This window comes from Delphinapterus leucas, chromosome 19, assembly GCF_059928025.1.
Source record: "Delphinapterus leucas isolate spDelLeu-1000000601 "Yukka" chromosome 19, BTC_Dleu_Yukka2, whole genome shotgun sequence".
Classification (NCBI taxonomy): domain Eukaryota; kingdom Metazoa; phylum Chordata; class Mammalia; order Artiodactyla; family Monodontidae; genus Delphinapterus; species Delphinapterus leucas.
This window is the reverse complement of record NC_143147.1, coordinates 52,784,484-53,065,513: the sequence shown is the minus strand read 5'-3', so window position 1 is coordinate 53,065,513 and position 281,030 is coordinate 52,784,484. Positions and strand designations below refer to the sequence as shown.

At 48.9% G+C, this 281,030-nt stretch overlaps 12 protein-coding genes, 1 non-coding gene and 1 pseudogene across 13 annotated transcripts; 6 read left to right on the top strand and 8 right to left on the bottom strand.

Annotated features, from left to right (window-relative positions):
- Nucleotides 1-30,313: 30,313 nt before the first annotated feature.
- C1QL1 (complement C1q like 1) lies at nucleotides 30,314-37,957 on the top strand. The gene is made up of 2 exons (XM_022565143.2): nucleotides 30,314-31,183; nucleotides 36,728-37,957. Exons 1-2 carry the CDS (start codon nucleotides 30,587-30,589, stop codon nucleotides 36,905-36,907), a joined length of 777 nt encoding a protein of 258 aa, XP_022420851.1. The 5' UTR covers nucleotides 30,314-30,586; the 3' UTR covers nucleotides 36,908-37,957.
- A 9,389-nt stretch (nucleotides 37,958-47,346) lies between these two features.
- On the top strand, nucleotides 47,347-67,834 carry KIF18B (kinesin family member 18B). Its single transcript, XM_022565133.2, has 15 exons — nucleotides 47,347-55,291; nucleotides 55,867-56,024; nucleotides 56,361-56,465; nucleotides 56,673-56,783; nucleotides 56,865-57,062; nucleotides 57,364-57,540; nucleotides 58,161-58,235; nucleotides 58,386-58,486; nucleotides 58,880-59,066; nucleotides 59,429-59,556; nucleotides 62,582-62,787; nucleotides 63,042-63,567; nucleotides 64,510-64,599; nucleotides 65,075-65,151; nucleotides 65,485-67,834. The coding sequence occupies exons 1-15, from the start codon at nucleotides 54,973-54,975 to the stop codon at nucleotides 65,589-65,591; spliced, it is 2,565 nt and encodes an 854-aa protein (XP_022420841.2). The 5' UTR covers nucleotides 47,347-54,972; the 3' UTR covers nucleotides 65,592-67,834.
- Nucleotides 67,835-73,178: 5,344 nt separating this feature from the next.
- On the top strand, nucleotides 73,179-83,639 carry GFAP (glial fibrillary acidic protein). The gene is made up of 9 exons (XM_022565197.3): nucleotides 73,179-73,820; nucleotides 75,097-75,157; nucleotides 75,353-75,448; nucleotides 76,396-76,557; nucleotides 77,734-77,859; nucleotides 78,062-78,282; nucleotides 78,847-78,890; nucleotides 80,642-80,727; nucleotides 81,359-83,639. Exons 1-9 carry the CDS (start codon nucleotides 73,219-73,221, stop codon nucleotides 81,398-81,400), a joined length of 1,440 nt encoding a protein of 479 aa, XP_022420905.2. The 5' UTR covers nucleotides 73,179-73,218; the 3' UTR covers nucleotides 81,401-83,639.
- On the bottom strand, nucleotides 83,629-85,425 carry FAM187A (family with sequence similarity 187 member A). Its single transcript, XM_022565198.3, has one exon. The coding sequence runs from the start codon at nucleotides 85,006-85,008 to the stop codon at nucleotides 83,764-83,766; it is 1,245 nt and encodes a 414-aa protein (XP_022420906.2). The 5' UTR covers nucleotides 85,009-85,425; the 3' UTR covers nucleotides 83,629-83,763.
- Nucleotides 85,426-85,445: 20 nt separating this feature from the next.
- DNAAF19 (dynein axonemal assembly factor 19) lies at nucleotides 85,446-87,828 on the bottom strand. Its single transcript, XM_022565205.3, has 3 exons — nucleotides 87,677-87,828; nucleotides 87,144-87,276; nucleotides 85,446-86,469 (listed from the first exon to the last, which is right to left on the bottom strand). The coding sequence occupies exons 1-3, from the start codon at nucleotides 87,817-87,819 to the stop codon at nucleotides 86,038-86,040; spliced, it is 708 nt and encodes a 235-aa protein (XP_022420913.2). The 5' UTR covers nucleotides 87,820-87,828; the 3' UTR covers nucleotides 85,446-86,037.
- Nucleotides 87,829-89,589: 1,761 nt separating this feature from the next.
- Nucleotides 89,590-122,595, top strand: EFTUD2 (elongation factor Tu GTP binding domain containing 2). Its single transcript, XM_022565113.3, has 28 exons — nucleotides 89,590-89,714; nucleotides 92,761-92,869; nucleotides 95,561-95,726; nucleotides 96,385-96,463; nucleotides 98,788-98,863; nucleotides 99,345-99,410; nucleotides 100,179-100,214; nucleotides 101,352-101,442; nucleotides 102,373-102,455; nucleotides 104,465-104,631; nucleotides 107,057-107,181; nucleotides 110,633-110,696; nucleotides 111,085-111,175; nucleotides 112,671-112,806; nucleotides 113,834-113,961; nucleotides 114,871-115,064; nucleotides 116,032-116,143; nucleotides 116,554-116,694; nucleotides 117,342-117,443; nucleotides 118,625-118,707; nucleotides 119,209-119,295; nucleotides 119,510-119,636; nucleotides 119,842-119,929; nucleotides 120,542-120,660; nucleotides 120,799-120,893; nucleotides 121,356-121,509; nucleotides 121,681-121,788; nucleotides 122,120-122,595. Exons 2-28 carry the CDS (start codon nucleotides 92,765-92,767, stop codon nucleotides 122,213-122,215), a joined length of 2,919 nt encoding a protein of 972 aa, XP_022420821.1. The 5' UTR covers nucleotides 89,590-89,714; nucleotides 92,761-92,764; the 3' UTR covers nucleotides 122,216-122,595.
- HIGD1B (HIG1 hypoxia inducible domain family member 1B) lies at nucleotides 122,242-125,189 on the bottom strand. Its single transcript, XM_089901323.1, has 3 exons — nucleotides 124,575-125,189; nucleotides 123,825-123,959; nucleotides 122,242-123,184 (listed from the first exon to the last, which is right to left on the bottom strand). Exons 1-3 carry the CDS (start codon nucleotides 124,672-124,674, stop codon nucleotides 122,976-122,978), a joined length of 444 nt encoding a protein of 147 aa, XP_089757449.1. The 5' UTR covers nucleotides 124,675-125,189; the 3' UTR covers nucleotides 122,242-122,975.
- A 34,478-nt stretch (nucleotides 125,190-159,667) lies between these two features.
- On the top strand, nucleotides 159,668-169,693 carry GJC1 (gap junction protein gamma 1). Its single transcript, XM_022565210.3, has 2 exons — nucleotides 159,668-161,302; nucleotides 162,480-169,693. Exon 2 carries the CDS (start codon nucleotides 162,500-162,502, stop codon nucleotides 163,688-163,690), a length of 1,191 nt encoding a protein of 396 aa, XP_022420918.1. The 5' UTR covers nucleotides 159,668-161,302; nucleotides 162,480-162,499; the 3' UTR covers nucleotides 163,691-169,693.
- A 14,863-nt stretch (nucleotides 169,694-184,556) lies between these two features.
- Nucleotides 184,557-201,984, bottom strand: ADAM11 (ADAM metallopeptidase domain 11). Its single transcript, XM_022565199.2, has 26 exons — nucleotides 201,912-201,984; nucleotides 201,282-201,457; nucleotides 192,897-192,973; nucleotides 192,682-192,748; nucleotides 191,602-191,687; nucleotides 191,445-191,520; nucleotides 190,992-191,058; nucleotides 190,856-190,923; nucleotides 190,438-190,512; nucleotides 190,286-190,357; nucleotides 189,919-190,085; nucleotides 189,292-189,376; nucleotides 189,078-189,168; nucleotides 188,910-188,961; nucleotides 188,302-188,401; nucleotides 188,148-188,219; nucleotides 187,946-188,038; nucleotides 187,492-187,572; nucleotides 186,900-186,950; nucleotides 186,738-186,801; nucleotides 186,413-186,512; nucleotides 186,085-186,204; nucleotides 185,825-185,993; nucleotides 185,621-185,735; nucleotides 185,443-185,533; nucleotides 184,557-184,790 (listed from the first exon to the last, which is right to left on the bottom strand). Exons 1-26 carry the CDS (start codon nucleotides 201,982-201,984, stop codon nucleotides 184,742-184,744), a joined length of 2,337 nt encoding a protein of 778 aa, XP_022420907.2. The 3' UTR covers nucleotides 184,557-184,741.
- A 3,307-nt stretch (nucleotides 201,985-205,291) lies between these two features.
- Nucleotides 205,292-234,041, bottom strand: DBF4B (DBF4B-CDC7 kinase regulatory subunit). The gene is made up of 12 exons (XM_022565180.3): nucleotides 233,504-234,041; nucleotides 225,967-226,121; nucleotides 222,594-222,779; nucleotides 221,921-221,971; nucleotides 221,043-221,130; nucleotides 219,790-219,863; nucleotides 217,705-217,738; nucleotides 216,214-216,259; nucleotides 213,792-213,908; nucleotides 210,462-210,570; nucleotides 210,199-210,323; nucleotides 205,292-209,344 (listed from the first exon to the last, which is right to left on the bottom strand). Exons 1-12 carry the CDS (start codon nucleotides 233,697-233,699, stop codon nucleotides 208,405-208,407), a joined length of 2,121 nt encoding a protein of 706 aa, XP_022420888.2. The 5' UTR covers nucleotides 233,700-234,041; the 3' UTR covers nucleotides 205,292-208,404.
- A 3,410-nt stretch (nucleotides 234,042-237,451) lies between these two features.
- LOC149746774 (protein tyrosine phosphatase type IVA 1 pseudogene) lies at nucleotides 237,452-249,427 on the bottom strand (annotated as a pseudogene).
- A 96-nt stretch (nucleotides 249,428-249,523) lies between these two features.
- Nucleotides 249,524-264,899, top strand: CCDC43 (coiled-coil domain containing 43). Its single transcript, XM_022565173.2, has 5 exons — nucleotides 249,524-249,782; nucleotides 253,653-253,740; nucleotides 255,429-255,564; nucleotides 256,882-256,940; nucleotides 258,088-264,899. Exons 1-5 carry the CDS (start codon nucleotides 249,579-249,581, stop codon nucleotides 258,273-258,275), a joined length of 675 nt encoding a protein of 224 aa, XP_022420881.1. The 5' UTR covers nucleotides 249,524-249,578; the 3' UTR covers nucleotides 258,276-264,899.
- MEIOC (meiosis specific with coiled-coil domain) lies at nucleotides 261,039-277,629 on the bottom strand. The gene is made up of 8 exons (XM_089901322.1): nucleotides 277,251-277,629; nucleotides 276,621-276,755; nucleotides 273,216-273,373; nucleotides 271,091-271,195; nucleotides 267,074-268,943; nucleotides 266,435-266,569; nucleotides 263,639-263,819; nucleotides 261,039-263,203 (listed from the first exon to the last, which is right to left on the bottom strand). Exons 1-8 carry the CDS (start codon nucleotides 277,371-277,373, stop codon nucleotides 262,974-262,976), a joined length of 2,937 nt encoding a protein of 978 aa, XP_089757448.1. The 5' UTR covers nucleotides 277,374-277,629; the 3' UTR covers nucleotides 261,039-262,973.
- Nucleotides 270,751-270,880, bottom strand: LOC115803083 (small nucleolar RNA SNORA11). The gene has a single exon (XR_004023707.1). It is a non-coding gene; the product is annotated as a small nucleolar RNA SNORA11 (small nucleolar RNA).
- Nucleotides 277,630-281,030: the final 3,401 nt, after the last annotated feature.

Sequence of the window (281,030 nt, the reverse complement as noted above, 5' to 3'; positions counted from 1 at the left end):
GACGTTCAGCCTGCATCCAGGGTTAGCCTTGGCAGGAAAGAAAACATTGGTGGTGGTGCTGGTAAGGGGCATTTCCCAGGCAAGCAGGTTGGGGGAGCAGACAGGATCCAGCAGCCGTGTTTCCTGCCCAGAGCACCCCGTCAGTCACTTGGAAAACTGTTTTTCTGCCAATCTCCTTTCTCTGCCTTCAGCTCCAGCCCACCCGCGGGTAAACTTTTGCTCAAACAAGTTTAGCCCTGAGGAAGCAGAATTGGAAAGAACGTCTGCTTTTCCAGAACCCAACAGAGCCTTCTAGAGGGATTTGGGATTACCTGCTCCAGGGATCACTCAGCCAGTTTTCTCCCTATTAGGTAGTCGAGATTTGACTACATACTAATCTTTCTGAGCCTCAGTTTCCCCAGCTGTCAAAGAGAGAGTTGGTCCTAGGTGACTCCTAAGGTCCCTCCCAGCTCTGATGGAAGCCGTTTCAGCTAATTCCCTACGTGTCCTATGTGAGGCTGGGGATGTCCAACCCTAGATCCTCGGTGGCCAGTTCCGTGGAGATGTGTGGCCTCCAAGCCTTGCAGGGCCCTTCTGCCTGGCAGCTGAGGAGGTTCCTCCTCACCCCTGAGCCAGCGCTCAGCCAGGTGCCAGGTAGGGAGACTAAGCCTGGAGTTGGGGCAGAAGGGCAGGGGCGGGTGTGCCCCAGAGGTTGAGGGGTCTGGAGGAGGGACAAGGGATGGTCCACCTCTGACTCCATCTCCATGTGTCTCGAGGCCTGGCTTTCTCAGGACTCCCTCTAAAGACTTACCTGTTACCTTAACAAACACCATGTCATCACTATTTTTTTTTAAATAAATTTATTTTATTTATTTTTGGCTGCATTGGGTCTTTGTTGCTGCGCGCAGGCTTTATCTAGTTGCGGCGAGCGGGGGCTACTCTTCGTTGCGGTGAGCGGGCTTCTCATTGCAGTGGCTTCTCTTGTTGCGGAGCGTGGGCTCTAGGCATGCGGGATTCATAGTTGTAGCACAGGGCTCAGTCGTTGTGGCTCGCGGGCTCTAGAGCGCAGGCTCAGTAGTTGTGGCGCACAGGCCTAGTTGCTCTGCAGCATGTGGGATCTTCCCGGACCAGGGCTCGAACCCGTGTCCCCTGCCTTGGCAGGCGGATTCTTAACCACTGCGCCAGCAGGGAAGCCCATCACTTTTTAGAAATTGCTTACAAGCTGCGATTTTGGAGACTGTGCTCTGGGGAGCTACTCGCAGCAGGAGTGACTGTGCCCCACACACACACCTCGCCCCCAAGATGTGGACGCTGGGCCTGCAGGGAGGACTGGCCAGGCCCTGGTGGACCTCAACATCTGCCGGTCATCACCAAGGGTTTACCGGGCACTTGGTGGGCATGGGTGGGGGGAGAGTGAGGCAGGTGCAAAGGGAATAGAAAGCACTGGTTAAACTCATACACCAGTTATTAAGCGCCTACTGGGTGCCGGGCACGGGACCAGTTCTGTCAGGGGGAAGCTGACAATCTTCTGGGAGACAGGACACCCCTTCCCAGAATAACCTGAAACTCTGAGACTTCACAGAAAAGACGGTGAAGAAAGAAGGCCTCAAGCACTTAGGAGCCATCAGTCTCAATAGGATGAGGCCAGGTGGACTTCCTGCAGGAAAGGGGTCTGGGCCCGGTTTGGCCGTGGGGTGGTTGGCGGGCTTTCTGAAGAACCACACAGCTGAGATGCACAGGGAGAAGAGGCAGGGAGAGAAGGAAGGTAGCTTCATTGTTCACGTTCGCATCTTGTGCCTCACAACACCCCCTGGGGTGGGGTGCACATACGATCTCCATGTTACAGACTAGGATCCTGGCCGGCAGCACACACGGTCAGGAGGGGCAGGAAGCAAGGTCTGCCTGTGCCTCACAGCCTGTCCTTCTGGCGTTCCCTGGGCGGGCCCCTCGCCGGGAACACCAGCAGGCAGGAGCCCAGGGCTCTGTCGGGAATTAGGAGGCCGGTTCCAGGGAACTTCTGGGATGCAAGAGGATTCGGGAATAGGATCTGAGACAAACAGGACCCCACCCTCCTGGCGAGTGCCTGCTTAGGGATGGGGTTTCAGAGGCGCAGATCACAGGGGAAAATTATATCGTCAAAGAGGAAAATCGGCACCGCCGTCCCTCCTTCACTCATTAATTTCTGGGGAAGTATGAGCTGTCAGCAAGCAGCGGCCTTCAATTCAAATTACAGAATCTGAATTCTTAATTTCTCCTAATCCATCAGTGAGCTGCCTTCCTGGGCTAATATTAGCAGCGCTGGCGAGTCTTGTCGCGGACTCACTGATGTCTCCCTCCCCCTGAAGAAAGCCCTAATCGATATAACCGGCCCTGGGGTGGACCCCTCAGAGGCAGGCACCCCCCTCCCCACTCCCCAGCTGCCTCCAGTTCCAGGAAAGGAGTGTGGAGTTTGGGGGGAGTCCCTGGAGAGACGGGAGAGCAGAGGAGCGGTAGGGAAGGTGGAATCAGAGCCTGAGAGAGACTTGGAACAAGGGAGGGAGGGAGGGTGAGACAGGAGGAAAGACAAAATTAGCGAGACTCAGAGAGGCAGGGGTAGAGAGTGACGGAGGGACAGAGCCAGAGGCCCCAAGAGATGGATGGAGACCGATGTGCAGAGGAGAGAGAGAGCCCTCCGGAACCTAGGGCCAAAGCACACACTGACCTTCTTCAGGGAGAAAACACAGCAAAGCGAAAGCAAAGCCCCGTAGAACTCCCACGGAGAACGTGGCCCCCAGAACACTGGGCCCACTAGTCCCCTTTGCCTAGAGGTTTTCTGGAGTCAGGCGCCCCTAATCAAATCATAGCACAAAGGCCTCCTCTGCCAGGAAGCCCTCTTGCTTTCTATCTGGCAGCACTACCTCTTTACCCTTGGGCAGTAGCGCCCTCTCCTAGTCAGCTGTCTGGGTCCTGGAGGCACTCTGTACCACTGTCTCTCTGCAAAGGTGGGGAAATCACGGTAGATGAAAGAGTGGGGATGGCCGCTAGGCTGAGCACCATCTGTGCGTCTCTGATTTCTCTCTTCAACAAGCCCAAGAGGTAGGGACTGTTATTACCCCCATGTCGCAGGTGAGGAAACAAGCACAGTTATGCCACTTGCCCAAGGTCATGGAGCAGTAAAGTAGCCATGTCAGGATTTGAACCCAAGTAGGCTGACTCCAAGCAAAGTGGTTAACACCATGTGACAGAACCTTGGGCAAAAATTCCACGGGATTGTATATGGTGTGGTCCCTGTCCTTGCTGAGCTATGGAAGGGTGAAGGACACACCAGGCCAGTCCCATGACGTCCTCACATGACCCCGGTTCCATCAACCAGTCTTCTTATTACCTTCCAAGCAGCCTTGTACCTTCTAGTCCCCTCATCCAGCTCGAACCATCTCCCCGAATCTGACCCTTCATCCAGGAGGCCTGCTTCAAGTCATGACGGCCTTCAGCTGGTCACCTTCCTGTAGTCCCTGTCCCTGACCCTGGTGGCCTGTCCCTCCCTGGCCGGTCCTTGTTCTTTCTGCGAATGTCCTACCTTCTCAGCAAGTGGTGAGCCTCTCTGTGCACAGCACGTGTGCCTCCAATGTCCTAGGCCCAGCCTTGCCCACTCGAGGGCTCAGTAAATATTTGTGGACTTATCAATGGATTGATTGGTGCGGTGAAGACAGGAGGCCTGGGACAAAGATGCCTAAGAACTAAGCAGCGTCCCTGTCACCGCGGGCCCTGGGGAAGTGTCGGGGGCTGGAGACAGGCAGGTGGGGACTCCAGGCCTCAGCAGGTGTGAATGACCCGACATGGGCAGTGTAGCTCTCCGCTGGCCCTCAGGGGACCCTGTCTCCCCAGGTTGGAGGATTTGGGGATGCGAACGGGGAAGGGAGAAAAGGGGCCCCCTCAACTTGGGAAGGTAGCCCTACAGGCTGCCCAGGCACCCAGAGCAGGAGCAGACTCTTCCTCCTCGTCATTGTCTCCACCCCTGCCACTCCTACCCTCCCAGCCAAGAGGCTGGGCCCGAATAGAACTATTTTGAGCCAAACCTGTGAATTATACATGGTCTGGGCAGTGAGCCCTCCACTCCCGACCAGTGGCAGTGGGAGCTGGGAGTAGGCGATCACCGCCTTTCACTCTTGGTGTGTCTGAGCCGGTGCAGGTGCCAGATGGAGTGCAATGGGGTTGCATGCATGCGTGCATGTGGATTTGGTGACTAAGGGATTGGGGATGTGCACGAACAATTATGGGTAGGAGCTGTGGGTTCCCAGAGACATTTTCCCTCTCTCTGAAGTTCCAGGATGGTGGACCCCTGGGCCCAGAGCCCTGTGGACCCCAACTCTGTGTATCTGGGCAACAACCAGGATGGATGGAGGCCCAGCTTCACATAGGTTGATAACACAAATCATCCTGCCCTCATCCCACCCCTGCCTTGGCTGCCAGTGGCATCTTCAGGAGTCAGATGGACAGAAAAGAGATCATCCCATCGGGGCCAGATCCAGGAGAGGTGAAGGAGAGGCCATCAGTAAAGCCACTAGGAGCTGAGGACCTCCTCTGTGTTCTGGCACTGCACACACATGAACTGAGTTAAATGTCACAACACTTCTGTACCATACATCCTATTATCCCCATTTTACTGATGAGAAAACTAAGGGTCAGAAAGATTAAGTTACTTTCTCAATATTGCACACATGGAACTAGCAGAATCAAGATGTAGACAGCTAAGAAAATAATCAGGCAAGTCACAGCTTGGGAGAAAATATTTGCAATACATGTATCTGACAAAGGACTCGTATCTGGCGAATGCTCACAACTCAGTAATAAGAAAACAAACTATCTAATTTTTTTTTTCTTTTTGGCCATGCCACGAGGCACACAGGATCTCAGTTCCCCAAGCAGGGATGGAACCCGGGCCCCGCGAGTGAAAGCACCCAGTCCTAACCACTGGACCGCCAGGGAGTTCCCCACAAACAATCTAATTTTTAAATGGTTAAAAGAAGATACAGGGCTTCCCTGGTGGCGCAGTGGTTGAGAGTCCGCCTGCCGACGCAGGGGACACGGGTTCGTGCCCCGGTCCGGGAGGATCCCACATGCCGCGGAGCGGCTGGGCCCGTGAGCCATGGCCGCTGAGCCTGTGCGTCCGGAGCCTGTGCTCCGCAACGCGTGAGGCCACAACAGTGAGAGGCCCGCGTACCGCAAAAAGAAAAAAAAAAAAGAAGATACAGAATGGCCAATATGCACATGAAAAAGATGTTCGACGTCACTCATCATCACGGAAATGCAAATTAAAACCGCAACAAATACCACTACACACCCATTAGAAGACTAACCGTGCTACATGTTGGTGAGGTTGTAGAGTGACTGGAACTCCCAAGAGTAGAAATGTATGACGGTCCAACTACTTCAGCAAACAGTGGATCAGTTTCTTAAAAGGTGAAACATACAATTACTGTAGGACCCAGTCATTCCACTCTTAGCTATTTACCCAAGAAACAAGAAAACATCTGTTCACACACAGACTTGTACACACAAGTTCGGAGCAGCTTAATTCACAACAGCCCGAACCTGGAAACAACACAAATGTCCATCAACAAGTGGCCAAATTGTCACATATTTGTACAGTGGGATGGTACTCAGCAATCAAAAGCTATAAACTACAGGCAAAACAACATGGATGAATCTCATGGACATTATGAAGAGTGAAAAGCGGCCAGCTACCAGGAGTACATATTACGTAATTCCATTTATATGAAGCTCTAGGAAAGACAAATCTAATCTATTGTGACCGGAAGCAGATCAGCAGTTGCCTGGGGCTGGAGGGAGGGTGGGGATCAACTGGGAAGGGGCACGAGGGAGCTTTTGGGGATGATGAAAATGTTCTATATCCTGATTGCAGTGGTGGTTATATGTGCACATAAATTTGTCAAAGCTCATCACATTGAACACTTCAAATGTGGGCATTTTATTGTACGTAAATGATGCTTCAATAAAGTTGAAAAAAGAAACCAGGTAAGCTGAGCTAAAATCTACACCTGTAACTATTATATCCTGTGTCTCTCGAGGTAATGGCAGCTGAGTAGTGGGTACCTCGGGCCCCTCTGAGCAAGAGAAAGGGCTGTGGTTCGAGAATTGATTACCTGCCTCCACAGGAAGGAAGCATCCAGCTTTCCTCTGCTTTACTGCCCCTCCCCCAGCCCCACATCCCAGGCTCCCTGTGGCTTTCTCTGTAACCTTAGGAACTGACCACCTGCGAGTGTCTAGTCTCCCGTTGGGTCCCCTCCCTAACCCCTTCAATAGGAAACATCTTTAAAGCTTCCTAAAGCAGCGTCCTGCTTAGTGGGTCAGGAACCCCCAGGGGAGTCAAAGGTTTTTTTTCTTTCCATAGCTAGAGGTCAAGTCCACCTCTGCACATTCCCTCTCCCACCCACCACCCAGGGACTGGGAGTGGGCCTTCAGTGTAGTGGGAGGGGGCATGGGTACTCTGCTCTGGGGCAGGTACCAGGCTTACCCACTCAGGGATCCCCAAGGAAGGCCAGTGTGCTGGTGCTCAGGGCCCTCAGACTTGCTTGCTGTGATCATCAATCATTTACTGAATGCCTGTTAAGTGCTGGGCTTTGAGTTAAGCCCTATGCCTGCATTTTCTCTGTTAATCCTCTGGATAACCCTAGGAGGCTGAAGCTATTATTGACCTCATTTTACAGATGAGGACGCTGAGACACAGAGAAGGTCAGCGAGGCCACACAGCTAGCAGGTGGAAGGGAGAGTGACAACGGCCAATGCTGTTAATTTCCCAGCAATACCTGTACCAGCCCCATCTGAATCCCTTGGAGGGGGTTAAAAATACAGATTCCCGGGCTGGCCGATGCTTTGCTTTGTCCTTATTTCCTCTAGATTCTCACGAGTTTACTCAGGTAGGCAATCAGCTCTGACCCCCTCGGGGGCCTCCAGACAGTGAGCCACTCCCATCTCCCACCCCATCCCCATCCCCCCACCAGGTACCAGTTGCCAGGCTCCATGTGGCTGGGCACAGCGCCAGTCCATCTGACCAAAGAGAGGGGCAGGGCTGAACTTGGTCAGGACCGGCCGGGTTTGGGGGCCGGCAGGAGGAGATCTACAAATTGATTTCTGTCCTGTTTAGGGGGAGCCCTGGCACCAGCAGGAATGGGATTGGGTTTTAACTAGAGAAGTGGAAAGGGCAGCTCGACCTAGGGCAGGCGGGCCAAGCCAGGAGGCAGGACCCCGGACCCCCGTGCCTCAGAGGTACCAGGACCTTGACTGTGTTCCTGGCGGAGTGGTACCTCCACTTCTGTCTGCCCCTGGGGATGCAGGGTCCTGGAAGATAGGCCCCAGAATCTAACTGGTATGACCTGCACCTGGGAAAAGAGTGAAAAAAAGCATTCCACGGCCCAAAATGCCTGTTTTTCCAAAATGACCCGTATTTCAAACATGCTGCCCCGTCAGACCTTGCTTCAGCACACACAGCCAGTCACACCAAATGCTCTGACTTGGGGATCAGAAAATAACATTCAGGGAGTTCCCTGGCGGCCTAATGGTTAGGACTCCAGGCTTTCACTGCCATGGCCCACGTTCTGTCCCTGGTTGGGCCACAAGCTGCATGGTGCAGCTGAAAGGAAGAAAGAAAGAGAGAAAGAGAGAAAGAGAGGAAGGAAGGAAGGAAAGAAGAAAGAAAGAGAGAGAGAGAAAGAAAGAAAGAGGAAAAATAACATTCATGCCTTGAAAGAGTATTCAGGATGTCCCCCAATCACCCCCTTCTGTTTCGCCTGCACTCGAGGCGTCTCAGAGCTGGTTCCATGTTCCCCCCAGGCCCCCACCTTCCCCTCCATGTCTGCACAGGCTGTTCCCTCTTCCTGGAGTGCCCTTTCCATCAACCCTCTGGAAATCCATGTCCTGTGCAATCCTGAAGACCCAGACTAACTCCTGCCACCTGCTGAAACCTTCCTAGCTGTTGGCAGCCTCCTGGGGTTCTTCCTTCCTTGACCTCCTGTGGTCAGTCCCACACAGCAACCTCACTACTACCATCTCCCTTGAGTGTGCGTGAGTGTGAATGTTTATACGGGGAGGCTCAGTGAATGCTGCACTCCTGTGGTTTCTTGGGCAAGAGTCTGGAAAGGTGAGGGCCTGGCCGTGGGGTCCCACTTCTTTTTTTTTTTTTTGGCCACACCGCCGGGCTTGTGGGATCTTTGTTCCCCGAGCAGGGATCAAACCCTCACCCTCGGCAGTGAGAGCGCGGAGTCCTAACCACTGGACCGCTAGGGAATCCCCAGGGGCCACGTCTCCACCATCCCAGTCATCCCCACCTCCACAGCAGACAGCACAGCACGTGGTTGCTCCCTGGTCAGCCTTAGACACACGGCCTCGGACGGTCAGGAAGCTAAAAGGTACCACAGCAGCATTTTGTCTCCTTCCCACCTGCTCAGAAAGTTCTAGTGATGGAAACAGTCCTTGCATCACCCTAGGAGTTTCTGCCCCACCATCTGGGGGTGACGGGTATCTTGACTTCTGCTCAGCCTTCTGTCTCCTCCAGTTCCAATTCCTTCAGCTCCCAAAGGCCCCTGTGCTTCCCCTGATCCGTCCTCTGTTCTGAGGACGCTGAGCCAGCTGGCCCTGGGCAGCTTTCCAGCCCCTGAGTCCACCCTCCCTTCATGCCATGGTTGAGGGTCATCCCTTCCCACTCCCCACGCCCACACCCCATCCACCACCTGGGCAGATGGTGACTCTCCTTGGATCCCCAAGGTGGGGCTAGAGAGCAGAAAAAGGATCCAGGATCCAGGAGAAGTCATTGCCACCAGGCTCAGCCTTGTTTCAGCTCGGGACAAGTTACAGGGGGCCTGTGGCGGTGCCCAGGAGGGGAACAGAGGAGCCTCGGGGCAGCTGAGGCAGCAACATTCCTAGAGGGAGGAACTGAGCCTCCTCATCGGAACAATGGGGAAACCGAGGGACGTGACTTGACCGTGGACGCACAGCATGTCAGAGTCAAATCCAGGAGCCAGTTTCCCGTCTGGAGTAGGGAGTCTCCAGGGCCCTAGTCCCTAGGATGGTGACAGACAGGGCATCACAGCTGGCTCACACAGGTCCCTGGAAGGGCCCCACAGAGGATGAGGGTGGACAGAGAGCCTCCCAACCCTGAGGCCAGGGCTGCGCCAGAGCTTCCAGGGACAGAGTGATTTCCTGTCACTTGGCCCCGGAGCAGCTGCTCCCTCATCTAATTAATGGCCCCGATTCTGAGCCTTTGATGAAGGGGAATCATGAGCAGTGGCTCTGTATGAGCCTCCGTGGAGCCTTCTGTTAAGCAGGGGCAGGCAGGAGGGGCGGCGGCAGCCGGGCAGCGCACAGGCCCACGAGCTGAGAGCTGTGCCCACTGCCAACCTCTTGTCCCCCTTTCTGTCCTCACCATTTCTTAGCTCCTTGCTTCCTCCTCCCCTTGCCCAGGCCAGCGCCCGTCCCCTGCCCTTACAGGCTTCCTCTGGGTCCTCTCTCACTTCCAGTCTGTCCTATCCTCTGCCCCCTCTCAGAGTCTGACTCCTTCACCTTCACACACACACACACACACACACACACACACACACACACACACATGCTTGTCTGGCTCTGGGAGGAGGTGGGCAGGGAAGGCCCCTCCTTCCACCTACAGCTCACATCAAGGCGGCAATCTTGGGGCTTTCCCTGTGAGATCGGCTCAGCCCAGGGCTGTGACCCTCCACAGACGGTCGCTCCTAGCGACTAACATCCTGTCTTGGGAGCTGGGGAGGTGATGGAGGTGTCCAACAAGCAGCAGCCGGACTTCTCTGAGGACGGCTCAGGGATCATGAGAAAATCCCTTCCCAACCAAAGCCTGTGCAGTGCTAGCTGGGAGGAGACATTAGGGCTGGGTCAGATGGAGAGGAACAGGACTGGAGACCCAAAGGCTCCCCTGCTGGCTGACCGGATGGGTCCCGGGAGCCGGAGGAAGTTCAGATCAGTGCCAGTCAGGGTTAGGGCAATCTAGCTGTGACCCGCAGACATCTAAAGGGTTGCAAAAGCACATGGTCCAGCAGAAAGCAACAGGAGATAGCGATGGGGGCGGGGACCTTATTAGGCAGAATCTTACATGATCATTGGAGAGTGGTTAATCTGGGGTGGTCAGTGTGGGGAGATCTGTACAGAGGGTCCTTACTGGATGTTGGGGTAGAGATGTTGGTGATGGGTGGTCAGTGTTGAAAGGATGTATTAGCACATTGATGTCGGGCCACCAGGAGTGGTTGATATTGGATAGTTGGTTGGGCCATCCGGGATGGGAGGCTGGGCTGGGTCGATGGGTGATCAGTACTGCTGGGGACGGTCACTTGGTTAGTCAGTGTTAAGAGAGAGATGTTGAGTAGTCAGTATTTGGAGGCTGGGGCAAAGTGGTCAGTTCCCACACTCTGAAGGCATGGTACCCTCTGTGTTACTATGCATGGTACCTGATATAGCAACCTAAGGTGAGCCCCTGATTCCCTGCCCCAGGGCTTCATCCAGCCCCAGGCTATGCTCGTGGCTTAGTCAAAACAAAGCTGTCCTCAGGCTAAGGCGGGGGGTGGGGGGTGGGGGTCTTAGTCTCTTGGGATTGTGGCAGATGGGAAGGTCCCTAGAAGTGATGCCTGGGGCATGCGGAATGGAGTGGGCAGGGAGCTGAAGTGCTTAGGGATGCAGCAAAGCTCCACAGAGGCTGTAGACCTCAAAGCCAGGATGCGTATCGATGAATCGATTCCCATTATTGGTGCTCCTGGGAGAAGTTCCGAAAGATGGAGCTGGGGGAGAGGATGGGGTTCTCACGGAGAAAACTACGGCAGAGCCTGGCCACTCAGGATATAAATGAGACAATCTGCTCACCTGGCCCTTCACAGCTGCCCCCTGCAGTGCTGAGCAGAGATGGGGACATGTACCCCAGCATGTAACAAGTTGCAGATGTGGGTGTTGGGGAAGCCGTGGTAGGCAGTGAGATGCAATTCTTGAATGGAGCGTCCCAGCTCCGGGCAAGCCGCAGACTTGCAGGCAGACATGCAGGGAACATCAGGTTTGCATGGGGCAGTCACAAGGAGATGGATTTTGGCTTCCATTGGTGACAATTTCTCCAGAAAACAGGTTGTTCTCCACAAGAGGAAGCTTCCCTGCTTCCAGAGGCACTGAGTGCCGTGGACTGGAGGTGTCCAAGCAGAATTTGGAAGACTCCCTCTCAAGAAAGATGGTCTCTGAGGCACCCACCTCCCACCAACCCTGCCCCCGTATTGTCATCAGGGTCCCATTAGTGATATGAACGGTGGGAAATAGCCATAACCAGCCAGGGGTGTTTAGCTGCTTTCCAGGAAGGGCAAGGGGAGTAGTTGCTGTGTTGACCATCACTAAGGGGCCAGGATGAAGGAAGAGTGACAACTTGGGAGAGCTGCATCCATTGGTAGCAGGTCACTGCAAGGATAATCTGGTGGGTACCCGGGCAGAAGCCAGGAAGGGACAGGATAACTCACTGCTGTGAGGTGGGGCCGGGGGCGGGTCAGGATAGAGCCAATGCTAAAGCTGCTGTAACCGTCAGACCACAGGGGCAGAGGCTGAAGGGGGAGGAATCTGATGAGGGAGGCACGATCTCTGCCTTAGGTGAAGGTTAGTCTGTTGGGGGAGACTCAGTCCCTGTCCTGGGAGCCCAATTTGACGAGAGAGATACAGTCCCTGCCTTCGGGAGCCACCAAGTGTAAAGGGGGAGACAGTGCCTACGCCAAGGGTATCCATCTCTTGGGAGGAAAACAAGAGGCAGGTTGTCCTGATTGGAGTAGACATGCAGTGTCCCAGATCTGAGAGCAGAGGCTGGATTGTGGAGGCCAGCGTGGCCCCAAGTCTGCAGCCGAGAGGGCTCAGGCTGAGCAAAAGGCATGCTGACTTCCTGTGTCCAAGTTTCCAACGCTGGCCTAAATTCAGCGCCGTTGGCTGTGACATTCCCCACCCCATCTTCTGCTCACTGCTCTGTCCCCAGTGAATTATTGAAGATGCTCAAAACAGCAGGAGGCCAGGGCCTCCGCTCCCTGGCAGAGAGGTGGCATTCTCCAGGTGTGCCTCCTTCACCAAGCACACATGCCCACACCATGCCCGTTCGGGCTCCACACTCTCCTCCCAGGGAGGCCTGTGGGTCTCCTTCATCCCCCCACAAACCTGCGCACCCCAGACACAGGAAATCTCGGGGGGACAGGCTCAGATGTGGAGCAACGCCCTCTGCATCAGACCCGAATCCTCAGCCCAGCAGCTGTGGCAACAACTTGCTCTGTGACTTTGGACAAGTCCCTTTCCCTCTGTCCCTCTGGACAATGGGTGGGTTGAACCCAGTGGCCTCCCGGGTCCTGGGAAGTGCTGACCCTCTCTAGGCAGAAGGAACGATGAAGAGCAGTCTCTGTTTGAGGCTCTGCCATTAAGCTACGTGCGACCTTGGGCAACGATTTTTACCTCCTGGAGCCTCAGTTTTCTGTAAAATGGGTACAAGAGAAAAAAAGGATACAAGAGCTGAACTGCCTCCTGGGGTTGTTGTGAAGATCAGGGAGATAAAGCCAGTAAAGTGCTTGGGACGGGGCCTGGCACGCGGGGCATGCTTGGTAAACGTTACTCATGACTCTTGTTACTGTTATTATTTCCCTCCCAGGAGCAGCAAGGTCTCTGACACTCTTCTCTGGACCCCATTCTCCCTTCTCCAGGCAGCAGGGCCTTCTGCCCAATCCTTGCCCCGTATGATCAACTCCCACACAGTTCACTATCCCATCTCTGCAAGTGCCACCTGCCCGCAGCCCCCCTGCCCAGGGACAAAGCAGCACAGCCCCCTCCCCCATACCCGCTACCACTCAGAGCGCCTGGGCCCCCTCCCAGTGCTCCCCTCCTGCAATTATGTAGAGCAAACAAGCACAGCTGATGGGAAAGGAGCTGCTATTAGCTTAACCTTTCGGGGCTGGAGCTGCTGGGACAATGGGGAGGCTTATGGGGAGGGGGCTCCTTAAGCAGGTGGGGCTGTGAGATGGAAGGGAGGAGAGGGGAAGGGAGGGCACTAGCTCTGAGCTCCTAATGGGTAGGATGCAGGCCCCAAAAAAGCAGAGAAAAAAAAAAAAAAAAAGGACAGAGAACAAAAGGAAGATGTGGAAGTGGAATTAAAAAGACTGGAGCAAAGAAATCAGTGTGGAAGAAGTGGGAGGCAGAGGAAAGGTGGGAAATAAAGCCCAGAGAACTGTGTCAAGGACCCCCTGCATGCCCATCACAGCCCCCTGTCCCCTCGCGCACAGGAGGATGGGACCTCAGAGTCTGTAGACAGGATTATTCCATCTGACGCTATGGAGAATCATAGAATGAGGATTGCCAGAGTCGCACGAGACCTCGGACACCGCATAGCCCCGCTCTCCCACTTTACAGATAGAGAAACAAGCTCAGAGAGGGCTTCTGCCTTTCCCAAAGTCACGGTGAATGTTCGGAGAAAATGGGTGAGCATTCAGGCCCCTGAGCTCCTCCCTTTACATCACCTCTAATCTGTCCATCCGTCCATCCATCCATCTCAACAGGCAAGCCCGCTTCCCAGCCTGAAGGGGCTTAGATACAGTGAGAGTGACCTAGGGAAATAAGGAAAGAAAACACAGAGTAGAGAAAGTCCCACAGGGAGACAAAGTTCCCACCGAGCACAATATGTGACGGCGTTTAATATTATTAAATTATGTACAATACGTACAATGAACAAATAGCTCCTTCCGCGTGAATCAGGGAGGCTTCAGGGAGGAGGTGACTTTGGTCTGGGGCTTGAAGGATGAACTGGAGGACGCTGTGACTATTGCAATTTTCCCAGCAGGGCCGGCTCAGGTGCAGGTAGCAGCTGGGGGTTCAGGGAGGCCCTTCCTCCTTTCTCCTCTCAGTTCTGGGAGGGAGAGTGAAGCAGGTATGCTACGAGGTGGAGAAGGGACCTCGGCTACATGCAGTCCTCTCCCTCGGATGTGGGAGAGATGATGGTGAGGGTTCCTGTGAAATTGGTCCAGAGGTGGGGTGGGGGTTGCAGAGGGTGGTCAGGTATCAGAGGGTGGCTTCTGCCTTTCTTCCTGCTCCCACCCTTGCCTCCCCTGCCTCTCTCTCCCCAGCTCAGGTGGGCTAGCCAGGATGGGGAGGGGCGGGGGTCACAGATTTGCAGAAGCCCGGGTGTAGGGGGGTGAGAGCCCTTCTGCCTGACCTTGGCTTGGCCAGGCCCTGAGACTAGTCTCAACCCTTCGCCCTGCAGCCCACTCAGGGGGCCCGAGGGAAGGGCCGGGCGTGGGGAGTGGGGATGGGGTAGGGAGGCTTGACTCACAGCCCACAGCTTCGGCGAGACAGCAAGGAATATTTTTAGGAGCTCGTTAAACAGGGAAGAAAGGAAGGGAAGGGAAGGAAGGAAGATGAGGGTTATGCATTATTTTTCATCCAAGTGACAGCTCTGAGCATCTCCACTGGAACTGTCACACAAAAGAAATGGCATGTCTAATATTATTACGGAACGGGTGTGCGCACACGTGTGTGCGCGTGAGCGTGTGTGCCGCCAGTGTGCACCTCTGCAGGGTGGGGGCCCTGCAGGTGAGCCCGCAGGTGACACGTGTGTGCGAGCAGCGGAGGGGAGGGCAGTGTGTGCAGCTGCGAGAGAGGAATCTGTGACGGAAACTGTGGGAGAAACTCTGTGAAACTGTGTGTGATGGGGGGTGCAGACTGTACAACTCTGTGTAATTGGCTATGTATAACTCTGGGTGCGTGAGACATCGCTGGAAAACTTGTATCCCCGGAGATGTGTGGGGTGAGCACGGGGGCGAGAAGGGCTCATCCTCACAGGTGAGGCTGCATAGGTACGAGGGGGAGAGTGGGCTCGGTGGGGACTCAGAGTCGAGCCCCCAGAAGGTGGTGGGGAAACGGGAGGGTGAGGGCAGCCCTGAGCCCACCTGCCCTGTCCTGAAGGGAAGGCGAGACATGGCGAGACACCCCTCACCACCCTGACACTCACACTGTCCCTTCTCTGACCCTGCTGACTTCCTGGCCGGAGGGACGCTGCCCCGCGGGTGTGCGTGCAAAGTTCTCTCTCTGACCTTCAACTCTGGTAAGTGCTTCAGATGGTCTCATAGAATTATCGTCCCCTCTGGTGAGGTAGGTACTCTTATTATTCGCATTTCATGAGTAAGGTGCTCGCGGGGTGGCTGAGACTCAGCAGGGTCAAGCAACTTCCCTGACATCGCCGAAGCTGGCAGGAGGCAAAACTCAGATTTGAACAGGCCTCCCGTGAGCCTCCATATCTCTTCTCAGGGCTGAAGAGCTGAGCACAGGGGGTCAGGGTTAGTGGGAAGGGGTCAGCCTGGGAGGCTGTGACTGTGACCTTGGGCTTCCAGGAGCCTTCCCAGGACTTCTCTGGGGTTCCTGGGGGCCTGTCTGGACAACAGGTGTCCAGCGTGGGAAGGGGACCCCGGAGAGCTGGTGGGATGCTCCAGAGTGGCCGGCCAGGTGGGGTGTAAGGAGATTCGCTTCTGTCAGCCACTGAGCAGTGGTGCGGGCCCTGCCGACTTGGTAACTAAAGCCAACCTCGTAAGTGGCTAATTGATTTCTGTTCCCAGATTAAATGTGCAGCACTTTACATGGCAGCAGAAGGAGGTCAGCGCTCCCCCCACTTCTCCAGCGCCGCATTCAGAGAGACAAAGAAATTGATTTTCCAATCGATGCTCTGAGCAATGATTAAATGTTCTCTGCACAGCGGGCCTAATGAGTCCCTGAGGGGCGTGCCGATCTTTTAATTAGAGACTCCCATGGGGGCCAGGGGTAGGGGCTGCCCTAGAGAGAGGGGTCCGGCCAGGGAGCAGTCCTCACCCCCAGGGATCGGTGGGCTGCACCTCTGGGGGAGCACCATGGCCTAAGAGATGCTGTCTAGGGGTCCCTGAGCATAGACACCCTGTGGAGGGGTCCCTGGTTGCTCAGGCCCATGCCAAGGCCTCCCTGCCTCCGCCCTCCCTCAGCATCCAGGTAGCCAGGGTTCTTCTTTCGGTCAGTTCAGCTCCTCCATCCTGGTGGAGACAGGGCGAGACAGGAAATTTTCATTACCCAGCTGCCCCGTTGGAGGACTGACTAAAGACTTTAGAAATTCAAATGAGGCTCTCGGGGGAGAGCGGGTCTTAAACATTCCCCTGCGCAGGCGGCTTTATTGAAGGAATAAACTATATTTGCAAAGTAAGATATTGAGGCTGTCAGTTTCTCTTAGGGATATAATGAGATCCTGGGAGGGAATGAGGCCGGCAGGATGGAGCTCCCGAGGGCAGGAGCCCTAGCCAGAAGCTGGGGTGAGCTGCCTGCCATGGGCCTGGCAGAGTCCCTCACCCCCCCCCAGAAATTCTGTGACCACTACCCGGTAGAACCTATCCCCTCCCACACACCCACCATCCTCACCTCCCTTGTCGGCGCTCCCGAGAGAGGTGAAGGCAGGAAGGTAGTCAGAATGGCACTGCTGGCCATGGACACCCCAAGAGAGCAGAGCCCCCTGAAGTCCCAAACACACACACACATACTTACCCACCAGCTCTCTTCCCCTGTATAGAGCTCCGCTCTCCTGGGGCAGAAGTAGAGGGCAGGAGTCAAGACTTTGGCGGGGGCTGGGGCAGAGTCTAGGCTCTGCTATTCGCTAGCTGTTGACCTCGGGCAAGTTGCTTAACCTCACTGTGCCTCAGCTGTCTCATCTCTAGAATATTAGTAGCTGCCTCATAGGGTTGTTGGGAGAATTAAATGAATGATTTCATATAAAATACTGGGCATGCATCTGTTTTGTGAATGACACTCGATAAATAGTAGCTATTACTAAAGAGGTGGGGGAGATGTAGAGGAAGGTAGTGACCAGTCAACCTCTTTCCCTCCAGGAGGTCCTACCTTACTCTGATCATCACCACCACTGTCACCACCACCTCCACTGCCACTTCCATCATAACCACCACCACCATCACCACCAGCAGCATCACCGTGACTCAGACAGAGTCAGACACATAGCCGTGAGAGTGAAGGGACAGTCAGAGGGAGTCAGAGAGAGCGGAACTATGTGGGGTGAGTCCCGGCAGGCTTCCTGGGGGAGGAAGCCTGTGGACAACGTACAGTCTGGGCACAATTCTTTCTCTCCTCTTCCCTTCTTCACTAGCTCCTGGGGGTCAAGATGGAGCTACCCATTTTTTTGAGCAAGAGAGTAAGGACTAAGGTGCAGGACCAGAAAAGGACAAGGACCAGACCCCCGAGCTCACCACCTCAGAGCTCAAAGAGGGATGAGGGCTGAGGGTGACATCCCCTGGCCCTCCAGCTCAATGCCAGTCAGAGCGGCCGTAGCACGGTGTGCAGGCCAAAGGAGGCCCGCGGTCAGATCTGGGGGAGGGTGTCAAGTGTAACGGGTCAGGCAGCAGCTGGGCGCCTGTCACTCTCACCCTGACCCTGGAGAAGGAGACTGAAATTGACAGTGTAGACGGTCAGCAGGACAGCAGACACAGCAGCTCCCCCAGGGGCCTGACGAGGCCTGTGCTCTGTGCCTCTGCCAGGGCTGCGGGGGGGATACACTGGTGGTCCGTCCATCCTCCTCAGTAAGACCTCAGCCCCAGCTGAGATCTAGAAGTACAGAGAAAACAGCCAGGCTCTGCTTCTCACTACTGCATGACCTTGGGTAAATCAATCAACCTCTCTGGGTCTCCATTTTCCCTACTGTGACATGTGGGTGGCTTCATGATGGCAGAAGAAGGAACATGGGGCTAGGAGTCAAAGGACCCAGAGCTTAAGTACCTCTCCATGTCTTACTAGCTGTGAGCAGGTAGCCGGGTCACTTGTTCTCTGTGGCCTCAAGGTCCTTATCCGTAAAAGGAAACAGCAATCTTCGTGCGTTGCTGTAGAAATGAAGTGAGCCCCACAAGGGGCTTTATTTGCAAGTAAGAGGGTGGAGAGTCCTGGCTTTGCATAGTAGGCCCTCAACGGATCATCTGGAACTGAGCTCTCTGCCAGCTCTTAAAATCTGAGCATAAGATTCTGAAATGAGCTCCTATCACCACTATCACCACCTATACCACCAAAACCATTATCACCTCCACCATCACCTCCACCATCACCACCATCACTTGCATCACCACCTCCACCACCACCATTCCACAACCACCACCATTCCACAACCACCACACACACAAGAATGCTTTTTTTTTTTTTTTTGTAGTGGTACGGGGGGGCCTCTCACTGTTGTAGCCTCTCCCGTTGCAGAGCACAGGCTCCGGATGCGTAGGCTCAGCGGCCATGGCTCACGGGCCCAGCCACTCCGCGGCATGTGGGATCCTCCCGGACTGGGGCACGAACCCATGTCCCCTGCATCGGCAGGCGAACTCTCAACCACTGCGCCACCAGGGAAGCCCCAAGAATGCATTTTTTTTTTCCAAGAATGCATTTTTATAATTGAGAGCCAGAGAGGGGAAAAATGAGATGAAGAAAGGGGCTGTTTTTCTGGAATATGCAGGTGGTCCAGGAGGCAAAGCCAGGACTCTCCGCCCTCTTACTTGCAAATAAAGAGGCTTCCCTCAGAGCAGAACCGGACTCCCTGGGAGGACTGCATGAAGTACAAATTCATGGTGCATGGATTGCCGGGACTTCCCACACCCCTAAACCTCCCCCAAGTTTCCTCCCCCTGCCAGTGCGGAGAGATGCAGTGCATACTTCTGGCAAAGGGGCAGGGGAAGGGGCTAGCATGAGTCGAGGCCCCCACTCTCTGCCAGGCACCATCTTTGGTGCTTTATATACTTAATCTCATTTGACGCTGATAGTACCCCTGTGGTGGGTATTAGTCACTGCATTTTAACAGAGAAGGAAACTGTGACTCAGAGAGACGACTGATTTGCCTGAGGTCACCCAGGCAGTGTGTGTCCAAGCTGAGATTCAGTCTCACATTCACGCTTTTCCCACCATTCTTAGAGGGTTTGGCTGCCCAGGAAAGCAGACCTGCAGAGGCAGGAGAGGGGTGAGAAGGAGATGTGATCCTGGGATGAGAGAGGGATTCTGTGTCATTCAGCTGCAACATTCAGCTGCAAGACCAGGACATCTGGGTCCCCATGTGTGGCACCTGAATACTGCTCCCTGGCCTCCTGGGGGCACCAGGCTTTGTCGTGCATTTGTTTTTCTTCTTTGATCAACTCTAAACAGTGTGCAGGCCAGAACCTTGCCTGGCGTTTGAACTGGCTCCCAGGACGCAGCACAGGGCCTGGCACCTGCGTGAGTAATCGTTGTTGAGCAGATACGTGAAGGAACCTGTGAAAGCATGAATCAATCAGGACGTCAAGACCTGACGGAAAGCTGCACTGACGATTAAAACACAGGAGAACTGCAGTCAGCACAACCTTCCCTGCTTTTCATTATTATTATTTGTTTGCCTTTCTGATTTTATAGAAACGGTTGCTCCCAGATTGCAGGGCACAAGCTGACCCATTGATGCCCCAGAACTAATACCCTGAGACAGACCCAAGGCGAGAAGGTGATTATTTAACGCAGCACACAGGGGCACCCGGTGTGGGGACGTCATTCTGTGTGCGGTAGAACAAATGGAATACAAAGTTTATGCCAAAAACATGTTTCGTTCCTCCTGGTGACCTTCTTCCCCAGCCCCCTCCTCAAGCCCCTGCCTCAGGCACTGGTTCCTGTCCACGTCTGGTGGGTGCCTGGGTGCCCAGGAGCAGAGAGTTGGCCCTGCTTCCCAAGCCCAGCTTCAGGGTCCGGGGACCTGGACAAGGTCTGGTTTCACTGCCTACTTTTTGGAGAAGGCGATCCAATTGCCTCCCTCCCCCAACTTTGGCCCTGCAAGGTAAGGACAGCCAGGCAGGTCACTGGCCTCATCTGGGTCCCTGTGGGTGATGAGATGGGCACTGAGGGGGGAGTTGGCAGCCAGGCTGGAGTGGCACAGCTCGCTGCCCTGGGCACTGCCTTCCCTGCTTGTCACCACTCCTGGCTGCCCAAGCAGCAAAGAAAACCCACAGTGACAAGATCCAGAGGGGGAGAGGCTCCAGCTGGGGGTTGGTGCTGGTCTCACAGGCCACTGGAACAACAATGTGACAGTTTCTCATGGGGGGGAGGGGGGGATCCCTCTGTCCCCAGCTCCCGCCCCATCTGCCTTGACCCTTGTCAGTCTCCATTTCCTTGGCCTGCCTTTGCCTCTCTTTTTTTTTTCTTTATTTTTATATATTTTATATTTTGGGGGGCTGCGTTGGGTTTTCGTTGCTGCCCACGGGCTTTCTCTAGTTGCATCGAGCAGGGGCTACTCTTCGTCGCGGTACGCGGGCTTCTCATTGCAGTGGCTTCTCTTGTTGCGAGGCACGGGCTCTAGGCACCTGGGCTTCAGCAGTTGTGGCTCCTGGGCTCAGTAGTCGCAGCACGCAGGCTCAGTAGTTGTGGCTCGTGGGCTCAGTAGTTGTGGTGCCCGGGCTTAATTGTTCCGCAGCATGTGGGATCTTCCCGGACCAGGGCTCGAACCCGTGTCCCCTGCACTGGCCACCAGGGAAGCCCTGCCTCTGTCTTACTTCAGTTATGGGCTGCTATCAGCTCTGAAGGGCTGTTGGTCCACACCTCCTCCCTCTCCCTCGTCCCCTGACCTCAGGGCCTATTCCCTCCTGCTACATACACACACACACACACACACACACACACACACACACACAAGGACACACGCGCACGCGCACACAGACCTCAGGCAAAAAACAGAAGGCTCTCTCCCAGGACCTGTGATTACGACCTGTGAGGAGTAACTGGGATCTGGGGCTCCAGTGGGTTTGTGAGTGTGAAGTGGTGTATGTACAAAGGTGTGAGCAGGTGTGCGTGAGAGTGAGCATCAACGTGGATGTGGGAGTTAGAAAGCGTGTGTGCATACGCATGTGTGACAATGAACGTACATGAGTGTTGCAAGAACGTGTTGAGGGCGGAGTCAGCGTGGCGATGGGTGTGTGAGTGCACGAGTGGGTGGGGGTGAGGGTGGCAGGATGGGAGTGACTCTGAGTGTGGAAGCAGAGCCCAGGGGCAGATGGACAGATGCATCCTCTGAGCTGGTGTTTCTCAGTGTAGAGGCTGCCGGGACCACGTCCTACTTGATCACCCCCATCTCTGCCATCCTGGGCTCCCTCAAATCAGGTCAGGGGGTGGGGAAGGGGGGTGAAGCCGCTGAGCTCCAGGCAGGGCCCCTGCCCGCTCCTTGGGCCTGTCAGCCACTGATCTGTTCCATGTTCCTATAAATATTTACAAATCCCAGCTGCTGAGGAGCAAGACGTCCTCCGCCAGCTGGGGCTCCCAGCCTGGGAGCTGATGGGGAGGGAACATGGGGGAGGGGGAGGCGGCTTCAATGGAGAGACAGGCGCCCAGGACCCCCGGGTTCAGTTCCTAGTTTCGACTCAGGTTAGCCCGTGCACCTCTGTGTCTTCCTCAGGGACTGTGGAGCCAGAAATCTCCTCCTCCAGACCTCGGCCTCAGGAAGCCTGCACCCCTACCCGATGGAGAGGGGGGCCCCTGTACAGCCAGCCTCCTGCATCCTATTCATGTCTCTCAATTTGAGGTAAGAGGAAGGGTCTTAGTTTTTTAAAAACACAGAGGATTCTCCCTGAGTCCCTGGAAGGTATTTTTTTCTCTCCACTCAAAATCTTCCCCAGGACGCTTTGATAAATCCATCTGGATCTTTCTAAGTTAGAGGCTGGACGAGCTGTGGTTCAGGCACCCCCATCGCAAGAGCCCCCTCCGTAGACCCTGAGGAGAGCTGAAGCATTTTCATCTGGTCTCGCACGCTACCCCCAGGCCGCCCAGTCACTTCCAGAGCTGGCCTGGCTGTGGGAACCGGGGGAAAGGGGAGTTGGGTGGGGAGGGCTCCCTTGCCCCAGTCCGTCAGCACCATGGCCCGGGCTTGTGGTCAGACACCCTGGCGAACCAGCCCAAGACAGTAGCCCTTCTCAGGTAGAGATTGATTATCGATTATTGATCGACTCTACCTGGCGCCCAGCACAGGCCCTTGGGCATTTGCATGGATTCATCGGCCATGTGCCTGGATCTCCAGGGCAGGTTTTCCCAGTAGGACTTGGCGGCAACTTCCAACTGCTAGTCCCACAAGGCATGTGCCTGACAGATGGCACCAGAGTCCTGGGTGTCCTGGGTCTCCCAACTCAGGCAGGCCCAGCACAGACACAGGACACTCCGAGCTCTTCCCCTGTCTTGGCTAAAATTTCAGATTTATAAATGCGGACCTTCCTGGCCCCCTGTGGGACACCCCTTGGCCTTGCCCAGGTAATACGTACATCCTGGTGTAGGTTTGTCCAGGAAGCCAGACACTGGAGTGGGAGAAAAAGAGGGACAGGGAACCCCATGATACGCTCGGCTGCTTCTGTGGAACCAGCTGGCAACTCAGCCCTAATGTGGCATTGGAGTCAGGTCGGTGGCTGGCTGCTGCTCTGCCGGAGGGTGGAGGCCAGGACTGTGGCTTCCCATCTTCCTCTCTGGGGCCAAGATCAGCTGTTTTCACTAGGGTGGGGGAGCCTAACTACCCTAATTTCATAAGATGAGAAGAAGGGGCTGGATGATGCTGAAAATGGCCAATCTCCTTAGCGCAGAGCTGTGATGAGGGGGAGGGGGAGGAGGTGCAGGGCTCAGAGGCCAGAGACAGCCACTCTCCTCGCGAAAGGCAACGGGCCCCACCCCCGAGAAAACTGTGTCCTTCTCAGCCGCCATCGAGGAAGAGCAGGGGCCAGGAAGGAGGGATCAGGAGAAAGGCAGTCTGGCGCTGGCATGTGCTCAGGAAGAGAAGGCCAGTTATGGCAGTGGCACAGGAAGAGTTAAGAATGTTCCTAAAATAGCCCAGCCAGAGCCTAAGCCAGCCGGCTAGGGCCTCTCCCAGAGAGCCGATCTATAGCGGGAAAAGTCAGCCTGCTCTCTGCCCACCGCCTGCTGCCTGGCTGGGGGTGCTAATTAAGCCTCCCCGCCTCCACCAGCCCCTCCTGGTCCTGTGGGGTGGGGGCGGGACTAAGCAGAGGGGCCACATCTTCCCAAGAGACAGCTGGGACCAGGAGTCTTGTGGCAGGGCATCCCCCTGCCACACATCCTGGCCTGGGTCAGTGATGGGCAATTGAGTGAGTGCTGGGTCAGCGAGTGGGTCAGTCTTTGGAGGGTGGGGACCGCCAAGAAGCTCATTGAACGCCAGCTTCTCCCAGCTCTGTGCTCCGCTCCACTTGGGGCATCTAGGGGTGAAATTGGGGCAGGGAGGGGCCGGAGGAGCCCCTCCGAGAACAAACCACGTCTCTGTTTCAGGGGCAGGACCAGCTACATAATTTACAGGCCTGTACGAAATGAAACTGTGGAGTCCCTTCGTTCAAAGATTGTTAAGAACTTCAAGATGGTGACAGCAGAGCATTAAACCAAGTGCAGGTCCCTTCTGAGCACAGGGCTTTTGTCAGTGAACAAGTTGCACGTCCATGAAGCTGGCACGGTCAGGGTCTGTTAACTAACGTTTACTAAACAGCCACTGCTCTGTTCCACCGCTCTTCCGGCTCCGCCACCTCAGAGATCCCCTCTCATTCACTCCTGTCCTCAAATGTACGGATGAGGTGCTCAAAGACCGCTCTGAACTCGGAAGGGAGACCGGGCCACCTCCGCCCCTGGCTGACTTGGACTCTCCAGGAATACTGCTGCAGCCAGGGTTCCAGCCTTCACACCCTGCCAGAAGCCTTTGAGCCGAACCCTCCACTAACCCTCAGAGGGTCTTTGGGGACCACCTAGGACAGGGATGAGCAATCAGTTCCTCTTCCTCTTGCCCCCTGACCCCCACCAGTGGGGTCCTGAAAAGAGCCCCCGGGGGTCCCATCTGGCTGTGCCTCAGATGGGCCTCTGACCTTGGGCAAGCCAAGTCCCCTCTCTGGGCCTCGGTGTCCCCCTCTGTCAAAGGAGAGGTCTCTAAGATATTTCCAGACCCTAAGTTCTAGGTCTCCTGAGAGAATGGAAGGGAAGGTTTTTTCCTAGAAGAGACAGGGCTTCCAAAGAAAAAGCCCTCCCCAGTCATCCTGGGGATCACGAGGCTTTCTCCCTTATACCCCCATCCTCAGACCCGGGGGTGTCTTCCCCAGAAGCCAGGAAAACCAATGCCCCACTCCAGCCCGGTCCCTCCTCCACCGCCCTCTCCCCACTACTTCTCCTCCTCCCTGCCTTCCCCCAGTTTGCCTGGGAGCTGGGGCTGGGGTGCTGGTGGGTCTGGAAGAGTCAAGGCCTGAGGGAGCGGGTGGGTAGCCTGGGGACCGCGCTGGCCAGGCCGGGCCCTCCCTCTGCTGCCTTTGCAGGAGGCTCATCACAGTTGCACTGCCTGTCACTCCCACGTCCCACTGTCTCTCAGGCTGACCCCGTACACCGTACACCGGCCATTATATTGGTTCCTGCTGGGGCTGCGGAACCTCATTACTTATACATGCAGCTGGGAGATGCAGGCTGGGCTGAGGGTAGACGGTCCCTCCGATTAGGTCTCCCCTCCCACAGCAGGGGCCTTTTCAGAGCTGCCTCCCTGGAGCTGGATTGGGATGGGCTGCCTGTGGGCTGGGCAGGTCCCTGGAACCCTCAGGCATGAGGCCCAGAGTTCTCTGGCGAAGGGGCATCGGAAAACCTACCTGTGACCTGGGTACTTGGGCTCTGTCCCCTTCATCCCGCTCTCCCCTCCTAGGATATGGGGCTGGGGGAGGGGCTCCTGAAGGAGGTTCCTCAGCAACCTGAGTCCCAGCCTGGTGTGTCCTGGCTCCCCCACCCCAAATCACGACACAACTTCCATTCTCCCAAATGCCCCTTCTCCAAAGAGGGGCTGTGATTATGGAGGCTTTTCCCATGGAGGATCTGCAAGTGTCTGAGTTAAAATGTCATGAAGGGATTTTAAATATTTTAACAGACGACAATGAGGAGTTTTCTTTCACATGAGAATCACAGCCTCTCTGAGCTGCCCTAGACAATTCTCCAGCCCACAGAAAGAAATGGGAAGCTCTAAAATGTGATCAGAATTCCCCAACACCGTGGCAAGTTGGTGGCCTAACTGAGCCTTGAGAGCCAGTCTCTGCCTCTAGATGCCTGGCTCCCCACCCTTGCCCAAGACAGGGCTATAGGCCAGTGGCTTCAACCAAAAACCAAAAATATGCCTTTTATATAATTGAGTCTTAACCCAAGCTTTTCTTTCTCTCTAAAGGACCTAGCTTTGCTTTATCTACCGGGTATGCACCTGCTGGGCCAAGTGGTGAAGAGCCCCCACCCAGGGTCAAACAGACCCAAGTTCTGTCTCCTACTAGCTGTGTGATCCCAGGCAAGTTACTTCACCTCTCTGAGCCTCAGCATCCTCAACTCCAATGTAAAGATGATAATGATTATTCCTTAGACTTCCAGTGAGTATTAAGTGAAATAGAGTATATAAAATGTCTGGCACGTATTGGTGCATAGGTAATGGCAAAAACACTCATCCACCCTTCATTAATTTCATAAACATTTCAAGATCTTGCCAGAAAGCTGGAAGTCTCCTGCTCCTCATCCCACCCCCATCCCATCCAGATCAGGTCACTATCAGCTCTCGCCTGGACCACTGCAACCTCCTGCTACCTAATCTCCCTATGACACTCTTACTCTATTTTAATCCCTCCTGCCCAAAGGATATCTGAAAAAATCTGATTATTGGGCTTCCCTGGTGACACAGTCATTAAGAATCCGCCTGCCAATGCAGGGGACACGGGTTCAAGCCCTGGTCCGGGAAGATCCCACATGCCAAGGAGCAACTAAGCCCGTGCACCACAACTACTGAGCCCCCGTGCCACAGCTACTGAGCCCCTGCACCTAGAGCCCGTGCTCTGCAACAAGAGAAGCCACTGCAATGAGAAACCCGTGCACCTCAATGAAGAGAAGCCCCCGCTCGCCGCAACTGGAGAAAGCCCGCGCGCAGCAACGAATACCCAACGCAGCTAAAAATAAATTAATTAATTAATTTTTAAAAATCTGATATCTCTCACTCAACACTCTTCTGTAGTTTCTCATTGCCCTTAGGATAACTTGTACACTCCTTGCCACAGCCCACTGAGGCCCTGCAGTCTTGTCCTTAGCACATGTTGCTCCCTTTGCCTGGAATAATCTTCCCTCCCTCCCTCTCTCCATTTCTGGCAGTCATCCTCTTCACCTTGCTATTCTTTAATCAGGGCTTAACTAAAATATCACCTCCTCCAGGAAGCTTCCCATGATTCCCTGCCTCCAGATGAATTTAGGCAACACTGCTGAGTGTTTCTATAGCATTCCACATATTCCCAGGCAGTTTGTCAAGTTGGATAGCAGTTGCTTGTTTAATTGTCCAGGTTTCTACCACACGCTGTAACTACATAAGGTCAGAAGACTTTTCACGCTCATCACTGTATCTTGTGATAATAAGTGATCAATTAATATGGGCTTATAGAATGGATGGAGGATGGATAAGTGGGTGAATAAATAGATGGGGAAAAAATGATACCTCCCCTCTGTAGAGTCTTCCTACAGTCCTCTGGGCAGGGAATTTTCCGTCTGTGCTTCATAATACCTAGTGCAAACCTCTACCCAAGCTTTAGTTTCCTCAGCTATAAAATGGGGGAAATAATAGTATCTACCTGGTGGGGTTATTGAAACAAAATTATATAAGCCATGTAATAGTTTTAAATCAATGATAATAGGTTGTTACATTTAAATGAGGTAATCCATGCAAAGTGCTTAGAGCAAGTTCTTGTACTACTAAGTGCTCAAAAAATATTCATAATTATCATAGCACTTATCATTTCTTCCTGCCTGTGTCCCCTGCCAAAGAGTGAGCTCCTTAGGGGTACTGCTTAGGTCTTGATCATTTTTGGACACACCACCTCTACGGCCTCACAGTGCCCAGCTCGGTGCTTTCAGTAAATGTTTACTGAGTGAACAAGTGAACAAATGAACACAGATTTGCCAGCCGATGAGTCAGGGCACTGCGCTCTTTTTCATCACTCACAAACCCAGACACACACTAATGCAAACAGTCTCTTACAATTCACACCCACTCACATTCATTCAAAGAACCTCAAAATACCACAGAACAGCCACCCAGCTTCCTAAAGTCAGTCATGCATCAAAGAAGAGATTTACCCACTTTCTTGCACCCACCATACAGCACCTCAATGCCCAGTACCCCCTCCTCACCTCTGGAATGATGGGGGCTGTTAGGAGGGAGGGAGCTCCCACTCACAGTAAGGAAGGCAAAGCTGGACCTTCTGCCCCCAGCACTGGCAGTACCGCAGCTACAGATAGCACTGCCCTCCCTCCCTTCCCTGGGCTCACCTCCTTCCTTTTCTGAAAATCTGGGTCCCTGGACTTGGCAGGTGGTTGAGGAAGAGGCCTGGGAGCCAGAACTCCTGGGTTCCTTTCTCATTCATCTAGTCTTGTCTCTGAACCCAGAAGCATAGGCCATTGACCATCTCTCCTAGCGCCAAGCACAGCAATTTGTAGGAAAAAAGGCAGGTTGAGGAGATCGCATGCCCCGGGGTGGTGGAAGGGTCTTGCTGCGAAATAGTTATATTAGCCATCCTTTACTTGGCGCCTAATAAGGGTCAGATACTGAGGCCAGCGCTTTGCTACCTTCATTATTACTCATTTAATCCTTATAACAACCCCTTTTCCAGAGGAGAACACCTGAGACGCTGCTGGTTAGTCGGTAGCCTAAAATCACCACCTGGGACTGGCATGCAGGTCTCTAACCCCTGAATCCTCAGCGGCCAGGCTTTAGAGAGCTCGGGGTGGATGGGGTAGGAGGGGTGGAGGTCCTCAGGTATTAAGCTGGGGAGACGCGCCGCCGTCCCAGACAGTACCCGCCCCCCAATCAGCCAGGCCCTCTTGTCCCGGGGAAGAGGGGCTCGGAGCGCCGCGGCGGAGGTCCCTCTCCCGCGGGGACCTGGGCGGGGCCGGGGCGGGGCCGGCGAGCCTGGGGGAGGCGCGGAGCCGGTGGCCCAGTATCACAGGCTAAGATGGCTGTTAATTAAAGTGCTGGCACCTGCTCCTCTCTGCAAAGTTTGAAGCCGTTATTTTCCACTCCAGCGAAGCGGGGAGAATCCGGCTGGGCTGACAGAGACGCCACACCGCGCTAGGGGAGCGGGCGCTCTTTCGGGTCGGGGGGCGGGCCGCCTTGCAGCGCCGAGCGCGCCCCTGGACGCCCCGGCGAGCGCCGGGGGTGCGTGCTCCCGCCCCTCCGCGGCCTCGGGCGACCAGCCGCAGTTTCCCCGGCGGATTCGGGAAGGACTCCGGGTGACAGACGAGCCCCAGCGGCACAGCAGAGGAGAGAGCCGTGTGCGCGCGAACTAGGGGGCGCGGGATTGTACAAATCATACGCCGACGACCGCGCACTTGTCCCTCGGGTCACCAGCCCTGTGGCTGTTGGGGGAGTCATACTGGGGAGACCGCCGTGGGGGACGGGAGGCCGGACTGACAGCCGAGAGTCGGGACTACTCTTCCCGAGCCTGGGGTGGGGGGTTGTCTAGCTGTCCTCCTCCGCCTGCACTTAGCGCCTTCCTCCCTCTAGGAAGTAAACGGTACCTAGAGACCCAACTGGGTGGCGGTTAGAAGAGCTTGGAGCCAGGCTGGCGGTTTGAATCCCGGCTCTATCGCTTATTAGTTGTGTGGCTTTGGGCAAATCTCTTAACTTCCCAGAGCCTCAGTTCTCCCGCTGTAAAATGAAAGTAATGATGGGCTTTACCTCCTTGGATTGCTATGGAGATCTGGTGTGATGGCCTCTGTAAAGCAGTCAACACAGGGCCTGGCACACAGAAAACCCTGAATAAATGCTATTGATTGAATTTTTAGCTCCTTCCTTGGCGAGGGGATCACTCTAACACGGGTTCGGCGGTGCTTGAAAGGTCCTCTCTCACAGCCCCCACCCCCCGCCCCCGACATCCTCCTGTTCTTGTCCTCCTCCCAGCTCAGGTGGGGTTAATGAATCTCAGCTTTGGGAGGGGTCCTCTCAGGAGAAAGGAGAAAGGCTGGAGGGTCATCCTTTAGCAGCAGCTCGTGGCCTCTGCATGGCAGAGCCCTCCCGGGTAGGCTGGATAAAGGAGGGTGAGAAGGAGCAGCGGAGCAGCACAAACTGGGCCTCAAACAACGTGACAAATATTTTGATGGAAGCAGACGCCTTCTCGTTTATGCAGCCTAAACACTTTACTGCACTTGAGGAAGAGGAGTGCCTTATACAGCCTGATGGGGAAAAGAGTTAGGAGCTCAGGAGGCTCGAGCTTGGGTAGGAGTGGAGAGCTGAGGGACTGGGAGAGATCAACCCCTCCTCTTGGAGCCTGGGAGAGGGGGTCACCACCCAGGGATGTGTTTGTACTGTCAGAACGGAGAAATTACCTGGGGTGCCCACTTTCTTAGGGCCCCGATTTCTGCCTTGCCTAAAAGCAGGGAGAAGGGAAGTGACCAGAGTAAGATGGAGGGGCCCCCGGCCCCACCCCCATCCCCAGGAAAAAGCAGCCTGATCTGGCCTGGAGCGCAGGCAGGAAGGAGCAGAGGTAAGGAGGTGTGGGTAGAAGATCCTGCTCCTCCTGGGGAAAGGCGGTCCCGCCAAAAAGAGAGGAGGGAGCGGCAGATGTTAGCACTCGGGATTCTGCTGGGCACCCTGACAGGCATCCCACCACCACCCCCATCTCCCGGACAGGTTGTCTGCGAGGGCTGAGGGCGGATTGGCCCCCTCCCTATCCTCCTGCCTTCCCCTCTTCTCCCCCCTCATAACCCTCTTCCTTGTCCTTCCTTCTTGCTCCCCGCTCCTTCCTCCTCTCAATCGCTCTTTGTCCCCTGAAGACCGGGGTGCCCTACCCCAGCCTCCAGCCCCTGCGGGCCGTGGCCCCTCGTGCCTCCCTCTGTCTCTCTCGGCTTTCCTCGTAAGCGACCCTCGAGTCCTCTCCCTCCCAATGCCCCTCGGCGCTCTCTAGCTCTCCCTATGACCCTCTCTTCCATTCGCTTTTTCGTCCCTAGTCTTCCCTTCTCTACGCGAGCCTCTCCTATGTCTGAGACTCTAGCACCCTCTCCATTTCCGAGGCCCTGTCTCCCTCAGTCAGTCTCCCCTTTCCTCTCCCGGCTCCAGCCCTCTACTCCGCGGCCCCGCCCCACGGCCCCGCCCCTATTTGTGGGCGGAGCCCTACCGTCCGCAGCCCAATTAGGCGCCGGCCCAGCCCTCAGCCCCACCCCTCACGGGCGCAAAGCTGCGTTGAGCGGGTGGGGCTGGATAGGGCGGAGGGGGCGGTGGCTCGAGCGCGGGGAGGCAGGAGGAATCAGGCAGGAGGCGGCGGCCACCGCGCTCAGTTCTGCCGCGCCGCGGGAGGGAAGCGCGAGGCGGGAGCCGGCGGCTGGGCTCGGCAGCGCATCCAGCGCAGCGCGGCGCCCCGGGCCCGGCCCCATGCCCTCAGCCCCGCCGGACCGCCCTTGAGCACGGGCGCCCTAACCGCGCCCCCCGCCCGCCGGCACCATTGCCCCGACGGCGCGGCCTGGCGGCCCGGCGCTCCCCAGGCTCCGCGCCGGCCGGAAGACGCTCCTGGCTGCCGCCGCGGGCGTGGTGATGCTGCTGGTGCTGGTGGTGCTCATCCCCGTGCTGGTGAGCTCGGGCGGTCCGGATGGCCACTACGAGATGCTGGGCACCTGCCGCATGGTGTGCGACCCCTACCCCGCGCGGGGCCCCGGCGCCGGCGCGCGGCCCGACGGCGGCGACGCCCTGAGCGAGCAGAGCGGCGCGCCCCCGCCCTCCACGCTGGTGCAGGGCCCCCAGGGGAAGCCGGGACGCACAGGCAAGCCGGGCCCTCCCGGGCCCCCGGGGGACCCGGGTCCTCCGGGTCCTGTGGGGCCACCCGGGGAGAAGGGTGAGCCGGGCAAGACCGGCCCTCCTGGGCTGCCGGGCGCGGGGGGCAGCGGCGCCATCAGCACGGCCACCTATACCACGGTGCCGCGCGTGGCCTTCTACGCCGGCCTCAAGAACCCTCACGAGGGTTACGAGGTGCTCAAGTTCGACGACGTGGTCACCAACCTAGGCAACAACTACGACGCGACCAGCGGCAAGTTTACATGCAACATTCCCGGCACCTACTTTTTCACCTACCACGTCCTCATGCGCGGAGGCGACGGCACCAGTATGTGGGCGGACCTCTGCAAGAACGGCCAGGTGGGCCCGGCGGGGGCATGGGGCTGGCCTGGGGGCAGGGCATCCAGGGAGCCCGGGGCCGAAGGGTACGGAAGGGTGCAGATGGAGCCCCTGGAGCGGCTTAGGCATTACAGGCGGGGATGGTCCAGGCTGGCTGGCACCCCTAACTCCTCGGTTCCTGGGCGCCAGCTCCAAGGCAAATGCCGCTGGGCACCTGCGGCATGGAAATGAGGGAGATAAATCCAACTAATAATCAGAGCGCAGGGCTCCCGGGCGCGCGGACTGGCTCTTGGGGGCTTGGCCCTTGGGAAACAGCATCTGAGAGCTGGGATTCTGGTTGATACCAGCTGGTGATGAGGGGACGATCAGGATGGGCTCTGGGGAAAGGCAGCATCGGCGCCCACGGGCGCCCGGGCGCACCGCTAGGCGCGCAAGCGGAGAAGGCGAGCTATAGGAGATGTTTTGCGCACAAAGGCAAAGGGAGCCGAGCGCATAAAGCCTTAGCTGCAATACATCCCCCGCCCTAAGGAAGGGACCACTGGGCAGATCTGACACCCTTTGCAAAACCCGGGACTGCGCGGCCCCTTCCCACTGTGTCAGAGCTAACGGCACAAAAAGACGGCCTGGGGGGGAAAGTTTTTCCTCCTGAGGCAGGGCAAAGAGGTGGAAACTCCCCTCCTCTTTGCCTCCCAGCTGCAACTCCTGATTCCTGGGGTGTCGGGCGATCCTCTTCCTTCCCTATCCCCATCGGAGAGACCAGAGTGGCAGGCACCAAGCTCACGAGGTCTTTGGTACCTGGGACCGGCAATGCCTCCTACTCTCCTTGGAACCGCTGCCCCGGGACCAATCTTGACCTAACCCTGCCCCAGGGTGACAGTTTTACGCAGCTCCCTTCGCTTTGATTCCCCCTCCCTTCTCAGTGCTCCCAGACCACGGTGGCCTGGGGCCCCTGGGGTAGTCAAGCAGAGCATCCTTGTGGAAGAAGGTGTCTGTGCCAATCAGAACTAAAGCTAGGCTGATGGGAGTTGGGGAGGAATCTCCTGCCACTGAGACCCAAGATCCTGCTGGAACCCCTCCCACTGCAGCACTACCCTGAGGCAGACCCTGGCTTGCGGGGTGGGGGAAAGGACAGGCCTGAGAGTCAGCAAAAAGCCTACCAGGTGCTTGTAAGTCTGCCCCCTGCCCTCTCTGCCCTCTCTCCCATGCCTGCTGTGTCTGGTTTCTGCCTCTCCCCTGCCTCTTTCTCCTATCTCTCCATCTCTTGTGCTGGCCTCTCTCCTGTGTCTACCAGTCCTATCTGTCTCTCCCTGGGTTTCTGGTCCCTCATCCCTGGGTTTAACCCCCCCCTTTATTTCTTTGGTGTCTCTCTCCCACTTGTGTCTGTCAGGCTTCCTGTGTCTCTCCTCTTTGTCCTTGGTTCTTGACCAAATGGGAGGCCCTAGTATCCAGTTAGGGCCATCTCTGCAGACAGCCCCACAATTCCCCTTATTAATCGCCGGTAAGGGATGCAACAATGTCACCTTCATTGATGGAATTTCTTCCTTTCCTAAAGAAAGTTTGGGCTGGCATGAAGTTGAGGTTTCAGGGGGCTGGGGGCCCAGCTTGCCTGAATAGGGAGGTGGTCACCAGGCCACCAGTGGGCCCTAGACCCTGTGCTACTTCAGGAGGATGCCGCAGGGCCCCAGAGATGAGACAAGAGGAGGCCCCAAAGATGGTGTGTGCTTGGGGCAAGGACACTTGCTGCAGTCTCAGGGAGGTGAAACTGACCCAAAAGCCTCTTTTTACCCCCGGGGCAGGACATCAACAGAGCCTGACAAGGAGGTGGCACCACAGGCTGGTAGAAGAAATGAGGTGGCTTTAACCAGGGGTTTCAGAGACCCAGCATTTTAACAGTTACTCAGACCATTTCCTCCATACACATAAAAAAATCCAAGCAGTGGGGTGATAGGCTCTGGTCCTCCCCTACATCCTTTATGACTTCTTCCAGATTGTCCAAGAGACTCCTTTAATCTCACTGGTCATTCTTTATATTAGTTTTGAGCCCCTACTAGGAGCCAGGTTTGGGGTTCCAGAGGTTCAGTCTGCTTGCCCTCCAGAACCCTGTGGTCTGTGCAGGGGAGACAGTAGTAAACACACAATAACACAGCCCAGCGATTATTGAGTGGGAGAAGGATAGGGAGACCACTGGCACTCCTGTCCCCAGATGTGTCGGCTGGAGGGAGTGATTCAGTGGGGCCTGCCCCAGCTCAGACCAACCTGCTCTAGGGAGAGGAAGGTGAACCTGGGTCCCCAAGGTGAGGAGACACAGCTAGGGAGAAAATGAAAAGGTCAAGTGTAGGGAAAGGCTGGCTCAGAGGTGGACATTCAAGTGAGCGGAGAAAAAAATGATGGGGCTGGGCAATGGGCGGGAGCAGAAAAGAGGAGCTTGCTCCTCCCACGCCTTCAAGTCCAGGGGTGACCCTGGGCTCTGTGCTTTTCCTTCCTGGCTTCCTGCCTTGCAGAGAGGCTTCCAGAATTTCCTCCAGAAGGTAGAGCTGCATCGGGGCCCTGGCCCTTCCTTGGGCAACATGGGGAGATGGGGCGTCACCACCTTCCTGCCTGGTGCTGAGACCCCCTCTCTGTCCTTGTGTGAGGCCCACCACCCCCTCTATCTAGGGGTAGCTTTGAGTTACCACTGCACATCCTGATGGCACTAAGCCTGAGTCATTAGGACATGGGCACCTGAGGAGCCTGAGGAAGGGTCTCTAGGTTGGGGCTGGTGCCCTGGGTGAGGTGAGCCCCCTGCAGCTCCCTCTGAGACCCACAGTTCAGGGACTTCCCTGGCTGTCCAGTGGTTAAGACTTCATGCTTCCAGTGCAGAGGGCATGGGTTCGACCCCTGGTCCCTGGTCGGGGAACTGAGATCCCACGTGCTGGGCGAGGACGCGAAATTGATAAACAGGGCTAGAGAAGAGGGGGCTGTGTGGGGACAGGCCAGGGCCTACGGGAAGGCAAGTATTACAGATGGGCAGGGGCTTGGACACCAGAGTTTGAGTGAGGTGAGAAGTGGTGGGGTGTGTAAATTGGGGACCATGGTATAAAGACCTAACTGGAGATCAGCCTCTCTGATGGGAGGAGAGGGGCCCCCTGCTGTCCTCTCTGGCCTCTAATGCCTTTCACAGCACAGAACCAGTGCCTGCATAGTAGGGACCCAGCAATGGTGTGAAAGCACAAGTCCCCTGTGGACCAGGCTGGCTGCCTGTGGGAGCCACACCTGCACATCCAAAACCCCAGCATTGCTCTGGGGGTAGGGGCACATTTCGTGGGTTCTCTGCCCCCACCCCACCCCACTCCAGGCCCCTAATCGGACCACTGCCTCAGTTTCCTTTATTGGCAGCCCTTGAAGAGGTGCTTCTATAGCACCCCCTCCTGAAAAGCCCCAGACTTGCTTTCCTGCTTCCAGGACAACCTCAAATCCCCAAACTTCCCCTCTGCCCCCAGGAGGAGCTGGATGCCTCAACTGTTCCCAGTCTTGTGCAGAGAATCAGGACCCCTGGGTTCCATTCCTGGATCCCCCACTGTCTAAGGATGGAAGAGCATTAATTCTCCCTGCCTCCATGGATAGTCAGGATAATCACAGCAACAATCATGGTGATGAATAAATAATAAACATAAGCGTAACAGTTCTGATGCTTGTCACATCACCAGGAGATTCCTGATGACAGATGACGGTATTCTAATGGATTTGGCTATTAAGAAGCACACTGTTTTAATGAGTTAAGGCTAAATTAATCTGGGTAATAAAAATAATTGTTATTAATAGTAATTTATTAGCAAAGATAATGAAATGCATGTGTAATAATAAATACTACCAGGATTAGGGCCCAGGGAACAATACAGGAGTTGGCTGCTTGCTTTTTTCAGCTCTTTCCTAGTAGCTCAAAGCCCATCAAGATTAAAAATTTTTTCCTTCACTGTCAAAAAGCTTCTACACTGGTGGCAGTGGTGAGGCAGGATCTTCTCATCCATTTTCTAAATGGAGAAACTGAGCTCCTTGGCAGACGGCATCTCTCCCTCATTTGATTTTCCACCACCTTTAGCTGGACCAGGAGTTTTCCCAACTGAGTGCCCCAAACAATTCCCTCCCAGGTTGGGGAAGAAGAGCTTGAGGGGCGAGAAGGGGCTGAAAGGATCTGGGCTTTAACTGGCAGACTGCATGCAAATATGTCGGGTCCTCCTGGTGCAGCATTGCTGCGGAGTCAGCAGCTTTGGCACAGCTGATCTACAATTCTGCCTTCCGTCCAGGAGGGAGGATGGGCCCCTCCCCTAATTTGGCTTGGTCCAGCCCTGACTGTCAGCCCTTGGGGTAGTTGCCTTCGGGGAAGGGGCAGGATGGAGAGGGGCTGTTGAGGAGCCTGGCTGAGAGAACCCCATTCAATGCAGCCTGCCCCCAACACAAGCCGGAACTTGGAGATGGCTCCTCTCTTCCCATTCTCCACCCAGAATATCCCGGAGAGGCCCCAGGTCAGATGGCTCAGGACTTGCGCTGGCCTCAGCGGTCGGAAAGGAATGCCTGGAGGGAATTCGTCCACCACCCCACATCCTCATTATCTTATGATTATAGTCTGAGCCCCCCAAATGATGTGTCAGGCTTCAAATCCAAAGGCTGCCGCTCCCCTGCCCCATCGTTCTGCCTGTCCCGCCCCTCCTCCATCCAAACAAGGAGCAGCAAAGATATCAGATCAGACTGAGGATCACAGAGGGATATAAGGCTTGGCTCCCTTCTTCCCATCCACTTCCTTTCTACCACCGCGGGGTGATACAGGAGGAGCCGGAAGTCCTTTTTGGGTTGGGGGAGTAGTCACAGGTATAGCTACAGCTCCTTGGAGGCGGGATGCAGGCCCAGCCTGAGCCTTGGGAGGGGAAGTAGTGACCAGGCCTTCCATCTCACTGCTCTGGTGTGAAAGACTCCAGAACGGACTTCAGACAAGGCGTCCACAGAGCAGGCCCTGGTACTACTGTGGTTGCTTACTAGTAGCCTCCAGGCCCGAACCTATAAGGCCAAGGGGCTCCCTCCTGTCCATCCACTGACATAAGAACAGGTGGATGAGGCTGAGATGTAAGGCATCATTATCACAATAAAGCAGAGAGGAACCAATGGTGAGAGAGGGGATGGCCCTCCATCCCTTAGGGGTCCAGAGAATTCCTCTCTGCAAGGAGGGAGCTCCAGGCTGAGGCATCCCGGAAACATTGTTGAAGTCAAACGGTGAGACCTAGGGGAGTTAAGGAGGCCGATTACACCTTGACTGCCGATTCAGACCCAGGTTACACCTGCCCTGGAGATCCAAGGCTCCTCTGTAACCCCTTCCCAAAACACACAGTTATGACTGGACAGGGCAGTGGGGGGATGATGGGAGAAAAGCAGGCTGAGAGCCCTGATGGAGCTGGAGGTGGGGCTTTGGGGGCTTCCAGAGGTAGCTGCCTTACCTCTGACGGTCCCCCTCCCTCCCCAACCCCACTTCTCTTCCTCCTCCTCCCCTACCTTCTCACACACACCCCTCTTCTCCTACCCCCACCAACCCCGCAGGTGCGGGCCAGCGCCATTGCCCAGGACGCAGACCAGAACTACGACTACGCCAGCAACAGCGTGATCCTGCACCTGGACGCGGGCGACGAGGTCTTCATCAAGCTCGACGGAGGCAAAGCGCACGGTGGCAATAGCAACAAATACAGCACATTCTCCGGCTTCATCATCTACTCCGATTGAGCTCTTCGCGACCCCTCCATCCCCTATCCCCCCGGAGGTCCCCTCCCGGCGGGGCAGAGGATGACCCGTCCCCCTACCCACACCCCCTCGCTGCCCGCCACGGCCGCCGGCTTCTCCCGGCTATGACGCCCCCGGCCTGCCCTCACCACCGTCCGGGCCGCAGCAAGCCCTCCCGCCGTTTCGCCACAGAGCCGGGTCCAGCGCGCCCCGTCCCGGTTCCCCCGGAGGCGGTGTTGACCGCCCCCGCCCCGGCCCGCACTGTATATTTGTACCATAGGATTGTTTTTGCCCATCTGACCCACCAGCCCGCCCCAGCTGGGGGAGAGGTCTCGGCGGGGTCGCTCTCCGTGCTCGGATGCACTGCCCACCCGCTCTGGGGTGGTGCTGCCTGGGGGAGCGGTGTGTTGGGGGCTGGATGGCTTCCCAGCTACAGCCCTGGCCGGCTGAGCCCCGTCTGACCAAAGCTATAATAAAACACTTCCACCCCGCTGGCTTTCCGACTGTGCCCTGGAGAGGAGTTGCAGGAGGGGACCATGAACCCTGCCCTCCTCCAGGCTGGGAATGAGTCTGCTGAAAGCTTCTCACGGATCCGTGGGGAGCCAGGCTCCAGAGCCAGAGCTGCTCCAGGAGGAGGTGGGCCGAGGGGCCCAATGCCCACCATAGCGCAAGTGGGCCTGGGCAGCTGGAATAGGAGGCAGTTCAGTTACATCATCATTTTCCAGGGTGGAAAAGCTCCATCTTTTCGACCTTGAAAGTGGCATCAGCATTCCAAAGGCACAGCAAGTTTTAAATTGGGAAACCCAGGTTCCGGTCCCAGTGCCACAGTGTAGAATCCTGGCCGTGTCACTCTTTTCTGACTCAGGTCTGGGTTAGTGACAGCAGTGAAAGGAACAAGCTTTGCATTAAATGCTGATTGACCCTGACCCAAGCACTTCACCCCTGGGCCTCAGTTTTCTCATTATAATGTGTAGGTGAGGAGACCTAACCTACCTCACTTGACTGAGAATTAAAGAGGTATCATGTATATGCTCAATAAACACAACTTTTATTATTTATGCATCACTTTAAAGTTTGTCAAAGGCTTTCACCTATGTCGTCTCATTTGAGTCTTCCAAGAGTCCTGGGAGGTTGGATGAGTAGATTTTATTCTTTTTCCAAAGAGGTTAAATAGCTTTTAAAATAGGACACAGGGACTTCCCTGGTGATGCAGTGGTTAAGGATCCACCTACCAATGCAGGGGACACGGGTTCGAGCCCTGGTCCAGGAAGATCCCACATGCTGCGGAGCAACTAAGCCTGCGTGCCACAACTACAGAGCCTGCGCTCTAGAGCCCGCGAACCACAGCTACTGAGCCCACGCAGCTAGAGCCCATGCTCCACAATAGGAGAGGCCACCGCAATCAGAAGCCCACGCAACTCAACGAAGAGTAGCCCCCGCTCGCTTCAACTAGAGAAAGCCCACACACAGCAACGAAGACCCAACACAGCCAAAAGTAAATAAAATAAATAAATTTATTAAAAAAAATATAGGACACGGTCCCCAAGTTCTGTGATTGCACTTGAATCCAAGAAGCCCTTGCCTCCCTGGAGACACACTAAATCTCCTTGCCTTGTCACTACCTCCCTCACCTCCTATTACTGGGACCATGACGGTTGCACAGTTAGGGCATTCCTAAATCATAATAGCTAATATTTAGAGAGCATCCACTCTGTGTCTGACACCATATAGGAACTTTTAAATTTTTTTAATTTATTTTTGGCTGCGTTGGGTCTTCGTTGCTGCACGCGGGCTTTCTCTAGTCGTGGCGGGCAGGGCTACTCTTTGTTGCAGTGCACGGGCTCTAGGCGCACAGGCTTCAGTAGTTGTGGCACGCGGGCTCAGTAGTTGTGGTGCACGGGCTTAATTGCTCCGCGGCATGTGGGATCTTCCCGGACCAGGTCTCGAACCCATGTCCCCAGCATTGGCAGGTGGATTCTTAACCACTGCGTCACCAGGGAAGCCCCATATAGGAACTTTATAAATATTATCTGATGGAAATGTGTGTGGGGTGGGAGTGGACTGGCAAGAAATGCTCCCATGCCCTTTAACATGGATGCTGTTGTCTTATCCATTTCAGATGAGGAGACTGAGTCTCAGAGAGGATAAATAATTTGCCCCAGTCACAGAGCTAGGAGGAGGCAAATGCCAGTATTTGAGCCAAAGACCATGCTCTTACCCAGCATGCCATATTACATAAAGACCTGGGATCTCCGAAGCAGAACGGAGGAAGGATGGCTTGGGGGCAGCCCAGCGCTTCCACTCCAGCGCTGCCCTGCAGAGCCTTGATGAGATTTACAAGCATCTGCCCTGGGCAGCAGCCATGGGGTGAGCCTCTTGGAGAATCCCAAGGCTCTGCTTGAGGGAAGGGTCCCATCTGGCCTCCCCTCCCCCTGCTGGCTCAGCTGGAGAGACAGGAAGGAGGGGTGGCCTCCCTCCCAGTCAGGCCCCATGTATGGACCCTTGTCAAGGCTGGCGGACTTGAATGACTTTCTTTATCCTGTCTTCTCTCCCCTACATCCCCCTACTGCCAGCTGTGGCCATTTAATAAAATTAGCTTAATACTTGTTCCTTCCCTGTGGGGTCTGGAGATTGAAATCTGCGGGTTCCCACAAACCCAATAAAACCCCTGGCAGGTCTAGCTGGAACGAGAGTTTCCTTGGGAAGAGTGATTAGATTAGCCAGCACCCCCCCCGCCCCCCCACCCAGTGCCACCCACAACCCCCTGTGATTCTTTAATGGCCAACTGGCCCCAAATTACCTATCCACCACACCTGGGCATGCTCCCCAGCCCTCTCCAGAGGCCACAGGGACTGGTCTAGGACCCCTGCTACAGCAAAAAGCATGTTAACCATTTTTGTAGGGAGAGCCAGGCTGGTTGGCCTGCTTTCTTTTCTTTCTCGTGAGTGGCTGTTCCTCATGTCGTTCTGAGAGATGGGCCTAAAATCTCCGTGTCACAGATGAGGAAATCATAGTCTGAAGAAAATCTGTGACTTGTCTATGGTCACACAGCAAGTTTGTGACACAACTGGGACAGGACTGAAGCCAAGGACTTTTTCTTCCTTTGCAGGGCACCAGGGGTGTCCGGCAGTGCCAGTTGCCAGCTGGTTGTCACTCAAGCGGCATCCCAGCTGCCGGGGAACATGTTGGGGTAGTGTCTCCCCCACGAGACAGGGGCTCCCCAAGGGTGGATCTATTTTTTCCCCCCTCAGACTTGGGACACCTGAGGGCAAGGACTATGTCTCCATCCTCAGAATGGGAAACTTCCTGAAGGCAAGACTGTGTCCTCCATCAGCCTGGGTGTCCTCAAAGACAGTGTTTTGACTCAGTTGAGGGCAAGGTGTGTATCTCCAGAGACTGGGGATGAGAAGGAGCCATTTCCTAGTTGCAAAGATTGTGGCCGTCCTCTCAGTGGCTCCGAGGGTAGACGCTGTGCTTTTTCTATTAAACTAGGGTTTTCTGAGACCAGACCCTGGGACTGGAGGTTCCCTGAAGGACAAACTCTGTCTCCTCATCCAACTGGGGGCTCCTTGAAAGCAGGGCACGTGTCTCGCCTCTTCCTCTGTCAGGGGCGTGTCTGCCACAGAATCATTCCACAGGGCAGGGCTGGCTAGGTGGTGGAAAGGAGGCTGGACAGGCAGAATGGTGATCCCACTCTGGAGGAAGGAAGGAAGAAGCCTCCCCAGGCTGCCTCCCCTTTAGAAAGATGTGTGATTAATTAACGAATAATGTCCCTGCCAAAGGGGTGTGAGGATGGCAGTGCCCCTGGAGCTCACCCACACGAGGAATGGCAGGCCATCCTGTGCCCAGGCAGCTGCCAGCCCTCAGAGCTGGTGTTGCCCTGGTTTCCGGGGTCAAGGGGAGCAGAGGGGGCAGCAGGAACCCACCGCTGGGGGCTACCCTAATTGGATGACTTTGCAGGAAGGCCAGGCAGGTGCGCTCGGCTCTCCGCTTCAGCTTGCTGCAAACACATCTGCCATGGTGAGGTCTAGGGGTTAATTGCCTCCCGCCTCACTCCTGGTAACCGATATTTCATTTACTGCTCAGAGGGGGAGCTGCCTGGAGAATCAATCCTGGACAAGCATCCAGGGGACAGGGGAGGCGCGGAGGCACGGGAGCTGTGTCCCGGAGGATCTCTGAGCATCAGAGGAGGAGGCAGGAGGCAAGGACCAATTGCTCAAGGCTACTCTGGGGCTCACCTGCATTCTGCTGACGCTGACAACAGCTCCAGGACCCCAAAGAGCTGGGAGAAAATCCGAGGGGTCCAGAGGCTGCACTACTTCAGCTAGCGGTGCTGTTTCCCCTGCCCTGGTTCCTTCTGCATGTACTTACCTGGGTACCCCTGTAAGCTGTAGCAGGTTAGATGCAGTTAATAAGGTTATTTTCACAAGCGATGAAGGTATATTTGAAAAGCGGAACTGGAGGTGTGAGCTCCTCACTTCCTTCCAGGTAATAAACCTTAAAATCCTACAAATGGGGCTTCCCTGGTGGCACAGTGGTTGAGAGTCCGCCTGCCGATGCAGGGGACACGGGTTCGTGACTCGGTCTGGGAAGCGGCTGGGCCCGTGAGCCATGGCCGCTGAGCCTGCGCGTCCGGAGCCTGTGCTCTGCAACAGGAGAGGCCACAACAGTGAGAGGCCCGCGTACCGCAAAAAAAAAAAAAAAAAAATCCTACAAATGAAGTGATAATAAAGTGGAAGTGAAAAGTCTATACATGTTTGGGACTGGGTGGGGGTGGAAGTGTTACTGAGAGAGGGCAGCTGGGGCCTGGAGAGAAAAGGGACCAGAGGGCTTCCTGCCACCGTGCTTTCCACATGCTACCCATTTGCCCCATCTGCCAAAATTGAGAATCAAAGCCACAGAATGGGCAACTCTCAGTACACAGCTGGAAAAACTGAGACCCAGAGATGAACCCAAGGTTGCTCAGGCTGGTTCAGGGCAGAGCTAGAACCTGAGACAGCAGGACCCAGCAGACATGCAGCAGTTGGAGTCAGAAGAATTGGGCTCAACTTCTGGCCCAGTTCAGTGTTTCAGGAAACGAAATTCACCTCTCTGAGCCTCGGTTTCTCCATCTATAAAATGGGCCTAATAAAAATATCTACTTGAAGGGCCATTACGAGGCAGTGGGTAAGAAATTATTAATATTTTGTAAGTTGTAAAGCAAAATGCAGATGCAGGTCTCCCAAGCCCTGTGATTTAAAATTATTTTGAGGACTTCCCTGGTGGTCTAGTGGTTAAGAATCTGCCTTCCAATGCAGGGGACATGGGTTCGATCCCTGGTGGGGGAACTAAGATCCCACATGCCACAGGGCAACTAAGCCCATGCACTCTAGAGCCCAGGTGCCACAACTAGAGAGCCTGCGCCCTGCAACTACTGAGCCAGCGGGCCCCGGAGCCCGTGCCACAACTAGAGAGAAGCCCACGCACCGCAACAAAAGATCCCACAGGCCGCAACAAAGATCTGACACAGCCAAATAAATAAATAAAAATAAAATTCTTTTGGCTGCACTTCAATGCGTGGGCCGGTGATGATCGTCACTGAAAAAAACGAAGACATCTGGGTTTTCTCCCACCCGAAGTGAGTGTGGGGCACTAAGGGAGAGATTGGTCTGAGGTACCCAGGATGGAGAGCTAAGTATTAAGAATGGAGTCTCCAATGTGGATTCTCCCACCATTCTGCTCTGTGGCCTCCAGTTTGGGGTAAGAGCACAGGGATGCCCCAGAGGACCTGGCCAACACATCTGTTTGGTCTCTACTTGCTCTGCTCATTTTTTTAAAAAATATTTATTTATCAAACAACCCATACATTGTTTGTATAGACATCATGCAAGGTTAAAACATATTCAAACATCAAGATCCACATTCAGGGCTTCCCTGGTGGCACAGTGGTTGAGAGTCCGATGCAGGGGACGCGGGTTCGTGACCCGGTCTGGGAAGATCCCACATGCCGCGGAGCGGCTGGGCCCGTGAGCCATGGCCGCTGAGCCTGCGCGTCCGGAGCCTGTGCTCCGCAGCGGGAGTAGGCCACGGCAGTGAGAGGCCCATGTAAGTTCTAGAGGCTGGAAGTCTGGGGTCAAGGTGCCAGTGGGGTTGGGCTCTGGTGAGAGCTCTCTTCTTGGCTTGCAGATGGTTGCTTTCTTGCTGTGCCTCACAGAGCAGAGAAAGAGAAAGAGAAAGAGGAAGAGGAGTAAGAGAGAAAGAGAGAGAGAGAGAGAGAGAGAGAGCTTGCTCTGCTCATTTCAACATTACTGAATACCTCATCTGGGCCAGGCCCTAGCTCAGTGTGGAGGAGCCAGAAATTGATAAGAAACCACCCAGGGCTTCAAGATACCTACAGAGATCATATAAATACATCCAGGACACGGTGCTATTAGAGAGGCAGGGAAGGCTCCCCAAACTGTTAACAGCGGTCACCTCTGAGGGAGCTGGACTAAGTGGAGGCTTACATTTTTTTTTTTTTACTTATATAATGTTCAAAAAGGTTTTACAACAAGTCTCCCTCCAAAATCTGAGACCCCAACCCCACCCCAGCTGTTGTTGAAGCTGTCCTTTTTGGAATAGGGAAGGGGGCAGAACCCAGGCAGCTGAGGGGTTTCTCTTCTTTTGTCCAGGGGTTTGGGGAATATTGGAGCTGGAAGAACAAATATACTCTCATCTCCGTATCAACAACTAAGTTATAACAGTAGCTTATGCACCATGCGCTGTTTTAAGAATTTTGCACGTATTCGTTCAGTTTAATCTCACGATGATCCCATAAGGTAGTTACTATTATCACACCCATTTTTTTGGATGAGAAAAATGAGGCACAGAGAGGTAAACCTTGACCGAGATCACCAGGCTCAATCTTTCTGACAACAGCTCTCTTGACTGTCCATTCCCTGGAGTAGGGGAAGGGTTGAATCTCACTCCCTCCCAGCCAGAGAAGTCTTTCATCCCCTAAATCACTAGACACTTCCTATAACACCTGCCACCTGGGCAGCTTGTGCAGGGGCGGGGTTCCTGTCTCTTCCCAGACGGTAATGGGCAAATTCAAGGAGTTCTTCCCAGGCCCCCAGGGCACAAGCCCCTTTGCTCCCTGAGTGAAGAACCCCAGCCAGCATTAGGACAACTGCCTAGGCCAGTAGATTTACAGACCTCTCCCCGCCTGCCCAGAACCAGGGATGGGTCTGCTAGACCCTGGGCTACTTCAGCTGCCTGCAGAACACCTGCTCTTCCATGAAGCCTTCCTGGACTTCCCCAGCAGTCATCTGCCGTCTCCAAGGCCATACTGAGAGCATCTTCCAAGTGGCTCACTCAGTCAGTACCTAACACGGCTTCCTCTAGTTGAGGCAAGTGGGGGCTACTCTTCGTTGCGGTGCGAGGGCTTCTCATTGGGGTGGCTTCTCTTGTTGCGGAGCACGGGCTATAGGCCCTCGGTCTCAGTAGTTGTCGCATGCCGCCCTAGAGCACACGGGCTTCAGTAGTTGAGGCACGTGAACTCAGTAGTTATGGCGCACCAGCTTAGTTGCTCTGCGGCACGTGGGATCTTCCCGGACCAGGGACTGAACCCATGTACCCAGCACTGGCAGGTGGATTCTTAACCCCTGCGCCACCAGGGAAGTCTCCAAGGACCTTTTAAAATTGGTCTACACCCGAAGCAGTGAATGCTACATCCAGGTGCAAAGATGTGCAGTGACAAGGGTACAGGTGAATGGACACGCCTCCTCTCTGCCTCCTTTGAGCACCCAGGGTTGGTAGTCTTGCCACTTGCAGACAGTGAGACATCCACACACCTCACAAGAGCACAGAGCCTGTGGCCTTTCACACCCCCGGCCACGTCAGCCCAGAGACCTCTGCTGTCAGACAAGGCAAAACTCCTGCACCCAGCCCTCACGTCTGGGTTCTATGCTTCGAAGTTCTTGTTAGGCCAGTACCAGGCTGCTCTCCCCTTATCGGCATCTGTGGTGTAGGGCCCAAGGGTTTTCCATTTGTGTCCACTAAGGTGGGCCTCACCAGGCCCTATCAAGCTCTCTCAGCATCACTGGGCTTGGTTGACTCCCTCACCTGCAGAATCCTTTTCCCTTGGCCTCTAAGATCCAAGGAATGGCTCCACTCACCAAACGAGCTCCACTCCTCCTTCAGACCTCAGCTTGCATGTCACTTCCTCCTGACACCCTCAGATGTTCTCATTATAGCCCATCTCTCATGTCATCATTAGTCATTGTTTAATAGGCCAATTTCTCCCATAGCCTGGAAGCTCTATGAAGGTAGGAGGTGAGTGTTTATCATGCACCACCCTATCCTCTGAGCCTACTTGTCTCATATCAGTAAATACTTGTTGAACGAATGAATACGAGGACACCCATTACCACTTCATTGAATGTCTGCAAGTTGCTTTCCCTACATTATTTCTAATCTTTGTAACAAGCTAAGTATTATATTATCCTCTTTTTTTTATAACTGCAGAAACTGAGGCTCTGAGACGCTAAGTGACTTGCCCCAAATGATCAAGCAAGTAAATGTCCCCTTTCCACTGCCCATAGCAGGGCCAGCCTCTGCTCCTGGCCTCACCGTGACTCACCTCACCTTCTCCAGGCAATTGTCAGAGTCAGAATAGGACCAGGGCAAGACTTGGCTTACAGGGCACAAGAGGCTCCTATTCCCCTTGTCTCCTGGGCACCCCAAACTTTCAACCACACTCCAAACCTCTGTTATAATGCACATCCCTGTGAGGGGGGAGGAGATCCCTAACCTGGAAGCCATTCTTTAATAGCTTATTTCTCCTGGGTAGTGGAGATGGCAAGAATACCCTGGTTTTCTGGTAGCTTTACAATAACAGCTTTTTTGCATGGTTGTCTCATTTTATTCTCGCCAAACCAGCAGTGCTAGCTCACTGAATAGAGGGCGGTAGAGGTCCAGGTAGGTGAATGGAGTTTGGGCCAAATCAACCAGGGATTAAATAGTGACACTCCTATCTTGATGGCAGGCCAGCCAGGGCACTTTGCCTCCTGCTTTCTTGCATGCCTCAGACCTGCTCATGGTCCCAGTGTGGGGACAGATCATTAGAAAGTGGTGAGCAGCTGACTCCGAGCAGCCATTGCTGTTTCACCCTAATCAGACTCATAGGAAGCTTACATAGGCTGGAAGTTAAGAGGGTTTTCCAACCATGCTCTTAGGAAGGGCTATTTGCCCCACTTTATAGATGAGGAAACTGACACCCAGAGAGGAGAAGTGACTTCCACAGTCTCAGCACTAATTAATGATACAGGCACTAGTGATTGCAATCAGACTTTCCGACTCCAGGGCAAGGCTCTCTCTTCCACCTCCACAGCCCCCGGTGCTGGGGATGAGCATGAGGGTGGCCCACCAGAATCCAAGCAGCAGACCACTGTGGAGGATAGAGACACTGCGGCCCAGCGGTGCCCTAAGGGGCCGCCCCTCTTATTCAACAATCCGTCCATGATACTCCTGGCACTGTCAAAGCCAAGCAGGTGCCACTCTCTGCCTCCACCGGTTTCTCCACATCAAAGCTTGAAGTTCATTCTTCGGATGGTCGCGGAAGAGAAGAAACCCTGGAGAGCGGCTTAAACTCCCTTCTTGGGTAAGTGGATGCCGACTTAGCCCACAGAAAAAGCAGGTTTGAAAACGTGTTTGATGTCTGGTTGCTGCATGTGGTGATGAACTCAGTCCCAGGGACAACTGAGACGGGCCGTAACCCTCCCCTTCCCCCTCCGTACCCCAACCCCATACTGGTTTCCGCCGGTCGATCTGGTGGCTCCAGCCTCAGAGACACTGCTTCAAACCTCCAGCAAGCAGGAAGGGGAAGCGCGCAAGCGCACTGTTGACAACGCCCTCCACCTCGGAGCCGTACACTGTTACTTAGGAAACAGCCAATCAGCCATCCGGGCTGTGACCAATGGCAAGAGCCGATGAGCCGACCCGGCTAATTTGAACACTCCGCGCGGGCCGGAGGTTGGCGCCGGTCGGGTGCTGGAGGGGCGGCGCTCTCCGGTGGTCAGGGTTTCTTGCCTGCTGCGGCTGGACCCGGCAGCGAGGGGCGACACCAGCGGCGCGGAACCGACGAAGGGTAAGCGCTGGCCCACGACGGAGGCGGCCCCTCGGTCTTCTGCGCTCAAGTCTGGACCGGCGGACCCAGCTGCTGACGGCGGCGGAAGCCGGAGCCCGGCCTCTTTTGTGCGGGACATGGAGGTGCAGCGTGAAGACCGATCAGGTCCCGGGCGGCCCCTTCCGAACAGGGTGGGGGGAGGTGCGGGGAGAAGGCCCTTCCTTCCATACCTGCACGGGAGATCGGGACCCTCTGCTTATTTGTACAGGACCTAGACTGGGCCCTCAAGTCTGCATCCGGTCCCAGCCCTGTGTACATCCGCTCTAGGAAAGGTACCCCTGCTCATACGTAAGGACGAATTGGGTCCTCCCGCGCACTAGAACTAGAGACGTGGGACTCTCTGCACATCTGTAAGGAGTAGCTAAGACCCTCGCTGCACATCTGTGCAGAACTGATTGCAGAGCTGTGCCAGGGGCCGTAACTTAGTTACTGGGGCACCCAGTAAATATTTGATTGAATAAAGGAAAGAGTGAAAGAAGATCTGCATGACGGAAAACCAGGCCTCCTGCTACTGTTCCTAGGATGCCTTTCCTCTTAGCTTTGACCCTTTAAGGTACTGAAGTGACACGGGAAAGATAAGCCTGGTCTGTGTCAAGGAAAATAGGGGATTTTACTGCAGATGTTGGTTCGTCTGGTAGGGGGCGAAATGCTAGTATTGTCATATCAATTCTAATAATGATGGCTAACATTTATTGAGCACTTACCAGGTTTGAGTTAACTCATTTAATCCTCACAACAACCCAGTGGAATAGATACTAATATTTACATTTTACAGGTTAAGAAACAGAGAAGTTAAGCCTAGCTAAGAGGAGAACATCCACAAAATTTTTCTGTATGAGCTTCTCGTGGATGTTACACTGCTTTCACCAGTCTTATCACTATTCTTTTTCCTCTCCGGTCACACAGTCCATGCTTCAAACAACTACCAAAGTATCCAGTCCTTCTCTGCCTATTTCATGATTGAATTCCCCCACCATCAGAGAGAGATTTTAAAGTGTCTCAATTTGTTGGTTTTATGTTAACCAACCCAGCTCCATTTTATACCTTTTTTTTTTTTAAAAGGTATGCCAGTAGCATATTTTTAGAGGTCTTAATAAAAATTATCTCTATCTGGCTACAGAGCAAATCTAAACAGTTATCAGAGTATTGTACCAACCATATTCTATTTCCACAAGCAACTAAGTTTAAAATATAAAAGAAAAAGAAACAAACCCACATTTGGATTTTTTTAAAAAAACATTTAAATAACTCAGTCAAATAGGATATCATTATTCTAATTAAAATGTAATTAGCATGAAACAGTGATAATGCTATTTATAAAATGTGGGGAATGCAGTTAGAGAATACTTAAGAGGGAAATTTATAGTCTTAAAGGCTTATATTAGAACATGTATTTTTTCAAGCTGAAAGTGAGGCAAATATTCAATTTTAATAAGATAGAACAGAACAACAGAATTAAAGTGTAGAAAATAAAAGAAGTTAAGAGCAAAAATTAATGAAATAGAATTTTCCTATATAATAGAGATGATTGACTTAGCCAAAAGCTGTATCTTTGAAAAGACTAATAAAAAAGCCAGACCTCTGGTAATATTGATTAAGAAAAAAAGAAAAGAAACATGGAAAAATGACCTTAGGAATGAAAATAGGGACATAACTTTGGTTACTGAAAGATTAAAAGAGAGAGAAAGACTTCAATGGAAACTCTTTTTGATGATGCTTTTGGGCAATTTTCTAGGAAAAACAACTTACCTAAACTGATTCAAGAAGCTATGGAAGGGACTTCCCTGGTGGTGCAGTGGTTAAAGAATCCGCCTGCCAATGCAGGGGACACGGGTTCGATCCCTGGTCCGGGAAGGTCCCACATGCCACAGAGCAACTAAGCCCGTGTGCCACAACTACTGAAGCCCTCGTGCCTAGAGCCCGTGCTCCACAACAGGAGAAGCCACCGCAATGGGAAGCCCGCGCACCACAATAAAGAGTAGCTCCCAGTCACCGCAACTAGAGAAAGCCCACAAGCAGCAATGAAGGCCCAACACAGCCAAAAATAAATAAAATTAATTAATTAAAAAAAAAAGAAGCTATGGAAAATTTGAACAAACCTAGGGCTATTGAAGAAATTTAATTAGTTTAAAATCTACCTTCACACACATCAAAAAAACCCACCAAAAATATACAGGCAATTGAAATGACTCTAATCTTCTAGAAACTCTTCCAAAAAAAAGAAAGAAAGGAAGAAAACATTTACAGTCTATTTTTTGGGGGGAGGCGGGGTGTCGTGCAGCAGCAGGATCTTAGTTCCCTGACCACGGATCGAACCTGTGTCTCCTGCAGTGGAAGCTCAGAGTCTTAACCACTGGACCGCCAGGGAAGTCCCCAGTCTATTTTGTGATACCAAAAATGAGGCAAAGGAAATTTCAAGCCAATCTCTTTTATAAATGTAGTTGTAAAACTCTTAGATAAAACACTAGCAATCAGAAGCCAGTGTTGTATTTTTAAAAACTGCATTATGACTAAATTGGGTTTATCCCAGGAATGTGAGAATAGTTTAACAATGGAAGATCTATTAATACAATTTACACATTTACAGATTAAAGGAGAAAACATATCCCATTAGGTACAGAAATAGCATTCAATAACCATTTATGATTTTTTTCAATGGTAAACTAGAAATAGAGGTAAATTTCCTTAAACCAACAAAGAGCAAAATGAAAACAGGAAAGAGACAAGATTGCTCACTATTGCTGCTTTCAATATTGTACCCGAGGTCCCAGCCAGAGCTGTAAGACAAGAAAAATAAATAAAATTGATTAGAAAGGAATAAACAAAACTATCATTAGTTACAGCCTTATGATTGTCTATTTATAAAACAAAAGAACACAGCTCCTTCCTCTTTGCTACCACCCATAGAAAGAAACAGCCATCTTTGGACGTTTTTCTGTGGGTACTAAGGTGAGGGGGATTAAGAGCTGCAAAAACCCAGGTAGAAGGCAGAGCAGGCTAGGATGAAGAGTAGCGCCTCTGATGACAGAACAAAGTCAAGGTCTGGCCTTGCTACTTACCATCCATGAGGCGATTTCCTTCCTGAGCCTCAGTTTCCTTTGCAGAGTAGGGATGTAACAAATGTATCAATAACTGCAGAATGAGATTGCTGTGAAAGATAAATGAAACGCTTGTAAAGCGCTTAGCATAGTGCCTGACACATAGTAAGTGCTCAATAAATGTTAGCTATAATTGTAGTCATTTTTAGGCTTTTGGCTTCAGACTGCTTTTCTCTGGCCTCCATTCATAGGACAAATATTATACAGCATCTACTGCATGCTGGATCTGGCTCCTAGGCATCTGGGGTGCACAGACTATATCAGAAGAGGGTCCTGCTCTCTTGGAGCTTAAGGACAAGAAACACAGTGTATGATTGTTGTGAAGGAGCAATGAAGGGGACCACAGTAACCGCTATATAAAAGTACAACACCCAAGGGCTAAGCACTTTCCCTGCCTTCCGAGCTCCCAATGTCTGCAGGCAGACCCCCCTCAAGTCCTCAAAAATTCTTCTCCAGGGGCTTCTGAGGATCTTGGGCTTGTTCTCTCTGTCCCTATGAGGATGGGCAGAGGAGGCTACCCTGAAAACAACTGAATCTTGGCTTCCCAGCCTCAGCTCCGCGACGAACTAGCCTCCGGGTTTTAATGAGCTGCCCCAGGTTAGAAACAGGACGTGACTGTGGCTGGCTCAGAACCCTGAAGATCTTATTAAAGAATCATCTCCCTCGTACTTTGGGCTGAAAAGCTCTTTCCAACCGAGGATCAAAGCAAACTTGACAAACGTTCTCTCATTAATCTCCCATCCCCCTGGGGCAGGAGCAGATTGGTAGCTGTTCTCTCTGGGTCTTGAAGGGAGATGATGTGACATCAACGTGGTGTGGCTGGTGGAAAGACCTCCCCACCAGTCAGAGGCAAAGCAGAGACCAGGACCCAGGTGTCCTAACTGCGGCCATGCCAAGTGTCACCCTACCCGCTTCCCACCTCCCACCCCACACCCTCAGCACTGTCTCGGGAAGAAGGAAAACATCTCATTAGGCAAACAGTCGGCCTCACTGGCCCTCGGGAGGCGGAGAGGAGAGAACTGTAAAGGTTAGGCGCACTCCACTGCCAGTGCCCTTTTTAACTTCCTGCTTTGAATGTTAGGCTGCTCTGTAGCTCCAACTCAGCTAATACAGTGTAGACTCAGATGGTGGGACCAGGCACCCTCTGCCTTCACTTTCCTGGTCACAAGAGTGGGGTTCCTGGGAATTCCCTGACGGTCCAGTGGTTAGGACTCCATGCTTTCACTGCCGAGGGCTGAGGGGTTCGATCCCTGGCCAGGGAACTAGGATCCTGCAAGCTGTGAGGCGCAGCCAAAACAAAAAAGAGTGAGGTTCCCTGGGGGTGGGAATGTGAGGATGGGAGACAGGAATTCTGAGTGTTGAAAATTAGGTCTAGTCCATTTATCTGAAAGCGTTTGCAGCATACATAATGCTAGTTACATAAAAGGGATTATAATTATTATACAAACATAAGGGACTATTACAACAATGTGATCATGAGGGTGTGATATATAACGTCATTCCAAGGCAGTATAGCAGGCTCTATGGTCAGACTGCCCGGGTTGGAAGCAGGATTCATCACTTACTACCACTGGGATCTCGGGCAAGTTGCTTAACCCTCTCTGTCTCAATTTTCTCATTGAAAAATGAGTATAATAATAGTATCTATCACGTGGGGTCATGACGGGGTTGAAAGGAGGTGAAACGTGTAAGGCGCCTAGAACAGTCCCTGACAGAGTGGACACTTACATGTTATGTTTATTATTATGATGAGTTGATTACTGGGACAGGAATAGAATTAATTACACACAAGTAAAAAGATGATTATTGGTTGACACCTCTCCTTTGTTTTGTGTGGGGAAGAAATGAAGAAGTTTGGGGGTGAAGGACGGGAGTTTGAAGTCAACTCAATTCTGCCTCATTCCCCAAGGAAAAAATGAGTTGTTTGCTGGAGTTTTAGGTAGAAATCCCATGTTTCTTTGCTGAATGACCCTGGTAATTGTGACCCGTCAGTGGGACCTCATCTTTCCTAGGAAAGCATTTATCTATTCCTATCCCCCAGGAACAGCCCCCTGTTTCTTACCCCTGTTAACATATCCCTAGACTTGGGCTGAACTTTTCCAGGATATCTGTCACTCCTGCATTGCAGAAATTCCATCTCTACCTTTGGTAGGCTGGCTTGAAGGTGAAATGAAAGGGGAGAGAGGTCTGAGGGGAATTCAAGAGAGAATAGGTAAATAAGCTTTTGGGATTACTACCAGGGCAATATTAGGAAATCTATCCATGTCACCCTCTACATTAACAGACTAAAGGAGAAACACTGTGTGATCATCTCAGCGAGTGCCAAAAAAGCATTTGATAAAATTTAGCACCCATTCCTAATGGGTAGTGGAGGGTGGGGAACTAAATATAGAAGAGCTAAAAATAGAAAGTAATTTATTATTTGCAAACTATATCATCATTTAATTGAAAAACCTAAGAGAATCAATGACAATCTATTAGAACTAATAAGGGTGTTCAACAATGTGGCCAGATACAAGATCTGCATACAGAAATCAGTAGCTTTCCTATGTTCTGTCAAAATGAATTAGAAAATGTAATTTTAAAAAGAGCTTATTGGGCTTCCCTGGTGGCGCAGTGGTTGAGAGTCCGCCTGCCGATGCAGGGGACACGGGTTCGTGCCCCGGTCTGGGAAGATCCCACATGCCACGGAGCGGCTGGGCCCGTGAGCCATGGCCGCTGAGCCTGCGCGTCCAGAGCCTGTGCTCCGCAATGGGAGAGGCCACAACAGTAGGAGGCCTGCGTACAGCAAAAAAAAAAAAAAAAAAAAGAGCTTATTTACAATATAACAAAGACTATACAGTAACTAGTAATAAACCTATGAAGAAATGTACAAAGCTCATGTGAGGAAAACAATAAAATTTTACTGAAGATTATAAAGTTGTGAATAATGAAAAGAGATACGATATTCCTAGATGGGAAGACTTCATACTGTAAAGATGCCAATTCTCATATTAATCTATAAATTCAAAATAACCCAATTAAAATCTTAGCAGGATTTTTCATAGAATCAGCTTCATAAGCCAATTCTAAAATCATGCACAAGACAAGATGCCCAAGAATAGCCAAGAAAAAGAACAATAAGGTGATATATTATAGAACCACAATAATTACGAGTTACGGGAAAAGGAATAGACATTTCAGTAGATCAGAATGGAGAGTCACAAAACAAGTTCATGTTTATATGAGAATTTAGTTATGTTAAATGTGGCATTTAAATTAGTGGGGGGGGGGACTTCCCTGGTGGCCCAGTGGTTAAGAATCCACCTGCCAATGCAGGGGAGACAGGTTCGAGCCCTGGTCCTGGAAGATCCCACATGCCGCGGAGCGACTAAGCCCGTGAGCCACAACTACTGAGCCCACGTGCCTAGAGCCCATGCTCCACAACAAGAGAAGCCACGACAGTGAGAAGCCCACGCACCACAGCAAAGGGTAGCCCCTTGCTCTCTACAACTAGAGAAAGCCCACACACAGCAACAAAGACCCAACACAGCCAAAAATAAATAAATTTATTTTAAAAAAAAAACAATACAGGGATGCCTATTATCATTCAACATTGTTTTGGAAGTTCTAGGGAATACAGTAGACAATATATGAAATATCTAGTGTAAGTATGGAGAAGAAAAAGTAAAAAAAAATATTTTCTGATACATAATTGTATACTCAGAAAACTCAATAAGCTCTAATAAAAAGCACTTCAAGTCAATAAGAGAGTTTGAGGGAATTCCTTGGTGGTCCAGTGGTTAGGACTACGCACTTTCACTGCTGAGGGCCCATGTTCAATCCCTGGTCAGGGAACTAAGATCCCACAAGCCTCGTGGCACAGCCAAATAATAATAATAATAATAGGAGAGTTTGAGGATGGTGGGTATAAGGCAAATATATAAAAATCAACCATGTTTCAGGACTTCCCTGGTGGCGCAGTGGTTAAGACTCCACGTTCCCAATGCAGGGGGCCCGGATTCGATCCCTGGTCCGGGAACTAGATCCCACACGGCTGCCGTAACTAAGAGTTTGCATACCACAACTAAGGAGCCAAGTAAGGAGCCCACCTGCCACAACTAAGACCCAACGCAACCAAATAAATAATTTTTTTTTAATCAATCATGTTTCTCCATATTAGCACCTGGAAATAGGGAAGGTATTCCATTCATAAGAGCAATAAAGTACTTAAGAATTGTATTAAAAGGACAATTATAGAAACTATCTGAAGATATAAAAAATACATGAACAAATAGAAAGGTAATAGCCATATTCTTGTATGAAAACATTTCATATAAAATAGATATGTAAATTTAATATAATTCCGATTGTAATCCCAATAGAGTTTTTTTTTGGGGGGGGTGGTTCTGGGATGGGGATGGAATTGATAAAATGTTCTTAAAGTCGAATAGAATAAATGACTGAAAATAGCCAAGAGAATCATGAGAAAGAAAGCTGGGGCTGGGAGGGGTGTCTTGCCTTGCTAGATAAGAAGCAACTGTAAAGGAATGGAGTGGAAACAGTGTGGTGCTGGCACAGGACTGGACAGATTAGTGGAACATAATAGCCCAGAATAGGCCTCTGAAAAAAATACAGTCATTGGATATGACAAAGATGGTCTTTCAGATGAGAAAGATATTTGTCAATAATTGGTGCTGGCATCAATATTCTCTTGAGGTATAAAATGGAGCTGAGCTGTTGAGGAGGAGGTGGGAGAAGGCCCCTGAGTGCTAGGCTGAGGGCACCTGGTCAGGCCTGGGTCAGATTGGTCCTCATCTCCATCATGTCTCTGCCCAGGTGTTGCCATGGTGATGGCGGTGGAAAACAGCGTGGTGCGGGTCGTGGTGCGGGTGCGGCCCCCCACCCCGAGGGAGTTGGAGAGTCAGCGGCGGCCTGTGGTTCAGGTGGTGGATGAACGGGTGCTGGTGTTTGACCCTGAGGAGCCTGATGGGGGCTTCCTTGGCCTGAAATGGGGCAGCGTCCATGATGGCCCCAAGAAGAAGGGCAAAGACCTGACGTTTGTCTTTGACCGGGTCTTTGGTGAGGCGGCCACCCAACAGGACGTGTTCCATCACACCACCCACAGCATCCTGGACAGCTTCCTCCAGGGCTACAACTGCTCAGGTGAGCCCGTCTCCCCCTCTGCTGGGCACTGGTTGAGGAGGGCTCCGGCCGTGCGTTCTCTGTGGGCCCCCCATTCATTCTTCTCCGGTGTGGGGACCACTCCACTGGGTCACGGGATACAATAGCAGATCAGGCAGACAGCGTTCCTGTATTCGTGAGGCTTGCAGTCTAGAACTGGGAGAAAACACATCACAGAATCACACCCACAAGTGTGTGGTTAAAAACCAAGATAAGTGATATGAGGGAAAGAATTGTGGGCCTTCCACAGAGGAAGCTACCCAGGCTGGAGAAGGCTTCCCTGAGGAAGGGATAAGCTCCCACTCATGGTGGAGACCCCTTTGCCCTCAAATCCACAAGCCTACAGGGGCACCAGGAATGGACACGGAGAACTCAACAGCTGTGAACGTAGGGGATGTGGGTGGCTGGGAGGGAGCAGTGGAACCGTGCATGTGGAAGGAAGGAAAGGGGCTCGGGGAGAAGGGAAGGGCTGACCGGATGGAAATGCACTGGGGGAGCCCCTGGAGAAGGTGGATCTGGCCCTGCCGCCACCCTACTCCCTACTCTGTCTTCTGTAGTGTTTGCCTATGGGGCCACCGGGGCCGGGAAGACACACACCATGCTGGGAAGAGAGGGGGACCCTGGCATCATGTACCTGACCACCATGGAACTGTACAGAAGGCTCGAGGCCTGCCGGGAGGAGAAGAGACTCGAGGTGCTCATCAGCTACCAGGAGGTAGGGCTGTTTGCACCCCAGGACTGGGCGGCCCCATCTCTCATTCTCACAACCACCTAAAGAGGGAGTGGGGTGGAGTAAGCAGGAGCGGGGAGAGGGTGGTAGGGAGTGGGCAGACGGGGGCCCAGAGGGTGGACACAGCTCCAAGAGAGACTGCGTGTGAACTGACCCACCTGTCCTGCTCATCATGTGGCATCATCCGGCAGCGTGCCGCTCACCACGGCGTGTCTCATCATGCTTCCCTGACCCAGCAACTCAGCTCTCCCCAGCGCCTAGGGGAGAGGCTTCCTGACCAGCCTCTCCCTCGGGTCTCTCCCTGGCTTCCTTTCTCCTCAGGTGTACAATGAGCAGATCCACGACCTCCTGGAGCCCAAGGGGCCCCTTGCCATCCGTGAGGACCCCGACAAGGGGGTGGTGGTGCAAGGGCTTTCCTTCCACCAGGTAAGGGGCTGGGCTCAGGTGGGACGAGCAGCCCCACTGGTCCTCCGGGATCCCCTCACCAGGTAGTTTGGGGATGTCCTGGATCCTGTTGGGGCAGTGGTGGTGATAGCAAGGGGGTAACATGGGTCCTGAAGAGCAGCCCTTCTGTTGGGGGAAAAGTCCCCATTGGGGAGACCACAGCCCCCTTCCTGCACATCTCATCTGTAGCCGACCTCAGCTGAGCAGCTGCTGGGGATGCTGACCAGGGGGAACCGTAACCGCACGCAGCACCCCACTGACGTCAACGCTACGTCCTCCCGCTCCCATGCCATCTTCCAGGTGAGGAGGGGTCACAGGCCAGGGCCTGAAGCTGGAGCTCCTGGTGCCCAGTTCCCCCTCACCCCTGCCATCTGCCCCCAGATCTTCGTGAAGCAGCAGGACCGGATCCCAGGTCTGACCCAGGCCCTTCGGGTGGCCAAGATGAGCCTGATTGACCTGGCTGGCTCGGAGCGGGCGTCCAGCACCCACGCCAAGGGGGAGCGGCTGCGGGAGGGAGCCAACATCAACCGCTCCCTGCTGGCCCTCATCAACGTCCTCAACGCCCTGGCTGACGCAAAGGTAAAGCTGCACGGAGCCAGGCTCCTCCCCGGGACAGTGACCCAGTGCCCAAGCCAAGGGTCCCTCCCTCCAGCCCTGGGCTGAAACCTATCAAATCTAAATTTCCTGGTGGTCCAGTGGTTAGGACTCGGTGCTTTCACTCCAGCGGCCCGGGTTCAATCCCTGGTCAGAGAACTAAGGTCCTGTAAGCCCAGCAGCGGGGTCAACAAAACAAACAAACAAACAAAAAGCAAAGGCTACCGAGTCTAGCCTGGGTCTGTGTAGTCCAGGCACTCACTCCACGCCCACCCACTGTCCCCAGGGCCGCAAGTCTCACGTGCCCTACCGGGACAGCAAGCTGACCCGCCTGCTCAAGGACTCCATCGGGGGCAGCTGCCGCACGGTGATGATCGCTGCCATCAGCCCCTCCAGCCTGGCCTACGAGGACACTTACAACACCCTCAAGTATGCCAACCGGGCCAAGGAGATCAAACTCTCGGTGCGTGCCAGCTGGGAGGGCCACCACCCTGGAGTGAGGGTGTAGGGGTGTCGGGGGAGCCCCCAGCCTGGGAGGAGGAGGGGACAGGACCCACTGGCCTCCTCTGGTACCTGGAGCAAGCGTTCCCGCAAGGCCGAGGGAAGAAGTGACATAGTCCTCGTCCTTAAAATATCACAGCACTGGGATGATTGAGGCAGAATCTTCTCAAGAGGGAGGCAACAGAAGGGAGTGGCCGAGTATCAGCCAGTGATCTTTGTCAGACTTGTTTTTAGCAGCAGGCCCATATTTTTGGCAAAACAACATATAACACAGATAAAAGCAGAGTTGCCCGGTTTCCCCCGCCTCCTCCAGGGAGCCCCGGTGCGCCAGGAGCCGCTGCGGCAGAGCCCCTGGCCTGCAGAGAGCATATCGGTCAGGGGAGCCGGGGTCTCGGGTTCAAAGGCAAGCTCTCCTCTTGCTGTGCTAGGAGAGCCACTGGCCTCCCTGTTCCCTCAGTCGTGAGGGTGCGTCTCGGGAATGTGAGTGAGGTGTGCCTAGCGCGGCGTCTGGCCGCCGGAAGTGGTTGCCGGAAAGCTGCTTTGAATGAACAAACAGATCCCTCCCCTGTGCCCCCATCTCAGCTGAAGAGCAACGTGATCAGCCTGGACTGTCCCATCAGCCAGTACGCCAGCACCTGCCGGCAGCTCCAGGCTGAGGTGAGGAGCCGCCCCGGGAGATTGGCCGGGAGGCAGGGCGCCCGGCTCGGGGGCAGGACGGGACCGCCGGCGCGCGGCCAGGGCGCTCTGCCTGCCCCCTGCCTCCTGTGCTCACCCGGGGCTCTGAGGGGCTGGGCTGCTTCGTTCCAGGTGGCCGCCCTGAGGGAGAAGCTCCGAGTGTACGAGGCAGGAGCCCAGGCCCCGCAGCAGGACTCCTCGCAGCCCCCCAAAGCGGACCCTCCACAACAACCGTGAGTTCTGCCGCCCCTACCTGCCCCCATCCTTTCTCCAGCTTCTGCAGGGCTAGGACTCCTCGCTTCTGTTCTGGCATCTGGGGTTAGGGGTTCCTACTCACTGCCCGGCACACTGACTGTCACCTAGAATGGTCTATGTCAAAGGAGTAAATCACACCCCAACCTATATAAGCAGCATCTACTCTTCAAAAGAAGGTGCATTTAAGGGGCGGGTGTCATTGTTTCCTAAATCAGAAAATCCCTGACTCCTTCTCCCACGCTCAGCTACTGCCCTCTTATTACCCAAGCATCCACCCCTTATGGACCCGGAGCCACAGAGACCCTGCCACCTCCCTGATTTTCCCACCTGCCCCCGCTTCCCGCCTTTCAAACCTCTCCTTTCCGCCTTAGCCTTCCCATCTGCCCCTCGCCATCCCGCCTCCCCAGCCAGTCCTGCACCCCAGAGCTACGCCCAGGGTCGGCAGTCCTTCAAGAGGAGAGCCTGGGGACAGAGGCCCAGGTGGAGAAGGTCGTGGAAGGGAACTCTTCAGAAAGGGAGCAGCTCCCAGAGGACAAGGACGAAGGTCCGGCTGAGGAGGTAAGACTTGGAGCTGGTGGAATATTGAAAGAAATGCCCCACCCCCAACTCACAGGGTCCCTTCAGTCCCAGCTTCTCTACCTGGATGTCTTACACCTCAGTCATTAGGAGGCTTTCATATCCTGCGCAGGAAGAACTAGTCTGTCAGATCCTGTGTGTCTGGAAGTGGGGAGGCTGAGTGTTAACAGAAGGGGAGCAGGGAAGGAGCAGGGGGACCGGGAGAGAAAAAGCCACTACCAGGACCTGGTCGTTCCAGGAGCTGTCATTCCCACTCTTGGAGGAGGGACGGGTTGTAGGCGCTGCTCACGTAAAGCGAGGGAGGCCGTCCTGGGCCCTTGACCTGTGACTCCCTTCCTCTCTAGGTTCCAATCCAGGTGCCAGCACAGAACCTCAGACACCCATTGCCTGGCTCCCCTGACCTGACCCTGCAGCCCAAGCCAGTCGTGGACCACCTCCCACCACAGAACCTGGGCAGCGACCGTTCTAAGCAGTAGGTATCTTCTTGCTCCAAGGCGGGAGGTGATGGGTTCCAGGCCTCCTGGGGTGGGAGTTGGCGCTAAGTACATCACAAAAGCTCTGTTTCTGCTCTAGTTAAAGAGGCAAGTCTTTTCTCATCAATATTGTCCCTTACCTGCTGTCAACAATTTGATATTATCACCTACTCTGTTTATGTAGCATCCTCTCTATTTATTACTCCGTGTAGCTGGCAGCCCAACAGGAGGGAAGCAAAACACCGAATTCCATCCAGACAGCTGGCAAACACCGAGCTAGGGCAGGGCTGCCTGGGCTAGTGCTTTGCTCTCCAGTCTGAGGGCCAAGCTGCCTGTGCTCAGCAAGGAGACAGCTGCCAGCAGCTGAGCAAGGGACAGCTTTCCTGAGTCAGGTGTTCGTCGTGTGTCTTCATCAACAGATTGACTGCTGCTCCTCTCCTCTGAAGTAAATACAAACCCAAAGAGAAATGGCTTTTGGACCATTCTTTCCGTGCTTAATAGAGAGGTGCAGCTAGTATCTTCTTCCTTGGCCCCCAGAACATAAATCCCCTGCCACTTAGCTTTGCTGCTGCCAACCCTACACCTCCCTCCCCAGCACGCTTCACGCTAAGCAGTGTATTTAAAGCTTCCGGACAGAAGGGCCTGTTTAATTTTATTTCTTGTTGGGGAGTGCCTGTTCCCGACTCAGCAAAAAATGCTGCAGCCTGAATAATCAGCGGCTCATTATCTGTCTCCCGCTGCCGACACCCGGGGCCCTGGAGTGGCAGGGATGCACTGGCGGGATGTCCCCTTGGCCCCCAGGGAACGACCATGGACTCCCACTGATGACTCAGGGTCTCTCTGCCTGGAGTCCCGCGTTGCTAGGACACCAGGGTTCTCATTTCTGCTTTGCCTCTGATTTTGTGGTTTCTGACAAGTTGCTTCAACCTCGGCTACGATTTGGGCATCATGGTCCTTGTTTTCCTTACTTCTTAGAGTTAATTATAGATACTAATAAACTGTGATGGAAGACCCCAAGTGTCAGGGGCTGCAGAACATTCTAGATCTTCTCCATGCTTGAAAACAACCTAACAACCAGATCATCGAAAATAATTTTGCTTTGGCCTTAGAGTTTAGAATCTTAGACTGCCAGGGCCCTGAGTAGATCTTAGATTTTCCAGTTCAGTGGTTTTTCGGAATTTTTTTTTTAGCGGCAAAGCCCTGTCTTCAAATGAAATCTTATGCTGAGGTCTAATATGTAGAACAGATAAAGCAGAGCTGTTCTATTAAAAATGTTCTCTGATGGGTTTCTTGAAACCTGAATTGAAAACCCATGATATAGACTGACGGGGGCTACACGGCAAGAGGGACGGGGCCAGACCTGGGTCATCTGACATCCAGGCCAGTGGCTTTCTCCCCAGACTCCCACTTTTCTCTCTCTAATTTTCATAAAATGTGTGGCTCAGGCAGATATAGAATGAGTTTCTGCTGTGTCCTTTTTAATTTACATCCTGCCTTCTTTCAAAAAGGCCTTGAGGCTGCTTTATAAAATGAGTTTGGGTTCCCTGAGCACACACTGAGGACAGAGGAGGGGGCTCAGAGATGTCCAGGCAGGTAAATGCTACCCAGGGATAAATGACTGGCCATGAATAATCCCCACAGAGATAACTGTTTATCCTTTTATCATGGGTGTGCCTCACAGAAGGAAAATTTGCTTTCTTAGAATCTAAATTTACAACATCAATAATCACATTACCCTCGTAATTTCCTTTATTTTATTTTTTACATATATATTTTAAAAAATAAATTTATTTATTTGTTTATTTTTGGCAGCATTGGGTCTTTGTTGCTGCGCGCGGGCTTTCTCTAGTTGCGGCGGGCGGGGGCTACAATTTTTTTTTTTTTTTTTTTTGCGGTACGCGAGCCTCTCACTGCTGTGGCCTCTCCCGTTGCGGAGCACAGGCTCCGGACACGCAGGCTCAGCGGCCATGGCTCACGGGCCCAGCCGCTCCGCGGCATGTGGGATCTTCCCGGACTGGGTCACGAACCCGTGTCCCCTGCACTGGCAGGCAGATTCTTAACCACTGCGCCACAAGGGGAGTCCTTCATAATTTTCTTTAAATAGCGCCTCAGTGCATGTGAAGTGTGTGTTAATACACACATACTCTTTCAGCATCCCAATCACTAAATAGAAAGAGCGGACTGAATGCATTTTTGAGGGTCTTCTTGGAGCCAAGATCAACATTATTTAATCTCTTATTATCCTAACAAGGTAGATGGCATTATTATTATTACTATTAGAGAAAACAACAGTTAACTAACCTTATAGTGCTGGGTATGTGCCAAGTACTCTTTAAACACTTTATATCTAAGATAACCCATTTGGGGAATTCCCTGGCAATCCAGTGGTTGAGACTCTGTGCTTTCATTACCGAGGGCCCGGGTTCAATCCCTGGTCAGGGAACTAGGATTCTGCAATCTGCCGGGCGCTGCCAACAATTTTTTAAATAATATAACCTATTTCATCTCCCCAGCAACGCTGTGAGGTGGCTGCGTGTGTTGACCTCATTTTAGGGATGCGGACACTGAGGGTAAGAGGTGATCCGAGGTCACGCAGCTGGGATGTGTTGGAGCCGGGTTTTGAGCTGTTAGTCTGACTTGAGCCCGGCTCTTCTCTGCTACCTCCCATTGCCCCTCTGGGAAATGGACTTAAGATCACAGCACTTGTAGGTGGCAGAGCTCACCAGAGGAAACTCAAAGGTCAGAGGAAACTCAGACCTTCCGAGTCCAAGGCCACTTAGTGCCCTTTCCCTACTTCCCAAGTACTGTCTTTGTCAGGGGACATGTTTATGGGTGAAGCCACCCACCATTACCGGGGTCGTCTCCGCCAGCCCTGGTCTTTAGCACGGCTGGAAGGGTGATGAGGCCGGCCAGGTGGTCCGGGAGGGCCCGTGCACGTGTGCTGCTCACTACGCCTGGAGCCCTGGGGCTGGGTCCTCCAGGCAGGTCTGAGGTGGAGTGGGGATCCCCTTCTCTCTGTTCCAGGTTGGCTCTGAGGGTGTTGTGCCTGGCCCAGCGCCAGTATTCCCTGCTCCAAGCAGCCAACCTCCTGACCCCTGACATGATCGCAGAATTCGAGATGCTGCAGCAGCTGGTACAAGAGGAAAACACTGAGCCTGGAGCAGAGGCCACCGGGGAGCCTGACCCGGCCAGGGGGTCACCTCTGGCTCAGGAGCTACGTTCAGAGTCAAGTGAGTCTCAGCCCTGCTCGGCCTCTGTCTTCTGGTGCCAAGGGGTGGCTGGGGCCCCAGGTGCAGGGTTATAGTTCGGTCAGAGACTGGACCCCTAGGATCATGGACTTCTGCACAGAGAGGCCCCAGGGGTCACGCAGACCCGAGGAGTCAGGGGCTCCTGCCTGTCCCGTGTCTCTCTCCCCAAATTCTACAAATTCTCCTTCCTTCTGGCCAATCCCTGATCTCCCCTCAGCACCCTCCTCTCTGCCCAGAGTCTCCAGGATACTCTGGCCCTGTGACCCGGACCATGGCAAAGCAACTGAATGGCCTCATACACGCTCTCGGCGTCCCACCCGGGCCTGACCGCACCTCAGCTCAGGCATCCCAACGGCCCACAGAGAAGAAAAGGAGGAGACCGAGCCCCTTGGAGCCAGACAGCCCCCCAGACCCGAAGCCCGGGACCAAGCGCCGGCGCCAGTCCCTCTTGCCCTGCCTGAGGAGGGGGACCCCGCCTGAGGCTCGGCTTCCGTATGGGCCCATCACCCCCACGGGGGGACGGGCCTCCTCCCCCTGCCATTCCCCTCACTTCTGCCCAGCCACAGTCATCAAAAGCCGGGTGCCCCTGGGCCCTTCCGCTCTGCAGAACTGCTCTACCCCTCTGGCCCTGCCTGCACGGGACCTCAATGCCACCTTTGATCTCTCCGAGGAGACCCCCTCAAAGCTGGGTTTCCACGAATGCATTGGCTGGGACAGTGTCCCCCGGGAGTTGAACAGGCTGGATCAGCCCTTCATCCCCAGGTGGGTCTCCCTTCTGGCCTCCCAGCAGGGGGTCAGGGGTCAGCAAGGGACAGAGGTGCTGCCCAGGGGAATGCAAGACAGCACGCTCTTGGAGTTGGGACACTGCATCTCTTTCCCTTTGGTCTGACCAGCATCCAGGCCCAGGAGAGCAGAACGCGCCGTCTCTTTGGAGGCGTTGCTTCTCTCCAGGCCCTGCCTTGTCCATCTATACTTCAAAGCCGCCAGCTCTGTGCTGGTTTGTGACATGCCCATGAGTAGCTCACAGGCGCCCCCTATGGGGAGGGTCAGCAGGGAGGAGGAACTAACATGGGGTGCCCAGCCCACTCTGTTCCTTGGCATCACTTGGGCCTGGTCTGAGTTCTGTATCCCACTGAGAAATACCTGTTTCTACTACTTCCGCCCCAGACTTTACCCTCCAGCCCAGCATCTGGAACTGGGAAGGGGATCCTGAGAAAACTTTATTCAGCATTTTTCAGTGGGAAGATGCTCTTACCCTCGGCTTCTGCCCACATGGCAGGGAGCGGGGAGCAGCAACCAGCTCAGGACAGTCCAAGGCCGCGAACAAGCAGCAGACTGACCTGGACTCGGGAGGCCGAGGGTGGCAGGCTGCCCACTGCTCCCCCCACCTCTCCCACAGCCCGAACCCCCTCTCAGTAACAAGCTCAGAGCCAGGCAGGTGGAAGGGTGAAACTGTCTGAACTCCAGTTCCCCGGACGCGCCAGAAACTGACACCTGGATGTTCTTCCAGAGCAGGCCTGTCACTCAGCTGTCAGCCCAGGCCGAGTGAGGCAGGGAGGGGAGTCCACCTCTTAGGAGGAAGAAACCGCAGAGGTCACCTTGTCTAACCTCCCTGCCCCGCAAGCCGGGCGCCGGAGCGGGAGGTGCTGGCACTCTTTTCTGGTTCCCTCCTGATGTGCCACCTTCATCCTCCTCCCTCCCCAGCGGACCCAGGCCCCTGTTCACCGTGAAGGGCCCCAAGCCGGCAACTTCCTTCCCTGGGACCTCAGCTCGCAAGAAGAGGCGCATTGTGAGGTGAGGCTGGGGAGATGTGGGCGGAGGAAAAGAAGGAGCTGTCACCAGGGCAGCGGGCACCCGGGCCAACTACAGCTGGTCCTCTGGCAGGACCAGCGTCTGGTTGTCTGAGGTTCCCTGGGCTCTTGCTATTACAGGATTATATTAGAGATGTCTCCCTCCTTTGGTAAAGGCCACAGACCCTCTCTCCACGAGGGGGACATTCAGTGTTCACTGGGTAATCCAGGGAGTGGACTACCCCCCCGCTCACCTCTACTTCCCTCCCAAACCGCACTCAGCTCCCCTCCCCTCTGCTGCCTCTCCCACCCTCAGGTCTGGCCTTGGCCAAGTTCTTCCTACTGTTGCTCAGCCTCCCCCCCGCTCCCAAGGCTCCGTGTCTAGCTCTTACCCTCCCACCCACCCCGACCCCCCCCGCCCCGTAGTCCAGAGGCTTGGCGGTGACCTTCCTCCCTTCTTCCTTCCTTCCCTCCCGCAGTTCCCGCGGCCACAGTCGCATCGCCCGCCTCCCCAGCAGCACCTTGAAGAAGTCAGCTGGGCCCCTGGCAATCCCAGGTGACTGGTATTTGAGGGCAGGGATGCTCTGGGTCACAGTGGCAGATGGGGACAAGAAGTAGGAGGGGAGGGAATTCCCTGGCGGTCCAGCGGTTAAGACTCGGCGCGTTCACTGCGGTGGCCCAGGTTCAATCCCTGGTCAGGGAAGTAAGACCTCGCAAGCCGCCAAAAAAAATGTAGGCGGAGACAGGCGAGAGGAGGGCATGGGGTACTTCCGAGCATCTCAGGGACCCTGGTGAGAGAAATGGGGGATGGGGTGGGGGAAGGGAATGGTGGGATACAGCCTCACTTTTCTCCTTCCTCCCTGCCTCCCCTCATCTAACTGGCCTGCAGAGCCCCCCTCCAGTCTCCACTCCCCTGGCAACCAGAGGAACCAGAAGGAACTGTTGAGGGTTGGGAGAGCACTGTCAGCTGGGAGCTTCTCCGCCAAGGTGTCCTGACCGCCGGCCCCTGTTGGTCCCTGGAGCCGCCTAAACCAGGAGCCCTGACCTGCCTTCCTTGGCTCGGAGCAATTAATGCCAACACCCTCTTCCTTTATTAACAGTCCTCCCCCAGACGTTCATTCTGCTGCTCGCCCTCTTTATTAATCTCTTGTTACACTCAGCTTCTCAGCGTGTATTTATTCATTTGTGAGTTTTAACGTGTTGCTCTTTTAAAGGGTGCTGCCATCATTCCCCCCTAGTTTATAACACCCTCCATGCGGGAAGGTGGCTTTTGGGGGCTTTGTTGCCCACCCCCCATCTAACACAGGGCTCTGCATGGTGATGCCCACTGTGCGGTTGAGGAGGGGTGGGCATGGGATGGGGGCATGAGGGAGTCCCAGCTTGACCCTTCCTGGCTTTGAGAGGAAGGCGTCTTCGGCCCCCTCCCCCGGCCTGGAGTAAGAGCCGCACCCGCCGCAGCCCTGGCGACTATGCGGGTGATGGGGCGCCTCGACTTCCAAATGCGCAGAGTTTATCGCTTTCGCCCGACTGTAAGCGGTACACGCTCAGCGGAAGGAGTGTAAGCCTTAATGCTGCCACCTAGACATAAGAGCTGTTGATACTTGGGTTTATATCCGCTGATCCTTCAGTTCTGCAGGTATATATATATATACATACATAGTTTGTTAATTATAATGATTAATAAACCATCTCCATCCTTGGTGTGTGTTCCTCTTCAAGAAACTTCTGAGTATAAAAAACATGCCCCCTCTGCCTCCTCCTTCAGCCTTACAGGTGGGCCCTGTCCCTTACTCCGCAGCCCCACCTTCTGCTAAGGGCCCCTGCTCCTTAGCAGGTGAAGAAGCTATCACCCCTGGAGGCCTGGTCCATCCTCCTACAGCCTGCGTGTGGTGGGTTGCCAGGAGTCCTGTCGTCAGAGAGAGCGTCTTAGTGGTCCCCAGGTCTTACAAGGCTCCAGGCTGAGCCTCCACCTGCTGGAACCCATTGCAATCTTCCTCCCACAGCTCCGAAAGCTCCCCTCCACCCCCGTTCGTGGCTTTCCCCTCCGCTCATTCGGATTGTGACAGTTCAACCCAAGCCTACCTCTGTTTCCCCAGGAAGACGTGGCTGGCTGCATGAACGAATGGCATAACCAAAATTCCAGGAGTCTGTGTTTAAATTGCTTCTGAAAACAAACACGCAAAAGGCATTTAGCACTTTGTGAGTAGTGTGTAAGCAATGCCGCTAATTTCAAACGAGGCCGCTGCTGCTCTGGGCGAGCAACCTCCCCCTCTACCTGGGGCACCCCTCCCCGCTCAGTTTCCTTGCCTTTTTGGAGGAGTGGAGAGCACAGAGGGGAGCGCCGCATTCCTACCGGCTGCAGGCATCTCACACGACTTCACGACCTTATGAGGTATAATGAGGAAATAGACAAAAAGGTTAACAAAATGTGCCCGGAGTTAGACGGCAAGTGGCAGCGCCAGGACTCAGACCAGGATCTGGTCGTACACGTGACACCAAGCTGCTTCTGTCTAGAAGTGAACAGACATCATTTCTTTCCGCGTGCCGGGAATTTCCTCCTCTCCAATTAGTCTTCATGAGTTTTCTTCCCCTGTGTACCATGATCCCCACAGAAGCAGTCACCGCCTCACATCTGTAGCCCCCAACGGCTTGGTGTGGTGCCTTTGACCTCAGGAGACCTTGCCGCATGCTGGTTGGATCCAAATTGAATAAGTTCCTCATTTCCTGGGGCCCTCACAACTATTATCTCATTTGATCGTCACCATCACCCCTGCAAGCGCAGAGGCAGCAGGCACAGGGCAAGGTGGCTGGTAACCAGGGCCAGGAGGGCAAGCTTCGCCCAACAGGCTCCGTTGCACGAGGGCTGGGGGCAGCTTGCAAGGGGAAGAGGTCACTCTTGACAGGGATGTTCTGCAGCTGACCATTCTCTCAGCAAACATTTGTGGCTCCGTGGTGCAAAATGTGCTCTCGGGTGACCAATTAAATGTACAAAGATTCTGCCAATGGAGTTAAGCACATGTGGCTCCTGCCCTCAATCACGGGAGGTTGGGCTGAGATGGGCCGCTCACGAGGAGGCAGCCTGGCTGGCCCAGGGAGCTGGCAGGGGCTGAGGGGGGCAGCGAGCTGACGGCCGGCTCCCAGCTGACCTCCGTGGCCAGCGATGAGGCTCTGAGATTGGATTGTTCTCAAATAGAGTCATCCGCCAGAGGCGGCAATAGATGGCTCCCCCGTCCACTGCCCTAGGTTCCCCCTCCCGGCTTCAGCCTGCCTCTTCCGCCTTGAGGGCCTACGCAGAGCCCCTCCCTCTACTTCAGGGAGTTTAGACGTCCTCTCTTCCCAGGCTCTTTGCACCCACTCCAGGCCCGGAAGCTCAGGTCTGGGCCCCACCCCGGGGGCACAAATTCCTGCCCAGTTCAGAGAATCAGGCTCAGTGCCAGGAGCTGCAGAGACAGAACAAGACATGGTCCCTTCACACAAAGAGTCAGGATGGAGTCCTTGTCACCTGAGCGTAAACCCAAACCTCTGTCAGTGTTAGGATGTGTCAAGAGGCAGGGACTGGGCATTTTCCATTGGGTCCTCCCACTGCCAGCCATCGGCTTGGCACCCACAGGGGACATCATCACCCCATGGGGATCCTTCCTCCTTGGCAGCTGCTAACTCAGGCATCCTGCCTCCCAGACCCTTGCTCATCTGCCTCCAGTTTCCCCCAGAATGTCTCTTTGGCTCTTGGCTAGGTTTGGGGGATCCTGCTTCCCAGACAGAGTCTAGTTTCTGGCTGTCTTCCCCTTCTCCACAGTTCTTTTGTGAATAGGGACCTAGAAAGTCTTGGGATGGAGTTTGTGGGTGGAGGAAGGGACCAGAGTCATACCCAAGAGCCTGGAGACCATGGCTGTGTTTTCTAGCTCACCCCAGAGCTCCCCTGTGTTCACCCGCAGCCCTACCCCCGGCTCATCCTGCCCATTTGAAGGATCACTGGATTGGAAATAACAGGCCACCGGTCAGCCCTCTCCTCCCTCCAGGGACACATCTGGTCCCCGCCTCTCACCCTCCCAAAGGGACACAGTCAGGCAGGGAGACGGAAGGGAGCAGGGAGCAGAGCAGACCAAGGAAAGCAATTAAAGAGCTGGTCTCAGGGTTAGAGGCTGGGGGCAGGCTTGAGCGGCCCCTGGCTGGGTGGGGAGGCAGGAGTAGAGCAAGGGCTCGAGCTTATTAACCCCAACACAGCAGCCTGGCCCCTGGGTCTGTGAAGGTGAATGAGCTGATGCCTCCAACGGCTGAGGGGCTGGGGAAGAGAAGGAGAAGGAGTCCAAGGGTTCAGCCAGGAACCCGTCTGCAGCCACAGGAGTTGGGCGCTTCTAACCGACAGAGCTGGACTGGACACAGGCTCAGGATCGGAGAAGGAACCATCCCTGGCTTGAGGCAGCCATCCTCCAACCATCCTCCAACAGAAAGGGAAGACCCCTGCCCTCAGGGAGCTCCCAGCTGACAGTGAACCATGGGTTCTCCCATTAGGTGGCTCCCATCCAAGGGGAAAGGGCGGCTCCTGTCCTGTGGGTGCCTGAGTCTGAAGGGGGAGACAGACCCTACCCTTAGGTGCATCCCAGTCTGATGGGAAAACATAGGTCTAGCATTGGGAGGACCCCATCTTCAGGGGGTCTTGCCCTTGGGAAGCCTCAGGCTAAAGTGCAGAAGAGACTCGCACCCATGGGAGATGTTGACACACCAAGAGGTTCTCAAGCCAATGGAGCTGTGGGTCTCAAGCCCACAAGGGTTGGGGAAGGGCAAGGATGGAGCGACAGAGCCCACTGTGGGAGTCAGGGAGGAGAGCAAGCAGGCTGGGAGACAGCCTGTACTCTGAGTCTCCTCCAGAACAGGGGGACATAACTCTCACATGTTCCCTGGGAGACCCAAAGCCACAAACAACTAGTGATCTGGGGGCAAAGGGTGCTGCCCCCCTCCCCACATCCTGTCCACACTGCCAGGTAACTGCCCTTTGCAGGGGGGGCCTGCCCACATGCTGTCCCTGCCCCAACCCCAATGGAGTCAACAGGACATGGCCGCTCCCCTGTAGAAGACCCAGCTCCCAGCCCCCCGGGTCCACCCCATCACAGATGCGCTAACATGGAAACAGGTAAAGCACCTGGTAGGTGTTATTAAATGGAAGCTAGGATTTGTCGAGCACCTGCTGTGTCCGGCTTTCACTGATTTTTATCTCACAACTACCTTGGAAGTAAGTATGTCTAGACCTCATTTTACAGATGGGGAAATGGAGACTCAGAGAAGGTTCCTGAGTCATCCAAGATCATACAGCTATTGAGTGGCCATGGCCTTGCTCTCTCACCTAGACGGCACTGCCATAGCAGTCAGAGGCAATTCTAGTGAGCCCTCTAAGTGATGCACATTTGGGTTTTAGAAAGCCTGCCTAGAGCTGTGAGACCAACTTTCTTCCTGCCTCCAAAGGGCTATGTCCACCAGGCCACTCAGACCTGGTCAGCTCAGCACTGCCATCTAGTGGCCAGTTTCCTTCCTCAGAGATGGGTCACCGAGTGGACGGACTGGTCAGAGATCCACGTTCTCTCCATCCCACTCACTCTTGCTGACCACCATGCTGTGCCAAGCACTGGGAGAGTGGCAGGAGCACAAGTGGAGTCAGTGGGCAGCAGTCAAGGGACAAAAGGGCCCCTTGAATTAGAGGCTGGCAGGTTTGGAAAACACTGGGCACCTTGTGTGCAGGTTGAGGTCGGGTGACGTGTTGATCTGTCCTGGGATCAACTTGGGCCTTGTAGGCAGGAGGGCATCCTGGCAAGTTCTGACGTAGAAGATGGGCACAGGGAGTGGGAGGTCATCTTGTCCCCAACTCGGCTTGCAGTGGGGCGCAGCTTGGCCGAAGGCCGTGTGGAAGGGCGTCCAGGCATCCTCTTCTTGGGACCCGCAGCGTTCTGCCATCTAGTCCGGAAGTCAGTCTAGGAACTGGCCCGAGGCTTTGGATAGATGAGGCCCTCAGATTGGGGAAGCAGGAGAGGAGGCGCCACAGAGAATGGGGCCTGAGTCAGGCTGGGAGGAGGGGGGTAGAGGTGGAGGCCGGGAGCTGTGTCTGCCTGAGGCAGATGTGCATCATGGTGTGACCTAGAACAGAGGGAGAGGGGACATAACTGTCCAACAACAGGGCTTGGTTACATTAATGCACATAGTGGAAAACCATGCAACTGTTAAAATGATGATGTAGATAAATATTTACTGATATGGAAAGATGTTCACAACATATTGTCTAGTAAAAAAAAGCAAGTTACAAAATAATTTGTACAGCATGAGCCTACTTTTAAAAACTGAATTTACATGTGTAGAAAAAAATCCGGTAATGTTTATATCTCCAGGTGGCAAAATTATAGCTAATTAAATTTTGTTTTGCTTATCTGTATTTGCTGATTTTTCTACAATGAAGGTATAATAAAAAATAATGAAGGTTTGATAAACAACCACGACTGAGTCTATCTATTTCTTTGCTTCGCTGTGTGGACAACTTCAGATAGTTAAGGGCTGAGTGTGGAGCTGAGTCTGAAGGCTGGATGGGAGTTGAAGATGGAGGGAGAGGGCCTGGGTGGGTGACAGGGGCCCAGCGAGTGGGTGAAGGGGTTAAGGAGGGGGTCTCTGCTGCTGCTGCTAAAACGAGCTGAGCCCCTGTCTCCCAGACACAATCACTGAGAGTCCCTGACAAGCCCTTCCTGCTCTATTACATCTTTTCCCTCCAGGACCGCTTTGCGCTCATTTCAACTAGATTTCACTTGTACAAAGGGAGAAGGCCACACACTGTGACTTGCCCGGCAAGCTGGAAGGGCAGCCTCTCCAAGCCACGGAGAGGAGTTGGGGCAAGGGTTTGTCCCCAGTCTTGTTCTTCCTTTAATGTCACTCCCTGCCCCCATCCTTCCCCGGCCCCTCAACCCACAGCAGGATCAAGTGACTGGGTGCCCCCTCCTCAAGATTCAAGATTCCCCTCCCCATGATACTGCTCAGGCCCAGGGTCAGACTCTGCTAGAGAATTAGGGATTCTCACCTCCTCTCTCTGCTTGGGACTCACGGGGAAATCTTGGCAAGCAGCCTGTAACCTGCCCAAATGAAAAGCATCTCCCCTGGCGTGGACGAGGGGGCATTGCCCAGACAGGAGCTCAGGGGCTGCGCTGGCTCTGACAGCTGGGGAGGAGGCGAGTAGCCAGACCCTGTCTGCAGAGCTGGAGACCTGGCAGTGCTGGGCTACCCCCAGGGCTTCCCCTTGGTGCCCACTGAATGACTCACCACTGTGAGGTGCCCACTGAATGACTCACCATGGCACAAACACAATGGTCAGGGGTGGGCACAGAGCCTGCTCCCTGCTGCACCCCAGCCCCCATCAGATGCTTTCCGAGAAGCTCTTTGAGCAAGGGGTTTGGGCTGCACCCCACCCAACAGGCTGGCATCTTGGGATAAAAACAGCACAGCCCCCTGCAAGGGCTGCCCTTGCCACGCGACACCGTCACCGGCAGTGGAGAACAAGGCTCCATTCAGCAAGTGCTCGGGAAAAGGCATCAGAGGCCCAGGCATGGGCAGTGGGCAGTGGGGCGGTGGCGGGGGGGGGGGGCAGGAGAGGAAGGCTGCCCACTTCCCAGAAGTCCAGGGACACAGATGGGTGAAGGGCCTGGGCAGGGTACTGACCCCGGGGGACCAGATAGAAGGTGTGATTGGATCTGAAATCTCAAGGGGCAACAGGGCCCAGGCCCCAGGCTCCCAGTTCAAACCCACTGGCTCCTAGGTTCCCAAACCCACCGATTCCCCAGAAGGCTTTCCCAGCTTCCCAGCTCGATGTGTGGGAACTTGAAGGAGATAAATCTCCAGTGTGAGAGTGAGGTGAGGGGTGGCCAGGGAGACGGGGTGTTACAAGAACAAAGATGGGAGTTGGGATAGCCAGCTCATTCATAAGTGCTTTGTGGAGCTGTCAAGGCCTGCGCTCTGGGAGGGGGTGTGGGGAGGCTGGGCAAGGAAGGGGTGAGCCCGATGAGGCTGAGGCTGGGGCTTAAGAGTGACCCAGGGGGATGGCCAGAGAGTACAGTGCCTGCCCCCACTTACCCTATCAGGGGCTCCACGTTCCTTCCATCATTCCCCCACTGCTAGACAGAGGCCTCAATTGACCCTCCAGACAAAGGGCGGGTTCTAATTCCAGCCCACAGCCCCGCACCTGCAGATGGGGAGAAAGCAGGAATGCAGAACGCCTGTATTCAGAGGGGAGGACTCCAGGAATCTGTTGGGAATGAGGCTGGCAGGAAACTGTAACATAGGCTGTTCCTTGAAGATATGGAACAGGTTTGTCTTCCACCAGATTCCCAGCATCTAACAGGCACTGAGTGTGCCTGGGAATGCTGAGTGAGGAAAGGCCTGGGTCATAGGATCTAAAAGTTAGAAGACAGGTCAGAGGTCATCTGGTCCAGCCCTTCCTTGACCCACCGTCCCAGTGAAAGGGTCTCCTTGTCCAGTGGTCAGGGCCCCAGATGCAGCATCGGCCCCGGGAACTGCCCACTAGCACCTCCGTCTGGAGCCAGGCTGGGGCTGGCATGCCCAGGAGGCCCTGTCTCTGGGCACAGTGACCTCGGTGGGCATGAGAGGCACTCTCCCCATGGCTGGGCTGCGGCCCAGCCCCACCCACTTAGGCTATGCCAGGGGGTGTTGCCAGGGCCAGCCTGGGCCGGGCCAGGCCGGGCCCTCCTCCATAAAGCCAGCACATCCCAGGAGCAGGCAGAGCCAGGACAGGATGGAGAGGAGACGGGTCACCTCAGCGGCTCGCCGCTCCTATGTCTCCTCCTCAGAGATGGGGGTGGGGGGCCGCCGCCTGGGTCCTGTCACCCGCCTGTCCCTGGCTCGAATGCCGCCTGCACTCCCGGCCCGGGTGGACTTCTCCTTGGCCGGGGCGCTCAACTCCAGCTTCAAGGAGACCCGGGTCAGTGAGCGGGCGGAGATGATGGAGCTCAATGACCGCTTCGCCAGCTACATCGAGAAGGTGCGCTTCCTGGAACAGCAGAACAAGGCGCTGGCTGCTGAGCTGAACCAGCTGCGGGCCAAGGAGCCCACCAAGCTTGCCGACGTCTACCAGGCGGAGCTGCGCGAGCTGCGGCTGCGGCTTGATCAACTTACCGCCAACAGCGCCCGGCTCGAGGTGGAGAGGGACAATCTGGCGCAGGACCTGGGCACCCTGAGGCAGAAGTGAGGAGGGGGCCGCAGAGGGGCGTCATGAACAGGGAGCACTGAGCCGCCCCCCCACCCCCAGAGAGGGAGCACCTGCAGGCCTGCAGGGTCTCGGGCAGGGGCTCTGCCTCCCTGCTCCCCAGTTTCCCACCTCTGGGAGGAGAGGGTGGCCCTTGCTCCCCAGGATGAGGGTGGGCCCGGGAGGAGGCCCAGGATCTCAGGGATCTGATTCCCAAAGACCTTCGGGTACTCTCAGCGCCTCCGCGCTGGGGAAAGCTGTGTGGGACAGTCAGGGACCCCCAGCGGGGAGGGTCTCTGCATCTCACTCACTGCAGGGCCTTGTTACTGTGGTCGGGGAGCGCACCTGTTCTGAGCCTGGGCCTGTCTAGAGGGGGAACCGGAAGGGAAGATTGGTATGCACCAGGAGGACTGGGCTGGGGCTACAGGAAGAGAGGGAAAGAGCAGGCAGAATACTGGCTTCAGAATACAGGAGACTCTGCCTGTCACCAGCTTATGACCCTAGTCAAGACACTTCAACTTGCACAGCTGTAAAGCGGAGATCTTAATAAAACCCATTTCCAAAGGTCAGAGGAAACCCCAGGGGCATGGTCCTTGCTGGGCTGGCAGGGCATGCGTGTGTGACTTCAAGTGCGGGAGGCCGTGTGTGTGTGTGTGCGTGTGTGTGTGTGTGTGGTGTGTGTGTGTGTGTGTGTGGTGTGTGTGTGGTGTGTGTGGTGTGTGTGTGGTGTGTGTGTGTGTGGTGCGTGTGTGGTGCGTGTGTGTGTGGTGTGTGTGGTGCGTGTGTGGTGCGTGTGTGTGGTGTGTGTGGTGTGTGTGTGGTGTGTGTGTGGTGTGTGTGTGGTGTGTGTGGTGTGTGTGTGGTGTGTGTGTGTGGTGTGTGTGGTGTGTGTGGTGTGTGTGGTGTGTGTGTGGTGTGTGTGGTGTGTGTGTGGTGTGTGTGTGGTGTGTGTGTGTGGTGTGTGGTGTGTGGTGTGTGTGGTGTGTGTGTGTGTGGTGTGTGTGCAGCAGTGAGTGTACATTGGTGGAAGCACCTGTGTGAGCAGGAGCAGGTGCAGCAACCCTGATAAGGCACCTTGGTAATGAGTTAGAGCGAAGGCCCTTGTCTGCTCACCCATCTGGCCAAGTCCATCTGCCCCTCACTCCTCTTGCCACTCACATTGGTCCTGGGAGGGAGCGGGGGCGGTTCTCTGGCAGCCACCTCCAGGGAGGTTAGGGCAGGGGTCCAAGAGTCCTCAGAAGAGCCCGGACCCAGGAATGTGTCCCCCTACCCCAGGCTCCAGGATGAAACCAACCTGAGGCTGGAGGCTGAGAACAACCTGGCTGCCTATCGACAGGTCAGGGTGGTAGAGGGGAGGGGCCGGGGAGGGGGAAAGTGTTGATGGCAGCCCACCCAAACACAGCCCCCAAGCCCAGCCCTCCAGAGCAGTGTGCTGCTCCCCGCAGCCACAAAAGGAGGGATCAGATAAGACTAGGGAGTGGGGAGGAGGAGTCTGGGGTCAGAGGGGCCCTTTGCTTCCTCCCTACTCCAGGAGGCAGATGAAGCCACCCTGGGCCGTCTGGATCTGGAGAGGAAGACTGAGTCTCTGGAGGAGGAAATCCGGTTCTGGAGGAAGATCCATGAGGAGGTAAGGCCAGGGCAGAGGGAGGAAAGGCCAACACAGAGATTGGAACTGAGGAAAAGAGACAGAGACTGAGACAGAGATATTCAGACATAGAGAGGAGACAGACTGACAGAGAGAGAAAGAAAATGAGAGAGAAAAGACAGAGAGAGGTACAGAGAGAGACTAAGGGAGACAGAGATAAAGACAGGGCCTTCCCTGGTGGTCCAGGGGTTAGGACTGTGTGCGTCCACTGCAGGGAGCACGGGGTCCATCCCTGGCTGGGGAGCTCACATGCCTCGTGGTGCGACCGGGGTACAAAATGATAGACAAGAGAGCATCTCCAGCCCCTGGTAAAATGCACACAGACACACACTCCACTTGCTGAGAATTACAACGGGCCTCGTTGCCTCCTGTTTTTCTTCACTACAGCCGTGTGAGATAGGGACCGTTCCAGTGTTATCTCCTTTTCACAGAGGAGGACACTGAAGCCCTGAGATGTTAAAGAACTTGCTAAGGTCACACAGTTAGTCTCTCTGACTCCATTCCCTCTGCCATCTGTCTCCATTTAAATGAGAGCCATACATAAAAACACACACACAAACAAACGAACAAACCCCCTACCCCCGCTGAGCTCTGACTTCAGATAATGGATGCAGAATCCAGGGCCTCAGGGAACCTGGGAACCCATAGGCACACCCACACCACAAGGACTCAGTCACTCTCCCATGAGAATACAGGCACACTTTCAACGCTCCTGCCTTCCAGGCCTGGGAGGAGGACACCATGAGACCCCCAAACTATCCGCGCCTCCCTTAGCCTGGGCCATGCCATTTCCTCCAACTAGGAATGCCCATCTCCCTTAGCCAACTTCTGTGTCCGAGGGACAGACAGAAGAGGGCATGATGCTGTGGGGAAACCCCAGTTGCAGCCTGGTCCCTGAGCCCTGGCAACCCTTCTCTCACCCTGGCCAGGAGGTGCGGGAGCTCCAGGAGCAGCTGGCTCAGCAGCAGGTCCACGTGGAGATGGATGTGGCCAAGCCCGACCTCACAGCAGCCCTGAGAGAGATCCGTACACAGTACGAGGCAGTGGCATCCAGCAACATGCATGAGGCGGAGGAGTGGTACCGCTCCAAGGTAGCCCTGACTTTGGGCCAGCCTGCCTCCTCCAGGCGGCCCTCCTGGCTTCATACAAAAGAACTGGGGAAGGAGGGTGGAGGAAGCTGGGGGAGGATCCTCTCTGAGTGACTGACCTTCACCAGAGAAGTGAGGTGATTTGCCTGGGGCTACACAGGCACTATTATTTCCAATAAGTACTTATTAGTACTTATTGCTATTACTATTAGCCAACACTGTTGTGTATTAGGCCCTGTGCTTTGCATGGATTATTTTACCATGAAGTAGGTACTGTTCTTTGATAGATGAGAGAACTAAAGTCCAGAGAGGTTAACCAACTTGCCCAACGTCACACAGCTCCTAAGCAGTAGAGCTGGATTTCTAACCCTAGCTATCTCACTTGGAAGCCTGCATTCTTGATGTGTCTGTATCCTGGGTTATTGAGCATCTACTACATCTCCAGCTCTGCCCAGGATACAGAGACATGTCTGACCAGGGAGATGTTATGTCACTCAATAATGATGTCTACGGAGAACACAGCAGGGCAGAGTTTATATACAATGTGGGGACAGGAAGGATATCATAGAAGGGAGGGCACTGGGGCCAGGCAGGACTGGAAGCCTGTGAACATAAAGTAAAGAGGAAAGGGGCGTTCAGAGTGCAGGACAGAGCCTGAGTAGCGGCCGAAAAGCACAAAGAGGTAGGGGCCCAGAGATCCTGGGCCAGGGCGTGGAGCTGAGGAGTGTAAGTGGCAGAAGCCAGTGATGGTTCTGAGCAGGGCAAGACGTGATGGAGCCCTGAGGACTTCACTGCAGCAGGGCTATTAGAATACAGAGCTCTGCTCACCAGAATCCCCTGTGTAAGGTGGAGAAGGACAGGGTTCGGTCACGCGGATGGAGCTGCCAGTGCTGGAGATTCTGGATTCCGCGGCAAACACTGTTCATTCCTGCATTCCCTGACCAGTCATTGTGCTAGGTGCTAGAGGCGTAGCAGTGTCTTCTGTGTCCCCGGTCCACGGGCCGCAGTCGCTGCGAATAATCCCACCCAGGGCCATTGGCTGGGGTGAGCTGAACAACAACCTTGGGGTCCCGCCCATCTCCCTGATCCTCCAGACATCTTCCTCCCCACGGGCCCGCACAGCTCCCGCCATAAGCGTCCCCAGCCCTCCCCTCAGCATAAAGCCCTCTCCCCATTTAGTTTGCGGACTTGACGGACGCCGCTGCCCGCAACGCGGAGCTGCTCCGCCAGGCCAAGCACGAGGCCAACGACTACCGGCGCCAGCTGCAGGCCTTAACCTGCGACCTGGAGTCCTTGCGCGGCACGGTGAGCGCGGGCAGGGCCAGAGGCGGGGCGGAAGGGGTCCGCGAGCGGAGGCTGGCGAACCGGAGGACGGGACCTGCCGCCCTAGGAGGTGCTGGAAAAGGGCCAGGGTCTGGGACCAGGGCTGGGGGCGGAGCTCTGAAGTTACTCGGGGCGGGGCGGGGACGGGGCGGGGCCTCGAGAAACCAGCCGACTCCACCCACAGAACGAGTCCCTGGAGAGGCAGATGCGGGAGCAGGACGAGCGCCACGCGCGGGAGGCGGCGAGTTACCTGGAGGCGCTGGCCCGGCTGGAAGAGGAGGGGCAGAGCCTCAAGGACGAGATGGCCCGCCACCTGCAGGAGTACCAGGACCTGCTCAGCGTTAAACTGGCCCTGGATATCGAGATCGCCACCTACAGGAAGCTGCTGGAGGGCGAAGAGAACCGGTGAGGCCTGCCTAGCAGCCCTCCCTGCGGGCCCCTCCCTGGAGTTGCTTTGCTCCCTTCAGGGACTGTCTCATTCAGTCTTGCGTCCAGCTCCCTCCTATCCCAGTGCCCAGCACAGTGCTTGCCTGACACACAGTTGGTATTCAATGAATGTCTGATGAATGAGTGAACGGATTCAATGCAGCCCATGTTGATTAGGTCCCAGAGTAAGGACTCGGGTCACCTCCCAAACTGAGGCTCACTCCCCACCCTCCCAACAAAAATCAGACTTCTTTTCCCCTGACCAGTGTCTTCTGCCTCCTGGGAATTCTCTTCGCCACTCTTCCCTCCCCTCTGCCATCCTCCAGGCATCCACTCTCTTTTGAAAAGAGATGTTCCCCTTACAATATCCAGGCCCCTTGCCGGCTTTGGTAGCTCCAAGGAGTGTGTTTGCTGCTGGGGAAGCTAAAAGATGGGGTCGGCCTTTCCTGGCAAGGAAAAAAGCCTCAAAGCTGTCATGAAATCCTGGCCTGGGGATATCCTCGGGCAGCCTGGTCACCCCTCTCTCTCTCTGCTGTCTTTCAGCATCACCATTCCTGTGCAGACCTTCTCCAACCTGCAGATCCGAGGTCAGTAGAACAGGGTCTTGTGGGCAGAGTGTTGGATTCCTGCCCCCTCCCCCAGGCCTGTGGGTTGCTGTTCTGGCCTGGGACCCAGGACCAGGGCAAACGGGCCTGGGGCTCTCCATGGGGACCTTCATGATTCACCGCAGAACTTCTAGCCAGAACACACCATCCCAGAGCATTCGAGGTGGGGCTTGCAGCCTGCTCTGCCCTTTGTCCCACCCCACACCCCCATCCCCACCCCCCATTCCATTGCAGAACTGGGTGACGGTCTCAACCTCTGTCCTGTCGGCAGATCCCTGATTAAGCTCTGCCCATCCAAGTGTTTGATGTTTGTGTTTTTTTTTTAACTGCTTATCACTACAGGGGGCAAAAGCACCAAAGAAGGGGAAGGTCACAAGGTCACAAGACATCTCAAAAGCCTCACAATACAGGTTATACCAATACAGGCTCACCAGATTGTAAATGGAGCCCCCGCCGGCTCGGCCTCGGTTAGCTGCCTGCCCTGCCTGCCTTCTAGACACGGTGCTCTTCCCAGCTTGATAGGGAGCGAGCCTCACCAAGCCCACTTTCCCCATCCTCTTGGGCTCCCTCCTCCCAGGTTTCCTTAAAGGGCCAAGCCTGTGTCATTTTCCCAGCAACCTCAGCACCCAGCCCAGGACCTGGCACAGGGTAAATGTAGGTTAAAGTAGCAGAGTTGGCCGGTGTTCAAGGTGATAAGTCCTCGGATGCACAGATGAGATACTCTGGGGCCTCTGAGCAAATGCCAGCCTCTGCCTCACCTCTTTCCCATCACTGGGAGGGCCCCTAGGGTCTCGCTGTGCCCGGCGGCCAGGCTCTCTGCCTGATTCGTCTGTCCCTGAGGCTCCATTGCTCAGCTCAGTGATGATTCAACCTAGAGGGTTATTTCCCCCTGGACTGCTGCTCTTGGAGTGAATAAAGTTTTATGTCCCCTGCTCTTAATTTTAAATATTAGTGAGTGTGACATGTTATATTTTTCTCTCTGAGGAGGGGAAAAGAGAGTGTATGTGGCCCTCAAATGATTCTTAGCTAAGGAAAAATAAATTCTTCTTTCTTTTGGGCTAGAAATTTAGGAACACTAGCTATGCATGTCCCAGGGCTTAGTTCAGCATCAGAAGGGTTAACCAGGCAGACCAGGTAGAGGCAATACTGCCAAATGCCAGATAGAAAAGGGTCACTAGGGCCCAGAGAAGAGGCAGAGAGAAGTAGGAAAGAGGAAGGGGGACAGGAAAGGGACCCACGTGTATTGAGCACTAATATGTGCCCGTTGTTTAACAAACATTATCTCAGTTAACTGACTCCTCACTCCCACGTAGGAAAGTAGACAATAGCATCCCCATTTTGCAAATGAGGACACTGAGGCTGGAAGAGGTAAATTAACTTGGCCACAGTCATGTGGCTGAGCTGGGACTCAAGTTCTGGCCTGCCTGACTTCAAAACCCACGTGCTCCTTCCTTGGCACGGCGCTGGGTCGTCAGGAAGCCAGGGGCCAGGTGAGGGCTTGCAGAGGGGCTGAGATGCAGCCAGGCCAGGAGAGTGAGCAGGGCAGCAAGGACTTGCCCAGCACCATGGGGACTTAGGAGGTTGCCAGCCACTTTGGAAGAGCCTATGCCCTCTCTGCCTGATTGGCTAGGCTTTTGTACTCATGACTGGGGCTTTCATGGTGAAACCGAGGGTGGGAGAGGATGTCTAGTGCCCTGAAAGCCCATGGAGGCCTCCTCTCCTCATGCCTGCAGAAACCAGCCTGGACACCAATTCCGTGACAGAAGGCCACCTCAAGAGGAACATCGTGGTGAAGACCGTGGAGATGCGGGACGGAGAGGTGAGGAGGGTGGATCCCAGATTCTGGCCCCAGCAGACTCTGGAAGAAAGCTTGACTGGTACATAGAAGGTTGTTGATAATTCACAAAGAGCTCCTCTGGGAGGCTCTGCAAGAGGGGAAGGAACCCGGATGTAATTCATTTCCCCAGCCCCTCCACTGGCAGTTCTAAGGGGAGCCTGGGTGCCTAGACCACTGGATGGGGTCCTGACTCCAGCTTTCTCCCTGTCTCACCCTCAGACTCAGGTGCCCCCATGCCAGGCCTGGGGGAGAGAGAAAGAAAATTAAAGTTAGTAGCTTTCACTCCCAACTTTCAACTTGCAGCTTGGTGAAAGGAACCTGGCAGAAGAATGGGATGGGGGGGATTGGTCATAACCCCCTCCCCATCACACCAGCAACAGTACCAGCTAATCTTACAAGATCAGCTCACCATGTGCCAGGCACGGTGCTAGTTGTTTGCCCGTGTTACCTCATCTCCCCCTCTGACTGCTGCATGGGGGTGTTCCAGCTACTATCGTAGAAAAGATGACCCAGGAAGGCGGGGGACTTGTCTAGGTCCATAGCCTAGCTGTGGTGGACCTGGAGTCTGTGTGAGCTCCTAACCTAACCGTGGCACCTTCTCTGTCCCCTGCAGGTCATTAAGGAGTCCAAGCAGGAGCACAAGGATGTGATGTGAGGCAGGACCCACCTGGTGGTCCCTGCCCCACAGTATGAGGGGCCTGCAGCAGGAGTTGGGGTAGTTGCCTCTCCTCTGCTAGTTAATTTCCCCAGACTTGAGTTCCCACCCACCCCAGCTGCTCCTTTTCCCCCTCAGTCTCTATGTCAGCTTGCTGCCCTAGGCTCCATCAGCATTAAGCCTGTCAGACAGCACCCAGCAACTCTAACAGGGCACTCACTCCAAAGGGGCAGCCTGGAGGGGCATGGCCAGCAGCTTGGGTTAGAATTGGGAGGGAGGAGAGAAGTTGGGGAGGGCAGGGAGACCTAATAAATCACCCTCCGTATCCCGAATCCCTGTTGTCATGGCAACTGTTGCCAGAGCCGGAGGTGTCTGGGGGTATCTGGGAATGGGGCCTTTGAATTTCCTCAGGCTGGTGGAGGAAATCCGAGACTCTGAGACAGGCAGGGGAATCCCCACAGGCAAGGAGGCCTTGGCCAGGGGCTTATTCTTCTAGACTGACTCTGACCAGTCTGAGGATGGGTGGGGCTATCCTGCCACCTGGAGTAGTCGCGGGACAGAATTCCTGGGCTGCCCAGATTGCAGAGGGGCCTCCTGAGTGATGGTTCAAGTGGCTCAGCCCCACTGAGCTGCCACGTGGGCATGCCGTGGGCCCGTGGGAGCTTGATTCTCAGCATTTGGGGGAACTACAGTGTAAGTGGTGAGGGAAGGGGTGCTGGGAGGGAGTAGAAGGGGGCCTGGCCCCGAGCTGTGGGCACAGAGAGGTCAAGCCCAGGAGGACTCCCCCCACCCCATACAGGCTGGAGGGGGGGCAGGTAGAGATGGTAGAGGAGGTGGTTGGGATGAGGCCAGACATCAGAGTGGGGGGCTGTGAGTGGGCAGTTACACTTGGCCTCTGGGTCGTGGGAATCAGGAAAGTGACTCATCCTCTTGAAGATGGTGAAACAGGAAAGAAAGAGGCTGCTGGTCCTGGGGGCAGGGCCCACTTTGTCCCAGCTCTAAAGGCCCTCTCCTGGCTGCATAATCCCTGTCCACCCAGGCCTGGGAGCCGCTGCAGCTGCCGCCTGACCCCAGCAAATACTGCTAGGCAAAGCCTCTGCTGCACGCCCGACCCCCTCCTCCCCACAGTGACCGCTGCTCTTCCCTAAGCCAAGGGCCCTGTTGTCCCCTCGCAGTCAAATACAAAACGTGCCCCGTGTTCTAGGTGGCGCCCTGTTTTATAATTTGGGAACCCGACACCCACGCAGGGTGAAGACACTGGCTTGTGTTCCTGAAGCCTAGAGGCAGGACAGCTTGGGGCAGACGCTTTCACCCCGAGCACCTGTTCTGCGGTCCACGGGAAGGCTGGCGGGCACGAGATGATCCGTGCCCACGAGTGGAGCTCAGAGGCCCACCCCAGGGTCCCCATCTCCCTCTAAGGCAGAGGGAGGGAGAAGTAGGAGTCCCTCCCTCTTTCCAAGACTGGTGCCCTTCCCCTACTCCCTCCTGCCACCCACTGCTGCTAACCTTCGGGGCACCATTGCTGCCTTTAGTCACTGACATAAATAAAGACAACTGTTGTGGCTTTCCCCAGAGTGGACTCTGATCTGTTCGGCAGAGGCTGGGGCTGGGGGAAGGGGGCAGGAAGTAGCCTTGGACAAGACACAACTTGCTTCTTATCACTGATCATCTTGGGACACCCAGCCACCCCCAGCAGTGGCCACATGACAAATCCCATCTCCAGCCCTGCTCTGCCCTGCAGCCCTGCTGCCGGCCCCCCACAGCCTTTGCTTCCCACCCCTCTTCTCACCCCCAGCCCCCAGCCTGGGTCCAATCTGGCAGGAAAGTCCTGAATTCAGTCTACAATTTCCTCACCCATTTCCCCTGTTGTAGTCTCTACCTGTATTCCCAAACTCACCATTTCTACCTGCCAGTCCCAGGATGAGGCTAGGAAAGAAGGCAAAGAGGATACACACTAGGTACCCCGACTCTTTTCTTCCTCCCTCTGCTACCCCCAATTCAAACCGCCCACTTAGCAATCCTCGAAGGCAAGAAAATAAAGCACGTCAAACACTGTTCAACACCAGACAGGTGATAAATGTTAGGTTCACAAGAATTCTTCCTTCTCTGAAGTCAGAAGACACGTGCACCCTGGCTACTTCCATCTCGCTTCGGTCCCCCATCTCCCACCAGCCTCGGGCCTCCCCACTTCCCAGATTGGGTCTCAGACTCGCTCACGACAGCAGGGAGCAGGTTATAGCTAACAACTTTGTCCACATGCCCTGCCACACATCCCAGCTCAGGAAGGCTATCCAGAGGCATCTGGTACCATTTAAGAAACGCATTTGAGCACAACTGGTCTTCAGAGCTGGGGAAGAGAGAGCCTAGGGGGAGAAGTTGGGATAACAGCGGAATGAGTAACAGCAACAACGACAGAGGTGAATAGTGATGAAGACTGCCGTGATGAGCAGGTAGCCTATCAGGGTGAGCACCAGGGCAGCCCGAATCTCGGGGTTGGAGAACGAGACTGGGTAGCGGCCTCGAGATGTCACGCCCAGTCGGAGCCCAGCGATGCGCACGCCCTGCCGCCAGCAATAGTAGATGCCCCGGTCTTCCAGCTGGGTGAAGCGGATGTGGAGATGGTTGCCGTGGTCGATGAACACCCTCATGGACCCGTTGACGCCCTTTAGGTACTGCGTGCGGTAGAGGTACTGGTGGTCCTTGTCCCAGGCCACGGCATGCTCCGGCCGGGCCCCGGGACAGGAGATGATCAGTCCATGGCCCAGCCTCTGCTGGTGGAACTGAATGGGCACCGGGGGCAACCAAGGCCGGCTGCCCACTTTGGCCACGTAGCTGAAGAGGGCCATCACACCCTCCTGGATTTTCTTCTTCTTCTCGCAGGGCACCAGGCAGCTCCGAAGCAGCAGCTCGGGGACGTGGTCTCTGGCCTTGGCCCGGAGCTGCCTGGGCACAGCCCGTGAACCACAGGACACCACGTCGGGCAGTGTCTTGCGGTAGCGGGGGGAGAGGTCTGGGCTCTGCAGGTAACACAGGCCAATGCGCCACTGCTCCCCGCGCACCCCGCAGCGGTCGCAGGGGGTCCACTCCCAGAAGGTGGTGAAGACACGGAGGCTCCCGTGGTGCTCATCTGCGAAGGGCTCCTGGCCCTGGTCCTCGAAGGTGGCCACCATCCTCTCACTGCTCTGGATGTCCATGTCGTAGGCGTAAAAGTAGTCCCCCTTGCGGGTGCCGCAGAAATACAAGCCTGAGTCCTCAGGCTGCGCCCGGAAGACCAACAGGCTGAACATGTGGATGCTGAAGCGGACCAGCAAGTCGCTGCCCACGCGCACCTGGGCTGCCTCCGTCAGGACCCGCCCATCAAAGTCCGTCAGCACTTTGGTGTGGCCGCTGCCGAGGTGCTTCTGATAGTACCAGACGACAGCGGACACCTCCTCGGGCTTGCAGTGGCAGGGGAGCTCGAAGCTCATGTCAGCCAGGTAGGCTGCATTGTCAAACATCAGGAACGCTGGGCAGGGGGTCCTCTGAAAAATGTTCTCCTTCTCCACGATTTCAAAGGCCTGGAGGCTCCCCAACACCCACAGGAGCACAGTGGCCTGGGCCAGGTTCATGCCTGCACGAGGGAAGAGTCAGAGGGGGCGGGGCAGAACCTAGGCACTAAAGGCCTATGGGGCTTCTAGAAATCACTGCTGGGAAGAGGCATCTAGATGAGGAAAGGATTCAGCAGCCAGGAAAAGAAGCAACAACCTGCAGAGGAAGCTGCCACAGACAAGGCAATTTATTCCCAGTGGATGTACAAGATGCCCTTCTAACGTTCCGGACGTGATCTTGAGGGAAAACCATTCTAGAACCTGGCCCTTTGTCCCCTTTCTAGAACACTGGCACTCACTCAAGAATGGGTCAGGGGAAGCCAGAATAAGAAGCAAGGGCCCAGGTACCAGCACAGGGGAATCTCTGCCTCTCTGTTCCAGGCTCTGCCCTGCCTGCCCGGTGGAAAGGTCCTCCCTTTGGTTAATCCAGGAGTTGAAGGCAACCCTCCTACCTGCACATCTGGCCACCTGAAGATGCCTGGGAGGCTGGCCAGGCCTGAGCTGATGGCTTGGGGTTTTCCCAGGCCCAACCTGCACGGGAACTCAGCCCCTGGAGCTGGAGAAAAATACTGCACCTCAAATGAGGTAGCATTTGATCATTTATTGATTAAATGTCCATTCTGTTGGTTTCCAGTTACAAATACTCTTGTTAAGAGCTATGGAGATCAGTATTAATTTATCATGGAAGATTAACAATTTTGCTTTTTCCTTTTTTTGAGTGGAGGCTATAACTGGTGGTACCGGTGTTTGGTTGGGTGCTCACCCACCTCTCAGGGCCATGGGCTAGCAGACTGGCAGACTCTAAGGGTGGGAAGCAAAAGTCTTTCAACTTCTCGGGCCCTTGACCATCCTGTGGATCTACACAGTTCAGAATATGGAGCCCCCAAGAGGTTGGAGGAAAAGGGAAAATTCAGTTACTGCTTTTGTTGTGAAAATTCCAAGACCAGAGGGAGTTAGGTGTGGGCTTTTCACTACAGTCTTGCAGAGCCCTCGAGACAACGAAAAATGCCTCCAGTGACCACTGGGGGCCTCTGAAGGTAACTGGTCCCATCAGTCCACACGGTACAGCCTTAGCAGCTCTTGCAGAAGACTCTCCTCCTCCTGAAGCCCACCAGGCTGCTCCCCCAGACCCCGCCCCTCCAGGCTGGGGGTGCCCATGGCCTGCAGCTTCTGAAACAAGGATCTGCAGCTCTCTCTCTCCGCATGGCTCATCAGGCTCAGGTTCAGGGTGAAGCGGCCGGTGCTGGCCAGGCTGCGCAGGATCCCCAGCACCACCCACCGGTCAGCTGGCCTCACGTGATCAGCCAGCGCCATCAGCATCTCCCCTAGAAGTCCAAACCCCACATCCATCTGGAAGAGGCGGCCCAGCTTTGGGCCCCCGAGCTGCAGCAGGGCCTCGTAGCGCTCTGACCCACTCCGCAAGTATCGCCGCCAATCACGGTAGAACTCAGCCGAGGTCTCGGGCTGGAGGAGCGTTTTCTCCTGGATCGCAAAGGAAGGAAAGAGAGTGCAGAGGTCCTCCAGCTGCTCTGTGACAGTGAGAGTGGGGGGGCCTGTGGATGTTCATCTGAGCTCTAGTATCACTCTCTGAGCACTGGCAAGGCTGCGGTCCCTGTGGGCCTCATTTTCAGATGAGAGAACAAGGGATGGGATGGGGAGGGAGGGTCCCAAGGAACCCAGGCTGTGATTTGAGACTCTCAGTTGTACCAGACTTTTCCTACTGATGAATGTGGACATAGCCCTGCTCTGCAAGACTAAGTCAGAGTTTACTCTGGGCAGGGCAGGAGAGGGGGTAATTGGAAACCTCAGGAGGAGAGAAAGGAACTCAAGATGAGTATTAAGGATATGACAGGCTGGATCTCCTTCCCGACGCTGCCAGAGGATCATAGGCTCTATACCATATAACTCGAGGCAGAGCAACCCAAATCTGATCTGGGAATGGGAACCAAGGACTGACTGACAGGGGCCCGCCGAGCCCACCTTTCTGACTTGTTCTGGTTGGTTTTGGCCTCACCACCCATTGGTTGCTTTTCTCTCTGGGATTGGGGCAGGAACCTGCCTCTGTTGGCTTTACATGAGAAATAAGGGAAACATATGTGTTATAAGAAAACAGGGTTGGAGGTTTAAGGCAGAGAATCCTGCTGGGCCTCACCTACCGGGGAGATTTCAGTGGTTTCACCCTGGGAGGGCCTTCCCTGAACAGTGTGACAGTTCCAGGGCACAGTCCTCTTTCCTCCTATCTTGTCCTTCTGCTCCAGCGGCTTCAGATGTGATGCAAGGACAATACCCCTACAGGCAAGGGACAGAGATTAGGGGATGGACCTAATGCCATCTGTAGGTGTGAGGTGGCTGGACTTTGCGTGATACCGGCTGGACCTGTTGGCAGGCCAATATGACAACGATAATAACAACAACAGCAACAATAGCTGACAACTTTTGAGCACTTTCCATGTGCCAGATATTGTGCTCAGAATCTTATGTGCAATAACATTTAATCATGACAGTGGTTACTCTCTCTTACGGATGAGGAACAGAGGCTCAGATAGGTTAAATAACTTGCACAGGATCTCACAGGTAGCAGAAGGTACGGCCAAGATTGAGCCCAGAATTGTCTGACTCCAAGTGCACGCTCTTATCCACTATAGTAAACCATAACAGGAGAGCCTGAGAAAAGTGGCAGTAAGCCGACCTGAACTCCTCATAGGAAGCCACCCTCTGTTCCACTGCCCGTAACTTGGCAGCATTTTCCCGTTTGTACTTCTCATCAGCAGTGAGTGCAGCCTGCAGCTCCTTCTCCAAAGCCTTGAAGTCAATGATGTCATTCCTTTTCATGGCCTGTGCCTGGGAAGGCAAAGGGAATGAATGTCAGCAGAGGGTGAATATCAGGGGTGGGGGGTTGCATCTGGATTCTTTGCCAGCCCACAGAATGACCCCAAAGCACTCTGGTTGTCTAGTCACTTATCTTGAGGGGGGTGTTATAAAAATCTAGTTCTCTATCTTACAGAGGGAAGCTGAGTTGCACAGTGAGGTCTTGCTTAAGATTTGTTGCCACTGAAAATAGTCTTGACTTTCAATTTAGTGCCTTGTCTTAATTTTGCTCTCTGCCTCTGAAAATATTTTTTTAATTAAAGTATAATTGATATACAATGTTATATTAGTTTCAGGTGTACAACATAGTGGTTCGACAGTTATATACATTACAAGATGATCACCACAATAAGTCTTGTTACCATCTGTCATCATTTAAGGTTATTACAATACTATTGACTATATTCCCTATTCTGTATATTACATTCTCATAACATATATTTTATACCTGGAAGTTTGTGCTTCTTAACCTAGTTCATCCACCCCACCACCCCCTTCCCCTCCGGCAACCACCAGTTTGTTCTGTTTTGTTTGTTCATTTGTGTTTTAGATTCCACATATAAGTGAAATAATACAGTATTTGTCTTTCTCTGTCTGACTTATAATATCCTGTAATGCTGTATAATACCTTAGCATAACACCCTCTAGGTCCATCCATGTTGTTTTAAACGGCAATTTTTCATTCTTTTTTATTCTGCCTCTAAAAATATTTTAGCATTGGTGCTTTGGCTGAGGAAGCATTTGGATTTCAGAATTCAGTCCCTTCACATTTCCACATGGACTCACTCTATAGCGAGTGATAGAGGCCCTCACACAAAAGCAGAACTATTGTAACCTACTCTTGAGCCCTGGGATAAAATTCCACTCATTGTTAAATGTCTTTAACGAGGAATGATACTTTCCACCCAAACCAGATGCAGTGACTGAGCAGGAAATCAAGTAGAGGTGGCAGAAGAAGGGGCTCAATGATCCCCGTTTCCAAATCCCTCTGTCCAGCCAGGGCTGGAGCACAGATTCCTAGGTTCTTGGGCAACCTCTTTAGCTCTGCCACTGTACTTCTGCAGCCTCCGCATATCTGAGGCTGACTGACCCGTTCTACACGGAGATCACCTATAGGGGTTCTAGTCTCTTGGCTCTAGCATTTCCTTACTGTGAGACCCCTTTGACCATCAGACTCCTAGTGCACTAAGCTAGATTACGTGGTGAAGTCATCATCAACAGCCCTAGGGCAGGGAAGCTTGAGGTCTACAACCAACCCCGTGCCCTCCCCCTCCACCCCAACATGGGTAAGCTTGAAGACCAAGAAGGAGGCTGGGTTGGCCAGGAACTGAACTCAGGTGTCCTGGCTCCTGTCTAGTTCTGAACCCTTGCCAGTCACTGAATAAATAGAACACCTAATCCTCCTGCCCCCGACCTTCACCCCAGCAGCCAGGGCCCTGGTTTCCTTTCTTTGGGGATCCCCAGTTACCGCCAGACCACGTCTGCTCAGCGTAGACCACGCCCAGCAGCTGTGGTTGCCCAGCAACTGCTCTAACAGCCTGCCCACGTGACCACCCCGAAGGCCCCCGTCAGGGTAGCCCCGAGGCGCCTGATCAGATTCTCGCCTCTTCGGGCCTTGTTTTCTTTGGAGCAGCCCACGCCTTGGTTTGGGGACCCACAACTCCGCCTCGCAGGTTCCTGTGTCCGCGGCCGGCATTCTTCCGAGCTGGTCCACAGGCAAAGGGCTGTCCTCCGAGGCAGAAACGCGACCGCGGCGCCTGCGGGGTCCTTCCGAACAGCGGGCGCAGGCGGTGCGGCGGCGTTGGACGGAAGCGCGATCTCCGGCGGCCTACTCGGAGTATTTGGCTGAGCAGCGGGAGGTGAGTTGACGCGGGTCCACGGCATGGGAGGGTTGCTCCTGTGGGATGGGAAATTAAATAATGGCAGATGTGGAGGAGACGTTATATGCTATCTTCTCCTTTCACTTTACAGATGAGGCGGGAAAGGGAATGAAGGCCCTACCACACCGCCCCCCCCCACACACACAGATTCCGGGGTTCCCTCCTGTCCATCTTTAAAACCCTTTCCCGGGGCAGGGGTCGTTCTTGCACTGTCCATGCACCTGCCTCACTCCCTCTTCCAGCTGTGCCGCCTTCACCCTTTCTCTACCAAGCTCTCTCCGTCCTTACTCTGTTTTTCTTGGAGAGCCTGCGTTGTAGCGGGAAGCTGCGGTGAAGTTTGGTACCGAAATTAACTAATTTGTGCAACTGTGGGCAAGTCAGCTATCTTCTGTGTGCCTTGTTGGAGTCACTCATTTAGTCATTGAGCAAATACTGATTGAGGTTCTATTTTGTGCCAGGCACCGTTCTAAGTGAAAAAAAACAGTCCTTGCTTCAACTGTAGTTGGAGAGATGACAGTAAATACACGAATAGATACGTGTCAGTTAATGATAAATGTTAATAAAAATAATAAAACAATGAAAGTGGGGGTTGGAGAATGTGTGTATAGGTGGAGCTTTTTTTTTTTTTTTTTTTTTGCGGTACGCGGGCCTCTCACTGCTGCGGCCTCTCCCGCTGCGGAGCACAGGCCCCGGACACGCAGGCCCAGCGGCCATGGCTCACGGGCCCAGCCACTCCGCGGCATGTGGGATCCTCCCGGACCGGGGCACGAACCCGCGTCCCCCGCATCGGCAAGCGGACTCTCAACCACTGCACCACCAGGGAAGCCCAAGGTGGAGCTTTTTTTAGAGTGACAAGGGAAGGCTTCTCAGAGACGGTAACATTTTATATAGTAGAGACCTGGGTGAGATGAAGGAACAAGGTATACATGCCCAAGGGGAGAGCATTTTGGAAGAGAATAGTAAGTGCAGTGGCCCTGAAGCAGAAATGAGGTGGGTTGTTCCATGGACAGCCTTCTGTAAAAATTTCTGCAGTCATTTCATGGGTGTCTTGGGAGAATGAAATGTGCACAGATGTGGTAGCTCTTTGGAAGTAAAAAGAATCTCTATGCATATGAAAGTTTCCATAATAATTTACATTTAATTATTAGTGCTTGGAGCTCTTAATTCTCTATTTTATCCACAGTTAGCACTCAACAGGGGCATTGAGGGAGGTGGCGGGATTAGCCTCATGAAAGAAGTATCAGTATTTCAAAATTAAACATTCTGTTCAGTTAACATTTATCCAGTTTCTACTTAGGTGAAGCGCTGTCTTGGTCATTGGCAGGTGGGCACAAGGAACGCAGGGTTCCTATATTCAAGAATGGCCAAAAAATAATCCTAGCTAACATTTATTGAGCCTAGAACTGTCGTAAATTGTTTACACAGCCTATTTTGCTTAATTCTCATAACGCTTTATGCAATGGGGATTAATCACTTTATTTTCCAATTAAAGAAACAAGCTTGGAGAGGTGAAATAACCTGAAATGCCACAGTTATTAAGTGACAAAGTTGGGATTCAAATCAAGGTCTTCCAATTCCAGAGCCCTGACCATTAACCCACACTCTGGTCTGTTGCCTATTACTGTAAGCTGTAGAGGTGTTGGTGAGGGTAATTAGTACAGTTAACTACCATTCATGACAGAATTAAATGCTGATAAAGACACGAAAGGCTACAGCAGTATAGGAGAGTGAGAAATTGAGGCTATAGGAAGGCTTGAAGGAGGTGGTGTTTGACCTGTTACTTTGAGTAGAATTTCTAGAATTGAAGTGGAGACAACCCACAAAATACTTATTAATTACAAAGAGAAAGCATGTAACTTTACAATGGAAAGGCCCGGTAGGCACCACCATAATCAGTGGTGAAGTTAACATCACCACTGATGGGACAAACTAAAATCATATGCCACTTGTTAGAAGATGCACTGAAAAGAGCACGGCATCACTTCTGTGATACTCTTGCCAAAAAATGCATAACCTGAATCTAATCATGAGGAAACATTGGCAAACTTAAATTAAGGGACATTCTACAAACTCACTAGCCTATAATCTGCAAAAGTGTCAAGTCATAGAAGTCAAAGGAAAGACCAAGGAACTGTTCCAGATTGAAAGAGACTAAAGACATGACAGCTAAATGCAAACATGGAATCCTGGATTGGCTCCTTTGCTGTGCAGGAGATTATTGGAACAGCCTGTGAAACTTGAATGGGGGCCTGTGGGTTAGGTGGTGGTAATATGTCAGTGTTTTCTGATTTTGATGGTTGTATTGTGGTTATGTAGGAGAATGTCCTCGTTTGTAGGAATCACATGCACTAAAAGCAGGGGTTGGCAAACTTTGTCAAGGGCTGGATAGCAAATATTTTAGACTTTGTGGGCCATGTGGGCTCAGTGGCAGCTACTCTGCTCCGCTGTTACAGCGTGAAAGCAGCCACAGACAATATGAAAGAATGAGCATGGCTGCGTTCCAATAATGCTGTCTTTAGAGACGCTGAAATTTGAATTTCATATAATTAATTTTCATGTGTCATGAAATATTATTCTTTTGATTTTTTTCAACTATTTAAAAATAATAAAAAACATCGTACTTTCAGGGCTGTTTGAAAACAGTTGGCAGGCCAGATTTGGCCACAGGCTATAGTTTACCAACTGCTGCACTAAAGTATGAGGAGGCGATGAGACATTGTGTCAGCAACTCATCTGCAAATAATTTAGGAGAAAGAAAGTTATGTGTACTATTTTTGCAACTTTCTGGTATTTAATTATTTTAAAATTAAAATTTGTTTAGTGTTAGAAAAAAGAAGTGGGTGAAGTATATGTAAACAGAAACAGGAGTGGAACAGACAGGAGGGGAAGATACAGGGCTTTGGAGGAGCAGTCAGTGGGTTGATGTAACTGGAGAGGAGACTGTGTGAGGGATATGGTCAGCCACAGGCTAGGGCGGAGGCCCTGATTACCTTGCCAGCGTCTAACTCTTCTCCTTGAATTTCAGCATCATGGATACTGACTTGTATGATGAGTTTGGGAATTACATTGGACCAGAGCTTGACTCTGATGAAGACGATGATGAATTGGGCAGAGAGACCAAAGATCTTGATGAGGTAAAACAAGTATATACTTTTTTCATCTCTCTTTTTTAAGAAAGCAATAAAGTAGTAACCATAAATTTGTCTTCTGTGTCTGTGAGTCTGTTTCTGTTTTGTATATAGATTCATTTGTGTTGTGTTTTACATTCCACATATAAGGCACATCATATAATATTTGTCTTTCTCTGTCTGGCTTCACTTAGTATGATATTCTCTGGGTCCATCAACACTGCTGCAAATGGCAATATTTCATTCTTTTTTATGGCTGAGTAATATTCCACCATATACATGTACCACGTCTTCTTAAATCAGTCATCTGTTGATGGGCACTTAGGTATTTTTCCATGTCTTGGCTGTTGTAAATGGTGCTGCTATGAACCTGGGGGTGCATGTGTCTTTTTGAACTAGTGTTTTTGATTTTTCCATCATCCCTTCTCATTTACTCAAGATGTTCACCCCAGCAATTCTCCCCTCTCTCCCATGTCATTAGTTTTCCCTCTCTACTAGATCATCCCCATCAGCATACAGATATGCTGTTGTTTCATCATAAAATCCTTTCACGACCCTATAGCCCCCTGTCGTTACCTCCCATTTCCCTGTTTCCCAATGCGGCACATCACAAAAGAGTTGTTACTTGCTGTCTCCAAATCCTCTCCTCCCATTTTCTCTGAATCCAAGTTTTGTTGTTTTGCCTCTCCCATTCCACACAGACTGCTCTTGTCAGGGTCATCAGTGACCTCTGCCCCAGACCCAGTGCTCATCCTGCTTGACCTGTCTGCAGCATCTGGCCCAGCTGATCCCTCCCTCCTTAAAATACTCTCTTCCCTTGGCTTCCAGGGAATCCCCTGGTTTTCCTTCTGTTCTCTGGCCAGTCCTTCTCAGTCTTTGCCGCTGGTTCCTCCTCATCTCCCTGACCTCTTAACTGTCAATGGGCCCCAAGGCTCCATTCCTAATACCTGTTCTCTATCTACACTCACTCCCCTGGTCATCTTATCCCGTATATCAAATCCCTTCTACTCCCTGAGGACTCTCAAATTTGTATCTCCAACCTGGACTTTTCTCTTGAACCTCAGGTTTGTATGTCTAGCTTTCTACTTGGCATCTCTACTTGACGTCTAATATGGCATCTCAAACTTAGCATATCTAAGGCCTAAACACAGAACTTCCCCATCCCCTGTCCCCTGCTTCTGCCTCCAACCTCCTCTTACAGCCTTCCTCATCTAGTAAAGACAGGGCCATTCCCCGGTTACTCAGGTCAAAAACCTTGTCTCTTTTTTTTCACTCCTACTCTGAATTCACTAGAATACATTTTTTACTCTATTTTTAAAATATATGCAGAATCCAACCTCTCCTTCCATCTTCACAGCTACTCCTCTGGGCATAAGCCACAATCACTGCCATCTCTCTCCTGTATCACTGCAGTAGCCTTCCAACTAATCTCTCTCCTTTTAGTATATCTCAGTATGGGAACCAGAGTGAGCCTTAAAACAAAAGCCTGATCATATTACTCCTCTGCTCAGAACTGCTCGGACAGGACTTCTTAGCCTCGGTACCATTGAGGTTTGGGGCCAGATAATTCTGTGTTGCAGGGGCTGTCGTGCGCTTTATAGGGTGTTTAACAGCATCCCTGGCTTCTACTCACTAGGTCCCCCACACACAGAGCCAGCTGTGACAACCAGAAACGTCTTCAGACATTGCCAAATGTTCCCTGGGAGACAGAATTGTCTTTGGCTGAGAAGCACTATCATAGAGTAAAGTTAGATTACTTAGAACGATCCAGAAGATCCTACATGATCACCTCCTATGAGATCTCAGCTTATACTGTTCTCCCCATTATTTACTGAACTGGCTTCCTTGCTAATCCTCAAAGTTGCCAGCGTACCCTTGACTCAGAGCCTTTGCATTTGCCGTTTCAGCCAACTAGAATGCTCTTCCCCACTTACTTGTAGAACTTACTCTCTCTTCCCTCAGATTTTTGCTCAAATGTCATCACCTCTCTTTTTTGCATTGCTGTATTACCAATACCTAGAACAGTGCCTGGCACATAGTAAGTGCTCAGTAGATATTTGTTGAGCGAATGAATTAACCAGGGTGTTTTGGAACATAAAGTGTTATGTAGTAGCCACTTTTAATCATTTGAAAGACTTTTTAGGAGAAGAGGGCATAGCTTTGTTCAGTGTTGCTTGTGACTGTGGGTTTTAATTTATAAGGAGGTGAGTTCGATGTCATTTATGGAGACTCACTTTCCAACAGAGAAACCGGGCTGTCAGTGAGTACTGTTGTTATTGGAAGTATTCAACAGGGACAGGAATACGTAGAGAGAGAGAGTTCATTTAACATGCTGTGTTCTCAGGACACAGAGATGAATAGTGCTCAAAGAACTCCCGTCCTATGGGATTCCTAATATGTGAGGCATAGGGCAATATCCAGAAAAGTGCCTCCAAGCTTGATCCATTTGTGACGAATGGCCTGCACTTAAGAAAGGGTCCATTTGAATCAGGAGAGCCGTCCATACCCATGGCTTACAGTCTTCTCTTTGTGAAGGATCATGCAAGAGTGGAACCTGCCCCACTGATGGTAGCACAGAACTCAAAATAAGAAGCTGTCAGGCATGTGAAGTCATTGCTCTTAACTCGTGTAGCGTATGAGTCATTGCGCAGGAAAAGTGCATGCCTCTTCCAGCCTCCTTCCGTCTCTTGCTTTTAGGTCGATGATGATGACGACGACGACGAGCTGGGAGATCATGATGAAGACCACCCTGGGATGGAGGTGGTGCTGCATGAGGACAAGAAGTACTACCCCACAGCTGAGGAGGTGTATGGTCCTGAAGTGGAGACCATAGTTCAGGAGGAGGACACCCAGCCTCTCACAGGTGAGTCTGGAGGCACTGGGCTGTGAGAGGTGAAATCGAAACTAGAAAACTTCATTTCATAGCCATCAGCAGTCTTGAAAGTTCAGTGAATGAACTGACTAGTTTTTCTTTCAGGTGGTATTTCTGGATTGAGATTCAATTAACCCTGTTTTGATAGTCAACAAAACAGCTTGTTACCAAACAAATAAGTGTTACTTCTTTCTTTATCTCATGTTTGTTTGGGTTCTTGAAGACTGTTTTTAAGTTCTCCCTCTGGTCTGATATGTTTTTCCATCCAAATAATACCAGTTTCTTTAACTAGTCCTCACAATGCTTATTTTCCACTTCCTTAATAATTTTCATTGATCTTCTGGGAAGTAGTTGCATTTTATAAATGCAAGGAGAGATTTTGAACTGACATTGACCTCATCCTATATCCAGTCCCTCTCCCTTCCTCCCACAAAATGAAGTCCAAACACCTCAGTCCACAATTCAAGATCTTTCAGTGTCTCATGCCAAACAGTGTTCCCAGAACTTTCTCAACCTGAGTGGTCCTCGAGAACAACATAAATTGATGTCGTATATCATCCATTCTGAAAGCTCAGACTAATGGAATAGGGCTCTGTATTTTTATGCTTTATGCCTACCTGCACATCACTACTTTTTTTTTCCCCCCTAGAACCCATTATTAAACCGGTGAAAACCAAGAAATTCACTCTGATGGAGCAGACATTACCTGTCACGGTATATGAAATGGAGTAAGTTATAAGGTCTTGCAGCGTCTCTGCACGAATATTGTAGGTTCAGTTTGTTCATGGAGGTAGGAGGTGGTTTGGGGTTGAAGTAACCAGTGGATTTTTGGGGTGGTGGTGAGAGCAGTGGCATCCGTTTGTGCCTGAGTCATTTGGCCGACTTCTCTCTATGACCAGGTTCAGCTCTGTCGCTGCCTGCTGCCAGATCTAGTCTGACAGATTTCAGCTTTATTTATGTATTTATTTATTTTGGTGGGTAAAAGGGCATATCCCTGAGCTCTTTATTATTTATTTAATTTTTAAAAATTGAGGTATAGTTGATTTGCAATGTTGTGTTAGTTTCCACTGTACAGCACAGTGATTCAGATTCTTTTCCCTTATATGTTATTACAAAATATTGAGTAGAGTTCCCTGTGCTATACAGTAGGTCCTTGTTGGTTATCTGTTTTATATATAGTAGTGTGTATATTTTAATCCCCAACTCCTAATTTATCCCTCCCCTCCCCTCCCCTTTCCTCTTTGGTAACCGTCAGTTTGTTTTCTCTGTCTGTGGGCCTATTTCTGTTTTGTAAATAAGCTCATTTGTATCTTTTTTTTTTTTCTTTTAGATTCCACATATAAGTGATATCGTATGGTATTTGTCTTTCTCTGTCTGGCTTACTTCACTTAGGATAATAATCTTTAGGTCCATCCATGGTGCCGCGCCAGTGAGTTATTGTGAAAGCAAAAATCTCTTCCTACAATTTGCCAAAATTTTCCTTCAGCTTATATCGTTGCTGAGATATTTAGGCTCAATCTTAACTTTCTTCTTGGCTCTCATCCGGATCTCAGCCATTTTCTCTTCTTCCAAACCTTTAGTTTGGTATTAGAAGCCAGCCTTTGAGACAGAACTGGGTATTATAATTGTCAGTGTTGGGGCCACCAGAGCCTGTTTTGACACGGTATGGTTGCTAAGTGTTTTGGGAACATAACAACTCTTTATTTTGAAAAGGAGGCACAGGTAGGTAGATATGTGTAGAATAATTTAGACTCCTCAAACTGCAAACTGTTTTTGAAAATATTTTCATTGATGAAATGCACTTATAAGGCTCTTATATATTGAGGAGCTTGTGGCCCGTTATTAGATAATGAAACTTTTTTTTTTAAACATGTTGACATCTTGTATGTCCGAAGGAGTAAGGTCCCTTCTGAAATGGTCAGCTCACCTGCCATCATTCACACTTTTTTTTTTCTTTTTTAATATTTATTTATTTGGTTGCACTGGGTCTTAGTTGCAGCTCATGGGCTCCTTAGTTGCGGCAGGTGGGCTCCTTAGTTGTGGCATGTGACTTTCATGTGGGATCTAGCTCCCTGAGCAGGGATCGAACCCGGGCCCCTTGGGAGTGCGGAGTCTTAACCACTGTGCCACCAGGAAGTCCCCCATTCACCCTTTTTTTTTTTTTTTTTCCCCCGGTACGCAGGCGTCTCACTGTTGTGGCCTCTCCCGTTGGCTCCGGACGCGCAGGCTCAGCGGCCATGGCTCACGGGCCTAGCCGCTCTGCGGCATGTGGGATCTTCCTGGACCGGGGCACGAACCCGTGTCCCCTGTCTCGGCAGGTGGACTCTCAACCACTGCGCCACCAGGGAAGCCCCATTCACACATTTTTGAAACAACCTTTCAGTTTTCTTCAGAACTTGCGTCACATTCTTCTGTGTTCTCAGTGGTGATTTTTAAAAAAAATCTCCAGTCTTTGAAAGCAGGCTTGATTTTCAGAGCCAGAGGTCATCTGAAGGCTGCTTACCATAAGCAATGCGGATGATAAGCAAGAAAGGCAGGGTTGGTTTTGATCAGGATGGAACTCCTCTGCTCATCATTAATGAGATGAGCTTTTCTTTTTTTTTTTTTTTTTTCTTTGAGATGAGGTTTTCTTGAAAGCCTTGTTAACCAGCTGTGACGGCAGTTTCAGAAGCAAAGCTCCCAAAGTGATTTGAAGTCCCCTTGGCATCAGTGGTATAAATGTATAACATCTAGCCTGAATGTTTTGAACTGAACAGTACTCATGTATGTGTGTGCTGGTATTTGGTTTTTTCTTCTTGCTTGCTTTTCAAATTTCATTATTTTACTGTTGAAATCTCCATGACATTTCACAGGTCGTGTCTCCTCATGAATAAGTCCGTTCCGTTCCCAAAGACAGAACTGTGTAGAGGTGGAAACTCACTTCTGCCTCTGAGCATTCTCCAGTTGGTCTGAAAGTTGTTCCTGGCCGAAAATACCTAAAACACCTTGTACCACCCCCCCATTTGAAAACTTTTGGCAAAGTCCCTTTTGCTCTTTTCCTTTCTCCTTTCAGTTTCTTGGCAGATCTGATGGATAACTCGGAGCTGATCAGAAATGTGACCCTTTGTGGTCATCTCCACCATGGCAAGGTGAGAGAGCTTTCAGCTACTTGGAACAGGGTTGCTCTTCGTTTCTGCTCATTTTTTCAGCCTCAGAGTCACACGTTGGGGTCTGAGGCCATAAGGCTGGACCTCCTCACTCTGGGGGGCCTCCATGCCTATTGTGAAACTGAGCTGTGAAACTCTAGCTTTTCCTGAGCAGCAGATGGAAAGCTAAACCACTTGCATGCCTGAGCCTTGTGTCTACATCTGGACAGAAGAGGGGAAATTGAGCCTTACTCTGATTTTATAAGTTTTCATTTCCTGGGGGATGGTTGTCTAAGAAAGATTTCATCTTTCATTTGAAAATAATCCTGTGGCTTCATTGTTAATTCTTTGCTGTCCCGTAATCCTCCCTGCTCTCTTCTTCCTCTCTTTATCCCTAAATTATGTGGTGTAGTGGGAACTGGGAGAAGGGTAGAGTAGATTTTTCTCTGCGGTTTGCAGAACTTAACTTTCTCTTCCCTTTCAGACATGTTTTGTAGATTGTTTAATAGAGCAGACTCACCCGGAAATCAGAAAGCGCTACGACCAAGATGTGAGTAGAAATTCTGTTGAAGGTTTAGGATGAACCATTCAGAATATACAGGGATGGGTGTCTCTCCTTCCCCTTTCTTCCACCTTCCCACTCTCACTGTAAATAATGATGCATATAATGTGCTGTTTTATAATTGTAATTTCTATTAATAGACCTTAATAAAATAATTTCAATTTTCTCAGAAACATAAAAATACTAGTGTGCAGTATTTTTGGATGATCTGTTCTGTGCTTGGGATCCCTCCTCTGTTCTGATATATCCTGACTTCGATAGCCTATTCTTTCCTGTCATAGTATTAATAGCCTCTCTATAAATATAATACAATTGGACCTTGTTTTCATGATAAATTTAAGCACCTGTGAATGAGGCCAAGTGGGGCTGCAAGTCTCAGTGCAATAAATGTTCAATCTTGGCCAGATTGACTGTTTTGACGTTCAGGGTCCCATGAAGGCCGGATGTGTCTCCCTGTACCACCGTGAAAAATTCAGTGCATTTGATATAATTTAGCTCTTCAGTCATACCTGGTCTTTAGCGACTTCCTCCACTCCCCAAAAAACCACACACCCAGGAGCATTTTCCATCTGGGAGGGTGCTGGCCTCATTGTCTGAAATTTCTGTAGGGGTACCCTGTTTTCTTCCATCTGTTCTCCTCCTGAGGCAGAGACCCTTGAGCTGGGAGGTGGTGAGGGAAAGTGATTGATGGTTTGTGTGGGAGAGGAGTCTGAATTCAGGAGGTAATTACAGTTCTTTTTTTTTTTTTTTTTTAAGCTGTGCTACACTGACATCCTCTTCACAGAGCAAGAGGTAAGTGTGCCTTTGGAAGTCTGATTGTTGTCCACAGCAGGCCCAGCAGTAGTAGTTTTGTACGGAATGTAGAAGAGCTTCACGGTAACATTTTGGTCCATACCACACACCTCCCCACCCTCACTCCCACCCCTCATCTCTTTATCTCCCTGCTTCTCTCGGTCATCCTATGATCTATAACTTGAAGGAGAGCTGGGTAGGCAAACTGTAGGGTAAAAGGGGGGACCCTCCTATCCTGGGCTGGATTTAATTTAGCCAAGTAGGGCAAATGCTAAGAGGTCATGTGTACATTTATGCTGTAAGTTCTGCAGAAGCTAAACATGATTTTTAAAATGACATCGTCCTTAAAATCTGTAACATGACTCCATCCATAACGTTGATCTTTCTGGGGGTAGCTTCTCCTGGAGAATGGGTTCATCTGTCTTTGTGCTTGTCTTCTGTATAAAGGAGTGAGCATACATTTTTGTCTTTCCCATTCCCACTGGTTGGTCTTCCTTTCCATCTGGATCTTTGTCCTCCCCTCTAATCCCTTGTTTCCCCCTCTTCTTTATTTCTGTCTCTCTTAAATGACCACATGGAAAGCACAAGAGTGTAAGTACTGTGATTAACCAAAGGAACCTTGAATGGTGCTGGCATATGTTAAGCACTCAACAGATACTAACTATTGTTTTTTTATGTATATGTTGGACTGGAGTTGTTTTAATACTTATTTTCTGTTACAGCTTTTATAATATATTTTTAAGAAAACCTAAAGTGCTGCAGATTGTTTCTTTTTACTTGTACTGTGCTAAATTATTTTTGTTTACAGTGTATGAGGAGGATAAGATTTGAGGACTCTGGATTCTCTATTAAAGTTTAATACTGCTTTGCTAGCTTGTTCATTTTTTTATTTTTACTTTTTTGTATTTGAACCAACTCCCCATCCCGCGCCCCCGCCGCCCCAGTGCTTTTTAACAGGAAGATTGTTCATCTTTAAGGTCATTCTGGTTAGAGACCTAGGTAAAAATCATACCCATTACAAGGAGAGACATCAGTGTAATTTACTAGCAACTGGAAAGATCCAAGAGCAGAATGAATCCCTCCTGCATAGGAAGAAGCTTTGATCACTCTCGCCCTCTTTCTCTCTGCGACTTTCAGAGGGGTGTTGGCATCAAGAGTACTCCTGTGACAGTAGTCTTGCCAGATACCAAAGGAAAATCCTACCTCTTCAATATCATGGACACTCCAGGTAGGACATTCCTTGACTTTTTACCATCAGAACCCTGTCCTGTTTGTTTCTTTTGCTTCCAGAACAGAGCAGAGCATTATGTCTTTGTTTTTACATTCCCTTGCCTTCATTGAGATAATTTTCTTTTTTCACTGTCTCCTTTGCTTCTAACTAGTTAATTAGCCAGCAGTGTGCTCCAGGCCTTCTATTTTGTTCCTCTCTTGACTCTGCTGTAGAAGATTTAAATTTGGGGGAATCTTATTCACTTACTCATTTCAGCCTGTGTCAGCCCATGCTAGACATTGGGGCAACAAAGCTGAGTTAGACATGGTCCCGGCCTCAGGCAGTCTCAGTCTTTTGAAGGAGACTATGGGAGCACGCACCGATGGCTGGGGGACATGCAGGTTACCATAGAAGCAGCATACCTCACCCTGTGGCTGACTTTCTCTTTGGGAAGGACCAACTCAGGCTTCCCTTTTTTTAAATAGGAAGATTTGGGTTTTGACAGATTGGCCTTCTTTGCCCCATCAGATGCCCGATGCCCTTGTACCTCTCAGCCCCTGACCCCTACCCGCACCCACCAGCACCACCTTGCCAGGAACTGGCTCACGTGCTCCAGGCCCTCCTTTGCCCTCTTTCCTGCTTCCAAATTGTCTTCTGTCCCGCAGAACCCTGTTCACAGCTGATTAGACTGGTTTAGTCTGCGAGTTGAATGTGTTGTGCCCTCCTTGATAAAATGCTTGCTTTATGTTTGGGGGCCTCCTGTATAAAAGCGTAATCCAAGGATGTGACTAACGTAGAACTTGGCACACTGCAGGGAGCTGTGGGGAGAAGAGAAGGCGGTATTTGTGGGTTCACATGCTTTGCAGTGCCCCACAGACCACGTACAAGCTAATCGTGCCTCATCCTGCCACCACACAAGTGGCGACTTACTTGGTATTTGCTTTTCAGGACACGTGAATTTTTCTGACGAGGTCACAGCTGGCTTGCGCATCTCAGATGGAGTGGTCCTTTTCATCGATGCTGCTGAGGGTGTAAGTCTGCGTCAGTTCTCTCAGGACCCCTCTTCCCTGTCATGTTTGCCGCACACAATGGCCAGAGCTCTGAGTGAGCTGGGAATTAGAGAACGTGAGAGTCTGTGGGATTAAGGCTCACCTTTGCTCTAAAATTAGGGCAACAAATGAAAGTCAAAATTAGTTCTCAGTGAGTCCCTCACTCCCTGCCCAGTGAAGCTCACAATGATAGGACCCATTGTCATTCAGAAACACAAAAATGACAAAGGTAAATAAAAGGGAGGGAGGAGAGTTTTAAATGTTAATGAATTTGTCTAAGGTAAAGAGAGATTGGAGTTAAAAGGCCCAAAGATTAGGTAATTTGGCCAACCTCATTCATGTTGTCATCGGTGAGATAGCCAGCACAGGGAGCCAGGGTTACCTTTTTAAAAACTGACTTCATCTTGGAGTAATTTCAAACTTACTGAAAAGTTGCAGTAGTACAGAGAACACCCTCATTTGTAATTCTGTGTCTGTACATGTACATATGCACTCACACGTATGTGTTTTCCCCTTGAACCATTTGAAAATAAAATATTTCAGAATGTATTTCCTAAGAACAAGGACATTCACTTACATAATCATAATACACTTACCAGAATCTGGGAATTCAATGTTGATACAATATTGTTGTACAGATCTTTTTCTGTAGACCTTAGTCAGTCTCACTAATTGTCCCAATAACGTCCTTTATAGAATTTTTTTTCCTAATCCAGGATGATGCATGACATTTAGTTTTCATGTCTCTTTTAATTGGAATTCTTCTTTTACCTTTCTTGGTCTTTTATGACATTGGCATTTTTGAAGTGTATAGGCCATTTATTTTGTAGACTGTCTCTCAGTCAGGGTTTGTCTGATGTTTCCTCATGATTAGGTTCAGGTTATTTGGGGCAGGAATACTGTATCAGCACAGCTGTGTTCTTATTAGTCCATCACATCAGAAGGCCCATGATGTAACCTTATCCCATTATTGGTGATGTTAACTTTGATCACTTGGTTAAGGTGGGTGTACCAGGCTTCTCCAATGTAAAGTTACTGTTTTCCCCCTTTGTAATAACTGATCTGTGGGGCGATACCTTGAGTCTATGTATACATGTTATTCCTTATCAGACTTTACCAGTTTTATCATCCATTGGTCATTCCTAGCTTATTGATGTAATAGTTGCAAATGGTGATTTTCTAACTCTTACTATTTCTTCTATATTTATTGGTTGGAATTCTGTTGTAAGGAAGAGATTTCCCTTCTCCATTTGCTTATTTATTATCCGTATGGATACACGGATTTTTATTTTACTCGGTGGCTTATAATCCACTAGTATCTTTATATCTTTTGATACTCTAGTTATCCCAGATTTGGCTAGTGAGAACTCCTTCAGGCTGGCTCCTTTATCCTTTTGACATGCCCTGTCTTTTTTCAGGCACAAAAAGATGTCCTAGACTCATCTTGTACTTTCCCTGCCCCAGTCCTGGAATCAGCCATTTCTCCATAGAGCTTTGGCTCCTTATAGTGAGGACAGATACTTAGAAACAAAGATCACAGTATGTTCATTGCTACTGGGACACATTGCTTCTAGGACTTTCCACTGAACACAGATAATATACACCCATACGTATCTGTAACTGTTTCTACACATACATATTAAAAACTATTAGCACAGTAGAAGAGAAGAAAAAAATCAATTTATCCTAATACCCACAATTCTATTTCAGCACCACAGCTTCTCCCCAAGCCTTCCTTGGTTCCTTCTCTGGCACTGAGAAACCTGGCTCCCAACATCATCAGTGTATTTATTCATTTCTCAATCCTGCAAGGTCACCTCTTAAAATTCCTGAATCTGCCATTGGGCAAGATACCCTCTGCTTCCCCCCAACAATCTATTTCCTCTTTTCCACATTCTTCATATTTTTAAGTAGCACCTTTTTTGGCTCTGCTCTGGACTGTTCTGCCCTCTTTGCTCTCATCACCACCTTCTGAGCCTTGTATCTCTCAGGTGATGCTGAACACAGAGCGGCTGATCAAGCACGCCGTGCAGGAGAGGCTGGCAGTCACCGTGTGCATCAACAAGATTGACCGGCTGATCCTAGAGCTGAAGCTGCCCCCCACTGATGCTTATTACAAGCTGCGTCACATTGTAGATGAGGTCAACGGATTAATAAGGTAGAGGAACCCTGGGAGTGGACCTCCTGTCCTCGGCGCTCTGGTTTATATAAATCTTAACCTTGAACACCTCTGGGGGCAACTCTGATTCCTTGGCATGCATTGACAAGCTTGTTGGACACAGCTAGAGGCGCATTCTTTGGCTCTGCAGGGATTGACTCTGCCGCCTTGGCCTCGTTAACTCTGCTCCTTAACCAGATATGCAGCTCGCCACACATCCTCAATTTAGTACTGCAGTCAGTACCCTGAGCTCTAGAATCAGTCTCGTCTTCACAGAACCAACCATGTAAAGTTGGGCAGAGTCCTTAAGCTCATAGAGCCTCAGTTTCTGCTTCTGTAAGAAGGGAATAGTAATATTTGCCCAATGAGATGTTACAAGAAATTAAAGACAGCCAATGTAACACACTTAGCACAGTGCTCAGCAGACAGTAGCTGACTGGTGAGTAATGTTAGCTGCTATTATCTTACTGGTACAGACTCAGTAAGAGAAGGAACTGTTGGCCTTTATTTCTTGTTGAAGCTGCTTCTCAACAAGATGGATTTGGGGTTTATGAGTGATGGTTGGGCGACCTTAGAATACAGTACCAAGGTGGCTTTGAAGAATAGCTTAAATATAGTTTTTTTTGGCCACACCGCACAGCCTGTGGGATCTTAGTTCCCCCACCAGGGATCCAATCCGGGCCCCTAGCAGTGGAAGTGTGGAGTCCTAACCACTGAACCGCCAGGGAACTCCCTAAATATATTCATAAAGACAGTTTTATCTGTAGGCTGAAGGATGTACTGGATGACTTTTTGAGGCCCGTTGAAGGACCTGGGAGGAGGCTGTCCTCCTGAGAGAATTCCTCTCCAGCTGAAGATCAGGGACAGTACTCTCGTGGCCGGGGACAGGTTCACCTTCAGACACCCCACCCCTGCCACCCCCCAGTTTGTAATGCTGGTTCTCAACAGGGGTATCTTCTCCCTGTCACTGGAAGGGCTGAGAATGACTGGAGCCCGTATAATGACCGGAGTCCAAAAGATGAAATGATAAACTTCTCTAAAGGGGGGACGGCTTGGACAGGGCTAAATCCTGATCTACCAGAATAGGAAGTCAAGAAGTCACATCTCAACCACCAAACAAGAAATAGCAACATGGGGCTTCCCTGGTGGCTCAGTGGTTAAGAATCCACCTGCCAATGCAGGGGATGCGGGTTCAAGCCCTGGTCCGCGAAGATCCCACATGCCGCGGAGCAACTAAGCCCGTGCGCCACAACTACTGAGCCTGCGCTCTAGAGCCTGCAAGCCACAACTACTAAGCCCACGTGCCACAATTACTGAAGCCCGCCACCTAGATAGAGCCTGTGCTCCGCAATGAAGAGCAGCCCCCACTCGCCGCAACTAGAGAAAGCCCGCGCACAGCAATGAAGACCCAATGCAGCCAAAAAAAAGAAAAGAAATAAAAAGAAATAGTAACATGAACATATTATTTAGAAATATCGAGGTGAATGCTCTAGAAGCACCTTTAAAAGAGTTGAAAGCAATTGCCTCTGGGGACCGTAACTTGGGAGTATGGTAGGGGAGTACTCTTTATAAGCCAGTACTTTTATTTCTAAATTAAGAAATTCCAGGGACTTCCCTGGTGGTCCAGTGGCTGAGACTCTGCGCTTCCAACACAGGGGGCCCGGGTTCGATCCCTGGTCAGGGAACTAGATCCCACATGCCGCAACTAAGAGTTCTCATGCTGCAGCTAAAAAGATTCTGCACGCTGCAACTAAGACCTGATGCAGCCAAATAAATAAATATTTTTTAAAAAGAAAAGAAATTCCGTAAAGCAGGGTGTCAGAAAGGCTAGGGTTGTGGATTTCATCCCTGTGTACAGCTGGTTTTGTTATAAATGCCAGTGAACTTGGGGTGCTGTGGCTTCTGCATGGCTTTTAAGACCGAACGTTTTAACGTGAATTTGTAAAGCAAAGCCAAACAAGGCAATAAAGAGTAGGGCAGTGGGAGCAGGGGCAAAGTTGCTTTTTCTCCATTCATTCATTCATTCATTCATTTACTTACACTGGTGTTTCTGTTTGTGAAATTGAGATTTCTCTAAAATGTTGGATTTCTCTAATCTTATCACATTAGATTAGTTTCCTGTGTTCCAAGGTCTTTGTCTCTGTCCTCCAAGTTTCCCCTTGCCCAGCGCAGTTAACTTCTTAAAGATCACGCAGAATGTTTCCAGCTCTGGGAAATCACTTTGTTACTGGGGGTTAGGGTACAGCTCCATCATGTCACTTTCTTGGACCAGGCTGTTGGCAAAGCTGAGTGTATTACGCAAGCCCCTTCTGAGGGTGAGGGCTGGAAAGAAGCTGTGATATTGAGTCCCTGCGCCCTTCACCCTTGGCATCGCGCCGGCATTGCTGCCCAGCTGGCTCTGCACTCACGGCTGTCTCTGTTTCAGCATGTATTCCACTGACGAGAACCTAATCCTTTCCCCGCTCCTGGGCAACGTCTGCTTCTCCAGCTCCCAGTACAGCATCTGCTTCACACTGGGCTCCTTTGCCAAGATCTACGCTGACACCTTTGGTAAGCTCTGACTGGCAGTCTGTCTCTCCAGCTTCCCCAGAGTCATGTGTGCCTTTCCTGCTGAATGGCTTAGAAATGGGCTTCATGCCAGAGTTCCCTGTCGGAGGGAGGCATTTTATCAAGTGTTGTCTTCACATCTGGGGCCCTTTTTGGCACCTAGGCTCCTTCCTCAGGCTAACTGCTTTCCAAACAATAAATGAAGGATAAAGGTGCCTGGGAAGAAATGGGTGAAGAGGGAGCTCAAGTTAGGAATAAGAATCTCTCCTAGAGTGAAACAGATTTTGTCAAGAAGGAATTATGCATGGCCCCAAAGCCATTCAGGCCTCTTTCTCAGAGATGGAATTTCTCTCACCGGTTGTGCTTCTAGCTGTCTTTCCAACTGTATCCAGGCAGAAGTTTTGTAGGCCCACTTGAGAACTCCAGTTGGATTTGCAGCCCACTGGGACGTCCAGTGGAATGATTTTATAGGCCCCTGGAGCCACAACACCAGAACCCTGGGACCAGCTCCCCAACTCTCAAGAGGTTCCCGTGCGCTCCACCTCTGTGCCTCCCCAGTTCCCTCAGATCTAGTAGGAACCATGTCCTGGGTGTCAGTCTGCAGCCTGTGTGTCTGTACTTCCTCACAGAGGTCTTTGTCACCCCCATTTTTGGAGCTGAGGAGACAGGCTCAGTGAGAGGCCTCGCAGCTAGTCAGCACCGGTGCTGGGGCACCAGTGCTCTCTCCAGCCACTGGTCCTGCCTACTCTAAAACGTGGAAACGTTTGCTCTGGTGAACATAATGGACCAATTGAAACTTGGTCTTTTTTAAAATACGTACATATTTACTGCATCCTTATTTAGAAAAGTGGAAAATGCACTAAAATGTGAAGGAAACAAAATTCACCCATAACCTCATTACCATAACCACTGCAAACATTCTGAGATAGTTCCTTCTTTCTCAGTTCAGTGTTTTACATAAAAGAGATCATATTTTATATATATACATATAGTATAATAGCATAAGGTAAATATTCACTTAGCATTAGATCACAATAATTTGCCTATTAAAATTTATCGATAAAAATGATTTTGTGGGGCTTCCCTGGTGGCGCAGTGGTTGAGAGTCCGCCTGCCGATGCAGGGGACACGGGTTCGTGCCCCGGCCCGGGAAGATCCCGCATGCCGCGGAGCGGCTGGGCCCGTGAGCCATGGCCGCTGAGCCTGCACGTCCAGAGCCTGTGCTCCACAACGGGAGAGGCCACAACAGTGAGAGGCCCGCATACCGCAAAAAAAAAATGATTTTATGTAACTGCCTATTGGTCCGCTGTATAGATATACTATAACTTATTCGCTTTCTCATCATTAGACATATATTTTGGTTGTTTCCAAATGGCTCTTTTTTAAAAAATGTATAGATGGACAGACAGTAAATGAAATTCACCTGAACAAAGTTCCAGGTTATGTTTCTGAATGTTCTTTGTATCAACATATGAAGCAAAATCCAAGACTGTTTCTATAATTATAATGTATTGACGGTTCAGCTTCTGACTGAAAATGGCTCTGAGCCTCAGGAGAGATTATTACTCACCCTTGGAACCCACTGTTAGTTTCCGAAGAAGCCAGCTGTGAGCCCCAGCATCATTATGAAAAGCCATGTATGGACTTCTAGAAAGTCAGCACTGGAAGGAATCAGAGATCACTGAGTCATTCCCCATTGTTTTACATGTGGGAAAACTGTGCCCAGGGACACAGAACTTACTGATGGGGTTGGGACTAGAATCCACTTTGGTGCTTTTTTTATCACATCATCCTGCCAAAATTGATACCATGTCTTCTTACTAGGAACACAAGGCATGATGAATAATCTCTGACTCCTGGGAACTTCATCCAGTGGGTAGACAGAATCCCACAGTGATGAATGACAGTGTAAGGTGGTGTAGGCTTAGTGCCTGGTGGCTGCCGTAGGCAGGTAGAGCTCCAAAGGCCCAGGGGAGGCTGCGTGAAGGAGATGGGGCTTTGACGGTGGAGAGTGGGGAGCCAGGATGTCCAGACTCGCTGGGCTGGGAGGGGAGGCATGGAGGCAGGTGGTGTTGGCCCACGGGCGGCTGTTCAGGAATAGTGGACTGTTCCATCAAGGAGAAGAGTTCAAGTAAAACTACTGGGAGGCTGGGTTGGGACCACATTGGGGAGGGTTGGAATGCGAGGTTAAGGAATTTAGACTTTATCCTGTAGGCAGTTAGGAACTAGTAAAGATTGGGGTGGGGTGATATGTGCAAAGCTGATGGAAGATAGGCCAGAGAGGAAAGGATGAGGGAAGGGACACTTATTTAGACATTTTCGCCAATATGCAGATACGGGATTGCGATTATTGGCTGGATGTTATCTTTGAGGTTGAAAGGGGGCAGGGGGATTGGAGAGGTGTTCACTCATTCTTTGAGTAAGCATGTATTAAACGTCTGTTACGCACTAGGCCTGGTTCTTGTGAGTGCTCGGGCAGCTCACTCCAGGGATTATAATACAGTGTACGTTAAGTGCAGTAATAGAGGTGTGGAAAAGAAACAGCGATTCACAGAGGAGAGAGGGTTAAAGTAACTAATAACGTGGGAAAGAAGGGGAAACGTGGTAATTAACCAAGTGGGCAACAGAGATTTTGAGCTTGGTTGTAGTGCCGATGATGGCCTCACTGAAAGGGAGCGAAAAGTCTGAGAGAACGTGGCTTTAGGGAAAAGGTGATGAATTTCCTCTATGGCTTCTCGAGAAAGAGATTGCAGTCTGACATCTGGGTTAGAAACATCCATGAGACAGCTGGTGATATCAGGGATCTAACTGAATGTTAGAGGAGCTCTGGACTCAGAAGATCTTGAATTTTAAAAGCCACGATTGCTTACTTCAGTCTGATGAGGATCAGCAGTTGCAGTCAAGCTAAAAATATCAATTGGTAAAAGATGACACCACGGTTAGCTTTGGTGTTTTCTCTCCAGAGGGCTGGGTGTGTGCCTTCTAGAGGCTGAGGGCTAGTCGGAGCCCCAGCGTGGTGCTGCAGCTGGGAGGTTGCCCACACTGGCAGCGGAGTAGAGCTTCTGTGGGTCAGGAAGGAATGAAGGAACTACTAAGATCCGCTGCAGGAAGGGGCGGTAACAGGTGCACACAGAGGATAGCATGTAGGCAGTTGAGCCTGTTGCATCAAAGGAAAGGATATAAACTGTATCCTTGTCCATAGCTCAGGCACAGGCTTGCTGGAGATGGAGCTACCTGAGTGCTCATTTTGGCTCCAGCATCGCCTTGTTGACTTTGGACCAGTCGTGTCCCTTGTGCCTCAGTATCCTTGTCTGCCTGCCTGGGTAGAAGCAAATGTCTGGACCTTGGAGGGGAAGGTGCAAGAATTCCTCAGCTAGAAACCACTTGTGGCACATGAAACAATTTTAAACAGTACTTTGCTAGGTAGACTATAATTGTATGGCTTCTCTTATAGGTGACATTAACTACCAGGAATTTGCTAAAAGACTCTGGGGTGACATCTACTTCAACCCCAAGACGTAAGTAGAGTGCAGGAAGTGACTCTCTAGAGGCGTGATCCATTTTCCAAGTAAGTGCAGACAGACAGAGAAAGAGTTCCTAAGATTAAAACCTACTTTTTTATTAGACGTGAACTACCATCTTTTCTCCTCTAAGTGAGCTGACTTCATGAGCTCTAACACGGTGAGAGGCCATTTCCCTTGAAGTCTCCACAGCTCAGCCCAGGCATTTATGAGCGTCATAACCTATGCCCTCTCAGGAGTCTCTGTTTGGAGATTGTATGATCTCACACATTCCTTCCCCTCAAGGCTTGGCCTTGCCCAGATTCAGAAGTTAGGAAATACACCCTTGGGGTTGGTGACACTGCCTTCTCCCTCCTGGGTCTCCCATAACTCTTGATCTCTTCAGGCGAAAGTTCACCAAAAAGGCCCCAACCAGCAGCTCCCAGAGGAGCTTCGTGGAGTTTATCTTGGAGCCCCTCTATAAGATCCTCGCTCAGGTGAGTGTGTCAGGCCCCTGGCTCAGGTCTGCCCTTCTAAGCGCAAGGTGGAAGAGCTGGTGAGCTTGGTCTTCGCCCTGCCCCTGAACCTGATCAGTTTTGTATTAACTCAGTATGAGGAAGTTTGGTCACCAATCTTCTGGATCTAGAACACTACAGTCCTCTAAGTGCTGTTGAGATCAGAGTAAAGGGGGAAGATAGAAAAGAAAAGGCACAGCCTGGAGAAATGTACAAAGATTTTGACTATTCGAAAGAATGTGACACTTGAGAAATTATAGTTTCAGTGATGGGGATTTAACTTAGATATAATTGTTTCACATGAACGTCCTCTAGTTTTTACTTTTATACACATATAAAAATATATTTAAATATATATATATATGTTATTTATACCAGCAGGAAAAGGGGAAAAAACTGGAAATACTTGTTCATTGGTGAGAATCTGATTAAATGAATTACGGTACACCCCGTAAAATGAAGTATTTTGTAGCCATTAAATGAATGGCTGTATGAGCTTGATTCTAATGACTATTCTGGGCACGTATGTATGTGATGTTTGTCAGATTGAAAAGGGTGCATCAGACAGTGGTAATGATGTAGTTAAACATGTGGGATGCTCCAAGCAACTATACGCCAATGAAAATTAATAAATAAACAAACAAACAAACATGTGGGATGCTCCAAAGAAAAGAATATAACATTGCATTTGTATGAATTTGTGCTATCTAAAAGGGTAATAATGTTATACAGGAATTTTCATACATACCTTTCTCCCAAGACAGTTATACTTTATGAATGTTATGTGTTTATGCAAGTGTTTTTTTTGTTTTTTTGTTGTTTTTTTTTATGCAAGTGTTTAATAAGCACTGTGCACAGTGAACACACACACATACACAAAATGTGTGTGGCCATTCCACTGACAAAATAGTAAAACATAGCAACAAGACAAAGTACCACGATTAAAATTTATTAGTGCTGGAAAATACTTGGTGTCTTGTGTGAGACCAGAATGAATTAAAGAAGAAATTTATAGAGTCCGTCTCCGTAGAGTCCTTGAGTCTGCTGAGGATGGTTTAGCTTGGCCCCATCCCGACAGCCGATGGACTGCTAGGTGACCTTTTTTTGGTTCCTTCCAGTGCAGTGATCCTCTAAATCTGAGAAATCTCTAAATAGGGAAGGAAGGGTAAGGGATTTCCTGAGTGAGGTGAGATACTGCTTTTTGGACACCAGGGGGCAGCACTGACAGTCCGTTTGAGAGGGCCAGGTTTATTGGCTGGTGTGGGCATTTAACTGAGCTTGCTACACCCACTGTTGGTTTGAAGTGTAAGTACCAAAGATTTCCCTGAAACCAAATTGATATCCTTGCCAAGAGCTCTCCCTGTAGAAGAGAACCCAGTGCAGTGACCCTTCCTCCTGCCCTTTGGCCCCCCTTGTCCTCTGTAACACCACACTGGGGCTATCATTCGAGCTAACATGGTGTCTGTTTCTGTCACAGGTCGTGGGTGATGTGGACACCAGCCTCCCGAGGACCCTGGATGAGCTTGGCATCCACCTGACCAAGGAGGAGCTGAAGCTGAACATCCGCCCCCTGCTCAGGCTGGTCTGCAAAAAATTCTTTGGCGAGTTCACAGGTAAGGAGCTCGTCGTCATCACCATTTCCTCCACATGTATCATGGGGACCTTTTCCTTACCCCACAGTGGTGTTTGGAGATCTGAGCCTCTTTTAAGTAAACTGCAGGTCAGGATGCAGGGCACCTGGCTTTCTTCCTCGCTGCTTTGCTTAGAGGATGGTACCAAGAATTCTATCTTGGGAAAACAAAAGCAATTAGATTTCCCTACCAGGAGGAACATGCAAGTAAAGGGGATGGGGAAGCAGATTCTGAGGTTCTGGTATTTTTGCCAGAGGGCAGTCAGGAAGGTGGACTCGTGGGTGTGGTAAAATAGTGGGAAAAGCCCCAGGCTGGGACTTGGGAGATGGGTTATAGACTCCAATCTCTCTTTCCCCCAAGCTTCTCTTTCTCATATTTTAGTCACGCAGAAGGCAGATGCTGTAGTAAAACAAGCCCCAGACTGGTTGGGAAAAGACCTGGGTCTTAATCCTACTCTGGCCCTGTCCCATGGGGTGATCCCGGGCCAGCCACTCAATCCTTTTGTCACTCTAATTTCTCATCTGTAAAATAAGGGAGGTGGGAAAGATGATGGCTAAGGGCCCTCTCAGCAACCTCTTGATTCCGAGTCTGGTAGGAATTAGGTATCTGAATCCCTAAAGCGCATAATTTTAATGGTTCATTCTGGGCTGGTCATCATTCTGACATAGGAGACCCCAGCTAAAAGCAGACATGCTAGGCACCCCAAGGTGCCAATGCAGGTTCTCTCTTGTATGGCTTATTGGCTGAAGTTTTTGTCACCTGAGTTCCAAGGAACCACTTAGACCTGCTTCTTGCTCTTCCCTGGCATCAGTGTGATTCCAAATCTCTTAGCAGCATATGCCCAGGAAACAGGGTATCACTTCTGCCTAGAATCATAGGACCATAGCTTTTAGAGCTGAAAAGCAGTCCCCTCACTGTTAGTTTTCTGACCATCATGAGTGGATCAGAACTCCCCACTCCCTTCCCCCATGAGAGTGTATAGTAATGGCTTTCTCTTCTCCCTCCATAGGCTTTGTGGACATGTGTGTGCAGCATATCCCCTCTCCAAAGGTGGGCGCCAAGCCCAAGATCGAGCACACCTACACCGGAGGTGTGGATTCCGACCTCGGGGAGGCCATGAGCGACTGTGACCCTGATGTAAGGGAACGTGGCCCCCCGGTTCTCTGATTTCCGTCCCCTACTGTATGGGAAATACTGTTTTCCAGTCACAGGAGTAATGCCTTCTTTTCTATCCTTACATGGCCCTCCCAGTGGGCGTAGTCAGAATGACCTGAATTCAAAGCCCGATGTTACCACTAATGCTGGTGTGATCTTGAGAACATTGTTTAGGCTTTCTGAGTCTAAGGGTCTTGGTCTATAAAGAGATGATAATAATTTGTATGTGGTAGTTATGAGAAGTAAGTAAGATTAAGCAAGTGTCACGGTTGTGTTTAGCATGGTGCCTGACAGGTAGTAAAGATTCAACGAATGATAACTGATCTTGTCAGTCCTGGCTTTTAATTTTTGATTGATTAATTGATTGATTGCCGCACAGCACACGGGATCTTAGTTCCCTGCCCAGGGATCGTACCCGTGCCCCGTGAAGTGGAAGTGCGGAGTCTTAACCACTGGACTGCCAGGAAAGTCCCAGTCCTGGCTTTTAAAAAAACCTTTCCTAGTCATTCCTTAGGCAATCTAGTTTCTTGGCATAAACGTTACAGCCAGTCGAGAATTGTGAGTTACTTCTTTGGAGGAAATTTGGGGCAAGTTAGTCTTATAATCTTGCAAGTTAAAAGTGCCATTCTACCATCCTAAACCTGCTTCTCTTTCCCAGTGCCCTCATCCCCCCCAAGAAAAAGGAAGATTTTTTTTGCTATGCCTGTGACATCTATTAACTAAGCAGGGGTGGGCCTTGGTTGGAATTGTCCCAGGAGATTGCCACATCTTCTTCTTGGTCTGGGCTGCCTTCTCGTGGAGCTCACGTCATTGCTAACAAGGAAGGTGGAGACAGTGGTGCTTACCCAGAGAGTCTATGTGGTTGAGGCTACACCCTGTCCCCACCTCCAGGGTCCCCTGATGTGCCATACTACCAAGATGTACAGCACAGATGATGGAGTTCAGTTTCATGCCTTTGGCCGGGTGCTAAGTGGCACCATCCATGCTGGGCAGCCTGTGAAGGTACTGGGAGAGAACTACACCCTGGAGGATGAGGAAGACTCCCAGATATGCACCGTGGGCCGCCTTTGGATCTCCGTGGCCAGGTACTGCCAACCAGGGCCCCTAGGGGCATGCCTGGGCCTCTGCACTGGAACTGCCCCAGCGAGCTGAAAGGGGTGGTCCTCCTTGGAAACACAGTAGCTGCCTGGCCCTATCTTACCCCCCTATGATGGCGGTAAGATGGACACTCCTTCAGCAGATCTGTTGACTTCTGGTTCTTACTATCCAAGGTTGCTAGGGTCACAAGGCAGCTACTGTTGAGATAATGCCAAGAGCCCTGCCTTTGCCTTTTGGATGGTTTGTATAAACTCTTGTAGCAGGATTTCCATGTTCACTCATCTTAATCTTGTCTTCCTCTTCTGTGTTCTTTAAATCATAACCTTTATGTTTCTTCCAAAGAAATTATTTCCCAAACTCCACTGACTATTTTTTGACTAAGATAAAGACTTGCTGGATCCCTTGTAGCATCCCAGTCTGCAGAATTAAACTTTGCTTGCGTGTCTGGGCTGCTCGTCAGTTCATCAGTTTGGCGTTTTAGCTAGAAAGCCGAACCGAGGCTGTCCTGTTCCTAGGGTGGCTGCTGCTCCTTGCCAACAGCCCCTTTTCCCTCCAAGTTCACCCCATTCTCTAGAAGGCAGAAGAAAATTAAAGAGCTAGGAGAGTTGCAGTATCTTCCGTGGTGCTTTTGGCATCTCCTTACATTCTACCCCTTGGGCAGTGGTTTGCTTACTTCCAACATCTAACTGGAATTAGATTTGCCTGTTCTGTCCTCATGTTATACCTTGCATTTTTCTTTCATGGCATGCATCAGTTTGTAACCACATATATGTGTGGCTATATGATTGATTGTTTATCGCATCCCTCCCCTGCTAGAATGTATCTGTTTTGCTCACCCTGCTCCTGGCTCAGTGCCTGGCACAGAGCAGGTGCTCAGTAAATTTTTATGGAATGAATAACTACTCTGGAATACTCTGCCCAAGTTCCATTGCTGCTTATTGGATGCTGCTCCAGGTACCACATCGAAGTGAACCGTGTTCCTGCTGGCAACTGGGTTCTGATTGAAGGTGTCGATCAACCAATTGTGAAGACCGCGACCATAACTGAACCCCGAGGCAATGAGGAGGTAGAGTTTTGGAAGAGGCAACCTGATTGGCTTAAGCTAGAGGGTGACAAGGAGCCACAGCACACGTGAGCAACAAGCAGCAGAACACGCAGGGCATGAACCCGGAGTCACTGCTGCTTCCTGCTGCCAGGCCTCAGCATGGGCTCAGCCTTCCAGATCTGACCCTGCTGGATTCTCCTTGTACTGAATGCTAGGAATTAGAAGGGATCCTTTTATTCTTTCCCTCCTCTTTTTGTTCTGCCAACATATGTGGGAATAAATGGCCCTTCAGGTTGCCTCCAAGCAGCGCCCTGGCTCCAGGTGGGGGGGATAGTCCACTCCCCAGCAGGTCCTCAGCTTCTCCCTGACCTCTGCACTGTCTGTGCCTGCTCAGGGCAGGTGTCCTCACTGCTCTGCATTTTGGGTCTCAGGCTCAGATTTTCCGGCCCTTGAAGTTCAACACCACATCTGTTATCAAGATTGCCGTGGAGCCAGTCAACCCCTCTGAGCTGCCCAAGATGCTGGACGGCCTCCGCAAGGTCAACAAGAGCTATCCGTCCCTCACCACCAAGGTAGGCCCGAGGCAGCAGTCTCTGCCGAGCCCTGTGTGCCCAGGCTGAGGGGTCTGTGCTTGTGCCGCACTCTGCTACCTGTCCATCGGGCGGCTCTGATCTGCTGCTTCCGGCAGCCTACATCAGGAACTGGTCCCTGTCTGTTAATTGTCATTTGAAGGCAGTACAAGACCCCTGTTTGTGTGTATGGGCCTGTATGCACGTGTGTGTGCATCTTACACAAGCGTCTTTAGATAGGAAAGGTGATTCCTGGAAAGTACACTTTGAATTGATTTTCCAGAAAACACACAGGGAAAAGTGAGTCACTCTGAGCCTGCCAGCATAGCTTTCTGAGGAGTTGGCCAGGGCTACAGGGTCAGCTTATATCCACAGACAGAGCAGGGTTTTCCCTAAATGGCTAAGGTGTTAATTCAGTCCGTGACCTCACACCCAGTAGCACTGTGCTCAGTGGTCCGGGTGTCTTGAGGACTGACTCATAGGTCACTGCTCCCCACTGATCCTTCCTGAAGAGGCTGGAACCAACCAGTGGCTTTTCTGATAGTGGGCTTGGGCACCTCCTCCTGGGTTCTAGCCTTGATGCTGTCTCTGTCTGCTATTGCTGCCACAAGAGAGTCCAGGCTGTGACCACCAGGGTCCTTGTGTTTCAGGTGGAAGAATCTGGTGAGCACGTGATCCTGGGTACTGGGGAGCTCTACCTGGACTGTGTGATGCACGATTTGCGGAAGATGTACTCGGAGATAGACATCAAGGTAAAGCAGCCGCTCCTTTCTTTGGCGCCTGCTTGGCCAGGAGCTGGGCTCACAGCTCCAGGCTGATTTTACAAGCAGCCAAACCCTTGAGTCCCCAGGAAGCCCAAGGGGAGAAGGGTGGTCCAGGGGAGGAGATCTGCGTGGGAAAAGCATGACCTGTTGCTCCCTGTGGGAAGGATTGGAAATCCGGTTTGCCTCCTTCTGTGGGGATTATTCTCAGTGTCAAACATTCAGAGTCAAGCCTCCCAAGCCAAAGTTATTCTTGATCTTTTGTTAAGAAAATGGCTGCACAGCTAAGCCATCTGTGGTGATTAGGGCTCAGAGTGGATGGTTTCGAGGAGAGCGTGGGGACTGGCTCTTCTGGACTTGTGGTGAGGTCTTAATGTAGCCCCTCAGTTAAACTGCCCGTCGCACAGCCTTGGTCTCAGTGGACAGACATATTTTCTCCAGGGCCATGGGTGGTGGTCATGGGAGTGAGTGCCCTCAAGTGCCCCTCTTAGCCCAGGGCTGGTGCTGTAGAAGACGCTGCGTTTTTCCGGGAGTAGGCCGTGTGGGGGCTTCTGGGAGGAGCTGTGCTGCCCCGAGGTCGTGGGCTGAGGATGGAACAGGCGCTCACCAGTCAGTCTGTCGAGGCAGAGCTCTGACAGACCCACGGTGTTCAGTGAATGCTGGTGGGACGGCTATATGGTTGTTGGAAGGTACCTTGGGAGACTATAATGTAGGCCCTAAACTGATCTCCACTTACTCTTGGCTCAGGAATATAAATCGTGCACTACACTAAGTTTTCCAGGCTTCTTAGTTTAGGTGCAGACGTTTAGCCTCAGGCTGCTACGGTACTTGTCACTAACACTGATCAAGACAGGGGTTCTCTGGGCTTCCCTGGTGGCGCAGTGGTTGAGAGTCCGCCTGCCGAGGCAGGGGACACGGGTTCGTGCCCCGGTCCGGGAAGATCCCACATGCCGCGGAACGGCTGTGCCCGTGAGCCATGGCCGCTGAGCCTGCGCGTCCGGAGCCTGTGCTCCGCAACGGGAGAGGCCGCAACAGTGAGAGGCCCGCGTACCGCAAAAAAAAAAAGACGGGTTCTTGCAGAGGTAGCGTCAGGGGAACCTTGGAATCCCCTCTGGCAGAAGGTTGTCCTCCCAACAGTTAGACCTTGCCTAACAGTTTATTTTGTTTCTCAGGTGGCTGACCCCGTTGTCACATTTTGTGAGACGGTCGTGGAAACATCCTCCCTCAAGTGCTTTGCTGAAACTCCCAATAAGAAGTAAGCTGGGGGTCATAGTGACCCTGGGACTCACACAGGTAGAGGCCCCTAAGTCTTGGGATGAGGGTGCTTAGGGTACTTGAGTTTTACCCCAGCCCTCTCATTGTGCCTTTGGACATGAGGCTGTGGAATTCTTTGCCTTAGTTACTCCCAGTGGTTTCGTAATTGCCACTTTTTCTCTCTGTATAACATGACCATCTTAAAATTTTCCCTAGCAGCAACTCTACTGTTTCACCGTTTAATAACTAACACTGTTTAAAGCTTTTTTAAAAAATGCCCCAAATTTTACTTTTTGAAAGAGTGATAGATTCAAATGTAAGAAGATGAGCCCTTTTTGCTCTACTCTGCTCCTGTGGCTTTCACTGATGTCACTGCCTTAGCTCTTTCCTTTGTCACGCTTTCTTAGGAACAACCCTTCTGACCCTGCTCAGAACCCACTTCCTTTCTGACTAGAGGGTCAACCTGCTGACCCTCCTCATTACCCATTTCCTTTCTGACTAGGAACAAGATCACCATGATTGCTGAGCCTCTTGAGAAGGGTCTCGCTGAGGACATAGAGAACGAGGTGGTCCAGATCACGTGGAACAGGTGAGAATGTGGCTCTGATTCCAGGGCCGAACAGCTTACCTGATGAGTCTCTAGCACGACACATCCCTCCCTCTAGGAATTGATTTTGTCTCCACTGTCCTGGCACAGTGTAGGTAGGCTGAGGCGACTGTCATCCAGAAAAGCAGGATCTGTGGCCTCAGGAACGGGCAAGCACAGAGCTGTCTGACATGACCATTTTCTCCTCCTCCCCCAGGAAGAAGCTGGGAGAGTTCTTCCAGACCAAGTACGATTGGGATCTGCTGGCTGCCCGTTCCATCTGGGCTTTCGGCCCTGATGCCACCGGCCCCAACATCCTGGTGGATGATACCCTGCCCTCTGAGGTACAGAAGAACTAATGGAAGCCCTGTGGCCTTCTCTTAGCTCTTGAGTGGAAGAAACTACAAAGTGTTCTTATTTTTCCCGAAAGTATTTTGTATCTTCTGGTGAAGAAGAGTATTCTTTTACTGGTGTACCTACCTCCTTCTCCCTCTAAACTCTTCGGCTGTTGCCAGGGTCACTGCTAAGGGGCCCTCATGTTTTGTGCAGGTGGACAAGGCTCTTCTCGGCTCAGTGAAGGACAGCATCGTTCAAGGTTTCCAGTGGGGAACCAGGGAGGGGCCCCTCTGTGATGAGTGTAAGTCCACCAGCGCCTCTGCCTTTGCCACCCCAGGCCTCTAGGGTCCTTGCATCTGGGTGTATGAGGTGGGATGGGCTCATCTTTGGGACCCAGTAGAAGCAGCAGCTTGGGGCCTACAGGGCCTTCCCATGTCCTGGGCCAGCTTCCTCCCTTCTCCTTCCCTATTCTGGTGCTACTGCTTGGTACATCTTAGAAATGGAAGTCACGTCTAGATTGACATTTGCTCCTCATTTCTGGAATGTGTTTCAGGAAGGGTATCGGGGGGATGGGATTGGAGTGGTTTATAGACCAGGACTGGACTTAGTAGGAACAAATGTGCAATTCCTAGAACTTATTCTACATCCCAAAATAATTAAATATCTGGAAAAGAAACACATAAACTTCTAGGGACACGTTATGCTGTCTGAACGTGGCCTGAAACCAACTCTGAGAACATATGCTTCCCTTCACACCTCCGCATATGCTATTAGAACGCGCGTCTGCAGGCTGATTCTGTACCATATCTACAAGATAGCTGCAGTGCTGCAGGAGGCTCCCTGCTGCTCTGCCCGTGCGCCCTTGACTAGCACCAGAACCACTCAGCGGTCAGCTCCCCCTTCTCCTTTCCAGTGATTCGAAATGTCAAGTTTAAGATCCTGGATGCAGTCGTTGCCCAGGAGCCCCTGCACCGGGGCGGGGGCCAAATCATCCCCACGGCCAGAAGAGTCGTCTACTCTGCCTTCCTCATGGTGAGCGAGTAGGGCTGTCCTGCCGCAGGGTATTAAGTGGGGCCTCGAGGCTACTGTCCCCCAGCCTTCTCTTTACCTGGGTTCTTGGTCCTCAGCCTTCCCCAAGCTGAGGAACCCTTCCTTCTGGCTCTCTTGCAGGCCACCCCTCGTCTGATGGAGCCCTACTACTTCGTAGAGGTCCAGGCCCCCGCAGATTGTGTTTCTGCTGTTTATACTGTCCTGGCCAGGCGCAGGTGAGCCGCCCAGGCACGTAAGGGAGGGGGCAGCGAGCAAGCTGCCCAGCAAGAGGGAACCTCGCTGTGGAGGAGGAGGGACTGGACCCCACACTCTCCACTTCTGAAACCAAGGTTTTTAGAAGGAAGCAGGGAAGGAATGAGGCAATCCCCAGCCTTACCACAGATTATAATTTGAGATTTCTCCTTGGGCTTCCCCCTCAGAGAGCTCCTGCGGCAAGTATTCCTTGGGTGTGTCCGTGGTGGGCATGTCTACAGGTCCTTGTCTCGTCAGTGTTGTGCTGTTGCCCAGAGGTTGCTGCCCCTTTGACTTCCACAGGGAACTATGCCAAGACCCGTTTCTGCCCTCCGTAGCGCACTTGTGGCTATTCTTTCTTTGATGGTCAACATTTGGGGGTACACTACTTCTCTGCTTTTGGCCTCTTCAGGACTAGGGACTCAGCCTTTGTTTTTCTGTCTCAGGGGGCATGTGACTCAGGATGCACCCATCCCAGGCTCCCCTCTCTACACCATCAAAGCTTTCATCCCCGCCATCGACTCTTTTGGCTTTGAGACCGATCTGCGGACTCACACGCAGGGGCAGGCCTTTTCCTTGTCTGTCTTCCACCATTGGCAGGTAAGGAAAGAACGCAGGCTGGTCCCCCCCTCTGCAGGGCCATCCCCGCTGACCTGTTCCTCTCCAGGCCCCAAGGGGGATCGCCAGCATCCTAGATAAGGGCCCTGCTTCTAGGCCGGATGCTCTGGGAGGTCGGCCTGGACCATCTGATGAAACCACTCTGCCTTTCAGATCGTACCCGGTGATCCTCTGGACAAGAGCATCGTCATCCGTCCCTTGGAGCCGCAGCCAGCGCCCCACCTGGCCCGAGAATTCATGATCAAAACCCGTCGTAGGAAGGTACGTGTCCCTCAGACCCACGGCCTTCCCTCCACCCACAAGGGTCTCGCCAGGAGTTGGATCTCTCTTCATTTCTTGCTTTTGGAGCCTTCTCCCAAAGACTGAAAGCATTTCACAGCACAGCGTGGAGAGTCATGATCTGTATAGGCTTCAGGCAATCAGACCCGGGGCCGCGTGCCTGGGAAGGGAGCGCCTTCCCCTGCCCTGGGACAGTACCCTAAAGGCAGGGCTCCCGAAGCAGCTCAGCCGACACTTGACCCCCACCCGCTCCCCGCACTCAAGCACAGCTCGGTCACGCAGGGCTCATCCTTGCATTTGCCCCACTCTGCAGGGCCTGAGTGAAGACGTCAGCATCAGCAAGTTCTTCGATGATCCTATGTTGCTGGAGCTCGCCAAGCAGGATGTTGTGCTCAATTACCCCATGTGAGCGCCCGGACACCTGGCGGCTCCTACTGCCTGCGCGGGGCTGCATCCTGGACTTCGGAGCTAGGACCTGGTGGGGCTCGGACTCCGTGCTGTCAGAGCGTGTCTGGGACTGCTGTGGCCGCCCTTAACAAGCCCAGAGCCTCCAAGCCTCCAACCCAGACGGAGGAGCATTTGGCTTCCTGGTTCCTCCTGTGGCCTCTGCCTGGCTCCATTCCCAGAGAACAGAGAGGATCTTGGGCCCAGGGAACGAGAAGGGGATGGAAGTGTTGAAGCCCAAGGGGGCCCTGTCCTCAGGATTTACGTGGATTTTTATTTTATTTTATTTTTTTTGTATAACAGTTTGACCTTAGACATGGTTTATAAATGAACAGAACATTCTGACCTCTGCCTTGCTCCGTTCTTTTCATCCCCACCGCTCCGCCCCCTTCCCTCCAGCACAGGCTCATCCTGGCACTTGGGTTCTGGATCTGTGTTGTCTCCCATGAGGCCGCACTGACTCTGCTCCCAGCTGCAGCCTTCTTCCTGCCTGGTCCCCAGGGAGGCGGCCTGTTGGGGGAGGAACGCCTGCCTCTTCACTCAGTGTTCCCATGAGCACTGGGGCCTCTTTACTGTCCCCAGCTCCCATTCCTGGTGGATGGCACCTGAGGGGGCTTGGGAGTTGTTGGGTCTCTGGGATCAGAGGGCTGCACCTCCTCCTCTGCCCCTGAGGATTCTCCTTGCCCTGGAGCTGGTGCCAGAACTCCGATTTCCAGCCCTTGGCTCTAAGTCCTCCTACCAGCCACTACCAGTCCCTTACTCTGCTCTCGTCTACGTGAAGAAGAGACTTGATTTGCCTCAAACTCCTTTATTAGGTGCATACCAGGGGTTGATCGAAGAGGTCTGACTGCCCCAGGCCTATAGGAGTCCCACTTCTCCCCAGCATCCTGCGTGGTTCTCTTGACGTAGTCTCTGTACATCGTGTACACAGCACCTGTGTGAGGGAGAAGGGAAAAGGCCCCATGACATCACACCCTCCACCCATCCTCTGGCTCTCTCAGGTGTTCCAGAGTCCTGGGGGTCCAACAGTAGCTATCCCCTTGAGAGTCCAGCTTTGCTGCTTATCTTTCCGCCCTAGGTCACAACAGCTGCTACAAACACCTGGCTGCACAGCCTGGGGAAACAGCCCATTTAACACTTGACAAAGTACTTTCACGTATATTATCTGTCTGAGAAACCTCACGGCAGTACATGAGGGAGGCAAGCTGGGGTGGTTATCATCATATCGCACGTGGGGAAACTGAGAGAAAGATTTGTCCACTGTCGCACAGCTAGTAAGTAGCTGTCTGCCTTTTGATCCAGAGAGGAAAAGAAATTCAGCATAGGTTCTGCTGCATGGATTTTCTCGTTTCTAGGACAAACAAAACAGACTGTGCATCTTCCCCTGGAACACAGGAAATTAAACAGGGAACCCTGAAACTGTCTCGGTATGAGGGCCTCACCAAGGACTTGCTGTGGAGCCTGGTGTAGGGAACAGGGACTGAACTCATGGTCCCTTAACTGTCAGGACTCACAGCCAGATTTTGCCTAACCAGTTTTGCCCTCATTCTCCCGTGACCCCACCAGCTACTCACCCAGCGTGGTCACACCCACAGCACAGGCCTGTGCTGCCACTCGGGTGTGAATCAGGCGTGTGGCCATCCTGGTGGAACCACGAGGCTTCAGCCGGTAAATCCTGTACGCTGCCACCACCACGCAGCCTCCTAAGCCTACGCGGGCAGAGAACGCGACCCCTCGGACCTCAGTCACCGAGGACATCGCTCTCCTGGTGAAGAGACACCTCACTAGGCAGGCTGGGCACCTGGACCATCAGCTGCCTTCCTGCTGCTGCTGTGGGGCTGCAGTGGGGTGAGGAGAGGCTGTCATTAGAACATTGAGTTGTTTCTTCTCAGATATTTACAAAGTGCTTCCCTCCAATGACTCCCCTCCTCCCTGTACAAACAGCCCATCATCATGACTCTCCCAGCCCCCTTAGCTCTTCTCCAACTGCTGCCGGCCCCCACAGCTGTTCTAACCTCCCAGGGCCAGGGGGAAGGGAGCCCTGGGGGACCCCAAACTGCTCTGCCCATCCTGACGCTGGTGTTGGTATCCCATGCGCTTTGTTGGCTGCCACCTCCAGCCATCCAGACTCCTTCGTTTCATCGTCAGGATGTGTCCCTTAGCCCCTCGGCACCGTTGCTGTCGGTTCACTTCTCTTCTAGCTGTTGATTATTTGATGGGTAGGACCACTTGAGTTCTGTGCTTCATTCTTTGAAAAGACTAGGAGACATGCTCTCTGAGAGAAGGCCCCCTCCTCGCCTCCCATTCCTTCGTCTCCGACTCACCTATAGGCACCAGCAGAGACTCCCTGGTCTTCCTCAGGAACTTCTCAGACATGCTGTCCTCACCCTCAGGTGATGCCCACCAGCCTTTGTTAGCAGACATGATCCTGCCCCCAGATGTTAGCAGCTGGGGCTCCTAGGCTTCAAAGCAGTCCTAGAAGGAGGCAGGAAGAACTCCAATTCCCAGTCAACGGTGGGAGGGAAGGAGTGGACTGCTGAGACCTCTCTTACCATGCCCAACACAGACACTACTTAAAAAGATGTCCTGGGTGTCCTGTCTCAGACGGCTGGAGCCATTTCTCGGTCTCTTCCTCCCAACATCTGCCTCTTGTCCAGATCATTCCAGCTTCACTGTTTTCTCTGCCTCCCCCTCTACCATCTGTGTCCCTCTGGGTGTGATCCTTGAGCCAAGGAAAGCAGCTGGAAAAATCCACAGATGAGGGTGGGAGGAACAGGCCTTTAACCTTGGGTCCCCCACTGGCCTTGAGTCTGTGATGGTTGTCCCTGATGGAGCTGCAGAAGAAGATCTGGCCCCAGGCAGCCAGAGCCATCCCAGTGTTACAGCACCGGTTACCGAATCACCAGAGCCAGAGATTGAAACGATTAGGCATGGATCTGTGTATAATTTTGTGTGTAGATTTTGGATGTTAAGGCTAATGGAACAAATTCTGGTCCCTGAGCTGTTCCCCTGTCTCTAAGTCCATCTCTTGACAGGTTCTTTGCAGGTACCAACCCCCTGCCTTATCCCTGCGCTGGAACCCCTATGGCTCTAATTGCTAACCTTGTAAATGTCTGCTCTGATCAAAAACTAGATGGAGTCCCAGAGTCCTGGTCCTTAGACCAGGGGTTCTGCCTGCCGGTTGCCTTCTAAGTCTAACCACGAGACAAAGTCCCTGCTTGAGGCGACTTCTATTCCTAGTTGCCTCTCCTCTCCTGGAGGAGCAAAGACTGCTGGCCTCACAGGTCCTCAGCACACCGGTGCTTACCCTACGAGACGGCTAGAAAGTGGAGTGCAAGCAGCCCAGCCAGGGCTCAGCGTCTGCTGTTTTGAATCGGCCAAGAGCTGATGATGGAGCTATAACTATGGGGGCAGGGAAGCAGTGTCTGGCTTTATGGAGACTTTGAAGTCAGGAATGGAGAGGGGAGGAGATAGGACAGGGCATCAATCTTAACCCCCCCATCTGCTGAGTTCCAGGCTGGAGCTCCAAGCACTGGAAAGTAATGAAAGATCAGATGGAGGGGAGCCCTTACCTCAATTCAGTCTTTTCATTCCTCTGGACGTAAGTGGCTGGATCAGAGACAGACTTGATTTGGAGAACTGAGATGGGAATATAGAGGCAAGGATGGGTAGAGATCCTGGGTTCTCCCGCAAGTTGTACTGCCTTAATTGTGCCTTAATTGTGAGAGACGGGCTGTCTGGTCTTGGTCTTGATCCCTCCAAGGATGTTTTCTGGGCCAAAGAGATTTGTCCAGGAGTTTGAAACTGGGACTTCCCTCACATCTCCAGACCCCTTCATACTGCCTGTGGGGTGACGCTCACTCAGGATACAGAGATGACAACGACCGGCATTAGCACCTATTCTATTTCAAGTATTTATATTTCAGACCTTTCCACTATTCTACACAGTAAGTAGCAGCTTGTTCATAGGCCAGGAACTGAGCTTCTGAGAGGCTAAATGAATTATCCACGAGTACACAGCTAGTAAATGGCAGTGTCACGATCTGAACCTAGGTCTGGCTGGCTCCAAAGTAGCTTCTTGCTAAGAAATGGAGAAAGATCGGATGCACTGTGGAGAGTCCCACTCCATCCCATGCCTTTGTTCCTCTCCTAGCCCGTGTGTCTGTCCTAAAGGGGCTTTTCAGCACTGGAAATGTGTCCAGCAGCTGACGTCTCTCTTTTCTCTCCCGAGCGAGCCCTCACTGCTTCAGGGAGAGACCCAGGGTCACAGCATCTCCCCAGGGCCTCCGCATATCCCCAGCGTCCATGGGAACTCTCCTCCCAGTCATTCACACATACTCCTGCGCTGCCTCTCCTGGTCCCAGCAGTGGCCTGAATTCTCCAGAGATCAATGCTCTAGGCCACAAGTGGGAGGATGGAAATGTCTGGATGAGACAGTGCAAGAATCAGGACCAACTCCAAGCCCTTTAGAGAATGGAGGCCAAGCTATGGAGAGCGAAGTTCAACTTCTCCCCGTTGAGATGATGTCGATGCTCCCACAGCATCTCAGCCCAGAACCAAGAAAATAATAGTTGCTATGATCTTCTGAGCACCTGTGAGCCTAGAAATGTGCTAATTGCTTTAAGTAGGTTATTTTATTTAATCCTCACAACTATTATTCTATTAGGTATGTGGTAGGTACTATTATTTTTATTCCTATTTCAAAGATGAAAAACTGAGGCTTGAGTTAAACATCTTGCTCAAGGTCACAGAAAGTGACAGAGAAAAAAGGACCAGATTTCTAACCATTCCTACAGTCAAATCTCACTACTCTGGACTAACAGGAGAATGACTGTAAAGTGGGGGGAAAGTCTTGAAATAGAAGAAACAAAATTGCTTTTTATTTCAAGAACCTCTGAGAACACACAGTAATTAAAACTTCAAGGACCAGATTTCTGTAGTCCTGTTTTAGTAAACAGATAAGATAAAATTATGATAACACTTTTGTTTAACATGCCAAGTCTTTAATAATTACTTTGATTTAAGCCTTTCTACATTAGTAATTCGCTTAATAAACCTCTTCCAGATCAGGTCACACTGACCAACCACTCTCTGAATGCCTGGACTTACGCCACTCAGCCTCTTTTGAGTGTGTGTCACCACCTGTAAAATGGAGGTAGCATCTACCTATAGGATCGTTGTAAGGGTTAAATAAGATGATTGTTAGAATTCCCCTGCACACTGCCTGCTTCTCTTCCTCCAGAATGAGCAAGTGGCAGGGACGGGTAACAGGCTGGGGGAGAAGTGGAAAGTCCCTGACAACAGATGGGAAGGTTCCCATGTTCTGGGTGGTCCTGAATTCAGCACGCTCTCATCCCTCTCCAACCCCACCTCCTCCTTGTTGGAGGGGCTTCCCTGCCTAACTGGAAGCTTCAGGCTTGTTCTCCTTATTGTGTGGGGGGAAGGGAATGGGGAGGGGAGGGGGACTTGGACTTGAGGCTGTACACAATCTAAGACACAGCTGTGCTATATATAGCCTGAGGGAGCTGAGTGACAAGAGGGGGGAGGTGAGGGACGTGCAGCTTTTGCCTTGAGCTAAGGAGTGCTGTGAATGAGGCGACAATGATGAATGAACTGGACAAGGAACAGAGGATGCTCTGAGTTGGGGTTGGAATGGGAAGGACCCAGGCTGAAGGGCTGGGGTAATCACAGGGGAGAAAACATTGGGCCATATAGTAGTATCTGGGGGACCTGAGGGGCAAAGAGGGGGTAGCAGGAACAGGCAGAGGCAGTGGAAGTTTCCAGATGATGTGGCTAGGCTGAGGCAGCCTCTACAGGGTGCCTGGGGTGGGGAGGGTGGGACACCCCCTCTCCTTCTAAAAACAGGCACTGGGTTCCAAGGACCTCACAGTATTTGTCCAAGGACAGCCTCAAGAGCCACAGGCTTGGGCCAGGACAGTGCCTTTGGTACCCACTAATCATTCTGGAGGGACTGCTCACATATCTTTAAAGATTCTAAGAGGGTGTGGATAATAATAGCAGTTGGAAGGCTGAATCAGACTGTAGCGATGCTGACACAGAATCATGTCTCGTGAAGGAATAATCTTGAGCTGCAGAAGATACCAGTATAGGCCCCTGTACTAACAAATGGTTGCTCCAGAGGAGTTGAAATGTTTTGCTGAAGTTCTTGTGTTGGGTGCTTTTGAATACCCAAATTACCCAAAGCGCACTATGGGAGGGAACTAATGTCTTGAGAGCCTACAAGATTTAGGGTACTTCATATAATTAATCTTCACAACAGCCCCAACTGGTAGATATCATTATCCCCATTTTATAGATGAGGAAACCGAGGCTGAGAGAGGTTAAGTAACAGCCATATCACACAGCAGGTAAATGGCTGCACTACCCAGCCAATAATGATAACCAGTACAGGGAATTCCCTGGTGGTCCAGTGGTTAGGACTCCGTGCTCTCACTGCCAAGGGCCTGGGGTCGATCCCTGGTCGGGGAACTAAGATCCTGCACGCTGCATGGTGTGGCCAAAAAAAAGAAAAAGAAAAAAATGATAACCACTATAGACCACTTTACAATGAAAAATTAACATATGACAATGTGATTTCCTGTACATTTCATCACATTCTCACACCATCTTAGAAATACACATAAATGAAAGCACACAGCTGGGCAGAGCAGACCTCTGAACCCAGGGCTTCCAGACACTCGAGGACTGCACACCCACCGCATTGCCTCTCACCAAGGCAGGGTAGGTCCTGAGCCAGCACACTGGGTTTTTTTTTTTTTAATTTTTATTGGTGTATGGTTGCTTTACAATGTTGTGTTAGTTTCTACTGTACAGCAAAGTGAATCAGCTATAAGTATACACATATCCCCTCTTTTTTGGATTTCCTTCCCATTTAGGTCACCAGAGAGCACTGAGTAGAGTTCCCTGTGCTACACAGTAGGTTCTCATTAGTTATGTATTTTATACATAGTATCAATAGTGTATATATGTCAGTCCCAGTCTCCCAATTCATCCCTCCCCCCGACTGTGTTCTGAGCGTGTCCAAAAGTCCTTGTTTGTGGGTGGTACCAGAGGAGGTCTCTTCATCTCCCATACCCTTCCCCCCACCCCTAATTCCTAAGCATACTTCACCTACCCTTCATTTGCAAGTAAATTGACCTTAACTTGAAATCCAGCATTAAATACACAAGAAAAAGCTAGCTGGGCTCTGGGAAACACTGGGGGGAGTCATCTTACTCTTCCTTCTATACTACTTGCATTACCTATTCCAAAAAATCTGCTTCAAACAACATCCCTGTGGCAGGGAGGAGCAGTATAATGTGTCTCACAGGTTAACTGAAACTGCTGGGGATTATGGGGGCAGGGGGTTGTGCTACTAACACCCCCCGCCCAATAGCACAAGTAATCAAGAACTTCTTATCCAGCCAGTCTGGGGCAAGCAGGGCTTCCTGTTGCCAACCGGGAGCTTTTCCAAATCCTACCTCTCTGGGCCTCTGCTCCCATCCCCCTGGACAGAAGAATCTGCTCCGAGTTTACCAGCCAAGTGGGGACCCTGGAAAATGTGTAATGGAAATAGTGACACACTGCAGCCTTCAAGTTGACCCTACAGTTTCCAAACCACAGAGCCCCAGGGCGACTCTCAAGTTCTCAAACTGGGTTTTGATTCTTTCCTGCCTGGGCCCCATGTGAATAAAAAGTGACATGGTTCTCACAGCACCCGGCTCTACCACCCCCTGCCAGAGGATGGAAACCAGACCCATTTCCCTGTTTGAAACTTGAGGCTTTTTTTCTTCCCTCCCGCAGCCTTTCTTACGTTAGCAATGGCAAGCCTTCCTTCACTCACGCACTCTGCATACACTTGCCAGGCTCCTACTGTGTGCTGGGCTGGGCTCAAGGAGCTGCGACACAGCGGCCCTGCCTTCAGGGAGCTCACGTTCTAGCAGTTGCCCTGGTTTGCTCCGGACCATGGTGAATGCCTGGACCTCTGGCTTAGGTTTCTGGCCTCAGCTTCCCCACCTGTAACTGGATTAAAGGATGTCAGTAGCTGGCAAGGTGACAGAGGAGCGGACGAAGAGTCCTGACTAGGAGACAGAGTCTTTGGCTACATTTCTGTTTTTTAAACTATCTGCAGTTAAAACAACTTAGCTTCCCTGGGTCTCATTTCCATCTTTATTTTTCTATTTTATTTTTAAAAAATTATTTATTTCTGAAATTTATTGGCTGCATTGGGTCTTCGTTGCTGCGCGTACGCTTCTCATTGTGGTGGCTTCTCTTGTTGCGGAGTACGGGCTCTAGAGCACAGGCTCAGTAGTTGTGGCGCACGGGCTTTGTTGCTCCGCAGCATGTGGGATCTTCCCAGACCAGGGATCGAACCGTGTCCCCTGCATTGGCAGGCGGACTCTTAACCAGGGAAGCACATCATTTCCATCTTTAAAAGGTTGCTCTTGGGAATTCCCTAGCAGTCCAGTGATTAGGACTCCACACTTCCTGGCAGGTTCATCCATGAATTTATACGAAAATAATACCCAATAAACATTTGAGTATATATATATATATATATATAAAATATATACACATATTATTTATATATAATACACAATACATATTTGTTTATAAATGTTATATATACATATATAACTAAATATTTTAAAGGTTTCTGTTGAAGTCAACATGCCACAGAAAAGTGTACTATCACTATCAAAAGAGAACGGCTCTAATGTGGCAACTAAAGATACCTGTATATCGTGTATTCAGCATCCAGCTCAAGAACAGAACAGGAACAGGCCCCCAGAAGCCCCCTCAGGCTGCCTTCCGATAACTATCCTTACCCTAGGATAACCACTATCCTTACTTCTAACAGCACAGATTAGTTCTGCCCGTTTTTGAACTTTATATAAATGGAAAGTCTTGTGAGATTCATCTATCTTGCTGCGTGTAATTGTAGATTATTCATTCTCATTGCTGCATAATGTACCATTGTCAGCATATAACATTTTATCTACCCTTGCTATGGTTGATGGGCATTTTGGGTAGTTCCCAGTTTTTTGGCTATTACAATTAGTGCTGCCATGAATATTCTAGAACAAGTATTTTGTACACATTTCTGTGAAATTTCGGATCCACAGTGCATTCCCAGTTTCGGCTTTAGTAGACACCGCCAAAGAGTCTTCCAAAGTGATTTGTAGCGATTTACACTTGTACTAGCAATAGATGAGAGTTTTAATATTGTAGTCAGTATGGATGTTGTCTCCTGTGTCATCTTAGCTAACATGTTCTTTATTCCTGTTTTCACATATTTACAGGGTCTTCACACTTGTCATTTTAAATACATTTGTAGAGAGGTTACGTGATAATGGGGAGGGGACGGAGACTGGGGCATGGCAAGTATAGGGGGAAGATAATTTAAATATAGAGGCCAAGCAGCTAATGAAAATCATTCAAGCAGCTAAGTGGAGACAGCGCCTGCCCTGGATGGACAGATGTTACTCAGAAGTAACTGTCACGTGAAAAGAGAGGCTCAAAATGAGCAAAACTTCTGACTTTTTAGAGAGAAGTCAAAAAGACAGATTTTTAAAATGTGGCAACTAATTCATAATTTTGGAAAACATCATACTAGCCAAACAAAACATCTGTCAGTGGGCCAGATGCTCAGCCCTCAAGTTTTCAGCCACTTGACTGGCCATAAGGGCCTGGCTTTTCGTAGAGGGGGTGGGGTTGAACTGTAGCAAGTCACCTCACTAGTTAGAGTTTAATTTCCTCTGTGGTCAAAAGGGTAAAATGAAAACCTATCCTTCCGCATAATGATGGTCAATAAGATAATTCAGGAGCACTTTACAAAGTAAAGTGTTCTCCCATCTCCTTAGTACGACTTCTGTTGTTATGCACAGACTCCCTCTACTTAAACCATTTGAGGAGTTTTCACATTCCTACGAGGCAATTCAAGGCTGGAGATTCCTATGCAAAGTCCTTTGAAAATGGGATCCTGCTGGAATGCAAGGGGTTAAAAGGAAATGGCCTATTAGGGTCTGGCTAATCGGAGAAGTCCAGGATTTCAAAAGTATCTAGAACAACACTAAAAGCCCAGAGGCCAAGGAATTCGGACGATTAACCCGACGGAGGCCAGTAGGATCCTCGAGTAATTGTAGAGCAGAACCTAGAACGGGGAATCAGCATCCCGCGTTACACGGGACCCAGGCCTTGGCGGAGTGCACAGAATACAACTCCGGGGCTCGTTGGACCAGCAACCCAAGATACCCAGGTAAGGCGTGTCCTCACTGCACCGTTAGTTGCCCGCTCGAAGTGAGGCACTGCCCACGGCGGAGCTCCTGTCCTGAGGATCAAGCTGGAGGAATGAACTGTCCGGGAGGCGAAGGCTGCGCCCACCCAGGGCCCAGACTCCACGCGCCTGGGTAGTTCCTACAAGCGCCGCGCCACTGCCCCGTCCGGGAGCACGCGGACCCCACCGCGGAAAGTTGGACGACCGCACCTCCGCCCCCGCGCTCCGGACGCCCCCTCCTACCACAGCTCCACGTGCAGCGCACCCCCGGCTCCCAGACCTAGGCGGGACGCCCCCGCCCCCGCCCCCGCCCCCGCCCCCACGGCGGGACGCCCCCGCCCCCACCGCGGCGCGCAGTGCGCAGGCGCCTCCCTGTGGCTCTGGGCGGCGGGAGCGGCTTTGGCCGCGGCCGGAGACTGAAGCGAAGGCGGCGGTGGAGGAGGAGGAGGAGAGATGACGGTGGCGGCGAAGGCGATGGCGACGCGGGGCACATGAGGCGGCGGCCGGCGGGACGGGCCGAGGCCCGGTGGAGGAGGCGGTTCCGGGGGACCCCGCCGGCAGGTGAGGGGCGGCCACAGGGCCGGCTGAGAGGCGGCGGGCCAGGGGCGGGGCCCGAGGGGGTGTGTGGGAGAACTTGTGGGGAGGCCCGAGAGGGGCAGGTGGGCCGGCGGAGAGTGAGGCGGGGGCAGGGGGGAGGGAGAGGACGCCACCGAGGGCTTCCCTCCGAGCCCGAAGGGGCGTCGCGACCCGCTGCCCCCGTCGCGCCCTCCCCCTTTGTCCCCAGGCGCGCGGTTCCCAAATTGGGAGGGAAAACGGCTCGGGGGTGGGCCGGGGCCGCGGATGCGGCGCCGGGTGGGCGGGGAGCCCGAAGGACCTGGGCTCGCTCTTGGGCGGTGCTCGCAACTCCTCGGGCTGTTAGGGGCGCAGGGCCGCGCCGGGGCTCTTCGCGGGCTGGTCTTTGTCTCCCGATGCTTGGCTCCTGACATCTCTCCGGGCGGCGTGCGGTTCGTCTGGCTCTTTCCTCTAACATCCCTGCCGGGACTTCTGTCTCCTTGAATGTTTGAGAGATTTACTTCGCGGGCTGGTAGTGGGAGACGGGGAATACAGTAGTCGCCTCTCGGTTAACACGTTTTCTTTACTTAAAATGATTTTTTTTTCCTCTTCGTGAAACTTTGGATGACTGGTGTGTTGTGGGTTTTTTTCCTTCTGTCTCCAGATTCAAAATTACGAGAAGGCGCTAACGCTGTGATTGTGGCCAGTTGTGTGGTTGGCGGCTGCTTTTGGAGCTTTGAGTTGGAAAGATTTACATGATTGTGTGGTTTAGAATTGTTTGTTCTTTTTTTATTTCTTTTCTTTTTTTTTTTTGCGACTGTTTCTAAGATTGGGATTACAGTTTCTTTGGGAAATGGGCAGTTTGGTTTTTACCATTTGAAGGAATTTTTGTTCGTTGAGAACCAGCAGTGTTACAGATTTCATTGTGCTCGAGCTTTATTTTGTTAGCATCGAGATTACTTTGTGGGATCGAATAAACCAAGTTAGAATAAGTTCTGGGTAAGCGTTATCTTGTAGGCCTGATTAATCTAAAATTATTATACGTTCGTGTTGTGTATACGTTCCGGTGAGAGTGCTGTAAAAATCAAACTATAAATGAAAGGGATTTTAATTCCCTGATAAACGGAGTACATTAATATCTGTAGAAAAAAGGCTTCATAATGTAATTTAGGGATCAAATCCTTTACCCCTGGAAGAGGGCTTAGGTATTTTTCAGAATAAGAATGCAGAAAAATAAACTTAACTGCAGAGCTCCTGATTAAAAGTATATGTGAATTGTGATTACATTTGATGTTTTTTTGTGTGTGTTTTATTGTTTTATTTTTTGGATTTTAGCAGAGTTTTGTATATTGCAGTTGCTTTGGATTTCTTAAGTGCTATGTAATGGCAGAATTAAAGAAACATGAACTGTTCTGGGTAAAAGGTAAAAAGCTCTGGTAAACAAATCTGTGTCTTAGTTTTCACCAGATCTTTGTGAGCAGGGTGTTGTAGGCAAAGGACATTTTGAAGAGAATACATGGTGGTTATGTGAAAATTCTCCTTTTATTATTTGTCCTGATTTGTAATGGTTTGATACTATTTACTAATAATCTTAAACTGTTGTGCACTTTTCCAGAGCATTTCCAACATCCTTTCCAAAAGTCAACGCTTTTAGCTTCCTTTTAGGTTGTGTGACTTTTGAATTGGTTTTCTACTTGTGCTAGTAGCCACAATGCTCTTAAAAAGGAGCAAAGGACTCAGTAACTTTCTATTCAGTTCATGAAGGTTGAACTGAGTTTCAGTCTTTAATTGAAAGGATTTAAGAATTCTTCCCAGCTTTCTCCAGGTTACATCAACTAAATACGGATCAAGATAAGGAGTTCACCTGCGGGGGCGGGGAGGGGGGGAGAGGGAGGGAAGATAGCTGTTGTTTGGTTTTTTTAATTGTGGGAAAATATATGTAACAAAATTTACCATCTTAACCATTAAAAAAAAAGGAAAAAAAAGAAAGGATTTAAGAAGTTAACATATCTTCAACATAATCTTACTTATAAATGCCGCTGTCTCTTAATCATTTTTACTCTTATTTCGTATTTGTATAAATTAGCCAAAGTGAAAGGATTCAGGGTGGGTCTCTGATTAGCTACACCCTCCCTCACCTCTAGCTTCAGGCTTACCTATCAATTCATTAATTGGGATCCTAGAATACAAAACATGTAATTAAAATTCAGAGCATGACTTTCTTAATAAATACATAGTTTGTTCCATGACTTATTCAGTGCAAAGTGATGAGTTCCAAAAAAGCTGGGTTTTTTTAGTTCACATTTCAAAATAAATGAGGTGTTTTCCTTTATTTGTTTTGTTTTTAATATTAATCTTGATAGTTAAGTGCACCTGGAGGTATAATTACTTATTTCTGAACTTGTGCTTTTCTTGTGGCCATAGAACATGTGTGGCTCCTATCCAAAATATCTAGTGAAAATTTAGGCAGAGAAAGGATGGGTTTTTTGTGGGTTTTTTGCTTTTGTAGACCACTTCTTTGAGAATACATATAAGATAGAGTTTGGTTATTATCATTAACCTGAAGCTTGCACATAGAAAACAGTTATGAACTGTTAGTATCAGCGAAGTGTCAACAGTTGTTTTTCAAGCACACTACCGCAGCTGACGAATTTAGTTTGTGTGAAAGTAAGGACCTGTTTGGTTAAGTCTGAGCATTGCTGTTTTCTACAGCTCTCAAGAATGAATGAGGGACTTCCCTGGTGGTCCAATGGCTAAGACTCCGGGCTCCCAATGCAGGGGGCCCAGGTTCGATCCCTGGTCAGGGAACTAGATCCCACATGCTGCAACTAAAGATCGTGCATGCCCCGACTAAGACCTGGTGCAGCCAAATAAATAAATATTTAAAAAAAAAAAAGAAAGAAAGAATGAATGATCAGGGACTTCCTTGGTGGTCCAGTGGTTGAGACTCCGCGCTCCCAGTGCAGTGGGCCCGGGTTCCATCCCTGATCGGGCAACTAGATCCCGAATGCCGTAACTGAAAAAGAGCCCACGTGTCGCAACTAAGACCCGGAGCAGCCAAATTAATTAATTAATTAAATATTCAAACTTATTTAAAAGAAAAAAAAAGAATGAATGATCAGTCAGTACTGGTTGGCATAGGGTAGTACATTCTTGAGTTTTGCAAGCATTGCAGTGGCTGACAGCACTTGGATTTACCATTCAGACCAGTGGAATGTGTTGCACCATGGGGTTTTTTTACCATAAGACAAGGATGAGAGATCTTTATTTCTGTGGAATGAGTAGAACTCTCAGTTAAAGCCTGTTTTATGAGGCTATATATGCTGTAGTACTAGCTCAGTTTGGACAAAAGCGTTCTGGTGGCCATTCATTCCGTTAACTGTTTTTTCCGTCAGGTACTTATGTTAAACACTGAACTGGGCTGAAGATTCAGTTCAAAGATGAATGTTACGTGGGCTTTGTTCTCAAAATGCTTACAGTTTAACACGGCGGTCCCAACCTTTTTGGCACCAGGGACTGGTTTCGTGGAAGACAGTTTTCCACGGACGGACGGGGGTGGGGATGGGGATGGTTTCAGGATGATTGAAGTGCGTTACATTTATTGTGCACTTTATTTCTATTATTATTACATTGTGATATATAGTGAAATATACAACTCACCATAATGCTGACAGGAGGCAGAGCTCAGGCGGTAATGTGAGCGATGGGGAGTGGCTGTAAATACAGATGAAGCTTCCCCCCCTTGCCTGCTGCTCATCTCCTGCTCTGCAGCCCAGTTACTAACAGGCCAGGGACAGGTATCAGTCCGTGGCCCAAGTGTTGGGGACCCCTGTTTTTTTTTTTTTTTTTTGGGCTGTGTTGGGTCTTCGTTGCTGCACGAGGGCTTTCTCTAGTTGTGGCGAGTGGGGGCTACCCTTCGTTGCGGTGCGCGGGCTTCTCATTATGGTGGCTTCTCTTGTTGCGGAGCATGGGCTCTAGGCATGTGGGCTTCAGTAGTTGTGGCTCGCGGGCTCTAGAGCGCAGGCTCAGTAGTTGTGGCGTCCAGGCTTAGTTGCTCCGCAGCATGTGGGATCTTCCCGGACCAGGGCTCGAAACCCTGTCCCCTGTATTGACAGGCAGATTCTTAACCACTGCGCCACCAGGGAAGTCCAGATTTCAATTTTGGACCCCTGGTTTAACATGCTAAAAAGGTTTAGCAATCTGGAAATTATCTAAAAATCTTTGAAAGAAAAGAAATGTATAGGATTTCGGGGTTTTCATTTTTTCTCTACAGAAATGGAATAAACCCCACATCCCTATTTTCGACTAATCTCTTAATTGTATTTAAGTCTCAAATAGTTAGAAAAGTTTTCATCTACATCTTGGAGGGATTTATCAGTTTTGATGGAATTTATTGTTACTTAACTGAGTTACAGCATTCCTTTTGGGAATGTTCAGAGTAAAGTGGATCTAGACTCTTGTCTATTTATAGGGAATTCCCTTTGACTCACTCTTGAACCTTGGATTCCTAAGTGCCTATCTAGAGTAGGTGTTTATTTGGGTTCGAATTTTCCCTCCTCGATCTCTGGCTATTCCTTCAGGTCCCCTCCACCCCCAACCAGATCTTTAATTGATGGTCTTTCTCAGATCTTGGTCCTTAGTCTTCCTCCCTTCTCACTCTAATCTTATCCGTTCTGCGGTTTCAGTTCCTGTGTATATTTTGAATACAACCGTTTTTTAATCTGTAGTTCAGACCCCTTTTCTGATCCAAGCTGCCTGCTCAATCAACAACTCCACTTAGATACTCAGAGGTATTTTTAATTGAGTTGCCCAGACTGAGCTCTTGATCTTGGCTCCAAACCTAGACCTTCTTCACTGTACTCAGTTTCATTAAGTGGCTCTATCAACAACTTACTGAGGCTAGATTCTTGCAGTTTCTCTCCACTCTAGTCTCCCCATCCTAGTCTAGGCCACCTTTTCCCAAGATGATTTTTTTAAAAAAATTAATTTATTTGTTTATTTATTTTTGGCTGCATTGGATCTTAGTTGCTGGGCGCGGGCTTTCTCTAGATGTGGCGAGCGGGGGCTACTCTTCGTTGCAGTGCGTGGGTTTCTCACTGTGGTGGCTTCCCTTGTTGTGGAGCACGAGCTCTAGGCGCGCGGGCTTCAGTAGTTGTGGCTCACGGGCTCTAGAGCTCAGGCTCAATAGTTGTGGCGCACGGGCAGAGTTGCTCCTCGGCATGTGGGATCTTCCTGGGCCAGGGCTGGAACCCATGTCCCCAGCATGGGCAGGTGGATTCTTAACCACTGCGCCACCAGGGAAGTCCCGACAATTATTATAGTCAATTAAATTAATTAATTAATTAATTAGGCTGCATTGGGTCTTAGTTGTGGCATGTGGGATGCTTCATTGCAGCACGCGGGCTTCTCTCTAGCACGAGGGCTCTCTAGTTGTGTTGTGCGGGCTCCAGAGTGCGCAGGCTTAGTTGCCCCACGTTACGCGGGATCTTAGTTCCCTGACCAGGGATTGAACCGCGTCCCCTGCACTGCAAGGCGGGCTCTAAACCACTGGACCACCAGGGAAGTCCCTATTATAGGTCAATTTTAAATGGTCCTTCCTCGTTCACTCTTGTTTCAAAATAAATAATAATAATACAATATTATCGGTACGGTTGAAGTCTTCTCTGTTTCCCTACCTGATTGCACCCCCGTACCCCAAACAACCACTGTTGTAGGCGTCCTTCCCAGAGGTAATCACCAACTTGAATTTATTATTCTCTTGCATTTCTTTGTACTTTTACTATGTATTATATACGCCTAAGCAATATACCCTCTTGTACTCTTCTCACAGCAGCTAAAATTATCTTTAAAAAAAATTTAATCGAGTCACTTACCTGAAAACTTCTGTTGTTTTCCCTTCGCTCTTCATTTAACATGATGTGATCTGGCCTTGCCTGCTTCTCGAGCATCGTTTCTTTTTACTTGCTTTCTTGGTATATATGGTCTAGCCATACTGATCTTTTCTTTTCCCCCCATTCCCTGAAGGTTCAAAGCTCACCCAGCAGTCTTTGTACATGCTGTAGCTAATCCCTCTGCCTGGAAGGCAGCTCTTCATTCTTCAGAATTTGCTTAAATATCACTTCTGAAGAAAAACCTTCTCTGATTCTCCTATATTAGATTAGGGACCCCTATAATACACTCTTATAGCACCCTGCACTTTCCTTCTGTAGGATAGATCACAGTTTTAATTAATTTAATTATTTGTATAATACCTGTGTCACCATTAGACTATACCCCGCCCCATCCCCTGCCCCCCGCCGTGCCCTGGCTTGAGGGATTTTAGTTCCCTGACCAGGGACTGAACCCCAGGCCCGGCAGTGAAAGTGCCGAGTCCTAACCACTGGACCACCAGGGAATTCCCAGACTATACTTTATATTCCATAAGGATGGCCAGTATCCCCAGCCACCCAGCTCATAGTTCATTTAGGTATTCAGCAATTATTTGGATGTTTACTAATTTCTTTTTTATTTGTAGTTATTGACGGTAATGAAGTAACTTCTGACAAAGCTTTTGTTCTGACTAGAAGCCTTATTATTGTATTTTGTTTTTTGTATTTTTGGTCTTACATGCCAATACAGTGCTAGGTCTTCAGTAAATACTTACTGATGTGAACTTACTGGTAGCCATGGCCTGATCAGTCTTCAGGAGTTTGTTTTTTTTAACTTTATGTTGGAGTATAGCTGATTAACAATGTTGTGATAGTTTCAGGTGCACAGCAAAGGGGCTCAGCCATACATATACACGTATCCATTCTCCCCCAAACTCCTCTCCCATCCAGGCTGCCACATAACACTGAACAGAGTTCCCTGTGCTACACAGTAGGACCTTGTTGGTTATCCGTTTTAAATATAGCAGTGTGTACATGTAGATCCCAAACTCCCTAACTATCACTTCCCCCCATCCTTCCCCTCTGGTAACCATAAGTTCATTCTCTAAGTCTGTGAGTCTGTTTCTGTTTTGTAAATAAGTTCATTTGTATCATTTCTTTTTAGATTCCGCATATAAGGGATATGATATTTCTCTTTCTTTGTCTGACTTACTTCACTCAGTATGACAATCTCTAGGTCCATCCATGTTGCCGCACTGCAAGGCTTATGGGATCTTAGTTCCCTGACAGGGGATTGAACCCAGGCCCTCGGCAGTGAGAGTGTGGAGTCCTAACCGTTGGACCACCAGGGAATTCGCTTCAGCAGTTTTAATAGACCAGAAATACAATGATCACTTATGGTGTGGTATACACAGTGGAGACTCTTGTCTCCCAGGAAGATAATCGCAGCTAGGCTTCCGCAGGCTATCAGATGGAATAAAGAAATTGCTATCAGATGGAATAAAGAAATTGAAGATTAGTTTTTTTCTTTGACATACTGTACCTAGTTCTAATTTTAATTTCTCCCAATTTGGTGGGCCAAGAGTGGGTATAATTTATGTCCCAAGAAACCTGGCTATATTATGCAGTTATACATTAAGGCTGACATCGATAGTTTGAGTATTTCACTTCACTGACAAAATTATTTTTTGAAATAGGTATACATAATACAAAATCAAAAGGTATGAAAGGATGTACAGTGAAAAATAAGTCTTCTGGGGCTTCCCTGGTGGCACAGTGGTTGGGAATCTGCCTGCCAATGCAGGAGACACGGGTTCGAGCAGCTAGGCCCGTGAGCCACAGCTACTGAGCCCACATGCCACAACTACTGAAGCCCGTGCTCCTAGAGCCCATGCTCTGCAACAAGAGAAGCCACCGCAATGAGAAGCCCACACAGCGCAACGAAGAGTAGCCCCCACTCACCACAGCTAGAGAAAGACCATGGGCAGCAGTGAAGACCCAATGCAGCCAAAAACAAACAAACAAACAAATAATATGTTTAAAAAAAAGTAAGTCTTCCTTTATTCTCTTCTCAGTCACTCAGTTTTCTTTTCTCTGCTGAAGCAATTACTGTTTGCTTTTTTTGTGAATTCTTCTACAGATATCCATATATTCAGTATCCCCCACCCCCCAACGTACATAAATGGTAGAATACTCTACACACTGTTCTGTACGCTGCATTTTTCATTAATATATCTTAGTTTCATATCATTGCAGATAGAGCTCTTTTTTTTTTTTTGACTACTAGATGTTCTGTAATTTGTTTACCCAGTCCCGTACTGATAGACTTTAAATTCTTTACAGCCCATTATCAGCAGTACTGCAATGAATATTCTTGTACATTATTTTGTATGTCTGAACATTTCATTAGATAAGTGTTGAGCACTGGAATCGCTGGATCAGAATACATCTACATTTTCAATTTTGATGGATAGTTCCACATTGTCTTTTATAGAAGCTTACCATTTTACCCCATCACTTCCAGTAGAGCACAAAGAATGCCTCTTTATATATACACCCTTCCTTCTTGCTGATCTGTTATCAATTTTTAAATTTTTTCCAATTGGATAAATGAAAAAGTAGTATATTGGTATAGTTTTTTTTTTTTTTTTTTTTTTTTTGCGGTGCGCGGGCCCCTCACTGTTGTGGCCTCTCCCGTTGCAGAGCACCGGCTCTGGACGCGCAGGCCCGGCGGCCATGGCGCACGGGCCCAGCCGCTCCACGGCATGTGGGATCTTCCCGGACCGGGGCACGAACCCGCGTCCCCTGCATCGGCAGGCGGACTCAACCACTGCGCCACCAGGGAAGCCCTATTGGTATAGTTTTAATTTGTAAATCTTTAATTACAAGTGATATTGAATATCTTTTCATACTGTATTATTAAAAGCCATTTATATTTTTCTGAGAACGCTCTCTTCTTTGCACTTTTTTTAAATTGAAGTATAGTTGAGGACCTTGTTGTTTATCTGTTTTATATATAATAGTTTGTATCTGCTAATCTGAAACTCTTCATTTATCCCTCCCCCCTTCCCCTTTGGTAACCATAAGTTTGTTTTCTGTGTCTGCATTGCACATTTCTATTGAGTGTTCTTTGTTTTTTTTAATGATCCGCTGGAGCGCTTTATGTGTTAAGAGAACTTAGCCTTTTATTCTAAGAATTGCAAATAATTTTAAGCATTTAGTGTATCTTTTGAGTTTATAGTATTTTTTTGCTTTCTAGAAATTATATTTTATATAATTGAATTTGTCATTTCTTTCATTTGACCTCTAGGTTTTGTGTCATTTTAGAAAAGTTTTCACTAAGATTATTAAGAAAAAATGTTCATGTTTTCATCTAACTTTTATTGTATTGTTTTTAATTTAAAATCTTTGATCCATCTGGAATTTAAAGATCCAACTTTAATTTTTTTCTAGATAGCTACCCATGGTAGTTCAATATCATTTATTGAATATTCCATGTTTTTTCCATTAGTTTGAAATGCCACCTTTATCATACATTAAATTCTCAGATGTATTTGGATCTTCTGGACTTTCTATTCTGTTCTAGTTTGTTAATCGTTTTGCCAGTTCCACGTTTTAAAATTATTACAACTTTATAATATATATTGAGAGAAGCTTGTATGCCCTCATTTCTCTTTTTGAAATTTCCCAACCATTCTTACTATTTAATTTTACACATTAAATTTAGAATTAGTTTGTCTGGTTCCAAAGAAATCCTATTGGCATTTTTAGAAATCAAGATTGCATTAAATTTAGATTAATTTGGGAAGAATTAATATTTTTATGATGGCTATTATATCCAAGAACATAGAATGCTTTAAGTCTTTAACGTATTTTACGCATTTAAGTCTTTTGTGTTCCTCGGCAGTATTTTCCTGGGTATTATGTTTCTTGTGAGGCTTATTCCTAAGTTTTTTTCATCTATTTGTTGCTGTTTTAAATGGAATCTTTTCTATAGATATATTAATTGTATATCACTGTCCGTTTTTTCAGTGACCTTCTGTTTGGTCTTAAAATAAAATTAAATACTAAACCTACATGGTATAGGAAAACGATCAGTAGGTCTTGAGTTGTATTCTAGGCTTTACAGCTAATTAGTTGTGTGATCTTAAGCAAGTCATCATGATCTTTAGTATTCTCTTCAGTAAAATAAGGATATTAATGTCATACTATGGTGTCAGACAATGGGCCACTGCAGAATAGTTGAAGGATGACCTTAGAATCCATGCAAGTATTATCTGTGAAGTGTATAAGTAATGTCTTACAGATACGTATAACCTTTTCAAATGTATATGTGAGTGATGTTATGATACATAAACTGCAGATTTATTTTTAAACTTTACCAGTGTATGTGTTTTCTCCAAAGATAGATAATAAATGTATAACCACTATTATGTAGTGGAAAATCTTTTGCAGTTACATAAAGGTCCTCAGACTCTAGAAATTGGAGACTACTACTAGCGTAGCCAATCTCTTAACATTTCTTTTACCATTGATATAGTGTGTGAACCTATGAAACCGTAAGTATGTTTGTGGAAGATTTGGGTGATAAAGGTGCTTGCTTTGTTTGTTTGTTTCTTAAGATAATGATTTTTAAGCTTATAATGTCAGAAATGTTAATTATTCTATTTTTAAAAGACCTGACTGACTAGCCTATCTGGATTTGTACAGAAAATGATTTAGTGAGAGAAGCCATATAGTACTTTCTGAAAGGGAATTTGTTTGCTTGTCCAACTCAAATAGTTTTCTTTGATCTCACATTCCAGTTCAGTACTAGATGTTCATGTTATTCAGAGTGAAAGCTTTATATTTATTAAAGGTTGAGCAGTTCAAGCAGATGTGCACTTCTCAGATTCACTTGCAAAGGAAAGCTTTCTTTTTTGAGCTTGGAAAGATTACTGGGAGTTGGGGGAGTATCTCAGTTCTTACTGAATTGTGTATCTGAAGCCATTGTCTCCTATCATACTTGAACTCTGAAAAGGAAAGAGGATGGGAAAATGTGTTTATGATCTGTGATATATCCTGGGAGGAAAATTATGTATGCATAGCTTGAATAGATTTATTTTGGTTACCAGTTAATTATGGTTACTAGTTCAATGAGAAATTTAAAGCAACCTTAGCATTTTGAACCCCAGCTAGAATGCTCTTAGTAGTTAAAAGCTTTATTTTCTACTGCTTTTTTTTTTCTACTGCTTTTTATTTATTTTGCCTCAGAAAACTGTTTTTTGCCATTTGGTTTTATAATTACATACATGTCAGTGTAGTTTCTTGATAGGAAAATGCAGATGGGAGCAGTGCTCAGAATAGTGCCCTTTAGCAAAGCCTTAAAGTAACAGGTTATTTTGGTTTAAAAAACTCCATTTAAGGCAGTATATTAGCATTTAGTATCTTGACTCAGGAGATATATCTTTGGGGTTTGTAGTGAATCTCATGGGCACAGTCTTATCCCAACAGCAGAATCCTTGATATGAAGTGGAGTGATTAGGACAGGAAGTATGAGGTTTGTAACATTTTCGCATGTCAAGTAAACATTTAATAGAACTCATAAGGGACACTGGAAAGGTTTTGGTGGCTGTTTTAATAATCATTTTCTCAAGTAGAGGTAACTCTTTCCAAATATTCAATATCAGGCACTCAATAACCAGCAGGTAGCAATGGCAACAACTATGCATTTCAAGGGAGTATTGAGTATGTTAATTTTCTGTGTTGCTTCTGGAGCATTTTAGAGTGAGTCTCTAAAGAAATGGGAAGAGCAGCATTATTATACTAACTGCTATATAAGATATGTCAGAGGACTACTATCTTTTGGTGTATCCTTACAAATTAAGGATTACCCTGTACTCTCACCATCCTGTATTTTACTCTAGGGTGAAATTTTATATAAGTTCTGTCGTGGACCCCCTTATGGAGGGACCGTGTAGTAATTGTACCAAAGATTCTATGAGATAGTTAACTTTTCTGTGATGTATTCATTACTTAATTAGGTCTTCATGAATGTAAAATATGTATGTATGCAAATATTATGAAATTTGTACCCCGACCTACTTTTTAAATTTCTCTTGGGGCTTTTGTTGCATAGGAAGGCTTTGCCAACTTCATTATTACATGTTTATTGTAGAAGATACTGAAAAGCAAATAGAAGAGAAAACATTCATAGGCAGTTGTTAATGTTGGTGTATTTCCATTCAGGCATATTATGTTATTGGGAGTTATTTTGTTTGTTTTCTGTCTCTTTACTACATATGAGCATTTTCTCACATAGTGAAACATTTTTTTTTTTAAACAGATCACAAATTGGCAGGCTTTACTCAGCCAATAAAATATCTGGCTCAATATTATTTAAAAATTTTTTTCTATTAGTTGCCAACATGAAAAAAAAAGGAGACAGGTAGAAGTGTAAATGAATACAACCCCCTTAGGAAAAGTACTGATCTACTAAAGCTGACATATGCATACCCTACAACTAGCAATTCTGGGTCTAGGTATTCAACAGAAATGTACATATAATCACCAAAAGGCACATTTGGTGTGTTCACAGTAGCATTATTCATAATAGCTCCAAACTGGAGACTGCTCAAATGCCCATCAGCAGTAGAATGGATAAATTGTGATATATACGCACTGGCAATATAATAAAGCAAAGAGAATGAACAGACTAGAGCTAAATGCAATAAGATTGGTGACTCAGCAGATGTTGAACAAAAATCAGACACAGGGGCTTTCCTGGTGGCGCAGTGGTTGAGAGTCCACCTGCCGATGCAGGGGACACGGGTTCGTGCCCCGGTCCAGGAGGATCTCACATGCCGCAGAGCGGCTGGGCCCGTGAACCATGGCTGCTGAACCTGCACGTCCAGAGCCTGTGCTCCGCAACGGGAGAGGCCACAACAGTGAGAGGCCCGTGTACCGAAAAAAAAAAAAAAAAATCAGACACAAGAGTGTATTCTTTTATTTAAAAAAATTTTTTAGAAGTGTATTCCTTATGAATCTGATACAAGAGAGTCCATTCTGTGATTCCATTTATGTAACGTTCAAGGACAGTTTAAACTAGTGGATCTCAATGTGGTATAATATTGTTCCCCAAGGGGTATTTGGCAGTATCTGGAGACATCTTTGGTTGTCACAACTGGAAGAGGCCAGGGATGCTGCAAAACATTCTACAATGCATAGGACAGTCTCCCACAACAAAGAATTATCCAAGATGTCAATAGTGACGGTTTCCCTTGGGTAGGAAGGGGCATAACTGTGGCTCTGGGTGGCTGGTAATGCTTTGCTCTTGATTTCAGTGCTAGTTACATGGATATGTGAAAATTCATTGAGCTGCACACTTAAATTTGTGCACCTTTCTGTAGGTATTTTATACTTCAATCAAAAAGTTACCCCCAGGGACTTCCCTGGTAGCGCAGTGGTTAAGAATCCGCCTGCCAATGCAGGAGATATGGGTTCGAGCCCTGGTCTGGGAAGATCCCACATGCCGCAGAGCAGCTAAGCCCATGCACCGCAACTACTGAAGCCCGTGAGCCTAGAGCCCGTGCTCCGCAATAAGAGGAGCCACTGCAATGAGAAGCCCGTGCACTGCAACAAGAGGATGTCCGCGTGCAGCAACGAAGACCCAACACAGAGGAAAAAAAGAAAAGAAAAGAAAAAAATTACCCCCAAATCAGGCTTCACATAAAAATCCAGGTTGAAGACTTATTTTTAAAGATATGACAGTCTGGTAACAACAACAGCTGTAGCTAACAATCAGTAGCCCCTCTTTAGTTGGTGCCTGTGTTGTCCAGGCCCCATTTTTCTGTTTCAGTTCCTTGTGTCACTTACTGGTGCCTAGACATTTAGAAAATGTCTTAAATGGCTTTTTTGATGTACGATTCACACACTGTACAGTTCACCTGTTTAAAATGTACAATTCAATGGTTTTAGTATATCCACCGGGTTGTGTAGCCATCACCTCAGTTTAATTTTAGAATTTTTTCATTCCCCCCAAAAGAAACCCCGTACCTATTATCAGTCATTCCCTACTCTTCCCCATTCTTCTCAGTCCTAGGCAACCACTAATCTACTTTTTGTCTCTATATAGTTGTAGACATTTGGATTTTGTGATCTCTGTTCTAAAACAAGATTTACAATGGTTGTACAGTATTTCCTCATAGAGATTATATCATAAATTATGTAAAATTTTTCTTTTATTGGGCATTCATTTAAGATATTTATTTTATAAATAAATATATTTATATTTTATTGGGCATTCATTTAAGATAAATTACTGGATGTGATGTTACTGATCAAAGGACATAAAACATTTTAAAGTTTCTGATAAATATTAGCATAATGCCTTCCAGAAAGATTGTATCAGACCATCCTCACCATCAGTGTATGATAATGTTTTTTGCAAATTTTGTGTTGTGACCCTAGTCATACTGGTAATGTTATATGTTTATTTTTTTAATTTTTTCTTAGACATGTCATTTTCCTAGACTGATGTCGTCCTTTTGATTTGACTTAAGCTGTTTTGGACAAGTGTACCAATACTGTCCTTTTTTACATGAAGACAGCACCACTTACGATGCACTGTGAATGAACACATTATCCCAGGTTCCCCATACTTCTCCAGCTGGTTCCTGAAGGTTCTTACATTCAAATAGAATGGCTTTTTGCCAGCATAGATTGACACTTCAACCCACAATGGTGTATTTTGTTTCCTTGTTAGTTAATGGAGCCAAGATTTCAAACTACTTTCTCTCCTTTATTTTATAATTTGATTTACAACAAATTTTGTGTTTCTTAAATATCGTCCATAGCCAAGAGCTCTTTTGAAAAACAAGTTGTTTTCATGTTTATAATACATAGATTACTGTTTGTAATACATAGATTAAGGCTGCCATAGTGCTTTTGCTTAGAAATTGTCACTAGCTAGTTATTAAACATCTATTATCACTCATGCAGAATTAACTTCCACTTAAAACGTTCCAGTTAAACAAAACTTCACTGTAAACCCTTTAATTGATTCTTTGTCTCTACACATAAAGCAGTCTCATTCAGGAATGTGAGTCACTAGCACGATTCTTAATCGTTCAGCTCATAATCTGGGATGCCCAGATAGTTAATACTGTAGAATCATGGTGAGTCAATATTGAAATTTTTAATTTTAGTCCAACCACAGATTTTCTGGGATGACTAGGAAGTGCCTTTTTGAAAATTTGACATCTTATTATTGTTTAATTTCACGGCTCTTACTTTGCTTCTTTCCTGTCCCTAGAGTTCAGAATTCCACATAATTTGTTGGTTGTTTTATGAATAGTACTCTGCCTGAGTTGATTTTCATCAACTGTTAGTAGAAGGGACCTTAATAATAATCTAATCTGATATTCTTCACTTATCTCACAAATGAAAAAGTGGAAAGAAATATTTATTCCTGAAGTGCCTGTTAGAATCTCTTGGCTCCTAGTTAAGTGCTTGCTCTTAGTTTCGCAAAATTCAAAGTTAGAATCACTTTTCTAGAATATTAGTTCATCCTGGATTTTTTGTTTAGAAAAGAAATTAAGGTGGTTTTTTTTTGTTTTTTTTTTTGGTGGTACGTGGGCTTCTCACTGTTGTGGCCTCTCCCGTTGCGGAGCACAGGCTGCGGACCCACAGGCTCAGCGGCCATGGCTCACGGGGCCAGCAGCTCCGCGGCATGTGGGATCCTCCTGGACTGGGGCACGAACCCGCGTCCCCTGCATCAGCAGGCGGACTCTCAACCACTGCGCCACCAGGGAAGCCCGAAATTAAGGTTTTTAAATATGGTCTACCTATTATAGATTTTGAGGTTTTAAAAAAATTTTTTAATTAGAAGCAGATTAACAGTTGGCTCTGACCCATTTGAACTCGGTTGTTGAATTTGTAAAACATTTAGAATAGCACTACTTATTTAAAATTTTTAAATTTCCTGGTTATTTTAGTTTAGTGAGCATTAAAAAATTGACAAGGGGGCTTCCCTGGTGGCGCAGTGGTTGAGAATCTGCCTGCCAATGCAGGGGACATGGGTTCAAGCCCTGGTCTGGGAAGATCCCGCATGCCGCGGAGCAACTGGGCCCATGAGCCACAACTACTGAGCCTGCGCGTCTGGAGCCTGTGCTCCACAGCAAGAGAGGCCGCGATAGTGAGAGGCCCACGCACCGCGATGAAGAGTGGCCCCCGCTTGCTACAACTAGAGAAAGCCCTCGCACAGAAACGAAGACCCAACACAGCCAAAAATAAATAAATTTATTTTTTAAAAAAATTGACAAGGGACAAGTTACACACTTTTTTAGTTGTTGATCTGAAACCCTTGGGAGCTTTGTTTTTAAACATGAGTCTATGAGAAACTTTTCCAAAGATATATATATGAAAGATATTTTTGGATTAACGGTGTTTTTGTGGCCAACATTATAGTAAAGAGATTGTAATGGAAAAAATGAATCAGATAAACTGGAAAATGAAGCATTTCCCTGTAGAGTCACTATGCTATAAAATATGTTTAAACTTTAACAGATGATTCCAGTTATTTCCTCATCTTCTGTTGCATAGCATATATAACATTAAATACTTCTTGAATACAATTGTAGGTTTTTTTTTAAGTGTTTGTAATTTCCTATAAACTACTGTATTGCAAGCTTCTTGATGGTAGGTGAATACTAATTGCATGAATGAATTTACCATTTTAACCATTTTTTAAGTGTATAGGTCTGTGGCATTAAGTACATTTACATTGTTGTGCAAACATCATCACCATCTATCTCCAGAACTTTATCTTCCCAACTGAAACTCTTTACTCATTAAATGCTAACTCCCCATTCCTCCCAGCCCCTGGCAATCACCATTCTTCTTTCTCTCTCTATGAATTTTATTCTATAGCCCTCATATAAGTGGGCCCTCATATAAGTGGAAACGTAATATTTGTCCTTTCGTGACTGACTTCTTTCACTTAGCATACTGTCTCCAAAGTTCATCAGCATTGTAGAATGTGTCAGAATTTCGTTCCTTTTAAGGCTGAATAACATTGTGGATATATACCATATTTTGTTTATTTATCTGTCAGTGGACACTTGGGTTGCTTCCACCTTTTGGCTATTGTAAATAATGTGCTCTGAACATGGATGTACAAATATCTGTTTGTGTCCCTGCTTTCATTTCTTTTAGGTATACATCCTGAAGTAGAATTGCTGGATCATACGATAATTCTGTAGTTAATGTATATATATTTTTTCTTTTGCGGTACGCGGGCCTCTGTTGTGGCCTCTCCCGTTGCGGAGCACAGGCTTCGGACACGCAGGCCCAGGGGCCCAGCCACTCCACGGCATGTGGGATCTTCCCGGACCGGGGCACGAACCCATGCCCCCTGCATTGGCAGGCGGACTCTCAACCACTGCACCACCAGGGAAGCCCTATAGTTAATATTTTGAGAAAATCATAAGCATACCATTTTCTACAGCAGCTGCATCATTTTACATTCCCACCAGCAATGCACAACAATGATTCCAGTTTCTCCATAACTTTTTTAGCACTTGTTTCTTTTCTTTTAATAGTAGTCATCCTTTTGAGTATGAAATGGTATCTCACTGTGCATTATTTGTCTCATTTGCATTTCCCTAATGATTAATGATCATCTAAAACTTCTTATAGTTTAAACACAGATTGACCCAAGCCTTGTTTCTTGAAAAATGCATTAAAATCATTGGTGAGGGAGTGAGGAAACCAGTATTCTCATACTCTCAGTAGTGGAAATATAAATAGGTACCGGCTTTTTGCAGGGGTGATTTGGTAATACATATTAAAAGCCTTAGAATTTTTGGAGAGATAGTGCATAAAGAAGCTGATCTTTTCTTAATAACACACATAGTTTTTTCACAGTTTGTACAACTATTGACCCAGCAATTCTTTTAGAAAAATTTATCCTAAATCTATAACTGGGGATGTGTACAAAGTTATAAGTATTGTAATAAATCATTGTAAACAACTTAAATGTCTAACCATGGAAGATATGTTAAATTCTGATTCAGTAGGCCTGAGAGTGGGAATTGGGTAAGTATGACCTAGGAATCAGCATTTTAGACGTGTACTCTGGATAATTCTGATGAAGGTGGTCTGTGGACCACATCTGAGGAACATTTATTCATCATTACTTACATGCTTTAATTTCAGGTTCCATGGTGTGCTAAGGCCCTCTGCAAACTGGTCTTTGACTTCCCTGTTCAGCCTTCTCTACAACTACTTCCCAAACATCCTCCATCATGTTCCAGCCTAAGAGCCTTCTTGTGCAACTTTTCACTCACACCACTTTCTCCATCTGCCTTGCCTCTACTTCCCACCCCAGCTCTGCCTGGTGAAACCATACCCATTCTTCAGAGACCCACTTGTCTTCTGCAGTAAGCTTATACTATTTTTTTTTCTGGCTTCATTGAGGTATAATTGACAGCTTATACTTCTTAGTTTGTAGGAATTGTCTCTTTTCCTTCTCTGAGTATTTTCACATTTTGTACTTCTATACCATTCCTTGTATTCTGCCCTGAAATGATTGTATTAGTGAACATATTTTATATTTTCTATCTCCTATAAATTCATTTAGATCTTCTGTTAAATATAGCACACATTTATTGAGTTATTTTTGTATCCTGAGGGCTCAGAGAATTTTAAAAAACATGGACTTTCCCCTCAAGGAACTCATATTCCAGCAGAAGAAACGGATACTACTAACCTCAGTTTAATAGATTAAGTCCTGATATTTGTGGAATGAAAAATTATTATGGACTTTCTGAGGAGATTAGGTGAGGAGGTCAAGAAAACTTGAAGTGACCTTTGAGCTAGAACCTAAAGGATAAAAATTTTTCCAAGTAGGAAATTGTGGAAAGACCATATAAAGCAGAGGAAAATCAATGAGCAGAGATTCAAATTTATTAAATCACTCAGTTAATAGTTGTTCTAAGTGCCAGGGATACAAGAACAAAGTCCTTGTTTATCTATTGGGGTGACAGATAATGAACAAATTAACAAATAAAAAGTGTTTTAGGTAGTGTTGAGTGCTCTGAAGGAAAAAGGCAGGGTAAGGGTGTAGAGAGTGATGGAAGAATGTTATCATCGAAGGAAAGTGGTCAGGGAAGTCCTCACCACGGGAGGCGACATCTGAAGGGAAGCATAAATTGAAGTGAGGGAGTAAACTGAGGATGTCCAAGGGAAGTGGGTTTAATGGAGGGAAACAACAAATGCATATGTGAAAATGTATAGTGTAAGCTGATGAAAAATGTACAGGTGGTATTTAAATTTGGGGTTGAACAGAAATTAAGATGAACTCTTTTTAATTTGGCTGTGCAGCGCAGCTTGCAGGATCTTAGTTCCCCGACTGGGGACTGAACCTGCACCCTTGGCAGTGAAAGCGCTGAGTCCTAACCGCTGGACCTCCAAGGAATTCATTACAAAGATGATCTTTTTATAAAACATTTAATTTCTGAAAAATATGTAAGTTTTTTTTAACTTTAAAAAGTTTGCAAAAGGATTTCTTTAAAATCTCAAGCAGACTTTATTCTGTAGGGCATGGAATGCTTTTAGCAGTGTTTTCTTTAAAAAGGCAACTTATTCATTTGGTTAAAAAAAATAAGACAATGTAAAAAGATATTAATATAATCAGGGACTTCCCTGATGGTCCATTGGTTAAGTCTTGTGCTCCCAGTGCAGGGGGCCCATGTTCGGTGCCTGGTCAGGGAACTAGATCCCGAGTGCCACAACTAAGACCTGGCACAGCCAAATAAGTTAATTAAGTAGATTAATAATCAAAGTCTTGATCCTACCCCATCCTCCTTAGTCTCCTCCCCCACTTTTATTCGTTTTTTAAAAAAATGTATCCTTGTGTTTCTTTGTAGAAATATAAGCAAAAACACAGATTGATATTTTTTCTCCTTATGTAAAAGGCATATACATATATACACTTCCTTGCTGTTTTCACTAATTAAATGTTTTGAATATCTTTTAAATTAATTTTTGGCTGCGTTGGGTCTTCGTTGCTGTGCGCAGGCTTTCTCTAGTTGTGGCAAGAGGGGGCTACTCTTTGTTGAGGTGCGTGGGCTTCTCATTGCAGTGGCTTCTCTGGTTGCGGAGCACGGGCTCTAGGTGCACGGGTTTCAGTAGTTGTGGCACATGGGCTTAGTTGCTCTGTGGCATCTTCCTGGACCAGGGCTCGAACCCGTGTCCTCTGCATTGGCAGGGGGATTCTTAACCACTGCGCCACTAGGGAAGCCCTTGAATATCTTTCTATACAAGGAGAGCATTCCTCATTATTTTTTACAGCCACGTGGTATTCTGTTGTGTAAATAGACCATAGTGCATTTAACCGTTGCCTTGACAGTGGACATTTGAGTTATATAAAAACAGTGTTATAGTTTGATCATTCCCAAAAGTGAGATTACTGGGTCAAAGGATATAGATGCATTTGTGATTTTGTTAGATATTATCAAATTGCTACCAGAGGTTGTACCACTCCCATCAGTGATATGTGAGAATGTCTGTTTTTCCATAGCCTCTCCAACTTTTGGATTTTTGCCAGTGTCATAGGAGAAGAATTGTATCTTAGAGTAGTTTATTATTGAGATATAATTTACATGTGCTAAAATTTGTCCTTTTAAAGTGTACAGTTCAGTGGTTTTAGTATACTCACAAGGTTGTGTAACCACCACCACTGTCTAATTCCAAACATTTTCATTATCCTCAAAAGATACCCAGTATCCATTAACAGTCACAGTCCATTTCCCATAGCCCCTGACAACCACTAATCTGTCTCTACTGATTTGCCTATTCTGGACATTTCATATAAATGGAATCATACAATAGGTGGCTTTTGTGTCTGACTTCTTTAACTTAGCATTATGTTTTCAAGGTTCATCCACGTTGTGCATTTTTAAAGGGGAATTTGTGTTTTTCTTTCTGTAGAATGTATGTTTTGAACTCTTTATATATTAGAAGTTAGCTCTTTGCTTATAAAAGAGTTACTGAAACCTTTTTCCCCAGTTCATTGTTTTTCTTTTAATTTTTATTTATTTTTTGCTGCGTTGGGTCTTCATTGCTGTGCATGAGCTGTCTCTAGTTGCAGCGAGCGGGGGCTACTCTTCGTTGCGGAGCACAGTCTGTAGGCACACAGGCTTCAGTAGTTGTGGCTTGCGAGCTCAGTAGTTCTGGCTCACGGGCTTAGTTGCTCTGTGGCATGTGGGATCTTCCTGGACCAGGGATTGAACCTGTGTCCCCTGCATTGGCAGGCGGATTCTTAACCACTGCGCCACCAGGCAAGTTCCCATTGTTTTTCAGTATTGCTTAGGTTGTTTTTTCTTTTAACCACGGAGACACTTTTTAGTTTTTGTACTCGGATTCATCTTTTCTTCTCATATCCAGAGTTATAACAGATATCAACTATGTTTTATTCTACTACTTTAAAAAGTCCGTCTTTGCCCCACTGGTTTGAGGAGCCACCTCCATTAGTGGTTTTTCAGCAAAGGAGTAACACAGATCCATTTTAGAGAGAGAATTCTAGTAGAGATGCAGGAAACAGGCTGAAGCAGGGAGAAAGTAGTGGGTATTGTTTATAACCTTTCAGGTTTTGGTGGTTTTTATTTTTACATTTTTGTTTTTCTTCTAGGATTTTTTAATGCATAAATTTTATTCATTTTCCAAAATTGGGATAATTCTGTTCCGTATCCTATATTTTTCCGTTAATACATCAGGAGCATTTTTCTAAATGTTTGAATTAATTTATTGAACAGATATTTATTGAGAACCTACTACCATTTGTCAGGCTGTGGGGTTTTAGATATTGGGGATAAAAGAACAAAATCCTGGGCTTCCCTGGTGGCGCAGTGGTTGAGAGTCCGCCTGCCGATGCAGGGGACACGGGTTCGTGCCCCGGTCCGGGAGGATCCCACATGCCGCGGAGCGGCTGGGCCCGTGAGCCATGGCCGCTGAGCCTGCGCTTCCGGAGCCTGTGCTCCGCAACGGGAGAATCCACAACAGTGAGAGGCCCGCGTACCGCAAAAAAAAAAACAAAAACAAAATCCTGCCTTCAGGGAGCTTATATTCTATAAACAATAAAATTGTAAAATAAAAATTATGTGAGCGTTAAGTGCTATAAAGAAAATTAAAGGGGCTAGAGAATGACAGATGTTATTTTAGGAAAGTGGTCTGAGGAAAGTTAAGGAGATGACTTTTGAGCAGACTTGAATGAAATGAGAGTGTTCTGCTAATATCTATGAAATAAAAAAGTTCACAGCGGTGAAAATAGCAAGTACAGAAATCTTGAGGCAAAAGTATGGCATGATTGGTATGATCAGAGAGGAATAGTGAGGATGTAGATATCCCTAAATCGTAATGAGCAAGAGGGAGAATGGAAGGTGATGAGACCGGAAGTGTGCTCGTAGCTGTATGATAAAGGACCTTGTAGGCTATAGTAAAGACTTTGGGTTTTGTTCTGAGAGAGTTTTGAGCAGAAGAGGGACATGATCTGACTTACTTTCTAAAAGCTTTACTCTGGTTGCTTTTTGGAGAAGAGATTTGAGAGGCATAAGAGCATAAGCTAGGGGACCAATTAGAAGACTCTTGTTTTTACAATAATCTTGGTTAGAGTTGAAGGGGGCTTGGATCAGAGTTGATGGCAGTGGAGGTGGAAAGAAGTGGTTGGATTGTGGGTATATTTTGAAGATAGAACTGACAGGATTTGCTGGTATAGTTTGCCTATGGAGTGAGAAAAAGGAGTGAGGTTGCCTTGAAGGTTTTGGCCTAAAAAACTGCATGAATGGCGAAACTACTTACTGAGTTTGGGAAAACTGCAGACAGAGTAAGAGTAGCTCTTTGGAGGATGGGAGGATTGGTTTGGGTTATGTTAAATTTCAGGTGCCTATTAGACATCCGAGACTTGAAGATGTTGAGTAGCAGATGAATTTCAAGTCTGAAGTTTCAGGGAGATGTTGGCGCAAAGTGGGACATCATTTCCAGCTTGGATTCTGGTGGAAGAACCAGCAAAGAGCACTGAAAAGGAGGCTAATAAGATAGGACAAAAATCAGGATATGTATTTAGAAGTTTGGAAAAGGAAAAGTAAGACAGAAGTAGAAACTGAAAAATAATAGCCATGAGAGTTTGATATCAGGCTGGCCAGTCCCTCATTGCTTCCCACCCCCAACTCATCCATAGGCAACCACTGACGTGCTTTATGTCATTATAGATTAGTTTGCATTTTCTAGAATTTTATATAAATGGAATCATACAGTGTGTGCCTTTTTCTTTTTGCCTGACTTCTTTCATTTGGTCTAATTGTTTGGAGATTCATCCATGCTGTGCGTTTTGTTCCTGAGTATTATACCACTGTGTGAGTGTACCACAATTTGTTTACTCATCAACCTGCTGATGGGCATTTGTGTTGTTTCCAGGTTTTGGCTATTACAGATAAAATTGTTGTGAACATTTATGTGCAAGTCATTTTATAGACATACGGTTTTACTTCTTGCCTAGGAGCAGAATGGCTGGATCGTATAGTTGGTATATGTTTAACTTCTAAGAAACTGCCAGACCATTTTCCAAAGTGATTATGCTATTTTACATTCCTACTTGTATGAGAGTACCAGTTTCTCCGCATCCTCACCAACACTAGGTATGGTTATTCTTTTCTTTTCTTTTTTTAAATTTATTTATTTATTTTTGGCTGCATTGGGTCTTCGTTGCTGCGCGTGGGCTTTCTGTAGTTGTGGCGAGCAGGGGCTACTCTTCGTTGTGGTGCGGTGGCTTCTCTTGTTGCACTGCACGGGCTCTAGGCACGTGGGCTTCAGTAGTTGTGGCTCGTGGGCTTCAGTAGTTGTGGCTCGTGGGCTCTAGAGCGCAGGCTCAGTAGTCGTGGTGCGTGGGCTTAGTTGCTCTGTGGCATGTGGGGTCTTCCCCAATCAGGGCTAGAACCCATATCCCCTGCATTGACAGGCAGATTCTTAACCACTGCACCACCAGGGAAGTCTCTCTGTGTGCTTTTTTAGTGGTTGTTTTAGGTATTACACTGTACATACATAATGTATTGCCATCATTGGTGTCACATTTTATAGATTTCAGTGAAGTACAGACACCTCCCTTTATATCCCTTTACCCTCCCTGCTGCATTTATACCAGGGTTCACTGCTTCATGAGGCTGCTTATTCCATTTTTGGACAGGCTGATGCAGTGGGAATCTAGGAGGAAAAAAAGAGAGAGAGAGAGAAGAGATTGCAGTGAAAAATGTAAGGCAAATCCGATAGGAATGCATTTATTCGTTTGTTTGTCAAATGTTTATTTAGCACTTAAAATGGCCAATCAGGGACTTCTCTGGTGGCACAGTGGTTAAGAATCCCCCTGCCAATGCAGGGGACTCGGTTTCAAGCCCTGGTCCGAGAAGATCCCACATGCCGCGGAGCAACCACAACTACTGAGCCCACGTGCCACAACTACTGAAGCCCGTGCGCCTAGAGCCTGTGCTCCGCAACTAGAGAAGCCACCGCAATGAGAAGCCCGCGCACCACAATGAAGAGTAGCCCCGGCTCACGGCAACTAGAGAAAGCCTGCGTGCAGCAATGAAGACCCAACACAGCCAAAAATAAATAAATAAGGTAATTAATTTTTTTAAAAAATGGCCAATCATCGGGCTCAGATGCTAGGGAAGCAGAGATAAAAGATGTGTCTAACATCTAGGGGCTCCCAGTACAGTTGAGGTGGTAAGACAAAAAGTTGCAGCAACACTGGTAGTGATGGTAATAATGGTGCTTGCCTTGAGACCAGGCACAGTTCTGAGCACTTCATATGTATACCATCTTTGTATCTACCCTTTTACAAGCATTTTCACCCCTGAACTAAATTTACCACCTTCTGTGTCACTTTTCTCAATGCTCAAAGAAGTTATCCTTCTTAGTGAAAAAAAAAAACATTTTTGTTGAAGATACCATTTTTCTAGTTTGTTCTTCCCTTCCAACTGCCAAGAAACAACCTTGGAGTTCTTTTTGGGTTTTATGTTTTGTTGTTGTTTGTTTTGGGGGGTTTTGTTTTGTTTTAACTTTCAATTCATTCTATGTGTAAGATCTTAAACCCTGAAATTTCCCCCTTTGATTTTTTTTTTTCCAATTTCTTTTGGCAGCAGAACTAACCCCCCACCTTTCATCTTTGTGAGTTTATTATTTAGTTTAATTCAGATTCCAAAGATTGGGGTGAGGTGCCCTCCTCTGTATTCACATGGGGCCTGTACATAGTTCTACCTCATCTGGAATGTAATTCTTTACTAGTAGTTAAAAGCTGAGACTGGAACAAGACTGGCTGACTTCAGATTCTAGTTTCACCTCTTAATACCTGGATGATCTCGGGCAAATTTTATAAACTTTCTGGACCTCATTTCTTCATCTTTAAAATAGATCTAATCATATAATCCACCTCCAGAGATAATCCAAATAATGAGCTTTTATATTTAATCTTCAAAGATCCTGAGTTTTAGACATGCAGTAAACTTTGACTTGATCCTGTTAGGATGTAGCTAATAGAAAGCTCTTCAAATATAAATAATTTGGGAGGGGATTACTTAATTTATTACCGTGTTGATACCAAGTAATTTTTAAAATTCTATTTTCTAGTGTAAGACAAGGTAGATTTGAAAGTTATTTGGAAAGCAGACTAAAAATAGCACATTTGATTTCTGTCCAGTAAATGTTATAAAAGCAGACATGATTTTCTTCAGTATGTGTTGGGGGGTGGAGAGAGAATTGAGAATCCTATTAAATGTCAAATGATTGATGTCTGTACTGTATTAAGAATACATTCTGCAGATAAATGGGCAAAAGGATAGAAATAGTTCACAAAGAAGGAGGAATATAGGGGAAGGGTATCCAGCTGTATTAAAAACATACAAATTGACATAATTTTGAAATACCATTTTACACCTAGCAAAGTAGCATAACAGACAGTGCTGATGAGGTTGAGGTAAAATTGTACTCATTCATTGCCAGGCATTGTAAACTGCTAAGACCTTTGTAGAAAGTCAAATGACAGTACAGAGCAAAAACCACGCAGACTTACATTTCTTGTGTCCTGATAATAGCACTTCCTAGAATTTGTCTATAGATAAATTCAACCAAAGTATAAAGGATATATTCAAGAAGACATTAAGTGTCAAAATACTAAATCAGTTGGCTTTCCTGATTGGCAAAAAATATTTAGGTGTTTGGCATCCCCCTACCTCTCAGCACCACTCATCACTTGCTCCCATATTTTCCATTCATAGAGTACGGAAATGATTTTTATTTTTTCACGAGAGCTGTTCACAGGTTAATTGCATGCTCTCACTCCCTACTCTATAACCAAGTCTGTTTGCTGAAACAAGGAAGTCAGAGAAGACTGTGTTCTGAATCTTAGGCTTCTGGTAGGAGAGCAAAAAAATGTTTCTGAGAAAAGGGAATTTTAGTGGAGCAAGAACAAAGCAAGACCACACTTGGCAGTGACACGTTTTTGCTTAGAAATGTCAATTCCAGAACCCACCATTCTACTCATTCAGTTTTTTCTCCTCTCTCACACCCTCCCTCCCTCTTCCCCTTTCCACCCCACCCCCCAAATTGGAGGAGTCTACTCTGATACTTAAGCCTTTCTCTTAATGCTTACAAGGAGAAGAAAGGGATTTGGAAAGGGAAGAGTATCAAAGAAAAACCTACTGACAGCTCAGTAGACCCACAGTGGTGATGCTGCCATTTGATTAGGAAGCCCATGGTTATTTCAGAAAGAAAATCACCCGTCACCCATTTTATGAGATGCTGAAGCTACATTACTTTACACATCATTTATACTCAAGGTTCAGGTATAGGGTGCTATGGCACTTAAAAGTACCCACGGAAAACCAGGCTCTAAGGGTTCATCATTGTCTAGGCCTACAGCTTAACCAGTATGCAGTGTGTATTTCTGGGTGTGTTTAAGTGGCTGCTTTATAACTTATAAGCTTTGAAGGGTTTGTCACTAATTTCCCCCTGAACTGTTGAGAAATTATTTCATAGCAATAATTATTAAAAAGGTACCCATTTGTTTTCGGTATGGATGGCAGTGTAGAGGATGAGCTTCCTAATTAATTAACAATTGCACTTTCATGATTTTGGCTTATTGGAACAAATAGAATTTCAGGCTTTAAGGGAAATGCTTTAGCTCTATATGGCGTTTGGGGAAAATGTGAATCTGGACTTGTGGACGTGAATCATTATTGAGTTCTGTGTTGGAAATATGGCTTACATCACCATTTAAAGACTGCATATTATTTACTTCTTGTGGTGTGGTTTTATAACTTGTGTATGCAGTGAGAGAAGTGGTGAGCTCAGTTTTACGTCAGGGCTGGAAATAAGAGTTGTACTTGAAGTCCTACGGTGAGATCTTTGTGTGGTTGGATTCTGTATGTGAATCTTCGTACTTGCATGTTATGCAGATGCCTGAGCTTTTCTTCTTCTTCTTCATTGACCTTTTGGGAACTGTTCTGAGTTTTTTCGATGTATCTTTTTTATTAAGTTATTTTGAACACATAATAACTTGGAACACTCAGGGATTGTTTTACATTCATTTATTAAATTAAATGATAGTAAGTGTGGATGATTCTTGGCCATAGCTATTCCATAGTTTGCAGAACTTGATAATGAGCAGTAATTTGTCCTATATATATAGTTTTTAATCACAATACAGATGCAGGTGTTTTCCTTCTGTGAGCAGTTGAGTCTGTAAGTCACCTTCTGTGGATGTGGGTGTCCCAATGACTGAGAGCCAGCTGTTGGGTGTTTTAACTAAACAGCTCGCTCCTAGTTGGCTGCTCAGATCCCATTGAGAGAGGTATTGGCTGCTCCAGAGAATAGAACAGGAATAGAGCACACAGGGTGAAGATTTTTGCAAGGCCTTTAGTGACCCAGTTTAAATTTGGTGAAATTTTCTACTTTGGCTTTTTCCTATAGGTGCCAGAGTTCATCTGCTTCAGATTTTCACCAATGACTCATCTTCCTGTCATATTTTCTTAGACTACAGTGACGTAAGACTCTTCGAGTCACTGTTAGGTAGTTTCTCCTACCACGTATAGGAAGAGAGAACAGTGATATTCAAACTCAAGTCTGTTTCCATCTCATGCTGATTGATTCCTATGGTACATAGAAAACTGTTTCTCCCTGAAAATGGCACCCTAGTGATTTATTGTTTTCTGTGGGAGGAAACTTATGACCTTCTCTTTTCTTTTTCCCTTCCAGAGGGAATCTGGAAAACTTGTAAGCAAAACATCATTTCTCTTAGAAAATTTTGGATAACAGAAATTCTGGATAACAGGTAAAAAGTATATTTAAATTTCTTTGGAGATGCTGATAATCACCTATTATCTGCAGAAGTAAACCAAGAGAGGGAAGATAGGAGAGGAACGCTAGGTGTGCTGTGTGGCAGGCGCTGTATTAGGGATTTTACACACATTATCTCATTTGATGGTTTTTACCTGGATTCTGGACATAGATCTAAGAATCTCAGAATAAAACTATCCTTCAAAATGCTGTTTTAAGTGGATTTGTCTATTGATTGGATTTTTAATGTCCTCACAATTCAATCTACAGGCATTTTTTAACTTCTACCATAAACAAAATACAGAAATATAATACAGAATGCTAGAATCTCTGTGATGCAGCCTAGCTCAGGAGTGTCTTCCTTGTTTATTTCTGTCTTTTATTTTAGTTCTTGATCTTTGCCAGTTACTTGCAGCTGTACTATCTCCTTAATTCTTTTTTAATACTTTGTCACCAGGTCCAAAATTTAACTTTCCTGATAAGGTACCTCTTCACAATGGAGTCCATCCAGCCCAGGTGTCCCCATTATGTTCTCAGTGGCAGTCTTACTGTGACCAAATAGCCATACTTCTGTGCTATTTTCTTATCTATATTCCACAAAGTTCGAAGGTCTTATGAAATAATACTGTATGTAAAAAATCCAGTATAGGGCTTCCCTGGTGGCGCAGTGGTTGAGAGTCCACCTGCCAATGCAGGGAACACGGGTTCGTGCCCCGGTCCGGGAGGATCCCACATGCCGCGGAGCGGCTGGGCCCGTGAGCCATGGCCGCTGAGCCTGCGCGTCCGGAGCCTGTGCTCCGCCACGGGAGAGGCCACAGCAGTGAGAGGTCCGCGTACCGCAAAAAAAAAAAAAAAAAAATCCAGTATACTTTGAGATATATATCTCAAATGATAGATATAATTTTACCTTTTAAGCTAAGGAAGACACGAAAACTAATCAGACTTCCTAGGACCCTGTAGGCCCAAACCAGTGCTCTTAGACTGAGGTGAATGGTCCTACCTGATGGTAGTATAGAGAGTGAGGTGCTATTTATTCTAACAGCCATTCTAGTATGAGCCTTGAAGATAAATTTCAAGTATGTAGAGAAGTAGTTCCTAGAGATATCATCAATGAAAAAATTAAGATTTTAATATTTGCTGATTTTCCTTTGGTATTTTTTCATTTTTATCAGGGTGAACCAGTTCAGTCACCATGAGTTGGAGCTTCCTCACTCGCCTGCTAGAGGAGATCCACAACCACTCCACGTTCGTGGGGAAGATCTGGCTCACTGTATTGATCGTCTTCCGGATTGTCCTTACAGCTGTAGGAGGAGAGTCCATCTATTACGACGAGCAAAGCAAATTTGTGTGCAACACAGAGCAGCCAGGCTGCGAGAACGTCTGCTATGATGCCTTTGCACCCCTCTCCCACGTGCGCTTCTGGGTGTTCCAGATCATCCTGGTGGCCACCCCCTCAGTGATGTACCTGGGCTACGCCATTCATAAGATTGCCAAAATGGAGCACGGTGAAGCAGACAAGAAGGCTGCTCGGAGCAAACCCTATGCAATGCGTTGGAAACAGCACCGGGCTCTGGAAGAAACAGAAGAGGACCATGAAGAGGATCCCATGATGTATCCAGAAATGGAATTAGAAAGTGAAAAAGAAAATAAAGATCAGAACCAATCTAAACCTAAGCATGATGGCCGACACCGGATTCAGGAGGACGGGCTCATGAAAATCTATGTGCTGCAGCTGCTGGCAAGGACCGCGTTTGAGGTGGGCTTTCTGATAGGGCAGTACTTCCTGTATGGCTTCCAAGTCCACCCATTTTATGTGTGCAGCAGACTTCCTTGCCCTCATAAGATAGACTGCTTTATTTCCAGACCCACTGAGAAGACCATCTTCCTCCTGATAATGTATGGTGTCACAGGCCTTTGCCTGTTGCTTAACATTTGGGAGATGCTTCATTTAGGGTTTGGGACAATTCGAGACTCACTAAACAGTAAAAGGAGGGAAATGGAAGATCCGGGTGCTTATAATTATCCTTTCACTTGGAACACACCATCTGCTCCCCCTGGCTATAACATTGCCGTCAAACCAGATCAAATCCAGTACACCGAACTGTCCAACGCTAAGATTGCCTACAAGCAAAACAAGGCCAACATCGCCCAGGAACAACAGTACGGCAGCCATGAGGACAACCTCCCAGCTGACCTGGAGACCCTGCAGAGGGAAATCAAAATGGCTCAGGAACGCCTGGATCTGGCAATCCAGGCCTACAGTCACCAAAACAACCCCCATGGCCCCCGGGACAAAAAAGCCAAAGTGGGGTCCAAGGCTGGGTCCAACAAAAGCAGTGCTAGTAGCAAATCGGGGGATGGGAAGACCTCCGTCTGGATTTAACCTTGGCTGGGCTTAAAACTTGTGCTTTTCGTAGTTCACAGTAAGCAGCGGCTCACAGAATAACGACTTCCACTGAGTAAACATTCGGCTCTGGTTATTTTCAGGGATGCTGTTGGCTCATGATCCAAGCTCAGGGGACTCTGAAGTGGGGGCTGGGACAGGGGGAAAGAACGGGAAACACGGTGTTCCTGGACACATGTTCCAGCAATAATACAGTTGCAGAACTTTACATTTGTGTCTTCCAGATCTGGAAAAGAACAGATATATTTAAATCATTCTTGTTGAACAGTTTTTGTATGTACAGTATTATGGTACATTTTTTTTTTTTTAGTATGAAAACTTTTCTTTGTATTTGTATATTGGACCACTGTAGTTATACTTTTATATTAAAGGGGAAATAATCCTTAAGGTAATGCCTATTAGGCTAGTGTTATTACTTTGTTCAGCAAATTCTACCCTGGATTTAAAGTTTTAATAGATGCTACATACCTAATAAAAGTGCCTCTCGTGTTGCAGGGAAGATTTCAGTTATGTAAGGAGCCGGAGGAGGATGAATCAGTTCTCAGTCTTGGAAAGAAAGTCCATAGTAGAGGGAGGTTGAGATCTCTCTTTGACTTGAGAAATCTTTGAATCTCGTTCATGTGTCCAGATTTGTATCTAGTCTTTGAAAACCTATTTGTGTTTTCAAAGAAGATAAAGTGATTCACTGCAGAAGTCCTTTAAATATCAAGCCTTGCCAGTATATGCTTTGATGGTGTGTATATAATGTCAGTTCTTTCAAAAGGCTGTTGCACAAAGCTGTCCTCATCCAGTAGCAGTGTGGAGACCCTGGCTAGAACTGTTCTAAGATTCCTCTGTCACAAAACAAAGGCACTCCTGGGAAATAAGCCCTGATAAGATGTTTAGTTGTGGACCTGTTTGATTTGCCTTAAATCTGTATCCAAAAACCTGCCTCTCTGTTTTCTTAAGAAGCCAGTGATGGATACTTTTTTTATATGGTAACAGTAAAAATACGAAAATTCCCTTCTAGGCTAAAAATTAATCAAAGCTACCTTAAACTGCATATGGCAGAAGGCCTAAATTCAAATTCCTTATTTTTTATAATTCACCATGGGACTTTTATAATTTACATATTTCTGCCAGTGTAGGTTTCTGCCTGGAAGACCAGTCAGACCTGGGATTCTATCTGTAAATAGACCGAAAGAGAATTTCAGTATTTATTTGCTGTAGGCATATCTATTTGTTAATGACAAGCATTAATGTTCACATAACACTCGTAATTTGCAGTAATATTTTATTGCCATTTTCGCCCTTCTCTTATGTTGGAGAACTTTGCTCTCCTGTCATGTTCACATCATTTGTCTTACAGTTTATGAGCTTCTGAGTAAGAGCTTGGTAAAGATTTAAAGGAAGCGGTGTTTGCTTCACCAGGGAGCTTTCATTCTGGGTATCTCACTCTCTTCTAACAGAAAGTTATTGCAAGCCACCTCCAACATTGAAATTCCAAGAGTGCTATTTTTTTGACTTAATTTTTAAATGTCAGTTCTCTATTCTTAGAACAGCGTCCTGTATGCAGTTCTTTTTTTCTTTGTTGTTCTCCATTGCATTTCTCCCCCACCTCCACCCCCCGCAAAAGACACTCAGTTGAAAATTTAAGCTTATCTTCTAACCATGCATTTACCTTTATTTTGCTTTTTTTAGTCTGTAAATTTTAGCCTAGAGAAGTTCTTCAGGATCTCTAAACACTTAAGCAAAAGGTAAACTCCCTTGAGACTGAAGGGGAAATTTCAGAAAATGATTTATACATGTATGGATCCTTGATAATTAATAGACCTGCACAGTTTCCTTGAAACCAAGTGTTTAATAAGGAATTTCAAATAATTATTCTAAAACAGGGAAGATTTTAAATACTTCATACTTCAGGCCAGCTAAGATAAAGAGCTACCAATAATTCTTATGTCAGTAGAACTTCATGTATATTTCTTAATTGAAGGACAGAAAAAATACACATACATTCACATCCATCTATTCAGAGTCTGAAGGAGAACAGAGTGGCTTTGCCAGTGGAAGGGTTGGGGATCTGAGTGAGAGAGAGGGAAGGAGTCAAGCAGAAATGCCAGGCAGACATTCGGCGCCAGAAGCATCCACTTAGTTTCTACAAATAGGGCCCCTGGTGTTTCATCTGGGCTTGTTCTGATGAGAATGTTATCTTTTGTGTCTGGATAATTCTTCAACTTCCTCAAGTACATAGAAAGATATTCTGGGTCACTTCACATGTGTTAAAGTCTATTTTTATTCTCTCACTAAAGTTCTAATTATGACATAGATTTCCCAACTCTCACTACTTTCTTAGTCCATTTCTTTCAGCCTTTGAACATATGAGTTTGCCAAGGCCATTCTCCCCTAACAACATGTCATGGACTTACATTAAGAAAACGGCCCTATCAGTGTCTAGCTTGTTAACCCATTAATTGGGTCTACATTGAGTCTATAAAATACTGTTCCAGTTACTGTTCTGGAACTTGCAGGTATTTGTATAAAACACCTGTCAGCAGGGTTTTTTTTTCCCTATCAAAATCATTCCTTTGAATTGCTGTATAAGACATGCTCTGTAGGGCTTCCCTGGTGGCGCAGTGGTTGAGAGTCCGCCTGCCGATGCAGGGGACGCGGGTTCGTGCCCCGGTCCGGGAAGATCCCACATGCCACAGAGCGGCTGGGCCCATGAGCCATGGCCGCTGAGCCTGCGCGTCCGGAGCCTGTGCTCCGCAATGGGAGAGGCCACAACAGTGAGAGGCCCGCGTACCGCAAAAAATGACATGCTCTGTCGTATGACATTTGCTTCTCTAAATAGAAGTTGAGTGCTTAGTCCTTCACAGACTACAATCAGGATATGGTCAACATGTTATATTCCTTAAAATACAGTTGGATTTATTCAGATGTGGTGTGTCCTTTGTTCATCTTTGTTACAATTATTCAGAAGAGATCTGTAAAACAAATAGGCTTTTTTTCTTAGTTCAAATTTGAGGGAAGAATTATATAACATTTTCCCCTAAAGAAATGTTACTGTTCATTTTGTGGCTTCCTCTTTGCTTTATGCCTTAGTGTCGCCTGTTTCTATATTTGTTCATTTAAAACCACAAGCGTGTTACTTCATTGAAGTCAGTTTGTCTGGGGATTTTCCTTGACTGACGTCTATAGACTTTCGATAAAAAGGAACTTTGCCAACTAAAATGGTTCTCACAGGTTAGGACTCCCACATATCTGTCTTTTAGAAGGACACCTGTATCTTTAAAAAGAAAAACGTCATCATTAGGTACCTTAACTGTCATTTCTTCATGGTATGAGACTAGGCAGTTCACTTTACTTTTCCAAGTTCCAGGAGCCACTTACCTCTCAGAAGTGTTATGAAGTAGTTAGAAAAAGCGTCTGGTAAAAAGTATTAAAAAACCAACTATTATTATTGGTCATTTGTCTGACCTTGGAGCTTCAAAAAAAAAAATAGGTGAAAGAACTATGTGATGTAGTAAGAAGTCCTTCAGTGCTCTTTATCACAGGAATCAGTGATTGTTTAAAACACTTAACTTGCTCTAAGCAGTTTATACCAAGAATGGACTTAAATGTTATTCCTATTAGTCATACCTATGCTTTGCCCGTTACGCTTATAAACGTCTAGGCTTCACGTTTTCTGTCTCATTTAAGAGACAGTACACTGCTAAAAATAATACCTATAGTTTAGGATAAATTTTTGGCCAGCCAGTTTTTTATAAAAGGCAAGTATGTTATGCTTGAACCTACTTCACAAATGCCTTTTTATACAGGAAGGGTCTTTCCCAACTGTGAAGAAAAGTACCTGAAGTCAGAGATACGCAGCTGCTGGTCATTTTGATTGGAAGGTTCCAGTTGTCAGATTAATTTTATCTTTATAAAATCATGTAATTTCACGAAGAGTCTTACCACCTGAAAATAAAGCCCCTGCACCTATACAGTGCAGAGTTTGGAAATAAAATTTCAACTCACCTATATATCGTAAATCTGTAGTAATCCACAGTTACCATCAAAGGTTAGAGTCATTAGGTTGACTTGCATACTTGTCACTCATTCTGGCCACATATCCTGGAGAGTTTAAAAGATTTTATTTGTTGTCCCTAATGTGCAGTTGTGTTGTTTTTGTTGTTTTTAATAATGATGTTAAGTGAGTTTGGTTCATGCACATTCCATGTTAATAATCATACTTTTGAAAGAAGCAATCCATGTATTCCAAAATTCAAGATTCCAAACAAAAGAAAGCCCTACTCCCGTGCAAAATCTCTACAGAAATAAAAGAAGTAAGAGTTCTGCATTTCAGGGTTGGCTTGCTGAACCAGCAAAGACATTTGGCTGTATGATTCCAAGATTGGAAGTGGTTTTCTTTTCTGTACTCTCTATTGTGTTCTCTTCGATAAATCTCTTACAGAAGTCTCTACCTCAGGCACTAAGTGTTAGATATGATTAGCATATTGATACCAAAAATCTTAGCTAGGACTTCCAACTTTTCAAGATAATTTAAATGTAAAATTCAACTGTTAACCAGCAATTTAATGTCATGTGATGTGCAGTTTGGATATTGTATGAACAGCTAAGGAGTTACCCATTCTAGTGCCAAAGATCACTCGTTGCTAATTTTGTTCTGTACAGTTGATGTAAAATTTTATGGTGGGGACAGACTCTGCTGAGGGCCTTGTCTCTAGGAAGATTTTTTGTCAGTTCCAGATGTTTTTGTCAGTTCCAAATACAGTTTAGAAGATTCATTCGTGGTCTGTGCATCTTTTTCCAAACCTGAAAACTCAACTGCCAGGTGTCATATTCAGGATTTTTACCCCGTTCTTTGTGTCAAATAGTGCCCGAGAGCTTAATGGTTTACACAGAAAACCTGATATGAAAATCTCTTCGCATACCTTCACCTGTAAGTTGATCTCAGTGGAAATACGTGAGCAGGAAATTTTCCAAGTAGAGGTTTGGGCTCAAAAGATGCCCTTTTTTCATAGCTGGGTTAGAACTCCTCTGGGATGGCTGTGGCTAAAAGGATTTGGCGTGTTTGTGGCATCACAATCTGGGAGGGGCAGGTGGCCTTAAGGGTGGAGGCTAAGGTCTAAGCACAGAAACCGGCAACATACCCGCTCTCTGGCTCCCTTTGGTTCTCGAGGCCTGGAGAAGAGGAGTGCCTTCTGAGAAAGATGCTCCTCACAGATGTAGACCAGTCTTGGTGTGACTAATCCACTTTGTGAGAATAGAGGATGTGGGAGAGGGCTAAGGAGAGGGTAGCATTTATTCCAACAATGCCCTCTGTTACCCCAGACACAGAATAGCTGACTGAGTGACAGAATAGGTCATGCGTCAAGCCCACCCTCAGCGGCACAGATTGTAAACTGGTCAGCCAACCATATTTGGTAATAAACTTGTGAGCTGTTTGAAAGCTGCTGGAGCTGTTAAGTCACTGCTAGTTCGGAAAGTGGATTCTTTGGCAGATTTGCCATCAGAACAGATACTAGTACCTGGAAAAGGTGTTGCATCAAAGTTAAAGTCTGTTTTCTTTGCTACATAGAGATTAAAACAATATTTCTAAGGTTTTAAGGGCTTATACCAATCTTAACGTGTAATACTTTTAGGGTTTGCCTCCTTTAGTTATTTCGAGTTGGGAGCATGTCACACAGGGGCATAAGGGATGGGGGGTTGAGGCGGAGCTGAGAACAGAACCCAGGTCTGCACGTTGATTGCGCAGTGGCTTAAGCCAGCATCCTATGTTCTTTTCCTAGCGAAGTGCAGAAGCAGATACTAGTGGGGCTCTCACTGTGGCAGGGGGTGGATCCAGCTGGCTGGACCTTGCAGTGTTGACAGCATTTTTTCCAGATGTGACCCTTGGACCACCTATGAAGAAGTAACAGGGAATTCCTATTAAGATGTTGGTTCCTTGGACCCATCTGAGGCCTATAATAAGAACTAATAAGTTCTCCAGGTGATTTTTAATCTTTTATTAAGGTGTAATTTACATGATGTAAAATTCACCCTTTTTAGTGTATAGTTACAAATGCATGCATTGAGCAACTACCACCGGAAGATACAGAATAGTGACATCACCCAAAAATTCTCTCTAGGTAGTTCTTATGTATATTGAGGTTTGAGAACCACTTAGGAAAAAAATGAAAACATGAAATGTGGGCCAGAATAAAAGTGAGAGGGGGATTGTTTTGAATGATCTCTGTTCAAGGAGGTTTAAACCTGACATAGCACATGAATGTCATCTCACGTGCCAGCTCAGGTTGATGGCTGTCTGGAGTGGAGGACTGCAGACTCTCATCTGGAATCAGTGGGTTAGTCCGTAAGTGATTTGGGGGAGGGGCGGGGGCCGCTGGGAAGAATGCTGTCTCCAACTAGATGTTTAAACATAAGTGTTTTTTATTGGAGTATAGTTGATTTAAAATGTGTTTCTGCTGTACAGCAAAGCGAATCAGTTATACGTTCACATATATCCACTCTTTTTTAGATTCTTTTCCCATATGGGTCATTACAGAGTATTGAGAAGAGTTCCTTGTGCTATACACTAGGTTCTTATTAGTTATCTGTTTTATATATAGTAGTGTGTGTATGTCAATTCCAATCTCCCAATTTATCCCTCCCCCACAAGCATAAATTTTCAAAACATCCTCCAATATGCACTCAGGACTTCTGGCTTATGACTATGACTAGACCAAGAACCATCCCACCTTGTATATGAACGAGTTTGGTGTCTTTACTTTGGAGTTTCTCCACCCTACATTTTATAACATCTTTGAGGAAATTAGAAATAGGAAGTGACTCAGGGTTGGAAAACAAAAGGAAAAAGATGATGACATGGTAACACGCATCCGCTGTCAGTTGGTTTTCTCTCCTGCCCTCTCAATCCTGAGGAAATGGCACGGCACTTCCTTGCCCTGCCCTTGACATGCTATGCCTACTTTAAACGAGATTCAGGGATTGTGAAAGAAAACCTATGGAAGCCCACTGCTAGTGCCTCAAGGAAAAGCTGACCGGATTCCCTCTTTACCCTCGGCCAAACCTCCCCCAAGTATCCTTGTCTGCTCTGCTCTGCGGGGCCATCACACAGGGTATGGGCTGGCTGACAGCCTTAAACTCCAGGCAAGGCAGAACCAAGCAACTGTTCATAACCGATTTCGGTGCATAGCCAGTGACCTGAATGGGACCTGACCATGGGGAAAAATGATACAGAACTAGATAGCTTTTTTCAATTTTATTTTTAGTTTGTACAGTCAGTCCCGTGAAAGTGAAATTTTATCTTTGCCCTGGAAACATTGAAAAACACTGACAGGGAGCTCCTTCAGCCTGGCCCATTTTCCTGAAAGCGTGTTGCAGCTGTGGCTTCTGCCCAGCAGGCAGAGACTGATGTTCGATCCTGTACCCAGGTGCTGTAGAGAGCAATGACAGGCCTCAACTTCTGACTGCAGAGGGGTCTGCACAAGGATTTGGGCTCCGTAAGACACTTTTAATGCCAAAAGCCCTGGAAACAGAGTGAGTGCAAATTGTCAGTGGATTGTTTACTTCACATTCAAATGGGGAAATGATCACAGACAAAGGAGCTACAGCTTTTTTTTAAAATATAAATTTATTGTTGGCTGCGTTGGGTCTTTGTTGCTGCACACGGGCTTTCTCTAGTTGCGGCGAGCGGGGGTTACTCTTCGTTGTGGTGTACGGGCTTCTCATTGCGGCGGCTTCTCTTGTGGAGCACGGGCTCTAGAGCGCGGGCTCGGTAGTTTTGGCGCACGGGCTTAGTTGCTCCGTGGCATGTGGGATCTTCCCGGACCAGGGCTCAAACCCGTGTCCCCTGCATTGGCAGGCGGATTCTTAACCACTGCGCCACCAGGGAAGCCTGAGCTACAGCTTTTGAACCAGTTGTGATTATAGACCAGCTTGTGATTATGGTGTTTAGTTCCAGTGGTCTGCTTTGGGGGGCTTGTTGACCCAGAAGACACATAGTGTGGGGTAGGAACTGCTTTTCCTTTATCTTAATTGACCCTAGGCAGTGAGCAGCTGCTCAAGCCAGCCCTTTGAGTTGTTGGCTATGATCCCAGGAAATAGCTAGAAGAGTAGGAAGAGTAGGGACTTCCCTGGGTCCAGTGGTTAAGAATCCACCTTCCAGTGCAGGGGACATGCATTTGATCAGGGAACTAAGAGCCCACATGCCGCAGGGCAACTAAGCCCATGTGCCACAACAACTGAGCCTGCGCTCTAGAGCCTGCAAGCCACAGCTACTGAGCCCGTGTGCCTAGAGCCCGTGGTCCACAGCAAGAGAAGCCACCGCAATGAGAAGCCCATGCACCACAACGAAGAGTAGCCCCCGCTCGCCGCAACTGGAGAAAGCCCGTGCATGGCAACAAAGATCCAACGCAGCCAAAAATAAATAAATACGTACATTTATATATTTTTTAAAAAGTAATACACGTGCACATGTCTTACAAATTCAAAGTACCGGGGCTTCCCTGGTGGTGCAGTGGTTGAGAGTCTGCCTGCCAATGCAAGGGACACGGGTTCGTGCCCCGGTCCGGGAGGATCCCACGTGCCGCAGAACGGCTGGGCCCGTGAGCCATGGCCACTGGGCCTGCGCGTCCGGAGCTGTGCTCCGCAGCGGGAGAGGCCACAACAGTGAGGCCCGTGTACCGCAAAAGAAGAAAAAAACAAAAACAAACAAAAATTCAATGTACCAAAATGTGTTAAGTGGGTGAAGAGTAAATATCCCTTTCCCAATAGTTTTTCTCCCCAAGTGTAAATGCTGGTCTGTTTTTGTGAGTTCTGCACAGGTTTCTCCTGTGCGTATATCAGTCTATGTATGAGGTGTCATCCTATAGACACCTCCATGTCTTATTTTTTCACTTCCTACATCTTGGAGCACTTTTCACACTAGCATTTGTAGACCTGCTTTGCTGGATGCCTTCAGTTTTATACTTTATGCTCCTAGCAACCCTCAACACCGTGTTCTCGAGAACAGGAGAGAGAGCTTCCCAGAAGTGAATTTGCAAGCGCTTACGAAAAGCGAAGACCATGCAGGTGCTTGATGGGGGGTCTTCAGCTGTCTCTCCGAGCGTAATTTCGTAATTTCTAGTGTCTTCGTATAATACATCCTCTGAACAAGGATTGACATGTAGTTTTGGCTCTTTCCTAAAAACTAAAAGCTATTATTAAATTTAGCCCCCAAAACTTTCTCAGATTTAACATCTACAGATTTAGGCCAAATCATGGTAAGATGAAGGCCAGTAAATACGCATTTCTGATGTGGTCTGATCAGAGCACAGTTACTGCTTCTGTAGAAGTGAGGTTTCCTCATCAAGGATGGTATTGGGCCCACTGCTCTGGCTGTACTGGTCGTGACACTGGAGTCTTCTCTGTTTCTGGGCAACGTGCTTTAGGAGGAACATGGGTAGGTTGGGGCATGTCCAGAGGAGAATAACAGGACAGGGCAAGACCTGGGTCCCTGGCCCGTGAAGGGCACTTAAGGTATCTGAAAGGATCTTTAGCTTGAGGGAGAGAAGACTTGCACTGGGGAAGTAGGAGCAGTCCTCGCAGTTAAAGGACTCGCCTAGGAATTCCGTGGTGGTCCAGTGGTTAGGACTCTGGGATTCTACCGCAGGGGACACCGGATCGATCCCTGGTCAGGGAACTAAGATCCCGCATGCAGCGGGACGAAAAAAAAAAAAGGACAGTCCTAGGAAGATAAGAGGACACCAGTAAGGAGGAATCAGAGGGAGGCAGAAGGTGGTTACAATTTAAGTTTTCTGATAAAGAATCTCTAGGGTTTTGAGGTGGTGTGTTTCCCATCATTGTAATTCACACGAAGGCTAAACTGGGGGTTTTGCAGCAGGAATCAAGCGGGAAGTTGGACAGATACTTTCTCAAGTCCCTCTCATTTCCTGACTCTGCAGTTCTGTCTGAATAAACAAGATTTTAGTCTCCATCCCCCTTTCAACAACACTGATTATTAGGATTTTTTTCTTTTATTCTTTCCCCTGAAGCTCCTGGAGGGGCTGGGCAAGTATTTTAGTAAGTAAACACTATAAATCTTTGAAGTTTATGAATTACTCAGAAAAGGGAAGAACCCATGGAGATCCTCTGAAGCTAGTGGCCGGCTCTTGTGTTGGAGCAGCAGGCCTGTTCTACCTCATAGCTCCACCGTCTCCGCTCTGGGCCACGGCAACTGCACAGGGTGTCATGTATTAGTGTCCTCCCCAACAAGGATGTTAGGTAACCCCACATAGGAAAAAACTCTGCAGAAGTTGCAAAAAGACAGAAAACGAGACTCCCTGAGTGCCTTTACAGAGTTGTAGAAAATAGGAGCTTTACATCAAAGTTAACAGGGTCAGATGAACGTTACAAGCAACATAGTGGGTTCAAGGGGGCGTGTCCTCTAAGGCTGGGTTTCCTTATCTGTCAAGTGGGGCTAAAATAGACCTGTATTTGGTGAGTGTATCACCTGAGATGCTGCACCAGTGCCCGGCCCACTGTAAGCCCTTACTAACTAGGGGCTGTGAGTTCTAAAGCTTCATACATGAGGATACTTGGTGGGACGAATGGTGTTTCCACCAATAAACCTGGAAAGGCTCAGAGGAAATATGGTTGAGGGAGAGGGTGTGGGATTGGGAATATAATCCCAATTCTTTTTTACAGTAACAAGTCAGTTATTCTTTCTGTTGTGCATTGGGGAAGAAATTTCCACAGTGAACACCTGCTGTGGGGTATGTCTCAAATGAAACTGTTTTGCTCTCACACCCCAAAGATCATTCACATTCCAGATTAAACCCCAGTTCAACACGACAGGGGCTCCCCTGGTGGGCCAGTGGTTAAGACTCCACTGTGTGGCCGAGAAAAACAAAAAAAAACCAAAAAAGCAGGACAGTTGTGAGCCAGTCTGGATTTTCAGGTCCAGTTGTATGTTTCCTATTTTTTTCCCTAGCCCAGTGCACAACCATCCAATCCAGGCCAGTTTAGTCTTTGGAGGCACTGCTTTTTTTTACTTGACAAACACTAAGCACCATGAATATTGCAGGCATCAGATTACGTGCTGGGAATATGATACTGTGAAAGGCAGGCTCTGCCCACCCGTCATGGAGCTGATGCTGTCTGGAGGGGTGGGAAGCATGCGTGGACAGGCTAGTGTGATGGAGTGTGCTGAGTGCTCTGATCTAGGAAGGAGAACAAGTGTTCCAAGAACATGTGGGGGAGACACCCAACCCAGGTGTCTTTCTGGAGCAAGCCACATCCATTGAGACCTAAATGATGAATAGGAGTTAGCTGGATAAAATGAGGGTCACGTCATAAATGGGGAGAAGGTCCTGAAAAACTTCAAGAGACTGAAAGAGATTCCCAAGGTTGGAGTCTAGGGGGAAGGTGGACTTGAAGTGAGCTGGAAAGGCACGTAGGGAACAGGCAGGTGAGCCAGAGCTCCGCGTTGAGGAGCGACTGGAGAGGGCGTGGCTGGAGGAGTGGAGTTGGCCGTTGCCAGGGTCCGGATGATGGGATAGAGAAGGAGATGGATTTGGAGTTGACAACCTCCAGTGTTTGCCCCAAGGACTGGATGATTTTTTTTTTTTTTTTGCGGTACGTGGGCCTCTCACTGTTGTGGCCTCTCCCGTTGCGGAGCACAGGCTCCGGACGCGCAGGCTCAGCGGCCATGGCTCACGGGCCCAGCCGCTCCGCGGCACGTGGGATCTTCCCGGACAGGGGCACGAACCCGTTTCCCCTGCATCGGCAGGTGGACTCTCAACCACTGCGCCACCAGGGAAGCCCTGGATGATTGATGAGGAAATGTGATGGTAGGAGCAGCCAATTCTATCAAGAAGTGTGGCTGTGGTGCCACAACTACTGAAGCCCTTGTGCCTAGAGCCCACGCTCCACAACAAGAGGAGCCACCACAATGAGAAGCCTGCGCACCGCAACAAGCCCGCGTGCAGCGATGAAGACCCAACACAGCCAAAAATAAATAAATACATAAATTTATTAAAAAAAAAGAAAAAAAGAAGTGTGGCTGTGAAGATTCAGGGCTGGTAGCCAGGGGTGTTCTGGTGGTGGTGGTTTTGTTTTTAAAGATGGAAAGGTCTTGAGTTTGGAAAGAAGTAGAAGACATCAGGGGAGAGGATTAGTAAATGACAGAATGGGGACTTCCCTGGTGGTCCAGTGGGTAGGACTCTGCGCTCCCAATGCAGGGGGCCCAGGTTTGATCCCTGGTCGGAGAACTAGATCCCACATGCATGCCGCAACTAAGAATTCACGTGCTGCAACGAAGATCCCACGTGCCGCAACTAAAATAAATAAATAAGTAAAACTTAAAAAAAAATAAAAATTAATGGCAGAATGATGTCCTGAGAAGGTGGGGGGGTTGTGGTTCTAGGTAAAGAGGGATTGACCTTTGGGAGGAAGGACTCAAGAACACTGGTAAGAATGCAAGTGGGACCCTGGTAGGGCTTAAGAGTGGGGTTTCAGTTTGAGAGTGAAGTAGGAGGCTTGTGGTTATCTGGGTGAGAAGGGGTGGGATGGGATGAGTTTGTCGGGAGCAAAGGAGGTGGGATTAAGTGACGGGGAGAGGAAAGCATCGACCAGGCAAATGCAGGTGTGCCTGTGCTGCCGCTGTGAGCACCCAGCTGAGGTGGGAGACTACTGTGTTTTTTTTGGTTTTGGTTTTTTAAATTTTACCTATTTCTTTAATTGAAGTAGAGTTGATTTACAATGTTGTGTTAATTTCTGCTGTACAGCAAAGCGATTCAATTATACATATATGTATTCTTTTTTTATTCTTTTCCATTATGGTTTATCATAGGATACTGAATATAGCTCTGTGTGCTATACAGGAGGACCTTATTGTTTATCCATTCCATACATAATAGCTTATGTCTGCTAACCCCAATCTCCCACCCCATCGCTTCTCCAATCCCCTCCCCCTTGGCAACCACAGGTCTGTTCTCTATGTCCGAGAGTCTGTTTCTGTTTCGTACATAGGTTCATTTGTGTCATATTTTAGATTCCACATATAAGTGATGTCATATTGTATTTCTCTTTCTCTTTCTGACTTACTTCACTTAGTATGATAATCTCTAGTTGCATCCGTGTTGCTGCAAATGGCATTATTTCATTCTTTTTTATGGCCGAGTAGTATCCCATTGTATATATGTACCACATCTCCTTTATCCATTCATCTGTCGATGGACATTTAGGTTGTTTTCGAGACTACGGTTTTGTAATGATGTCAACCTGGGCAAGCCTGAGAGTCTCTCTCCCCCTAAGATCAGCCCTGCTTCCCACCACCCTACCCCTGTGCCCTCAACCACACCTCAACCTGGGAATGACCCCCAGAGAACTGACAATCATCTCATGACAAAACAGAGTTTTCTGGGACAAACTTCATACGGTCTGTCCTCAGTGGAGACGCTGGAACACGTTCCTGCGGTGGCCTCTGGGGTGATGGAGGCCCCGTACTTTCAGCAGCTGCCAGGATCAGGCTTAACCTGGAGGAAGTTACAGGGGTCAGGCTGAAGAAAGGCAGAGCATGAGTTTATTTTTAAACCCAAGTGGGCACTCCAGCTGCCAGGGAGGAGCAGACAGCTCTTGGGGAGAATAGAGGTTGGCAGTTGGTCAGACACTTGTCAGGAAGCATGTAGGCTGCCAAGTGGGCAGGGGTTCAGGTGGCTGAAGGCCAGGACTGTCCCTGAGGGGCCGGGGTGGGGAACTGCAGGGAGCAGCAGGTAACACTTCAGAGCCCAAGACGGCAGTGGGGGCGCGAGGCCTGAGCCCAGTGGTCCGGGCTGCCCTGGGGCCGTGAGTGTACCGAACACGGCCGGCGTCACTTCCCGGGGGGTGGGTCAGGCTGGGTCTCAATTCGTGGTCAGACGGACCACGTGAAGAGCTCTTTTTTTTTTTTTTTTGTGAAGAGCTCTTTGCAAGAGCAAAGGGCAGTCCAGCATCAGGGATGCTCTGTTGGCATTCTGGGGGACCAAGTGTGCCTCATCTCCTTACAGCTGAGCTGGAATGCAGCGTGGGGGATGGGATCCAGGGCTTCACAGCCTCATCAAGTTCAGGAAGTAGGGAGATAATTCTCCCAAGTTCAGGCGACAGCAAGTCCTCCTGAGGACTCCTGCCCCAAGGGCTGTCGCCACACCTTTCAGGAACTGTCACCAGGGATGGCGTCCAGGTTGTAAGGTCATAAAAGAACAGTGATAGTTTGAACCACAGCACCGATTGACGTTTATTTCCCACCTTGCTTTCAACACCAGGAGGCCTGAAGAGCCACTGTGAATGTGGAGCTAAGGTTGGGGTGCGGAGGGTTCCTGGGCTTGGCGGGAGCTCCTGGGGGTCTGTGTGAGCCTGGGGTGCAGAGATCTCACTCCCTTAAATGTATCTGTAGCATCTTAAGAAATGAGAATTAATCTCCATCTTCAAAGGCCAAATGTTGAAGCTGAAGCCATTACTGACAGCCCTTGAAGTCCTTTCGGCAAGAAGAGTTGTCATCAGCACTGAGCCTCGGGGCCGGGGCTGCCTGTCTCCCGCTGACCTTCTGAACAGGTTGATAGAAGTCTGACTGTACCTACAGCAAGTGCCCGGGGGCCAGAGCCGCTCTGAGGGCAGGACACATTTAGATCTCTCAATCTAGGTTAAGTTAAAATTCCCCAATCCTGGGACTTCCCTGGCGGTGCAGTGGTTAAGAATCCGCCTGCCAGTGCAGGGGACACGGGTTTGTGCCCCGGTCCGCCGTGGAGCAACTAAGCCCGTGCGCCACAACTACTGACCCTGCGCTCTAGAGCCCGTGAGCCACAACTACTGAAGCCCATGCACCTAGAGCCCATACTCCGCAACAAGAGAAGCCACCACAATGAGAAGCCCCCGCACTGCAACAAAGACAAAATAAATAAATTTATAAGAAAAAGAAAAAATTCCCCAACCCTGCCAAAGTCATCCTAGCCTCTCTCTCGCCTTCTAGAAAGGTACACACAGGATCCCTCTGACCTCATTCACGAGATCTTGTCTACTGCAGCTGATCCAAGTCTTTCTTGCTGTAATTTGTTTCCTCTCTTCTGTCCTTGCCTGATTTCCAAGTTGCCTGGGTTTAGATATTGCAACTTAGTAATGTTAGTTATTTTCTGAACCTACGCTGTCCGCTCTGGGAGCCACTGGACACAGGTAGCAGTTGAGCACTTGAAACTCCACTGGTCCAAACTAAGATGTGCTTTAAGTGAAAATACATTCCCGATTTCAAAGGCAGAGGGCAAAAAACAAATGAACCCCCCCAAAAACCCCAAACCCAATATAACATCTCAGTGATTTTGTTGATTACATGTTGAATTGAGATTATTTGGGATATACTGGATTTAGTAAAATGCATTAATATTAACTTTGCCTGTTTCTTTTTTTAATGGGGCTACTAGAAAATTTTAAAATACATACATAGCTTGTTTCTGTGGGCTGCATTCAATTCTGTTGGACACTGGGATGAGCCAGAATGAATTTGTAATCATTTCTTCAACTCCACAAGGAAGCTCTGAGCAAATTCAAGGTGCTAACGTCCCCAGCTCTCCATCCCGGCCACCTCCAACTCATGAGGGCACCAAGGGGACCCACACATTAGCCTGAATAAATAGAACAGGGAGTTGAAATCTGCACCCATGATTCACCCAGAAATCCTCAACAGGTGGGTGCTGGTTTAGGGAGTGAGACTCAGAGACAGTCTGGGACAGTGATTTTATCTGCTTTTTTGTTTCTACTTTTGAAAAATCAGATACCTGGGAATTCCTTGCAATAGGTGGTCTTTTTTTTTTTTAATTTTAGCTGCACCATTAGGCATGCAGGATCTTAGTTCCCCGACCAGGGATGGAATCGGCACCCCCAGCAGTGAAAGCGCGGAGGCTTAACCACCGGACCGCCAGGGAAGTTCTGCAATAGGTGGTCTTCACAGTAAGTTTAATTTCTGGTTCCACGTCACACTCTTTAGGCACCACTCTACCAGAACTGCCTGACATGTTCTGAAACCCAAGTAAGTACAGGTTTCCCCCACCATCTGAAAGTAGAGCGTTCCTAGGAGAACCTTCATAAGCCAAAATGGAGTACAGCAAAGAAGCAATTACCTTAGGATACATCCTGCTAACGAACGCACAAAATAACACGATAAAGCACCAAAGCTCACAGTGCATTGGCAGCTTGGTGCTGAGTGTGGTTCTTGGGGAAGGAGCTTGGCAGTGCCACTCTCTCTGCTTGGGGTGCTCGAGGCCTCTATAAGGGCTGTTGCAAACATGCTGAACGCTATTTTCGCCTTTCATCTTTTTTCTTTTTTAAATTTTATTTATTTATTTTTGGCTGCGTTGCGTCTTTGCTGCTGCACGCGGACTTTCTCTAGTTGTGGCCAGTGGGGGCTACTCTTCCTTGCGGTGCACGAGCTTCTCATTGTGGTGGCTTCTCTTGCTGCAGAGCATGGGCTCTAGAGCTCACGGGCTTCAGTAGTTGTGGCGCGCGGGCTCAGTAGTTGTGGCTCGTGGGCTCTAGAGCGCAGGCTCAGTAGTTGTGGCGCACGGGCTTAGTTGCTCCACGGCATGTGGGATCTTCCCAGACCAGGGATAGAACCTGTGTCCCCTGCACTGGCAGGCAGACTCCTATCTACTGCGCCACCAGGGAAGCCCTTTTTGCGGTACACGGGCCTCTCACTGCTGCGGCCTCTCCCGTTGCGGAGCACAGGCTCCGGATGCACAGGCTCAGCGGCCATGGCTCACAGGCCCAGCCGCTCCGCGGCATGTGGGATCTTCCTGGACCGGGGCATGAACCCGTGTCCCCTGCATTGGCAGGTGGACTCTCAACCACTGCGCCACCAGGGAAGCCCCATCTTTTTTAATAGAAGTAAAAATCCTCTTCGAATTTCTTTCAGCTAAGAAAACAGGTACTAATGTAGGTCTCTTGTAAAAGCAAAGGGGCATAAAGTGAACTTTCAGAAAACGGGGGATGTCTGTACTTTTCAGATTATCTGTTTGGACCAGATCTAATTGTTCCATTCCAGCCTACAGAGCCTGGCACCTGGGCAGATGGGAAGTGCGCTGGCATCAGAGGCGCTACCTCCCCGGCATTCCCGCTGCCCACCCCCCTCCCCTGCGCCTGCTCCGTGGCCTCCTGCACCTCTGTGCACCCTCGCAGGTAACATGTGGGGCTCCGGGTTGGGCCTGAGGCTGAGCGCTGACCTACAAGAGCCAAGTGCTGGGCCTCCCGAGTCCTCCGCCAGTGCCTGTCGGCAGCCACACTTTTCACTACCTGAAGTGTCAGCTGTATCTACACATCAGACCGAGTTTGAAGGTCACCACGGACCCAGAACTGAGAAGGGGTATGCACGGGGATTGGCAGAGTTGAGAGGCAGAGCAATGAAGTTAAAAGCAGGGTTTCCAGCCCAGAACAGAGAAGAGAGGGCAAACCTAGACTTCCGGTCATGACTGAGGTTTGAGAGCGATTCTTGCCGGGCTGCCTCACCCGTGAACCCAAGGGGAAAACGCTGACCTTCTGCAGTGGGGGAGTCTGGGGGTAGAGGTTGCAGATGTGCTGGGGGATTGAGATGCCGGAACAGGGTGGGGACCAGGAATTTAGGCCAGCACTGCCCCGAGCCCTACTCTCTCTGCACGTGGAGGTGGTCCTAGGAATCCTGCCCTTCCGGCAGCTTCTAGCTGCTCGCCCTCCCCAGGCCCTTGCCCACTGCAGCTATTTCTTGCTCCCCTTATCTCTTCTCTACCCTTCCGTTCCTCCATCCTTGCCCCAACCTCTCTCATCTTATCTTTCCCCTGAACAGGCAGGACTTTCAGAGCAAGATATCTGCAGGCCCAAAACGCTCTGGAGGGGAGGATGGGAGGAGGAGGTTCTTGGCTCAAACTGGGCCCCCAGTGGGGGAGGGACTCCCAGCCTTGGCCTTGCTCAGCCCCTTCCTGCCCCGGGCACAGTGAGGAAAGAGAAAATTCTCTGCGGGCTCAAGAGCACGGTGCCCTTGGGACCAGATAGCGGTTTTATCCAGCTTTCTGGACTCTTGGGAGGTGAGGACAGGCTGCTCTGGCTTCAACCATAAAAGGCAAGTTGGGTCTTCTGCCTGTTGGTAAGATGCTTTCCTAACTCATCTCCCGTCTGCTTTGCTGAAGCCAGAGACAGCAGTTATCTTTGTCAGGAGAGCAAGGAAGCGGAAGCGCCAGGCCCTCCACCCAGTCGATGCCTATTTCCGGTCTGGGAATGGAAAGCTACGCCCCTTCCTCCCAGCCTCCCAGAGCCCAGTCCTGGGTGCTCCCGTCCCACCTTTAGTGCCCAGTCATCACACTCCCTCCTGGGCCAGAGAGGACAGGGAAGGGTCCTGGGCCACCGCTCGGTCATTTACAGAAAGGAGAGACACAAGTCGGTGTGAGCTCCATGGAAGCCCCTGGACATGATCTTTAATTGATGTTCCTGTCCCTGCCTCCCCACCCCGAGCCCCAGATGACATATTTACAGGATGCTGTATGGAGCCAGTTCCAGGCCCAGGTCAGTGCAGCCTCCACTCCTCCCTGGGCACTGCCAGGGTGGGCGCTGCCAGGGTGGGGCAGGAGGATGCAGACAGCTGGGAGCCAGGTGGACTGGTCACAGGAAGTCTTGTGTTCTCCACATGCCCACCCCCACCCCCATGTGCACGCACACACAGGTATGCCTGTGCGTGCAGAGGTATTCAGACTTGTGCGGAGATGTGGATCCAAATGCTTGTGCCAGATGCATCGCCACCTGTGTGCACGTGTGTACCACCAGAGGATGCCTTAAGGTACCGCAGCAATAGGGCAAAACCCGGCCCTTAGCCTCCTGCCCCTGCCTCAGTTTGTATGGCTGGTGGGGCAGTACTGGCCAGAGGGGTACCCCATCCACCCCCCTCACTTGGGCAGTACCAGCTGGAGCTCAGTATCAAGGACCCCACCGCAGCTGCATCCAGCCACCTTAAAGGGTGTCAGTGGGCCTCAGTCCCCAGGTTGCCCTGAGGGGTGGTGCAAATAAACAGGGAGCCATTTCTTCCATGATTCCTCCTCAAAGATGCCCCAGGGGGAGGCAGTTCAAAGGCCCTGGGGTGTTCAGAAACCCCTGCTGGTCTGGGTGGGGGTATCCCTGGGAAGACGGGCTCCGTTCATTTGTGGCTTTCATCCGGAAGGTGGCTTGACCCCCAGCTTGCCCCTGCCGGCTTTTTCTCAGCAGTTAAGGAGCCAGCTCCTCTGTCCCAAGCGAGGGTCATGAGGAAAGGCCCTGGGCAGGACTGTGTTTGTGGGGGGACTGAGGAATTCTGCCAGCCTCGGTCTCGGGCTCAGCTGCAGTGGGGATCAGAGGACTAATGGGGAAAACGACTGTAAACTTACTACTCTGCCCTGGAGTGGGGTTAAGGAGCAGAATGGGTTTGACAGGGACTTGAGGACTTTTCTAGAAGCTGAGGATCAAACATGAGACTTGCCTTTTCCTACATCCTCTTGCACATCACAGGCAGAGCCCCTAACCCTCCAGGCACTGGGCCACCCCTGGCCTTCCGTCCTTGGGAGAGTGCTCCCTGGGAAGATGGCCCAGCCGGGAACCTCCAGGCCACGCCAGGGGGCACCTAAACCCTGAGTCAGAATCACCCTTCTTGAAAGGGGGAAGGTGCCATGTTATTTTAGGGACTGTATTTTCTAGGACCGTCCCCCCAATACATGTGTCCTGTCAGGGACAGCAGGACGGTTGTTTTGGAATTGAAGACAATCTGGGACATGTGGTTGCCGTACCCATAACCTAGGCCTTGGGCACGGAACAGGCAGCTTTGGTTTGAATCAGCACTCGTACTTCTCTCCAAGCTCAGCAGGGCTGGGCGGAGGGGGCAAGCAGGGATGCCAGGCCCCTGCCTGGCTTGGGGACGTCTGTGTTCAGTGAGAAGATTCCAGGTGTGACCATCCCAGGGGAGGGACAGAGGGTATGGTCAGACCTCAGCTCCTCCAGTCCTTCCTGCAAATGTCAAAACATCCCCACAACTGCCCTGGCCCCAGCACCCCCAAAGTTACATTCATCAGTTGAGATTCAGTAAAAAAAAAAAAAAAAGTAGATGTCAGCCCTCTCCCCCTAGGTCCCAGAGAGCTTAAACCCTGCCTGGTCCCAGCTGCCAGGTTTTGAAGAGGGGCCATCCCAGGCCATGCCCACTGGTGGCTGCCTGCCCCACTGGGGCACCCCTCTAGCCCTCCCCCCACCCAACTTGAGCTGTGGCAATCTGTGATGATGGAAGGTACATTCACACAGGGAGAGTTGGTGTGCAAGGCCAAAGCTGCATGAGGTGGGGTGGGGGACCATGGGGGAAATGCCCTCCAGGCCTGGTCCACCCTGGTGGTGTGAGGGCAGGGCCACAACCCGGCCCCAAGCCCCTGTAGGGCCGGGGGTTGAAGGGCTGAGCCCGGAAGACATTTGCATGATGCCTCCCTCTGTGGCTGGGCGGGGGCAGACTCCTGGTTCAGGGCCGAGATGGTGGACGCCAGGCTCGGAGGGAGGGGGAGGGCACTTAGGCTCCTCCAGACCTGGAATGGAGAGGGGGCATCAGGGGAGGATATAAGGCAGGGCCCAGGAGAGCCCTCGAGCTGGGCCCCAGGAGGTCAGTGCTGGGCCCTGGAGACGGCAAGTCACAGGCTGGCCAGGGAGGGGATCTGGCGGGAGGTCAGACAGCGGTGACATGAAAGACAAAACAGATGGGACGCAGACGTAGGCTCCCTTCCCAGGGGTTGGGGCCTGTGTGGGCGGGGGCACAGCTCCAGGGTCCACGGGGCCAGAGGTGGTCTGGCCGTAGGAAGGGCAGGAGTTAAACGACCAAGGCCTGAGGGGGTGGGTGGACTGGAGGAAGGGGCAAGGGGCAAGTTGAGGACACTTCCTGGAGTGGGGTTCTCCCACCCCTGTAGTGACAGCAGTGACAGCAAGGGTGGAGGAACCAGCCCCAGCTCCCCATCCACAGAATGCGAGGTGACGAATGAGATGGAGGAGACAGGGACAGCGGGAGGGATGGCGTGGCCGGCGTCACACTGCCCCCTGCTGGGTCGGGTCATACCTTCCTCGGCGGATGTTTCTTCAGGAGCCAAGGAGAGGACAGGCAGAGAAAGGAAAAGAAGCCGTCTGTGACCTTCTCCTTCTCCCAGGGAGGGGCCTTCTGGCTCCCGGGAGACCCTTTGCCCCAGAGATGGGCCAGGGGCCCCGGGACCTAGATGCTAATGACAGGCCCAGGGAGCGCTACCAGGAATACCTACTGAACTTGGGTCCTGGGTTTGAGTCCTGACTGCAACTAACTCAACACATGACCCTGAGCCTCAGGTCCTCCTCTGTACACTCAGGGGTTAGACCAGCTCGAGGGCCCCAGACACGGGTGCCCACAGAGCACCGTAGGCTGGGTGGGGCCTGGGGACTGAGGACTCGGGCAGCTCCCTGCTCAGCTCCACTCTGTGGCCAGGCTGGGATGCACTGAAGCACAGGGGGCCCCCATCTTCTCACATTTCAAGAGAAGCTGGAAATCAGGATTCTTAACGTAAAATCTCCTGGGTTTTTAAATGTGAGCAACCAATTTTTTTAAATGTTAAGACAAGACGCTGTGGGCTGGCTTGGATTGTGATAGGCGAGCTCCGGTTTGGTTAACCTCTCAGGGAGGCCCCCTCAATTCCAACAGCCTGGGGTTCTGATAACCCCAGAGGATGCCAGGGGGTGCAGGGGCCGTGTGTGTGTCTTACTTAAATCCCCAGCCCGTGCCGCCCAGGACGATGGCTGCAACCAGGACAGCACCGGCGATGGAGCCTATGATGATGTTGGTGCCGCTGGGACCTAGGGAGGAGGGCAGGGCTCAGTTGGCAGGGACAGTCACGGAGGACAGGAAAGATGGAGCCCCACCCTGGCCAGCTCCAGCCTCACCCTTATATCTCTCCGTCTCCCCTGTGGGCAGAGACGTGGGCAGGGGGTTGTGGATACTGCAGTCCTTGCCCGTCCAGTCTGGCTGACAGATGCATTTCCCTTCATTGCTGCAGACCTAGAGGTGGGGTGGGGCCGGTAGAGGTGAGCAGGGCCCTGTCCCCACTTGTAAGCCCTTCGCCTGCTCCCTGACCTCCAGGCACCCACCCCGTGGTGGGAGCAGATCCGGTGCTCCCCGCTGCCAGGGCAGGTGCTGAAGTTGAAGGCAGAGGCTGGCAGGCAGCGATGGCCCAGGCACAGCATGTTGGGCCCGCAGGCCGTGCCGTCCTCTACGTAGCTCAGGTCTGAACCATCGGCCAGCTGCACGTGGCCACCCCTGGGGGAACAGCACAGCCGACCTCTGCCCTTGCCCCCGACCCCATCACGGCTGCAACCTCCCCTTCCCCGGCCATGGTCCCAGCCCACACCTGCAGTCCAGCTCCTTGCCCTGGTGGTAGAAAGTGACGCTGCTGATGTCTCCCCCTAAGTCCCCCAGCCGAGGAGCTCCAGAAATGTTGACACAGAGGAGGAAGCCACAGAGCACATCCCTGTTGGGGTAGTGTGGAGACAGTGGGCCCCAAGTCTGACCTCAGACCCAACAACTGACTTCGTATCTGCCCTCTCCCCATCCCCTGATTTTTCACATAGTCTCCCGCTGGGACTCATAGCCCGCCCCATCTCTGAAAAAACCCTGCCCAGCCCCAGAGCCCCAGCCCCAAAACTGGGGAAGCCCAACCAGGAGCTTTGACTACTCACTGTTTATTGCACTGGACCCAGCCTGACCCCTTGCGCCCACAGTTCCCACGTTCTGTCCCCTCCACGTTCAGCTTCTCGTAACAGAAGCGATCAGCAGCCACTGTAGGGAGATGATGCCAGGCATCACCCCACCCACTCCAGAACCCACCTGGGACCTCAGGCCTGCACCTCCAACACTGGCCTGACCCCAAGTCCAGCTGGGTCCCTGAGATCCTGGGGAGCCGCACATCTGGTGGAAGGCATTTCAGCCAGAGCCTGTCCCCGCTCCAGCCTCTCAATTCCAGGTATTCCACGGTCCCTCTCCCATCTCCAGCCACAGACTCACCATGGCCCCAAAGGGCCTGGCACTGCCGGTCCCGGGTTTTGCAGCGACCTCCGTAGCAGCGGCCCTGAGGGACAGACAGGAGACAAGGGACACAGACACTGAGGACAAGAGACTGCACTGAGCCAGAGACCCAGAGGGGGTAGAATCTCCACCCCATCATACCTGTTCATGATCACAGTAGTAACCATCCAGCTTGTGCAGGTTGGGGGGACACTGCGGAGAAAGGGGCTGGACTGAGTAGAGCTGACCCAGGACTGGGAGCTGAGGTCGGCTCCAGGGAAGAATAAAGGGGTGCCAAAGGCCCACCAGGTGGGGGCTCAGGTCACAGGGCTCCTCCAGGTCAAGGACAAGAGGAGGGAACTCAGACCACATGGATTGGCAGGTCCCATAGCTTCTCCAGTCTCCCTCAGTTTCCTGCACCTCCTTCACGGGGCTGGGAGGACTGAATGCCTGGTATGTAATAAGGACTTAGAGGTTAAATAATATTATCCACTGTGATCCCTAGTAGACACCAGGCACTGCGCCAGGCACTGGGAACACCAGCTAGACTATAAATACTGGTTTAACGATTGGAGGAGCAAAGCCAGAAGGCATGAAGAACTCCTTTCTCAGATGAGAAACTGAGGCTGATCAGCGGCGGCGACTACAGCAGCGGAGAGGAGGGGCGCGCAGAACAGTCACCCAGCAGAGCTAAACGGATAGGGATAGTGGTTGCCTCGCTCGGGACTCCTTAGGGCGGCCGGGACGGACGGACCTGGCTCGAGTCCCCGGTGCAGGTCTCCGCGATGTCGCATTCGTTCACGGCCTCTCGACAGGACACACCCCGCGGCTCGTACTAAGGAAGAGATGTATTGCGGGGCTCAAGCAAGAACCACTGACCCCTCGTCTTCCCGCCTCCTCGGCCCGGCCCCCCGCCCGCTCCCTGCCCACTCAGCACCGTCCCCAGGTCCGTTCACGGCTCCGCCCACCCCGCTACTTCTCAGTAGGTGCTCCGCCCCACTCCCCGTAGCTCCGCCTTCAACAGAACGGAGAGGGCCGCACGCCCAGCTCCTCCCTCCCCATTGGCGCTTCCTTCGCGTCAAGCCCCGCCCCTACAGATTTGCCTCCAGCGGCTCCTCCTCCTTAAGTCCCGCCCCCTATCTGGACGTCCGCAGCCCAGTCCTTCCCGGTCCCCGCTCCTTCCCGTCCCAGCGGCGGGTCCCCCTCACCTTGCAGCGGCGACAGCAGAGCCCGTCGCTGCACATGGCGTCGTGAGTCAGGGTGCATTTCTTGCAACAGTTCCCGCCCGCGCGGCTGCACTCCTGAGGGACGCAGGGAGACGGCGAGCCCTGACCCTCCCCACCCAGACCCTCCCTCGCACTCACCCCTGCGTTCCCCGCCCCCCACCTGGCACCAGCACTAGTCTCGCACCTGCACCGAGCCGCAGTCGCACTCCTCCCCCGCCTCCACGAAGCCGTTCCCGCACTCAGGCGGGTCCAGGAGCTGGACGGGGAAGGGGTGTCGGGAGTCTGGCCGGGACCCTGCCCAAGCCCCGCTCCCACGTTCCCAGCCCTGGGGCTGGTACCTTGAGGGGCTTGTTGAAGAGGCAGCTCCCGCCGCCCTCCTGCAGAAACTGGTTATACTCGTCGATGCTACAGCGCGAGAACTTGCGGGGTAGGTAGAACCTGGGTAGGGATGAGGGGACCGTGCCGCTAAGTCCCCGCCAGCCCACTGTCTCGTCCCTTCTCAAGACTGGGATGGGATGCACCGGCGGACTCGGTCACCATCTCGAGGAGGCTGAAGATCTATGCGCCTGGACACTGCATGAGAATCCTCCCGCCTGCCCATCAAGGGGGAGTGGGCAGGGGACGCCGCTCCTGGCTTCTCCCCGAAACCTCAGGACTCCGGGAGTCGGAGGTTTGTGCGCCAAGGAGGGAAGGTGCCTCCAAATGAGGCTTTGGCGGTGCCCAGTGGCGACAGTGCGCACTACAAGCCTGAACAATTCGGGCGTCAGCCTGGGGAATGTGCGTCTCCCTATGCAGTGTCCACAGACAGCTGTGCTTCCTGGAATTCTGAGTGGTCCCGAGAGAGAGCTGGGTCTCTTGAGGCCGCCGGGTCCAGAATGTCACCCAGTACTCGCTCTAGGACTCCCTTTGCCCAAGATCCTCCCCCGTTTTGTCCCCAAGAACTCACCCAGTGTCCTCCATGATGCAACCCAGCCAGTTGTCCGGACATTTGCAGTCCCCTGAGAGGTGAGCCAGGTGAATATAAGGGAGGGTGAAGAACCGCCCCCCTCCCGTGGACACCCTCTTCATCTCTAGAGTGTGGGTCTGGGCGGGGTGTGAGGGTCTTCACTGATACCTGCCGAGCTCCGGTGTTTATTCCACATCATGCCCAGGTTCTGTCCCAGCGTCTGGGCCAAGGTCACCGCCATGGCCCCCATGTTGTCATACTTGGGGTGAGGAAGATGGAGCACAAAGATGTCTACATCCCTCCCAAAGGCACAGGGCTCATGCCCTTCGCAGCCCCTCTCCTTCCCACCCGGCACCCCAGCCACGCCCCCCACACTGCTCACCTCGTTCACACCCCCACCCCTGGACAGCGAGCAGATGCCCCCCACGTAGGCAGCGCCACTGCTGGTGCTCTGGAAAGTTCTGCCCCTGGAAGGGAGAGGCTTGTCAGGAGAACCCACTGCCTTCCCCGTGGTGGCTCCCCTGGGCTCTGATGGGGAGACAGGTGAGCCCCCCCGCCCTCCATGAGGAGGTGAGTTCTGCCCTTCATGTCAGTCTGTGTGACCTCAGGCAATCCCCTTCCCTTCTTTGGATTAATTTGCCCTTAAGCCAAATGAGGGATTCCTAATAGATCATCTCTAACTGCAAGGACCTTTTATCAGATTTTTTTTTCCTACTAGGGCATTGGAAGGGATGCCCTGAGGAAGGGATGCTGGGACCATTTGAAAGGGGAAGAGGGGACGAAGGGGAGGTTATGGGCAGAGGAAGACCACGGGTGGTAGGGAAAAGGGGCCGGAGCCTAAGATGCAGGGGAAGATGCCCAGCCACTGCTGCAAATGGCTGGGAGTAGGTACAAGGGGAGCCCAGTCCCCACACCCTGCCAGCGTGCCTGGCCCAGAGCCATGTTCAGTAACCCTGTGCACCGCAGCCACCAGCAGAGGCTGGCAGGGATCATGGGGTGAGGGACTCACGAGAAGAGGTGGGTGGCATCACTGGGCTCAGGCAGGCCCTCCCGCCGGTAGACCATGAGCCGGGCCAGGGTCTCCAGGAGGTCGTCCTGCACCTGGATCTTGTCCCCATCTGCCCACGTTTCCATGGCAACCAGCACGATGCGGGTATTCAGCTGTTCCTTGTACATCTGGGCCGGGAGGGGAGAAGATGAGGAGGGGGCTGGAGGGTGGGAGTGGGTGTGGGGGAACAGGGCTGGAGGAAGGTCTCAATCTGTCCCTCCAGGAAGTGGGGGTCAGAGGCTGACGGTGCCCTTGAGAGCTCACCCTGAGGATGCATGCGGTGGCGTGGGGGGTGGGAGGAGAGGAAAGGGAAGGGAGGGCTGCTCACCACATCTGCCAGGTTCACCACGGACTTGGCAAAGTTGCTGGTGAGGACCACCGACTGTCGCATCTGCTCAAACTGGGAGAGAAGAGAGTGGGCGGAGGGCCAGTCTGCTTCCAGCCCCTCCTCCCAAAGTTACTCCCAGCCTGGGACTGTACCAGCTGGTGGTCGTTGATCACAATCAGTTCCACATACTTGGTCTCACTGTGCACTGTAGGGTGGCCCCGGCGGACCTGGCGGGGGGGAGGTGGGCACTTGGAATCAGTCCCCTCCATGCCTGGCATCGTGGCCAAGCCACAGACAGACTCAAGGAGGGGCTGGACTCCAGCCAGAGACAGTGTCGGTTCCCCACTGGTGCGGGTCCCATCCAGCCTTGGTACCAGGGCAGGCAGCCTCGGTTTGCCTAGACACTAGGGGTAGGGCCTAGGGTGGGCGCTTCCTGCCAGAGGTGGTTCCCTGGCTTCCAGCCACATCAGTCTGAGCCCTCCTTTGCCCCGGCTATGGATGGGGGTGACCTCCTGCTCCCGGCCACAGCCTGAGGCCTCTGCAGCAGGAGGTCTGTGCGGGCCCCCATACCTGCCTTTTCCTTCTCAGCCTTGGTCGGTTCGGAGAAGCAGAATGGGCAGGGGCAGCAAACAGGCAGCCTGGGGGGAGGGTGCCGGTGAGGGGGGCACAGTCGACCCCCTCCCTAGCCCCATTTTCCCTCCCTTACCTGGTTCCCTGCATCCGAGGGGGGCTGGGAGGAGAGGGGTCCGGTAAATGAGGTGGGGAAGGGGTCCCTGCAATGAGGGGAAATTAGTTCTTGGGGAGGCCGACCAGATCTGCTCTGAGCCCAGTTGCGGGGGAACATCTCCAGCCCTTCCCCCCACCCCACCCCAGGGTGACCCAGAACTGGCCAGAGCTCCCATGTCGGATCTGATCTCCCAGATGCTCAGATTCCGGGGTCAAGACCTGGGGGCACCCTGAGAGACAGGGGCAAAGGACACTGGAGCCCGATGGGAGGTTACTTGGGGGACAGAGGGGACATTGGAGCTGGGGGCACGGGGGAGGGCAGTGAGGCTGAGGTTACCAAGGCAGGAGGGTGAGGAGGCAGCAGTGGCCACTGCGGTGACAGCCATTGGGACGAGCGTGGCAGGGCTGTCAGAGGGGCCAGGGAGGGGCTCACCTGGAGGGTTTCCCGAGGCCTGGCCACCTCGTGGGGCTCCATGATGTAGGTGAAGTTCCCGTCAGAGAAGACCCCGCTGCAGCGAGAGAGACGCAGCTCCCCACCGTCCCCAGGGCTGGAGGCTCATCCCGGCAGCCCAGCCCCTCCCCATACTCACTGCAGCCCCTGGCAGGTGGAGAGGGCAGCAAAGGAGTTCGGGTTCCCTCGGAGCCTCCCCTGGTAGTAGCAGTGGTCTCCAGCCCCCTGGGGGAGCAGAGAGCGTGAGTGGACATGCTCCCTTCCCCGCATGAAGGCAGGAGGACGGGTGAGGGCCGCTGAAGCTGCCCTGTGTGCAGGGCTGCGGTCCCTGGATACACCTGGGGATCTGGAGCCCAGCTCTGCTCTGGCTCTGCTCCTAATTTGCTGTTTCACCTTGGGCAAGTTCCTAGCCCTCTCTGGGCCTGCTTTACCTCACCTACAACGTGAGGGCTTTGGGGCACATCAGTGGCTCTTAACCATGAGTTGGGGCTGGTACAGGGATCGCAGACTCATTTGAGAAGAATAGCTGATGTTCATATAGCACCTACTGGGTGCCAGGCACCATTCTAAGCACTTACCACGGATCAGCTCACTTAATCAGATGAAAGCTATGGACTCACCCCCAACACACACACACCATTCCACACATGGTGTGTTCACAGACGCCACAGCCTCTGTGGACCACCCCTGGACGCATGGTCTGTGGCTGAGGAAATGTGAGCAGCGTGTGTCCTCCTGGCTCACAGGTCAGAGGGGACGAGCACCCCCTCCCCTCTGCTTCCTGCAGAATTACTTGTGCTCCAGTTACTGAACAGTCTGGAGGGGGAGGGCCGAGGCTATTTATAGACACCCATTCATCTTTGCTTGCACCCCTGGGCCTTCAGGGATGGGACCCTGGGGTCCCAGGCAGCCCGGAATTCCCAGGGCCTTGGTGCTGAGCAAGAGGGGCGTTGCCCCAACTGCCCCCTGCCAGAAGATTCTGGGCGTGGAGCAGTGGGAGTCCTGGAATGTCTCCACGCTGGCAGACAGGCTGGCTGGGGGTCAGCCCTCTGGAGCTGGGCGAGGGGAGCTGAGGGCTCCATGCCATTCGACAGGCCACCCCGACTCCAATCCTGGAGGGGCCAGGCCCAACCCGATTGTAGAATATACCCCAGACCCCATCTCCACCGGCCACCTGTCCCTTCATACCACCTCCCCATCCCCTTCCAAAGGCACTCACGGTGCTGTGCTGGGTCGGCCCCTCCCGGCTGAAGTGGCGCTCCACATATTGCGAAGAGAGAAGGTGACTGGAACAGACAGAGTGGGCAGGAGGAAGAAGCGGGTCACAGTGGGGCTGGGTCCTGTTTGGGTCCCACCACAGCTCAGACCCAGGTGCCCTGCCCCAGCCAGCCTGCCCGCCGGCTGCCCTTCCCCCAGACTCAAGGCCACACTCACTGGTTCAGCTCCAGGTCCAGAGTGAAGTTTGAGTTGAAGGCTGGGATGACGAAACTCACCTGGGCCAGGTGGACAGGCTGAGAGAAAGTGGGGGAAGGCAGAAGGGGAGTCAACCTGGGGAGGCCTGAAGGTGGGAACTGGGGGGACTGGCGAAACCCCAGTAAGGGGAGTAGCCCTGGGGAGGGGATGGCCCAGGCCCAGCAGCTGTGGGTACCATTGATCTAGGGGGAAGATGCTTTCCTCCAAGCTCATCTTCCTCCAAGACCCTGTTCCTTTCCTGGGGGGAGGGGCAGGAGCACGCACCCCAGGGCACAGGCCTCCCGGCTCTCTGGGTGCCAGCCCACCCTCTCTGGTGTGGCCCTGGGGCCAGTCTACGGTAGGGATGGGCAGGGGCAGCTCAGCCTGCCCACTGCCTCACGCCAGGCCCTCTCTGCTGCTGGCAGGGCCACGCTCACCCACAGGTGAACTAAAGGGAGGCCCCGAGAAGTATCACGGGAAAAAGGCAAACAGGAGATGGGGTGCAGTGTGACCCCAGGGCCCTGCTGAAGCAGGCCCCTCCCTTCCTGTCCCCCTACCTTGGCCCTAGCCTCAACTTATGGAGGAGGCCTCGTACGCTGCAGACAGGGGTGGAATGGGTTAGAAATGATCGCAGGGCCCCTGGAAGCTGGGATGATGGGCAAATGCCATCCTGTCAGGGGGAAAGAACGTGGCTCCTCTACCCCCAAGTCCATTGCCCTCTGCCTCGCCCAAAGCAGCTCATCTTTGATATTTCAATCCCATGGTTAATTTTTAAACACGGAAGTTTTCCTGATAAATTTTTCAGAGGGGCCTTTGCAGTGGGGCTGGGAGGCTCCAGGTTGTCATAGCAACGTACCAGGCCTGAGCAAGATGGCTGCCCTCCCAGGCCTGGGTGCCCAGCTACTGTAGCGGGTGCGGATTCCAGACCTGACGCTAGGTGCCTGGAGGGAAAGCGACTCCAAGAGAAGAAGGGGCAGGAGAGTCTGGGCTGAGGAGAAGTCAGCCTTCTCGGCTCCCACGTCCCCAGCCCAAGCCTCAGGTCTTACAAAAGATCTCAAAGCACGGGAAGGGCCTGAGAGGGGCTGGAGCCTTCTGTTCATCCCCGTCCGTTTAAGGAGACTGAAATCCAGATCCCCAGATGAGGGGCCCACCACTGGGCTGTACAGATGTGAGGAAGTTTGCTGGCTGCCTTTCTTTCGGGGGGAGCAGGTTACAAGATGGAGGGGAGCCCCGATGTCACAAAATTCCATAGCCTGGTGCTAGTCGGCTTCCTGATCAGCCACCTAGATTTCTAATCTTCATGAGCGCTTGTATGCGCCAGGCACTGTTCTAAATACTTTACAAGTATCATCGTATTTGATCTTCACTACAACCCAATGGGATAGATACTAATGTTATCCTCATCTAACATATGGGGAAACTGAGGCACAGAGAGGTTAACTAACATGCCCATGGTCGTAAGGCTAAGAAGTGGTAGAGCTGGGATTCAAGCCTAGGGAATCAGCTTCTAGGGCCTTCTTCCCTCAACGGTGAGGTAAGATGGAAACGGCCCAGTGTCCATGAGAGGCCCTGGGAGTCAGGGTGAGGTAGGCAGCCCTCTGAGCCCCAAAGACACTGACTCACCCCACCCCAGGCTGACCGAGGCTCCAAGCTCCATCCTGAGCCCCTAGAGCGTCAACCAGATTTGAAAAAGAAAGTCAAAGACAAGGAGTCACTGCTTCCCTCTCCCCACCTTGGTCTGGACCATCCCTGCCCTCCCCCTGCCCCTGGGCCTCGACCAGCTCTGTCCCCAATACCCTAACTCCCTGGTCTGGACCATCCCTGCCCTCCCTCTCCCCTCCTGGACTTGGACTATCTCTGCCTTCCCCACGCATCCCTGTCTGGACCACCCCTGCCCTCCCTCTCCCCTCCTGGACTTGGACTATCTCTGCCTTCCCCACCCATCCCTGTCTGGACCATCCCTGCCCTCCCTCTCCCCTCCTGGACTTCGACTATCTCTGCCTTCCCCACCCATCCCTGTCTGGACAACCTCTGCCCTCTCTTGCCCTCAGGTCTGTTCCTGCTTGTTCTTTCTGGCCCCTACTGACAAGCCTCTATCCCGGCCCCCATGCTGGCCACCCAGGAGAGCAGCCTGTCCAGGCCCCTTGCCTTGATTCCGCTCTCTAAAGTTGGTAGCCTCAGGGATAATCCAGCAACCTCTCTGAGCCTCAGATTTTCCCACTGAAAATGGTAAGATGAGCCCAGATGCAAGGCTGCAAGGTTGCCTTGTGTGGCAGAGGTTGTCCTGGGCCTGGAGGATTCTGGAAGAGTCGACCCTGGTGCTTGCAGAATCTCCCCCACTCAGAAAGTCAGCGAGCTAACCCATCTGGCCTCCCCACTCTCTGTGCAGACCAAGCTGACCCCAACTCAGGGTAAAGCCCGGACCAATGCGGGAGCAGACACCAGGTGGCCTTTGTCCCCACCACTTCCTGCAGCCTGCTGAGGCCTCATCCCTCTCCTTACCTGGCAAGGCCTAACTGTGGGGCTGGGAGGCCCCCTTCCCCAGCAGGACACAGGGTTCAGGCCAGGTAGGATCCTGGGGCAGTGCAAGGGCAGCTGCTGGGACTGGGAGGCAAGCCCAGGAGGGGTTGGGGGAACCACCAAAGGCTATGGGAAGAAGAGGACGGAAAGTAGATAATGGGGCACGTTTGCCTAACCTGGCCCGATGCAGGGGCACTGGGGGGGGACACCCCCTGTCTGCAGGAAGAGAAAGATCAGGCAAAGCCACCTCAGTCCCCAGGCCCTCTGTACCCCAGGCGCCCGGGTAGGGGGTTCCTGCTGGCACCAGTCTTAACCTCCCCCCACCAACCCACACACTCCCAGCCAAGCTTTCAGCCCATGTTCTATCAAATTCAAACTGCTCCTGGCCTGCATCCTGCCAGACCTGTCCCTGACCTCTCTCGCTATCCCTCAGTCCCTGCCTCGGGAGCCCCTTCTGTCCCCGACTGCTGCCCTCCTTTGCGCCCAGCTCAGCGCTGCTGGTGACCGGCCGACCAGGCCTCCACCCTGTGCCCCGTGCTTGCCTCTCGCTCCCCGGCCACTGGCTCTCACGTGCTCAGGCTCATTCGATCTCAACCTGCCCGGGCAGTCTGGTGCTCATTTTATAAACGCCAGGGAGGGACACTTGGAGGTGACTGGCCCAGGGCCACGCTTGGGAGACGCTGGGTCGAGGCTCACCCTCGGGCCGGAGTTCCTGTCTCTCATGGCCGCTGTGACCACCTGGCTGCGGTGACCTCACCCTCCCCTGTCGCCAGCTGGTCCACTCTCCAGGCACCTGCTTGCCCCCCACCAGATATGAGTGTGGAGGCAAGGAGGCAAAATCCCCGCTGAAGTCCCAGAATCACAAATACAGATGCCAGGCCTCCACCCCAGACCTACAGAATCACAGTCTCGGGAAGGGGAAGCCTAAAGATCTTTCGGGTTCCCAAACACCCCAGAAAGTTTGAACATCCAGGCGCTACCCCTCAAACAGTTACCCTGAATCCCTCCTCCCAAGCTTCCATCTCCTCCCAGGACCTTCTCCTCACCCTCGTCTGCGACCACAGGGCGTGCACCCACCCACCCCACCTGACAGGGCTTCGGCCCCTCTCTATCCCTGGGACCTCGGGCACATCGATTTCTTTGGTCACTGATTCAATTCTTCACAGGGGCGGCCTTTAGTCCCCTGGGGTTCGGGCTACACCCACCTTTTTCCTTGCCCAGGGGCTCAACACTTTTGTTGAAGGAAAGGCATCAGAAGGCCCGAGTGAGCTGCTTACCCTCTCTGAGCCTCAGTTTCCCCACTGGTAAAATGATGCTGTCATGAGGACTAAATGAAAGCCCTTTTAAATGTGTTTTTCTCACAAGGATTAGTAATATAATAATCAATGAAAAAGGAAGTGTAAATGTTCCAGCTGAACAGGGCTTTGAGGCACTGGAGAAACCGCGTGGGCTGGTGGTGGCAGAGGGGGAGGAGCCGGAGAGGCAGGAGCCCCACCTGGGAGAAATCCCTGCCTTCCCAGCCCTGGGCCCCCAGGATGCGCCGAGCCTGCACTTTTCGGCAGGACAGCGGGAGTCCCAGATAGTGAGAAAGAACAGTTGGACCAACTTCCGATAATGGGATTTGACCTAAATGCGTGAGGACAGAGGGACTCCTTACAGGGTCATTAGTCTCTCTGGGGACAGACTCTGGGCAGCTGGGTCCCTCCAGGCAGCCAGGAGGGGTGCTTTGGTGAGGCCAAGCCCACAGGCTGGAGTCTGGCTGGGGAGGGCTCAAGACTCCTGCCACGTTGCCCCTCCCCCAACCCTGCACGGAGTCTGACAGGTAACCCCAAATGCCCTGGCTCCTGTTCCTGACACCCAGCCCTCCTGCCACACCTGGCCCCGGACACTCAGGAGGCCAGATGTTGAACATCTGCTCCTGCCGGATCCCAGGCAGGACACCTGCCACCCATCATCTCCTCTAATCCTCACAGCAGCCTGGGCGAAGTAGAGACTACTGTTACCCCCACCTCATGGATGGGGAAGGTGGGGTTCAGAAGGCTTGCCAGGCCACTCAGTCAGAAGCGGGGGAGCCAGGACCCACTGAGGCTGTCCCGCGCCAAAGCCACAGGTACAGCCTTTCAAATGGAAGCTGAGCTTCCTGCATGAACTCTCCCTCTGCCCAACCTCATGGCAGGGCTCGTTCAGGGCCCACCCTGGAGCAAGCTGGGCCCAGCACAAATCCTTCCAGCCACCAGCCCCCTCCCAGGAACCCCCTCCTGCCTCTGATCCCAGGTCAGAGCTGTGACCTTGGCCCAGGTCAGGTACTAGGGCTCCAGGCACAGGCCCTGTGGCTTCCTGCCCGTGACTGCCATCTTGCAAGGGGCTGAGGACTGAGCCTTGCCTGACTGCCCCCCACTCCTCCCCAGCAAGAAAACGCAGACACCACAGCACGCGTCCTCGGTTAAGGGCTTTCAGGTGGCAAATGCTGGTCTGGGCAGCTCTCCCAGGAGCTCAACCCAGTGACTGAGGTCCCCTCTGCCAGCTGACTCCTGGGCCTGGGACCCTCCACGCCCCCGTTCACTAACTCACATCCTGCCCTCTCCTTGGTTCCGAAGGAGGCTGGGTTTTTCAGGGGGAGGCACAACCCGCACAGCCGCTTCGTGTGGATGAGAAAAAGGGTCCCTTCAGAACACATGCAGCCTCACGAGTCCTCCGATTCACTCAGCCCACTGGCCCGGGCACCCTTGTGCGGTGAACACTGAGGCCCTGCTTGTTCTTCCGCCTCACACCCAGCTGCAGGCTCCCTGTGATCCCAGGTTTCTACACTTCCAGAAGCTCCCCGACCTCTCGGCCTCAGGCCTAGCCTGTTTCCAAACTGGACAGAAGTGAGATGTTGAGAGCCGTGGCAAGGAGGGCAGAGTCCCCTGGGCCTTTCTTTGCTGTACCCTTGAGCGAGGGGCCGGCATGCACTGGCTAAGAGGGCTGCCCTGAAAATCAAGCTTGACCATGCTGCTTAAGTGCTGAGTGACCTGGAGTAGTTACTTCACCTCTTTGTGCCTGTTTCCCCATCTGTGAAATGGGAATAATAATAGCCCCACCTCCTGGAGTTGTGATGCAGATGAAATAAATTAATAACATAGAAAGGTAGAACAGTGCCTGTCCCATTGAGGGCCCAGTAAATTGTAATTTCTCTAGCTTCGAACTCCTTCCTGGACTGCTTCGCTCTCCCTGGCCCCCCTCACAAAAGCCGGGAGTCTTTCCCCATCACTACCTCCTGGCAGCGGGTGGGTCTGAGATCCATGCTCTCATCATCCTGATTTGAGGGATCCGGGCTCAGAAAGGCGCTGGCTCAGGGCCAGAGCAGGTGAGCACCCTGGTTCCCGCCATCCCAGCCCTGCCGGCCAGCATGTGCCCCCAAACTTGGCACATGACCCACAGCAGATGGAGATCTTGCTGCTGACCCAAGACCTTGTTTGGCTTGAGATCCCAAATGGGTGCAAGAACTTCAGACAAAACCACACAGCAGCAGGGTGGGACACTTCCTGTTGGGACATTGGGCTCAACGCTGCACGGGCTCCACCATCGGCCCCTGAGGTTCTGAGGCCAGAAGTGCTCCAGGGAGAAATGCCAAGTGGGAGCTAGAGGGGCCTCCTTCCGGTCGGGTGGGAATATTCTGGACATGTCTTTCTGTCTCGCTTGGCCTTCCTCCACCTTGTGCTGGGCTGGGTGGGGGAGGGAGGTTGGGAAATGCCCCCCCCCCCACCCACGTGCCAAAACCCAGAGAGTGCCTGGAGGCAGAACGGCACTGTGGGAAGAGCCCTGCTCTTGGAGAAAATCACCCCACTGATTAAGATCTCATTGACTTTGGGCAAGTTACTTAATCTCTCTGAGCCGCAGTTTGCTCATCTGCAAAATGGGCAGAAAAAAGTTACCCAGCTTACGGAGTTGTAAGAATTCCACCCCAGGGGAAAATGGTGTACAGACAAGTCAGGACAATGAGTGAGCCTCATTGGGAGGCTGCAGGGAGGTCCCAGGGAAGGCTCAGTCCCAGAGAGATCCCCACTGGAAGCGACCGTGACCACTGCCCCACAGCTCCACAGAAGCTCCACTCCCACCCTCCAGACACCCGGTTGGGCTTATTCAGACTTGGTCACTCACACACTGTAACACATGCACACATGCCACCCACTCACCCAGCAGAGAGACACCCAGAGAGACTCCCCCGTCCTCTACATACTCAACCCATCCAGTCCAAGCGCACCCATCCCCGTCTCCCCACCGTCACAGGTACCACCATACCTCAGACTCCTGCCCCCACTCTTTCTCTTCAGGAAGGACTAAGCTGAAGGAGCACCCACTCTTCATCCTTCCCTGGCCCCCCGGCTTTCCCTCATCCCTGTCCTCTGACCCCACTGTGGTACCACCCCATCCTCCAATCTGGACATCCCCTAAGACACCAGTCAGACTCCCAGCAGCCAGGAACAGCAGCCAACTCCCAGCCAACACAGGCTTGGGGTGCACGGTTCACAGGTAGGGGGCCACCAAGGAAGAAAGTCAGACCAAGGGCCAAACCCAGCCAGGACACCCTATCCCTGGCCCGCGGACCATCCCTACTGCCCATCTACCACCTGCCAGGGAGCCTGGGCAGGCCCCAAAGGCAGCCTCCACCGCCTTCCCCTCCCTCCCAGCCCACCTCCCCCCACCCCTCCCCATCTTCACCAGGCCTGCCCACTCAGAACCATTAACCACCCCTCCCCCACTCCACACTGCCCTGAGTGATGGTCTATCTATTATGCATGCCGCCTTTCTGCTCCATTCCATTTCCCCGAGTACCCCCGCCCCCACCCCCACCCCCCCCCCCCCCCCCCCCCCCGGCAACGCCACAGCCCCCTCCACCCCCCCTAAGGGCTTTTAACCAAGTACATTAGGCAGGGCCAGAAGCCAGTCTGACAGATGTCCGCAATGTTAGCCTCCGTTTCCCTGCTTCCTCCCTCTGCCCAGCCCAATTTACCTCCCACCACTCCCAGCTGCCCAAACTTCCCAGACCTTGATTGTACTCCTCTGAGTCTCTCTCCTCCTCCTATTTCTGCCAGGCCTTTGCCGTCCTGCCCTCGCCGACCCCTTGGCCTGGCTAACTTTCAGCTTCGAGCTCCTGGAGAGCCTAGGCATGCTGAATGAATATTCCATCTGGGTGATTATTGCTCACATGATATTAATTAATTATTAATTGCAATTAATCTCCTTCATTCCCAACCTTCCTCAGGGAGGCAGGGGGCGCCTGGCAGCTGAAAGGGACAGCGGGTGAGTGGAGTGGGCATTTGTGAGTGAGCTTGGGGCCTCGAACATTTTCCCAAGGCCCACCCACGGCGAGAACGGAAAGGAGAACAACAATGCGATCAGGGCACAGGGGGAAACTGAGGCAGAAGCAAGCACTAAGCTGGTCCCCAAAAAAGCCCACTGAGGGTGGCTGTGGCGGGCACCCAGCAGCCCTAACCCCTGACTGGCCTCTTAGCTGCTTCTTCCTGCCTCTCACTGCCCTCCCCAAGCCCCATCTGGTGTAGGACGGCTTGCTTTGGCAGGAGAGGGGGCTGGCGGAAAGCTGACCAAGGCTGGACTGAGCCCTGGGCCTTCTGGGTCCGCTGAGGGCAGGGGATCCCCACCCTGATGGGAGGGGGCCTAGAGAGGGGCAGGTGTGTGCTCCCACTAGTGGGCTCCAGCACCCCCTTGGTAGCCCATTGTACAGAAGGGGAAGCTGCAGGAGCCGGCTGCTGGGGAGGCAGGCGCCCAAGCCCTGGCTGCCCCGTGGTCTCCCCTGGGCTCTGAGGCCTGCTCCAGCCCCCTGGCCTCACTGCCGGCCCCACTCACCGGGCCACCAGGAGGCTCCTGGCGGACCCTGGTGTCCAACTGCTGCTTTCGGACCTCTCCCCCGGAGCTCTCCCCCACCAGACGGCTGGGCTCTGTGACCTCCGGGGCTTCCGGGCCCCCCAACGGGGGAGAGACCCTCCAGCGCAGAGCTCCGGCGGGACCCCGGGTCCCCACACCTGGGGAGAAAAGGGCATAGCTGCAGACAGATGCCCACCATGGGGCAAGAGACGGGAATGGGGTGGGTACGGCACGCCCATCCCCCACTCTGATGTGGCCCCTGGAACCCTGGGGGGATCTGGGTGGGAGGATCTGCTGCCCTGCCGAGGCAAGAACCCGATGGGGAGGGGGCCAGGAGCTGCACTCCAGCCCGACCGTCACGACTGCCCCCCCACCAAAGCCTCAGAGACCTGCAGAGTCCGCCGGCCGGCGGCAGGGGGCTGGCCGCGGTGGGGGGCAGATGTGGACAGGTGGGTGCATGCACCCTCCCCCCCCCCCCACGCCCTCCCGCGCTCTGGACCTGCTGTCACCCCGAGCACTGCAGGAAAATGTGGCTGCAGCAGAAACCGCCGCAAAACCCGGGGCGGGGGCAGGGAGGGGGCGCCGAGGCCGGGCCGGGCGGGGGTCACTCACCGGGCGAGGGGAGCAGCGGCAGCAGCAGCAGCAGCAGCAGCGCCGCGAACGCCCAGCGCCGCAGCCGCCTCATGGCTCGTTCATAATCCTCCGGGTCCGGGGGCTGCGGCGGCGAGCTGCGCGGCGCGGGCGGAAGGAAGGGCGGGCGGGGAGGCGCGGGCTGCGGGAGCCGCGGGCGGGGGCGCCGGGCAGTCGGGAGAGGGGCGGGAGCGGTGCGCGGGCCGGCGGCTGCGGCGACGGCGGCAGGGAGGACGCCCGACTCAGCGCGCTCCGGCCGCGGCCATCCCGGCGGGGCTGCGGGCCGGGTTAAGAGCCGAGCGGCGAGCACGTGAGCCGAGGGCCCGCCCCCGCCCCCCGCGGCCCCCACCCCCACCCCCAGCTAGGCAGGGCCGGGGCCGCCGCGACGGGAGGACAAAAGAGGCGCCGCCCGGGACAAGCCTTCCCGCCCCTCCTCGGCCCCTTCGGCAGGTGCAGGGCTGGGCACACGCGGTTTCCACCTCGCGATCTCCTCCTCGGCTGCCCTTGCTTGGGGAGCTCCGAGGACCCGTCGATTCATAGGGGGAGGGAGGCAGGGTACAGAGGGACCCCCGGGCTCTGATCTGGTGACGGCTCTTCTGGGGACCCGCGCGATCGAGGTGCGGGGCCGTGGCTGCCCCGCCTGGGGTCACCCCTCTGGCTTCGTACCCGGGAGAGGGCTTCCCTGGACCCAGCCCCCAGAGCCCTGCTCCACTGAAGGCTATTGGAGCTGGGAAGGCTGAAGCCCCAGGGATGGAAGCGAGGGGCAGGGGCTCTTGCGTCCAACCCAACTCAGTGCCTCTGGGATCTCTCCCGGTGGAGTAGGGCACTGCTGGGTCCTCCAGGAGGGCTTCAGGCATTGCTGTCACCGGGGGGTCCTCCCCTCACTGGGCTGAGTCCCTCACACAGGACACCTCAATTCTTTCCCCTTCCCCTAAATATATAAACTAGCCAGGTAATTTACATGAGGTTAGCATGTCCAATTCCTGTCCCTCCCTTGCCAGCCCACATCTTTGAGGAGCAGAAGATACCTCTGCATTCCCAGCCTCCCCTCTCTCGCCAAACTAGGTTGCCCTGTCTATAGACCATCTGGCCTCCCAACCTACCTCCCCAGCTGTGCCCTCAGCTCAGCTCCCAGGTTCCTGGGCAAGGTGGGTGTCCACACTGGGGGCTTGGGATCTCTGACCCCTGCTAGGAATCCTAAGAGTCAGTGATGGGTTAAGGTGTGGTAAGACACGTGAGCCCCGCTGGTGAGGCCTCACCCTGACTTTGTGCCCCAAGCCAGAGCATCCTCACACCCACACTGGGAGACCACAGATCACTGAGGAGTAGGAATGGAGGCAGGGATCCCCTTGCTGGGTCCTCTGCTTCCCCAGGGACCCAGGGCCTCTGCCAGGGAGGGAGCTGCCTCTGGCTCATGACAGGCCCCCCCCCCCCCCGCTCTATTTTAGGCCCAGGAGAGGTGAGAAGGTGATTTCCCAGGAGGCGCTGACATCAATGCTGGGAACAGGGTGACTCCCCCTCCCCCCCATCCAACCACCTGCCATTCCAGACCCAGATGCTCAGCAAGTCTGAGTCAATTGTTCCTTCATCCTGGAGACATCTTGGAAACCTCCTCCAGGGTGTAGGGGCTCTGAGGAATTAGGACCTACTGTGTGATATTCCCTGGAAGCCCACAATTATCCAGGAGGGGGAGACTGTGTTTCTCATTTTACAGGTGGGGAAACTAAGGCTCCAAGAGGCTACGTGAGCCTCCCAAAGTCAAACAGCTGGTCGGTGAGAGGTACATCCCATATTCCAGGGTCCCCCTCCTCCCTGGCCACCCCTATCCCCACCTTTGCCTTCTATCTGGGACCTAGAAGGGACTGGCCCATCTGGTCCATCTATCCCACCCTCTACCCCTTTGGATGGCACCCCAGACACCACCAGGGTGAGTCTGTCCTACCTTACCCTCGCCACGTTACACGGCCTCCCAGGGTTTCATTTCACCATGGAGGGCTTTGGGCCTGTGGGAGTCTGGATCCCCTCCTGCAACATGCCCAAGACCACACAGAGACCCCAATCTGTGGCCCGGACCTCCTAGGCTGAAGCACATTCCTACAACTTCTGTGGCCCTGGTTCCTTGGTCTTCCTGGTGGGGAGATCTTGCTGGTCCTGAGTGACACGTCTCCCGTGGCTTTCTGGGCCAGCTTCCCTGGAGCTCAATTGTAGGGCCCACTGGCCTCCAACAGCCCCTTATCTCTCTGGGTTCCCAGCTTTGAGCACACCCAGCTGGACAGCTTGACCTTCCCTTGACCATACTCCACTCCCCACCCAAGTCCCCTCCTCCCCATCTTGTCCTCAGTGGCAGCTCTGCTACAAGCTGCACGCCACTCCCAAGCAGGAGGCTTGCTTCAATTCCCTCACGCAACCTCCTGCCTGACGTTGGGGGTGGCGGCTGTAGACAGCTTCTCCTCAGACTGGGACTTCACAAGAGTAGGGATTGCCGCCCCATCCTACTTGGCCCGATAGCAAGGATGGTTTTCTCCTTAGATGGGGGCCCCTGAGGGCAGGGCCTGTGTCTCCCCCTCAAACAGGGGTTGGTTTCCCTGGGGGAATGCTCACCTTAACCCCACAGCTATGGTGGGCTCCTTTGGACCCTCTGCCCACCACTTGTTTCCCCACGCAGAAGAAATCAGAGGTTGGTGGCCACTGCTGTCTTGATGCCATCCTCGGGCCACCCTCTGGGGAGATGTTAGGCTCTGGTCCCCACCCCCAGTCCTCTCTCAGGAGCCCCCCTACCATCAGGAGGCTGGGGCCTCCTTCCCTGTACATTCTTCCTGCCCTTCAGCCAATTTTCCCCTCAAATTTTCCTGCACAGGGGCGAAGCTGGGCTTATGTGGGACCAAGACCTAGTCCCAGCAGCAGCTGCAGGTAAGGGAGGGGTGTCTGCTGCCTCCGCCCTGGGGCGGCATGGTGGGCAGGGATTCCTGCCCACAGAGGCAGTCTAGGCCCCTTGCCTAGTCTGCGAGGCCTGCAGCAGAGGCCGCGCCAGGCAAGGGGGCAGGGTGGTGAGGTGAGTAAGAGTAGGACTCAGGGCTCCAGGCAACCCACTGGGGTCCCAATCCTGGTTAATCGCTGTGTGACCTTGAGCAAGTCCCGCAACCTCTCTGAGCCTCAGTTTCCTCATCTGTGAAATGGGGGATAAAAAGTCTTCCCCGCAGTGTTGCAGGGGAGATAAATGAGTGGATGAGCCTCAGGTGCTCAGAGCAGTGTCTGGTGACAGAAGGGCTCACTCACCCTGGGCTCACACTGTTCATGTTGCCCTTACGGTGCCAAGGAGGAAACCAGCTCCTGGCTGTTGTCCAGGACCCAAAGGACTCCTTTATGGCTTGGGGGCCTCGGGGTCCTCTCTACCCAGCATGTGGGGAGACTGTGCCTAATGACATGATACTGAGGGGTGGGGGGTGGAACAAGAAGTTCGTTCTGCTTCCTCCCAGGTCCCACCCAGTGCCGTGTCCTTTCCACCAGGAGAGGACCGTTCTTGCAGTCCGAATATCCTTCCGAGGGAAGCCTCAGCTCCTCCCTCTTGGTTGTCTGGGTGGCCCCCTCCTTTAATCTCTGAAGCTCTGAGGCCTCGCCTCAGGGAGGAGTTGGAGGTGCCTAGGGTGCCAGAATCCTGGGGACACCCATCCTTTGAGAGGTTCACAGTGCACAAATGCAGTCGTGCCCCTGGGGGGCCAACAGTACGCCCACCCCACTGCCCCTCCTGTCCCATGCAAGGGATCCTCCTGGAGTTCTGGGGAACCGGCTGTTGGAAAGTGGGGCGCCCAGGGATGGGGTGTCTCACAGAGCCCCTTAGCAGCTTCATCCACAAATTTACACTGGAGATGGGGCTATGGGTCAGAGAGCCATCATGAGGTGGGAGAGGAGTGAAATTCATCCCTGGTGAAACGTCTAGAAGGCAGGCCTCGCAGGGTGTGTGTTGGTGGGGGGATGTAATAATAAGTTAGTTTGCTGAGTGTTTACCACGTGCCAAGCACCTCGCTGACACAAGATTTAATTCTTACTTCCTGGTGATGTGGCAATGACAATTACTTCCATTTTTCAGATTAAGAAAACTGACTTTCAGGAGTTTGCCCAAGGTCACAAAGTGGCAGGATCTGGATTTAAACTCAGGCCTGCATGGCCTGAAGGCTACAGGGTTCGTGGAAAATATGAAAGCTGTGCCTTGAAGAGTGGGCATTCCGGCTGTTTTGGAGGGTCATTCTAGGTCAGGGCCCAAGAGTGAGGACGCGGGGCTGCATTGCCCGCGATGGTCTGGCTGGACAGGGTCTGAGATGGAGGGGGTGGAGAGGACAGGGAGGCAGGGAGCACTGTCAGTAGGGAGAGTGCACAGGAGGGCCCTGGGGCTGGCAGAGGAAACAGGAGAGACGTATGACGAAGTGGGCAGGGGATCCAGGCTCGGACCAGAGTCCCTCTGTGGTGGCAGCAGGACAGGAGGGACGCAGGGATTCCTAGGAGGTTATGGTATTTTATTATCGGAGGAAGGACACTTGAAATCATCTCAAACAAGCCCCCTCACTTAAAGATCAAGGTCAAGCAGCACCTACCTGTCCTGGCTCGGACCTCAGACGTCCCGGGTTCCTCTCAACTTATATCCTGGAGGCCAGAACAGAGACATGGCTGTGGAGAGATGTTACCTTGGGGCTTGACCTGGCAGAGGTGTGATGTCCAAGGTCACATGAGATTGTTGAACTGGGAGGGGAACTCCATACAGTTGGATGTGAGGTCCTGGGCAGATGGTGATGAAGGTTTTAGGACCTGGTGCATCGGTTTTGGAGTGAGTAGCATGTGAGGCTATCAGAGGTCTCAGAAAGGGGCGGGGGAGCTCCCCACCCAGAGTGGCAGAGTCATGGGAAAGGCAGTGGGGGACAAGGCACGCCCATGTGTCACAAAAGGAAAGGGGTGCACCCATCAGGGAGCTCAGAAGGAAGCTACTGTCTGGGCCCCAGGAAAGGGGAGAGGGCCTGGAGCAGAACGCTCATTAGGGCGAAGGAGTTTCTCTGGGAGTGGGCGGCGAGCATGCCCTCGGCAGGCGACCACTCAGTGGGCAGCAGGGCCAGTGAGTGACCTGAGCAGACTGGACAGGCACGGTCCCACCTCCCTGCAGCCCTCAGGAGGGTGGTGGCACCCACACATGCTCTCCCACTTGCAGGAAGCACCCGTCTTTTTTACCAGTTGTTCTGTCTGTATCTGCTGGGCTGTCAGACTGCTCAGGTCCCTGGAGGGGAGATCAAGGCCCGACACACATACTCCAGCCCCCCTATCTTTGCTATTTGTTATTAACAAATTTATTTTACATCTCCTGAACCAAGATTAATTGTGAAGTTTAACAGGATGGCATAAAAAGGACAAACATGACCTCTATGAGGGTTGCACACATAGTTGCTCTATTTCCAAACTAACAACTCAGGTCCTCACCTGCAGGTAGGCCCCCCTTTCTTCCTCCAAAATGAGATACAGAATAGCACCAGCCTTCTGGTAGCTCCCACATTTAAAAAGAGAAACACACAGAGGCAGAGATGGGTGAGAAGAACCACAGTGCAAAACGTAAAAAAAAAAAAAAAAAAAGTGGCCAAAGAATCGATAGCAAACTCATCTCTGTCTCCAGATTAATGGCTTGGCTGAAAGAAATGGTGGGAGGTCCTTGGGGAAGGAGAGAGGGAGGAGGGTGATTGCAGAAGTTGGCAGGTGAGCCACTGACACTGGAACTGAACTCTGGGTGGGCAGCCAGAGCTGAGTGGCAGGGAAGAGCTGAGAGGGTCCCCAGAGGGGGCTCTGGCTACATCCTGGGCTCAGGGGAGAGGTCAGTGCTGGGCCCCCACTAAGTGCAGCAGGGAGGGAGCTCTGGAAGTGGCGCAGTCGAGCCCCTCCTCTGCTTCATATGTTCCTGAGGATCTGTGTGCACCAGCGTGGGGGGTTGGGGGAGGGGACAACACGCAGACATCTCAGAAAGCAGGAGAGCCACATGCTTAGGGGAAAGGAGGCTGGGGGGGTGGTGGTTGTGAACACCGACAACTAACCCTGTTGGCTCTGCAGAGCAAGTGCCTGCAGAGGGACGGTAAGCCAGGCCAGGGCGCCTGCTGCTCTAGCTTCTCTGTGGGCCCTCCCTATGCCAACCTTGCCTCTGCCTCCTGGCCTGGGCATCTGGCCATGGCTGCACAAGCCATGGCTGGAGGAAGGGGAGAGGGCAGCCCCCAGCCCAGACCCTCTTGGTCCCACCTGAAGACCTGGCGGGTGGGAGGACTGGCCCCGTCAACCCCACAGAGCTTGGCCATGACCACAGCTGTTCACGTGGACTTCAAGGGCCAGGCCCCAGGCGCAGCTCCTCCCCATGTGCCTGGTCAGCCCGGGCTGGGTGTGCAGCACTCGGCAGAGGTGGAACTTGCCCTGAGTCAGGAGCTGTCTGGCCCCAGAGCTGCGTGCCTGGGGGGACTCACAGAAGTAGTTCTCTGTTGGCACTGGGCTGGGGTTGGGACTGGGAGGCAGGGAGAGGCTGGGGGGTCCAGGACCATCGGGAGCGGCTGGCCCCCCGGCTGGCTGGAAGGGGCGGGGGCAGAGAGGTAGCCTGGCTCTCTGCAGGTCCTCCTGGGGTCTGTGTGCCCGCAGCTGAGTGCAGGTGGGCTGGCAGCTGGCCTGAAGCTGCGGGGCCGCTGGGGAGCTGCTCAGCCTGCTGGGAGACAGGGCCAGAGCCTGCGCACTCAGAATCCTTAGATCCTGGGGGCCATCCTCCCCCAGGCCAGGGGGCCTGTGTGGCCCAGAACTCTGCTGGCCTGTCTGTGGGCTGCCCGGGAAAGGGGACCGGGAGGGACAGGCAGGTCTGCTGGTGGCACACGGGCTGGAGGGAGGCCAGAGGCCTGGGCTCATGGCCTGGAAGGCGAAGGGAGGGAAGATGCTTGCCACTGGTTGTCCTGGTGCCACAGGGGCTGGGGGCTCTCGGGACGAAGAATGAGGCCTGTGGCCAGGACACCCCTGGCCTCTTCTCGGCATTGCCACTGGGGAACTGAACCTTCCGCTTGTGGCCAACAAGTGCCAGGTCTGGGCCAGAGGAGAGTTCAGCAAATCCAGAGCTGGTCAGCAGGCACTGGTAAGCAGGGCTCCTGGACACTGGTGTCTCTCGGGGGTCCACAGAGACATCAGCCGACCCTCCCGGCTCCTGGTGGCTTGCTATTGGTCCAGGTATCTTGCCAGCCTCCACAGGTTCAGCTGGTGCTTTCATGCCGCCCACTGTCCCATCTTGCTCTGAGGCACCTGGGGCCTGGTGATCGTCTTCTTTCCTCCTCCTGGGAGATGCTGCCCTGAGATAGGACGGCTGGCTGGGAGGCGGAGTCTCAGGACACAGAGGGTCACAATCGGAAGCCAAGGAGCCTGGCTGCCTGTGGGGATAAAAGCACCCAGCGGGCCATAGCGTTCAACTCCAGAGCAGGTGGCAAGCTGGGGTCCTCCCGGGCTGAGGCTGGGGCCGAGGGCAGAGCGGGGGCCTTCTGTGTTCTGGTTGTGCTGAAGACAGCTGGCCATTCTGGGTCCCTGTGAGAGGCCCGTTCTTGGCTCTGCGGCCTGTGCTCGGGGCTGGCCAGAGGAACAGGTTAGAGGCTGTTCCATTTATTAACTTCACACAGGAGGCTGTGCCCTTTGGTGGCTAGAGAAAGCAGCACAGGTCCTGGGTGTCCAACCTAAGCCCAGGGAGGCTGCCCGGGGTGGAGACTTGGGGTGGGAGGTGAAGCCACAGCTCCTTGGTGGGCAGCAGGGGGAAGCTGGGGCTCAGAGGGCCCTGGGATTCTGCTGAATCCCCTGCAATCCTTTCTGGGGGTAAACGTCTAGAGAAGCAGCAAGATCCTCCTCTTCACCCACCTAGGAAGGACCCAGGAATCCCCCTCCCCACTTCTAGAAGGCCAGAAAGGCCCATGACCAGGCACATGGCGGGAAACAGCAGCTGAACTGCTCCTCCTGTGCCCCTAACTGTGGCGACGCCCGGGCGTTAAAAAGGGAGCCACACTCTGATCAGGGCCCATCCTGATCTGATCAGCTGAAGCCACAAATGGAGGTCTTCCCCCACCCCAACCCCCCCGAAACAAACAGGACAGGAGATGGCGGGAAAGAAAGAGAAGGAAGGAGTAAGAAAGGGAAGGGACGCCATAGCCTGGTCCCTGCTGCCGCCAACCTGAGGGTCCTTCCCACCTCAGGGTGGTCGTGCCCGCCACCCGCAGCAGGGCGGCACGGTGGCGCTCACCCGGGGAGGCTGGCCTGGAAGGGGATGTCCGCAAAGCTGTGGCTCAGCTGGGCGATGATCCGATCCACTTCGGCGTATGGGCGGGCTTCCAGGGCAAAGCCCTGGTGCTGGGGGCTCTGAAGATGCTGCCCAGGGTGAGAGGAGGCAGGGGCATTAGACCAGACCAGGGCGGGAGACAAGCGGACCAGGTGGGAGAGATCGGGTGGGGCAGGCGGCCTCAGGACAGGCTGGGAGCTGCTGTGTGTGGTGGGGAAGGAGCTCACCCCGCGCAGCTCCTCGAAGGCCTCTTGGCAGCACTCGCAGTACCCCTTCTTCCTCCTGGGCACCGTGCAGGCGGCCGATCGCCGGCTTGGCTCCTGGTCCCTGGCTTCTCTGGCGAGGGGACAGGGTGGGGGAAAGCGGTCACTGCTGGGGCCCTCAGAGCAGGAACTGCTGCTCCGGGGCCTGGAGCCCAGACCAGGGCAGGGGTGGACCAAAATGGCCAGAGCCGGGCAGGCACAGGCTGGCCTGCCTACACTTGGCCTCAGGAGAGGCAGCAAGGAAGGCGAGGCCTCCCTGTGAGTACCCCTTCTTAGCTCTGTCCTGTCCCTGCCCACACATCTCAAACCACAGGTGAGGACGGCTAATGAGTGGTAGCAAGAACCCCTGAGGACATTCCGGCTCTGCGGCACACCCAGACCCATGTTCACTTGACCCGCACAGCTGCACCTTCACTGAGGACTTTCACATCTTTCTCGAACCTGACCTCTCCTCTGAATTTCAGTCCCGTATTTTTTTTTTTTGAGTTATTTTTTTTAATTGAAGTATAGTTCATTTGCAATGTTGTGTTAGTTTCTGCTATATAGCAAAGTGATTCAGTTTATATATGTGTGTGTGTATTTTTTCTTTTTCATACCCTTTTCCATTATGGTTTATTATAGGATACTGAATATAGTTGCCTGTGCTATACAGTAGGACCTTCTTGTTTATCTATTTTATATACAGTAGTTTGTATCTGTTAATCCCAAACTCCTAAATTATCCCTCCTCCACCCCCTTTCCCCTTTGGTAACCATAAGTTTGTTTTCTATGTCTGTGAGTCTGTTTCTATTTTGTAAATAAATTCATTTGTATTATTTTTTAGACTCAACATATAAGTGCTATCATATGGTATTTGTCTTTCTCTACCTGATTTACTTCACTTGTATGATAATCTCTAGGTCCACCTATGTTGCTGCAAATGGCATTATTTCAGTGTCTTTTATGGCTGAGCAGTATTCCACTGTGTGTGTGTGTGTGTGTGTGTATACATCACATCTTCTTTAGCCATTCATCTGTCGATGGCCATTTAGGTTGCTTCCATGTCTTGGGACTGATGGATCACATGACATCAAAACTAAAACTCTATTTTTAGTTTTTTAAGGAAACTCCATACTGTTTTCCATAGTGGCTACACCAATTTACATTCCCACCAACAGTACAGGAGGGTTCCCTTCCCTCCACACCCTCTCCAGCATTTATAATTTGTAGTCAGTCCTGCATTTTTAACAGCCTGTAGGGTATTGGTATTTGGCTGTCCCAGCAAACTCAACGGGTCCAAAATATTCCCCTAAGGACTTTCTAGGTATGACACAAAACCCAGGAAACAGAAAAAAGCTGAAAAATTCAACTACATGCAATTTTTAAAAATATATGCATGGCAGAAAACATAAAGTTAAAACACAGACCATAAACTGGGGAGGACATTTATAACTAATAACATAGCAAAGGGCTCATTTCCCTGAAACACAAAGGGCTCCTTACAAATCAGTAAGTGATCAATAACTGAATAGAAAAGTGGGCAAAGGATATGAAAAAGGTTTACACAAAAAGAAATTCAAATGATCAAACACAGGAAAACACACTTCAGCTCATTCATAAAAAGAAAAAAAATTAAAATTACAATTACACTGAGATACGTTTTTTAATCTATAAGATTGGCCGAAGTCAACAGGTCTGACAGCTCACAGTATTAGCCAAGGGGATGGGGAAACGGGCTCTGGTCCAGTGCGGGTGACAGCGTACCCTGGCATCACCTCCATGAAAAGCAATTTGGCCGCATTTCTCAAAATTACAAATGTAAGCACCCTTTGACCTGGCATTTCCACTTTTAGGAATTTATCCTGCAAATATGCTTGAACAGTCACAAATTTACTCTGAACAAGACGACTCCCTGCAGCACTGTTTATGATAGCCAAAGACTGGAAATCATCTACGTGTCTGTTAAATAAAATACAGTAAATCCATACCATGGGATACCCTGCAGCCATTAAAGGGAATGAAGATGCTTTTTAGGTACTAATAGAAATTAATCTAAGATATATTAAGTGGAAAAGCAAGATCCAGCACAGGGAAGAATATTGTGAGAAGAGGGAACAAAGGATACACAATGTACTTCTGTCCATAAACTCTCTCTGGAGAGAGACTCACAGTCTGGAGATTGGGGGATGGGTATAGAATATAGGTTTTTCACTTTAAACCCTTTGTAACTCTTGAATTTTGAACCAAAATATAACGATTTTAAAATTAAAAAAAAATTTAACATTTCCTCCCACAGATTTTCTATGCACACCCCCAGAACGCTGGGCTACCCCCTCTCTGTTCCTCACATCTGGTCACCAAAGCTTCACTGCTTCATTGTCTTCCCTTTACAACCTGTCGGCTCCTCTGCCAGCCCCAGGCCATCCCAGGCCGAGCACCCTGCCCAGGCCCAGCCCGGGCGGCCTCATGACTTCCTCTCTGCTGTCCCTTGCACCTTCTGGGAAAGGGATGAGGGGCACCTGGACTTCACCCCAGCCTGTTCTTGCCTTCCTCTGCTTTCCATCTACTGCCACATTCCCTTTCTGTTTTTCTTACCATTAGCACTGTTTCCTGATCACGTGGCCCTTTTCTGCTGGTGGAAGCCACAGGTCCTCCTTGGCCCTGGGGACCCTCGGGCTGAACATCTGCCTTCTACTCTCCTGGTCTGTAAACTAACCCTGCGGCCCACAAGTTAGAAAGGGGCTGAGAAGGTGTCCAGGCCATCACCCGAACCACCTTCCTTCTGTGATTTGGTCAGTGAAGGTTCAAACTCTCACCCATCTGCAGAGTAGGAATACCGACCAGCATACAAGCCACTCTGGACCGCATGGTGTGGCAGGTCCCCCAGATCCCCTGCCCCCATGTTTAGCCCAAAAGGCCTCGAACTTTGATGTGCACTGAAATCACATGGGGAGCCCACGAACATGCAGGTTTGGGGGCTCCATCACCAGAGACTGTGATTCTGTGAGTGTGGAGTCCAGGACCCTGCATTTTTAAAGGGACCCCAGGGGACTCTGATGAAGGTGGTCTATAATTCGAGTTTCAGAAAACGGCCTCTTGCCCTCTGGACACAAGTCAAATTCTTCAGTATGGATGGAAAGCACCAAATAAAATGGATGAACACTCCTGGTGTCTCTCTTCTCTGGGCTAAGTTCCCGGAATAGACCTCGCCTAAGGAGCTAACACATGGCCATTCCCAAATCTGACCAGCAGGCCCAACGGGGAGGACTTTGGCCTGGAACCAGCTCTTGGTACTCAGGAACCAGAAAGACCCACCTGGTATGGTGCGAGATGCCCGGAGTCGTCGGGGCCTCAAAGGGACTTGCATCTTTGGGTCCCAGAAAAGAAATTTCGGGAAAGGATTTAAACTGATGGTGGAAAGGACGAAACTTCCTGAAACACAGAAAACTTCCACTTTGACTACAGTGGGGAAGTGGAAAGGGTGAGGAAGGGGGGCTGGCCCAACTCCCGATAATTCCACTCTCACCTGCCCAACTTTTAAATTCTAGAACAATGCTCTCATCTGCCTTACTAGGCTAGATTAATATTTTAAATTAACACTCTTCCTGTCTACTTTCCAAGACTGTTTACACTTACTGCCTCCCCTGAATCCTGTAACCTCTGAGCTGAGCGGGACGACGGTGTTACCCTGTTTTACACAAGAGGAAACAAAGCCCAAAAGGTTTTGTGACTTGCCCAAGGGCTCACGACCTGTAAGTGGCCAGGTCCAGATGGGAAGCCACGTCTCCCAAATCCTGATCTAGTTCCTCCCATCTTTCCATTTTGTTTCTCGATCTTCACGTGACCTCTGAGGACTCTAGCCTGGCAGAATCTAAATGCAAGGATGTTTAACCCAGAGCAGTGATCTTCCTGTTCCATGAAGAGGAACATCTCTGCTCTGGGCTGGTCCTTTGTACTATCTGAGGGGTGGTGCTCTGGAAGGAAGAGAGGCACAGTGAAGGTTCTGGATAGTCAGACCTATACTGAGTGGTTTGGGGGGTTTGCTTCAAGTTGCTCACGTTCAGGAGACTTTCAGAGCCAGATCTGGCAATCTGTGGATACTCAGCAAACCCTGGGCACACCGTGTTGGGTTGCAGTGGCCGGTACTCCAGAGGAGAGCAGGCCCTGGGTTGCTGGGTGGCACAGTAAGAGCCCCGTGGCCTCAGGAGTGAATTAACAAATGAGTCTTCTCGGGGACTTCCCTGGTGGTCCAGTGGTTAAGACTCGGCGCTTCCACTGCAGGGGGCTCGAGTTCAATCCCTGGTCGGGGAACTAAGATCCTGCAAGCCGTGCGGCACAGCCAAAAAAAAAGTCTTCTTGGACCCTGAAGGAGAAGGAGGCGCCCTTCACAGTCCTGGTACCCGCCTTTCGCCTCCTCCATGTTTCTTTGTTCCTGCTTAGGAGCCTGGAAAGTTGAGTTTGGTGTGGCTATGCTGGGCTTTGAAGACTGCCTGCTTTAGAACCACACGTAAAAAAGGATCGTGAGAAAGCTCAGCTCCACTTGGATCTTGCCTACGATGCCAGGGGCACACAAACCCATGTACCCTGCTCCGGTTACCAGTGACACGGCCTGTGCATGCCGTGTGCAGAGATACTGAGGCCCTGGTGGTGTCTCAGCCACTGCGTTGGAGTCATGACTACTTGACTTAGCTGGTTGTGAAGGGGCTGAGTGTGAAGGACGTGCCTCCCGGCCCACTGGAACAGCAGACGAGAGGGCATCCTTCCATCCCTGTGTTCTTTCTACTGGCTTTCGAGCTGGCAGAACCAACTCTGTACTGTGTGCCAGTGCCATCTGGAGGACGGGCAGGCAGGCCAGGCTCCTGGGCCTGGGTCTCTAGCTGGCCCACCTGAGCTGAGGGACACAGTGAATTCTGGTGCAGGAGTTGCTGCTGGGTACATGTGGGCTTTTTCTCTTTTAAAAAAACTTTTTGGGTTAATTCTAGATTCTCACAGACTCCTGATCTAGTTTCTATGGAAGAGTCTGTGGTAACCCAGGTGGCTAACAGCTCATCAGGTTATCATCAATGTGACCTTCCTGCTCTAGGTAAGAAGGGGCCCTCGTGGGGGCAGACAGGGCAGAGTGGAGAGGGCGCCCGGCTGGATGTGGATTCTAGCTTTGGGCTAAGATTCATTAGGAAAGTGGCCGTGTTCATGTCCCTTAATTTCTCTGACCTTACTTTCCCCACTGGGAAGAGAATGGACTCTCCTCATGCCAGTTTTACCCAGGGCTGTCACAAGATAACATGTACCAGGAAAGGGTTTTACACAGCCAGACAGAAAGGCTTCATCAAGTACAAGGTGGTCTGACAAGGGAACCCCAATATCACCCCAGAGATCTTCACTTCATCCAAGACGGTACTAGCACTAATACCAGCAACGATTCGGTATTGTCAGTGTACATGTGGGGGGAAACGAGGAGCAAAACTGAGCCCGGATGGGACACCATGGACTCACAAAAGCAGAGCATTAAAAGGAGGGAATTCACACACAGGATCATTGACCTCTGACTTATGACCAAGAGGAGTGCCGGCTGGGCACGGTGCCTCCTGAGAGGCACCGTGTGAGACTTTTCCATGACAGAGGGGACAAAGGGGCTTCCGGGGAAGACAAAAGTGCAGGGCTGAGGGGCTCCATGTCCCCATGGCAGCGTGGGGCCCCCGAGTACCTCTCCTCCATGTGCGTCTGGTGGCCCACTCACCTGCTCTCATCTTCGACTTTGAGGAACGGTGCCTTCAGTCTGGCCACTGGAAGGAAGAGTGTGCCCGTTAGCCATCTGTCTGCTCCGGTGCGGGGCCTGAGCTCTACATGCAGGAAATGCTCAGGGAGGTGAGGCTCTGCCAAAGCCTAAAAGGCTCTCGGAGCTGGAACACTCGCCGCCCCGAGGTGCGCCTTTCCATTTGCAGAGCGAGGCACCCACTCTTAATTCCTCCAGCCTCTACCTGGGAGAGAGGCAGCAACTCTTGCGGGGAGAGGCTGCAGGGTGCCCGGGGTCCTAGGAGTGGGTGCTGGAGGCTGTCAACCTCGACCGTCAGAAACTTGGCTGCGTGGGAGAAACCTAGCCCCTGTTGATTTCTGCTAAAAGCCTCAGCTCCTTCCCAGACCTTTACTCCTGGTGTCTCAGAATCCCAAGGGGCCTGAGAACAGCTCCTAGAAAGAATTTTCCATGAGGATCCTGAGTTTTTTTGAGGGGAGGAGCAGTGAGGAAGGGAGCTAAAGAGTGTTTCGAGGTCTTGGCAGAAGGACAGGAAAAAAATATCAAAAGTGAAATCTGGTTCCTGAAAAAACAGGGCAAAGGGGTGCTGAGAAGACAGATTTGGAGTCAATTAATCAAGAGATTCATCCCCTACTAACTGCCTATCTGCACAGTCTACAGACTCTCTTAGGCATTATAAACCGCTTCCACGCTCCCACAATGACCAGAAGTCCTGTCAAAGGGGAAGCCAAGGCACTGGAAGCCTGGGCAGAACCAAATCCCCAAAGAGGCTGGCCCCTCTCAGCTCCCGGACCCGCTCCAGGCCACCAGTGCCCAAACAGAAGCAGCCTTTCTCCTTGCGTAGCAGCAGATCCCATTAATTACTTTTTGGGGCGACTTCTCGTCTTTCTAATTAACTGAGACAGTGATTAAAATCAATTCCCCTACAGATTTCCTTGGATTTCAAACGTGAGAGGTGCCAAGTGACTTTTCTTAGCTCCTGTTTGTGCACGAATAAATGCCACTTAAAGAGCATCTCTGGGAGGAACATCCAGGGGGAGAAACTCTCCTGCTGTCCAAGAGGAGCCGGGCCTATCATTCTGCCTGTCTGTCAGTTTCAGGGAGTCTGGCATTTCTGCAAGTGGTAGGCAGCTGTCAAAGTGCCCACCCCAAACTGCTCCTGAATCAGAAGGAAAAGGATGCTGAACTGCGATCAGTGGCCAGGAACAGCCAGAGGATGCAGGAGCCAGAGCGACCGCCTGAGGTCTTGGCTCTGAAGAGAAGGCCCGGCCCAGCAGCCCGGGACTCGCTCATGGAGGCCTCTCTCCCACCACTGTCCGCTCCGAAGCTCAGGCCCTGGAAACACGATGGGGCCATACAACCTGGACTTGCTTCCTGCCGCAGAAAAGCGGGCAGATGCTGCCACAGAGGGAGTCGTGGGGAAGCATTTAGGGAGGGAGGGATGGCAATTAAATGAGGAAGAGCTATCACACTGACCTTTCCGTGTTCTTGACTCTGCTGGACATGTTCCCTAAATGGAAAGGGAAAATAGGTTAAGGATGTGAGGCAGCCGGGGGGAGGGGGGGGGTCGAGGAACTGGGCCCAGTGAGCCGAGTTGCCACCAGTCTGCCCCACTTAGCTTCCTGCCCACGGCTGGACTGTGAGCTGGAGCGGACCTCAGCACCATGGCTCCCTCCACCTCCCCAGGGACTTGAAGTCTGGTGAACTCTGTGCGTGAATCTCAATGGCAGCTGACTTTGTACAGGGAATGCAGGGCAGAGCAAAGAGCAAGGGCTAGGGGGCCGATGTGCGGAGTTCCCACTTAACTCTTTGGATGTGGCACAGATGAAATTCCAGCAGGTAACAGACCTGACGCAGAGTAGGTGCTTGCTAACGGCAGCCTGTATTTTCCAGGCATGGCTGCCATTTCAGGGCAGCTGATAGAAAAAGGGTGAAGACAACGCCTCTTGCTTACGGTGCCCTATCTTGCATACCCTGACTGTGTTTGTCAAAACCGACTTTTAGGGGACTTCCGTGGTGGCACAGTGGTTAGGAATCCGCCTGCCGATGCAGGGGACACGGGTTTGAGCCCTGGTCCAGGAAGATCCCACATGCTGAGGAGCAGCTAAGCCTGTGCGCCACAACTACTGAGCTTGCGCTCTAGAGCCCGTGAGCCACAACTACTGAGCCCGTGTGCCACAACTACTGAGCTTGTGCTCTAGAGCCTGTAAGTCACAACTACTGAGCCCATGTGCCACAACTACTGAAGCCTGTGCGCCTAGAGCCCGTGCTCCACAACAAGAGAAGCCACTGCGATGAGAAGCCTGTGCACCACCACGAAGAGTAGCCCCCGCTTGTTGCAACTAGAGAAAGCCCGCATGCAGCAACGAAGGCCCATGCAGCCAAAAATAAATAAATAAAATAAACAAAAAAACCCACAACAAACCAACTTTTAGGCCAAGGTCAAACAAAGCTAATATTAAAAACCAAATGGAACAAGTTTTTAAAAATCAGTTAAAGGGTTGGGAGGGTGCGGATAGGATGAGAGATCCAACGGCTCCATGACTGTCTGCACCTCTGGGCCCGAGGAGGTTCCAGATTCTCCTCCAGGCCACACTGCCGGGGCAAACACAGCCCGAAGAAGCCTTCCACCTGCCCTCACCTATTAGCAGATTGCACCCAGAACTTGCTCCGAAAGGGCCCCAAGTAACTACAAAAGAGATTATTAAGCAAACAAAGTAAAAATACTATGTATTCGCGTAAAAGGGGGGAATTTTGACGTATCTGCTTGTAGATGCTTGGAGTCCTGGAAGGACATTTGAGAAACTGTTCACATTGTGGACCTCAGGGAGGGAGCTCGGTGGCTGGGGAGCAGGAGTTGGAGGGGAACGAGACTTTCATTGTATACTTTTCCCAAATGCGAGCAATGTAAATCTACTTAGCAGTGGCAGCAAGACCCTAAAGATGCCCAAACCAGAGGGGCTGGGGCGAGGGGCGTCGAGGCTGAGCATGCCATCTGGTTTGGATGTGGTTCTGCTCCTGGGTATCAGGCCCTGGATGGACCTGTAGGGCTTAACTTTTCCTCGGATTCAGGCTGGGTGAACACCCCGTGGCTTTAAATCAGCCCGGCTTTCTTGATGTGATACACATCAATTTCTAACTCCAGCAAAGGAAGGAAAAGCCAAACAAGAATTGGGAATATGGCAGCTACTTCCAACACCATCACCCCACTGCCACCACCCGTGCAATCTGTAGGCTCATTCCCGGGCCAAGAGCCATCCTCAGAAGGGCAGGCTGGCCAGCAGGCCAGGAGTGTTTATGTTTTATCCAGGCCAGGACTACCCGCAGGCAGTCCACAGCCCAGGCTGCAACGAATGCCTCAGTGTAGCATGGGGGATGTGCAGGTAGCACAGGGAAGAGAGAAGACAGGGCAACGCAGGGCTGTGAGCACCAGGGATGAGCTGACCAAGAGGCCGAGCTCCTCTCGGTCAAGGCCAGAAGGAGGTGGCTGGAGTGGGTCCTGGGTTTACCAGCGTTGTCACAGACTTTACTGTTGCCCTTCAGTTCAGGGGAATGACCTACCTCTGGCTTCTTTGGCCCTTGCTTCTTCACACATGGCGCATCAAGAGACAGCTGCTGTACATGCATCATCATTTCTGTGGAGGAAACAGAGGGCTGCAGTCAAAGGCTTCCTCTCCTCATTTCCCCAGCACAGCCCCATCTTGGGGCTGGGGGACTAAACTTCTCACCCGGCCTGGCTTGCTGGATCACACCAGCCTTGCCTGCCACCTTCTGGCTACGTGTCATCTCTGCACCTGCTGATAATAAAAGAGAGGGCTGGGTCCTCTATCCCTGGAAAAGTACCTAAGCTGGCTTCACGCTCCTTTGGAGCACTGAATACAAGTCTTGAACAGGAGGTGCCTTATGACCCATAAAGAGCTTTAAGGTACTACTGAAGTGCGGCTTCTGTGGGGGAGACCAAGCCATGGCAGTTACTCAGATGCACCCTTAGGTGGCAGACCCAGCAGGGGCTACACATGCTGCGGGTTCTCAAATACACGGAAGGCAGGAAATTAGATCAAGTCAGAAATGGCTGGCTTTCCAGCGGCGATGGAACCCCCCAGCACCCCAGACCAGGATCTTCCCCAGCACAGTTCCCTACCACCCGCACCCCCCCACCGACCACAGATCTAGGGCTGGATCTGGACCATCCCCCTTCAATGGGTCAGAGAAAAAACGCCAGACTCAAAGTGCAGCTGGGTGTGAGGGCTGGCTGCAGATTCAAGACAGCTATTCTCATGTAAATTTATTATAACCTGCAAACAGGTGGTTATAGTGTGAGGCAACCCTAGAGGAAAGAAAGAACATGAAATTTAGTTGAGCCAAAATAGGTGGGAATGTGAGCCACACTATTCACTCCTGGTGAGACTATGGATAATTTACTTAATCCACTCTCTGAGGCTCAATTTCCTCATCTGTACAATGGGCAGAAGACTGCGGTAAGGAGGATTAAATAAGGCGATTCCTAGCACAGCGGAAATACCTGATAAGGGGTCATGGATATTAGGATTTGTTTCTTATTTGTAAAACAGGATCGTCACAGCAGCTGAGGAGGGCTGTCCGGTGGGTTAAACAAAGCAGCCTCCCCAGCGCCCGCGCTCTGCTACTGCTGGTGCTGCTCCCCACGCCCGACCCCCCGCCGCAGCAGAGCAGCGCAGTAAGTAACTGAGTACATCTGGCTTCAACTAGTACACGGCTCTGGTCCCTATCACAGCCGAGGTTCCCAGACAAAGTCGGCAACCCTCCCCTCCGCGGGCCCCGGGCAGGAAGGGTACCATCCACGTGGAGAATCCGCACCCCCCAGGAGCGGGCGTTGCTCAGGAGGCTGCTGCCGCGCCCGCCACCGCCTCCGCCGCCGCTGCCCTGGAAAGACAAGCCAAGTCAGGCAGGAGCATGAGACCCCCCCAAGGCCTGAACACCAGGGGACAGGCTGGCCTGGCTTCTGGGAGCCCCGGGTCATCCATGTGCGGGGTTGTTGTGTGGGGTGGGGCGGACAGGGGCGAGAGCACAGGGCCTGGACAGTTGATCCCAACCCCTGGGAAGACCCTCTCCTCTGCACGGGCTGGCCACATCGGGAGGGCACGGACCGCTGATCTGCCTATAGGCTCTGCTCCGGCCACCCTGGGACCAGAAGGACACAATAAACACCGGTGACAGTCACCATCATCGAGCAGGAAACTACGCTGGCTGCCCGAGTCCGGCGACACCACCCTCCCGCGTCACAGCCACAGCCAAGGCGCCCATTGATGGCACCTGAACTACTCCTTTGCAAGGTCACCTTAACTCCTCCTCCTGCCACTTCACTGTAATGGTCCTGGATTCTCACAAAAAGGATAAACAGCTACTTGTGAAAGCCGTACAAAGTCTGACACGTGCCACAGCGTTTCTCCCAAGTTCTCTTGGGAGGCCCTGGAGCTGGAAAGATCATGGAGTCAAATCCTGGCTCTACCACCTCCACCCTGGGTGACTCTGGGCAGATTACTTAACTTCTCTGAGCCCCACTTCCTCGTTTGTAAGGAGAAAATCTCGACAATTCTACACATCTGCCTGGGTGTGCCTTTTGTGTTAGTGCTTCAGAAGAACCTCCGGAGGCAAGGCTGACTCCGTCCCTGTGCCAGAGACACCGGCCTCCAGCCCGTCCCCCTCAGCTCACCTGGTTCCTGATGGCCTTCTGCAGGAGCTCCTTCCCTCTGCTCAGAGGCACCTGGCGGAAGAGAGGAGCAATGGGGGCAGCTGTGGAGACCACCTGTGCACAAACAGATGTTTCCACGGGGGCTGGCAAGGACGTCTGGGAGTCACATCCCTCGGAAAGCTGGGAGCAGTGACAGCTGAGGAGTGGCAGAAGTGAGAGCCCGGAGAACCTTCCAGAGGTAAAGGTAAAGCCACACTCAAGTTCAGGTCACCCACAGGGAGCTGCAGCCCAGGCAGCTTGGAGCCTGGTGAAGGGCATTCTGAATTCACCCAAGATCAAGCGTTACAAATGTCCTGAGACCTCTCTTGAAGAGCCCGCACTCCCCAGCAGACAAGCTTCGGTCAATCCAACAAGCCCTCTCTGGTTTACAGAGGACGCTCCTACTGCTTCTGAACCTCAGACTCTGAAGTCCCAGAAAAAGTGAACGTGTATCACAGAAGGGAGGGCGTGGGGATAGCATGTCGCTGAGGTGTGTGGATCCAGAGCTATGATAAGACAGTTTCAGCCCCTGAATTCAAATATGAGATTAAAATAAACCAGGTGAAACTAAAACCAGAAACTGCCGAAGCGGGCTCACCGAGGCCTACTTCCTTCGTTTATCAGACACACACTTCCTTCCCCATGAGGTTCTTACCGAGTCCACAGCTTTCTGTGCGGGGCTGGCACGGCTGCCTTTTGGGTTGGCTACAGACAGTGTTTCCACTGTGACCTCGCTGGGGCTGGGGCAGCCTCTGTGACTTGTCCCGCTGCTCTCGGCCTTCGCCTCCCTGCGGCTGGACACGATGTAACTTACTTCTTTGCTCAGAAACCCCTCAATTACCTGAAACCAGATCACAGAGGTGGCTAAAACCCAAAAGGCAGAAGTAGAATCATCAATATCGAGAGGTAGGGGAAGGAAATCTTGGCTGCCAGAAGTTCTAGAATCAATGTCTTTAAATAGACCAAATGCAGTTCAGTGCCAGGCCCCCAAGAAGACATCATCCTGAAATACGACAGGGTTTATATATATATATAACACAGGCTCTTGTCTCCAGAACTGCAGCTCCTCCTGACCCAGCAGCAGAGGCCCGGAGGCTCTGAGTATCTGACTAGTTTGAGTTTGCAAGGAGTGAGAGTACACTGAAGTGATCGGAGAAGATCAGAACTTGGCGAAGCCATGATTTTGCTGTGAAGATACACTGGGACATCCAGACGCTGCATCGGTAATCTTGACCACCCTACCAAAAGGAGCCTGAAACAAAAATGGGTTTTGGCTATGACTCAGCTGCCTAAATACCTGCTCATCCTACCTGTGAGCCCGTCACGGCACTGAGAGGGTCTGACTCATCTTGCATCCCAAGAACCCAACACAGTGCCGGAAACGCAATGACAAAACTCATGTCTGTGGGAAGAAGAAAAGACGGAAATAAGCAGTAGTGAGCTGGCAAATGCTTAATGACCAACTCTCCGGGTGAAAAAACCCGCTTTGTAGCATCTGTCGATTTCTGTGGGGTAAGATACTACTGTGGCTGATTGCAAGCTAGCCAGATGACATCAATGAATGTGGAACTGGAAAGAGATGGTAACAATTGGTTCCCGTGAGCCAGTAGCTGCCAGCTCCAGCACACCTGTGAAAGTAAGGATGGATGATCTCTCTGAAGTGTGACTGGATGAGAAACCTGACACTTAGGTTTAAAAAAAAAAGTTTAGGTTCCTCAAAAACCTAAACATGGATTACCACATGACCCGGCAATTCCGCTCCGAGGTATACACCCAACAGAATTGAAAACAGGGACTCGAATGGATGCTTGTTCACCAATGTTCACTGCAGCATTATTCATAATAGATAAAAAGCAGAAACAACCCGAGTGTCCATCAATGGATGAATAGATAAGTAAAATGTGGTCTATCCATACAATGGAGCATTATTCAGCCATGAGAAAGAAGTGAAGCTCTGATCTATTCTACAACATGGGTGAACCTTGAAAACTTTATGCTAAAGTGTAATAAGCCAGACACAAAAGGACAAACATCAGTGATTCCACTGATATGAGGTATCTAGAATGGGCAAATTCAGAAACATAATGTAGATTTGCGTTCCGGGGGCTAGGGGGAGGTGAAATGGGAAGTTACTGCTTAAAGGTTACAGGGTTTCTGTTTGGGGTGAAAAAAGTTTTGGAAACAGATAGTGATGGTTATACAACAGGATGAATGTAATTAATGCCAATGAACTTAAAAGAATGAATTTATAAATGGTTAAAAAGGCATATTTTATGTCATATACATTTTATCACAATTTTAAAAAATCTTTAAAACTATGGCTTGAAGGAGTGTGCCTATCTTCTGTAATATGGCAAAAAGATAGATGATTTCAGGGCCACACGTTCCTCCCATCCCAACAAACCCACGCCTTTGACTTTGCTGTTCCTCCCGTCAGGAGATGGAGCCTATCTGTCCACTCCCTTGAATTGAACTCCTTTTGACCAACAGAATGTGATGAAAGTAATACGTGTGAGTTCTACAGCCTCAAGAGACCTTATAGCTTCTCCCTTCATCTTCTGGGAAAGCTGCCCTAAGACCACCTTGTACATTAGCTGGTCTAGCTCGCTGTATGTACATATGATGGTGTATATACATATGACGTATGTAAGACACCTCTCATACAATGTATGAGAAGTCACATAGAGGTAGCCAGCACCAACAGCCAGCTGTGTGAGTGAGGTCATCTCTGGTCCTTCCAGCCCAGCTGACCCTGCAGCCGAACGCAGCTGCAGGTGTGAGCCCTTATGAAACCAGCAGAGAAAGCACTCAGCCAGTACACAGAACAGTGAGAAACAATAAATTGTTTTAAGCCCAAGTTCTGGGGTGGTTTTTTACACAGCAAAGGCTAAATGAAAGAACAGACTGAAAGTTCAACATGTAATTTTGGGCTGGTTTGGGTGTATAATCCTCATTCTGTCCATCCCCATTGCTGAGTTTCTATATCCCTGAGTTTCCATTCGTTTGATGGCAAAGAGCCTCTGCATTCTGATCCTATTCATGCAAATTCCCCAGTTACCTGCCTCTTTTGGGCCAAGTGTTACCATCCTATTTTCTAAACACAGAAATACCCCTGTCAACCCCTTACTAAAAGTACTGTATGATGTGCTCTAGAAAATATTGTAATGGACTCAGATACAGCAAATGCTTTTACCCCAAAGTTGTTCACCACAGTACTATTTATAAGAGCTAAAATTTAGAAATAATCTAAATGCCCATAGGTTAACTGTTAAATAAATTAATAATCTACTCAAAAGGATATTATATACTCATTACAAAGAATGTCCATGAGGGGTAAGAATGATAGGAAAGTGCTAATGCTTTAAGGTTATGGGCAAAAAGTTGGTAATCAAAAATGTATTCATGATCGTAGCTACACAGAAAATAAGCATTAAATAAAATAAAGTAGATGAGTGGTTATACAGGGTTGGGAGTGTTGAGGAAAATGGGGACTGACTGATGATAGGTATGGGTCTTTTTTTGGGGGGGGGCTGATGAAAATGTTCTAGAATTGACTGTGTAATCACACAATTTGCACATCTCTGTGAATATACTAAGAACCGTTGAACTGTATATTTTAAATGGGTGAACTGTATGGTATGTGAATTATATCTCAATAAAGCCACGAGAGGGAGAGAAAGGAGAAGGGAAGGGGAGGGGAGGGGAGGGGAGGGGAGGGAAGGGAGAAAAGAATCCACAAGAAAATAAATATATCACAATGATGGTTGTTACTTGAACAGTTCCATGTTCTCCAAAGTCTCTAGAATGAACAGATATTACTTTTCCAATTAGGGAACAAATTTAACTTTATTTTATTTTATTTTATTTTTTAACTTTATTTTTAAAAAATGGTTTATACTTAAATTGCTTTGGAAAATGTAGTGATACCCCTGAAAATACCTGGAGGTCACAGATATAATCCCTCTCCAGCTCCTGCCCTACAACGCGCAAAGGCACATGGTACCACAGGAGAGAAGCAGGTTACATACCCCACCCAGCTGCTGGATGGCCCCCGTCAAAAACTGGAGGTTCTTGCCAGCGGGCAGATCCAAGTAAAAGGACTTTCCAGAAAAGGGCTGCCTCCCAGCATCCGGTGAGCTCTTCTGGCATTTTCCCAGACAACTGGAAACTCCTAGCTGAGCCCCTAGAAAACAACAAAGGGGAGCAAAGTGAGAAGCCTGAGGTAAGAGAGAGTCCTGCAGGTCAATCAGCCCTCGCAAACAGCCCCCGCATCACGGCACCTGGCCAGGCCTCGGGCACCCATCCACCAAGGTGGACGTGAGACTTGTGTTCCTGTCCTCGGGAAGCCCAGATGCGGAGAAACCCAACCCTCATACATGGATGGTGGGAATGTAAAATGGTGCAGCCACTTTAGAAAACAGTGTGGCAGTTTCTCAAAAGGTTAAGTATAGAGTTAACACGAAACCCAGCAATTCCACTCCTAGGCATACCCCCAGGAGAAATGAAAACATACTTCCAAATAAAACTTGTGCAAGAATGTTCACAGCAGCATTATTCATTTTGGCCCCAAAGTGGAAACAATTCAAATGTAAATAAAATGGTAGGCAAAATGTGGTCTATCCATACGATGGAATATTATTTGGCAATAAAAACAAATGAACTGTGGACACAGGCTACAGCAACAGGCTACAGTTCTGAACCTCAGAAATATGCTGAGTGAGAAAAGCCTGACACAAAAGACCACATACTGTAAATTACATTTTTATGAAATGTTCAGAAAAGGAAAATATATAGAGACAGAAATTAGATTAGTGGCTGCTTAGGGCTGGGGGTGGGGATGAGGAGTGTTTGCAAACTGGCATTAGGTTCTTTCTGGGGTGATGGAAATATTCTGCAATTAGATTGTTGTGTTAATTGCACAACTCTGTAAATTACCTAAAAAGCATTGCAAGTGTACATTTGCAACAAATGAATTTTACAGTATGTAAATTATAACTCAATAAAGCTAAAAAAACCCCACCTCAATGAACATACCTTTGAGAATTGTGCATTTCATTGTATACACATTTTACATTAAAAGGAAAAAAACTACAAACAAATATGGAATTCTGGTCAATGAAATGCATGCTGAATTATTATAATGTCTACAAATCACTTGAAGTGTATCAAAAAAAAGATGGACAGATATGTGATAAAACAAATGAATTAAAATGTCAGTCATAGGGAATTCCCAGTGGTTAGGACTCGGTGCTTTCACAGCCAGGGCATGTGTTCATTCCCTGGTCAGGGAACTAAGATCCCAAAACCCACGTGGTGCAGCCAAAAAAAACAACAAAACAAACAAAAACCCAAAACACATACACACACACACACACACACAAAACAAATAAAATGTCAATGGTAAAATCTAAGTGGTGTGTCTGTGCTCACTGTTACTTTTGACTTTGTTGCAGGTTTGAAAACTTTCACAACAAAATGTTAACATTTGAAGAGATAAAAAGGATTCAAGAGAAAGTGGCAAATATTGAAGATAAGCACAGAAGTTCTAATATACAGATAATCAGAGTCTCTGAGGACAAAAACTAAAACAAACAAACAAAAACACCCAGAATACTAAAAACTCTAAAATCTTTCCTGAAATAAAAATACATATTTGAAACTAACATATTGAAAGAGCATGACACATACTTCAAAAAACTGACCCAGAATAGCTGATACCAAGATATAGTTAGTAAAACTGCTGGACTTTAAATGAGGGGCTTGGACCTGATTTTATTTTAAAAAAATATTTATTTATTTATTTGGCTGCGCTGGGTCTTAGTTGCGGCACGCGGGATCTTCATTGCCGTGTGCGGGATCTTTTAGTCGAGGCATGCGGGATCTAGTTCCCTGGCCAGGGATTGAACCCGAGCGCCCTGCATTGGGAGCGCAGAGTCTTAGCCACTGGACCACCAGGGAAGTCCCATGGACCTGGTATTTTTTTAAATCTTCTAAAACTCTTCGATTCCATGAATTCCTGAATTTTTCCTATCTACCAGCCAGACAGACTTTTGATTGGACCTCCTCAGTTAAACCCTGCTTGCCCTGATGAGATACTGTTTTTCTTTCTCTGAGTTCCACATTACTGATTGTCTGTCCTCTTAGTATTTTCAGCTTCACATTCTTGTTTACTCACTCCTTCAGGTCCACCTCTGACCTCCCCAGTAGACTGGGAACTATTTTGGGAAGAGTCCTCTGACTTACACATCATTATCATTCCCATAATGCTTAAACCAGATCCTGCTCTCCCATCCTCAGCTGGCACCTGACCCTCAAGCACTTACCTTCTGGTCCCATAAACCACCCTTTTCCTGAAAGTCCTAGGTATATAGAGACAGAAAATACTGGAAAGTCAGCTTGGCATTTTACAGAAAAGGCCTTTGTTCTGAGTCCTGCCTCACCCTCCTACTAGCTGTGTAACCCTGGGTAAGTCACAATAATCTCACTTAGTGTCTATGAAACCCTATTTCCTCACTTCTGAAACAGTGATGATAAACACCCACCCTCATTGAGGAGCTATTCAGAACAGGCACCAACCATTCAGAATGGAGACTGGCCAGAAACATCTGATACAGCCATACCAGGAGTATGGGCTGAATGTCAGCCAGGGGAATTATTATAACTGTAGCCATTTTGGTTCCCTCCCCAAGGCTACCTTCTCCAGAAGGCTTTCTTTGACTTTGCTTTTTTTTAAAAAAATTAATTAATTAATTAATTTATGGCTGCATTGGGTCTTTGTTGCTGCACGGGGGCTTTCTCTAGTTGTGGCGAGCGGGGCTACTCTTCGCTGCGGTGGCTTCTCTTTTTGCGAAGCACGAGCTCTAGGCATGCGGGCTTCAGTAGTTGTGGTTCTCGGGCTCTAGAGCACAGGCTCAGTAGCTGTGGCACACGGGCTTAGTTGCTCCACGGCATGTGGGATCTTCCCAGACCAGGGCTCGAACCCGTGTCCCCTGCACTGGCAGGCAGGTTCTTAACCACTGTGCCACCAGGGAAGTCCCTCTTTTTCTTTTTATTGAGGTATAACTGACATACAACATTATATTAGTTCCAGGCGATACAATATAAGGATTCAATATTTGTATAGAAGGCTTTCTCAGAATAAGCCCTTTTGACTTTCACACAAGGCCTGTGACTTTCTCTACAGGACCTAATCCTAGGGAAGCCACTGAAGAGGGAATTAGATGGATGCCAGAGTCAGAAACGGGGGGCTGGGTGAACAGCAAGCCTAGAGCGGAATGCCAGGACTCGCAGGAGGGTGAGACTGGAGAATGCCTTCTAGTTGTGCTCAGTGGGTCACTGCCAGTGCCAGATAAGCAGCCCAGCACCAACCAGACACAGTAGGGCAACATCAGGGCAGTGGTGGAGCCTACCTTGGGGTGAATATGCTTGTGTGTGTGTGTGTGTGTGTGTGTGTGTGTGTGTGTGTGTGTGTGAGTGAAAGAGAAACAGTTAACAAGAGGTCAAGATGGCACGAATGAGCCTCCCTCCCTTGCCCCATCCATTTGGTTAGTTTGGTAATTACAACTCAAGGAAACAGTTCTTGCAAATGAGTAGTACAAAGCAACATGTGTGTACTGGGGGGCTCAGAATGCTGCTGCAAAGGGGGGGTGACTGAGCCCACACTGGAACCAGGGGCTCCCCACCTTGGGGTGGTTTTCCTCTTCTATCCAACCCCCAAGCCCTAAACTCAAAGGAAGTGCATAAGATGAGAACCTAAGCTTTTGCATCTTCTTCCAGGAGCACATTACCAATCAGAGCGGCTAACAGTCTCAAGAGAACATTAGCTTCTAAGAAAATATGAGGCAACTGAAGAAAGCAAGTACTATAAAAGATGCTTTCTCTGGTATAGGTTGTCTTTCTCTCATAAGTAATGGACCAGACAGAAAAAAGAATTTTAAAGCATAATAAATATCCTCAAGACGGCAAGGAGCATACTAGAAACATAAAATAGGAACAGCAGGTAAAGAAAAGAAGTAATTGGAGATAATGGACGTAAAAAATATAATAGTTTAAAAAACCCTCAAATATTAAAAAAAAAATCCAATTTAAAAATGGGCAATGAACAGACATTTCTCCAAAGATATACAAATGGCCAATAAGCACATGAAAAGATGCACAAAGTCATTAGCCATTAGGAAAATGCAAATTGAACCCACAAAGAGATACCACTTTATACCCACTAGGATGGCTTTAACAAAAAAAGACAGATAATAACAAGTGTTGGTGAGAACATAGAGAAATTGGAACCCTCATTCTTTGCTGGTGGGAATGTAAAATGGTGCAGCCAATTGGAAAAGTCTGTCAGTTCCTCAAAAGGTTACACAGAGAGTTACCATATGACCGAGCAACATGACTCTTAGGTACACTCATGGAAAAAAATATATGTCCACATGATAACCTGGAAACAAATGTCTACAGCAGTATTATTCATAATAGCCAGAAAGTGGAAACTCATGTCCAACAACTGTTGAATGGATAAAATGTGGTAATCCACACAACAGAATAATATTCAACAATAAAAAGGAATGTTGTATGTCAACTGTACCTCAATAAAAAAATTTTTTAATTAAAAAAAAGGGAATGGGGCTTCCCTGGTGGCGCAGTGGTTGAGAGTCCGCCTGCCGATGCAGGGGACACGGGTTCATGCCCCGGTCCAGGAAGATCCCACATGCCGAGGAGCGGCTGGGCCCGTGAGCCATGGCTGCTGAGCCTGCGCGTCCGGAGCCTGTGCTCTGCAACGGGAGAGACCACAACAGTGAGAGGCCCGCGTACCGCAAAAAAACCCACAAAAAAACCATCATCAAACATTAGCTCACACTCCAACATTAAAAAACACACAAAGAAAACAAACCATCATGGATAAGAATCAGCAGAAATTAAAGACAGCAAGATTGGATCCCCAAGAGCTTCAAACAGAATGATCAGACATAGACTATAAAATAAGTATTTAAATTATTAAATACTTTAATTTTATTAAAATAAGTATTTACAATGCTGGGGGAAAATAAATGTCAACTTTGAATTTTACACCTGATTAAATAAAGAATGAGGGTAAACTAAACACATTTTTTAAACAAAAGCCCAAACAGTTTATCATCAACCAATTATTACTAAAGGACTTCTAAAAGGTATACTTTCGAAAGAAGGAAACTGAACCCAGAAGGAAGGACTGAAATGTCCCCAAACTGGTAAAAATATGTATAAATCTAAACAATCACTGACTGTGTAAAACAACCGTAATGATGACTAATTCGGAAGTAAAAAGGAGAGACAATAATAACAACAGTATTGTTGCTAGACAGCAATCATGCTAGATGGGGTAGGGGTGGTTCAGAGCACATGGGGTCTAGGCCCTTGCAGTCAGTGTTCAGGAGGAGGGTGGAAATACTGACAACATCAGACTTTGCCACAGCACAGTGGAAGCTAAAAGATGAAATGTGTCTTCAAAACTCAGAGAAAACTATTTCCAACCTAGAACTCTTTATGTGGCATAAAGAATTGTCATACCTACAAGGTCTCAAAAACTTTACTTGTCACATACCCTTTCTCAGGAAGCTATACTAGAAGATGTACTCACCCAAAATGAGGATGTAAACAAAGAGAGGAAAATATGGAATTTAGAACACAGGGAACCCTACAGAGGAAAGCAGCAAAGGGAATTCCACAGAATGATGAAGGGAGATCCTAGGATGGAATCAGTGCAACAGGCCTAGTGCAGAGCTGGACCAGACTGTAGTACTAAGACAAATGGTCTCAGGAGGTATGTCCCCCACAAAGAAGAAACTGATTCTCTGATGAGCTTGAAAGTATTGAGAGAAGGTTTATATTTGGTTTATATTTAGACATGAATTAGTGATCCATACACAGAAAACAAAGCTTACTTCGGTTTGCTATATGGCTCAGCTAATATCATCATAATGTAAATACAAAAATGACAACAAAAATTACTACATATATATTGGGGGAATGGGAGGAGAGGAGGGAAATGTGTATGTGTTTATGTGTGATGTAGAGGAGAGGGGGCCAGAAAAATCTCTTTATCCTCTATATCAGAAAGTCAATAGATATAATTGAAAATTGAAAACAACAAAAGCAGTATGAGCACGCTATTTAGAAATAAGAAGGTAAATACTAGAAGAAATAGCTAAAAGAGCATAAATGGTTGTACCCTAGGGAGTGGGAATCAGGAGTTATGAAAGGAGGAGCAACTCCCACTCTTGTGTGTGTGTGTGTGTGTGTGTGTGTGTGTGTGAGACATACCTTGGCCTTTTAAACTGTGCAAGCATAGGGACTTCCCTGGTGGTGCAGTGCTTAAGAATCCACCTGCCAATGCAGGGGACATGGGTTCAAGCCCTGGTCCGGGAAGATCCCACATGCTGCGGAGCAACTAAGCCCGTGTGCCACAACTATTGAGCCTGCACTCCAGAGCCCGCAAGCCACAACTACTGAAGCCTGTGCACCTAGTGCCTGTGCTCCGCAACAAGAGAAGCCACTGCAATGAGAAGCCCTCGCACCGCAATGAAGGGTAGCCCCCGCTCGCCCCAACTAGAGAAAGCCTGCGCGCAGCAACAGAGACCCAACGCAGCCAAAAATAAATAATAAATAAATTAAAAAAATAAAAATAAACTGTGTAAGCATAAAACTGTAATTTTTGTTTTCATTTCTCATAATTTTATTTTTATGAAAACTAAAACCCTCCAAAATTCACACATGGTTATGGTATAGTGAATTTTAAGAACAAATATAAAGAGGATAATCTAAAATCTTCTACAGAGAAAAGCAGGTCACAAACTAAGTAACAAGAATCAGATCGACATCAATTTCAACAGCACCTGCTTTTTGCAAGAAGAAACCACCGTCATTTTTCAATGTGTTGAAGGAAAAAAAACTTTGACTCAAGAATTTTAATACAAGGGTGAAATAAACATGTTCTCAGGCATACAAGCCTCAGAAAGTTTATCACATAAAGCCCCCTTTTGAAAACACTCTTGGAGAAAGTTCATCAGCAAAAAGAGAAATAGATCCAGAAGAAAGCAACAGACATGGGAAGGGAGAGTAAATAATTTAGTGAGGTGTATCACCATTTGAAAGGCAACAAACAAATGGCATACCTGTAACAATCCAGGACTCAAACTAGATGATGCTAAGAGGGGAGAAGGCAGTAGCGAGGGAAGTGACTACATGCTAGAATACTTACCTAATTGGGTGGGGCCGTTTATCGATAACTTTAAGAATTGTATGGTAAAAATAACCATGGATACGGGTTTTATAAGTTAATAATTAGCAAGTCTTCTAATCTTATTCATAATATCTGACTGAAAGCTCTTGTTTGACCTTTATCATGAATTCCTAAATGATCCATGACATCCCTCAACACATACTCCACTCCCCCACTCCCCCTCCGCCACACAAAGTAATTAGAAAACCTTAAGAGAACTAACATTTCTCGGCCTTTTCTTCCCAAGAGACTCTGGGGCGGGAGTTGCAACTGTGACCTCGCATCCCTAGGTTTGACCTGTTACCCACCTAGGTCCGGAGCCCGGAGCCTACTCTCAGCCATTGAACTCTCCAGTTCAAGGCAATCGTCGCCTGAAAAAGAAGGACAAAACAGCAGCTGAACCACCTTCACTAGCCTTCGACCTTCCATCATCCCCTCCTCCCGCCTCCCAAACCCCGCACAATTCCCATCGAGGGTCCCAGGAACCCCAAGACTCAACTCCATCCCAACCCATGTCCCCTCTCCATTCCCGCGCCTCCTTCTAGGTTCTTATCCCTCAGTCCCTCTGCCCGCTTTCACACTCTGCTCCCTCAACTCCCGTGGCCTCTTCGCCACCCCTTGCCTTACATTTCAATTCCCGTGCCTCCCTCCAGGCTCTTGTCCCCCCAGTCCCTCTGCCCCCTTTAGACCTCTATCCCTTCTATTCCTGTGACCCCTTCCCGGTCTCTCTACTCTCCCCAGCTCCCGGACCTATCTGCTCCCCAATTCCTGCGCCCACTTCCCAACCCCGCACCCTTCTTTAACTCTTAGGACCCTTTCCGCCTTGCTTCTCACCCCTGCTTCCCCTTCCCGGCATCCGTACCCTTTCCCGGCTCCCTCCTCAAATTCTCGGCTCCTTCTCGGCCTCCGTACTCCTTTAAGGCCGCCGTATCACATTCGCGGGTTCCATGAGCTTTCAGCCTCCCGTGCACCGGCTGTTCCTCTGCAACTATAACATCATTCTCTAGGTGCCCTGGGCCGCGGCTTCGGTTTAAATTTCCTGTCGTCTCCGCCTCTAAAATTACGTAAGAGCTGCGAGACTGCCCTACGGGGGCCCTGGGAGGACAATATTAACTCAGCAAACCTTTTCCCCCCCTTCCCCTTCGTTTTCCGCTCTGTTCTCTATTTCTGTCTCTTCATGTATCGGCTTTTCATAGGCTGGAGATATTTTGAGGCTTAATAGCCAGCAAGCTGGAGACTAGCAGTAGCATCTTAGTGATTCTTCACACTAAGCTAGTTTGAAATTCCTAGGAGTTCAATAATAACTAACAGAATAAGCCTAAAGCTTATAGTTTACATAAAGATTTCACATACACACAATTTCATCTTCACATCTTTTGTCTCCCTTTTTCCACTTATCCAACCCCCCCCCAAAAAAAATTCTCAAAAGTGGTGTCTCCATTCCTCACTTCCCTTCTTTTCTTCAACTCACCCAATTAGAGTTTGATCCTCACCCCTCCACTTATCAACTGTGACTTGCATTTTCCCCAATCCTATCTGACTTACAGAACATTGAAACAGCCTACTCCCTCCTTCTTGAAACACTTTCTTCTTTTTGCTTCCATTTCTACCCATTTTCATCTTACCTCAATGGCTCCTCAACCTCCTTTGCTGGATCCAAAGCCACTTCCATTTAAAAACGTTGGCGTAGGCCAAGGCTTTAGCCCTTAACCCTCAGCCCTCTTCTCTTCCCTATTAACACTTTCTCCCAAGGAGATCTCTTCCAACTCCATGGCCTTACAATTCAGCTCTATGCTAACGCCCAAGTTCTGACATCTCCCCAGATCTCCAGACACATAATCAAGTACCTACTAGACATTTCCATTTAGGTGTAAAATAGGCATCTCAGGCTTAAGATGTTTAACATTTGTTCCACGCCCCAAAAAAACCTCACCTATCCTTTTCTCAGCCCGTCCCATCTCAGTAAATGTCACATCATCCACTCAGTTGTTCAAACCTATAAGTTATCTTTCAGTACTTTCCCTTATCCCCACCCCACTCCCAGAACAAATTCTACCAACTCCAAAGTACATCTTGAATCAGACCACTGCCACCACTGTAGTCCAACCCACGGTTATTTCTTGCTTAAAATACTGCAGTCAATTCCTAACATACTTCTACTCTTGAATAGCTTCCTACCTCTTCCCAGTATAATCCATTCTCCATGAGCAACCAGTGATATTCTTTAAGCACCATGGTAGAAGTTTATATACCACATATACTTGGTATCCCTTCCCATGGGGCCTCTCCCTGCAGAAGAGTATACATCTCAGCTCTGAAGAATCCAGGTTGGCCATGCGACTTGCTTTGGCTATGAAACAAGGAAAAAAGTGACACATCATTTCCAAGAATAAGTTTTAAAAGGCAGGCTGGTTTACCAAGTTCTCTCTTCCCCTATCTAGCGATGTCCAGCCAAAGGGTGCCCTGTCAACATGGGTTCTTTGGTGAAGAGTACCTGGAACAGAACCATGGGCAAGCCATAATGGATGTGTAGCATGATTAATAGGGCTTCCCTGGTGGCACAGTGGTTAAGAATCCACCTGCCAACGCAGGGGACACGGGTTCCAGCCCTAGTCCGGGAAGATCCCACATGCCACGGAGCAATTAAGCCCGTGCACCACAACTACTGAGCCTGTGCTCTAGCGCCGCAAGCCACAACTACTGAGCCCATGAGCCAAAACTACTGAAGTCCGCGCTCCTAGAGCCTGTGCTCCACAACAGAAGAAACCACTGCAATGAGAAGCCCGTGCACCACAACTAAGAGTAGCCCCCCGCTCGCCACAACTAAGAGTAGCCCCCGCTCGCCGCAACTAGAGAAAAGCCTGCATGCAGCAACGAAGACTCAACGCAGCCAGAAATAAAATAAATTAATTTTTAAAAAAAGCCATTCACCTTAAAAAAAAAAATAAACCTTTGTTGTTGTAACCTACTGAGATTTGGGCATCATTTGTTTCCATATCAGACTCTAGCTCAAGATTGTCAAAGTGTGGTTCAGCCCTTTCAGAAGGTTCCATGAGGTTGAAACTTTTTACAGTGATATTAACATCATTACCCATTTTTTTTTCAATGACGATAAATGCATTTCATCATTTATTTAAGGTTTAAGCCCTCGCACTAGATTTTTACAAGCTGGTGAACACTGACAAATTATTTCTCCCACAGAACTATAACCACATGTTCCCGGGCAGTATAAATATATGGTTGAGCTAACGTTAATACACATCACCATATTATCAATTACATAATAAAACAAATTGTCAAGTATCCAAATATTAAGTTACACAGCTCAAAAGGCATATAAAGTATTAAATGTAAACCCACTTCTGTTTGTTTTTTTTTTTTGCAAGAGAGGTTGGGAATCACACTTCAAACAAAATTAAGTTGGTAAACAACTTCAGATAAGTTTGAAAAATAATTACAAGAATTTCAGAAATTTTATGATTAAGAATTGTTTTAGCTACAATAACAAAGTATTTCTACCTTTTAAAAAATATTTACTAAGTTAAAGGGCATGTTCTATATGTCCTGCACAAGACAAAGGCAACATTTTACTAAAAGTACTTAATAGCCTCCTCCCATTCTTTCATCAGGCCCCCCCATGTAAGTTGCACCCCAAAGCGCAAACATTAAAATTAAGGCTTTTTTTGTCTGGAGACATTAAAAACATGTGCTTCTGTACAATGTAGATTTTCAAAATGGAGGTCTTCTATAACAGCACAAAATGAGATTTACAGAAAGACATTAGATAATCACTGTGAGACTTGGTTAATTAAAAACAAAAAAAGAGCAAATCTGATGTATACTGGTATGAATGTGGGAGCTGTGAGCAAAGAACCTTACAGGCCCTCCTTTCTATGTTTGAGATGATGGAAGGAATAAACCACACAAGGTCCAGAGTGTTCATAGTTCCTGGGATTTCAGTCCTATATGATACAAAAAATATGTAAGTATTGTCCTGGGCATTTTGGCACCTAGTCTTTCTAAATGTCTTATATATTGATACGACTCTGGCATGGAAACAGATTTAAAGACATGACTCAATACTGTATGATTTCAGGAAAGGTCAATTGGTACAAATGATAAGCACATTTTAAATGCTGAACAGCAAGAATCCTTTGCTAAGTGTCCAAGTAGGTTGATCATAGCCCAAACATAGAGGTTGCAATTCTGCCAGGTTTCTGGCCTGGTAAAACTGCTTTTCAACACTCCTATGGAAGCTTCATCAGACTTCACCAAGCCAACGTGCTGGCTAACACGTATGACGAATTCCATCCCATCTAGTTTCCACTTCCAAGCAATGGCATCAGGCACCCCAGTTTTACTGAAGGCAACAGTTGTTTCTATGACCACTGGAGTCTTTGAAGCACAGCCACATTTTAGGACGATACTTCTCCAAATACAAAAGTTGCTTGCTGTTAAAAGCTCCAAGCCGCTTTTGTCTTATGAACTGTACTGCATCTTCATATTTCATTCCACCTTCAATTAATGCTAGGGCGACAAGCACTGGAGCTCTCCCAAGGCCTGCAACACAATGAATGGCAATACAACAACCAGGGTCTTCACAGAACTTAATTTTCACAAGACTTAACCAATCATCAACAATCTGGTTAGATGGTGGTGTGCCATCATCAAAAGGCCAGTCGAGAACATGGATGCCTTCTTTCTCCACGAGAGTAATGTCGTAAGTTGCTTCACATAGTCTTACTATTGTGGTAACTCCATACTTCTTAAGGTCCTCTATAAATTTGCTTAAGGTCACATTTGTTGGATTGTGTGTAATAAGAAATCTCATGTTCTTGTAAGTGACTTCCACAGGAGCTGCATGGATCATCTGAGCCATGTTAATTTAGTTAAAAAACACTCAGTAGGGTTTATGAAAGAATTTTAAAAATTGAATACAGAAATGATGCAAAGAAACTGAGTCTACTTCAATATACTCCACTTGAAATTCTCAGTTCTTTTGAGTATGAAATTGGGAGTAATGGGAAATGAAATGAACCTCCTAACAAAAAGCAGCAATTCTTCAATCCAGTGATACTGAGGCAGTAGAAAGGAAGTACAATGCTCTGAGGATTTCAGTTCCACGCTTCCGTGTCCAGGTTAACCACTTTTATGGGGGCTTCTCGGTGGAGTAGTAATGAATTTCTACAGTTCACTTGTCTGCACAGAGGTCATGCTGTGCCTGGCAGTAATCTCCACTGCCCTTCTGAAATTCCATAAATGGGTGACCAAGAGCACCACAGAACCTGTCTCCAGCCTGTTCTCTTGGCGTAGGTTTGGTTATCCCAAGAAAGGTCCACTCCTGTAGCTTCACTCTCAGGACACCAAATGCTCATTATCCATTTTTGCTCTCTTTCTCTCATGAATGTTCAGTGGAGTATGCAGAGGCAAAAATGAGACTCCAACACTCTTCTGTTAAATCAGGTATTAAAGAGATTTGCAGAAATGTACAATAATGCCATTCTTCTAATTCTATTTCCATTAAAAATGCATCATCTATGTTAACACACAGAGGGCTTATTTTTATTTATTTTAAAAATTATTTATTTATTTTTAGCTGCATTGGGTCTTCGTTGCTGCGCGCGGGCTTCTCATTGAGGTGGCTTCTCTTGTTGTGGAGCACGGGCTCTAGGCGCGCGGGCTTCAGTAGCTGTGGCACACAGGATCAGTGGTTGTGGTGCATGGGCTTAGTTGCTCTGCGGCATGTGGGATCTTCCCGGACCAGGGATTGAACCTGTGTCCCCTGAACTGGCAGGCAGATTCTTAACCACTGTGCTACCAGGGAAGTCCCTCAGAGGGCTTATTTTTATTTTTTAAAAATTTATTTATTTATTTATATTTTTGTCTGCATTGGGTCTTTGTTGCTGCATGTGGGCTTTCTCTAGTTGCAGCGAGCGGGGGCTACTCTTCGTTGTGGTACGCGGGCTTCTCATTGCAGTGGCTTCTCTTGTTGCAGAGCATGGGCTCTAGGCGTGTGGGCGTCAGTAGTTGTGGCACACAGGCTCAGTAGTTGTGGCTCGAGGGCTCTGAGCGCAGGCTCAATAGTTGTGGCACATGGGCTTAGTAGCTCCATGGCATGTGGGATCTTCCTGGACCAGGGCTCCAACCCGTGTCCACTGCATTGGCAGGCAGATTCTTAACCACTGTGCCACCAGGTAAGTCCCTATTTTTTTTTTTTTTTTTTTTTGTGGTACATGGGCCTCTCACTGTTGTGGCCTCTCCCGTTGCGGAGCACAGACTCCAGACACGCAGGCTCAACGGCCATGGCTCACGGGCCTAGCCGCTCCACGGAATGTGGGATCTTCCTGGACCGGGGCACGAACCCGTGTCCCCTGCATCGGCAGGCGGACTCTCAACCACTGCACCACCAGGGAAGCCCCACCTATTTTTTATTTTTATTTTTTTTCACATCTTTATTGGAGTATAATTGCTTTACAATGTTGTGTTAGTTTCTGCTGTACAACAAAGTGAATCAGCTATATGTATATCCCCTCCCTCTTGAGCCTCCCTCCCACCCTCCCTATCCCATCTCAGAGGGCTTATTTTTAAATGAACAAACTAGTATTTTAAAATTTTGGTTTAATTCCTAAGATGGTAAATATCAAATATGATTTTATAAGAATATATATACACACAAATACATAAAATATATTTATTAGTATAAATTTAAAGATACCCACATTGTGGTAGCCGGTCTCCACAATGGCCTGCATTGACTATCCTCGACTCCTGATAGCATGCCCACATCCAACAGGGCTATGTACCAATAGAGTATTGAGGAAATAATAATGTGTGGCTTCTGAGGCTAGGTCATAAGAGATATTTCAATATCTGTACTGCTGTTTCTTAGATCACCTGATATGGGGGAAGCCAGCAGCCATGACATGAGGACACTCAAGTATGCCTGTGGAGAGGCTTGCGTGGAGAGGAATGGAGGCTTCCTGCTAAGAGCTGGCCCCAACTTACCCATCCTGTGATTGAGCCATCTGGCAAGCAGATCCTTCAGCCTTAGTCTAGCTTTCAGATGACTGCAACCTCACAAGAGATCCCAAGTCATAAAATTCCAGCCAAGCTGCTCCCAAATTGCAGGCCCGCAGAAACCCAGAGAAAATAAATGATTAGTGTTGCTTTAAGTCATTAAATTTTGGCTGATTTGCTGCACAGCAATAAATAACAAATACACACATAAGCAAAAGCTGTTTGGCATTCTCCATTTTTTTTTTTTTTTTTTTTTTTTTGCTGTACGCAGGCCTCTCACTGTCGTGGCCTCTCCCGTTGCGGAGCACAGGCTCCGGACGTGCAGGCTCAGTGGCCATGGCTCACGGGGCCAGCCACTCCGCGGCATATGGAATCTTCCCGGACCGGGGCACGAACCCTTGTCCCCTGTATCGGCAGGCGGACTCTCAACCACTGCGCCACCAGGGAAGCCCTAGCATTCTCCATTTTAAAAAATGGAAAAGGGCCCAAAACCAGAACCTACCTTATCCTCACTGACAAAATCACATCACATTACCCTCCTTTTCAAAAACTCCGAGCGGCTTTCCCAGTTTGCTCCTCAGACCAAACCTCTCTGAGTCTTGAACAAGCCTAGCTTGTTCCTGCTTTAGGGCCTTTGCACTAACAGTTCCATTTCCCAGATCTTCTCTTCCCTTTTAGGCATATCAAATCTCATTTTTTTCCCAGCTAGGACTTCTGAGACCACACAACCTAACAGTAGCGCCCCAATTCCTTGTCAGTTACACCATTTCGGTTTATTTTCTTCACAGCACTTACCACTATCAGAAAGTATCTAATTTGTTTTCTTGTTTGTGGTCTATATTGCCGCCCTAGAATGTAAGTCCATAGAACAAGGACCTTTTCTGTTTTACTCACTGCTGTATCCCCTAAATAAAGAATTTAGTAGGTTCTCTGTTTTTAACTTTTAAAAAATTTTATTTATTTGATTTTTGGCTACATTGGGTCTTCTTTGCTGCGTGCGGGATATCTCTAGCTGCAGTGAGCAGGGGCTACTCTTTGCTGCAGTGCACAGGCTTCTCATTGCAGTGGCTTCTCTTGTTGCGGAGCACGGGCTCTAGGTGCACGGGCTTCAGTAGTTGTGGCACACGGACTCAGTAGTTGTGGCTCACGGGCTCTAGAGCACAGGCTCAGTAGTCGTGGCGCACGGGCTTAGTTGCTCCACGACATGTGGGATCTTCCCAGACCAGGGCTCGAACCCGTGTCCCCTGCATTGGCAGGCATATTCTTAACCACTGCGCCACCAGGGAAGCCCCAATAATTTAGTAGGTTCTTTTGTTTGTTTGTTTGTTTTTGCGGTACTCAGGCCTCTCGTTGTGGCCTCTCCCATTGCAGAGCACAGACTCCGGACGCGCAGGCTATGGCTCACGGGCCGAGCCGCTCCGCGGCATGTGGGATCTTCCCGGACCGGGGCACCAACCCGTATCCCCTGCATCGGCAGGCGGACTCTCAATCACTGCGCCACCAGGGAAGCCCAATTTAGTAGGTTCTTAATGAATATTTGTTGAATGAGTGAAAAAAAAATGAATCTCTCTGATCTTCAGTTTTTTCATTTGTAAAGTGAAGATAATATCTACCAGGAAGTGAGGTTTTAAAGATTAAAGATGTGTTTAGCACAAAGTCTGTGAACAGAAAAAGGGAGCATTTACCACTCGGCAAAAATATTTTGAGATAATAATTCAAGTTGTTCTCTCTCATTGTTTTTCTTGATTCCTGAGAGGAAGTGCTTAGAAAAAAAAATCAGCTTATATCATAGAACAAGGACTGATTTCCCAATATCTAAAAAAACTTTAACAAATAGATCCAGAAAAGATCAACCACCGAATTGAAAATGGGTAAAGGCACATTCACAGAAAAGGAAATACAAAGAGCATTCAAATATGCTCAACCTCACTTAAAATAAGAGAAATGCAAATTACATCTATACTGAAATACCATTTTTCACTTAACAGCCTGGCAAAGATCAATTTTGCTAGATAGTGCCAAATTGCCATACATTGGGGTTGCACCAGACTCCTATGTAAGGCAATTTGGCACTATCTAGCAAAATTACAAATGCACATATCTTTCCACCCAGCAATCCCATTTCTAGGAGTTATTCTACAGATACACTCAGACATATGGGATATGACTTATGTAATAAAGGTATCTACTGCAGCATTACAGTATCTAGCAGCTATATGGTGTTGGTCAGACAAATACCTATAAAATAGTGACACAGAAAAGGGCTGCACATATATATGTTTAATTATTTAATTTTACAAATACACATGGAGTGCTTACTATGATGTTCAAAGTGCTTTAAAAATAGTAATTAGGTTAAAAAAATAGTAATTAGTTTAATCCTCATAATAATCCTTTGAGATAGGTAGTAACTGCACCCATTTTATACATGGGAACACTGAGGTTAAAACCTGCTTGAGGTCACACAGCTAGAAGGTGTCAGTGCTGGGATTTGAACCCCAGCAGCCTGACTTCAGAGTCCATGCTCTTAACATTGCTCTCTGCTGCCTCTCAGTGTAGGGCAAAATGGAAAACTGATACAGTGATATTAAAATCCGACAGGATAGATTTCAAGAGATAAAGGATTATTAGGAATACAGGTGTCATTTCTTGACGATAAACAATTTGCCAGGGACGAAATAACCTGGTACTTATATGACTCTAACAACATCAAAATATTTAAGCCAGAAATACAAGGGAAGACTGTAAAATCTACAAATATACTGGACATTTTAAGATACTTTTCTCCAAAAAACAGATGATAGATGAAACAAAAATAAAACGACATTAGCAACATATAAAAGATTCAATGATATAACTAACAAACATTAATATATAAATATTAGAAAATATGTTCAAGTACACATGGAACATTATAAAAATTGACATACTATGCCACTAAAGTACCAACCGATACCAAAAAATCGACATCATACAGAACACATCCTATGACCACAATATGATGAAGTTAGAAATCAAAAACAAAAAGGTAAGTTTTTTTTTGTTTGTTAAAGGATAAAACAAAATGCACTACTCTGGAATTTAAAAAACCACATTTCTAAATAATTCATGATAGGAGAATAAAATAATTACAGTGGAAATTGTAATATATCTAGAAGTGCAACAATGAAAAACGATGTATCAAAAAATGCGAGATTCCTTTTAAAAAGTTGTAAAATTCAGCTAAGTAACCAGAGAGAAATGTATGACCTTAAATGTATATGCTATATTAGAAAATAAGACAGACTGAAAATGAATCAGCTAAGTGTTCACCTTGAGAGGTCAGAAAATGAAGATTACAGATGGTCAGATGGTGTAATGAAGATTACACCCAAAGATTACAGATGGTCAGAAATAATAAAGGATAGAAATTAATGAAATTAAGAAAAATTAATGAAATTAATGAAAAAATTAAGAAAAAAGAAAAAGTAGACTCCTACAAATTAGCATGGCAAAGACAAACAAATGATCCAATAGAAAAACCCACAAGGGATATAAACAGGCAATTCAAAGATGAGGAAATTTTTTTTTTTACTTTTTTCACTCAGAGTGTTTTTTATTTGCATTTCTTTTATGGCTAATGATGTTGAACACCTTGTTATGTGCTTATTTGCCACTTGTGTATCTTATTTGGTAAAATATCTTCATGTCTTTTGCTCATTTTCTTTTTTTTTTTTTTTTGTATCTTTATTGGAGTGTAACTGCTTTACAATGTTGTGTTAGTTTCTGCTGTACAACAATGTAAATCAGCTGGGACTTTCCTGGTGGCACAGTGGTTAAGAATACGCCTGCCAATGCGGGGGACACGGGTTTGATCCCTGATCCGGTAAGACCCCTCATGCCGCGGAGCAACTAAGCCCGTGTGCCACAACTACTGAGCTCGTGGGCCAAAACTACTGAAGCCTGAGCGCCTAGAGCCCGTAGTCCACAAGAGAAGCCACTGCAGTGAGAAGCCCGTGCACCGCAAGGAAGAGTAGCCCCCGCCCGCTGCAACTAGAGAAAGCCTGTGCGCAGCAGTGAAGACCCAACACAGGCATAAATAAATAAATAAAAATTAACAAACAGAAAAACAAAGTAAATCAGCTATATGTCTATATACATCCCTATATCCCCTCCCTCTTGAGCCTCCCTCCCACCTTCCCTATCCCACCCCTCTAGATTGTCACAAAGCATCAAGCTGATAAAAGATGAGGAAATTTTAATGGCTGATAAATGTATTAAAAGTGCTCAGACTCACTAGTAGTTAAATGCAAATTAAACTAGTAATGCAAGTTAAATTAGATGCTCTTTCACACCCCTTTGACTGGCAAAAATTAAAGTATATTAAAAGCAAGTTTTAGTAAAAATGTGAAGGCAAGGGTGGGAATGCAAACTGGGACAAGCCCTTGGGAGAGCGATATGGTGATATCCACAAGGTTTATGCCCTTCAACTCAGCAATTCTGTTTCTAGGTACATCCTGGTCTCCAAAGAGAGATGTGCACCCTTCAGACACAAGATAATCACAGAGGTGCCAAAAGGAAGCATTAGTATTTAAATATATTTTTTTATTCAAAAGAAAAACAAGTAAGTTTTACTAATCTTTAGGAAACAGACTGATGCTGGCGCCCTCCCTGTGCTCTTGTCAGAGATCCTGGGTTATGAAGTAAAGCAAGTGAGTTATATGGGTAAAGGGTAAGGGAGCTTCATATTTGGAGGGGTTGTCTGTGTTTTCTTTTCAGGGTTTGGCGACGTGTTTTTCACTGCTCTCCACAGTTTACAAATCCCCAGATAAATGGAATTACAGATTATGCTATTTGGATTTTCCTAGCCCCCAAAAGTGAACAAGAGGCTTAACAAGATTCCTCCAAAGAAGCAAGATTAAGATTACAAATAATCCTAATGACTCACACACAAGTGTGAGTACAAACTCTCAGGTTCAATAAGAGAGTCAGCTGGTCAATGCGTGAGAAAATCACTGAAGTTCAAGAGAAACTCTTGCCAATAATGAATCCTTAACACTACTGAACTGTACATTTAAAAGTGCTTTAGATGGCAAATTTTATATTATGGGCATTTTGCCACAATTAAAATTTTAAATAAATAATAAATAATAAGTGGGAAAGTAATGAAGCATATTCAGCCACGTTATTTTCACTAAAGATTTTTTTTAAAAAAATATTTACTTATTTATTTGGCTGCACTGGGTCTTAGTTGCGGCGTGCGGGATCTAGTTCCCTGACCAGGGATCAAACCCGGGGCCCCTGTATTGGGAGCGTGGAGCTTAGCCACTGGACCACCAGGGAAGTCCCTCACTAATGATTTTTGTACTACAAATAAATAAATATTTGTAATATATTATTTCTTTCTTTTTTCAATTGCCCTTTTTACAGTTATCTTTTTGTATATCTTATGATGGACATACTAATTTGGAATAGTGGTTCACATATGTATTTCATAAATAAATACATATTCATATTTTAGGGGTGCACAGCAAAAATATTTTTCCTGCTAAGAGGATGTGGCAAAAATATGTTTGATGCTTGCTGGCCTAGAGAAACTTTTCCACAGGTGGGCAAGGAGACATAAAAAGGAATGTGACTTGAAGCACTGTTTGAAGAACTGGGAAATAATCTAAATGTCCATCAGCGGAGAAATGGATCAGCTGGGCTATATTCAAGCACTGGAATACTATACAGTGCTTTAAATGAATGAATAAGAGCTACATGTATCAACATGGGTAAATATTTTCAAGATCTTAAGTGAAAAAAGCATACTGTAGAATGAAAAGTCTAACATGCAAAACAATGTGATATATTGTATATGGATACATACACACATATGTTATAATATGTATTACATATGTAGTAATATGTACTATGTTTAAAAACATTCAAGAGGAGGGCAAATACCAAATTCAGGAATAGAGGTTACCTCTTGGTAGGGAAGGAAGCAAAGGAGATTGGAGGCATTATTTCTTTAAAACAAAAAGATGGGGCTTCCCTGGTGGCGCAGTGGTTAAGAATCCGCCTGCCAATGCAGGGGACACAGGTTCAATCTCTGGTCCGGGAAGATCCCACATGCCGCAGAGCAGCTAAGCCCATGCGCCACAACGACTAAGCTTGCCCTCTAGAATCCGCGAGCCACAACTACTGAGCCCTCGTGCCACAACTACTGAAGCCCTCACGCCTGGAGCCCGTGCTCTGCAACAAGAGGAGCCACCGCAATGTGAAGCCCATGCACCACAATGAAGAGTAGTGCCCAGTCGCCGCAACTAGAGAAAGACCACATGCAGCAACAAAGACTCAATGCAGCCAAAAATAAAATAAGTATTTTAAAAAGATGCAAGGTAAATTAATATAACAAATAGCTCATACTTTTAAAACAAGATGTTTTAAAACTAGTCTCCCTGAGTTCTCCTCCTCAGCGACGACCCTCTTCACATTCCCTTGTGTATCTTTCCAGAGATATTTTATGCACATGCCAGGTCAGATATGTGTGCGTATTTCTCCCCATCCCTCCAACTTTTTAAACACAAATGGTAGCAAACATTACATACTGTTCTGAGCCTCACTTTTTTCTTTAACAATGTATCTTGAATTTTGTTACATGTCACTACATAAAGAGCTTCTTCCACTTTCATGGCTGCACAATACTTCCTTCTGTGGCTTTTTTGAGTCAGTCTCCTATAGATAAAATGTAGACTATTCCTGTCTTTTCACTACAATTAGCGTCACTGCAACGAATATCCTTATAAATATGTCATTCTGCACACATGCATGTATTATAATAAATTCCCAGAAGGATAAATGCTGGGTCTTTTCAAATTGCCCTCCAACAAGATTGTACCGATTTACTTTCTGCAGAAACATTTTCCAGTGCCTGTTACCCAATGTCAGATCAACACAGTATTATCAGACTTTTAAATCTAAGAAGAAAACATGTTATCTCATTGCAAGTTTAATTTGCATATTTTAAAAGTTATAAATGACTCTTTTTTTTCAGTGTAAAAAGCCATCTTGATTTTTTTCTGTAAGCTTTCTGTCATTTGTCCAGTGGTATGAATTGGTTTTTTGAACTATGAGCTATAACTTTTGTAATAAAATAGCCAATGAGGATTTTGTAAAATGCAGGGTCTGTAGAGCCTTCACTCAGTTTTGTAAGAAGTTTCTAGGATGTCTTCAAAAAGCCTTTGTGCACTGTACCAATATCGATTTCCTGATTTTGATATTATACTATAGCTATGTAAGATGTTACCATTGGGGGAAACTGAGTGAAGATGCACAGGTCTCTAAGTACTACTTTTGCAACTCCCTGTGGGTCTGTAATTATTTCAAAGTGAAAACTTAAAAAGGAACAAAATTTTGTGCTCCTTTTTCTTTTTTTAATATTTATTTATTTGGTTGCACCTGGTCTTAGTTGCGGCACGTGGGCTCCTTAGTTGCGGCACGTGGGCTCCTTAGTTGCAGCATGCATGTGGGATCTAGTTCCCTGACCAGGGATCGAACCCCGGCCCCCTGCATTGGGAGCTTGGAGTCTTATCTACCGCGCCACCAGGGAAGTCCCCTGTGCTCCTTTTCTGATCGTGGGGGCTCTGACCTCAAACTATGATCCTTGAGTCATGATGGCTCCCAAGTCTGTTAACCAACAAACCCCACCTGCAAGACAGCCACTGGGTTAGAAAGTACATCTGAGGATCTGAAATAGGGGCAAGTCTTTGGGGGCTGACTCCGGCCTCTGACTCCATTATTGTCACATTCTAACTCAGGGAGCACACAGAAGCCATGGGGCTAATAGTCACAGTATCCTGTATTTCTACTGAGCTTTACAATGTTCCATGTTCATTCATTTACATTATCCCAACGATAATAAGCGTAGAGGATTCTCTCAGGAGGCGCTCTGCCAGATATATAAGACCCTTCCTTTCCTTTTGTTGTCATCCCTTGAAAATCTTCTATCTGAACTCTGCTGCTCAAGCCATCCATGATTCTCTGGAGGGCCCACACAGTGCCATGCATCTGGGTCTGCTCCCTTTCTCTTCTAGTCTTTCTGCCTAAAAAACTCTCACTTGTTCTTCAAAAAAGTGAAAGTATCGCCTCCACCAGAAGCCTTCCTAGATCTCCCATCTCCGGTTTCCAACTCCCATCCAACAGGCAATGTTAACCTAATCTTCTTCTAGGCAACCTACTGCAATCTCCATTAGATACTGAAACACTTATCTCACTGTACTGTCATGATTAAACATGTCTGTTTCCACTGAAGACCCTTTGAAGGGAGAGCTTTTGTGACATTTATCTTTATATATCAGTGCCTAGCAGCAATGCCAATAAATATTTAGTGAATGAAAAAGTCAGGCCAGTGACCTGCCAGCCCCCTCTGCAGTTCAGGGAAAGCTAACCCGGGTTCTTGGGTAGTTCATTTCAGCCCAGAGCCAGGTGTTTTGAGAGCCATCTGAGGCTCCGCCTGCTGTGCAGGCGCACTTGCCTCTGGTTGGGCTCCCTGTAACTGTGTGACTCTGTGTTTCATTTTCCTTATCTTTACTATGTGGACAATAAAAGCATCTCCTCACACGGTTGCTGGGAGGATTAAAGAGATAATGTATCAAAAGCTCTTAGATAATGCTTGACAATGGGTAAAGAAGGCTCCTCGGAGTTATTTCTGTGTAAGTGTTGACTGAGTGAATGAAAGAAATGACTCGAGGTTGCCTGTTCATTTATTGAGCACCCACTATGTGTCCGGTAGCGCGTTAAGCACAGCATGGTAAATGGAGAGAAGCAACCGCAGCACACTGCAGTGGTCTTAACACAGATTGCAGGGAATCAGGGAAGGTTTTCTGGAGCTTGAATTTTCATACAGGAGGAGCATGGAAAGGTGCAGGTGGTAGCAGTTGATAGAGACAGTGGGCATTCCGGACAGAGCCAGCTGTTTCCTCCTTGAAAGCTGTGTGGGAGTGGGTGGCTTAGCTTCCCACGAGTGGCGTGAAAGGGCGGCTTGGTGAGGCCGGTCGAGGCGCTAGAATCGAAGGTGAGTTCCAGTCCCGTTTAGTTATTAGCCGCGTGACTTTGGTCAAGTCACCGAACCCCTCCGAACTTCCCCAACTGTAAAAAAAGAGTCGGTTAAGACTACTCACCAGCCTGGATTCCTGAGAGAACACATGACCGTGCGTAAACCAAGACGCGCTCTACTTAGAAGGTACAAAACACCCAGCAGGTCACTACGAGTCGACTAGGTTCTACGCCCCGCGCGCCGGGGCGTGGATTTCGCTTCTGATCATGCGCAGTGAGCCCTTGGCGCGGCCCGTCAGGCGCTGCGGTAGGCGCCCTGGGGGCTGGCAGGACCCTGGCCCCAAGATGGCGGCGCCCAGTGCAGAGGCCGCTGCTGCCTCCGGCGAGAGCGATGGAGGGGGCAGCGGCTTTGAATCGTGGCTAGACGGACGGTTGGAGGCGCTGGGAGTGGACCGAGCCGTTTACGGTGCCTACATCCTGGGTGTCCTTCAGGAGGAGGAAGAAGAGGAGAAGCTGGACGCTCTTCAGGGTATCCTCTCTGCTTTCCTGGTGAGAAGCCCGGACACATTCCTTTAGCCTCTCTGCCGGCCCCTGTCAGTACTTCGTATCCCCTTTCCCGTACTTGGTGTCCCAGAGGATTAGTGGTCTCACCTGGGAGAGGAATACTCTTCTGAGCCCTGGGCCTCGGGGGAAGGGGGTTGCTCCCCATCCAGGGTTTTGGGAGCCGGAAGGTTGCAGGTGCATAGAGAGGAAAGGCTTTACCTTATTCTTGAGGACAAGGCCCTCTCAGATGCCTGTGGATGAGCTGGGTGAGTATTCTTCCAAAGGCGTTGAAATGTCTAAATGAGTTTTATCATAAACGTCTAACAACCAGTTTCATTCCCATCCGCTGACAGTGTTCAGAGGGGGGAATTAAGTGCTCTGAGATGTCTGTGCCCTTTAAGAGGCAGTGCCCCTGACAAAAGCCTGCAGGAGGTACCCTCTCGGTTTCCTATTTTGGAGGTAGGAGTCCAAAAAAGGTCAGTTTAGGCGGTAGAGGTCTTTTCACGCCTAGGCAGAATGGAAACAAATTTTGTGCTTGATCCTTTACTGTATTTAGAAATGCAGTAATCATTGGGGGGAGTAGGTTGGGGAGTAAGAGAGATCAGAGTTTTAAAGAAGAGAGATAAACTTGATACTTAGCCTTTTAGAAGCAGATTCAAGAATTCAGAAATTGTGCTTTAAACTGTATTTAAGTGGTAAGTCACCAAGATGTCCACTTTTCCAGCCTGATCATCTCTCCTGCCCTCATCTCTACCTACACTTACTTGGTGAAAGTGCAGTTCATTGACTGGTCACGTGGTTAAAACATAACACTAGTGCAGCTGTCCCAGGGCCTCCTGGCAAGGGCCCCCTTTTAGTTCCAGAGCCTGCTCTGGTGAGATTGACCTATAAATGGGAAAGCCTTAACACAGCTTGTGATGCAACTCATAAGTTCAGTGGAAATACAACACAGTGGAATAACTTCTTTCCTTGTACTATTACATTGCAGGTCATAGAGGGAAAGAGTAGGAGGCAAGCAATTTAAGTTACTTTTTAAAAAACTTCCCACTGGGAAGTTTCTAAAGACACCATGAAAAAGAAGTTGAAGTAATTTGGGTACTCATTGGTACCAGCTCCTTAACCTGTTCTTTACATTGTATCATTACTTAGAACTGCATGTCTGCTGATGAAGGCAGGCATGAATTTGCCTTAGACTCTTAACAGTCTCTTGGTAGAAGAGTTATCTAGACCAGATTTGGTTCTTTGTGTCTCCCTCTTGTTTGCATAAACTGCAGAAGACAAACTCATTTTTAAGGTGGCTTCCCCCCCTCTGCCCAATTCACACACCATGCTTAATTTTCTCACAGTTTTCCCAACCCCTTCTATGTAGAAAATGACTTTGGGAAGAATTGGCCAGGAATGATATGGGGAGGCAGGGGTCCTGTCCATGAAAACTGAGGAGCAACTTTACAGGGCAGCAAGGCCAATGAATATGGTATAGACCAAACACATCACTCATAGCACTGCTTGTTGTCTCTCAGTTGGGCTGCTTATTAAAAGCTCCAGACTATTGTACCAAATCCCATTCTAGGAAAAACAAAAGGCATAGCCAAATCAATTGCCATATTGGGCTAGATTCAATATTAGGAATTTAGAAGTTTGTCAGCAACAATTTGAGGTAAGATTCAAGAATAGTATATATAATTGGGAGCAAATGACAGTAAACAAAAACTTCTGTCATCCTTCCCTTTATTCCTTCTGATTGCACTTGCGCTGATTGATTTTTTTTTAAGTCTTTTATTGAATTTGTTACAATATTGCTTCTGTTTTATGTTTTGGTTTTTTGACCGTGAGGCATGTGGGATTTTAGCTCCCCCACCAGGGATCTAACCCGCACCTCCTGCATTGGAAGATGAAGTCTTAACCACTGGACTGCCAGGGAAGTCCCGCGCTGATTGACTGATTAATCAAATTTTTATTGATGGATAAAAATATCCATCGGCCAGGCACTGCCCTAAGTGCTTGGGGTACTTTAGGGAACAACATAGACAGAAATCCCTGCCCTCAAAGGGTTATATTCCGGTAAGGAAAGACATAATCAGTAAATTATATAGTATGTTAGAAAATGATTAGTGCTAGGAAAAAAGGAGCATTGTAAGAGGATCAGGAGTGGAATGGAGGGGTGAGCAGCTTTAAGTAGGATCATAGCATTAAGGAGGATGTTACATTTTTTTCTTCCAGTTGTATTGAGATATAATTGACTTACAGCACTACATAAGTTTAAGGTGTACAGTATACATCATGAAATGATTATCACAATGAGTTTAGTAAACAGGATATTACATTTCGTCACAGCTGTTTATATACCAGCCTTCTAAATTGTAAGTGTTATGAGGCTAGTGACTGTTTCTCATTCATCTCTTAGCACTCATCTTAGTGCCTTGAATATGGCAGGAACCATCTGGATGAATAAATGAACGAATGGAGGAATGAACTTCTTTGGTTTGGATGAGGAGATTGGGGGAATAAACCACCTCGTCCTCCAAGAGTGCCCTTTCTCTTTTGCCTCTCCATTCCTTTTCCTACCCTTTTTTCTTTTCCTCTCCCTTCGCTTTTCCTGCTGGGGATCCTTGCAAGTCAGGAACTCTGGACCAAAGAAGTCCAATATGTCTGGCATGCATGCTAAAAGTATGCAGGGTAGAGGATGGAATCCTTTGTTGGGTACAGAATAAGGATATCCATAGTAAGTCTGTGTTCTGCCTCTCCTTACTTTTCTCTGAGAGATGGTGTAATATAACGGTTGAGAACGTGGGCTCAAAGCCAGAATGCTTGGGTTCAAATCCTATTTAATCCACCTATTACTTGTATCACCTTAGGCAAGTTACTTAACCTCTGTGCCTTGGTTTCCTCATCTCTAAATTGAGAGTGCTTCTTGAGACTGTTTTAAGAACTCTGAGAGTTCTTATGTATTTGAACAGTGCCTGACACATTAGGAAATGTGAACACTGACAACTCATCCTGAGGGGTAGAAGGTGAAGGTGGTGAAGGCAGCCATAATGAAGATGGAGGGAAATACCCATATTTGTTGAAATGTCTGTTCTTTGCCCAGTGGTGTAGGCCTTTTTTTTTTTTTGGCGGTGCACAGCACGTGGGATCTTAGTTCCCTGACCAGGGGTTGAATCCTGGCCCACGGCAGTGAAAGGACAGAGTCCTAACCGCTGGACCACCAGCGGTTAGGACTGTAGGCCCTTTATACACATTCATCCTTTCTCAAATCCTGGGAAGATGTGAAGCTTGGAAAAGTTAAGAAACTTGCTCATAGATCTGGGATTTGAACTGAAGTAAGTCTGACACCAAAGCCAACATCCTTTTTGTCATACCATGCTAAGGAGGAAGATTGGTTGGTGTGCAGAATATGTCTGCTTATGAAAAATGGACAGAGGGATGGTTGTATAGGAGACCATCTGCTCACTTAACTTCTCTTTATTATGGATCAGCAAGCTCGTGGATGTGTTCCAGCAAGAAAGTTGATAAACTTTGGAGAGTGTTCTGAGTTGAGTAAATTGGCCAAGGAAGATTTCATAGAGTTTTGACTCAAGCAACAGGTTTTTGCCCCAAAAGGAGAAGGACTGCCCTGAGTTGGTGAGAATCCTTTCCTTTGGAGCTTGACAGGATGGGGTGGGTGCTCTTGACCTAGCAGGTGTGGCTTCTGGGACTCACACATAGGATTACCTCTGTGTTTGGAGCCTCAGAAGAGAAACATAATCTCTATTCTGTGGCTCCCAAACCCTCCCTGTGATTTCTTCTCATCACCAGCAGGGGGAGCTCTGCCCTCTGCATAGACTTTGTTCAGGTTGAGGGCTCTCAGGAAATTAATTGGTCTACTTTTCCAACCAGGAAGAAGATTCCCTTCTTAACATCTGCAAGGAGATTGTGGAACGATGGTCGGAAACTCAGAATGTTGTCACCAAAGTGAAAAAAGAAGGTAGAGTTGGAGTTTTTACGTCTAACCTCCAACAACCTTTACTCTACAGGTGTTAGAGAAAGAGTTTTTAGTTTTCTCCAGTGGATGCTCATTTGCCCTAAAATAAGTTAAACTGGCAAACACAGAGCAGCTTACTTTAACTTTTTTTTTTTTTTTTTTTGCGGTACACGGGCCTCTCACTGTTGTGGCCTCTCCCATTGCGGAGCACAGGCTCCGGAGCATGAACCCGTGTCCCCAGCATCAGCAGGCGGACTCTCAACCACTGCGCCACCAGGGAAGTCCTACTTTAACTTTTTAACTGAACATTGGTTTTCTTTTTTCCTTTTACACTTTTCCGCTTCAGCTGACCATGGCTCTCTTCATTGTGGTTTTTTCTTTTTTTGTTTTCATTCCTCTTCCCACTCCCCCTTGTAGATTTGCTCTGCAGGTATAGGGTCAACTATATTTTCCCATCTTTTTCATATTCTCATTTCATAACACAAATTATGATTGGTCTTTTACTTTATTCAGCTAAACCCTCCACCCTTTAAAATGAAAGAGATGTTACCATTAGGATGACAAATCAGCTGCAGAAAGCTCAAATCATAAATCCAAACTGAACAGAATCTGTTCTAAGCCATCTGCATGTGGGTTCTCAGTCGTGGCTGTACACTAGAATTGCTTGCTGTACGTTTAATAGTGCCAATGCCAAGACTTCCCTGGTGGCACAGTCGTTAAGAATCCGCCTGCCAATGCAGGGGACACGGGTTCAATCCCTGGTCCGGGAAGATCCCACATGCCGCGGAGCAACTAAGCCCATGTGCCACAATTACTGAGCCTGCACTCTAGAGCCCGCAAGCCACAACTACTGAGCCTGCATGCCACAGCTACTGAGCCCATGTGCCCAGAGTCCGTGCTCTGCAACAAGAGAAGCCACTGCAATGAGAAGCCCACGCACCACAGTGAAGAGTAGCCCCCTCTCGCCACAACTAGAGAAAGCCCACGTGCAGCAATGAAGCCCCAACACAGCCAAAAATAAAATAAATAAATTTTAAAAATAAATAAATAAAAATAAAAGTGCCTGTGCCTGGGCTGCACCATGGACCAATTATATAAACATCTTTGGGGTGGGGACCCAGGCATTGCTATCTTTTTTAAAGCTCCCCCAGATGATTCTAATATGCAGCCAGGCATGAGAATCACTGCTTTACACCATTGCCTCCTTTCTTTGAGAATGGAGAAGTTAACAGATGATTTTATTTTAAAATAGTATAAGAATTTCACCTAGCATAATTATCAACATGAAATAGGCCAACTTAAGTTGGTGCTAGATTCCCTCTTTGGCTTCTGAGCTGAGAGGAGAGAAAGTTTCATGTTTGGAGGCTTCATTGTCTATGGTTCTAATGCAGTGCTTTTTAACCTTTTTTTTTTTTTTAAAGCAGCAGAACTTCAATATATAAAACAAGTAAAAGCAGGGCTGCTCTGATTGAAGATGTATATGAGACCTAAAGCCTGGCCTTCACGGCCTTTCCTTGCCTTTCTCATTGGCCCCCGAGGCACGTCCTTTGCACCCCAGAGCTCTAAGGAGTCAGCAGATGCCCTTGCCTTTTCTCCAAGCACTGCCAGGGTAGTGGACTAGTGGTTCGGTGAGCGTGTTTCCTCTCACATACAACCTTGTTGTCCCTCCCTTCCCTCCCACCACCTCCCAGATGAGGTCCAGGCCATTGCCACCCTCATTGAGAAGCAGGCGCAGATTGTGGTGAAGCCCAGGATGGTGTCAGAAGAGGAGAAGCAGAGGAAAGCTGCGCTCCTGGCGCAGTATGCTGACGTGACAGACGAAGAGGAATATCCTTTCTGGAGTCTCAGCGCCATTCCCTGAGGCTTGAGCCAAAAGCCTTTGCTGGTTTACAGTGAGCTCTGGGAAGCTGCCAATCCCCCTCTATAGCTTAATTTTCTCCTTTGAAATGGCAGTGATCTGTAGCCCTCGGTGGGCGTGAGGAATGATGTTGGAATGGTTGATACTGGACTTACATTTTTTAAGACACAATCTATATGTTCCTGAAAACTTCAGTGTGAAACAAATAATGCCTGAATGGACCACTGTTATTATGTTTTCAGAAAATATGCTCTAGCTGTGATTCTTTATAGTTGATTTACACTTACGATTCTTTACATTTGTATGATACCTTTCTATGAAGTACAGTGTTACATGTATAATCCATCTTTATATTTTTTCACAGTTGATAAGGAAACTGAGGCACTAAGCGATGAATGGGTGATCAGAGACATTCAAAGAATTAATAGCAAAACCAGGACTAGAACCTGGATTTGAATTTGGATTCCCAAATTTGGGGCAATTTCATTTGAATCTTTTTTTTTTTTTTAATATTCCAGTGACCACATAATTAATAAAAGTGAGACTGAACCCCCCAAAGCAACACCAGAATAAACCTGGAATTTGAGCGGGGACTGTGTGAAAAGCAAGTGTTGCTGGTGGGGGCAGATCTGGTTCCCTGTGAATTTGAAGTTTGTTTAGGGAATGCCTAGCTTACTGAGCCAGGTTGAATGGAGTGGACATCATACCAGAAACGTCACTAGGTTAGGAAAGAATTCTCAGGCTCTTTGGGGCCAACTCCTCTTCTAGTTTTGCCTCATGATTTTTCTTGCCAGGTTTGGCAGAGCTGAGGTTCCAACTACAAGATCTCATTTCTTGGGCTAGAAAAGAATGTTTTAAGCAGTGGTTCTCCTGGAGGATTGCTGGGCCTTATGCCCCACAGTTTTAGATTTAGTAGATCCAGAGTGGGGCCCAGGAATGTGTGTTTCTCACAAGTTCTGGGGCAGTTCTGGGAACCACACTTTGAGAACCACTGTTTTTGAGGTTATCTTGCCATCCCCTGGCTCCCAGGTAATGTGGCAGTCCACCTAGACCAGCTTCAGTTTCTTTTCAGCCTCTGACAGATAAGGATTGTACAGAAGCTCTGAGCAGTCTTCCCCAAGTTGAGACTTCCCAAGATGACTCTCCTGGGTCTGCCGTCATATCCCTGACAGAGTCCTTCCATTCAGCGCGCTTTTCCTACCCGTCACCTTAGTCACTATTTTCTGATGTTGGGTTGGGATGTGCTAACCTTTGTTTTCCATCTGACTTTCCTTAACGTCACTCACTGAAGCAGAGGAGAAGGATGATTCAGGTGCCACCACGATGAGCACTGGTTCTGAGAAATGTATCCTTCTCTGTGTCCATCCCCATGTGTTTCTCCATAGAATATTCTTGTGGGTCAGTTTTTATTTTACTGTCCTTGCTGGGGGCTCCATTTACCTCCAATGACACAGGTCCGGCCAGCATTGTGAGCCTCAGTCCTAGGACAGTACTAAATAGTCAATTTAGCAAGAATTTTCCCCAAAGAAAATATGTTAACATGAACTGTGAAGGGGTTAGAGAAAGAATTTCTAAGGGAAAATGAGAATCTATATTCCTTGCATATGGTGCTGGGTTTCCGAGCAATGTGGAAACAAATAGAACAATATTGCAGTTTTGGTCTTTGTCCTCAAAGATCTTATAATTCAGTGGAAAGAGACTACAAACACTGAAGACTTTAAGTTAAAATACGGACAGATTGAAACATACGTGCTGAGGAAAATCCCTACCAACAGAATCACTTATGAGCAGCTTCCTAGAGAACGTGGATTTAGAAATCCGCCTTAAAGGTGAGGAGTATGGTGGATTATCTGAGAAGGGGGGTTATTTCAGTGAGACTTACTCATTTTAAAGCACTAAAGCAGAAAAAATTATGTTTTAAGTGTAAAGAGGAGCTTGTCTGGTAGTAACGGGTTATGTTTCAAAGTTGTAAGAAATGAAGAGTAAAGTTTTTGGCTAGGTATTTTCTAACTGGTTAAACTTATTTCCTTAGAACATGATTTTCACTTAAGCTTTAGTGGTCTAGGGTAAAAAGCAACCTGATAAAGTTTAGTAAGGTTAAACAACTTAACTCTTTTCAGGCATTTTAATAATGCCAAGTACATAAAAATTTTGCCAGTTACTTTAATACTCTAGTTACTAAAAGTAGCCTGGATACTATACAATATTGCGTCAGTGAATGATATAAGTACTTATTGTAGAATGAAATTTCATTTTCATGAAATATTTAACACTCAGATAAGTCTGAATGAGATTTTTATTCTAATTTTTTACTAATGGTAGTTTTAGGATTTCCCATTAGACCAAAGATAAACGTAAGGGTTTTTTTTAAGACTAGGGATAGGTAGAGAGTATTGAAGACTTGGCATGTAGAGAGACAACAGCAAGAATGAGGAGAGAGCAGTAGTTGAGACCTGTGTGACCTGGACCCTCATCCCTTAACTCACCTGTAGCCCTGTTTCGAAACACCAACTTGGAAGATGTCCTTAATGCCCGAAAATTGGAGCGAGACTCTCTTCGGGATGAGTCCCAAAGGAAGAAGGAACAGGACAAGCTGCAGAGGGAGAGGGACAAGCTAGCCAAGCAGGAGCGCAAGGAAAAGGAAAAGAAAAGGACTCAAAGAGGAGAGCGAAAGCGATAACCTTGGTCCACTCTATTCTTTCTCCTCATGAACTTGGTCAAAGGGAGAACTGGTTGTGCACTTGTGTATTTAAGAGAAATGAGAAAACATTGCAAAAGTGGTTTCCCAAGGCATTTCCCCTTTTGTTTACATGGTCAAAAGGAAAATCACAAACACTTCTAATTACAAAATGTGCCATGTCTCTGTGATGTGGGTAAGCAGATTATTGTAGTTGATGTCTGTACCAAAGATCTGGAATGGGGGCAACCTTTATATTTTAATACTGAAGTCCTGTACTCCTTTTGGCCACTTTAAAAAGTCTTCCCTCACCTGGGATAAAGAGCAGGAATATTCAGAAAGCTGACAGTTTTTGTCCTGAAGGAGCAGAATCATGACCACTCCTTCCCTGAGATGAAATGTAGGAGTGTCAATTGCTTCAGAAGTAGTATTCACCCCTAAATGTATTGTTTTATGGCTGAAATAGGAAGCTGATGAAGAGCCCCACCTGGATCCAGACTTTATGTTACATGGCAACAAACTAGGAAAATGAGAAGTTATTTGGTGGATGTTCTACATTTGAGATTTTTTAAAAGTTTCAGCCTATGGTAGGAAACAAAGTGTCTTTTAATAAGAGATAGTTATATATTTTTCCTTATCTGGGCTGTGATTTTTATTTTTATTTTTTTTGCGGTACGTGGGCCTCTCACTGTTGTGGCCTCTCCCGTTGCGGAGCACAGGCTCCGGACGTGCAGGCTCAGCGGCCATGGCTCAGGGGCACAGCCGCTCCGCAGCATGTGGGATCTTCCCAGCCCGGGGCACGAACCCGTGTCCCCTGCATCGGCAGGCGGACTCTCAACCACTGCGCCACCAGGGAAGCCCTGGGCTGTGATTTTAAGAAGGATGTGTCAGTGTTGAGTGCAAGGATATCATTGTTAGCTAGATTCATTTTTTATAATCATGAATCCTCTTGAGTGCTTGTAGAGATTTTAATCCTGATCTGCCCTAAAACATATAAGGACCTGATACTTACAAGTTAAAAGAAACCCTTTTAAGGAAGAAACACTGGAAATCTCTGCTAACACAAAGATATTTAAGAGTGTACATAGTAGGTGCAACAAATTTATTGAATGAGTGAGTGAATGGAAAAACTGCTTGGGAGAGTCAAAAGTGAGTAGGAACTCTCCTCTATGTCTACTTTTGTCACAAGCCACATTCGGTTGTAAATAGGCCTTTCCCTACTTCAGGCAGTAGACTGTCAAGAAGCCTGAAGACAGCAATTCCTCTGTCAAGACAGAAAGTAGATATTTTATACCAGGGGTGGGCAAACAGCTGCCAGCAAGCAAATTTTGCCCAGTCTGGTTCTGTGTGGTGCAAGCTAACAACGGATTTTACATCTTCAAAGGGCTGTAAAAGAAAGAATATGTGACAGAGACCTTATGTGACCTTTAAAGCCTAAAATATTTACTACCTGGCCCTTCGGAGAAAATGTTTGCTGACCTCTGTTTTATACCATTAACTATGAGATTAACAAATTTTTTTACCTTTCTGTGGAAGGTAAAACGCATGAGTAAGGAAATGATGTGTCACCTCTATACACTCCTATAACCGTGGCATTGCAAAATTTTTTTTAAATAACCACCTTTTAAAAAAATAAACTATTTAAATCACTGTCTTCTGATTTATTCTGATTCCTTCCACCTGCAAGTGAGTTCTGTGTGGATAGTCACTTAGGAATGGGTTTGAATTTTACTTATGTTTTGATTAGCCCAGTTATCTCTTCTGCTAGTAGAACCTCTTCCTGGAATCCATAAATTCTCTGCCTCAGTTTTCCTTTCTATGAGTTGGATATTAGGAGATCAGAAAGATTACCTTCTCTTTTGGACAGTCAGTAGATTGGCTTTGAAGTCTCTGAAGTACTGTTGGAGTCTTAGTTTCATATGTGGCTGTGGCTACAGATAGCATATGAGAGAGCCTATTTTAATTTAATAACCCATATTTTGGACTTTTGGTTGGTTCTCACCTTGATTTTGGTCTCTGAAGCAGAGTCAGGTTATATCCATAGACCCCTGAAGGGTTCTAGTTTCAATCTGTTATAACAGTAGGCAATTCTTTCTTCTGGGACTCTATTACATAGGTTATAGTTAGTGTACACTTGAACTAATGCTTAAACAGAAAAAGAGGATCAGCTCATTAGTCTTTGAGTAAGGTTATCCAGTTAACTCAGGTGCCAGTAAATCCTTTATGTCTAAAATATTCAATACTGCAAAAGGCAAATTTTAAACAACCATATTTTCTGTGGTATGATTGACATTTTAGGCCAAATTTGGAATTTCGGTCATAACATTAATTCCCAACCCTCTAAACTGTTATAGTACCAGATTATTCATAGGTTGTAATTCAGAAGTACAATGCTTAAGAACCATCCATTAGAGGGTATACAATAGAAAGGAACAACCTACTAACGAGTTATCCAAAGCATGACTTGATTAACAGAATTTCAAAGAATTTTTGTGTTTGTATTTTGTTAATGGACTAGTGTTTAATTTCTGACCACTGTCATGTAAAAGTTTCCCCAGAAATTTTATTCTGGTTTGCCAGGATTAGCACAAAGGCAGAACAAAAATTTATTTGAAGGAGGTCAGGTTAGATCTAAGGATATCTGAATGGCATTGGTTTATTATCTACTAACACTATTATTTATGTGTTAATAATGAAATTTAAAACTTACCACCAGTTCTTATCAGTTAAATGAAATTTAATTGGTTTTCTGGCATGAGTGACTCTTAATGTTAGAAACTAATACAGGGACTTCCTTGGTGGTCCAGTGGTAAAGAATCCGACTTGCAATGAAGGGGATGCCGGTTCGATCCCTGGTCGGGGAACTAAGATCCCACATGCTGCAGGGCAACTAAGCCGGCTCCCACAACTACTGAGCTCACGCGCCTCAACGAGAGAGCCCGTGTGCTGCAAACTACAGAGCCCACGCGCCCTGGACAGCCCGTGTGCCACAACTAGAGAGTAAAACTCGCAAGCCACAACTAGAGAGAAGCCCACACGCCGCAACAAAGAGCTGGCGCGCTACAAGGAAAGATCCCGCATGCTGCAACTAAGACCCAACGCAGCCAAAAAAAGAATAAAAGAAAATAAGTAAATATTAAAAAAAAACTAATACAAACATGTAAAAAAATGAAACTAAATATTTTCAACAAAGTAATTTATTTATTTTTCCTGAGAGACTAAATTCAGTTCAATATTTGTTTTCATAACACCCAACATGTCTTACGTCAAACTTAACCACTTTCTATGCAGTGACTGTGGTGGGATGATCTATTTTATTTGACTACCCTCAATGTAATTCATTTGGGTAGTTCTAAGGCATTTCAGTGATCAAAGTGTTTCTCCCTACAGTTAATCCTGCATTCTCAATCAGTTTCTTCTGAATATCATCTAAAGAAAATTTATGTGGTGTGATTACACTTTTTTTTTTTTTTTTAATACCAGGATTTCTAAAACTAGGAAAAACACCAACATTTGAAACATTAGTGTTTCTAGTCAAGGATAGTTCAATTAAATTTCATCAATACATTATATTATAGTTTAACTCATGCTAGAAATGTTAAAACCCAAGATCTTCTGAGTCACATAATACCAACATTTCATATTAATGAATTACTCAGGTTCCATACAAAGATATTAAGTGATGAGAAACAGAAAAAGCCAAGCTTTCAAGAACGCTTTTAAAAAAATACAGAAGCAAACTAATGAACAGAACTACACAAAATATACACTAACCAATTGCAAACTAAGCTAAAGATTAACCTTAAAAAAATACATTTTAGAACTTCGTGATACCCTCATAAAAGGCAGCAAACTAAGGATATTAAAACAATAATCATTATTTTAGTTACTGTGCATCAAGTCTAAAAGATCCAGATAAAGGAAATGTTTTGTTTTTGATTCAATTAAAATACTTTAAAACTGGAAATATTTAATAATTGATAGTATAATTAAATTTTAAAGAATATACACAAATGATTTGAACAGGCTTTATATTCAGTAACTTGCATGGTCTTTTCACTGGCACTTTTATCCCTACTTTAGGAGGATCAGATGCATTTTCCTCCATATACTTAGGTACTAAGATTTCAAATTTATAAATATGGTAGTATTTTAAATATTAAATTTTTACATGAATATTGGGTTCATCCTTGTTTTCCTTTGTTCCCTAGGTATTATCCAGTTTTGTAAGGAAAACACTTTTATATCACAATCAAAACTATGTCTTGGTTACTAGACTGTAGCCATAATTGGGTTACAGTCACTTAGATTCATTATTTGGAATTATACTTATTAAGGCAGACCTAAATGAAACATCTTCTAGAAGAATTTCACATTTGCATTTACCTGCACTGCAGAATGGGTTTCAGCAATATTTTAGCTGTTAGGAAATATTTAATTTACTTAAACTTGTTATCTTTGACTACCCAGGAACCCCTAGGGTAGTCAACTTTAGCTTTGAGTTCACTTTAAACTACATCTGATTCATTCCAAATAGAAGATTTTTAAATAGAAGTTAGACTTCATTAAGGTATTACCTTTAAATCTGAAAGAAAATTAATGTAATGAAATTTTCAAGTTTGACAAGTTCATTAACATTTTTTAGCATGTTTTGATACATTTACTTATCGGCTTTTTATTCTTCTTTCTGCTGGCATTTCCTTAATGTTTGTTTGCTTCACCTCTCTGGTTCATTGGATTGCTACTATTTAGGCTTTCATGGACTTTATCTTCACAGTTTACTATATCTTGTAAAGCCTTTTCCACATCTGTTTGGCCAGCTGTACTGGCTGTTTTTGGCAAGGTCATCTGCAGTGCACACCACAGGGTAGTGCGTGCTTTCCGAGTAGCCACACACATCTCTTTAATTGCTGAAGCAAGGGCAAAAACATCTGTAAAAGAAATATTTGGGGTCAGTTCATATCAGATGCCATTTAAGTACCCCTTAACTCATAAAACCCCGTGCTGTGCTACTAAATGATCAAACATTATTTTTATAAAAGAAGGATAGCTATTGACTGAGCTAACCAAAGTACTTGACTTAATATTTAAAAGTGTTGATACTTGTATTTATTTCTGACTTGTATAACCATGATTATGCTTTAGGTAGAACACAGACTTTAACAGAGTTATTATAATTAAATGGGTAATATTAGCAAAATAGATCAAAGTGCTTCTGGAGTAAATTATGTGGGCACCATTTAACAATTTATTCTTTAGATAAGTATAAATGTTAGAAATTCAACCTTTTAACTTTAGAGTCTGATTTTATTAACATTCAAATTATCTCAGTGCCTTATCAAAAGAATATGCATTAATGTTTGTACCTCTGTCATCTTGGCATCTAGGAACACCTTGCCTTTGCCGATTTGAAGCATTAACAATTTCGTCCTTTCTACGTGACTGTACAATGTGAATGGACTCCAAGTGTCTATCAAGAGCTGTAGAGATACTGGCATGAAGGGGAGAGCTTCGAAGCCGTTCCATTTTGCCCAGTAAAGTCACAACCTGAGGGAAACATTTTAAATTTTGATGAGGCATGTAACCACATTGCCCTGTCAGTAACTTAAAACAAATCTTCAATGAAGCAGAATAGAGATGAGAGCAGTAATAATCAATAAATAAGTGAATGCTTACTATGTCCTGACACCATGCTGGGGGAAACAAAGATGGAAAGTCAGTCTTTTGTACCTATTTGTGTATGTTAATTCTAAAAGGTTTAAGGGTAGTCAGTTATTGGGAATAAGCAACAATGAAAAAGTCAAACATTCAAATATTTCCATGTTATTAACAGTAAGTGCAAATATAAGATATGACATTCTTTTTGGCAAATAAGAGAATAGCCTGCAAATAGAGCATTATTAGGAGTTACTGTAATTAAAAGGGAAAAAAACTGAGCTAAAAAGGAGAAATCCTAGATTGATTAATCTTGACTTCAGCAGTTCCTTTCTGGGCCTCCAAAGTTCTCCTTTTGGAAATCAGAAATAATACTGGCTAGCGGTAGTTTTAAGGAATCCATAATCCAGAAAATACCAATTTAAACTTATGCTGAACTAATACAAAATAAATCCTATAACTGTCAAAACTGCTAAGGAAAATCAGGAAGTCTCAATCTTCTGGTTAATTAAGCTTAAAGAAGAGCACTGTATATCAGTAAGGGTAGTACGTTTCATAGTTGTATATGCCTAACTTGTTTCAAATTCTAAACTTGGAAGGTGTAAGGAAAGAGCAGTTTTTGAGTAAGTAGGATTTGGACATCAAATAAATACAATAATTGCATTTGGGAGCTAAATGATTTAAAATTCACATTAAGAACTTGGTGTTCAGTGATTGGAGAGAGTAGAAAAATACCTCTCAATTAATAAGCACCTGAATGATGCCTCTAACCTCACACTCCTATCAAGTTTCTTTGGAATAAGTCTATCCCAGTTTAAGCTCATGGAGAAAACACAAGTGTACAGGTATAAAATATTTTCTTCCCAACTGTACAACCAGCCAGATTCTTGAGGGGAAAATAAGACAACAAAAGAAAATACCATAGAAAAAACTCCAGTGAACTACAAATTATGTATTTTTAAAATAAGACAATCATTTTGAATAAATGATAAGTGTAAAGAAAGAAATTTACACAGGTGATTTTTAATAAACTTTTTTTTTTTTTTTTTTTGTGGTATGCAGGCCTCTCACTGCTGTGGCCTCTCCCATTGCGGAGTACAGGCTCCGGACGCGCAGGCTCAGCGGCCATGGCTCACGGGCCCATCCGCTCTGTGGCACATGGGATCTTCCCGGACCAGGGCACGAACCCTTGTCCCCTGCATCGGCAGGCGGACTCTCAACCACTGCGCCACCAGGGAAGCCCTTAATAAACTTTTAAAAGATTTTTTTCAGAATTCCACAAAACCAGCAAACTAGAAAGTGGTACAGATAAAAATATTTTTGCCCTTTGTGTATTACTGATCTAATGTTGCTAAATATAGATAAACAAAATTATTATAACAGCTATAAACATAACCTTCTAAATTAGGGTGAAGCCTAAGTAAGGCTGGAAAAAGTATATTTCTTAATATCCACAGTTAGCAATCCTTTGATTTATTGCCTAGAAATGTATTACTGAGAAAAAGAAAATTTAACTTGGAACAGTTTTAAGAAAAAAACAGAAGACCTAAGTTTTTATAACGTTTGGCTATAACCCATGTCAGTATCTGACTATACCACTGATAAATTCCATTGTACAAATTTACAAATTTGATTAAAAATTACAACTGAATGAGGCTGAAAGCTAGGTAAAATCAATCTTTTTCCATTGAAGTAGTTCATATCTGTATTTTAAAGACAGCATGGTACAAGTAAGAAACTAATGTTCAATAAAATAAGACTCTGTGGGCTTCCCTGGTGGCACAGTGGTTAAGAATCCGCCTGCCAATTCAGGGGACACAGGTTCAAGCCCTGGTCTGGGAAGATCCAACATGCCGCGGAGCAACTAAGCCCGTCTGCCACAACTACTGAGCCTGCACTCTAGAGTCCGTGGGCCACAACTACTGAAGCCCATGCTCCTAGAGCCTGTGCTCCACAACAAGAGAAGCCACCGCAATGGGAAGCCCATGCACTGCAACAAAGAGTAGCCCCCGCTGGCCACAACTGGAGAAAGCCCATGCATAGCAATGAAGACCCAACGCAGCCAAAAATAAAGTTAAGAGTACAGAGTTAAGAAAATGAAATATGGTAATTTCCTGTTAATTTACTATCTTGTATAATGCAAGCAGTTTGCTCATGAAGCTAGGAAACAAATGTTTGTGACTAAGAAATGGGACTTTCCCTGTAAAAGGCAAAATGATTTTTGCTTAAAAAAATTTTTCTTTCTGTTGAGGATTAGTTCCATTGCTAATTTGGGTTTCTTGAAGAGGAACCACTTAGACTATTAAACCTACTATTTCAATGACTGAGTGGGGCTATTTTCCCTTTCCTAAATAACTAATAGTTCTAGGTCCAAACATGGAAAAGAATACATTTCAGAGAGTTACACATAAATGTGATTTTAAAATCCTTCAGAATTCTAACTTGCTGAAGCATTTTAAAATTTTATCAGTTTAAAAAATCTGCTATTGGATATTTTCACAGCTTACTCTGGCTTGTTCTCGAAGTTCATCCACAATTAAGCGATCAACTCTAGATGGGTTGGAGGTTAGCCTTGGAATTGGAGTATTATTAGTACTCGATACCTTTTTCGCTGGATAATTTTTGGCAAGAGCCAATTCAGTCTGTAAAAAAATTATATAACTTTTAGATGCTAAATTTTCTAAATATGATTCAATCATGAATAATATTTCTCATAGGCCTAAGAAGTAAATTGAAAATTACTCCTTTAGATAAAAATTGTTTTGGTATCAAAAGGCAACAAATACAAACCACAGTACCACAGTACTTTTCTGTCACACTTAATGCATAAAATACCTAAACACTCCAATAGTTTAATACTTAGAAAATTCAAAGAAATAAACTTTTAACCCATTAAGGAAAAAGTCTACCTAATAGGCAAAATAAACTTTAAAATAACAAATTTTTTTAAACCCCAAGCATTTTTAGTTTCTAAATTACCTAATTAATTCTCTATAGTCATGAACTTAACAAATACTACACATTATAGAAGAATGCAACTTAAAAATAAGGCAAGTACTCTTTCTTAAGCTACACTAAGGTAAATAAAATGAAGATAGGCAAAGGGCATATACTAAGTTACACCTAAATGGATAGTTTTGTGTTACCGTTTTTCTCTCCTTTTCTAATGCTCTCCATTGTTCATAGCACTCTTCTAGACGAATATGAAGTTCACTGGCTGGTCCACTACGGGTTTTAATTGGTCTTTGAAATCCAAAAGTTGGCACAAAACCAGAAAAGGAATTATCACCATACATCATATCATTGAAATACGGGTTTAAATGGCTTAAGTCATCGTAAGAAAACAAATCATAGGAATCCAACAGTGGAACAACTGAATGGCCAAGTGGGTGTGTGGATCTTAGGGGAAACCCATTTGAACCAAGTTGTTGAAAACTCTGATTATGCCTTAAATCTCCCATCATATAATTATTAGAAAAGCATGACACCTGTGTGCGATTCACACGGCTATTAATATTGTTCTCTCCACTTCCCTGTCTGTGGCTATTAAAATGACCCTGTGACTCCAGCAGATCTTGATATGTATTTTGAGATAAGCTATCTAAATGCTTTGGCCCTTCCTCAGGGTCATAATGGCCACTCTGGGGCATAGCTTGAAAATAATGTTTGTTTACATTTTCAATGATCCCATACTGCTGAGCTGAATAGTTATCATAAAATCCATTTGGCTGCTTTATTTTTTTATCGGTAACAGATTCAAAGAGATTTTCTTCTCCAGTCTTTGTCAGTCCTTTCATGTGACTGACAGATTGAATTCTTTCTGCACCATTATAACCAAAATCACAACTAGAAAATGCTGAAGGGTTTTCTTGGCAATACTTCTGAAATAAATTGCTATTTGCTGTTAAATTTGTAGATGATAGTTGCAGGAAATCTGAAGAATGGTTAGAACCTTTTGAAGCTGCATTTAAATGAGTATTTAATTTCATCAAGTTACCTTGACTTCGATAAGGAATAAGAGCGTTATTTTTTGTTTGGACATTCATCCAAGTTGGTCTGTTTAAGTTGATACTGCCTGAAGATGCTGCTGAGTTTGCTAGTAAATTCACTGACCTAAAATACTCAGAATTTGGGGGGTCAGGTTTAGTAAACTGTTGCTTTTCTGTGACATTGACAAAATCATTATTAGCTGGACAAGCTGTGTGAGGTTTTAGTCCACATTCTGATTTTAAGCCAAAATCAGCAGTAAATGCTTCCTTTGCAAACTGTTTTTCTGTCAGATGTGGTATAGTTTTTGGAAATGTGAAATTCTGCTGGTCAGGTATTGTCGCCTCCATTTTTTTTTGATTTGCTGGTTTAACCTGAAATAACTTTGTGTAGGTGTCTGCTTCTACAGTTGGTGTTTCAGGTGTGCCGCTGGCTAATTTTTTACTATCTTGGACACTAAAATTTGAACACTTATTCAGCTTAGCCTTATTAGGATAAGCATATTCTGGGTATCTACAATAATCTGCATTTTCATTGTATCTATTAAATTGGGAAAGAAACATCTCTGCCCTCTTTTGCTGTAATGGTGCTTCAAGACCTTTAGCACATATTTTTTCTCTTCCATAAGAGTAGGTATCAACTCCTGATTCTTTCATGATGTCAGACAGACCAATGTGGGGTGTAAAACAGTTTTTGATAGATAGATATTCTTGAAATGTCGTCTTAGCTGTATCATTTGTCTGAATACTGTAACAGTTAGAATGATCACTTCGTGAGGGGTACATCCATTGTTCTTCAAGGTCTAAACCAGTAAATCCATGATAAAGTTCATCTATTTTTTGTTGTGGTATCAGATTACTATTATGCAGGTACTGCTTTTCCACTGCTGACACAGATTCACCAGTATAAAAAGCTTGCTGAGAGATGGCTGTATCTATTGGCCTTTTGGTTTCTGTTAAGAGGTCATGGTGATCTGCAAATCTGCTTGTGTTCACTGGCCAAACTGACTTTAAATTGGAGGAGCAGGTCCTAGAACAAGTAAATACATTTAATTACAATTTAGGTTTTAAAAGTATTTTCTTAGTGGAGAAGGTAGGAAAGGCTTTCAAAAACATTTATATTGCCCCACCTCACCAATCTCTAATCCTTTCCAACTTTGCCTTATAAGCTGCCATTACATCCAAATAACTATAACTTGAAATGTGCTATATGCTATATAAATATGCATTTTAATCTTAATATGTCTTCACTATACTTTCCCAAGAGACATATACTAAGGCCTGAGGCTGGTGACTACATGGTCTTACATGAATTGTTTTGTTTTTTAATTTATTTTTCTTTCTTTTTTATCTGTGTCGGGTCTTAGTTGCGGCACGTGGGATCTTTGTTGAGGCATGCAGGCTCTTTTATGTTGCGGCCCGCGGGCTTCTCTCTAGCTGTGGCGTGTGGGTTTTCTCTCTCTAGTTGTGGGGTGCACGGGCTCCAGAGCGCATGGGCTCTGTAGTTTGTGGCACGCGGGCTCTCTCATTGAGGCGCATAAGCTCAGCTGCCCGCAGCATGTGGGATCTTAGTTCCCCGACCAGGGATCGAACCTGTGTTCCCTGAATTGGAAGGCAGATTCTTTACCACTGGACCACCAGGGAAGTCCCCACATGAATTGTTTATATATAGTAAGTAGAAACCAAAATAAGTTTTTCTTTTAATTAAGTTATTATATAATACAAAAGTGTTGTTGACCTCAATTTTTTTTAAATAAAAAAGATGTGCTGGGATTTCCCTGGTGGTCCAGTGGCTAAGACTCCATGCTCCCAATGCAGAGGGCCCAGGTTCAATCCCTGGTCAGAGAACTAGATCCCACATGCCGCAACTAAGAGTTCACAGGCCGCAACCAAAGATCCCGCATGCTGCAACTAAAGATCCCACGTGCCGCATAACATGGCTTCCACACCCAAATAAAACGATTAAAGCATACTTAAAAAATTTTTACCGTATGAATAAAATCCATACATACTTCTGCACAGCAGTAATGATAGTTTTATTTTTGTAGGTATAAGTATAAAAGTCCTTGGAATGTATATTCTTTAAGCCAAATTTTAGCTCATGAACTCAAGGGAAATAGCTCTGAATTATGCAAGAATAATTATGCAAGTTTCCAAGTGAAAGTTCTTTTTTTAAAAAAAATTAGTCTTTTATTTGCCAGTATAACTACAGTAGCCTGCAAACTTTTTTAATCTAAACAGCACATTTTACGTCACAATCCAACAAACACACACATATATAATGTGTATACATATATAAAAGTGAAACAAAAGTTTTGCCAAAAACGTCTACCCCGAGTGTTAATTCTTTTTAAGACTTTTTTTTTAACCAAGGCTGAACTGCATTGACACATCATAATCACCAACATCCCTAGTTCATCTTAGGGTTCACTTTACGAAGTGAATAGTGTTTCATGTTCTATGGGTTTGGACAAAAGTATGATGACATAAAATCATTATAATGTCATACAAAGTATTTTCACCCCTCATAAAAACTTCTGTACTCTATGTATTCATCTCCCCTCTCCCCGCAAACTCCTGACAACCATTGATCTTTTTATTGTCTCCATTGTTTTGCCTTTTCCAGAATGGCATATAGTTGGAATCTATTTTTCTGCTTTTTTTGAAGAGAGGGGTTCAAAGCCTTTATGCCTTTAAGACCATTCATGGCCCACCCACACGTGGACCAGACAGGCTCCAGGTGGCAAACTCCCCCACTGCATGCTGTAGCTTTCCTTCCAGTGCTGAGCCCTGTCCCACTGGTCCTGCCCAGCAGCCACATGGAGGTGCAGGGGGATACGTGTTGGGTATTTGTTCATAGGAAGGCCACAGGTTTTGTGCCCCTTGTCACAATGAACCCAGATTCCTGTTGGGTATGTTGTAAACAGACGAGCCATTTCTTCAGACCCCCTGCTCTAAGCACACCCCAACAAATGAAAGTTCTTAATAGCAAATTAAACTTTCAATTGTATGGCAAGCACCACAGCAAAATCAAGGCTTCTCGAAACAAATATCTGAATTAAGATGTCTACTGTCAGATGATCCTCTATTAACTAAAAATAAAAGTTAATAGGATAATCTAGTACCTGGGAATTTAAAGGTTTACTACACACTGTATAGCTTATATAATATACTAACCCCTCAGTGAAATATGGCTGTGATTTATCTTGCTCTTCCAAAATGTTAGACACAAGTCCATATAAGTCTGTTTCACTACCATAGTCATTTCTTTCTGTTTGACTCCTAAAGATAAATGAATATCACATGTAAATACTTTTGCTCATATTGAAATACAATATATTGATTTCTATTTCCAGACTTATTCCGCCATTATTTTTCGATAAAATATTTGGATTGACTCTATACCATCATTTCAAATAAAAAGGGAACAGGAACTCAGAATATTTTCCACTTTAGCATAGTGTTTATGTTACATAAGTATTTCTCCTTCATTCCAAATCCTATGTCTAGTTCACAATGTATGCTTACCTCTTATTTCTCCAAAACACATGCTATTCGTTTTAGGTGATCAAGATACAAATCTCTGATCCATGATGTTGCAGACACGGTTGGTACCATGGCTGCTCCTGAAATCATGTTTAGTCCTAGTATACATCATTACATCAACAACACTTGCTCAGTTTTTCCATTTGTGATTTGAAAACCATATGAACCTGTTGCTCTATTTTGTGACTCTTCATACTAAACGTTGGATTAAAAAGTGAAATGTGATATGGTCATCCTAGATATCACAGCAACATTGCAGTTGTCCCTTAAATGTAAAAGATTTGGAGGCTACCCCTAAATCTTTGCCGAAGAAGTGACTGGTACTCCATGTACCCGAAATCCTACCTAGTGACTAAAACTATCTAAATAATACAAAATGTAAAAGCCACAAGGAGATGGAAAATTGGTGCCTTTTTACCGCTTATGGATTTGGGGTAATTTGTTCCTAGAAGTAATATGTTGTTTTAAATTGTAATTTCTTGTTTTTTCATATTTTATGTCTATCATTTCATAGTGTTAGGACATTTTAGAAATAAATAAAAATACCTTATATTTGCATAACATTCAAAATTTCATTGATCTTCATAACACAGGAAGGGAATATATTAGTAATCGTTAAGCTGTTGAATAAATGATCATGTGTGATATTAAGAAACTTGAATTTTGCAAGGGCATGTGATTTGCCATGCCTTACTATACACTTGCTGAATAAATGGTCTGCCTACAAGTCTAATGCTTTTTCCACTACATCTTGTTATTTCAAAAAGATTCAATATAAAGTTTTTTTGTTTAATAATGTTAGTATATATCTAGAAAAATATTCTATGTAATATATACCAAACTGTTAATAGTTGTTACTGGGAGGTGGAGAGGCAAGGTTATGGTAAAATTCTGCTTGCCTTTATATATTTCTGTAAAGTGTGAAGTTTTTCAATGAACATGTATCAACTTAAAAAATATTTTTGTTTTTTGTGGAATTATATGTTATATAGTCCTTCTAATAAAATCACTATTTTAGAGAACTTACCAAATTAAAATTTTTTTAACAATTATTTAATTAATTAGTAGATTTTAAAAATAATTATGTCCTGGTTAAACTAAAGATGCATCGGCCTCTATTAACTGCTCCCTTATTATAATTAACATAAAGGTAGTGTCACTCCCTTAAGCTTCTCTTGGCAGTAAGCTCCCATAATATTCTATACTACTTCTTTTAAACCTCACTATACTTGCAGTGCCTGACAAGTTGTCGTCATCATCATCATCATTACTGTAAGATCTATAAAGGCAGGGATAATTTTTGCCATGTTAATTCTAATATCCCCAGTAGGAGAGAATCTGACATAGAATAGGCCCTTATTATTACTGGAATTGAACAGAAAAATAATTAAAGTATCTTATGTTTGATAAAATCCTGTTTGTTGTATACTTGTGAAGGAAAAATTACCGAAGATTTAGAATTGGATTAAAAAAATAGATTGAAAAACTGTAACTCATTTATATAAGTTATCTTTAGAAAGAGGAACTTAAGATTTACTCAGGGTTGCCTCTCATGAATGAAAAAAAAGTAATAAGAAAAAATTATACACACGTAACTATCCCGTTTAAGATTTCCTAAAAGTTTGATAAACAAAATTATAATGCCATAACATAAAAATGCTGATATAGGGAACAAAGAGCTAATACAACTAGGTTCCCATGTAATCAAACTTAAAAACACTTCATTTAGCCTGAGAAATCTAATTTATTAATTTACCTGTTCTTTCCACTGATCTGAGAATTAGAGGGCTGTTTAATATCATCTCCATACGTAGACGATGGTGCATAGAAAAGTGAAGAATCTATAGAACTTGCATATTCTGTTGATGAAGAAAGTGGAGCATAGGTCTGCCTTAGGTCAACACTGTCTTCACTCTGAAATTTTAAAGACATGTTTGTATACCAGACACAATCAAAACTGCATTTATTACAGAATATTAGCCAAATAATAGGAAATTTGAGGAGTTGGGAGACAAATCTAGACTTAGCCACTTAAGCTTACTTTACAGTAGGGGTTGGTGATTTTTTTCTGTAAAGGGCCAGATAATTAATATTCTAGCATTTGCTGTGTTAAGGTCTCTATTGAAACTCCTCAACTCTGCTGTCCTAGCACCAAAGCAACTATAGACAGTATGTAAACAAGTGGGCGTTGTTATTCCAAGAAAATTTTGGTCCCGTTCAGTACCTGTTGCTTATCACTGGTATAAAACACTTACAGTTATTGCAGTTTTAATTTTTTGAACAGATGAGCATTATGTGGACTATAGCAGTATTATTTTTAATAAATCATTTAGAAAACTCAGTCTTACTGCCCCCAATCTGTGAAAAAAAAAGTGAATGTACATTTACATAGAATTTTCAAAGAAATTCCACAAACATTATTGTATCCAGTCAATCTTATGACATGGATATTCTCTATATTTTAAAAATGAGGAAATGGAGGCTAAAAGTTACTGAGCTAAGAGGTGACAAAACTAAAGCCCAATCTCAAGGCCTTCTTACTCCTACATTAGGGCCTTTTAAAACAATATCTTTAATTTTCAGCCTAGTTTCTATTTCCAAGAGAAAGTGTAAAAATGAGATGAGACATGTTATATCTTAAGAAATTTTAAAGATATTACAATTAGAAGAAAAAACAAGCTCATTTTCTTTTTTCTTAACACTTCTATAATGAATTTTGAGTAAATAAGATAAAAAGTTTGAGTTTTAAGATTTTAATGAATTATTAAAAGTCCTGCCTCCTTCCCAAAGGGATTGAGGTACAGTGAAAATACTGCCCCCTCAAATTTTAAATACTTAAAATAGTCTGAAAGTATAGATTCACAATTTTTTTTTTTTTTTTTTTTTTTTTGCGGTACGCGGGCCTCTCACTGCTGTGGCCTCTCCCGTTGGCTCCGGACGCGCAGGCTCAGCGGCCACGGCTCACGGGCCCAGCCGCTCCGCGGCATGTGGGATCTTCCCGGACCGGGACACGAACCCGCGTCCCCTGCATCGGCAGGTGGACTCTCAACCACTGCGCCACCAAGGAAGCCCAGATTCACACTTTTTAACTCTCCAAATAAGGAGCTAGTAAAACGTGAGATGTAATAACTATAAATATCCAGGCATAAACACAGTAGAAATAGTATTTTCTTATAAATATAGAAGGTATATAATCCTGGTTAAAAATATTTTCTAATTGCTTTCATTCTCTTAATCGAAATTTATGTAAAAAGAGATAAAACATGTTTAGATCAAAACATTCCTAAACTTTTGTTCTTCATAGACATGATAATTGAAAAACAACAGTTTAAACATTCACTGAGTTTATACCAATAATATATGAAAATTAATACCTTCTAATCACTCACCTTCAAGAATCTCAAATATTTTACAGCCATTTGTTTAAATTCCAGTTATGATTACTATTTGAAACCTACACATTATAATTTTCTCATTTATAGCTTATATTTTGTTGACTATTCTGAAGCTGGAGAGACTGAGGCACAGAAGGGATTTTGCTAAGAGTGCCACTAAAAACTGCCTTTCCAAAATTTCTGTTTGTTAGCAGTATCTTTTATAAAGTATTTTATTGTTAGAACCTTTCATAATTTTATTCCTTTAGTTCTGCAGTTTTTATCACAGACCCCCTTAACTCTCTTTTAGGTTTGAAGTATCCAAAGTGACATAAATAATTGTTCATTTTTTGAAAGAGTTGCTTAAACAAAATAAGCATTTTCACATTATATAATATCAAATGAAGTAAACAGTATTTGAAACTAAATGTATTTTGGGAGTATTATTTCAAGTATATTTTATATTTTAAAGTAAGATTTGAGTATTAGAAAAAATCCTTTTAAAAGACTGATTTAACTGTAATATGCCAGGATAAAACAAGCAACTAAAGTAATGTGGTAGATTCAAACAATTATACTTTAAATATCTGGATCCTTCTCAGTCAAAATATTTCTGGGAATTAAATATGCAAATGCTTAGGGTTGGCATATTAATTAGTCTAGATAACTGCAAAATGTATCACTTTATCCTTGCTATGCTTAATCAACTGAAATTAAATCCAAGTAAATTTTAGTAGTCATGTAAACATTACAGAGAGCAGTGGAATGCTGGTCTTGGCAGTGAAAAAGAGCTGGGTTCCACTTGGGCTTTGTCACTTAGGGCACAAGTCAAATGCTCTGAGCCTCAGTTTCTCTATCTGTACAGTGGGTATAATACTATACAATGTTGTAGTGTGAATTAAATAAAATTATTTATTTCAGGATATTGTTATAATTCAAAGTATAACAATATCAACAGTGATGTCCTGGTTAAATAATTTCAAATGAAAATGGCTTACATTAACCTAAGCTTAATTTAACACGATTAACAACAAAACTAAATGTTTTACGTGAGGTAAAAGGCAGCATGTCATCAAAGACATTGTTAGAGCCAGAGAATAAAAGAGTAAAGAAAAATTTAAATTATAAAACGTATGTTTGCACCGACTTACAATAAACGCCGGAAGGAAGAAATATTTTATGGTCTTAGTAAATACAGATTTTTCTTACATTTCTGGCATCACGTCATGCTGAGGACAAGACAAAAATAAGAATCAACGAAAAATCTTATTCCTTAACTTTTTTTTGAAACCAGTGTGTATTCTGCAGACTCTGTATTTAAAATGCTGTTACCGGGGACTTCCCTGGTGGCGCAGTGGTTAAGAATCCACCTGCCAACGCAGGGGACACCGGTTCGAGCCCTCCTTCCGCGAAGATCCCACATGCCGCGGGGCAACTAAGCCCGTGCACCACAACTACTGAGCCTGTGTGCCACAACTACTGAAGCCCGCAGGTCTAGAGCCCGTGCTCGGCAACGAAAGAAGCCACTGCAACGAGAAGCCCCCGCACCGCAACGAAGAATAGACCCCACTGCTGCAAGAGAAAGCCCGCGCATAGCAACGAAGATCCAACGCAGCCAAAAATAAATAAATAAATTTATTTAAAAAAATATATTGTTACCGGGTGTCTGGTCCTAAACATGGAGCAATTTAAACACCTATGTGAATGGCCTGGGGGTGGGGGTGGGGGTGGTGCTGGATCTGATGGAGAAAAAAATCCTCTAACAAAGGCAGAGCCGAGTAACTGACCTGCGACTTGTAGCAATCATAGAAGGAAGGGGAGCCAGTCAACATCACGCTGTTGAAGACATCTGTTAGCCGACTGCTGGCGTCGACACTGAGGTTCCAGCAGCGATTCGCACCCCCACGTAACGCGACTTTCCGCTGCACGAAACGGGGATAGGAAACGGGAGAGAGACATCACGCAGGTTAGAGCCAGGACCGAAACGGCCGGACGACGGCTCCACGTCGGCTGTGCGCCCAGCTCCACCCGGAATCAGTTCCCAGGACACTCATTTGGGGGCCCCGGCTTCCCTCTCCACCTTCCGGCCCGACACCGAGGCGCGGCCCTCGCCCACCCGACGGGCCCTCGCCGCCGGCCTCCGCCTCAGCGCCGCCGCGGCCCAACGTGGAGGAGGTAGCGGCAGCCCGGGCGTTGCGGGCCGTCACCTCCCGCCCCAGCCCGGCCGCCCGTCCTGTCAGCCCGCACCGCGCCCCCAGGCCCCGGCCTGACCGACCGCTGCGCCCCCCGCTCACCCCCACGGCGCGGCCCGGGCGCCCCGTCGGGGCTCCTAGCTGGTGACCCGGCCTCTCCCGCCCGGCCTGGCCGCCTCAGAGACCCGCGTCCAGGGACGCGCCCGCTCCTCAGTCTCTCCTCACCGTCGCCGTCCTCCAAGGCCGGCCAACACCCGGACCCGGACCGTCCCCGCAGGTTACCTCAGGTCCCTCCCTCAGGCCTGGGGGGTAAGAGGGCGGACGGGCGTCTCGGCCGCTCACCTCCATGGTGCCCTCCAGCCCCTCCTGGACTAGGCACAGCTCCTCGGGTACGGGGGTGAGGGGGCGTCGAGGCCCGGCTTCCTCAGCCCGCACCCCGCCGCCGCCGCCCACAGCTCTGCCTGGAGCCGGTCTGTGGGTGCGGAGACCAGAGCAGGGAGGGAGGGGCGGGGTGGAGGGGAAAGGCCGTTACATTGCACCGGCTCGCTACCAGCACGCGACCTGGCACCTGCCCGCCTCGCCCCGCCCCCTATGGCAGGGCCGCCCCCCCCTCTTCGCACCCCTCATTGGCCCGCTGCCCGGCCAATGGGCGGCTGCCTCCGGGGCCTGTTACCACTCTCCTACCCAGAGACAAGGCCAAGAACCGGCAGTTAGGCGACCTCTCTCTCCCGGAGCTTCTGCGACTTTCCCGCTCAAAGTAAACGTGTTCGGGATTGGCCCGGCCCGTCAAGCACCCACCTGATGATTGGCTAATAGGGCAGCCTAGGGGGCGGAGCGTGGAAGGAAGAGAAGGAGCGCGGGCGTACCCGGTGGGAGAAGTGACGCAAGTGGTCGGAAGATTTGAGAAATCGCTCAGCAACCAACCGATAATCCTAAACCTATCGGCTGCTCACCTTGGGCCAACATTTCTTTTTTGTCCCTGGTCCCGACCCTAACTCCCAGAATCCTTTGGAGCCACCCGGAGAGTGATAGACTTGGGCCCGCTTAACGGAGTGTGAGGAAACAGTTATGGAGTTGGGTGTTGTTGGGAGAGCCCCTTCCGAGGGGGAAGAGAGCTTTTCTCTATCCTAGGCCCCACACTTCGGTGGGGGTGAAGGCATCTTGGTGCTAATGGAACTCCTGAACAAAGTTTACTCTGACCTGTACCAGACAGGCCGTTCACATCGGCGGTCCCATTTGGGGATGTGATATCTCAAGGTTTTGTCCCCAGACAATGCTAAACAATTTTGTGTGCGTTGAAATACTGAAGACGATCAAAGTAAACACAGTAGCCACCTTTAGGGCACTATGTTTAAAATAAAAATTTGAGAAGCGCTCAATTAAGTGGAAGATGTTCTTTTTAACTCCGGCAGAAGTGGAAATAGGATAGGGGGACACGTTTTATTGGCTCGTATTATTCTGAGAGTTATTTCGGATTCTCTTCTCAGCTTTGAGTTAAGAAAGCTGTTTAGGTGACGTGGCTGTACCAATTACATTTCTTTCCCTACCTCACCCTTAAAGTTGCTGACGTGGAGCATATTCCACCCTGCCATTCACAGAGCGTACTGTCTTTTCTCTCTCTCCCATAACACCCAGAATGATTTTGAAAAGCTGTGAATCCTCTTATGTATCTTTTTTATTGTAGTAAGATATACATAAGATTTAGCATTTTAACCACCTTCGAGTGTAAAATTCAGTGGCATTAAGTACACTCACAATGTTGTACAACCATCATCACTATCCATTTCCAGAAATTTTTCATTATCCCAAACAGAAACTTTGTACCCAATAAAAAAATAACTCATATCTCCCCTTCCCTCCACTCTCTGGGGAACTTTATTCTACTTTCCATCATTATGAACTTGCCTATTGTAGGTACCTCATGTAAGTGGAATCATACAATATTTGTCCTTTTGTGACTGTCTTATTAACATAATGTCAAGGTTCATCCATGCTGTTGTACGTGTCAGAACTTCACTCCATTTTCTGGCTGAATAGTATTCCATTTTATGTGTATACCACATTTTGTCCATTCATCAGCTGATGGACACTTGGATTGTTTTCACCTTTTCATTGTTATGAATAATGCTGTTATGAACATTAGTGTACAAATATCTATTTGATTCCCTTTTTCAATTCTTTTGGATATACATATACCTAAGAGTGGAATTGTTGGGTCATATGGTAATTCTGTTTAACATTTTCCACACAAAACTTTCCCACAGCAGCTGCACCATTTTACATTTCCACAACAATGCACCAGGATCCCAATTTATCCACATTCTCACCAACACTTGTTATTTTCCTTTTTAAAAAAAAAAAAAATAGCCATTCTAGAGGGTGTAACGTATCTTATTGTGGTTTTGATTTGCATTTCCCTTATGACTAATGATGTTAAGCATCTTTTCACGTGCTTCTTGACCATTTGTATACATTCTTTGGAAAAATATCTATTTAAGTCCTTTGCTCTTTTTTTTTTTTTTTTTTTTGCGGTACGCGGGCCTCTCACTGTTGTGGCCTCTCCCATTGCAGAGCACAGGCTCCGGACGCGCAGGCTCAGCAGCCATGGCTCACGGGCCCAGCCGCTCCGCGGCATGTGGGATCTTCCCGGACCGGGGCACGAACCCGTGTCCCCTGCACCGGCAGGCGGACTCTCAACCACTGCGCCACCAGGGAAGCCCCTTTGCTCATTTTTGAGGTTGTACTGTCTTGTTTAGTATTGATATGGTTTGTTTTGAAAATGAATATTACAGGAAAATGTAACACTCCATTGAACTCAAGTGAATACATTAGTAAACGGAACATTTTGGTTACGGAGCAGAACAAGTATTCAGTGTGTAGTTAGTTCTTTCTTTCAGCTCTTGTATTTGTTTTTTGGAAGATCTCATTCTGAATGGGTATGTTGAGAGGTAGATGGGATTGGTTTCACAATATCACCTAAAGATATATACAAACCTCAGACTAAAATGAGAAGGGGTTACAAATACTCAAATAATTGTTTTATGTGTTCTCTGCCTTCATCTGAATTTAAAGTTTTGGGGGAAATGGTGACCTGTCTCCATTTATTGAATATTCCTATATAGGAGCAACCAGGGAAGATCTTTACATAAGATGACCACATTTCAGTAACTTTGATCCAGCTCAGAATTATGGTGCCCTCAAGTAATAAATTCATTTTTTTCTTGCTATTTTTGGGATAAGTAAGTGAATCTGAATTTATGATTTTTTTAAAAGATATTTAAGAACATTCTTTAAGAACAATTTAACTGTATGCCATCCTGAAAACTTATTGCAGAATGCAGACTTTCTCCTCCAAAATATATTTAAAGGTTAATTTCTTCTCCTTCTTCTTCTTCTTGCAACCCTGGAAGACAATGTACAATGTGGTACTCTTCAGTTACATTAGCGAAGCCCTTTTTATACTTTTACAAATATTTAAACCTTCTGTTTTGTAACAAAAATAAATTGTTGGTTTCATTTTTAAAAAAATCAGCCTGCCCTGTAGAAATGTTTTGAGTAATAAATAGTATTTCATTATTCTCCTGAGAAAAACTTTCAGTTCAAATCAAGCACTTGTTTTCACAATATTTATTTATTTATTTATTTTTGGCTGCATCAGGTCTTAGTTGTGCTGGTGCAGGATCTTTCCTTGGGGCGCGTGGGCTTAGTTACCCCACGGCATGTGGGATCTTAGTTCCCCACTCAAACCGTCATCCCCTGCATTGGAAGGCAGATTCTTAACCACTGGACCACCAGGGAAGTCCCCAAGTGCTTTTTTTTTTTTTTGCGGTACGCGGGCCTCTCAGGGCCTCTCACTGTTGTGGCCTCTCCCGTTGCGGAGCACAGGCTCCGGACGCGCAGGCTCAGCGGCCATGGCTCACGGGCCCAGCCGCTCTGCGGCATGTGGGATCCTCCCGGACCGGGGCACGAACCCGTGTCCCCTGCATCGGCAGGCGGACTCTCAAC

Excerpts from the sequence above, each read along its gene's own strand:
- C1QL1 (XM_022565143.2), top strand. The coding sequence starts at position 30,587 with ATGCTGCTGGTGCTGGTGGTGCTCATCCCCGTGCTGGTGAGCTCGGGC. Across the intron at positions 31,184-36,727 it reads ACCTCTGCAAGAACGGCCAG|GTGCGGGCCAGCGCCATTGC; the intron begins GTGGGCCCGGCG and ends CCAACCCCGCAG.
- KIF18B (XM_022565133.2), top strand. The coding sequence starts at position 54,973 with ATGGTGATGGCGGTGGAAAACAGCGTGGTGCGGGTCGTGGTGCGGGTG. Across the intron at positions 56,466-56,672 it reads AAGGGCTTTCCTTCCACCAG|CCGACCTCAGCTGAGCAGCT; the intron begins GTAAGGGGCTGG and ends TCTCATCTGTAG. Across the intron at positions 59,557-62,581 it reads GGCAGCGACCGTTCTAAGCA|GTTGGCTCTGAGGGTGTTGT; the intron begins GTAGGTATCTTC and ends TCTCTGTTCCAG.
- GFAP (XM_022565197.3), top strand. The coding sequence starts at position 73,219 with ATGAGAGGCACTCTCCCCATGGCTGGGCTGCGGCCCAGCCCCACCCAC. Across the intron at positions 76,558-77,733 it reads AGGAGTGGTACCGCTCCAAG|TTTGCGGACTTGACGGACGC; the intron begins GTAGCCCTGACT and ends CTCCCCATTTAG. Across the intron at positions 78,891-80,641 it reads CTCCAACCTGCAGATCCGAG|AAACCAGCCTGGACACCAAT; the intron begins GTCAGTAGAACA and ends TCATGCCTGCAG.
- FAM187A (XM_022565198.3), bottom strand. The coding sequence starts at position 85,008 with ATGAACCTGGCCCAGGCCACTGTGCTCCTGTGGGTGTTGGGGAGCCTC.
- DNAAF19 (XM_022565205.3), bottom strand. The coding sequence starts at position 87,819 with ATGAAAAGGAATGACATCATTGACTTCAAGGCTTTGGAGAAGGAGCTG. Across the intron at positions 87,277-87,676 it reads GCTTCCTATGAGGAGTTCAG|GGGTATTGTCCTTGCATCAC; the intron begins GTCGGCTTACTG and ends CCTTGCCTGTAG. Across the intron at positions 86,470-87,143 it reads AAACCACTGAAATCTCCCCG|GAGAAAACGCTCCTCCAGCC; the intron begins GTAGGTGAGGCC and ends TTTGCGATCCAG.
- EFTUD2 (XM_022565113.3), top strand. The coding sequence starts at position 92,765 with ATGGATACTGACTTGTATGATGAGTTTGGGAATTACATTGGACCAGAG. Across the intron at positions 95,727-96,384 it reads GGACACCCAGCCTCTCACAG|AACCCATTATTAAACCGGTG; the intron begins GTGAGTCTGGAG and ends TTTCCCCCCTAG. Across the intron at positions 119,296-119,509 it reads GTCCAGATCACGTGGAACAG|GAAGAAGCTGGGAGAGTTCT; the intron begins GTGAGAATGTGG and ends CTCCTCCCCCAG.
- HIGD1B (XM_089901323.1), bottom strand. The coding sequence starts at position 124,674 with ATGTCTGCTAACAAAGGCTGGTGGGCATCACCTGAGGGTGAGGACAGC. Across the intron at positions 123,960-124,574 it reads GTCTCTGCTGGTGCCTATAG|GCTTAGGAGGCTGCGTGGTG; the intron begins GTGAGTCGGAGA and ends CTGCCCGCGTAG. Across the intron at positions 123,185-123,824 it reads TGTGGGTGTGACCACGCTGG|GTGCTGTGTACACGATGTAC; the intron begins GTGAGTAGCTGG and ends TCCCTCACACAG.
- GJC1 (XM_022565210.3), top strand. The coding sequence starts at position 162,500 with ATGAGTTGGAGCTTCCTCACTCGCCTGCTAGAGGAGATCCACAACCAC.
- ADAM11 (XM_022565199.2), bottom strand. The coding sequence starts at position 201,984 with ATGAGGCGGCTGCGGCGCTGGGCGTTCGCGGCGCTGCTGCTGCTGCTG. Across the intron at positions 185,994-186,084 it reads GGCAAGGAGCTGGACTGCAG|GGGTGGCCACGTGCAGCTGG; the intron begins GTGTGGGCTGGG and ends CTGTTCCCCCAG. Across the intron at positions 184,791-185,442 it reads GGCACGGGCTGGGGATTTAA|AAACATCCGCCGAGGAAGGT; the intron begins GTAAGACACACA and ends TGGCTCCTGAAG.
- DBF4B (XM_022565180.3), bottom strand. The coding sequence starts at position 233,699 with ATGGAGTTGAGTCTTGGGGTTCCTGGGACCCTCGATGGGAATTGTGCG. Across the intron at positions 219,864-221,042 it reads GCGGATTCTCCACGTGGATG|AAATGATGATGCATGTACAG; the intron begins GTACCCTTCCTG and ends TTTCCTCCACAG. Across the intron at positions 216,260-217,704 it reads AGAGTCAAGAACACGGAAAG|TGGCCAGACTGAAGGCACCG; the intron begins GTCAGTGTGATA and ends TCTTCCTTCCAG.
- CCDC43 (XM_022565173.2), top strand. The coding sequence starts at position 249,579 with ATGGCGGCGCCCAGTGCAGAGGCCGCTGCTGCCTCCGGCGAGAGCGAT. Across the intron at positions 249,783-253,652 it reads GTATCCTCTCTGCTTTCCTG|GAAGAAGATTCCCTTCTTAA; the intron begins GTGAGAAGCCCG and ends TTTTCCAACCAG. Across the intron at positions 255,565-256,881 it reads GACGTGACAGACGAAGAGGA|TGAAGCAGAGGAGAAGGATG; the intron begins ATATCCTTTCTG and ends AACGTCACTCAC.
- MEIOC (XM_089901322.1), bottom strand. The coding sequence starts at position 277,373 with ATGGAGGTGAGCGGCCGAGACGCCCGTCCGCCCTCTTACCCCCCAGGC. Across the intron at positions 271,196-273,215 it reads CAGATCAGTGGAAAGAACAG|GAGTCAAACAGAAAGAAATG; the intron begins GTAAATTAATAA and ends ATTTATCTTTAG. Across the intron at positions 263,204-263,638 it reads TAGATGCCAAGATGACAGAG|ATGTTTTTGCCCTTGCTTCA; the intron begins GTACAAACATTA and ends TTTCTTTTACAG.